This window comes from Dipteris shenzhenensis, chromosome 18 (genome assembly GCF_047967505.1).
Source record: "Dipteris shenzhenensis isolate YYH24624 ecotype China chromosome 18, Dip_SZ_1.0, whole genome shotgun sequence".
Taxonomy (NCBI): Eukaryota; Viridiplantae; Streptophyta; class Polypodiopsida; order Gleicheniales; family Dipteridaceae; genus Dipteris; species Dipteris shenzhenensis.
The window spans coordinates 29,001,228-29,289,585 of NC_141613.1; the positions used below are offsets into that span (position 1 = coordinate 29,001,228).

The following is a 288,358-nucleotide window of genomic DNA, read 5'->3' on the forward strand; positions in this document are numbered from 1 at the left end:
GTTTGCTTGTAGAAGAGAAACACTGAAGGCTGCTCAACGATCCTTTGAAGGCTGCTCAACGATGGATTGGGAAAGAGAAGTAGAGCTGGATTTCCCGTGCTCAAAATTCAAGAATGCGCATGCAAGAGACGCTCATGTCCTATCCGGCTTCCATCCCGCATTTTCGCCATATCGGGAGCCACATTTTTTTCTATTAAAAACGTTGTCCATATCCGGAGCCCGAGTTTTTTAAATAAAAAACGCTGTCTAGATCCCCGCACGTGATGTAGACCGTCAGATCCCCGCTGTTCCCCTCCACCGTCGATCAAGATAACCTCCTTTGTCACCACTTGGTTGCGAGGCACATCATATCTTTAACCTATTAACCAAGGACACCAGAAAAAAAAAGAGAGGACACGTGGTAGCTTGGAGGAGAAGAGCCTACCACGTGTCACAAAGAAGGAGCTCTTGGATGGAGGCTTGGAGAGGGGCAGCTTTAATGGAGGAGATAGAAGTTCAACTTTGACTGACGGTTAATGGAATGAAAGGAGGAGACCAAAGGTTTAGGAACCATGGGTTAAGACAAATTTCGAAAGCCAATCCAAGTGGTTGAGGATGATCATGCAGGAAGAAATAGGACGAATGCATATTTCTCGTCTATCATGTGCTAATAAAACAAAATAGAAAACTTCCGGAAGCTTCCGTTCCTCATTGCTTCTCGTCACTTTCATCTTCCTTCGTTCCCAAGCATACCATGTCCACCTCCAATTCGCGTTCAGGTCTCCCTCATGCCTTGCTTTTCACTTCTTCCGATGACTTCAGCCCCCTCCAACATCGTCAAGATGGATGCTCCTATTCCAAAACCTCTCGATCCAGTTGCTTCCTCGGCAAGAACAGCGACGGCAACCTTGTGAAAAAGTGTGAGAAGACAGAGCAGCTCTTGAGGCATTGCGTTGGCAAGTAAGTCGAATTTTTCCGCGTTTGCGAGTTCCTTTCACGGATCACTGCCGCAATATTTCTTGTTTGTGAGAACAAGTTCATGACGCTGCAAAATTAGGCTGATCGAATTACCGGTTGGTTGATTCGATGTTGCAGGCCTACAGAAATTCTCGAGTCGAAAACTGAGCACACCGAAGAAGACGCACCGAGTGGCTGGGTCTGGGATTCCATTGGGGACGAAGGGAAAAAATTCGGGAAATTCCCATTTGGCCCTTCAGAGATACCCTCTTTGCCGCGGAAACCCTATCATGGCATGGATCCATTTTCGAAAGGTCTGGCCGACGGTTTTGAAAGCTTTGTTCATGCTGCGGAAGAAATGATGAATGATGTAATTAATCAGCTCGGATTTGACAAGCGTAACGAAGCAGGTGATGCTGATTCTCGTTGGTCGTGGAAAAGGGTCCCTAGTGAGAGAATGTGGGGCGGAAGATCATCCTCCTCACCCCCTCAGAATAGTATTCCTCACAGAGAGCCTGATTTTTCAAGTTTCTCAAAGGACTTTGAGGAGGTCTAAGGGTGTGCTTAATGCAACTGTAAATTGTGTATATCTTGGTTAAATTAGGATTATTATAGAGTGATAATAACAAAGAACTTTTCGGCCAGAGATCCTTTAACCTTTAAAGGTGCGAATGCGTCTAGGCAGACCAGGCGAGAGAGAATATTTTTGGAATGTGGATATCCATGTTGTGGATCCAAAGTTGTGATCATTTACTTGGTTGAGAAATGGGAAGACAAGTGTAGGTGCTGTTTACGATTTTATCATTTAGTGCAGGTAATGTTTGTATGATTTTATCATTTACTTTGAGATGTAAGACGCCACAGGTGATTGTACCTCTTTGATTGATGTTCCATTTTAATATACCCTTTCTTTTTATGTGCCAAAGGTCCTAATTGCTTAACAAACCCTGAGCAAAAGTAAGAAGCTAGCCTCTGTCCGTATTCGCTTTTTTTGGCTATTGTTGGCCTGCCCCAATGGGCAGGCCTTGGGCTTGAAAGAGAAAAATGGGTCATTTTTTTAATTTGAAAAATTTTCAATTTGTGATTGGTCTGGTGGTCTTTGCACCAGCGAAATATATGCATGGGCTACTATGGCGCGCACCATCGGCGTTTCTCCTGTAGCGAAATGCATGGGATATTGATACTTTGTCGGTTATTGTGCAGAGGATTTGAGCGCAGCCTCAGCGTCTTTTGTTGGAGTGAAATGCATGAGGGGCTGATCGTCTCTGTTTCTATTAAGGACACCTAGAGACCTGAAGGCCAGCCTCTCAGCTTTCTGGTGTGGACACAAGTTGAGAGGAGGAGCAACTCACTGCTGCTGGAGAAGGTGCACACGAATGTACGACCTCTATGTGACCGCTCGAAAGGATTCGAAGAAGACATACCCCTCCAATATGAGATGAAGGGGACATTTGCAGGTTTTGGAGAGGTTGAGAGGCGCTGTGGAAGATGGAAAGTTTTGCAAATTGTCAGAAAGGCCGTCTTCCATCAGTGAGTCTCTCAAGATATTAACAAAGACGACGTGGATGGCATTGTGGTGGCCTTCGAAGCCTTTGCCCAATTGAGCAAGGTTACAGCGCTGCCAGTGACCTCTAGGCTGCGATTGTGATTCTTTTATTCCACAAGCATGCTCGCCCGGATGTGGTGTGGGAGGGGTACAACCCAGGATTCAGAAACGTGAATCAGAAGGTGGTGTTGCATTTGCTGTGCTTTGTGGGAATTTTGGTCGATTGGGGGAAAATTTTGTCTACCCAAGGTCGCGGCATGATACACAAATGAGTCCAGGTCCACGTCAACAGTGGAATTTTGCCGATGTCAATGGGCAATTCTTGCGACTGTGGAAGAGGGTCGACAGTGAGTTGACATGGGTAAAATCAAAGACAGAGGAACGAGAAGCCACGGCGGCAAACTGCTGCGCATAAACGGTAGAGCAATGTAGATCATCAAGCAATATTGTAGATCGAAACTCTTCTTCGTATACGGGTCTCTCCCAAGATTATCCCCAGTGGATTCTTCGCATATCAACTGGAAGGTATCCTCAACTCACCGCATTCCCTTTCCCCCCTTTTCTTCTTCACAATAGTCGTATAAACTTCCTCAGAGACTTCGACCTCCAGGCAGGCCTCTTGAATGTATTCATCTTGTTTGTGCCACTTGAGAGCTTAGCGATCTTAAGCCCTTTTTAGTTATGAGGATCCAACTCACCCTTTTTTGGGTTTTCAGGTCGATTTTACCACTTACCTTTTTTTTCCTTTTCGTCAGGTGTGGACGGGGAGCTCAAAAGGCTTCCTGATTTACTCCAAAGTCTCCTCCACTCTTGTGAGTCCTTTACGACCTAGTGCCCAGTATAGAGGTCCAAAAGGCCTACGCAGGACACCCTTACACTAGGTAGAACTGCACTAGGTTGGCTTTTTCATGGCTTGCTGGTTGCTAGCCATGATTCCAATGATTGAGAACTTTATTGTAGCAGGCTGACTGGCTAGAAGTACTCAAGGTATTGTTGAACTCCCATCCCCCTCAAAGGTGTTTAGTCCATCTGCGTGGTCCTTCAGCTCGAAAGCCCTTGGGCTACAATACAGACAGCCGTACGGGATAGGTGACATTGTCATCAGGTGGCTATATAGTTATGCCCAATATATACTATCCCATCCCTTGTCTCTAAAGCCTGATGTGGCTTGGATGAGATGGGTTGGGTCTGTTTGTGAATATAATCTGACCGTGCTTATACCATATGCCATGCTGTAGGATCTCACAGCCTGCTGGGGAATTATTTGTGCTGTCAGGTTTGGTGCTTAATTTAGGACATTGTTCCTCCTGTTGCTGGTGTGACCTGAGGTTTTTAGAGGCTGATGTAATTCTCATATGGGTTGGTTCGGAGTATGTTTATTCAATATGCAGATCTTGCAGCCTGCTGGGGAATGATTCTTGGTGTCCAGAGTTTGGGATGTCGTTTAGGGCATTGGTGCCTAGTCTGTAATTAAAGAGGGAAGCGAATGGGTTAGGATATTCTCCATTCATAGAAGACATCTCCAAGGTGCCTAGGAATTTATCAGTGCTCTCCTCAGGTTAAGGGTTACGCAATGAGAAGAGCAGCTTCTACATTATTCTCTGCTATTAGATCATGATCAGTTAACACAAATGCTGTGCAAGGTTTTCATGTGTTAAGACTTTTATTTGGACAGTCATGCCTCTATAAGAAAGGCTGCCACATAAGGAAGACTATGATATCGTTTCTTATAGAGACTTTTATTTGGACAGTCTTGCTTCTATAAGAAAGGATGCCACGTAAGGAATACTGTGATCAAAATTAGAGTTGCGGGCTAGTTTGGAGAGGAAGGGTTGCTCCTGTCGTGCATGCACGCTGTTCTGTCTGGGAAGAGTTATGCTTGGGCTGAGACAGGCGTGAAAAGACATCAGTGCTTTATGTTGGAATTGTCTGAGGTGAGTCTGAGTTGTTGCTGACTGATTGGACTGGTAAAGAGCCACAAGCGAGTGTGGAGATAGATCCCACGGTCGCTGGTCCTTTTGAGGCGCCTAAGAAACCAGAGGAGAACAGGTCGAATGCTGAGGCGCTCTTTGGTGCTTCCCAAGGAGGCTTTGCTCGCCTGTCTAATGATGAAGTTGAAGGTCTACTCAAGCAGGAACTGGAATGGAGAGCTAGGGAAGCAGAGAGGAAGGGTCTCCTGGACATTGGTAAGGTTCATGCAGTGGCCTGTGAAGTCCCAACACTCTGGCGAGGGGAGGGGTGTACCTGTTTTTCACAGGTCGTGTTCCAATACTGGGTGAGCTCAGCCAGTTCCTTCTGTCGGAGTGCGATATTTTGTCCTCTCAATTCTCTGCGTGGTTTGTGGGTAAAGGTTTTTCCTTGGTTAGTTACTTCTCAGAGTCTGTGCGCAATACTTTGGTCGCTAGTTCTTTGGTCTTCAAGGGTGCAATGGTGCTGGCTGTCCCGTGGAGCCCTACGTTTAGCGTGGAGGAATTCCTTTTCCAGGAGTGTCCCGTGTGGGTTGAACTCACGGGTCTTCTGGTCTGATTGGGAGATGCTGTTCAGTGGATTGCTTCATCGCTGGGGAGAGTCCTTTTGGTTCCGCCTCCCCCGAGGAGGGATTCTGGTCTACGTAAAGCGTGGGTTATGTGGGACAGTAGTCAGGAGGCACCTGACTTTGTCTGTGTTACATTCCCGGGTGGAGGAGCTCTGCATCGACGAGTTAGATTTGGTCCCTACCCAAATGCTTGTTACATCTGCAAGAAGATCGGGCACCTTGTGAGAGAGTGCCCTACGAAGGAGGAAAACACGAAGCTGGCAAAAGGTCCTATGGATGGTGAATCGAGGGAGGCTCCTGGTTCCTTGCAGGATAGGGTTGTGCTTCCCACTGCTGAGAACCGGGTCCAGACGGCGCCTTCCACCGAGGAGGGTTCTGGAGTTCATGGGAAGGGTTTGGCTCCTCCGGAAGCTGGGCAGCCTAGCCAGGCTGAACCCTTGGTCATGGAGGTTCAGAGACCACTCTCTGCGAGCCTTATCAATGCCTGGAAACTGGTTACTAAGAAGGGTCTGGTGGTTGATGTCCCTCTATCTCCTGGGGAACAATCCTCAGAAAAGGGGAAGTCTTCGTCGGTGCTTCCAGCTCAGGGTCCAGATGAAGTTTCGCTTCACCAAGAGTTGTTGCCCCTTAACATGGATCAAATGCCTGTTGCTATTGCTGAGACTTCTCAGAGTAGTGTCCTGGAGGAGCAGGTTCCCAATTTGTCTGTCTCTCGGGATGCAGTCAGTCATAGGGTGCCTGCTTGGTCGGATGAGCCCCTTGATAAGGAGAGTGAAATTGTCACACTGGATGAGCAGATGCCAGATGCGAATCATCGCAAGCGTCTCTTAGAAATTCGGAACAAGTCTGGACCTAGCGAAGGAAAGCAGAAGCTCCCTATGAGAGACTTTCGGAAGCGGATTAAGGACGTGGCCAGGAGCCAGCTGCCGGGCAAATAAAATTGATTTCAGTACTTCCATGATTATGTTAAATCCCTCACTCAATGAGAAGAGCAGTGAGGTGAGGAAGATCAGCTTGATCACTTGGAATTTGAGGGGGTGTTGCAGCAAGATCAAGCAAAAATGTTGTGTAGATCTGATCAACTGTAAAAAAGCCTGATGTGGTTCTGCTACAAGAATGTAAATGTGTGTAGTTGTTGGAATGCCCTCAAGGATGAATTCTTTGATGCTTACTGGCTACTGGGTGGAGATTGGAACATGACGGTGGCTGAGCAAGACCGTTTTCATGCCAAGGGCAGCATAATGGGCAAGGAACGTGATGCATGGGAGAGTCTTTGCATGACTTGGGGTTTATCTGATTGTGCAGACATTGATGCTGAGGGTATGCGGGGGTTTACTTGGAACAACTGTAGAAAGGGAGATGAGTTCTGGGCGGCATGGTTGGATAGATTTTATTGTTCAAACGAGGGGTGGTGGATGAAGGCTCCCATGGGGGGGGGGGGGGGGGGGGGGGTAATTGCTAGCTCAGGGATTTCTGATGTGGTCATTTTCCATTCCATGCTTGCCCTCGTTCGACGTACGGAATGTCCCGTATGTTCCGTATTGTCCTCGTACCGTACGATCCGTATGTTATGTTCATTTTTATTTTTATTTTGGTGTTCGTTTGTTTTGGATGGCTCGTTTTGTTATTGGTGGTGGTTCTGCCAAACTGTTCTGGGCCTCCCAATGGCAAGGTTCCATATAAATCCCCTCTCCTCACTATGATCTCACACTAAGCATCTACCTCTCGACTCTGAGTCTGGACTCTCCCCTCTCCATCTCCAACAAGTGACAAGGCTCAAGATGCATCAAGCATCTCCATCTCTCTTCCTCTTTATCTCCATCAAGCACCTATATAACATGTTTGTACAAGTTTTAAAGCTTGTACAAGTACCTACTCCAAAACTCTAAAATCTGTCTTTTTTTGGAGGTATCAAACGTACCATTGGATGTACGCCTAAGATTTTTCAGTTCGTTTAGTACTGCACTAATATTGAATGGTTTGCATCGAACGTGATCCTATGTGGCAACCATGTTCCATTCCTTTACCTAGTGGGAGATACCTCAATTTGCCTATAAATACTTGGCTCTAGAATAACGAGTTTTGCAGACAGATTAGAGCGGTCTGGAAGAAAGCACCTGAAATGTAGTGGATCCTTGCCTCGGATGGGATACTGGCATTTGGGGTATCCATGGCTTTGCCAAGTGTTGGGCTAAACAAGAAAGAGAGAGATTTTGTAAGAATGATTCCATGTTGTCCTTGATTCAACACTAATGGTTGATCCCATAGAATAATTTATTTCTACCTTGCTGGCTGAGTGTGAGCAGGCTATTAGAGTGTTGGAGGTGGCCAAGGTTCAAAGGGCTAGAATCACTAGTCGTCAGGTGTGGTTGAATGTAGGGGATTGCCCCTCCAAAATGTTCTTCCAGGCGATTAAAAGAAAGCATGTTTGTGAACTGATTGACAGGGTTCAAGATGAGAACTGTAACTTGGTAATTGACTTCTGGCAAGTGGCTGGAGTCTTTGAAAAAGAGCTGGCGGCTGTGGTTAGTTCCAAACCAGGTATAGACAAGGATTGGCAAGAGAATGTTGATTGGATTTTGGGCCCATTTAGGACGAGGCTTTCGGATGAACAGAGAGCCAATTTAGCTCGTCCCTTCTCTGTTCAAGAATTCGAGGATGCATTGAGTCTCATGAAAAAGGATAAGTCTCCTGGCCCGGATGATATTTCGGTTGAGTTTTTAAGACATTTTTTGGGATCTGCTTAAATGTGACTTCGTTAATATGGTGAATGCCTCAGTGGAACGGGGTAGTCTTTCTGAGGACATGAATGCTGGGTTACTCAAACTGTTCCCTAAGCGTCTGAATAGGTTGAGAGTTCGTGACTCAAGGCCAATCACGATGCTTAATGTCTCTTACAAATTAATTGCTAAAGCTCTTGCTATCAGAGTGCAGACGGCGTGCATTGAGCTTGTGGATAAAGAACAAAGTGGCTTCATTAAAGGCCGGGACATTCTAGAAAATATCCTTAACGTCTCCTCTATTGTGGATTTTTCCTTGGCTTCCGGTCAGAAATGTATGGTATTGGTTGTAGACTTTGATAAGGCTTACGATCGGATCTCATGGGATTTTATTGATTTTTCCTTGGCTTCTGGTCAGAAATGTATGGTATTGGGGGTAGACTTTGATAAGGCTTACGATCGGATCTCGTGGGATTTTATTAAGGCGGTGCTTGAACATCTGGGGTTTGGTGCTGATCTGGTCAGAAAGGTTTGTACTCTCTTTGGTAATGCCTCCGCTATTCTGTGTATCAATGGTGGTGTGGTGGGCAGGTTTGATTTATGCAGATCTATCTGGCAAGGGTATTCGTTGGCGCCTTTCCTGTTTGCTGTTTGCACGGTTCCATTAATTTGTGCAATAAAAAAGTGTGCTGAGCAAGGTTTGATGGGGGGAGTCAGACTGCCCTCTGGCAAGCAGTTCAACCTGCAAATGTTTCCGGATGATTTGTTAACTTTTGTGGAAGCATCGAAGCAGAGTGTGGACTGTTTACTCCAGGTGCTGCGTCACTTTTGCCTGGCTTCGGGCTGGGTTTGTACTCTGAATAAGACTTATGTCCTACGGGTCTCCTTAGATGCGTCGCCAGATTGGGCGGCCTCTCTTCCAGTCAAGTGGATCCCAAGAGGGAAAATTGTCCGCTACTCCTTTAGGTATTGGGCTCTGTGGTTTAATTGGGTGAAGGACAGGGTCAAACTGAAGCTTCAGTTGTGGAGTGGGATCCAATTGGGATGGAATGCCAGATCCCTTCTGGTAAAACAGGTCTTGGCTGCTTCAACAGTTTATGTAGCTCCAGTTTGGAGATTTAAGACCTCTCACTGGCTGGAAATTGAGAAAATGCTGAGGGCTTTCTTATGGTCGGAGGAGGCGGGTGCCAGAAGGTTGCATTATATCCCGTGGAACCTTCTCAAGGCTCCAAAAAGTGCTGGTGGCCTGGCCCTTCCATATATCGTTTAGGAATCTGTCCTTGATAGCGAAATGGCTACGTAGGCTTCTAAAAGGGTCTGCTGCTTGTGTAGAGTCAAACTGATGTATGGGTGTGTGCCTAAGGGCTAGGAGTGTGCTAGAGTTACGTGAGCTAGTTGTGTGAGGTGGAGGTCTAGGGACCTCACCTATGATGTCAAACGAGAAGGCTTCCCAGCCTATAAATGAGGCCCTATGTACTTGCTAAATAATCAATCAACATCGAGTTCATTCTGCCTCAATCTTGTGTCCATCATGTGATTGTTGTCCACCTCTCCCATTTCTCCCTGGTTCCAACATGTGGTATCAGAGCCTTCCTTCCTAGCCCTTGCTGCCCAGAAATGCGCCATCTATTCCAGCCTCTACTCTGCTGCAGATAGCCGCCCATTTAGCCTTGGAGGCTGTCCATATTTGCTGTCCAGAAGTGCACACAGATTCCAGCAGATTCAGGGTCTTCTTGGACTGAAATCTGCCATCCTTTGTCGTGAGATTGCCACAGGAGCTCCAAAATCTGCCCCTGCTGTCTTGGAGAGTTGCGACTATGTCTGATGCCACTACCATAACGAGCGCTGCTCACTTCTCTGCTCAATACAGCCTGCTTCTCTTCCAGCCCGTTTCTCTGAGACGCGTCAGAGTTGCCTTTAGCCTGCTGCAGCTACAGTCATGAAACCTTCGCTTCTATTTGGGGCTTCCATGGCGCAATGGTAATGGTCTACAAATGACAGTTTCGTCAAGCCTAATTTGATGAATGAAATCACATAGCTACTAGTGAGCAATCAACGGAGGTCCACGACAAAAATCTTCATTTCATCGATTTCTTTATTCTATTGGTTGGATAAAATTGAATCGTGTATGATGTAACATTTGGGGATTTCCTGAAATCTATGCAAATTCCTCTCTGAATTGCACATTCATTTGGGGATTTTACTACATCAAGCAAGATTGACCCAAATTAAGGTCTTCTACTCCGATATTGGTGCCTCTCCAGTCCAGGTTTTGAGAGTCATGGACTGATTTCCCTACGTAGCTGCTCCCATGGATTTCACAGCATATCCTTCGAGGGCATTCTTGCCAAGGACTTCATCGACATGCAGGAATGTGCACACTTGTGTGCAACAGCTGCACGGGGAACATCTTCTAGTTTGGCGTAAGCTTGATGTGCTTGGGTACTCTGCCCTTGCTCTATGCATAAAATGAATTGAATAAAGTGTTTTGTGTGTGTCAATAATGGTTCTTTGCCATGGATAGTCCCCCTAAAATGATTGTATTGGGTTTTGAGTGTTTTTAAGATGTCTAGGTCCTAGGTCTGTACCCTTAGTCAATTTACCAAGAAGAGAGGAGTGAGATATTGGTAGGGATCATCATGGAGCATCCCATGTACTATTGCTGAGGGATGAGGTCATCAATTTGTGGGGGGGTATGTAGAGTCAAATTGATGTATGGGTGTGTGCCTAAGGGCTAGGAGTGATATAGAGTTAGGTGAGCTAGGTGTGTGAGGTGGAGGTCTAGTGACCTCACCTATGATGTCAAAAGAGAAGGCTGTCTAGCCTATAAATGAGGCCCTATGTACTTGCTAAATAATCAATCAACATCGAGTTCATTTTGCCTCAATCTTGTGTCCATTATGTGATTGTTGTCCACCTCTCTCCTTTCACCCTGGTTCCGACAGCTTGGTCTGAGGTGGTTAGAGGCTTTGTTAAGAGAGCGGGTGGGGTTAGAGTTAGTACCTGGGGTGATCTATCTTGGTATGACAAGATAATGTCGTAAACTCGAGGGTCTGATTTAGTTGCAGGTTTGGTAGAGGCGTGGAAGTCTTGCATACTGATCTTGAAATGGAAGGGACGAGAGAACTTGAGAGGTGGCTCCAGCCTGTATGAAAGCATTTAGAGGGGGTTGGCGATTGCAATGGAAGGGAATTGTGGCTGTAGCGGACATCGGGAGGTCTAGGGCTCTATATAGGAAAGAGGTGAGGTATTGGCTTGATATTCGGGATGTTGGTCAGGCCTTTTGGAAGCCCTTGAGCAGCGTGGTTCAAGAGTTTGGTCTCACGGCATCGGAAGCTCGATTTTTATCTTGCGTGGTGGTTGCTCTACCTCAATCTTGGCCTTCGAATTCTTGCCCCTCCTTGCTATGGCGGAACAATCATTGGATGGTTGTGTAGATCTCAGTCTAGGTGGAGAGCACGATTTGATGAGCTCTGGAAGAGCGTGCTCCCAGTGAAATTTAAATTCCTCCTTTGGAAGGTAGTGCATGGATGATTTCCGGTCAGGAGTAGGCTATAGCTAAATGGATGCAATTGAACCCCTTCTGCCCTCTTTGTGGACTGGCGCAGAAAAAGATCTGGCATTTGTTGCCCTCTAGCTCGTGAATTGTGGAGGGTGGTGGGAAATGTTGTTCGGCTAGCGGGGTTGATGGTGAGTTTGTCTGAGCTCTACCACTAAGCTATAGTGTGATATAGCATGCCTATTGCTAACCATAATATTATAAATGGTCCCTCTTCCCCCTCCCCCTTTAGGACGCCACTTCTTTAATATCCCTTCATAAGTAGTCCCCCATCCCCTTCATAAGTGGTCCTTCCCCCTCTCCGTAATCTAATGTGCATCCCTCTTTAAGGCTCCCTGCCCTCCATTATCCTTTAATTGAAACTTCTCCCCTCCCCCATTTATCCCTTACTTTAATCATACCCTTGTCCTCTTCCTTTTCACCACTCTTCTTTTCTCCACAACTAATTAATAGGAATTTTGATTTAAAGTTCTCTAGGGGCACATATATGAATAAGGTGACGCTCATAAGAGCTCATAACTGATCCTCAATGCAGTCTATACAATATTGTCACATGGACTACAACTATATGAATAAAGGTGTCGTCATCCTTTGATCTTGTATCCATCTTCGATTTCCTTGCTCTCTCCTATCGATAACATGCATTAAAAGAGAGAAATGTTGTAAGAATTGAGATTGAAAACAAGAATGGACGAGAATTTAAAAATATTTATATGATAATATATAATATATAATTATTATAACCACACAGTGTGTGGACGAGGAGACGGCACACTTCTTTCCCCAAAGAGTTATAATATGAGGGAACGGGCCTTTCCTAGGTGTTGAGATAACGTTGAGAATATAAATGCCGAGAATATTAGTGTCAAGATAAGTCTCACGAATAAAAAAGATACTGGCATATTACTTGAACGTCAATAGTCGTAATCGTAGCCGGGCGTCGATAAAATCACCACGAGCGACTGTTAATACTTTCTTTGCTCCAGCTTTTGCTGCAAATGAATTGGAACCATTAAGGTGAGAAAGTAGCTTGGGGCCAGCTCTCCATAAGAGCATGAAGGGGTACAAGGCCAAAGGAAATAATACTTACGGGGTCCAAGTTATTGGCACGATCGCTCCACTCCACCTTCTACTCCCACATGGAACTCTCCTTTGCTGAGAAGAGGACTCTCCTTTGAGTGCCACATGGCAACCCTTCCTTAAAAAAGTATTAACATGGGCAATTTGATCTAGATAAACTTCAAGCCACTTTAAACTCTTTTCCATTTAGACTTTATCATCTATAAGAACACCCCATATATGTTTAAATATCTATCTTTTGGTATCATATATGTAGTACACCATATTTGGATCCAACCTCATCCCATAGTCATGGAACCTTGCATGCACATGTGTTTCAATGTTTTGGACCTTAATGAAAATTTTAATGTGGCCAAATTCTAACTCCGAGACCATCGCATTTGTTTGGGTCTCCATTTTTGGTGTTGAATACATAGATTTCCAAGCATTGATATTCATATCTAGATCTCAATGATCAAATGGTCATGGAACATGGCATACGCATGTGTCTCAATGCTTTGGACTATCATCCAAAGTTTTTTCATGGTCTATCATGTTGGTATTAAGACTAGATCAAATTAGAAAGCATAGTGAAATCTAACAGAAGAGTTGCAACATGACATTGGAAGGCAAGCCATCTTGCTTAGAGATAGACATAGATGGTACATAGGTAGAAACCAACAAATCGTACTAGGTATCTTGTTTAGTAGCAATACTAATGGTGTGTGGGGGTTTAGTAAATCATAACAAATAAATACATTCATAAAAGAGGATAATAATGGAAGACTCTTTTCTATGAGGTCCTAGATAGAAGAGAGATGGAGTGTAGGGAATCTTGAAGAGAGAATTGAGTTGCATTTGATAGATGCAAAAGAGCCTAAGCTACAAAGGACATCCTATGCATGGATTCCTTCTATGCTATCTATGTCAAATAATCAATAGCATCCCTCACATGTATAGAATTGAAATACATCCTTGATCTAATACATCCTTGATCTACACAATCTTGAGCTTTATCTGCAAACGAGTGGCAACATCAAACTCATCATATTGGTATACATTGCTATTTGTGCTCTCATACATAAACCATATAGTAGTAATATAGAAGTAGTCGTATGCAAAATCCCAATAGTTGCAATGGACATGGAACCTTTCACACATGTCTCAATATGCTGGATGCTTGCAAGAAAACCCATACTAGGAATGCATCATATTTACTTTTTGCTTTACATACAAAGTTCATGGTGGCAAATCCATACTAGGAATGCATATCTACTTTTTGACATACAATAGATACAGCCTTCATTTGGTTCTAATTTATATCAAGATATCATCCAAAAGACATTTAACCTTGAATACCTTATTTTCTTATCAGTGGAATTAAAGACTTTAACCAGTGCATGGTTTCTTCTTTTTCATTACAATCTATGACTTTAAAGTAGAAGTTTCAATTTTGGATTTATAACTAAGTGTTGATTTATAAAGATTTATGGGGACTTTTGTTTCTCTTAGGGATAAAGGTTTCAACTTTGGAGTTTTTTAGGTTTCATAATATCCATGTTAGTTGTTTCATTGTATCAAAACATTTGTAAGGGAACAAGAGCATCTCTAGTGTAGGTATGGCTACATAGTGATTAGTGAAGACATAGGGAGCATTCTTTTAAGATACTACTCAGTTAGCAATTGGACTTTGTCCTAGAAGAGACTAGTATGCTATGGTGCATAAGTTAAGGCAACTTTGCTATGGGTATGGTACCCAATTTGAGATAGCTTTTGGCCTTGTGAGTGTCCAATCTCTATCTAGGTAGACAAATCTAAAAAGTCAAAGTGCTTGTTAGCCATGTTGCCAAGGGTTTAACCCTTCACACAAAGAAAAGAGTGATTATTGGGATGCACACAAAAGAAATATATCTCAAATTGATATTCACTTGAAAAGGTCCAAAATACAATAGTTTTAGTATTCTCTGATCTAGCACAAAAGAGCGTGCCCTCGAAGGGCTCTAAGCACTATAGCCGACTACAACTTTTTACAAGGCCACTACAATTTCTTGAAGGCTCTGGGCTTGAAGTGGGGACTTGACTGCATGGCTTGGAAATACACATATATGAAGGGTGTGCCTATTGCTGAAGTTGTACAGCACATGATACCCATGCTAGACGATGTCAGGCCATTGTGTCAGTATCCCTATCCCATGAATCCCAGATATGCACTCATATTGAGAGAGGAGATCCAAAAACTCATAGATGTAGGATTCATCTATGAGATAGAGCATACAGACTAGGTGTCACCCATCGTGATAACCCTAAAGAAGAATGGAAAGATTCAAGTATGTGTGGATTTGAAAAAATTCAATGCTACCACCAGGCATGATCACTACCCCTTGCCTTTCACGGAACATGTTCTAGAAAGAGTAGACAGAAAGGAAGCGTATAGCTTCCTAGATGGATTCTCAGGATACAATCAGGTCTCCATTGCCTCGCAGGATCTACTAAACTACCTTTGCGATCGAGTGGGGTGTGTGAATGATATTTGGGCTTACCAATGCACCCACCACATTCCAACCATTGATGATCACCATCTTTAAGGACTACCTGAGGGACTTTGTGGAAGTCTTCTTGGATGACATGTGCAGGTTGTACCATCTATCCCTGAATCCCCTCAAGTGCAATTTCGGATCAAACATGGCATGATTCTTGGTCACATAGTGTCCAAGAATGGTATCTGCACGGATTACAACAAGATCAATCTCATTCTAGAATTACCTCCCCCCATAAATGCCAAGGGTGTGCAGTGGTTTAGAGGCCATAGGAGCTACTATTGTACGTAGACATAGCCCGACCATTGTACAAGCTACTAGTAGTCTTTGATTGCTAGTAGTTTAAAGGCCATAGGAGCTACTATTGTACGCAGACATAGCCCGACCATTGTACAAGCTGCTAGTAGTTTAGAGGCCATAGGAGCTACTATTGTACGCAGACATAGCCCGACCATTGTACAAGCTGCTAGTAGTCTTTGATTGGACCAAGGAATGTCATAAATCCTTTGAAATCAAGGAATGTCAGAAATCCTTTGAAACCAAGGAATGTCAGAAATCCTTTGAAACCATTGTACAAGTTGCTAGTAGTCTTTGAGTGGACCAAGGAATGCCAGAAATTCTTTGAAACCAAGGAATGTCAAAAATCCTTTGAGTGGACCAAGGAATGTTAGAAATCCTTTGAAACCCTCAAGCTAGCTCTGTCCATAGCACCGGTATTATGGGCCCTGAACTAGAATCTAATATTCCGTGTTCACATAGATGCCTCCAATTTTGCTATCGGGTGTGTCGCCCAACCAGGGGAGTATAACTTGGACTATCCAGTGTACTTCGCTAGCCAAAAATTAAAACGATGACGAGGTTCATTACACAACAACAAAGAGGGAAGACCTAGACATGGTCTATGCTGTTAAGAAGTTTAGGCATTACTTGTTAGCTAATAAGTTCATCTTTTTTGTGGATCATCAAGCATTACTATATTTGGTTAACAAGCCCTGCATGACGGGACACATCATAAGGTGGATGCTAATCCTTCTAGAGTTTGACTTCAGAGTCACAGTGCATAAGGGAAAGACCCACATCCTAGTCACCACCTCTCAAGGATTCCCAAGGGGGAAGCTTTGATGGGAGTCAAGGATTGATCTCCTTGATGCTCCCCTATTCCTCATCGACATCATTCTAGAATGGGTAGCCGAAATAGGCCACTACTTGGCAAACGGGTTGAAAGCCCTCAAGAGGGATAGAGCCCACAAACTCATCAAGAATGAAGCACCATATTAGCTAATTGTAGGCCAACTATACTTCATGGGTAAAGATGACATCATGCGCAGATGCATGTGCGAGCACAAATACATTGACGTGCTTGAAGAAGCACATTTCAGGATAGCAGGTAGTCAATTCACCACCGCTGATGTTATGGCACATAAAGTGTTGCAGGTTGGCCTTTGGTGGCCGACTCTCTTTGAAGAAATGCGACCCCTGCCAAAGAGTGCAAATCCCACATAAAGTGGACATGATGCCCCTAACAAGAATATTAACCGATGATCCTTTTGAGAAATGGGGCATAGACTTTATTGGATCGATAAGGCCAACAGCTAAAGGAACAGGAGCCGGATACATTATCTCGGCCACAGATTATTTCACCAAATGGGTGGAAGGGAGAGCCACAAGAAAAGCCGATGCACGATCCACATTATGTTTTTATATGAGCAAGTCATTACATGGTTTGGGTGTCCCTTAGAATTGATTAGTGACCAAGGAACTCATTTCCTCAATGAAACTATAGCGATCCTGACTAGTGAATTCATGATCATACATAGAAAGTCGATGCCATACTACCCCAGGGCAAACACCTGTGGTGGCTAAGAGCTTGAACAAAACGTGTTGCAAGATTACAACTTGCAGTGTCAAAGCTAGTTGTACCTACTGGGAGCACAAGCTCATCATAGCCTTTTGGGCCTATCGAACATCTTATAAAGTGGCCACAAATTGCACCCCGTTCAGCCTAGCCTTTGGGGTGAAAGCAGTTATGCCAATGGAATATGTAGTGCCCAGCCTTTGCCTTATAGTCAAGGAAAGGCTCACCAAAAATGCCTTGACGGAGCGCTTAATCGATCTCGAACGGCCAGACAAGACAAGATTGCATGCAGCCTATCGCCTTTGGGTGGAGAAGGCTGTTGAGAGTTCACGCTCAACATCATCTATAGTATACATACATATATACATGTATATACATACGCATATACATACATAACAGTCAAAAAACATGCTTCGAGGTGTCAATCTAAGCCATGCCCGAAATTCTCGACTAGTACTTACTCGTCCATACGCTCACATCTAATTTCACATCATTACATTACCTGAAACCTTACGTTCATCAATTCAGTGAGTAGACTTTAGAGTTCAGAGGCATTGCAGATTGATTCAGTGGGCAGATAGCACTTGATTTCACACACACATGCCACCATTGTAAAGCCTATTTGGCTATCTCACGGCATCGTGCACATCATTTTTTCAGCCTTGTAAAACCTCTTGGCTATTCCCGGCATCATTGCCACAAGCCTTGTAACACAAATCAGATTATATATACTGCAGTTCTATCTTCACCGATGGTACAGAGATTTCACTTGGCATCTTCAGTGTATTTGCAGTTGATTCATACAGAGATTTTCAGGACACTTTTTGAGTACATTTTTTGCACCATGTCGACTAGCAACCTCAATCTGGAGGCATCTGCTAAGTTAGACAACTCCAATTACGGTACATGGAAATACCGAATGGAGACCATTCTTGTGCTTCAGGACAAATGGGAGTATGTCGACGGGTCTACACCTAGACCATTGGCCATCCAGCCACCAGTAGCTCTACTCCATCTGTTGTCACAGCACCAGCAACGGAATCTACATCGAGATCTACATCTACACAAACAGTTTTTGCACCAATAGCAAATCCTGCCATTGCCCGAGCTCAAGCAGAATGGGATAAGAAAGACAAGTATGCCTATCACCTGATCAAGCAGAATGTGCAAGATGTCATGCTAGGACAGCTCAACACAATCAAGACATCAAAAGAAGCATGGGATATGATCGCAGCCCTCTACGAGTCCAAGAACACATCCAGGATTCTCACCTTGAGAAACCAGATCAACTAGAGTTTCCGCAACAGCAGTGAAACCGGTCATGCTTATGTACTCCACATAAAAGACTACAACAATCAACTTGCAGCAGTAGGAGAGACTATGAATCCCACAGAAATGGTTCAAGTAATCCTGAATGGACTAGGAGAAGGATATGAGAATCTAGTCCAGAGTATGGCCATCCAATGGCAAATTCCAACACTGGAAGAACTTCAGTCAGTTCTACTTGGTGAAGAACTCAGGACTCAGGCCATTCAAGCACGTAAAGGTCATTCTAATGATCAGGCATTCACAACTTCAGACAGAAGCAGAGGCAAAGGCAGAAACAGAGGTAGATCATATCAGAAAAGTGGTCATCATCAACAAAATCAAAGTCAGAATCATCACCAGCATCCTCAGCAACATCAAAATCAGCAAAGAGGAAATCATTCCAATCGAGGAAGATTTCAAGGACGAGGGAATGCATCCACCAATGTGTCAAACATTCAGTGCAACCATTGTCACAAGTTTGGACACCATGAAAGAGATTGCCGCAAGAAGCAGTACGACCAAGGCGGTCAATCCAGAGGGAATTCCCGAGGAAGAGGAAATCATCGTGGTGGACATTCTAGTCACAGTCATTTTGCAAATGAACATGGAAATATGTTTCTTGCAAGAGAGGAATTGCATTAGACTGATACAATGCACCTAGACACTGATTTCAATCCCAAAGAGGATTATAGTTATCAAGTCAACCAAGTGGAATAGGATCCTTGGTACATCGACAGCGGTGCATCATCTCATATGACAAATCATCAAGAATGGTTCATCGAAATGAAACCATTAGAAGGTCAAAAGAATGTCATCTACACAGCAGACAATACACCGAATCCAGTTCAAGGGACAGGTGTTATCCCTATGAACAATTTCATTGGTACAAAAGGATTAGTCAAAGATGTACTCTATGTTCCGAAGCTCAGCAAGAACCTTTTGTCAGTAGGTCAAATGACGGAACACAACTACAAAGTCATCTTCGACGGTGATGAATGCACTATCAGAGACAAATCCAAAAGAGGTCAGCTAGTAGCAAAAAGTGTCAAGGAAGGACGCTTATACAGGATGCTAGCTACAGTACCAGATAAGCATGCCATGTCAGCTCAAATGCAACAGATGCCACTATCTGCAAAATGGCACAAGAGATATGGTCATGTCAACTTCAAGTACTTGTTAGATCTCAGGAATCAAAATATGGCAATTGGAATTCTGAAGCTACAGTTTCTTGGAAAAGTTCGTGAACCATGCTGCTTCGACAAACAAAAGCGAACCAACTTTGTCAGAAGTACCTCTCGTGCACGGTATTCTTGATTTGATTCATACAGATGTATGGGGTTATGCCCAGACCCGCAGCATCAATGGTTCACTTTATTACTTGACCTTCATCGACGACTACAGCAGATATTGTTGGGTCTACTTTCTGAAAGAGAAATCTGAAGTGTTTTCCAGATTCCAAGAATTCAAAGCCATGGTAGAAAACCAGACAGGCAGAAAGATCAAGGTCATGAGATCAGATAGAGGAGGTGAATACATGTCTTCAGCATTCATGAACTTTTGCAAAAATCACGGCATACGAAGACAATTCACACGTGCAGATACTCCTCAGCAGAATGCAAGAGCTGAAAGGAAGAATGGGAGTTTAGCAGATAGTGCTACAGCAATGCTTAGTGAAAAGCATCTTCCGAATCAGTATTGGGCAGAAGCAATAGCTACAGCTAACTACTTGCTTAATCGGCTTCCTACTGAACCGATACAAGGTATGACTCCTTATGAAGCATTCACTAGACACAAGCCATGCATTGGGCATCTCCGCATATTTGGTTGCATAGCATATGCCCACATACATGATGATCATCGCAGGAAATTGGATGCGAAGTCACGCAAATGCATCATGGTTGGCTACAGTGAAGAAAGCAAAGCATACAAATTGTATGATCCCATCAACCGCAAAGTCATTATCTCCAAAGATGTAATCTTTGATGAGGAATCAAAATGGAAAACCTCACCTACACAGGAGATAGAAGCATCGACTTCACAGTCATCTACAGAACAGGTTGATGAAGAAGAGCAAGAATTGCCAACAACACCCCAAGCAGTGCCACAATAGCTCAGATGGTCTACTAGGGAAAGCAGACCACCAGCCAAATTGACATATGCTCAGAAAGGCAAAGCAATTCAGGTGGAAACCACCAACTATGCTCTTATGCCATACCATCATGGCTATAGAAGAGCCAGTGTACTTCGAAGATGCAATAGACAAGCCAGAATGGCAAACTGCTATGAATGAAGAAATGGATGCTTTGTATAAAAATAACACTTGGGAATTGTGCGACCTTCCACCAGGAAAGAAGGCCATAGCAAACAAATGGGTATACAAAGTGAAGTACAATCCAGATGGCAGTATTCAGAGATACAAATCCAGATTAGTTGCAAAAGGCTTTGCACAACAATATGGTCAAGACTATGATGAGACTTATGCTGCAGTAGCAAAGATGGATTCCATACAGTTCTTGATATCACTAGCGACACTCAACAAATGGAATGTGTATTAGCTCAATGTCAAGAATGCATTTCTCAATGGTTATTTAGACGAGGAAGTCTACATGCAACAACCAACAGGTTATGTTGAACCAAAAAAGGAGAACAAGGTTTGCCATCTCAAGAAAAGTCTCTATGGCTTAAAGCAAGCACCCAGAAGTTGGTACAACAGAATTGACAAGTATTTTGCTGATCTGGGATACATGAAGTCCAATGCAGATCATACTCTCTACTACAAAGTTCAAGGGGAAGACATTACTATTGCACTTTTGTACGTAGATGATCTGATTGTGACAGGAAGCAAGGATAGCTTCATTAGAAAATTAAAACAAGACTTATCTGCAGAGTTCAACATGAAAGATCTTGGACTTATGCACTATTGTCTTGGAATTGAGTTCTGGAGAGATTCAGATAGCACATTCATGAGTCAGCTCAAGTATGTTGATAGTCTCCTGAAGAAGTTTCATATGGCAGATTGCAAGATTGCAGCCACTCCCATGGAACAGAGTTTGAAACTTACTAAAGATTCAGAAAAGCCTACAGTCAATGATAGATACTACAGGCAGCTCATTGGATCTCTTATATATCTGACAATCACACGCCCAGATATTTGTTATGCATATTTGTTATGCAGTAAGCTCACTAGCACAGTTTATGGCAAATCCAAAACAGTCTCACTAGAATGCAGCCAAAAGAGTCTTGAGATACATCAGAGTTACAAGACAGTTTGGGATAGAATACAGAGGAAGTCATCCACGGTTGCATGGATACTGTGACAGTGACTATGCTAGAGATCATGAGACCAGGAGATCGACACAGGAATATGCATTTTTCCTTGGTCAAGGTGCTATATCATGGTTGTCAAACAAACAGCCGACTGTTTCTTTGTCTTCAACTGAAGCAGAATATAGAGCACTCACTACAGGTGCATGTGAGGCTATATGGCTCAAAAGACTATTGTCAGAAACAGATTACTTTGATGAGTCAAAGCCAACAACAATATACTGTGATAATCAATCGGCTCAAGCATTGGCCAAAAGTCCAGTATATCACTCCAGGACAAAGCACATTGATGTTAGAGAGCACTTCATCAGAGAAAGAGTGTTACTTGGTGACATCACACTGCAGCATTGTGATAGCAAAGAGAATGTTGCAGACATCTTTACCAAACCACTCGGTAAAGAGCTATTCAAGAAACACCGAATAGCTCTTGGTTTGACGCAGAGGAAGGACATTCCCATTAAAGGGGTGTGATGGAATGTAATGCTCAGTCCTTCTTCGATTCCCCAGAATCATCATCTTGAGAGAAGGCCTACTTCATGATGTTGATCTTGAGGGAAGGTGTTGAGAGTTCACGCTCAACATCATGTGATCATGTGTGCATAGCACCATCACGTGATCATATGTGCATAGCACTAACCTTATAGAGTGCTATAAAGGAAAGGGTTAGATCATGTGTGTGTAGCAATGATCACATGTGCATAGCACTAATGCAATAGAGTGCTATAAAGAAAAGGGTTAGATGCCCTACCCCTAACCCTAAAAGGGTTTGTATATATTCTATTTTTTCAACTAAATCTAGTGTACAGTTAGTCATTTGTGGTGTGCTCTCTAGCTGTGCCCTCTCTCCTCATCTCCACTCTTCTCCTCTCCCCTCTTCATATTTTGTCAAAGGCATGATGCAAAAAATGGTTCAACCGCAACCACAAAAACAAAGACCTCGAGGAAGGAGATCTCACACTCCTCTATAGCTTCCACAACACCAAATGTAAGCTTAAATACAGGGGCATGGGTCCCTACTGCGTGGTGGAGATTACTTTGCAAGGGGCATGCTGAATAGCTACCCTGGATGGAGTAGAAATGGATGGCTACCTTAATGGGAGTAGAGATACTATGGCCCCCTCAGCCTGTAGACCCTCCAGGCCATCCATAGGGAAAGAAGCTTAAGGCTGAGGTGACTCGGATGAAACATCAGGCATCAAAGAAGCCAAGGCACATAATGGCAAGATCAAACAATGTAAGCAAACGGCCTTGCTTAAGGCAACACTCAAACATCCAGGATTGATTGATGAACTAACGGTAGATCTAGCTAGGTTGAATGTCCAATTACAGGGCCCAAGCTTATGCATCTAGGCACTCGTGGATCCGAGAGCGAGCCATAACTTCATCTCCCACCACGAAGTATGGCAAATGCTACAGGTATCCCTAAACCTTACTATGGCTTCAGTCCGTGCCATCAACGGTCAACTCTTAAGCACATTAGGGTATGTTGACTTGAAACTAATGGTTGTTCACTAGGAAGTAGAGATTCATTTTTATGTTCTCCCCACAGAGGCGATCAATGAACATATGATATTGGGAAGGACCTGGTGCTACATCATGAACTGCCAAATTGACTAGAGGGCTAAAACAACATCTCTCACGAATGGGGGGAGGATTGCAGTAATTCCACTTTGTGAACCTCATCCCACCACCCCCACAGTACCACCACCAGCCAGAGGTAAGGAAACTTTAAATGAAGGCGATTCCAAGGCCCCAGCAACCTCTAGCACTCTTGGTCCTGAACCTTGGAAGGAAGTCCATGCTTGAACAGTACAAAGTTCTAATTGCAGTGGAAATAGAGCCATGCCGCAAGCTACTCTGCCACCCCTACCACCTACCTAGAAATGCCGTGAACAACAGGTGCAAGAAGCCATTCTCTGTGCTTCAATAGTAGTTGATGGTCTGAAAGGACCAAAGTAGGGGAAGGGTCTCCAATCTCTTCTCGGCCTGCATTGACATGGGCAACCCCATCTAAGAGAAGAGCTCAACGCTGCCGATCACCTCGATTGCCAAGACCAAATTTGCCACTCCAAGCATAGCGGCCCCACAAGCGTTGGGTCACCACAAAGCTCTTGGAAGCCCATGGCTATTACCAAGGCGAGCAAGTCGCTTGGGTCTAGAAACTTTTGACGGCACCAAATATGTGATCCCAACTCGCTAGGGTTCAGAAGGTAGTGACACTGGATGCAGCTCCACAAGAACCTCCCCTCGAGCCCAATGCGATGAGTTCAGGCCCCCAAGCCCCCGGAGTGCCATGATTCCATGAATAGTGCAACTCAATGAGAAGGCCACCCAAGTCATCAAGGAAGCAACACAAGAACCGATCTTTAGAAAGGGGGTAGTTACACAAGAACCTTCCTCTAGGCCTATGCACACGCCATCAAAGGACATCTTAATCAATAGAGCACCCGCAATGATGGCTGGACCTAACTCACCTACTACATCAAGGGTCGTGGTACCACAAGAAGCTATTTTTGCACCGGTTATAGCCACACAAGAACCCACATACCCTACCTCAAAAGAGTTCCATCAGAGTGAATGCCACATCGCCACTACACCCTTGACAACCAGGATGAGGCACAAACTCAACACGTGCTCCACTTGGCTAATGACATGGTATGCAACCACTCGGCATTTGTCTCCATTGCATTCCACATAATCATCAAGTTCAGCTCTAGGTGAGTTTGTACGATAGGCATATCACCACCATGCACCCGTTGCTCACAAGTCCTTGGTATGCCAATGCACCCACTCACATTCACGGTCAGCATTAGATGAATACGTCCAGTACATATCTAGTGCATTATCTTCTCGTTTTGCATCCTTGTACGTTGACCTCACAAGTCTCTACGACACCTAGTCCATTCACCTTGTGTTTCTCTTTGCACGATGCCCTCGACATCCACAACCCCCTCCTTTTCCTTTTTCCTTTTTTCCTTTTTTTGCCTTCTTCCCCACTCTACCCTTTTTTCCTCTCTCTCCCCCTTCCCGCCCTCTCTCTCTCCCCCTCCCCCCTGTTCTTCCTTCCCCACCCCCCCCTCTCTCTCACAAAAATTTTGACAATTGGTATCCCCACGGCTATCACCTTTCTATTATCCCCACGACCGTTGCCTTTTTGCCACCCCCATGGCCTGTTGTCCTAGCTTCTGTCACCTATCTGTTATCTTACCGACCATTTCCTTCCTGGTAACCCACCGATTGTTGCCATAGCTCCCAACCTGCTAATCATCGCCATAGTGCTATCCCCATGATCTGTTGCCTAACGCTATCCCCCCAGACGTAGGGATACCAAAAACTATAAAAGGCCCCCCTATCCCCCTGGGTCATCGCCTTAGCAAAAAAAACAAAACTCTGTCAATTTTCTGCCAAACCTTCCCTAGGCCTCTGCCCTCTTCCATCTTGCATTCTAGCCCCCCATTGAAAGTCCTGAGCCTCCTCCTCCACCGAATCTCTTCTCACACAACTACCCTCCTTTTTTCCCATGGATTCCGAGAATGAATTCTTCGAATTCCAGAGCTTCGCCTCCACCCCGCAAATCTACAGCCCACTGGCCCCTCCAAATCCCAGAGTACACCCTCAGGGACAATCCGAATGCCCTCTAACATTCCAACAGAGGACCTAGAAATGGAAAAAGAGATCTCGACACAACAGGCCACTCAAGATCCACTAATAGCAGTTGTAACTACTCCCTCCAAGACATCTAGAAAGTGCAATCCCACCCTAATGCAAGGGGAGTACAAGATTGTGTGGTCCCAGATGCACTTGCTGCCTGGAGAAGCCTAGCTGCAACAACAACTACTCCCTCCAAGACATCCAGAAAGTGCAATCCCACCCTAATGCAAGGGGAGTATAAGATTGTGTGGTCCCAGATGCACTTGCCACGATGCACTTGCCACCTGGAGAAGCCTAGCTGCAACAACTGAATGGATGTGCCATCCACTCATGATATGCCTATGAGGGGCATGATTACACCCTCCACTACCATAACGCCGCTGCATATCAAGCCCTTAAGGAGCTAGAGGTTCAAGCCTCCCTATCATTGACATGCCTTGGATCCGTGGTGGACTGCCCCCCTATCACCTGGACATGAAGTTACTCAAAGAATTCCTCTAGGCCTACAACTCGAACACGAATGTCGACATCCTATGTGACACAATAGGCACCCCCCACTTCTACCACCTCAATGCAGATGTGTGCGCACTGCCTTCAGCCTCCCCATCATTGCGACAAGTACTAGAAGAAAAAGATGCATGAGCAACTTGGCCAGATATGCAAATATGACTGGAAGAAGAGAAAGGGTCGCATCCACTTCTCTGAGATCACCAAGCCAAAGTTGGAGAAATTGGCATGCGCACTCTAGTGGTGGTGGTTGACCCAAGTCAAGCATTCGAATCACCACCAATCCATCATGCCCAACCTCCTGGCAAGATTGACAGCCCCACAGGTCACCAACTAGGCAGACTTGTTTTGCACCCAGATGCGGGTGGACCTCAAGATGCACCGCAAAGTCCTCGATAATCCCATGCTCTACATGCTAGTACTCTACCATATGTTGCACCAGCAACTGCCAATTGGATATGGGCTGGCCGATAAAGCAGCCACAAAGGACCCATGCCAGCTGATGAGGAAGAGACATTGGCTGTACCAAAGCGACCAAGGATAGAGCCGAGTGCCACCCCTACCAACCGCCCCCTCAGCCACCCCTTGATAGCCAGTTGCGCACCCAATACAAAGATCGAAAGGTGCAGGAATTCCTATGCAGGTAGCACCAAATTGAGCACTAATCCAAGCTCCAAGGGAAAGGATGCAACCCAAGACCCCATTGACATCGACGACTTCCCTAGGGATGACACTGTTCACATTAGCCTCCATCTCGGAGCCCAAGGCACTCAAGCCACCCCCTATGTGCCCTAAGTCTCAGCCTTAGCTTCCACCCACCCCCAAGAGACCACCTCCTTCATCACTGCCTCCTCCTCAGCCCTCTGGGCTGGGCTCATAGAAGCCCTTCAATTTTGTAACATACCCCAGTATCTGACCATGGGCGACTACAACACCATGTCAGCCTAGCAGCTCTCCCACGTCGATCCGATGGAGCTCTAGTTGTGCTGTTGCTGGATGCGATGGCCCAGCTCCCATAGGTGGCACGAACGACTTTGCAAAGGAGGCAAGAGCACACCTCCCAGCTATCCTCCACTCTCCTCCATGCACAACTCAGTGCACTTGACAACCACATGCTTATGGTCGCTGCACAAGCTACAGGGTGAACCGCCCTCGATAGAGCGGAGGAGTATCAAACCAAGGCCAAAGAGCTGGAAGTCTCCATTACCAAGCTCAAGGATGAGCTTTCTGCCAGGGAATTCCAAACCCTCGGCCAATTGACGACAAGCTCCATAATCTCAACAACCAAATTTTCTTCAAGCCCGACATTGTCCCCTCTTAGGTCTAAGACCTTCACCTCTACCTTTGAGTCCGCGACCTCCATGGCCATCACATTTGCACCTTTGAGGACATGCATGCCACCCACTTTTAAAAGTTTCGCTCGTACTTCACCCGGATCCCCCCCACCAATTGGACTGCTATGCAGTCCTCCAAACAGTCCTCTCCACCTACCTCCTCCAGCACAGCTGACCCAAGGGTGGCTCAGCAAACAGGAAGGGGGGTATGTTAACAGCCATAGCCATGGAGCATAGTTATAGACCATATGGATTTTAAGCCATAAATGGCTCAGCATGGACCTTGCCATTTGGGCTTTGAGCCTCAAATGGCTTAGGACAAAGGTAGGCATTGGGACCATCCAAATTGGCAAGGATAACACAAGAGCCATTTGGATCCCGAGCAAGCAACAAGAGGTTAACACAAGTGCTATTTGGGATCATGGTAAGAGCACGTCCTAATGCTAGGATTATCCCAAGCACTATCATATGGTTAAAACAAGTGTTATTTTTGACACACAGAGAAGCGACAACGAGAGCTGCAATAGAAAGAGGAAAGAAAAGGATAGAGAAGATGCCTTGGCACCATATGGGCCCAAGAGCCTTGTAAATGTAAAGAGAGGGAGAGTGCAAAAAGGAAACGGGTTAGCCCTCTATTCAAAAGGTGACTTGTATAAAAGGCCAAATGGTTGACTTTGGTCTTCATTGTTGGATGCACAAGTTTGGAATACAAGCTCCCTCTTCTCTTCCAAGAGTGTTTTGGGTGTTCTCTTATTTCCTTTGTAGTGCCTTTGTGTTTGCCACTCCATCCCCCTTCACTCTCTCCTTCCCTCCTCCTTCTTCCTTCCTTCTCTCCTCTCTTCTCCCTTCTCCCTCTTATCCCTTCTCCCCCTTCCCTCTTTCTCTTGTGGAAACACATTGCAACAATCTGGGAGCCGCTTGAGTGACACTTGTAGATGGCTCATGCCTTGCATTTCTCTCACAAGGAGTAGCTTGGAATGGAGGCTCCATCGGCATTCCTTCAAGATCCGCATGACACGTGAGTCACCGTTGAGACTACACAGCTACCCACAATAGCTGTGCAAAAGGTATCCCATGAAGGTGGCAATGGGCATAAAAGAAATATTGCCTTTGTCTCCATCTCAAAATTCAGCCTCTGAGCCTAAAGTTGGCTAAAAATAATATTGAATTCATTCAAGTGAGAAGAAATGGAGACCTCTTCTTTCAATTGCATCTTAAACAACCTCTTCATGAGGTAAACTTTATTAGAGGCAGTTTCCTTCTTATAAGAGGCACATAATTTCTTCCACAAATCTTTCATAGTCTTCTCATCTACGATTGTGAAATAAATTCACTCTGCAAGATGAAGTCTAATAGTAGACTTTGCTAATGCATCCAACTCATTGCAATCATCTACAGACATAGCTACAATCCCTTCTAAGGGTTTAATTTGCTTCTTTTGAATAAGCGCATCCCTTATTTGTTCTTTCCACAAAGAAAAGTTTGTCCCAACAATCATTTTGATGCTGAAAAACTCATTTTTAGACATGGAAGAGGAGGCCATGATGTAAATAAAGTAAATTCCCAAATACTACTATCTGCTGCAAGAAAGAATCACACCAAATACCAGATGCACCCAGATGTATATGCCACAATAGAGTGTAATATCACCAAAACTCAAAGCTCAAAGCATCAAAAAAATGCAATGGACTCATGTGCATATACTATGCATCCATATGAGTGAATTTGACCCAAAAGAAAATACCAACTGCAATGGCAATCCAAATGCCAGTAAGTGCCAAATACCTCAAGCATAAATACCATCCATGGGCATATGCATCAACAATATCTCATCCAAGAGCGCATAGCACTATTAGTGCATCAGCTGTAAAAGCTATCCCTCAACATAAAATAGTGTCCATGTGCAAAGCGTCCATCAAAATATCATCCCACAAGGCAATCTCGGCCTATCAACACATCCAACAAGAACCACAATACATCCAAATGGCCTATAAAGTAGCCACTATGAGCCAATGCAAACCACAACTGAGCGCACATGGCTCAAACTACAATCAGAGTGAATGTTATTGCATGTTTGGACTCAGTGATGCAATCTGCACATTTCTCCTTTGTACTGCAACTCCAAAATCTTATTCAATGAGGGAGTAAAAGCCAGTCAATCCTGACAATTGACTTGAAATTGAACCTTTGAATGATTTTCTGACACAAAGAAAAAAGAAGATGATTCAATGTTTTAGAGAGACGGAATCTCCATGGGTTCATGCAAGAACTGATAGGTAGGGGTTTTCGAGCCTTCGAAACACAATGGAATAGATAGTTTTGGAAACCGTGATCCCAATCACTGGATCCAACACACGGACCAAAAGATGTTTTAGTAGATAGATCTATTTGTAAACACCACTAGAATGCAAATCATGAGCAACATAGAGGTAATAGGATCGCTTGAATCCACCCGAATTGACAGATCTATGAATGGTTGCTTCAAACTCAAGTTCCCACACATGGGATAAAAAACGTTAAGGCAGAGAAAATGAATCATTTTTCCAATGAAATGATTTGACATTCAAGAATCAAGGGTTTTTCGACAATCTAAGTGCAATGGGACAGCAAAACTAAGCAATGGTTGAAGGACAAATTGATGTAATGGGGTGTACCAAGGGGCACAAGGTTTGTGTGTTGGTTGGTGTGACCAGGTTAGGTGGTAGAAGGTTCTATTAGGCATGATTAAGAGATTCATGGACTTGATTGAGAGATCAGTGGAGTGATTTGTGGATCTAGAGGTGCTCTCCTTTGGGGCACATGCATTGTATCAGTTGCCCTCATAAGGGCCTCTCTACTCTTGAATAAACTATTCTATTTCCTTCATTTGTTCATTCTTCCTTGCTATTCCATCATGTGGTATCAGAGCAACATTCACCTCCTTGAGCCCTCTTTGAGTGCCGTGTCATCATTTTCCCCAAATGGAGCTTTTCTTCATTCTCTTCCCATAGATTTTGCTTAGGCCTGTTCTCCTCCATCTCTAAGATATTTCCCACGCCCTCTGAGCCCAAGCTTCCTCGTGTTGGGGCAAATAGCTGGCTACGATGAATTAGGGAATAGTTTCCTCTGTGGCTCGTGCCGACAAGTTTTCCACCACCAAAGAAACATGCAATTCTCCCGATAGGAGCCACTATTCATCAAATGGCTCTAGCTATTGTTGGACACTGCTACAGGAGCATTCATTTGAATTTTGAGTAATAGTGGTCTAGTGTATGAGGAGAAAAGATAGAAAAACTAGTCAAGAAAGGCGCTAGTCTCACAAACGTTTTGACACAGCATTGCACAATTCTTCTCTAGGGGGTCTTCACTGGAAGAGCTTTCATTTTAGTACAAATGCACCTTCAACTCTTACTTCTATAGCTTGAATCTCAGCCTCCAATCTCAGCTCATTTTTTAGTTCACATTTTGGTAGTTTTGTGGATTTGAGGGTTGACCAAGTCAACTAAGATTTGGGGCTTCTTAGTTTGATTGCAAGATTTTTTAGTACCGACTATGGTGGAGTGCAAGAGTTCAGCCATTGGACTCGTGGGAGTCTCATTCACCAACAAATAATCTACTTGGTGTATTGACAAACCTTCTTTCATAGCTTTGTATTCATGGAAAGTTGTTATTGAACATGCCTTCTTCTTGTGGTTCTAGCTGTTAGATATGCTCAATGCCCCACCCTCCTATAGCCACCAGTGGTTCAAGGTGCTCAAGTTGTAAGGCCCCCATATGAGGAGAAGCCATGTGTGAGCTCGAGACACTGGATGGATCCTGACTTGCATGTCAATGAGACTGTTGATGGTAGAAAGGTGATTGTGTGAGAGCCCCTTATTCTTGCTGGGGCTTGGGGGCCAGCTGGCCCCCAACTGGGGGGTCCTAGGGGGGCCAGCGGCCCCCCTGGTGGGGGTTTGGGGGCGGGAGCCCCCAAGGCCACGGTATAGGGAATATTCCTTGAATATTCCATGGACGACTAGTTGGTTCCACCGACTACGTTGACTCATCGGCTCCACCGACTAGGTCGACTGGTCGACTCCACTGACTACCGCCCTCATAGCTATAAAGAGGCGACCTCCCCAGTCCATTGTATCAGATCAGTTCAGATCATTTCACATCAGATCAGATCTTCCAGCTAGTAGCTCTTCACCTAGTATCTGTCTAGATTGCCATCTAAGCTCCACTGTGGGAGCACACGAGTGGACGGAGCCATCATCTGTACTACATTAGTATTGAAGGAAATTTTGTTCCTCTCCAGTTTGCTGTGTACTCTCTATTCTTTGTTCAGTTTCTATTCCGCTGTGCCATGTAATTTAACATGGTATTAGAGAGCCCAGGCGGCTCTAAGGATCGAAGAATAGAAGAGAGGCGAGGGCTTCAATAGCATACAGAGTGATGGCAACAAGAAGCGGATCCATAAGGAGCGGCTCGAGTTCAATAGCTGCTGCTGCACCAACAATCTAAGCGTTGAGGATTCGCCCACCAGCCTTCACTGAATGGTACAAACTACACTATGTGGAAGTTTAAAATTATTGCTATTTTGGATTCATATATATGAGCTTCTGGAGACAGTACTGGGGACTGACCCAGAACCACAAGGAACCCTCGACCTAGCAAATCCAAGGAGTACGATACCTCCTAATGTCGACCTTCTATGAGCTTGGAAACGCAGGAATGCAGATGCTCTGTGTGCCCTAGTTACAAGTACTACTGAATGTTTTGACCTTGATTCAGCATACATCTGAGGCAACTGTGGCTTGGAACATATTGAAGAGTCAGTATGAGATGCGGAATCAGACAAGGATCCAGAACCTAGAGAATCAGCTCGCAGCGGAGAAGTTTAATGAAGGAGAGACAGTGGATGTGTTCATAACCCGAATAAAAAATCTACGCGACTAAATGGCTAGTGCTAGGATACAAAAGACTAGCGAAGAGCTAGCTCGGCGGTGTCTCCGGATATGTCCACCAAGGTTTGATGGACTGGTAACAATGCTTAACACTCAGGTGAGACCCCAACCATTGTCATTTAAGGAGTTCTGTGCTTTACTTATGGAGGAGGAATTGAGGCTTAAAGCTCGAGATGGAGGCAGAAATGAGGATGCTGCTTTCTCTGCCATTGCAAAAGGCAAAGGTGGTTCCTCCACCAAAGGTGAGTCCTCTACTAGTGGTGACAAAAAGAAGAAGGGCGGCAAGAAGAAGTTTCAGGGAGAATGCTTCTACTGCAAAAAGAAGGGCCATACGATTGCAGATTGCCAGGTCAAGAAAGTAGATTAAAAGAATGGTATCTTGAAGAAGACAAATAAGGGGAAAGAGACAGCTAACACATCGGAAGCAGAGTTGGATCTATTTCTTGCCATTGAGGAAGAGTGTTCCTCAATTCAAGAAGCTTCAACCACTGATTCATGGATGTTGGATAGTGGTGTCTCCCATCACATGACCTCCAAGAAGGGTCTATATTGTTCCATGTAGCCTCTATAGGAACCCATCACCATGACGATTGGTAATAATGCAAAATGCCCTGTTGAGGGTATAGGTACAGTTTCATTTGTTTTTGTGAATGGCGATGTTAAGAAACTATCTAATGTGCTGTATGTTCCACAAATCAAGAGAAATTTGCTATCAGTTGCTTCCATAACTGACCTTGACCATGAGGTGAGGTTCAATAAGACAGGAGCAAAAATTCTAGATAGTGCAGGCAATCTTGTTGGCATAGGAGTAAGGAGGAACAACCTGTATGAGCTAAGTGCTCTTACACCCACTGCTAGAGCGGGCACAAGCAGAATTTGGCATGAAATATTCGGCCACATCGGATTTGCAGTGCTGAAGGAGATGCAGAAGCAAGGTATGGTTGCTCACTTACCTGTAGTCATAGAAATCAAAGAACCATGTGAAGCTTGCATGATGGCAACCAACAGAGAAAGGCATTCCCACAAGAAAGCAAGAATAGGGCAAACGCTCCTCTAGAGATGGTGTATGTTGACTTGTGCGGTAAGATGCCTACACAGGCCTTGGGGGGATCTTCCTATTTTTTATTGATTGTCGACGACTATAGTAGGAAGATGTGGGTGTACTTTCTTCATGAAAAGGCTCAAGCTTTTGGTAAATTTAAAGAATGGCTACAGCTTGTTGAAAATGAAATAGGAGAAAAATGAAATAGGAGAAAAGTGAAGAAAATCAGATTGGATGGTGGTGGTGAGTTTGTTTCTACAAAGTTTGGAGATTTTTGCAAGAGTAAAGGGATCAAGCGACAAACGGCGACACCACATACGCCTCAGCAAAATTCGGTTGTTGAATGCCAAATGCGGACCACGATGGAGATGGGGAGGTGTATGTTGAAAGGTGCTAGACTGCCAAACCACTTTTGGGCTGAGGCTGTCAATACTGCAATTTACATCCTTAATCGCAGCTATACAAAGGCACTCAAAGGTAAAACACCACATGAGGCTTACAGTGGTAAGAAGCCATTTGTCTCCCACTTTAGATTGTTTGGGTGTGAATGCTATGTGCATGTACTAGACAAAGCTACAACCAAAAAGCACCAAATGTATCTTCTTAGGCTATTGTGATGAGAAGAAAGCCTATAAGTTGTATGACCAAGAGGCAAAGAAGATCATAGCAAGCCGCAATGTGGTGTTCAGGGAGCAGCCACATGCAGTGGATGCAAAGAAGAGCTCTTCCACTTTATCATCAAGCGAAGAGGTAACTCACTATGGACCTATCCCAAGAGCTATAAAGGAGGAGGAAAATATCAGATGATGAAGGTATAAGTCACCAACCTATTGTTACACCACCGAAAAAGCCATTGCCATAATGGGTAAGGCAACTCTACGACCATGATAACCAAATGTCTATGTCTGTTGAGTAGCATGCAGATGGACTAAGGTGGTCTCAGAGAATCAAGGAGCAAAGGAGGGCTTCTGCTCACATAGTCAATATGGCCTTGATGGCTGAGATTATTGCAAAAGTAAAGTAGAGCCTGCGAGTTTAGAGGAAGCACTTGCAGACCGAGATTGGAAAAATACTATGCAAGTAGAATATGACAGCATCATGAAGAATGAAACTTGGGAGCTGGTAGATTGACCACCTAACAGAAAGGTTATTGGCACCAAGTGGGTTTGGAAGGTAAAGTACAAGGCCGATGGGACTTTAGAAAAGTACAAAGCCAAATTGGTTGCACAAGGATTTTCGCAGGTTGAAGGGTTTGATTTTCAGGAATCTTTCGCTCCGACTGCTAGAATGACCGCTATCTTCGAGCGGGGAGGAGGGGGGTGCTAGAGGGGCATCATCATCATCCATAAGCATGAGTTCCTCTTTAGCAGTACCTACGGGCGACAGGTCGATGGTTGTAGGTTCAAAATTTGTTGGCTTGAGGAGCGTGTTGAGTGCCTCCTCTAGAAGGTCGACATGAGCATCAGAGGAGATGGACTGGGAGGTAGTGTGTTGTGCAAAGCTTGTGTTGGAGGCATTGTCAGAGTACTCAGGGAGGTTTGTGCAAGGAGTGGATCGGTGAGTTGTTGGGGGGGCTAGACAAGATCAGCAGCTAGGAGATGACTGTGGGATTTCGGCTGAGGGGTGGGGAGTTGAAGACTGCTATGCCTTCCTGCCCTTCCTCCTCAATGACCTCTTTGGGGTATGCTACATGGATTGTTTCAAAATTGCTAACCAAGGACTCTCGAGGCTCCTTGAGAGCTTGTAGCACCCGATTATATAGAATGATTATGCCAAGGGGATGGTAGGTGGTGGAGTGGCATGCAACTAGGTGTGCTTGTGTTTGGATAGCTAAGGCCCGGCCGTAGGTCTGCATCCAATTGATATCATCTTAGAGGCCGTTGGGAGTGCAGACCCATGGGCTGATTTCATCGGGCTTGGCTAGCTGTACCATATCATCAATCTATGGATAATTGGTGGACTCTGTGATGACCCATCACCATGCTTGGAAGTTGAGTAGGATGGGGTGGGCGGTGAGGGTTTGAAAGTCGGAGGGACAAGCTGGTGGGCTAAAGATCAAGGGAGAAATATGACATGGCGAGGATGGGGTGGCACTGGTCGGGATTGCAATGGAGGATGGTCTGGAGTGCATTGGGAGGAAGGCGGGTAGTGAGGTCTATGTGTAATATGAGGTTTTGTGCGCAAAGTGCATTGAAGTGCATTTGGATTGTTTGGGGGATGAGTGGGCAAGAGTGTACATGGCGAGTTGTGCGAAGACCTCCCAATACATCTAGAACTCCTGTTGCTCCCTGTCTTCCAATGCGGATTCCTCTAGGCAGGCAGAGTTACGCAAGTGCTCATTTTTTGCCTGCATGGTTACGGTGAGTGCATGCTCTTGTGTCAATAGATCCTAGAGGGTTTGGATCTGCTCGTCAGATCCCTCCCTGAGTCTAGCTTGCTGCTCCTTGGCTTGTGCCCTGTGTTCTTCTACGATACGAAGGCTAGATTCTGCCTTGTCCAACTAGTCCATGAGGGTTTAGACCAGGGATTCACTGGTAGAAAGCTCATCCTTGAGCTTGGTGATGGAGACTTCCATCTCTTTGACCTGAGTTAGATACTCCTCTGCTCTGTCGAGGGTGGTTAGCCCTATAGCTTGTGCGGTGACCATAAGTGTGTGACTGTCGCATGCGCTAAGTTGTGCTTGGAGAAGAGTGGAGGATAGCTAGGAGGTGTGCTCTTGCCTCCTTTGCAATATAGTTCGTGCCACCTGTGCGAGTTGGGCCATCACATCTGGGACTTAGAGCTCCATCTAATCGGCATGGGAGAGCTGCTCAGCTGATGGTGTGTTGGCCACCCATGGTCGGATACTAGGGTGCACTTTAAACTTGAAGGGCTTCTATGAGTCCAGACCACGAGGACGAAGAGGAGCCAGTGATGAAGGAGGCAGTCTCTTGGGGGTGGGTGGAAGATGAGAGGCTGAGGCTTGGGGCACATAGGGGGTGGCATGAGTGCCTTAGGCTCCAGGGTGGAGGCCAATGTGAATAGTGTCATCCCTAGGGAAGTTGTTGATGTCGATGGGGTCCTAGGTTGTGGCCTTGCCCTTGGAGCATAGATCGGCAAAGTGCTCGATTCGATGTTTCCTGCATAGGAATTCCTGCACCTGTCAGCCTTTGTATTAGGCACGCAACTGGCTATCAAGTGTTGGCTAAGCAATTGCTTTGGTACGGCCACTGTCTCTTCCTCATCGACGGTTGGCACGGGTCCTATGGCTACTTTGTCAACCAGCCCATATCCAATTGGTAGTTGCTGCTACAACATATGGTATAGTACTGGCATGTAGAGCATGAGGTTGCCAAGGACTTCGCTGTGCGTCTTGAGGTCCTCCCGCATCTCAGTGTAGAAGTAGTTTGCCCAATTTGTGACCTATGGGGGTGCCAATTTTGCCAAGATGTTGGGCACGATGGATTAATGGTGATCTGTATGCTTGACCTAGGTCATCCACTGGAGTACAACTCTAGCTTAGTGATCTCGAAGAAGTGGATGCGACCCTTACTCTTCTTTCATTCATATTTGCAGATCTGGCCGAGGGCCATCTTTTTCTTCTAGGAGTACTTGTTTGCAATGATGGCGGGGAGGCCGAAGGCAGCGCGCACCACATCCACATTGAGGTGGTAGAAATGGGGGGTGTCGGTTGTGTTGTGCAAGATGCCAATGTTGGTTTTCAAGTTGTGGGCCTGGAGGAATTCTCCTTGTAGCTTCATGTCTAGGTGACAAGGGAGGCAGTCCGCCGCCCCACAGATCCAAGGCCTATTAGTGCTAGGGAGGCTTGAACCTCTGGCTCCTTGGGGGCTTGATACGTGGCTGCATTGTGGTAGTGGAGGGTGTAGTCGTGCCCCTCGTAGGCAAGAGTGGGTGGTGCATCCGTTGAGTTGTTGCTACAGCCAAGATTCTCCAAGCGGCGAGTGCGTCTGGGATCGCCTAATCTTGTACTCCCCTTGCATTGGGGTGGGTGTGTGCTTTCTGGATGTGTTGGAGGGAGTAGTTACACGTCCTGCTGGTGGAGTCTGAGTGGCCTAGTCTGAGTGGCCTGCTGCATCAAGATCTCTTTCTCCATTTTTAGGTCCTCTACTCGAGATTCATAGGGCATTCGGATTGTCCCTGAGGGTGTACTCTGGGATTCAGAGGGGCAAGTGGGCTATGGATTTGGGGCGTTGAGGTCGAGAGCTCCGTCTCAAATTCAAAGAATTCATTCTCGAGATCCATGGGGAAAAAGGAGGGTAGTTGCATGAGAAGAGAGTCGATGGAGGAGGTTGAGGACATTCAATGGGGGCTGGAATGCAGGCTGGAAGAGGGCAGAGGGCTGGGGAATGTCTAGCAGAAATTTGACAAAGTTTTTCTGTTTTTGCTAAGGCATCGACCCAGGGGGATAGGGGGACCTTTTATAGTTTTTAGCATCCCTACGATGGCTGGGGGGATAGCATAAGGCAATGGGTCAGGGATAGCTCTATGGCGATGATCGGCGGGTTGGGAGCTATGTCAACGGTCGGTGGGTTACCAAGAAGGTGATGGTCAATGGGATAATAGATAGGCAACGGTCAACGGGATAACAGATAGGTGACGGCCGATGGGATAGAAGCTAGGGAAATAGGCCATGGGGGTGGTAGCAAGGTGACGGCCGGGGGGATAACAGAAAGTTGACAGGTGAGGGGATAGCAGAAAGGCGATGGCTATGGGGATAGCAGAAAGGTGATGGCCGTGGGGATAGTAGTTGTCAAAATTTGTGTGAGAGAGAGGGGGGGTGGCAAAAGAAGAGGGCAGGGGAGGGAGAGGGGGGGGGAGGGGGAGAGAGAGGAAAAAAGGGTAGAGCCAAGAAGAAGGGAAAAAAGGAAAAAAGGAAAAAGGAAAAGGAGGGGGGTTGTGGATGCCGAGGGCATCATGCAAAGGGAAACACAAGGTGAACGGACTAGGTGTTACATAGACTTGTGAGGTCAGCGTGCAAGGATGCAAAACAAGAAGATAATGCACAAGAGATTTACTAGCCGTATTCATCTAATGCTAACCGTGAATGTGAGTGGGTGCATTGGCATACCAGGGACTTGTGATCTACGGGTGCATGGTGGTGATATGCCTATCATACAGACTCACCTAGACATGGACTTGATGGCTATGTGGAATGCAATGGAGACGAATGCCGAGCGGCCTCATACCGTGTCATCAGCCAAGTAGAGCACGTGTTGAGTTTATGCCTCATCCTGTTGTCAGGGGTGTAGTGGTTCTATGGCATTCACTCCGATGGAACTCTTTTGAGGTACGGTACACGGGTTCTTGTGTGGCTATAACCGATGTGGAAATAGGTTCTTGTGGTATCGTGACCCTTGATGTAGTAGGCGGGTTAGGTCTGAGTAGCACTGCGGGTGCTCTATTGATTAAGACGTCCTTTGATGGCATGCGCGCGAGCCTGGAGGAAGGTGCTTGTGTAACTACCCCCTTTCTAGTGGTCGGTCCTTGTGTCGCTTCCTCGATGACTTGGGTGACTCTCATTAAGTTACACTATTGTGGAATCATGGCAATCCGGGGGCTTGGGGGCCTATTCATTGCAACGGGCCTATTCATCGACAACGAGCTTGAGGGTAGGTTCTTATACTTTGCGGGAGATGAAGTTGTGGCTCACTCCTGGATCCACAAGTGCCTGGATGCATAAGCTCAGGCCTTGCAACAATTGGACATTCAACCTAGCTGGATGTACTATTAGTTCATCAATCCTAGATGTTCAAGTGCTGCCTTAAGCAAGGCCATTTGCTTACGTTGTTTGATCTTGGCATTATGTGCCTTGGCTTCTTCAATGGTCTGATGTTTCATCCAGACCACCTCGGCCTGAAGCTCCTTTTCCCTATGGATGGCTTAGAGAGTCTATAGGGTGGAAGGGGGCCATAGTATCTTTTAATTTACTCTCGTTAAGGTAGCCATCCAATTCTACTCCATCTAGGGTAGCTATTTGGCATCCCCCTTGCAGAGTAATCTCCATCACGTGGTAGGGACCTATGCCTCTGTATTTAAGCTTACGTTTGGTGTTGTGGATGCTATAGAGGAGTGCGAGATCTCCTTCCTCAAGGTCCATTTTTTTGAGGTTGCGGTCAAACCATTTTTTGCACCATGCCTTCTTCACCCGAAGGCAATAGGCTGCATGCAATCTTGTCTCTCTAGTCGTTCAAGATTGATTAAGTGCTTTGCCAAGGAATTTTTGCTGAGCCTCTCCTTGACTACTATAATGCAAAGGTTGGGCACTACATATTCAATTGGCATAACTGCCTCCACCCCAAAGGCTAGGCTAAATGGGGTGCAATTGGTGGCCACTTTATAAGATGTTCAGTAGGTCCACAGGGTTACGATGAGCTTGTGCTCCTAGTCGGTATGACAGGCTTCGACAACACAAGCTATAATCTCACATCACGTTTTGTTCGAGCTCTGAACTAGGCCATTTGCCCTGGGGTAGTATGGCGTCGACTTTCTATGTATGATCATGAATTCACTAGTCAGGATCGCTACAGTTTCATTGAGGAAATGAGTTCCTTGGTCATTGACCAATTCTAAGGGACACCCAAACCGTGCGATGACTTGCTCGTATAAAAACTTAGCTATGGATCATGCATCGGCTTTTCTTGTGGCTCTCTCTTCCACCCATTTAGTGAAATAATGCATGGCCAAGAGGATGTATCTGGCTCTTGTTCCTTTAGTTGCTTGGCTTATCAGTCCAATAAAGTCTATGCCCCATTTCTCAAAGGGCTGATCAGGTAATATTACCATTAGGGGCATCATGTAAAGTTTGTGTGAGAGTTGTACTCTTTATCAGGGGTCGCATCGCTTGATAAACTTAGCTGCATCTCCAAACACCACCAAAAGCTAGCTTGCAACACTTTATGTGCCATAACCTCAGCGGCGGACGAAGTGACCGCCTGCTACCCCAAAATGTGCTTCTTCGAGCACGTCAATGTATTCATGCTTGCACATGCATCTGTGCATGATGCCATCCTTGCCGATGCGGTATAGCTAGCTTGTAATTAGCTTATATGGTGTTGTGTTCTTGATGAGTTTGTGGGGTCGGTGGTTCCTCTTGAGGGCTTTATCCAGAGGCAACCCATTTGCCAAGTAGTGGCCTATTTTAGCAGCCCATTCTAGAATGATGTCGATGAGGAATAGGGGAGCATTCTAGATCATCCTTGACTCCCATCAAAGCTTCCCCATTGGGAATCCTTGAGAGGTGGTTGGCTAAAATGTGGGTCTTTCCCTTGCACACTGCGACTATGAAGTTGAACCCTAGAAGGATTAGCATCCACCTTGTGATGCGTCCCGTCATGCAGGGCTTGTTAACCAAATACAATAATGCTTGATGATCCATAAAAAAGACAAACTTTTTGGCTAACAAGTAATGCCTAAACTTCTTAACTACATAGACCATGCCTCGGCCTTCCCTCTGTGTTGTCGTGTTATTAATCTCGGCATCGTTTAGTTGCCAGATAGCAAAGTACATTGGGTAGTCCAAGCTATACTCCCTTGGTTGGGCTAACGCACACTCGGTAGCAAAATTGGAGGCATCTCTATGAACGTGGAATATCAGATTCTAGTCCGAGGCCCGTAATACCGGTGCTATGGCTAGAGCTAGCTTGAGGGTTTCAAAGGATTTTTGGCATTCCTTGGTCCACTCAAAGATTACTAATAGCTTTGTACAATGGCCAGGCTATGTCTGCGTAGAATAGGATGAACCTTCGATAGTAGCCCGTATGGCCTATAAATCACTACAAACCCTTGGCATTTGTGGGGGGAGGTAATTCTAGAATGAGCTTGATCTTGTTGTAATCTGTGGAGATACCATTCTTGGACACTATGTGGCCAAGAGTCACATCGTCTTTGACCCAAAATTGGCACTTGAGGGGATTCAGGATATACGGTACAACTTGCACCTTTCCAAGACTAGTTTTAGGTATCTTAGGTCATCATCCCATGTCGAGTTCATGCACATGTCATCCAAGAAGACTTCCATGAAGTCCCTTAGGTACTCCTTGAAGATGGTGATGATCAACAATTGGAATGTAGCAGGCAGATTGGTAAGCCCAAATATCATTACTTTGGTTGTGTACACACCCCACTCGGTTGCGAAGACAGTTTTATGTTGATCCTACAGGGCGATGGACACCTAATTGTATCTCGAGAATCCATCTAGGAAGCCATACGTTTCCTTTCCAGCTACTCTTTCTAGAACATGTTCCGTGAAAGGCAAGAGGTAGTGGTCGTGCCTGGTGGCAGCATTGACTTTTTTCAGATCCAGACATACTCGAATCTTTCCATTCTTCTTTAGGACTATCATGATGGGTGACACCCAGTTTGTATGCTCTATCTCATAGATGAATCCCGCATCTATGAGTTTTTGGATCTCCTTTCTCACTATGAGTGCATATTTGGGATCCATAGGATAGGGACGCTCATGCACTAGCATGACATCATCTAGCATGGGTATCATGTGCTGCACAACTTCAACAGGCACACCCTTCATATTTTGCGTATTTCCAGGCCATGTAGTCCTTGTACTCTCGAAGGAGTGCAATTAAATCATTATCCTCATTGGGGGTGAGGTCATCTATGATGAATATTGGTTGGGGGTCCTCCCCTTCTTGTTACCTCCTTAATCTTAGCTGGGCCATCATATCCTTGGAAGCACCCTTCTACCTGAGTTCTCTTGGCATGCTAGTACAAGATCTTGCAATCCTCAATCGTGTAGGCCTTGTAATGGGTAGGTACCTATCGTAGATCCTCCTTCTCTTCGTCCTCCTCCTCCACTCCCCCAGGGGTGGTATTCCTCTTGGCCCAGGTGGGAGCCTTCGAGCTTTTGGGGTCTTGCCCTATGCAAAACTTGGCAAGTATAGGATTGGATCGGGACCCTTCATGTTATGGAGTTCATGTCTCTTGCCCTTGTGGCCATAGGAGCTATCTAGAACACTGAGACATGTTGATCCTCATGTAGGAGGTAGTGACTCATGATGCCACTTCCCTCCTCACAAGGATAATAGTCGGCGTGACCATGGTCCTGTTTCGGCTCCTCCCAATCATTGGGTAGTTCCTCCACCAACACTTGATTGACTAGAGTTATATGAGGTGGGGGAGGTTGTGGACCTAGTATGGGTGGGAGCCTAAACACCTTGAGCGTTCATAGAGTTGGGCCATCAGGACTAATGGGGGTCTTGCTTGATCATTCGATTGGGGAAGGACCCTTCGAAATCGGCATTGGGAGGTGTCATGGTTTCCCCATCTATAGCATTGTGCACAATAGAGCGCTTGCCTTGCCCTAAGGCAAGGGCACTCATTGGGGAGGGGTGATTGCTGTTGCATACCCTGCACCACACGTTGTCTCTCCTAGGAAACAAATGGGGGTTACTCCGTGTCTCCTTGGAGGTCCTTGACTTCATTGTTGGCCCAGCTGATTCAGTAGGTTTGAGGCCAACTCGCTCATACCCAAGCCCTTGGGCTTGCTGTTCTCCTTCTTGGTAGGCTCCGCACTAGAAGACTTTACCGATTGTGATACCTCTGATGGAGTTGTAGTTTTGTCTTGGACAACCTTATCCATCATATTATCACTTATACGGATAGCCACCTTGCTGTAGATTTTGAAGGAAATGGGATTTATAACCATTAAGTGGTCATGCAGCTTTGGGTCTTCCAATCCAATGAGGAAGCGTGGCAGCAATCATTTGTCACTCATCCTCTCATATGGTTCATAGCAAGAATTGAGGTGTTTGATCCTAGCAATGTAATCCTGGAGGGATTCCTTGTTATTCTATTTCACCTCATATAATTGATTAATCAGTCTCCACTTATGTCCACTGGGGGCGAACCCTACAATGAATGCGTTCCACAACATCTCCCAGTTGACTTTCTCTTATGGCCTACCAGGCCATCCAGACTAAGGCCAAATGCATTACCATTTCTAGATCTCCGGGAGCACCAAAGGCTTTGTATATTTGCTTGAATCGCTCCACGTGGGAGACTGGATCTCCTTCCCCAAGGAATTTAGTTATCAACTTGGAGATGACTATGGGTCGACTCCTAGAGGGATTGGTGATCCCTGTTGGAAATATGGGTGCGCCCAGGGCGGCCCCCCTACCTAGCGCATTCACCAGGATGCACATCGCCTCATCTAATAGCACCGTTTGGGAAGCTGGTGGAGGAGGCAGGTTGTGGGGATTAAAGGCCACTATGCCTTAATCTTGGTTATGTACACAATACTCAACATATGTATATATGAATGACATAGAAGATAAGGGTGGTTTAGCACCCACAAACCTATATGTTCCTCTCTAGCTCTCACTCTCTCTTGTTTTTTGCTTCCATTGTGAACTCACACCTCTTTTGTAGGAGACCTCTTAGGTAAGATTCTCTACACTTTTTGTAGGAACCTCATGGTAGGACCTCTTTTGAAGGAGACCTCTTGGGTAAGAGTCTACACTTTTGGAAGGAACCTCTTGGGGTCCCTACACCTTTTGTAGGGGACCTCAAAAAGTATAGGCATTTAGTCTCTCTCTCTAGTTTTAGTATTTCTATCTCTAGACCTTGATTTTGCAAGTAGGGGCAAGAATTAGAGGATAGAAGCAAGGGAGGAGAGAGGAGAAGGGGCAAAGGGGCAAGCAACGGGCAAAGGTGCAGGCAGCGAGCAAGGGTGCAGTAGGAGAAGAGAGAGAAACAAGGGGGAGAGGGGCAATAAGAGGGTGTAGGAAAAGGCAACAAGGCAGTAGGGAGGGAGGGGGTGTGATTGGAAGTATGAGGACATATTTAGAAGATAAGTCCAAGAAATGCTTGTGTCTTACATTATGGTCCACTTGCAGTTATTGCAGCTGATTAGAAGAACCTAAATTTTGTTGGTTAGATAACATGGTCACTAGGGCTTGATTTGGGGTATTCATTTGGCTCATGAAGTTATGGAGGGATTGGAGTAGGTGGTCTACACATAGGGGCTAGACGTTTCCAAATGTTTGTATAGTCATGGAAGGGTTCATAGATGGGATAACAATGTTTCTAGAAGGCTAGGTCATAGTATTGGCGCTCTTTTGGAGTATGCTCTAGAGCTAGCAGTAGATGAGGTTGTAGTAAGAGGAATAATGGAGCAGATTTTGCTTCTTGAAATAAATAATCTTGCTTCAAATCTTGGCATGAATTTCAAATATAGCTCTGGTCATTCATGTAGGAGTTTGAGCTTCATGGATTTAGTTATCATCGCAGTAAAGCTCAATGTTATGATGGTGGTTCTAGAAATTCAAGTGAGAGCAAGACCAATAATCAAATTGTAAGAGACTATGGTCATAAGGGATCAGGCTAGATAAGCATGGTTTTAAAGTAATGGTGTGTGTCCATTAATTGTGGATCAAAGGGAGCCAGTATAGTCACACTGAAACATGACTGGTGCAACACTAAGGTGGTCTTCACACACATAAAAGAAGGATGGGCTAACTTTGGCATGGCTTTCTATACAAAGTAGGTTAGGACAATTATGGTGAAAAGGTCCAAGCTTTGGCTATATAGCGACACGGCTAGGTGGTGAACGACATGCTCTTAGTTCTCCTCTCCTACATATCATTGGTATCAAAGTAGTAAACCTTGCTCTAATATACATCCACCTTATTGCTACCTGTCGCTATCATCATGAGAGATCTTTGTTGCATCACCTACTGCCTTCATCACAGAGAGGGAAAGTCAGAAAGATGGTTGATCAACCATCTTCTTACAGTCATGCAACTTTCATAGGTCAATTTTAATTCATTAGGGGAGAATTGGGGTCTCAAAAGGGCCTCATAAGGAATGGATTAAGAAATGTATTAAGCTAAGACCAAGTGAACCCACTATGGTAACCCATAGGCTAAGGGTCCCCTAGCATTTGCTCAACTGACATGGGTACCTTTATTTTGAAATTGATCAACCTTGGACTTTAGATGGAGGTGGATGGTGGATGGATCAAAGGACTAGGATGCTGAAATTGGTGGGAGGCACCTGTGGTGGGCTCCAAACTAGAAAAGGTTGACAAAATAGAGGTGTAATAAAGAGGGAGAGGCCGCCATTTGTTATGGACCATTAGATCTTAGATAGATCTAATGGTGGAGATCAAAGGATCAAATGAAGGGCCTAGATTAGGTAGATTTTCGAGGTTGGAGATGGAGGCACTTGAGATCAATGGCTGAGATTTAGGCGCATAATGGATGGTGCGGATTTGAGTGCCTTTTGCTTGCATGTCCACCCTTGGATCTCCTTTGAGATCACTGGCATTCTACTTGTTTTGGGTTTGCTACACTTGTTTTGGAAACCATGGAGGAGTCTGGTTTGCTTGTTTCTACTCTCCGGTTGTCGAATGGAGGTGCTTGTGACTCCAAGTCAAGTTGTGGGTATCTCTTAAGTACAACTCGATGATTCCATGCATGTGGATGAAGATATATTACTAGGTGATAATTTAGTAACCGTGTCCACATCTAAGGAACTAGAAAAGATATATTACTAGATGATAATTTAGTAATCGTGTCCACATCTAAGGAACTAGAAAAGAATCATAGTAGTTGATAAGTCAAGGTTGATAATATACAAGTTCTGACTAATATTTAGATCACTTTAGCTATGCAATCTTTTTTTCCACAGCCTAAGCACTTGAGTAGTGTGTTTGTCACACCACCTAGTAGGGAGGGAACTTCGATTGCACCCATTATTTTCCCAGTCTCTTTAGGAGTTGATAGATCACGTGATTTCACACACTTCCTAAAAGACTTAAAGCCTCCCAATTCAATGGTGAGGAAAAAGAAAGGAATAAGGATACGGTCACCACTTTTTGTGAAATTGGTAGGACTTTCACAGTTTACATCAAACACCTGGACAATTCAGCGGCCTAGAGACCAGTCTCTCCCTTAGGGGCAAGGCATTTAGATGTTCGTTAAAAGTATGTTGGAGAATGAATCAATACCCTAGTTTGAAACACTCTTTAAAAAGGACTTTTCCCTAATAACAATAAAGAGAAGTTTGAAATAGTCTTTAAAAAGGAGTTTTACCTCATAGGTGCAGTTTGAAACTCCTTTAAAAAGGAGTTTTCCCTAATAACATTAACAATAAAGAGAAGCAAGAATGACTCCTTGGGACTATGTGTTAGCCCCGAACTTCAATTTCAATCCTAGTGCCCACGAATGTATGTAATGAGACTACTAAAAGGTTATACAAGGATGCCTCAAACATAGTTGTTCATGAGGTTTTCCTTGTTGTAAAGGATCTTGTGATGACAACATAGTTACCCATGCAAATTTCATCCTTGGTTGTAAAGCATTATTCCACTTGGATTCCATTATGTTTGTCATTACACGTATACCCTATTTCAGTCAAAGAGTAGTGTTTGTCCCTATCTTGCTAGTCGGATACATTACAAGATCTTTTTTGGGTTACGTGCACTGTCACTACCTTGTTTTCTTGGCAATGGAATTAAAGACTTTAACCTGTGCATGGTTTCTTCTTTTTCATTACAATCTATGGATTTACAATAGAAATTTCAATTTTGGATTTATAACTAAGTGTTGATTTGTAAAGATTTATCGGATTTATAACTAAGGTTTTAACTTTGGAGTTTTTTAGGTTTCATAGTCAGTGTTCTTTTTTTTAGTTGTTTCATTGTGTCAGAACATCTGTAAGGGAACAAGAACATATCCAGTCTAGGTATGGCTACATAGTGATTAGTGAAGATGTAGGGAATGTTCTGTAAGATGGTAAACCTGCTCAGCTACTAGCAATTGGACTTCGTCCGAGAAGAGACTGGTATGCTATGGTGTATAAGTTAAGGTAACTTTTCTATGGGTATGGTACCAAATTTGAGATAACTTTTGGCCTTGTGAGTGTCTAATCACTATCTAGGTACACAAATCTAAAAAGTCAAAGTGCTTGTTGGCCAGGTTGCCAAGGGTTTAACCCTCCACGCAAAAGAAAGAGTGACTACTAGGACGCACTTAAACGATAGCTTAGTGGTAGAGCTCACTTTTGAGAAAGATAAGATTGTGGATTCAAATCCTTTATTCAAAAGGTTATTATGCCCATAATATAATGTGCACCCTAATTAAGCTATAATAAATTAACCTATGAACATAGATTAATTAGCCTCCTAGGCCAAAACAAATAGGAATAAAGTAAGGCAGAGCCAGTATTTATTGGGCTTCAACTCCCAAGTAGGGTCGCAAAACCCTTGTCATCAGCCTATCAAAAGTGGCTGGAGCATTAGTTAGACCAAAAGGCATGACCAAAAACTCATAATGTCTAGTGAGAGTGCGAAAAGCAGTCTTATGTTCATCTCTAGCTTTCATCCGAAGTTGATGATAACCAGATTTCAAATCCAATTTGCTAAAAACTTTAGCACCTTTAAGCATAGCCAATAAATCATCCACTCTTGGAATCGGTTCTTAATCATAAGTTTATTCAAAGCACGGCAATCTATACACATACGATACGATCCATCCTTCTTGACCAATAATACAGGTGCTCCAAATGGAGAACTGCTTGGTCGAATCAAGACTTTTTACAATAGATCTTCAATTTGTTATTCTACCTCCTCTATTTCTACCTTGTTCATCTTGTATGGGGCTCTACATGGAGGAGAAGCTCCTGGCTCTAAGTCTATGGCATGATCATCTTCTCTCTCCATAGGCAATTTGAATGAGTCATCTCTTGAAAATCGATCCTCATAAGCTCTAAGGAACTCATTTCTCTCTTGAACTTCTTTTGAGATATGAAGATCTAGTGAATCCCGTATATACACAAGATTACAATCTACCCCTCTTTTTACCACACTTGGATAGGAGTAATCAATGGAATTGTATACACATCTCGATCCCCTATGATCCTTATGTTTTCATCCTTATGTACAAAGCAAAAATGACAAGTATGAAGATGAATAGTAGGGTTAAAATCATACCGCCATGGTTTACCTAAAATCATGTCACGCCTTGTAAAGGAGCTACTAGAAAACCCCTTCGATCTCTATATTTTTGTATACAAAAAGGGATACTATGTACTATGGATGTGTCTTCTTCATTATGTCCCCTAAATGCTCTGATACCGAATGTGAAGGACCAAACTTTTCGAGAATGCAAATGTGTGCAATGCATGCAGAATTTGAATGCCAATTGGCCCTCCAATGGGGAAGAGCGCCCTTGTGAGAGTACTTGTTTCTATTTTGACCTAGTTCCCACACTTGTCGCACAACTTGTTCATCCTCCACCTATCACCCTGCCTTGGATTACACTAGGGTTGTTGCTCCTCCACCACCTGCAGATCAGGAGGGCACTTCAACAATAAGGCCTAGTGATATCCCAATTCTGGTCATGGCTAGTGATGCCCATAGGCCTACTTAAGTCACACCAATGATGACCCATACCTTAGCTTTGGACGAGGCCATTGATGCAATTCCTTCAAATCCTCTCCCTGGTCCTGGACTTCCGTCTGAACAGCCCACCTTCACTTTAGCTCTAGAGTATCCCTTCATTGGTTAGGACAAGGGTGTGGCTCCTGTGTCCTCATCACTTTTGTAAGCATGGATTTTATGTGCTTTGGCACTACGCTTGGGCTTGTAGAGACTCTTTCTCTCCTCTAGCTAATCTTGGAGAGGTAGAGTTTTCATGGTGATGCAGTTCTTCGTTTTCCCATCAACAAGGTGTCATATTCCATAGATGTGGGATTTCTTTCCCTCGTGGATTTCCCTCCTCTAAACTACTCCAGGGATCTTCTACGTGAGACGGAGTTGTTTTGCCACAACTAGGTCGATAAGGTTTTCCAGCCTACTTCCTCCCACATATGAAGATTGTTAGATGGAATATTTAGGGTCTTGGTGGTATACTAGATTGACGTTGAAGACAACAGATTCGTAATCAGCTTCATCCAGGTATCACTGGGGTTCTATTGACATTTTTCAATTCAGAAATACAAACTGGATGATAGAGAGTGTGTAAAATCAGGAAACTCCTTGGTCATACTTTTCTATCAATTGCTTTAAGCACTAGGGGGGAACCTTTCAGATTCCTTTCTTCCCCTTGTGGTCAGACATGGTATTATTATACCCTCTAGACCACTAGTCCATCCAAAAAAAAAGAAAGAGAAATGGAAGTTTAAAAAGAGCTCATATAAGTAAATGTTGGATGTGTATTTGAGTTTGTTTTATGTTTCTTATATAGAGTTGAGTGAAAGACATCGCTTCCATAATCAAAACATGAGGTGGTCAACATCCTACTACAACCCCTTCTTCCAGATCTCATCCATGATACTCAGACAGGCTTTGTGCATGGCACGAGCATTTTTTATAATATCTTTTCCTTTTGGGAAGCCACAAAGTGGGCTATGCAGAGTGGGCAGAGGCTAGTTTTACTCTTGGACTTCGAGAAAGCCTATGACAGAGTAGATTGGGGTTTTCTCAAGGGCACTCTTCTACGGTTTGGATTTTCAGATGCTTGGATTAGAGGGGTGGCCTCCCTTTACAAATCAGCCCACAGCCAGGTTTTGATTGGAGGGGTAAGGGGTGACAGGTTTCAGATTTTCAGATCAATTCGTCAGGGATGCCCTGTAGCCCCCTTCCTCTTTCTTTTTGTGGCAGAAGCTATGAGTATCTTCCTTAGATCTCAGGCTGAGCTTTTTGGGCTGAGACTGCCCTTGAGACAGGAGCAGGAGCTTTTTGACTGTGAGTTGGCTGATGACACTGCTATTTTTATTCAGGCCTCCTTGCAGTCACTTGATTCTTTCCGGACACCCTTGGATATTTTTTGCTCAACTGCAGGGGCACACATTAACTGGCATAAATCCTTTGGCTTTTGGATCAGTGATGAGGACACTCCAGGCTGGGGAGTTGACATTGGTTTTTCTTGGATTCAGAGGGGTGTTCCTATCAGGTATTTGGGATGCCAGGTAGGATTGGACATCTCTCCAGCACAGCAAGTTGCCCCAGTACTAGAAAGTATAAGGAAAAAGCTCCTTTTTTGGAGCTCTGCCAAACTCGACCTTGCATCTAGAGTTGTGGTAGTGAACCAGGTTCTCTTGGCCACCTCTTGGTTCGTGTGTTCTTGCTGGTGTCGATCTAGGGATTGCATCACTCGGCTCATCAGACCAGTCAGGAATTTTTTATGGAGTGGACTTGATGGCACAGCAGATGTTGCAGCAAGGGTGGCCTGGGAGACTATTATTCTCCCGACATGTGAAGGGGGCCTTAATGTCATTGACCCTGACTTGCAGTGTAGCGCATTGCTTTGTAAGGTGGTGGTGAGGGAACTCATGCCTGGGCAGGAACCTTGGAAGAATTTCTTTTTTGGTTGCATTCAGGCTTGCACACCAACCTTGGGAGATGATTGGGTGGACAGCCCTCGATGGATTTTCACATCAGCGCCTCTCAGATCTCCTGCCTCTCCTCTTATGACTGCCATCCTGAAAGCTTGGGGGAGCTTCAGGAACACTCTTCGAAGGATTCCACCTTCTACCATCGAAGAGATTGATAGGCAGTCGATCATTTGGAATGATAGTATTCTTGATGAGCATGCCAGACCACTGGGCACTTCCCATTACATGCAGTGGTCTAAATGGGAGAGAGGCCCCGCCTACACAGTAGGCACTTGGAAATCTTTTATCAGGCTACCTGTGGATCAGAGACTGCAGTCTGTGAGTCACCTCAGAGGGGTAGCACGCAGGATTCAGCAGATAGATGCAGCCATCCCGGTGGAATGGACAGTTGAGTTGCCTATTACTTCCACCACTTGGATGGGGGCTTTTTCGAGGACATCAGTTCCTTTACAGGTGATCGCTCTCCGAGGTCTCGGGGAAGACGCACTGGTCTTTGATGTTGGAATGGAGGTTTACTTTCTACATCCAAGGATGGCATTCTTCTTGAGGTTGCCTTTCAGCCTGGCAGGATTGCTGGTTTTGTGGACCTTGGAGCAGGCCTGCAGTGGTACTTAGACCCCAACCCTCTGCTCTTGGCCTTGGGATCCTGGAGGTTGTGGTTATATGGAGGTGCACCTATCAGGTGCTTGCAGTGGGACCTAGGAGAGTGGGAATGGATAGATCATGGACACCGAGAGAGGGGGATTCCCTTCTTTCGTTTCACGGTTGGTAATGCCAGAAGGTTTCAGTTGAACAGTATGGGTTGGATTCCCTTCAGAGTCCCCCATTGGGAAAGCTTCTTCATCACCGCAGACTTGCGTAGAAATTTCTGGAGGAGGCTCTGGAAATCCCTCAGAAATAGAAAGATCGCTCTTTTCTTTTGGCTTTCTATTCATAGAGGGATTGCAGTGAACCTGTGGAGATCACGATTTGGGGCTGATCCCACTTGTCCTCGATGCCATTCTGCAGAGGAGTCAGTGCGACATTGCCTTTTGGGACTGCAGTCAGGCGAGGACTGTTTGGAAAGGGGTTGCTCGGATACTCAGCATCTTTCATACTTCCCCTTTCTTCATGACTTGGGGCTCGGTCGCATGGTTATCTCTTACCAAGCCCTAGGTGTTTTATGAGGGTGAGCCTTCTTCTTGGGCACTCTCGGTCCGCCGGCAGGTGATAGAGCCCTGCTCTCTATAGGATGTACCACTTACTCCCTTCAGAGCTTCTCATGTTTCAGTGGACACCTCTTGGGAGATTTTGGCTAGCATTTCCTCTTGGCACATTTGGAGAGCCAGATGTACTGAGGCCTTGGATGGCACCCAGATACACCCATTACAGGTGTTCACGGGTATTTGATTTGACACAGTTCACACTTTGATAGCCATATGGGCTAGCATGCAGGGCCCTTCACGGGCAGCCTCTTCTAGAAGGACTTTATTTCGTCAAGTTTGGAGAGGTTCTCCCTTTTTCTCGGAGGTTTCTACCGGATTGAGATGGCACTATCAGCCTCAATCCTTTCTTTTTGGCTCTTGAGCTTTTCGTGCATTGCATGATGTATCCCGTATGGAGCTTGCTCTAACGGTTTTTCTTTAATACTTAATAGAAGTCCCTTTTTGCCAAAAAAAAAAAAAACATGAGGTGGTTTAGCACCCTGATTCCTATATTTACATTGATCTAGATATGATACATTTCCTCCTCTATTTCTGTTGTGTAACTATAAAGTCGTAATTCAAATATTAACCTACTTTCCCAGGCATGAAAAATGAGCAAAATCAAGGATCCTTGTATATCGTTATAGAAGTGAGGTATTTATGTTTACCAAAATAATTAGGCTCATTCTGCCAAATGTGATAGAGATATAGTTAGTCCTTTTCTTATTGCAACTATGCTGAATTCAGTTGGATATCCTTTTCCTTAGGAGCTTTAGCATACATATATATATATATATCCCTTTAATAGACTTCTATTAAGTAGGATAGATATAGATGATAGAAAAAAACCTAAGGCATAGATACATCCTGCAGAGAATAAAAAACCCATGGTAAAATACCACTCAAAAAGTATGAAAAATGAAGAACCGAATAAGAACCAGAACTGTGAATTTATCCAGACAGTGGCCATGGTATGAGCAGGATGGACATGGGTGCCATCAATAGCCTCTGTGTATCTAGATACATAATTGATACAAAAATCTGATGAACAAGTTGCTACCACCACATGCATAGCTACCTCGACATACTGAGACTGCCAAAAGTTTATTTCATGCACTCGGATAATTTATCACATGCTTTTTTATTGCAATAAACTCCCTAAATCACTATCTCATCTTGTCTCTTAATTATGTCTCTTATTAAATTGCTCGTTGTATCATATCTAATAAGAAGACAATCGCATTTGAATGAGTCAAAAACCATGATTTAAAGGTGCAAAATCACAAACTCAAAAAAATTCCTACCTTACACATGGCAGGGTACCTATAGGCATCCTTCAAAATAGTATACTGAACCATCTCATTACAAAGTTCTTAAACATCACTTGTGACCCACCTACAACACGGATGGGATTGAATTTACATAAATAGAAAAGGACTTTCATAGTGCAGCAAGCTGCTGCACGCTTAAAGGTGAGCAATCACTTCCATTCCATATTGCTAAGGATGTAAGATAGTTCATTTTCTCAGTTGGATGGAAGGCATCCCAAAATATATATTTACTGGCATCTGAGCAAGCCATTTGTGGGACTACACAACTTACCCATCCTCCATATTTTCCTGCCCCACAGCAAGCTGTGTTCGTATTTTCAAATCCTGTGAAGTTCCACAAAATAATGGATGGGGTAAGGAAAGGTATTTTCAAAATGATGAAATCAAAGATCCAAAGGGAAAATTTGTCTAAATTTTGGATGTCAATAGCTGGTTAGATTTCTGTGCCATACTTCAAGGTGATTTCAAACTTTAAGTCACATTCAGGATATTCAAAGTTTATCTTTCAAAAAATCTCAGTGATAAAAGTGGCATCAATTCTTTGGAAGACAATTTACATATTCTATATAATTACCTTCTTCAAAATATTTCTTTTTCCTTATTAATAATACATTAGTCAGTCATACCATACAAGAAATTAGTTGAGATGGTTGATCTATCTTGTGCCACTATACTTGTATTGTTGACAATCAATAAATGTACTCTTGATTCATGAGTTCATACAAAATCTGTAGCTGAATTAAGGTGCGATGAAGCACATCTTCATCTTTTAGACATTGTATTAATAATATAACTTGGGCATTCACTTAATAAGGTGTCTGCTGTGGTCTTCAAGAAGAGGTTGAGGTGAGGAAATGGTGAGAAAACTCTAGATCATGCGTCAAGGAAGCTTTTATGGGTAAACTAGAGTAGCATAATTCAAGGCAAATAATTCCTAAGGGCAAAGTCAAAGCTGTGTCTAGTCGTGGCATGTTAGACACTCACATAAGGCGATTTTTTTCCTCAAAGAGGATTTTTATTCATCTAAGACACAAATACATCATGCAAAACATGAGAAACAAGAGGTAAATACGATTGAAAAAGTATAAGGATAAGAGAGGCTGAAGAGAAGAAAGGACAGCCTCTCCACTCAAACCTTGATGACCCCTGCATTCTAGACAAAATGGCCATCAAGATGTGTGTAATACCTGTCAAGGCCTAGCCAAAGTAAGAAATGGGTGGGCCTGAGTGCTGTCTACAGCCTGTATTGGAGCTCCAAATGTGCCAGGCTGAGGTGTTAGCAATAATCTTGCTGAGGTGCTAGCAATAATCTCCCAACTCGTGTCCAGCGCTGCAGGTTGGAGGCCTGTGCCAAGAGGCAAGAACAGAGTCAAGTCTTTGTGATCATGACCTACCTTTGAGAGTGAAAAGGAGAAGGAAGGGATGGAGGTCAACTCAGACGGGACGGCTTGTCTTCTTCATCCCCTACCTCCACCAGATCCACATGCACAAGCAATAGAGCCAGATTTGAGTTGACTGCCCTCAGTCTGCTTGAAAGACAGCCTTCTCAGATTACCCATCTCTCCTTTTGCATGGAAAGAAGAGATAGACAATAATTTAGCTTTCCCCCACTCCCAGGTGCTCAAAAGGATTCGTAAAATGGACCCACCAGAAGTGAAAACGTCTTGCATGAAAGAGGACTGCAGCAGCTCCCACTACCCATCTCTCCTTTTTGCATGGGAAGAAGAGAGACAATAATTTAGCTTTCCCCCACTCCCAGGCGCTCAAAAGGATTCGTAAAATGGACCCCCCAGAAGTGAGAACGTCTTGTATGAAAGACGACTGCAGCAGCTCCCACTAAGCCATCCTACGTGAAGCTTTCAAGGGGGGACTTCTTTGCCTCCTTTTTAACTAGGACAACGTGTAATTCTGGCACCTCCAGGTCCGGATCGTCCAAGATGGAAAATTCTCCAACATCCGCTGTAACAAGCAAAATTTATCTCCAGAAAGAAGCTCACCTCCAAAAAGAAGAAGATGACTCACAAGGAAAAGGTGCATCAAAAGGACTGCAGGAGCATTAGAAGATCCATGAAAATTCTTTTTTCCCCAATAGGAAAGAACCTTCTATGCTTGAAAAGTCCTTGAAAAGCACCATCAAAATCAGCTTCTGAAAGGACATAATAATGTTAAATACAAAGAAAACCTGGCTATTGGAAAGAACCAGCCTGTTTTTGGACAGCTCATTTCTAATTCTAGAAGTTTCAACATATAGATGATTGTTGGCAATTCTTGATATTCAGTTTCAAGATGCTTGAGATGAAGCCATGATCATTCCACCCAAGCTTGCATACGACTAACGGAAGGGAAGAAGCCAGCAGGACAATAAATGAGGAGGACAGCCAAGATAATGATAAAAGCAACCATTGCTTGATGTATACGGTTGTGCCTTGAGGTAAAAATGACTAGCTAGGCTTTTACGAGGACAGGTATCCCTCTGCAGGTTATAGCCTTGTGGGATGCACATGAGGATACCCTTGTCTTTTAGGTTCATGCAGGAGGCAGACTCCACAGATCTTCAGAGGACATTCTCTTGGAGGCTCCTTTTCAGCCTGTCAGGATTACACGATACATGGAGATGGGTAGAGACTCACAGTGGTATCTTGATCCAGAACACGTTCTCCTGGCTCTTGGATCTTGGAGGCTTTGGTTGTGTGGAGGTTCCACTATCAGATCCTTGTAGTGGGATCCAGGGGAATGGGAGTGGATAGATGAAGGGTGCAGAGAGAAGAGCATCCCCTTCTTTCGTTACACGGTCAGAGATGCCAGGAGATTCCAGCTCAGTTGTAGAGATTGGAGGCCCTCTAGAGCTCCTCATTGGGATGCTTTTCAGATTTTTGCAGAGATGCAGAAAAACTTTTGGAGGAAACTTTGTAAATCCCTCAGGAATAGGAAAATCACGTTATTCATCTGGCTTACTATTCATGGAGGGATTGCAGTGAACCTGTGGAGATCCAAGTTCGGGGCTGACCCTACATGTCCTCGATGCTACTTAGCAGTTGAGTTAGTGCGGCACTGCCTTTGGGAGTGCACTCAGGCGAGGACGATTTGGAAGGTGTTGCTAGGATACTTTGCATTTTTCATAGAGCACCCTTCTTCCTGCTCTGGGGATCAGTTGCTTGGTTGTCACTCACTGGTCCACAGGCTTTCTTCAAGGGACATGACACGGACACAACTTTCTTTGTTCGACGACACCTTGTGGAGTCATGCTCCCTCCGGGATGTCCCGTTTACTCCATTCAGAGCTCCTCTCGTTTATGTAGACACATCTTGGGAGATTATGGCGAGCATTCCAGCATGGCATATTTGGAGAGCCAGATGTACAAAGGCTTTGGAGGACACCCAGGTTCATCCTTCTCAGACTATGGCCAGTATCTGGGTAGATACTATACACACTTTGATGGCCATTTGGGCGAACATACAGGGAACCTCCAAGACTGCTGCTAGGAGAGTTGCTTTTCTCAGAGTCTGGAAGGGTTCTCCTTTCTTCTCTGACTCTCCTTCAGGGATGAGGTGGCATTTTCAGCCACCACCTGGGATTTTCGTTTGCTCATTCTGAGCTGTTTTTTCTCATGCTTGACATGATGTACTCCTACACTTGAGCTTGCTCTAAGGTTTTTATTCATACTTAAAGAAGTACTTTTCTTGCAAAAAATAAAATAAAAATGACTAGCTATATGAGGGCTGGACATGAAGATCATAGCATTTGAGCAAAACCGGATTGGTCAAAGCAACCTGCAACTTGGCAATATTTGCCCCATACTTGAGAGCTTACTGTAGCAAGCAAAGCCTGGGGTTGGGGGAGTGGGGGGGGGAGATCTTGAGAAGCCCGTACTGGAGTAAGAGCTTCTAGGTCTCGGAGCCCCTATGGAAGCACCAACATGAAGCTATGTATCACGCCAATGCCAAGAGGACTTAGTTAACCACCAAGGCCTGAGAGTTTGGCCAGGCTCCCGCAGAAGTTTGCCCTGCACACTCTCCAATACTGGGGAAATCCGTTGCTCTGGTGAAATGTTATTGCCAACTTGGCAGCTTGGATATCTCGATGTCTCCCCTTGGAATCCAATGGAAGCCAAGCGCTGCCTCCCAATTATGGATCTCTTGGACCTCCTCGATCGCCTTGAGGAAACCAACTGATTTAGTCCAGTTAATCCTGGCCCCCAAGGCCAAGCAATATGCCGCTAGGGCTCCCCGCACCCCCTCTAAGCTCTCCTCAACGGCCTCCACAAAGAGTGTCATGTCATTTGCAAACTCTGCAACAACTGAGAGCTCCTCTTCCTGCCGGATCAAAAGTCTCATCTTAGTGAGTCCTGCTACCTAGGAACACAGAAAGTAGCCCAAGGCCTCTGCTACAAAGAGGAAGAAGAAGGGGGCAGCCCTGTCAAACTCCGCGGGAAAGAGCAAAGGCCTCTCTCGTGTGAACCCCAACGAGCATTTGACTTGCGCTCCCTGCACACATAGCCGAGACACCTCCAATCCATCTCTCCAAGAAGCCTACCCTTTGCATAGTGCCCTCCACAAAGAACCACTCCACCCAATCATAGGCCTTCTCAAAATCCAGAATAACGATCACAATAGGCTGAGACTACTCCCATGCCCAATCCACTGCCTCCCAAGAGGTGAAGATATTGTCCAAGATGTTGCATTCCTGAATAAACCCCATCTCTGTGTCCTAGATAATATCAGTGTGGTGCAGCATCAACCACAAACTCAAAGACCTTGGCTAAGATCTTGTGAGCGGTGTCTAGCAAGATGACATAGGTGATGATGCAATAGAAGGTGCCCTCTTAAGGAGGTGCCAATGATTTAGGAAGTCCCTATGATGTAGGTCCGATTGCCTTTATGTAGGTGAGGTGCTATGATCTAGGCCACCCTCTCTCCCACTCTATAAATGAGAGCCTTCTCCCACAATCAATGGAACACACATTTTGGTCTTCTCTTGTGTTCTCAACTCTTGTCATGATTCATCTCTTCTCTCCTACCACTCCCCAACATGTGGTATCACAACTCTAGGTTCTAGAAAACCCTTTAGCCCCCTCGTTTGCCACATCATCATCTTCTTCCTCACTTCCACCTCCTCCTCTCCATTTTGCCTCTTTCTTGGAAATTTTTGTGAGAGTTTGTTATCCCTCTATAGTGCATCATTCCTCAAACCCTTTGAACTGTAGTTCCACCTCAGTAGGGTGCACCTCCACCTTAGAGCGTTTCCCAACATTTGCTCTCTAGAGCCCGTGCCAACACAAACTTTGCCCAATGAACTTTTGCGCAATTCAGCTTCTACTGTCGAAATTTTAACCAAGTACAATCATATTTAGGATAGACACATACTAGAATACCAAAATGTATATGGGATATCTCCCAATATGGCACATGGCACTCACACATAAGACTGTACTAGAACTCCTAGTAAAACACACTAGAACACACTCAACTTGACTTCATGTTCTAACACCCCCCCATGAAGGAAAGGTGAGGGACTACTAGAATGAAACCAAGAACAAAACATGACAAAGACGGACTACTAATTTGTGTACCCCATGTAACTCAGAGACTACAGTCTGAGCATGTTCAGAGGTTGATCCAAGCACTCTCATGGCTGAGCATGGTTGATCCAAGTCTCTGAGCATGTTGATTCAAGCACTCTCATGGCTTGAGAGTCAACATGACTCAAAGGCTCATGTCTTAGCATGGCTACATGACCAGCTCATAGGTCTAGGAATACACCGACATCCTGGAACTCAGCTAGGCCTAATAAAGAGACCCTATCAAAGCCAATACATGGCTCCCACAATACATCCCCCTCCTGGCTCCAAATCAAAGTGACATAGAGCCACACACCATAGATAGCAAAGCATCATTTTAGGAGGACTATCCAAGGCTGAGAACCTTTATTGACTCAAAAGATTATTACATTCAATTTTTTGGGGACTACCCGGGGCAGAGAACCCATACATGGACATATTTTAGAAGACATATTCGTCATCCTCATCTATCTCCTGAGGGAAGGACAGATTTTAGAGATGAGCAGTGAGAGCAAAAGTTGGTGTCGGAGTGTCATCTTCTTCTTCTTCACTAGTGGCAACTCCAACCAAGTTAGCATGCTCCTTGAATTGTTGTTTGGCAAGCTTTTGAAAACAACGGTCCTCTGTATCGCCAAGCTTCTTACAATACGTACATTTGAAAGGTTTGAATGGCTTCTTACCCTTGGAATATAATGCTTGCTCCTCATGGCCATCCTTGTTCCTTCGTTCATGATCAAGAAGCATTGCAACCAATTCATCAAAGAACATATCCCGTACTACACAAAGCGCGCTGGTACGATATCACGACACTGAGGAATATCCTCAATGCTGAAAAGGAGGACAGCCACCTGATCATCTTCCCCAACAAGGGCCTTCAAAGCAATAAGTTGGGTGATGAGGGATTCCATATGATTCAAATGAGAATTATGAGAATCTTCATGCTTCATATGGAGCTTAAAGAATTCCTATCTGAAAAATACTTTGAAATTGATAATTTTGTTGCCAAATAAGCGCTCTAGCTTGTCCCACAAATTATTTTTTTCCCAAAAAGATTACTTCATTAAGTATGAATGAAAGCTGCAAGAGCAAGCTCAAATGCGGGGGTACATCATGTCATGCATGAGAGAAAAAACAGCTCAAAAGGAGCTGACAAAAATCCAAGGTGGAGGCTGAAAATGCCACCTCAACCCTTGAGAAGACTCAGAGAAGAACGAAGATCCTCTCCAAACTCTGAAAAAAAAATCTCTCCTAGCTATAGCTGCTCTAGAGGATCCCTATATGCTCGCCCAGGTGACCATCAATGTGTGTATAGTATCAGTCCATATACTGGCCATAGACTGGGAAGGGTGAACCTGTGAACCCTCCATCCCCTCCGTACATCTGGCCCTCCAAATATGCCAAGCTGCAATGCTAGCCAGAATCTCCCAAGATGTGTCTACCGAGGCATGAACAGCTCTGAAAGGAGTGAAAGGAACATCCCAGAGAGAGCATGACTCCACAAAGTGTCATCGTATAATGAAGAATGAGTCTAAGTCATGTTCCTCAAAAAACACCTGAGGGGTAAGAGATAACCATGCCACTGATTCCCATGTTATTTTTTTTTTCAAAAAAGAGACTTCTATTAAGTAAGAAAGAAAGCCGCTAGAGCAAGCTCTGTGCGGAAATACACCATGCTAAGCATGTAATAAAAACGCCTCAGAGGAATGAGGTAGAAAGAAACCAAGGCTGAGGCTGAAAATGCCATCTCAACCCTGTAGAAGTCTCAGCAAAGAAGGGAGAGTCTCTCCAATCTCTGAGAAAAGTAACTCTCCTGGAGGAGGTTGCTCGAGATGATCCTTGCATGGTCGCCCAAATGGCCATCAGAGTGTGTATCGTATCTGTCCAAGTACTGGCCAAGATCTGAGAAGGGTGAACCTGAGAACCCTCCAAAGCCTCAGTGCACCTGGCTCTCCAAATGTGCCATGCTGCAATGCTAGCTAGGATCTCCCATGGAGAGTCGACCGAGGAGTGAGCAGCCCTGAAAAGAGTGGCTGGAACATCCTCTAGAGAGCACGACTCCACAAGGTGTCATCGGATGTGAAGAGCCCAAGAGGAGACAAGTCTCTCAAAAGATACCTAGGGCCCTGAAAGAGTAAGCCAAGCCACTGATCCCCAGGTCATATAGAAAGGTAGGCGAACAAAAGTGCTGAAAAGTCTTGCAATCCCCTTCCATATGATTCTCGCCTGTCTGCAATCCCATAGGCAGTGCTGTATTGTCTCCAAAGCAGAAAGGCAGCGAGGGCAAGAAGGGTCAGCTCCGAACTTGGATCTCCAATGGTTCATTGCTATCCCACCATGACTAAAAAGCCAAAAGAAGAGAGTGATTTTTCTATTCCGGTGGGATTTCCAGAGCCTCTGCCAAAAAATTCTCTGCAAGTCAGCAGAAATCTGAAAGTTGTCCCAATGAGGAGCTCTGGTAGGCTTCCAACCCCTAGAGCTGAGCTAGAATTTCCTGGCATTACTGACCGTGTAACGAAAGAAGGGGACGCCCTTCTCTCGGTGCCCTTCATCTATCCATTCCCATTCCCCAGGGTCCCACTGCAAAAACTTAATTGGGATGCCTCCATAGAGCCACAGCCTCCATGAGCCAAGGGCGAGGAGAAGTGGGTCAGGATCCAAGTACCACTGTGAAAGAGAGCCATGCTCCATGAAGCCCACTATCCTGACTGGCTGAAACGGTACCTCCAACAAGATATCGTCTGTGGATCTGGACAGCCTGGCCCCCGAAGAAACATCAAATACTAAGGCATCCTCATGTGGGTCAAGAAAAGCAATCACCTGTAAAGGAACTCCCAATTTGGAACATGCCCCCATCCAGGTGGAACAAGTAATAGGCATGTCATCTGTGTCCACCCAATCCAAGGGCAAGGCTGCATCAATCTGTTGGACTCTCCCTGCACTCCCTCTGAGATTAAGAACCATCTGGGCCTGTTGGTCTGCAGGAAGCTTCCTGAAGACTTTCCATGCTCCCACTGTAGATGCAGGGCCCCTCTCCCATCTTGGCCACTGCATGTAAGGAGAAGCTCCAAGTGGTCTGCCAAGCTCATCCAAAATCCTATCATTCCACATGATAGGCTGCCTTTCAATCTCTTCACGGGTGGATGGGGGAATCCTGCGAAGAGTACTCCTGAAGATGGCCCATGCTTTCAGGATAGCAACCATAAGAGGGGAAGCGGGAGACCTGAGGTGGGCTGTGGTGAAAACCCATCTAGTACTGTGTGTCCAATCCTCTCCTGAAGTGGGCGTGCGAGACTGTATGCATCTGATAAAAAAATCCTTCCAAGGCTCTTGTCCTGGCATAAGCCCTCTCACAACGAACTTGCAGAGTAAAGCTCTGCACTGTAGATCTGGGTCGATGATATTCAAACCCCCTTCTCTTGTAGGAAGAATCAAGGTCTCCCAAGCCACCCTAGCTGTAACATCAGTTGTGCCATCTAGACCACTTCATAAAAAGTTTCATACAGGCCTCTTAAGCTGAGTGATACAATCCCTAGAGTGGCACCAACAAGAGCATACAAACCATGCTGTGGCTAGAAGAACCTGGTTAACCACCACCACCCTGGAGGCCAAGTCAAGTTTGGCTGAGCTCTAGAAAAGGAGCTTTCTTCTGATACTTTCCAACACCGGAGCAAACTGTTGTGAGGGAGAGATGCCCACCCCAACCTGGCAGCCCAAATATCTGACGAAGAAGCCCCTCTGTATCCAAGTGAAGCCAATATCATTACCCCAATCCGGGGTGTCATCCTCGCAAATCCAAAAACCACTGGATTTATGCCAATTAATGTGTGCACCTGCAGCCGTGCAAAACAAATCCAAGGCTGTCCGGAAGGAAGCGAGTGTCCTGGGGGAGGCATCCAAAAAAACAGCCGTGTCATCTGCCAACTCACTATCCAGGAGCTCTTCTTCCCGGTGGATAGGAAGCCTCAGCCCATAAATATCAGCTTGAGATCTAATGTAGATATTCATAGCTTCTGCCACAAACAGAAAAAGAAACGGGGCAAAAGGACATCCTAAGCGGACGGATCTGGAAATCTGAAACCTGTCCCCTCTTACCCCCCCAATGAGCAACTGGCTATGGGCTGATCTGTAGAGAGAGGATACTCCTCTAATCCATGCATCTGAAAAACCAAAGCGAGATAGAGTACCCTTTAAGAAATCCCAGTCTACTCTATCGTAAGCTTTCTCAAAGTCCAAGAGTAGAATGGCCAATCTCTGGTGGCTCTGCATGGCCCATTCTGAGGCCTCCCAAAATGAGAAAATATTATAAAAAATACTTCTACCATGCACAAACCCTGTCTGTGTGTCATGAATCAAATCTGGAAGAAAAACCTGTAGCCGTAGACTGATGGCTTTCGCCAGAATCTTGTAAAAAGTGCCCAAAAGAGTGATGGGTCTTCATTGAGACACAAGATTCCTATTATCCCCTTTGGAATGAGATGAATGAGACCATCTGTGAGTGAGTCTGACATCTCACCAGAGTCCCACACGCCCTGCAGGGCTGATGTAATGTGATCACCAATCTGCTTCCAAAAGTAATAAAAAAGGAGGGGGTAAGTCCATCTGGACCTGGGTACTTGCCCTTGTGAAGGGCAAGTAACGCAGTCTTGAATTCTGCATTGGTGAAAGGTGCATCCAGAGAAACATACATCTCATCCTTCACCAATACAGGGATACACTGCCAAATAACCTCTCTGGCATCATCAATGGCCTGTGTGCCTGGATTTGCAGTAAGAAGGGATGCAAAAAAATCTGAAGCTACACGCATGACAGCATCAGTATCTGACTGTAACACCCCGTCTGAGTCAACAAGCTGCGAAACACTATCTCTACTATGTTTGGGCCCATGAGTAGAGAAAAAGTGTTTGTTGACCCTGCCACCCATCTGAATCCAAAAGGATTCCCGTGCATGAAAGGCATACTCTGCTCTCTGATTCAACAATGTCTGCAAATGAGCCCTTGCTGCAGCAAGGCGCTCCTGAATCCAAGCATCTGTGGGCCTCTTCTGCTCTTCCCTCTGAAGGGACGCTAACTGCTGGCGTATACCAATCTCACATCTGAGAATCTCACCTCTCCTAGAATCAGCGATCGAATGATAATAGTCACTAATTCCGGATAAGGCTGCAACTACCTGAGATGGATGGACAGCTCCACCCTGTATGTGAGAAACCCAAATCTGTAAAATATCCTCCATGAGGCTCTCCTCTGCATAAAAAGCATCCGGAATCTTGACACTGGCAGAGCGTCCTTTCCGATGAGGCTCAAGAATCTGCAACACCACTGGAAAATGATCTGAGGTGGAAACCCCAGTAGAAATGCATACGGATCCTCCTCTGTCAAGTGCCCAATCGTCTACGTAAAATCTGTCAATCCGTGCATGAATGGGCATGTGTATTCTCCTGTTCGACCAAGAGTACAGGAGTGACTGTGGCATAATATGAAAGGCATCATCCAACCAAGTGTCTCTGCCACTGAAATGAAAGAGAAAGGCATCCCAGGCTGCCCTCTCCAAAGAATGAATTCCACCCTGTCTGCCTCCCTTTTTGTCTGAAGGCAACTCAACCATGTTGAAGTCGCCACCAATGATCCAAGAATCTGCAATGGGGGCCCAAGAGAGTAACTCCTTCCAGAAGGAGATCCGCTCCCCTCTGTTGTTGGGAGCATAAAGATTGAGAAGACCAATCTTATGCCCTCCAATCAAAATAATAATCCATTGAGCTCTAGAAGGGGAGATAATACCATGACCAGCAACCAAGGGGAGAATAGAAAGAGAGACCGAAATGCAAGTACCTCCCCTTGTGCCCATAGCAGGTGACCAGAAGGTATGTCTTGAAAGCAATTTGCCAGACTAAGAGCAATCACTAGCATCTAGCTTGTGTTCCTGGATAAAAAGGATATCAATAGCACCTCTAGTGACGCCTGTATGAAGCTGGTTCCGGATCAGCTACCTACGGCGACGGTGTGGAACTCCGCCTAGGCCCTGTATGTTCCAACTGACTATCCTCATCGACAGGAGGATGCTGGATGGAAAGGCTTACCCGACCTAGTAGAGGAGACTAGCTTCCCCTGGGCCGAAACACTCCTGCTGAGGGCAGGAAACTCAACAAGTGAAAGGATCCCCACACCTGCTAAAAGGGAGGCCCTGTCAAAAGGAATCCCAATGACCGGGACCCCTAAGGTGGAGGGCACAAACTCCTCATCATCCATGAAAGTCGCCGAATCTGCCAGTGCCGAAAAAGAATTCCTGATAAGCAAGTCTGGCCGAGGAGTGCGAAGAAGACCTGCACTCCTGGAAGATGGAGGAGAAGGACCTGCCAGGTCTCTATCAGCAGAACTGGAGCTGGGGGTTGAGGAGGCCTGTGGCTGGGGTGAAGAGGAATCAGGAGCCCTCATTTGCGCCTGCACTTTCTCAGTTGTCCTGACTGTGGCAGGAATAGTCTGTGGGGAAGAAGTACCTGTAGTCCCCTCGTGGTCAGAAACCAAGGGGTCAGAGACCAAAGTGACTGGGGCTGGTGGATCTAAAGGTCCCTCCTGATGTGGAACTGTAGTGTCTGGGGCTGCAGCAACATCCACCCCTGGAGTCTGGAAGGCATCTGTCTGAACAGGATCAAAAGTCTCCTCTTGAGGTAAGGGAGCTGCTTTGATAGCTCTCCATCGTGGTACTGGGTGTGCTGCGGGCATTGGGTGCCCTGTTGCCCCTGGTGGTCCTGGGGTGTGCGAAGCAGGGCGCCCTGTTGCTCTTGGTGGTCCTGGAGTGCGTGGTACAGGGTGTTGGGGAGGTGCAGTCGTGGTAGTACGTGAAGGAGCCGCACCAGAAGACCTCTTGGGTCTTTTTCTCTTCCTTGGGCAGTCTCTAGCAAAGTGCCCAAGGGTCCTGCAAATCCTGCACTGGTCCTGTCTACCTCAAATCTCGACTCTCTGTCGAAAGAGAGAGCCATCTAGACGCTGAAGCATAATGTGGTCATCTGAGATGTTAGGGTCAGAGACAATGACCCTAACACAAGGCACCCCATCTGCACTGACTGCCTCTGCCAAGGAAGAAGGCATGCCAGGAAGGGAGGGTGTTCTATGAAATATGCAAAGAAACCTAGCAACACCCTTCCAAATCGTCCTCTCCTGTCTGCACTCCCAAAGGCAATGCTGAACTGACTCAACTGTTGCATGGCATATCGAGGACAAGTAGGGTCAGCCCTGAACCTGGATCTCCACAGGTTCACTGCAATCCCTCCATGAATAGAAAGCCAAAATAAGAGAGTGATCTTTCTATTTCTGATGGATTTCCAAAGCTTCCTCCAAAAGTTTTTCTACACCTCTGCAAAAATATGAAAACTGTCCCAATGAGGAGCTTTGGAGGGCCTCCAACCTCTACTGGTAAGCTGAAATCTCCTGGGATTTTTGACTGTGTAACAAAAGAAGGGGATGCTATTCTCTCGGTGCCCTTCATCAATCCATTCCCACTCTCCTAGGTCCCACTGCAAGAACCTGATGGGAGAACCACCATATAACCAGAGTCTCCAAGACCCAAGTGCCAGGAGAACAAGGTCAGGATCAAGATACCACTATGAGTCTGTGCCCCACTCCATGTAACCTGCAATCCTAACAGGCTGGAAGGCAACCTCCAAAAGAATATCATCTGAAGATCTGAGAAGTCTGCCTCCATCAAAGACAAGGGCCTCCTCATGTGCATCCTGCAAGGCAAGAACCTGTAAGGGAACACACTTGTCCCACAATTCATGTACAGTGTCATCAAAATCCAAGTGATGAATAACGTCTTCAGACAAACCCAAACCAATGATAGAAAGACCTTTGTCATTGTTGAGAATTTCCCACGCTAGAATTTTCTTTTCATTAGATTCAAGGATTTAGGTTTCTTGTCTTTGCCACTAACCACCTTCCACACACCTTCCTTCATAAGTAAAACCTCAGCTTGGTTTGCAAAGTTGAAAAGTTATTACCAGAAAACTTTATTATGACAATTCTCGTTTTAGAATACTCCATGTCTGCTTCAAATGTTAGAGCAATTGGGCTTTCATTTTGGTGGAGACGTCGGGTAAACTTGTGGTCACGGAGGGAGAAGATGAAAGGGGAGCTTATGACGTGACGAAGTGGCAGAAGAAAGTCTGTTGTAATATGATTTTATACGTGAAGACGGGACTCGCATAATCTCAATGGGACAAGCCCAGGATTTGGGTCAGAGACTTGCTCGGGCTTTGTTCGGGCTCATACATAAAGTTGTTGAGATTGAGACCTGTACAATCTGGAGACGGGTTGTCAACGATAGTGATTTAGGTGAAAGAGTGGGTCAACACAAGGCTTGGATGACGGGCCTTAACTGAACTATGGCGTACGGTTGCACAAAGCGAAGCACAAGAGTTTATTCGAAGAAGTATTCGTGTGAGGTCTTGGCGGATTGAACGTCTGCATGCGCAAAGTTTGGAAAGTGCATATGTAGGTCTTTACGTAGGCTCACACATACTCATGAATCTTAATTATCTTCCTTTGACTACTCATGCCTTGTAGCGCTTAGCCCTCACACAGGCCTACACTCTTTTAAAAACAAATCTTGGATGATGACTTTGCACTTGAGAACCCATACCATACTTGCGATGGATGGATTTGTAAGGTTACGTGAGACGTATGAAGGCTCTCGATCCAAGAGAGTGGGAGCAATAGGGTGTAGGATGGCGATGCTTCCCACATAGGCGCCAATCTGTAGATAAGCAATATGTGCTAAGAGTCCGTCTCATAAGTGGTCATATGCAGAAGACACATGGTTAGCATGAAAGACATCTAAGGATAGAGTTTAAACAGTTGGTGGGAGATTGATGGGAAAATAGAACTTCAAAGTTATGTGGATGTTTACAAGCTGTGAAATAAACAATTTTGAGGGTATTGCCAAGGATTTTCGTGCATTACGAGGTAATCTGCTTTGATAAGGGGGCGATTCAAGTGATTTATAGGTTGTTCTTTGCACACGGACCTTGTTATGCTGTGTATCATCCAGATTTGCCTACACGCTGTCAGGTCAAAAAATGTAGTAAGCTCTTGTGCACTGTACATAATAAAGGGTAGGCACATAGATATGCACTTTTATGTTTTGGTCTGGGTTATGGGATACCAGAGACTACTTTTGGAACTATGATGAATGGCTGTATATATTTCAAGATAAATAAAAAATATTTTTTTTGTAGGGGCACATGGAAAATGATGAGCAGCAGTGTGGGTCCACCCATATCCAGAGCATTTGTGGTATGATAGAGTTTTTTGTGTGTGACTTGATAAATGTTCTTTTATTACCTTGTGTCTTGGGTTTCCTTTGTTATGAGTGGTTTCTATTTGTTGGGGCTCATATGAGTATCCCGTGTGTCGAGGATGGGTTCATTATATGCGATAGATTGTGGGTAAGTGCTGGCTTGAAGGAAATGTGCATTAAATGTGAACGTGGGGCATTTTTTGCCTTGGTGTATGTTTTTTGGGAAAGGGAAAGAGAGTGGTTTAATGCATGAGATGAGGTGGCCAGCAAATGTGGGAGTTTTGCATGGATGTGCAAGCTCGCTACGTGATCAGGTGAAACGCTCAAAGGAAGTGGGGAGCTGCCATGTTACATGGTGGAGAATTGCTAGAGTTTCCACATGCAAATGGGGGAGAGCCTAACATCATAGAAGAGGAGAAGTGCGATGGGAGAAGGAAGAAGTGTGGTTGCAAAGAATGGTTGCAAAGAAACACAGTTTAGCGTGACGTGCTAGTCTTCTTCAACGATGGTGTTCTAAATCGTGAGGGTAATGAAAGGCCAGTTGCTGATTGTGATTCGTTCTAAGGGAACTAAATGACTTCTTTGCAATACGTTCTTGTTGTTGTGATCATTTGTTGATTTGATCGTGGGATATTTCCTAAGAAGAAGGCTTGAGTGACGAGCTAGTTCACAACAATGGTTTCATAATCGAAGGGAAAATGTTCTTGCTGTTAAATTGAAAGGTGCTCCTACGTCATTCTCTGATTGAGAACGACTTGCTGCTGGTGTCTTTCCTCCATTGGTGTGGCATGAGAATGATCAGTATGCCAAATGATTGATCGAATTGCGTTGAGTCAAGAGTTTGTCAGGTTGCTAGCTGAATTACTAGATTTGAGAGTTCATTTGAGATTCTCCTTGGCTGCTCTTCTGAAGTGACTGGATGGCGATAAGGCAGAGGCAGTTTAATACAGGCGCTGATTTGTCTATGGATCTACCTACGACCACGTGATTGGTGCGTTGCTGAGTTGACGAGGAAGCTTGATCGCTGACTTGTGTACGTCATTGAAAGAGTTTTCTTGCTGGCTCCATGTGCAATTTGGTCTGAGACAAGTAGACATCTGTGAAGTTGTACGTGGTTGGTTCCTGATGCAAAGATAGAGAGACTTTTCCCAGTGAGCTGTGGGTTCATTTTCTATATTTTGTTGTTTCTTGTGCTATCAGAAGGTGCTTGTGGGTGTTACGTTATCCTGAGATTGCTATTTTTTTTGAGATTGGTGGTTCGTGGGCTTTCTCCTTTGTGTCTGGGAAAGTTTAGAATGAGATTGTGTCTGGCACGATTCCTGTAATTTTGGATCCATGCTCTGGATGGTGTGCTAAGCTATTGTCACTTGGAGCCAGATCACACTTTAATTCAAATTCCATGATTGCCCCGGCCTCAATATCTTCCAGTCTGAAGATTATCTATTGTTTTTAGCCGTGTTCCTCTTTTGTTTTATCATCTTTTTTGGCGATCCTGCTGGGGAGCACACAAAGACACTGTGGGTCTTGGATTGAGATAGTGTGTACTCGAAACAAGACAGCCTAGAAGGGTTGGGTGAGATTTAATCTGTTTTTTGTGGGTTGGTTGAAGATTCTCTTTTGAATCTTTATGTAGTAGGTGTGGCCATAGAAGGCAGAATTGCATTGATCACAAGCTTCGAGTGATTTGTCTCCAAGCAATAATTAAGAAAGTTCTCAAGAAGATTTCCCTAAAGAAACACAGATCTGAGTTAGTTGCAAGTCAGAGCACTACTGAGGAATAGAATTATTTGTTTTGGGGTGATTGAGTTTTTTCCTGTGTACAAGATGGCTCATGAATTTCCCAGATTTTATGGGTTGCTCAATGAAGATCCAGAGAGGTTCATTGAGAGTATGGAGTTTATTGCTTTAATCAAAGACAGAAATGCTCCTGAAGTGCTTTTGCAGTTTCTTTCCTTTTGCTTGATGGGAGAGGCTCGAAATTGGTTGCAAGAGTTCAAAGCTGGTTGCCAAGATGAGCAAAGGGTTCATAGAAATCCGAGTTATCCTGAGGTGAGGGCTGCCTTTTTGGCACAGTTCGCATGTGTGCGTGATGCTGATGGCTTGTGGAAAGAGCTGTGTGCTTTGCAGCAGAACTCACACCAGTCAATGGATGAATACTCGGGAAGGTTTACCATCTTGTGGAATAGATGGCAGACTGCTTTGCTGCCAGAGGTGCCTCCTCGGGTGATAAAGAAGGACAGGTTCATAACTGGACTGAAATCTGAAATTCGAATTAAGGTGGAATGTAGGGAGTTGCCCACTTTTGAGGATGCTCTAAGAGTGCCTTGGAAAAGGAAAGGAAACAAAAGAGATTGATACATCTTACTAGTGAGCTTCCTATGGTACAGGCTAATCAAACTGCTACATTTTCTTTGCCGGATGAGCCCATTTAAGTCAGAACCCAAAAAGGAAGAATCCATGAAGGAAGAGAGTAGGGCAGAAATTTCTGATCCAGAAAAAGGGGAGGAATAGGGCAGTGAAAGTGATTCCAGCAGTGAAGAAGAAAGCAGCTTTACATCAAGAAGTGACGATGTTGATGTGGCTTTTATTGGTGGAGTAGAAAATCTGTAGATAGAACATAATGAGCTACCTGAAAGCAGTGAAGAAGGGGAGGACAGAGGTGAAGTAATGGAAAAGTTCATGCAGCCCAACAATTTCCAAGAATCAATGCAAGAAAAGGTAGAGCAGACTTTAAACCCCGATCTTACTGCAGAGGAGAAAAAGGAGTATTATGCTATGCTCAGCAAATATCCAAATTTGTTCATTACTTCATATGAACATATAAGAGGATTCAAAGGTAAGCCATTAAGGATTCAGCTTAAGGAGAATGCAAGGCCAATATTTCAAAAGATGAGAAGACTTAGTCCAGAGCAGACAGAAGTCCTGAGGCTGGAAATAATTAAGTTGTTGAGGGTTGATATCATCTATCTCGTAGAGTTCTCTGATTGGGCCAGTCCTATGGTGATAGTACCCAAAAAGAATGGCAAGTAGAGGGTGTGTGTGGACTTCAAGCCCTTGAATGCAGTAACGAAGAGAAACCATTATCCCTTGCCTCATTTAGATGATATACTTGATAGAGTGGTTGGGCATGAGATGTATAGTTTATGTGATGGCTACTCAGGCTATTTTCAGATTGGTATTGCACCGGAGGATCAGGAGAAGACCACATTTATCACTCCATGGGGCTGTTTTAGATATAGAAGGATGTGTTTTGGCCTTTCAAATGCTCCCTCTCATTATCAAGAGAATTCGGATGCGGTGTTGGCACCGTTCTTGGATAAATTTTGTAAAGTTTTTATTGATGATATATGTGTGTACAGTAAGCATAGAGAGCATTGTGAAAAGATGGACCAAGTACTTCAAAAGCTGGATGATAGTGGAGGGCAGCTCAATCCAGATAAGTATTATCTAGCAAGGACAAGAATGAAAGTGTTGGGACATATTGTTTCCAAGCAGGGGATTGAACCTAATCCAAGTAAAATCAAGGCGTTGATTATGCTTGATGCTCCCGCAAACACTGAACAGTTACACATATTTTTGCAAAAGGTGAAATACTTGTCTTGTTTCGTTCATATGTTATCTCAGGTGTTGTATCCTCTTCAATAGGTGGTGAAGCATGAGCCATTGAAATGGACTTGTGAATGTGAAGAGATATTTGAAGCAGTGAAGGAAATGCTTGGTCATATTTCAAGTGTGAAGATACCAGACTTCGAAAAAACTTTTTATGTGAATCCTTCGGTGGGTCCAAATGCTATTAGGGCTATACTTTTACAGCAAGGAGAGGGCTCTCAAGGTATATGAGGCCAATTTATTATGCAAGATGGGTAAAAAGTGAGGCTGAAAGAGAATTCACAGTAGCTCAGTTGATTCTGGCCAGAAGTTCACAAACAAAAGAGATATAGGTTCATGAAGACAAGTCAACCTTATTGTTTGATTGGTGATGTTTTATTCATGAAGGGAGCTGACCTGATACTCAGAAGAGTACCTTGGCGTGAGGAGATCCAGCATATACTAGAAGCCAATCATGAAGACATCTGTGGTGGTCATTTTGCATTTAAGATCATGTTAAGGAAGATTTTGACAGAAGGCTATGTTTGGCCTTCCTTACAGAGAGATATAAGACATTGGTGTATGTCTTGTTTTCAGTGTCAACAAATGGGAAAGAGGATCTTGCATCCAGAAATAAGAAATGTAGTGATTGCTTTTAATATTTTTGAGAAGTGGGGAATCGATGCTGTTGGTCCACTACCAATGACTGCGAGAGGGAACTGTTACCTACTCACAGCTGTTGGTTATTTGTCTCGATGGGCTGAAGCAAAAGCGGTACGAGCAGTAAATGCAAAATCAGTTTGCAAGTTTGTGTATGAGGATATCTGTTGTCATTATGGCATGCCCTTAGAATTGGTGTCTGACAGAGGACCTGGCTTTAGGAGTGAATTAATGGATTTGCTTTGTGATAAACTGAAAATCAAGCACCGATATGATACTCCTTATTACCCCCAATGTAATGCTATGAATGAGCATTTTGATGGGGAAGTTTTAAATGTCATGGCTAAGATGATGAGGACTAATGAGAAGAGTTGGGATCTGGCTTTACATTCAGCTTTGTGGGCATACAGGATTGCAGTAAAAGAGGGAACTCAGTTTTCACCTTTTCATTTAATTTATGGGAAGGAAGCACTATTGCCACTAGAGGTAGAGATTCCAGCTCTCCAGGTGCTGATGAAGATGGAAGAAAAGCCAAGTACAGCTTATTAGAATCGATTGCTTGACATGCAGGAAGCTCAATTGGATAGGCAGAAAGCTGTAGAACACTATGCGATGGCTCAGGAGAAAAAGCAGCAAAAGGTAAATCTGAAATACAAGGATAAAAAGATCAAGGAAGGGGATTTAGATCTACGTTATGATAGTAAGCTGGACTTCACATTCAAGACAAGGTTTGTGACCAAGTGGGAAGGACTGTACCATGTGTTGAAGAGGTACTCCAATGGCTCGTATCAGCTTGAAGACTTGGATGTCAAGATGCATAAGAATAGGGTTAATGGTTTGAGATTGAAGAAATATGTTGTCAAGATCATGCAAGTAAGCTCGTGTTGTGGACCAGTGGTGATGGTAGCAGACAAAATAGAAAGTCTTATGGATGAAAATGTTTCATTTGAATTGAAGCACATGTCGACTCCGAGCTGCAAGACATGAATGTCTGCAGTCTTGGGTGTGGGCAAATATGATAGGTCAAAAAATGTAGTAAGCTCTTGTGCACTGTACGTAATAAAGGGTAGGAACATAGATATGCACTTTTATGTTTTGGTATGGGTTATGGGATACTAGAGACGACTTCTAAAACTATGATGAATGGCTGTATATATTTCAAGATAAATAAAAAATGTTTTTTTTGCAGGGGCACATGGAAAATGATGAGAAGTAGTGTGGGTACACCCATATCCAGAGCATTTGTGGTATCCAATGTGTGACGGAGTTTTTTGTGTGTGACTTCATAAATGTTCTTTTATTACCTTGTGTCTTGGGTTTCCTTTGTTATCAGTGGTTTCCATTTGTTGGGGCTCATATGAGTATCCCGTGTGTCAAGGATGGGTTCATTATATGTAATAGATTGTGGGTAAGTGCTGGCTTAAAGGGAATGTGAATGTGGGGCATTTTTTGCCTTGGTGTATGTTTTTTGGGAAAGGGAAAGAGAGTGGTTTAATGCATGAGATGAGGTGGCCAGCAAATGTGGGAGTTTTGCATGGATGTGCAAGCTCGCTAGGTGATCAGGTGAAACACTCAAAGGAAGTGGGGAGCTGCCATGTTACATGGTGGAAGATTGCTACAGTTTCCACATGCAAATGGGGGAGAGCCTAACATCATAGAAGAGGAGAAGTGCGATGGGAGAAGGAAGGAGTGTGGTTGCAAAAAATGGTTGCAAAGAAACACAGTTTAGCGTGACGTGCTAGTCTTCTTCAACGATGGTGTTCTAAATCGTGAGGGTAATGAAAGGCCAGTTGCTGATTGTGATTCGTTCTAAGGGTACTAAATGACTTCTTCGCAATACGTTCTTGTTGTTGTGATCATTTGTTGATTTGATCGTGGGATATTTCCTATGAAGAAGGCTTGAGTGACGGGCTAGTTCACAACAATGGTTTCACGATCGAAGGGAAAATGTTCTTGCTGTTGAATTGAAAGGTGCTCCTACGTCATTCTCTGATTGACTCTGACTTCCTGATAGTAAGAGAGAAGAACGGCTTGCTACTGGTGTCTTTCCTCCATTGGTGTGGCGTGAGAACGATCAGTATGCCAAATGATTGATCGAATTGCGTTGAGTCAAGAGTTTGTCAGGTTGCTAGCTGAATTACTAGATTTGAGAGTTCATTTGAGATTCTCCTTGGCTGCTCTTCTGAAGTGACTGGATGGCGATAAGGCAGAGGCAGTTTAATACAGGCGCTGATTTGTCTATGGATCTACCTACGACCACGTGATTGGTGGGTTGCTGAGTTGACGAGGAAGCTTGATCACTAACTTGTGTACGTCATTAAAAGACTTTTCTTGTTGGCTCCATGTGCAATTTGGTCTGAGACAGAATGCCAAGCTTGAGAGGAACTGCTGCTGCTCCCCGCTCCTCCTGCTCCCCTCCTCTCCCTGCTCGACTGCTGCTCTCCTCTCCCCGCCCTGCTGCTCCTCCTGCTCCCCTCCTCGCTGCCCCCTCCCTTGCCTCCTGCTGCTCCTCCTCCCTGCTGCTGCTCCTCTCCCCGCTCCTCCTGCTGCATCTCTCCCCGCTCCCTGCTGCTCCTCCTGCTCCCTCCTCGCTGCCCCCTCCCTTCCCTCCTCGCTGCCCCCTCCTACCTGCCCTCTCCGCTCTGCCCCCTTCCCCCGCTCTGCCCCCTTTCCCCGCGCTGCAGCCTCCCCCCCCTGCGCTGCAGCCTGCTCCCCCTCCCGCGCCTGCTGCTGCTCCCCCCGCGCTGCAGCCTGCTGCTCCCCCCCGCACCTGCTGCTGCTCCTCCCCTGCTGCAGCCTGCTGCCCCCCCCCCCCCCCCCCCCCGGCCCCCCCATCACCACCTGCTGCTGCTACCTCCCCGCTGCAGCCTGCTGCTCCCCCCCCCCGCTGCAACCTTTCCCCTCCTCTCCCCCCTGCTCTTCCTTGCTTCTCCCCCCTCTCCTCCCCTCCTCTCTCCTTCCCATCTCCTCTACTCCTCTTCTCCCCCTCTCCTCCACTCCTCCTCTCCTCTATCTCCTCCCCTGGTTTCTTCTTCTCTCTCCCTTCTTCTTCACCCACTCCTTCATCTGGAATACCCCTATTCTCTTATAGGGGTCTCCTGGGTTTCAGGAAAGCAGACGGAGTTTTTATTTTTTGTGTTTGAATCGGCCAACACACCTCGATTGACGAATGAGTTCCCATTCAGTCAATCCGTCTCCGCTCACACCGGCCACGAGAACTGTCACTTTTTCAAAAGACGAGCTACAACAGTTGCAAAAGGATTTGGAGCATGAGTGTTCCACGACTCTCTTCGCACGCATTCATGGCTCACACCCCTCCAGGTCACAAGCTAGAGATTGGATGCTTAGATTCCCCGGACGTCACGAGAGACCTGCTACAGGCCGGGTTTCTACTTCTAGGCTACAGGAGGATCTTTTTGTTTCCTTTTCAACTGGGATTTGACCCAGTTGAAGAGGACAAGCAGGGAGTTTCTGTTTTCATCAGATTCCCTGGTCTTCCCTCAGTTTATCACCGGCTTCTTTCAGTTATTGGCGAGAGGTTTGATGTGGTGGCAGAGATCCCCCCTCTCCCTGACGAGCCCTCTTCAGTTGCTGAGGCGGTCAGGATGGACGGGGTACCCAGGGTTAGGGTCATTGTCCAGGACCCCAATATTTCAGATGACCACATCATGCTACAGCGACCCCACGGGTCTTTCTTCCGTCAGAGATTTGAGGTTGCAGGTCGGCAGGACCAGTGCAGGATTTGCAGATCCTCGGGGCACTTCGCCAGAGATTGCCCAAAGAAGAAAAAGAGGCCCACAAAGCAACCAGCTCGTACTAGCTTACGACAGAGAGCTGGAGCAGGACCTACCGCTCCACAGACACGGGCTCCCCCCTCTCCTAGGGCTACTCGAGTCCCTTCGGCACCCCGCGCCACCTTTGGCCCATGGTGGGTTCCGGTCGCGGCTAGGCCCTCTACTTTAGTTCACTCCTCCACCTCTTCGGAGGCTACCCCCTTGGAGCCTCAAGAGGAGAACACTGTTCAAGAGCCTTGTTCGACTCCACCCTTGGATCAGGCTGTACCTTCCTCAGCAGCGCAGGTTGTTGGCCACTCGTCTGCACCACCTTTTGATCAAGATCCAGTACAGGTGCCTCCCTCTTTGGACAAAGGGAAGGGAGTTTTACATTCTCTTCCTGCTTCGGTAGGAATCCTTCGTACCCCCTCCCCAAGACTGGCTCAGCAGAACTCATTTTCCGCTTTGGAGGACCTCTCTAGCCTCCCAGATGATGATTTTGTACCCTCTACTTTTGGAGAGCCAGTTATCGGCATCCCTATTGAGAGATCCCTCTCTCTCTCACCAGTGGATTTTCCTCCCCTTGGACCTCGTGTATATGGCAGGAGGTCTGCACCGGTAGAGGTTTCTGTTTCCCCGCCACCAGGTCAGGTAAGGTATTCCAACCCACTTCCTCCCGCCGATGAGGATAGCCAGTTGGAATATACAGGGATTGGGCGGCATCCCTCATCGCCGTCGCAAACAGTTGATTAGGAATCAGCTCCATCCATGTGTTTCAAGTGGTTCCCTAGACATTCTTTTCCTTCAGGAACACAAACTGGATATCAGAGATTGCTCCAAGTCAGGTAAGCTACTATCAGGCCGGACTTTTTGGCTTCCTGCCTTGGGAGCTAGAAGAGGTACTTGCATTTCAGTTTCAGACTCTATTCTCCCTCTGGTCATTGGACACGGTACCATAACCCCCTCCACCGCCCAGTGGGTTTTACTTCTGATTGACGGACGTAAGGTTGGTTTCCTCAACCTTTATGCTCCGAACAACAGAGGGGACCGTGTTTTGTTCTAGAAAGAGTTGCTCTCGTGGGCTGACATTGCAGATTCGTGGATTATTGGAGGTGACTTAAACATGGTTGAGGCACCTTTTGATAAGAAAGGGGGTAGAGAAGGTGGTATCCACTCCCTTGAGAGAGCAGTCTGGGATGCCTTCTTGTTCAGGTTCAGTGGCAGAGATGTTTGGTCAGATGATGCATTTCTTAATCAGTCTCAATCACTTTTGTTTTCATGGTCGAACCATAGGGTGCAAATGCCTATCCATGCTCGGATTGACAGATTCTACGTGGGTGACTGGGCTCTCGATAGAGGGGGACAGTTTGCATTGCACCCACTGTTTCCACTTCAGACCATTTTTCGGTAATTTTGTGCATTTCAGAGCCTCATCTGAGAGGACGGTCTCACAGTACCAGGATCCCACACGCCTTATACACGGATGAGACTCTCACAGAGGCAGTGTTGGAGATCTGGGTTTCTCATATGCAGGGGGGGTGGCCGGTCCTTCACATGTGGCCACAGCACTTGCCAGAATCAGCGACTTCTATCACTCCGTTGCTAGTGCTCGGCGAGGTGAGGTACTCAGGCGAGAGATCGGTATCCACCGGCAGTTGGCAGCCCTACAGAGGGAGGAGCAGAAACGACCATTAGATGCTTGGATACAGAAGCGCCTTGCTGCGGCAAGGGCTCACTTGCAGACCTTGCTTGATCAAAGAGCAGAGTATGCCTTCCATGCACGGGAGTCCTTTTGGATACAGATGGGAGGGAGAGTCAATAAACACTTTTTATCTACACTTGGTCCCAGACATCGTAGAGAGAGTGTCAGGCAGCTTTTTGACTCTGACGGCGTTTTGCAGTCCCATCTGAAAACCGTCATGCATTTAGCGACAGCCTTCTATACCTCCCTACTTTCTTCAGATCCGAACTCACAGGCCAGAGAGGTGGCTAGAGATGAAGTTTGGCACACTTTACCTGTGTTGGTCACCCTAGAGATGTTATGCTCACTTGATGCACGCTTTACCAACACAAAATTCAAGACTGCTCTCTCTGTCCTTCATAAGGGCAAATGCCCTGGTTCCGATGGTCTTACTCCTCCTTTTTTTATAGCCTTTTGGGATATGATAGGTGATCATATTACTTCAGCTCTGCAGGGCATTTGGGACTCGGGTGAGATGCCTGACTCACTAACCGAGGGACTCATTCACCTTATCCCGAAAGGTGGCAACAGGAATTTTGTATCCCATTGGAGACCCATCACTCTTTTGGGCACTCTTTACAAAATCCTTGCCAATGCGATCAGCATCCGACTTCAGCCCCTTCTTCCAGACCTCATCCATGATACTCAGACAGGCTTTGTGCATAGCAGAAGCATTTTTGATAATATCTTTTCCTTTTGGGAAGCCACAGAGTGGGCTATGCAGAGTGGGCAGAGGCTAGCAGTTTTACTCTTGGACTTCGAGAAAGCCTATGACAGAGTAGATTGGGGTTTTCTTGAGGGCACTCTTCTACGGTTTGGATTTTTAGATGCTTGGATCAAAGGGGTGGCCTCCCTTTACAGATCAGCCCACAGCCAGGTTTTGATTGGAGGGGTAAGGGGTGACAGGTTTCAGATTTCCAGATCAGTTCGTCAGGGATGCCCTTTAGCCCCCTTCCTCTTTCTGTTTGTGGCAGAAGCTATGAGTATCTTCCTTAGATCTTAGGCTGAGCTTTTTGGGCTGGGATTTCCCTTGAGACAGGAGCAGGTGCTTTTTGAGTGTGAGTTGGCTCATGACACTGCTATTTTTATTGAGGCCTCCTTGCAGTCACTTGATTCTTTCCGGACAGCCTTGGATATTTTTTGCTCAGCTGCAGGGGCACACATTAACTGGCATAAATCCTTTGGCTTTTGGATCAGTGATGAGGACACTCCAGGCTGGGGAGTTGACATTGGTTTTTCCTGGATTCAGAGGGGTGTTCCTATCAGGTATTTGGGATGCCAAGTAGGATTGGACATCTCTCCAGCACAGCAGTTTGCCCCAGTACTAGAAAGTATAAGGAAAAAGCTCCTTTTCTGGAGCTCTGCCAAACTCGACCTTGCATCTAGAGTTATGGTAGTGAACCAGGTTCTCTTGGCCACCTCCTGGTTTGTGTGTTCTTGCTGGTGCCGGTCTAGGGATGCATCACTCAGCTCATCAGACTAGTCAGGAATTTTTTATGGAGTGGACTTAATGGCACAGCAGAGGTTGCAGCAAGGGTGGCTTGGGAGACCATTATTCTCCCTACATGTGAAGGGGGCCTTAATGTCATTGACCTGGACTTGTAATGCAAGGCATTGCTTTGTAAGGTGGTGGTGAGGGGACTCATGCCTGGGCAAGAACCTTGGAAGGATTCTTTTTTGGACGCATTCAAGCTTGCACACCAACCTTGGGAGATGATTGGGTGCAGAGCCCTCGCTGGGTTTTCACATCAGCCCCTCTCAGATCTCCTGCCTCTCCTCTTGTGACTGCCATCCTGAAAGCTTGGGGGAGCTTCAGAAACGCTCTTCGAAGGATTCCACCTTCTACCGTCGAAGAGATTGATAGGCAGCCGATCATTTGGAATGATAGTATTCTTGACGAGCATGCCAGACCACTGGGCACTTCCCATTACATGTAGTGGTCTAAATGGGAGAGAGGCCCCGCCTACACAGTAGGCACTTGGAAATCTTTTATCAGGCTAAATGAGGATCAGAGACTGCAGTCCGTGAGTCACCTCAAAGGGGTAGCACGCAGGATTCAGCAGATAGATGCAGCCATCTCGGTGGAATGGACAGTTGAGTTGCCTATTACTTCCACCACTTGGATGGGGGCTTTTTCGAGGACATCAGTTCCTTTACAGGTGATCCCTCCCCGAGGTCTCGGGGAAGACGCACTAGTCTTTGATGTTGGGGATGGAGGTTTACTTTCTACATCCAAGGATGGCATTCTTCTTGAGGTTGCCTTTCAGCCTGTCAGGATTGTTGGTTTTCTGGACCATGGAGCGGGCTTGCAGTGGTACTTAGACCCCGACCCTCTGCTTTTGGCCTTGGGATCCTGGAGGTTGTGGTTATATGGAGGTGCACCTATTAGGTGCTTGCAGTGGGACCCAGGAGAGTGGGAGTGGATAGATCATGGGCACCGTGAGAGGGGGCATTCCTTCTTTCGTTTCATGGTTGGTAATGCCAGGAGGTTTCAGCTGAACAGTAGGGGTTGGATTCCCTCCAAAGCCCCCCATTGGGAAAGCTTCTTCATCACCGCAGATTTGCATAGAAATTTCTGGAGGAGGCTCTGGAAATCCCACAGAAATAGAAAGATGACTCTTTTCTTTTGGCTTTCTATTCATGGAGGGATTGCAGTGAACCTGTGGAGATCAAGGTTTGGGGCTGATCCCACTTGTCCTCGATGTCATTCTGCAGAGGAGTCAGTGCGACATTTCTTTTGGGACTGCAGTCAGGCGAGGACTGTTTGGAAAGGGGTTGCTCGGATACTCAGCATCTTTCACACTTCCCCTTTCTTCATGACTTGGGGCTCGGTCGCATGCTTATCTCTTAGCGGGCCCCAGGTGTTTTATGAGGGTGAGCCTTCTTCTTGGGCACTCTCGGTCTGCCGGCAAGTGATAGAGCCCTGCTCTCTGCAGGATGTGCCACTTACTCCCTTCAGAGCTTCTCATGTTTCAGTGGACACCTCTTGGGAGATTTTGGCTAGCATTTCCTCTTGGCACATTTGGAGAGCCAGATGTAGTGAGGCCTTGGATGGCACCCATATACACCCATCACAGGTGTTCACGGGTATTTGGACTGACACGGTTCATACTTTGATAGCCATATGGGCTAGCATGCATGGCCCCTCACGGGCAGCCTCTTCTAGAAGGACTATATTTCTTCGAGTTTGGAGGGGTTCTCCCTTTTTCTCGGAGGTTTCTACCGGATTGAGATGGCACTATCAGCCTCAATCCTTTTTTTTTGGCTCTTGAGCTTTTCGTGCATTGCATGATGTATCCCATATGGAGCTTGCTCTAACGGTTTTTCTTTAATACTTAATAGAAGTCTCTTTTTGCCCCAAAAAAAAAAGAAAAAGGTATGAGACAAGAAGACATCTGTGAAGTTGTACGTGGTTGGTTCTTGATGCAGATACAGAGAGACTTTTCCCAGTGAGCTGTGGGTTCATTTCCTATATTTTGATGTTTCTTGTGCTGTCAGAAGGTGCTTGTGGGTGTTACGTTATCTTGAGATTGCTTTTTTTTTTTGCATTGGTGGTTCGTGGGCTTTCTGCTTTGTATCTAGCAAAGTTTACAATGAGATTGTGTCCGGCATGATTCCTGTAATTTTGGATCCATGCTCTGGATGGTGTGCTAAGCTACTGTCACTTGGAGCTAGATCACAGTGCAATTCAGATTCCATGATTGCCCCGGCCTCAATATCTTCCAGTCTGAAGATTATCTGTTGTTTTTAGCCGTGTTTCTCTTTTGTTTTATCAACACTATCCGGCTTACTTGGCTTTTTTTATGTGCTCTTCAGTGGAGTTTGAGTTTGAAATTCATGTGGCAATTATAGTTGGGCATGTGAGCACTGATGCTGAAGATAGTCAGAGCAGTGAGTGAAAATTAAATTTGCAGGTTAAGATCAACATACAGTTGATTGGTTAATCAAGCATACAAAATGGGCCACTTTGACTTTTAAGTTTGATGCTTTGGAGAGGGCTTTTGCTGCAAGCCCGTACTTGAGGCCCATTTGAGACTGTTCTCTACTTTGATAGTAGGTGAGTGATTTGATAGAGGGGTAAAATTGGTAGAGGTACCAATTTTTCAAGGTAAGGAAGGGGAGGATGTTGAGGCCTATCTCAGGAATTTTTTGAGGGCCAATTGTATCTCGGGTTGGCCAGAAGCTTCGTGGGTCTCAATTTCTTTCTGGTTTCTTGGAAGGGATGGCATTAGCTTGGTATCGGACACTTTCAGAGGGAGTAAAGAATGATTGGGGTGCTGTTACTGATGCCTTAAAGCAGTTTGGAGCATAGGATCCCCAAAATTTTTGTTGGTTCAACTGGATCAGTTATGCCAACTAGAGGAGGAGTCAGTTAAGAGCTTTAAGGTGTGCTTGAATCAATGTGGAGCAGGTAGGAGGCAGCTGTCACAAGGGCTGTAGCTGCAAAGGCAGAGGGAAGCCATGGATAGGCTGAAGGTGAGTTGGGAAAGTCACCTGTACTTGTGTCCACTACTGGATTGGAGCATTTGAAGCTGAATAGATTCCTTGCAGGCTTGGAACCCTTGCTGAGGCAGAAGGTTCAAGGGAAGGATCCCCAAGATTAGACCTTTACAGGTGGCTCTGGCCAAAGAGAAGATGGAAGGAAAGCCAATTAGACCTATACCTTTGACTTCAGTGGGAGCGAATACATCTTCTGCAGTGAATAATACAGTTGCTATGCCATCCACTAGTGCCAACCAATTAGAGAAGAATATAGAAAAAATGATGGCTGAGTTCAATGAACTGAAGTTGCATTTGGTGCAAGCCCCACCAACTAATGCACCCAGGATGGAACCGAGAATTCCATGTGACCGTGGCAATAATATTTGCTTTGAATGTCATGAGAAAAGACACGTGAAGTATGATTGCCCACGTTTGGTAGGAAAGAGAGAGAATTATAAACCTGTCTCCTTATTGGATGCAGAGCAGGAGACTGCTGAACAAGGAATCCAGGAGTTAGAAGTGTTTGCGGGAAAGCGAGATCATGAAGATGAGATGAGTAGTGGCACTGACGAGGGCCATGGGAGAAAGGTGTATGAAAGAATAAGAAAGAAGAAGAAGTATTCCAGGCAGAGGATTGGGTTATCAGATTTCCTGTTGGGTCAAGGAGTGCAGGATTATGATCTCATCACTGCCTTGTGTGGAGTAAAAGCAAATATCACCATTCCTCAGCTACTTGCAGTCAGCCCTGCTTTGAGACAACAATTTGTAAGGGCAGCCAGCTCACGTAAATCGAGGAGGAAGAAAGGAACAACAGATGCCAGGATGTAAGCATTGATTTGAATGACCAGATCTCTGTAGTGACTGCCTTCATAAATGGCATACCTATTAAAAATGTGTATATTGATAGTGGGGCTGCCATCAATGTTATAAGGAATAGACCATGCAAGAAATGGGTTTGAAAAGTAATGCTCCTTCTCTATATAAGATAAAATTGGCAGACAATTCTAGGGCTAAATCTTCTGGTGCTATTACAGCAGTTCGGGTGGATGTATGTGATGTTGCAGCCTTATGTACTTTCCACATACTCCCAACAAAGCCAGATAAGAATGCTTACCCTATTATATTGGGAAGACAGTAGCTGCGCCAAGTGGGAGCAGTGCAGAAATAGGCTACATGTGAGTTAATCTTCCATGATGACACAAAAAATTGAAGTACAACTTAAAGAATGGGAAGAAAGAGGTGTTAAAAGATGGGGAGTTAGAAAAGTCTTCATACACAGGCTATGATGAATATGATTCAAATATGGAGGAAACAACCTTTGAGGAGCCAGAAGCCTTAGCTGCGGAAGTATTTGGCATAACCGTAGGTGCATTTAGAACATCACAGGAAGAAAAAGATATTACAAAAAAATCTGAAAAGAGGGCGGCAAATGAACAGATGCTAAACCCACAGTTGGAGAGCTCGGAGAAGGTGGCATACTTGGATATGCTGGAAAGTTTCCCACAGCTCTTTGTTACTGATTATTGGCAGATGCGTAGAGTGACTATGGTAAAACATGAGATTAAATCAAAACCTAGAGGTAAGCCAGTGGTGTAAAAACTCAAAAGGCTAGGTGTGATTCAAGCAGATGCTTTGAAGATAGAGATCCTGTTGGAACATTGTGGACAATGAGGCAAATGATGAATCACAATGAACAAGTCTTTATTCATGAGTGGTTACATATATAGGCAACTGCCTCCATGTTGGTAGATCCCAGATCCACGATCATCTCCATGATTAGCTCAATCAGTTACCTCGTATGATCACTCCAATCCCACACATCACACCAACCTGACATACCTAACTGTCAAGTCACTAGACTCACCTACTGAGGTGCTCACACAACTTCACACATTATCCTACAATCAATAATGTCTAGACCATATGCTATGCCCAAAATATCAATTTGTTCTAACACCCCCCCACAAATTGATGACCTCATCCCTCGGCAGTAGTACATGGGATCATGTGGCAACACACATGGCCCCAACCTGTGACTCACTCCTAGGAATCTTGGTTTAAAATGGGTGGTGTCTCTAGAACTATTAAGTACATGGACAACAAGCACACTCAACTGGCTTAAAGGAAAAACATATCATTTTAGGATGGACTATCCATGGCAGAGCACCTTACTGACTCCAAACACACAATCCTAATCTAAGAGTTTAGGGCCAATGCCCTCCTGGATGAAAGTCTCCTCAGTCAATTCCTCATTGGTAGAGGTATTTGCAGCATCTTGGTCTGGTTCTTTCTTCCTGGTCTTCATATTTTCCGAGAGCACAAGCATATCATTGTTGGTACAACTCCTTTGTTTTACTGCTCCTTTACTGAAGTATGCTACCAAAAGAGTAGCCTCCAGCAAGTTGACTTCAACTTTATGATCACATGCATTCCATATGCCTTCAAATAAATCAAATATGGAGAGGGTCTTACCACTTGTCAGTAGAACAAGGGCAGTGTCTACTCTTGTACATAGAAGCTTGTATGGCTCGTAAGTCGGTAGTGTCTTCTTGATGACCTTGTACTTGGGCCTCCTTGTCTTCTCTTCCTTGGGATTTTCCTCCTTGGTTTTCTTGGCTGAAACCGCACTTGTGCACCCTTGAGAAGTAGGCATTATGCCAAGTCAAACATGAAGTCAACTATGGTCAAACTCTTTCCGTAAGCATAGAGTTCTAAAATAATGCTAGGTATAAACTCAATACATTTCTGGAAATCAGAGTTCAGGGAACTAAATCAAATGGAGGAGAAAACTTTTGGATGGTCAATTGCAAGAAATAGTCAAATTTTGACCATCACCCCCAAATTTCTCCCAAATTGAAGAAACAGGAACTGCAGGCCAAAATTGGAGAGCTTCGGCGCATCAATCAGAGGGCTTTCAGGTGGAAATCAAAGCTCTTGTAGTCGCCCATCAGCAGCAGGAAGCATTTACAAAGAATCGCGCCATGTCGCCCACCATTGCACTGGCAAAATCGTGAAGAAAAATGACGAATGCCGCTTCTTCTGTGGACAAATGTACCAGAATTCACGAGCAGGAAGCTTGAGGCATTACTAAACCTCAGCTAAGAGCATAAGACCCAATTGCAAGCACAACTCCAGAATTTTGCACATTTACGCTCAGCACAAATCATGTCGGCACAACTGATCCGCGAAGTAACTCGTCAATCCCTCTGGTGGGAAGGTGCGCCCTGAGGATAGGAACACTGTGCTAGAAGCATTTCGAAATCTATCAGTCGGATGTGGAGAATTCGCTCCTGCAAGGTCGAGGTAGAAGAGGAAATAAAGAGGAAGCTCATGTTTGCAATGGGGAAGAAGTTGGACACGTGGCATAGGCTAAGTAGGCGTGGCTAGAGGTGGCTAGAGGCTCTGATACCACATGTTGGAACATTGTGGACAATGAGGCAAATGATGAATCACAATGAACAAGTCTTTATTCATGAGTGGTTACATATATAGGCAACTGCCTCCATGTTCGTAGATCCCATATCCACAATCATCTCCAGGATTAGCTCAATCAGTTACCTCCTATGATCACTCCAATCCTACACATCACACCAACCTGACATACCCAACTGCCAAGTCACTAGACTCACCTACTGAGGTGCTCACACAACTTCACACACTGTCCTACAATCAATAATGTCTAGACCATATGCTATGCCCAAAATATCAATTTGTTCCAACAGATTCAGAAGTTACTTGCTGCTGGTTTTATCTTTCCTGTGGAGGATGCGGTGGTTGTCACACCAAAGAGGGGGGGGGGGAGTGTGGATTTATGTAGACATGCATCCCTTGAATGCATGCACTAAAAGGGATTATTATCCTCTCCCATTTCAGGATGAGATCTTGGATCAAGTGGCTGGCCACGAAAGGTACACTGTGTGCAATGGTTATTCTAGTTATTTTTAGATCGGTATTGTAGAGGAAGACCAGAAGAAGACAGACTTCGTGACGCCTTGGGGGACTTATGCATACAGGGTCATGATATTTGGGTTGGTAAACACACCTCCTACCTTTCAATTATTCATGAATGAGGTATTTGAGCCCTACTTGGGAAAGTTCATATGAGTCTTCATAGATGATTTTTGTATTTACAGCTCTAAAGCAAACCATCTGGAAAAGACTCGGTTGGCATTATAATGAATAGATGAGGCCCAAGGTAACTTGAACCCTTTGAAGTGTCATATTGCGGAGGATAAAGTGAAATTGCTTGGTCATGCGATCTCCTAGCAAGGAATTGAGATGGATTCTGAAAAGTTTGCTGCCATAGAGGATATACCGATGCCAAAGACAGGGCTGCAATTAAAGAACTTTGTCCCAAAAGTTACCTACTATGGAAGGTTTTGTTACCTTATCACACGACCACCTGTCGACAGGCGCTGACCACATGACGACATCTGTTGACCACATGTTGACCATGTGTCAACACAAGTTAGCCACGCGATCACACGGGTTCATCCAGGAGTACTGTCCGAGGCTATCAACCACAGGTCGACACATGTCAACCACAGGTCAACCAGGAGTATCGTGTCCAAAGTGATCTCATCAAGAGCTGCACACATGGAGAGTGAGCTTAGCACATGGAGCAGTCAGGAGTATTTATATTTACACAGTGGTTCAGTGATACAGTGGTGCAGTGGTGTGGTGAACCAGCTCACCTGCACATGGAGAATTTACACCATCAGGCTGGTGAGTCAGGGAGTCAAGAAGTCACCGAAGCCATCAAGAGATGCGGTGAACCAGCTCACCTGCACATGGAGAATTTACACCATCGGGCTGGCGAATCAGGGAGTCAGAAGGTCGCCGAAGCCATCAAGAGAGACAGCGGCGCAACGGCTATCCTCAATAGCTAAGGAGATAAGAGGATGACCAATGGGAAGAAAGGGGGGGAATTCTCAGCGAAGAAGGGACCCTCCAAGGCGGGGGATGAGGATGAAGGAGAAGGGAGAGAGAAAAGGAGGCATTCGACATTCGGCACGGGAGAGAAAGAGAGGAGAGTGAGGAGAGATAGAGGCTAGAGCTACGAGCTCGCCAAGGAGAGAATGTGGAGAGACTTGTGTGTACCCTTTGTCTACTATGGGGATAGACCTATGTATTCTGGTGATTTGCGACTTGTGTATTCTTGTGACTTGCGACTTGTGACTTGGGGACACGTCCAGTGATATGTACATTGGCCAACTCAGTCACTTTCTCATCTCTCTTGTCTCTTCCGGATATGGGGATTGTTCACCAGTGTAGGATTTTCTTATTTTGCTTATGTTGTGGAGTTCACCGGTGATTGTCATTTAGCATAGTGCACTCGTACGTCGTCGTTCACTGCAGTATAGCATACGACACTCGCACACTACTGCACGGTGCGCTCTGCACGATCCATTGCATTAGAGCATTGCAAAACTCATGCTTCTCACGCTAGTGGCCTTTGGCCTCCGGTAACACCTCCGGAAGGATAGGAACCCCTCCCCTCAAACAGTTTATGGCGATCACGGTGGGACACTACTGGTATTGAGTAGCACGAGTGAAGTGGTAATCTAGGGTCCTAGAGAGAGGTCTTATGCCGAGTAGTTCTGAAACCTTTGAAGGAGCTAGTGAGAGAACTAGGAGGTACTTGAGGAGAGTGGAGAAAAGACTTCCGGCAGACCAAACTAGGTACAAGAAGCATTACGTGCGACGTAAGTTTGCGAAGCCCTCAACTCGAGCACAAAGTGAGCCCACTGGAGCAGTAGCCAAAGCAAGTAACTTCATCGACACTCTCATTGACTTGGATCAACAGGAACCCTGGTGGTCTGATCCAGACTCCGGAGAAGAAGAAGTGCAAAGCGGAGAACAAGTGAAAGAAGAAGAGGGTACTAAGGATGAGGGCTCCTCAAGGACTCATCAAGGTCAAGGCAGCCCCTCTCCTCCTCCTGCAACGATGTCTTCATCAACCACCTCTTCTACCGGAGTGGTGACTCCATCTACTCCCGCCTCGACCTCTTGTGGACAAGCTGCTACCTCATCTGTTATGCATAGCTCTGGGCTCCTAGCTAATCCTTCTTCTACATCTATCCCATTGGGGGATACTTTTGCTCCAGCCATGCCTTTACCTGCCACGATGGTTTCATCTCCCTTTCCATCCACACCGGTGTTGCCTTTTCCACCACCTCCTTCCTTCCCTTCTGCCTACTCATCCATGACCTCAGCTCCGTCCCTCTCTTTCCCAAATGCTCTCCCATCCTCTTTCACCCCCACATCTTCCATGTTCTCACCCTTTCCCTCTACAACATCGAGACCCCCCACTTACGTGCTACCATCTGGGTACACTCCCTCTATGACTACATCAGTAGTGACTTCCCCATTGTGGTCCTCCACAGGAGGAGTTGTCGGGGTGGTCTCCTCCTTGGGAACACCAACACTCATTACAGCCCCATCGGGACTCCCTCCAACTCTTGCATCTTCTCCAACCTCTCGGGTGGGGATGGCCGTTCTCAGTCCCCCAGACAGAGCTAGACTTCTTGAGCTACTCAACAAGGTCCACGTGAAGACTCAAAAGTTCAAAGGCCACCTCCATGAGGATGCGGAAGATCATGTGAGGAAGTTTCTCACAGCATGTAAAGCTAAAGGTGTGGAGAATGAGCATGCGTTCCTTCACATCTTTCCCTCGTCATTGGAGGATGCCGCGGATGTGTGGTACAGTCAATTTCCTCTGGACCACTTTCAGACATGGACAGACCTAAGGGAGGAATTTTTACGTACTTTCAAGTTGGAAAAATTCGAACACATGATTGTCCAAGAGTTATCCACTGACACCATGAAGCCTGGAGAAAGCATCTCTGAGATGTACACAAGGATGAGGGTCTTGGCGGCAAAGATGTCTGTACCACCTAATGATGCTATCATGAAGGGATGGTTTTTGAAAGCATTAACCCTTCCATTGCTATAAGGTTGGTGGATAAACTCCCTGAACATGCCTCACTTCAAGACTTCCTAAAAGAAGCTGTCAAGATGGAACGGTCACAGTTAAGCTTTGCCTCATCAACGAATACGACCACCCAACTCCCAAGAGAGGAGGGATCATCCGCATGGCAGCAACTCAAGAAGGAGTTAGAAGAAATCAAAGAAGGCCTGAAAGATAGAATAAAGGTGGAGGGTTGTCCAAAGAGGTGAAGTCCTTCTTAGGGCATGTAGGATATTGCCGAAGGTTCATACGTTTCTATGCCGACATTGCTATTGCACTGACAGAACTCCTACATCAAGACCGATCGTTTGTCTGGGCCACCCCACAACAACTAGCCTTTGATGATCTGAAGCATCGCCTCGTGAAGGCCCCCATCCTTAGGCAGCCCGATTGGGATGTAATTTTTCATGTCCATGTGGATGCTAGTGGGTGGGCAGTAGGTGCTATACTGGCTCAACCTAACCAGGATACCAAGATTGATTTGCCGATCTACTTCGCGAGTCGACAACTCAATGGAGCAGAACGCAATTACAGTACCACAGAAAGGGAGGGCCTCGGCATGGTTTATGCCATGACCAAGTATCGTCACTACCTCTTGGGCAACAAGTTTGTGATCATTACTGATCATCAAGCTCTTACGTATTTATTGAATAAGCCTACTCATGGTGGCCGGATAAGCAGATGGATTCTTCTTTTTCAAGAATTTGAATTCGACATTGTGATGAGGGCTGGGAGACTGCATCAACCTGCAGACCACTTGTCCAGGTTACATTCCGGGGATCAGCCAGTGGTATCACCGATGACTTACCCGATGCGGGCTTGTTCGGAATAACGGCACTACCTGATGAATGCCTATTTGCGGTGGACTACTTCCCACCATGGTATGCCAACATAGTACACCTCTTGTCTACAGGTGGCTTTCCTCCAGGATTAACTCCAACAGAGAAACGCAAACGGATCCTTCAAGCTGCTCCTTTTAAGTTGATTGCAGGTCAATTGTACAAGCTCGGGAAGGATCAGATCTTGAGACGGTGTGTGCTTCCGCACGAGACACAATCCATTCTTAAAGAGGCACATGCTGGCATAGGTGGAGGGCATATGGCCTCAGATGCTACTGCTCGTAAGATTATGCGAGCAGGGTTCTGGTGGCCCAAGCTCTTCCGCGACTGCCATGTTCATGTGACCAGATGTGATTCATGTCAACGAGCGGACCCCAAGCCTACAAGGCGTGAGTACCTCCCTCTCAAACCATTCACTCCGGTGCCTCCCTTCTATCGCTGGGGATTGGATTTCATTGGACCCCTCTCTCCTGCCACACGCCGAGGGAACAAGTATGCTCTGCTTGCCACCGACTATGGAACCAAATGGGTCGAAGCCAAGGCAGTCAAGAACTGTACAGCCCAGGTAGTAGCCACATTTCTATATGACCAGATCATCTCTCGGTTTGGTTGTCCTGTTGAGTTGATAAGTGATAGAGGGTCTCACTTCCTAAATGACACCATTGCTGCACTAGTTCACCTGCTTCAAATAGTTCACAAATTTTCATCTCCCTATTACCCACGTGCCAATGGTCTAGCTGAGAGCTCAAATCGCACAATGTGCGGGATCATGCATCGACTTTGCCTAAATTCTTTAGCCGATTGGGACGACGTACTTCCAGCTGCTTTATTCGCCTATTGAATGGCTTACAAGGCGACTACTGGGTATTCACCCTTCGAGCTGGTCTATGGACTGGAGGCCGTTATGCCTTATGAATTTCATCTTGACACTCACAGGATTCTTCCAGACAAAAATGACAACCTTGAAGCTTGCACAATGGAACGCTTGTGGGATTTGGAAGCACTGGCAGAGCATCGACGTGAAGCAGTTTTCGCTCAAGAAGTTTGGCAGAAGCGACAAAAAGCTTGGCATGACCGGAACCTCAGAAAAAGGAATTTCAAAGTCGGACATTTAGTACTCTTGTATTCCAGTAAGTTTCTCAAACACAAACCTAAGTTTGTGAGTGGTTGGACATGTCCATTTTTCATTGCCAAGCTTATCCCAAGTGGCGGAGTCTACTTGGCCACTTTGGAAGGCAGACTTCTACCTGCACCGGTGAATGGGTCACGCATCAAGAGGTACCATGATCAATGAGAAAACACCCTCCTAATCCTTCTCCTTCCTGGTGACATCTTCTCCCTCTGAGTGAGGGCCACTTTCTCTTTCTACAAGGGTCCTCCTCTCTGCCCCTAGTGCCACTTTCTCTCTCTACATGGCTCCTCCTCTCTCCCCTTGGTGCCAAATTCTCTCTCTAAATGGGTCCTCTTTCCACCCGAGTGTCACTTTCTCTCTCTAAGTGAGCCCTCCATTTTTCACCCCGAGCCACTTTCTCTCTCTAAGTGTGACCACCTTTTTTCATCCCGTGCCACTATCTCTCTCTAAATGACCACCCTTAAAATGCGGCCTCCCTTTTTCGCTCTGTGTCACTTTCTCTCTCTAACTACGGCCTTCCCTTTTCATCCTGTTTTACAAACTCCTTCTCCTTCTACCTTCTCTCCAACTTCCACCTCCCTCTTACAAACACCTTCTCTTTCCACCCTCTGTCCAACTTCTACCTCTCTCTTACAAAAACCTTCTCTTTCCACCCTCTGTCAAACTTCTACCTCTCTCTTACAAAACCCTTCTCTTTCCACCCCCTGTCCAACCCTACCTCTCTCCTACAAAACCCTTCTCTTTCCACCCCCTGTCCAAACCCTACCTCTCTCCTACAAAACCCTTCTCTTTCCACCCTCTGACCAACTCCCTACCTCTCTCTTACAAACACCTTCTCTTTCCACCCTCTGTCCAACTTCCACCTCCCTCTTACAAACACCTTCTCTTTCCACCCTTTGTCCAACCTTCACCTCCCTCTTACAAACACCTTCTCTTTCCACCCTCTGTCCAACTCCCTACCTCTCTCTTACAAAAACCTTCTCTTTCCACCCTCTGTCCAACCCCTACCTCTCTCTTACAAAAACCTTCTCTTTCCACCCTCTGTCCAACTTCTACCTCTCTCTTACAAAAACCTTCTCTTTCCACCCTCTGTCCAACTCCTACCTCTCTCTTACAAACACCTTCTCTTTCCACCCTTTGAACAGCCCCCCCCCCTCTCCCCCTTTACCCCCACCCTTCCCCCCTCCTCCTCTCCTACGCAATAGCCCCCCCCCCTCTCCCCCTTTACCACCACCCTTCCCCCCTCCTCTCCTATGCAACAGCCCCCCCCCTCCCCCTTTACCCACCACCCTTGCCCCCTCCCCCTCTCCTGCGCAACAGCTCCCCCCCTCTTCCCCTTTACCCACCACCCTTCCCCTCTCCTCCTCTCCTACGCAACAGCCCCCCCCCCCCTCTCCCCCTTTACCCACCCCTTCCCCCCTCCTCCTCTTCTACGCCACAGCCCCCCCCTCTCCCCCTTCACCCACCACCCGTCCCCCCTCCTCCTCTTCTACGCCACAGCCCCCCCCTCTCCCCCTTACCCACCACCCTTCCCCTCTCCTCCTCTCCTACGCAACAGCCCCCCCCTCTCCCCCTTTACCCACCCCCCTCCCCCCCTCCTCCTCTCCTGCACAACAGGCCCCCCCCTCTCACCCTTTACCCCCCTCCCTTCCCCTCTCCTCCTCTCCTACACAACAGCCCCCCCCCTCTCCCCCTTTACCCACCACCCTTTCCCCCTCCTCTCCTACGCAACAGCCCCCCCCTCTCCCCCTTTACCCACCCCCCTTCCCCCCTCCTCCTCTTCTACGCCACAGCCCCCCCTCTCCCCCTTTACCCACCACCCGTCCCCCCTCCTCCTCTTCTATGCAACAGGCCCCCCTCTCTCCCCCTTTACCCCCCTGCCTTCCCCCCTCCTCTTCTCCTACGCAACAGCCCCCCTCTCCCCCTTTACCCACCACCCTTCCCTCTCCCCCTCTCCTGCGCAACAGTCCCCTCCCCCTCTCCTGCGCAACAGCCCCCTCCCCCTCTCCTGCGCAACAGGCCCCCCCCTCTCCCCCTTTACACCCCACCCTTCCCCTCTCCCTCTCTCCTGCGCAACAGTCCCCTCCCCCTCTCCTGCGCAACAGCCCCCTCCCCCTCTCCTGCGCAACAGGCCCCCCCCTCTTCCCCTTTACCCACCACCCTTCCCCTCTCCCCCTCTCCTGCGCAACAGTCCCCTCCCCCTCTCTTGTGCAACAGCCCCTCCCGCTCTCCCTTTACCCACCACCCTGCCCCTCCCCCTCTCTCCTGCGCAGCCCCCCTCTATCTGCCTACGTCCCCCTCTCAGGAGCAACTCTCCCCCCTTCTCCTCCCTACACCCTCTGCATCACCCCTCTCCCCTCCTTGCTCCAGCCCCCCCTCCTCCCCCCTAGGTCTACATACGTCTTTTACTCTCCCCTCTCCACCGACACCCCTTCCTCACTCTTTTCCTCTCCATCGAAGCATGGGCCTGCACTGGTGGCTCTACTAAAGTATTCTCTCGTAGCAGATTCCGGGCTAACCTCGACATCAACACCTCCTCCTCCCTCCTTGCCTCTCTAGACCTCGACATCGACACCCCCTCCGTACTCTTTTCCTCTCCATACGACGCCATCGTTCATGCCTACCCGTGCCTCTCGCCACAAGTACAAACCCAGATTACCCCGCGATACTTTATTCGTTGACTTCCATCGGGCTCGAGCAGGCCACAAGACAGGATCGGGACCATCTTCCATGGCATCACTTGGCAAACGCACCACTGATGACCTGGGTGCCGGGTCTACACCACAGAGCACTTCGAAACGACCTCGAGCAGCTGCAGATTCACCTCCCTCCAACAGGATCACTATCATATCGGATGAGGAGCTATCCCCTATTTCGAGTTCCTCTGATTCAGATCATGGAGGCTCTGACTATCTACCCCCCACAGGTACAATCAAAACACCATCCAAGGCATCCAGTGGGCACAGTGGTCACAGTAACGGTGGCGGTGATTTGGCCCCACAAAGTACGGCTTGTGATCTTCCACCCCCAGCTTCATCCTCCTCGATCATTCGGGTGGTTTTCAAACCTTTCCTCGATCCCACACTCAAGCTGTCTAGCATCTTGTCACCTGATGAGATAGCCCGCATGTCTCTCGTGGAGTTTGATGATGTCACACTTCCCCAGGTGGACGTCCAAATGTGTACTGCGTTCATTCAGTCTTATGACTTTGCAACAGACACATTCGGATTCGTGAATTCCCGTCACACGTTCACTCCTAGTCTCGTATCCACATATCTCCGTCTTCCCACACTTCCCTTTTTGCCACCTCACACCGGCTCACCCACATTCCTGTCCTTCTTGTCTACCTGTAAAACTCATCGCAGAGGACATGAGTGCAAGAAAGTTCTCGAGGGAAACAGCCGAGAGGCGCTCCTAGCGAGGTATTTGTTCACGCACTTCTACTCTGTCCCAGGCCACTTCTTCATCACCAAGGCGATCCATTCTGCCTTAGACTCCATTCTCTCGGTCACTCCTTATGATTTCGCCTCACTCTTCTACTCTGCCTTTCGTAACACAGTTCGCAAGCGTCGGGGCACATATACCTGTACTTGTGGGCCCCCCCTCACCTTCTTACTTCATCAGTGGAAGGCCAACCCTCCTCCCATTGTCACAGGTCGCCTCCCTTCATCATCTCTCTCCCCTCCTGTCACCCCCTCTTCCAAATCGTTCACTGTCACTTCCAGTGTTCCTTCCCCCGGGACTGCCTCTTCTCCTCTTTCGCTCAGGAGGACACCTCGGTGAGCGCCACCTCATGAAGTCTGCACCGGAGCTTCTTCAGTATATTATGTTACCGGTGCCACAGGGTTACCATCAGTGACATGCCTTGTATCTCCATCAGTCGTGCCCGTGCCAGGACTTGCCTCTGCATCAATCACACTTGTCCAGGCTTCTCCAACGATCTCCAGACTTTCAATGGGAGGGATTGCACCAGGTACACCTCCTGTTGTACCAGTGACGATGACTGTTGTACCCGGGACTTCCTCGACAGGTGTATTGTTACGAAGGACTGCAGCGGTTTCGTCTTCACTCCCTACCACTTTCACCGACGCAGTCATCACCATAGTTCAGGCGACCTCTGACCATGTTTTGGACCAGGTGTTGGACCTGAATCTTAGCCTGGGACCCGACTCCCACTCCCACGGGCTTTCTCAGGAGATGTCATCCCAGGGTGTACTTCACATTTCGGCCTCCCCAGGCAAAGACAGGACTAGAGATGGGAGTAGGAGCCCCTCTCGCGGAGATGCTCCATCGGCCACTTCAGCATCAGAGGAGGTATTTGAGGGAGGGATTCTGCCCCAATCTGTGGATTGCCCACCCCTTCATGAGAATGATATATTCACAGCTTACATAGCTGCTTCATCGGGCCCACTCTTTCAAATATTTCCCTGGTGGAAAAACAGAATGAAGATTACAGCCAACTACTATCTGTCCTTCACAAAAAACGCTCACCAGTATGTGGGGAAGAGGAGGATCTCAATCAAATATTCACCATTCCCTTGTAGGACTGCCTCGCACAGAACAAAAAGATCTCCAAGGCCCCGACATGTTTTGTGCACATGGCCAAATTGGCACCTACAGGAAACCTGTCAACCGAGGAAGAGGGAGCTCTCCCTGACATGTTTGAGGAATTGGGGGACATCATTAATTTGGCAGACAGGATGAATTACAGCGATAGGTATGCGTGGATGAAAAGGTCCCTGCATCTTGCTCAGCGTATCATGGACGACACCTTCACGCAGCTTGGGACAGTGGTCTTCAATTCCATAGGTTATGCTCATAAGCTCCTCTCTCAACAGCAACATTTAAAGTTAGAATTCGAGAGAGCACAGGCAGCCCAGCAGCACGCCACTAGCGTGACACTTCGACAATAGGAGGAAAGGTGGCAGAAAGAGAAGGACTCAGCAATACATGAGCGTGACATCGCTTGGAATATTCAGAAGGCTGCCCTTGAGGATCGCCTCCATAATCACAGGCAGGAATGGGAAGCAGCAATGACAACTTTACGCAGCCAACATGCCGCAGCTCTGGCAACTTTGCACAGCCAACATGTCACAGAGGTGACCAGATTTCACCAGGAGATTACGCAGTTAAAAGAGTCTTTGTCTTCCTCCGAGAAAATCAGAATCCAGAGTGGCTGAATTGGAAAAGAAGCGTTCATCCATGGAGGAAGAATTCACAGCTCTTCGGATGCAGTTGGCCACCCTCCAGACTTCCCAGTCCACCTTGCAAGAGCAAAAGGATCATTACTACCGGCGATACCACCGATATAAAGACAAGTATGAAAATCTGAGAAATGTGATGGACACGCTTGAGTGTGAGGAGGAAGCACCCCATCCATAGATACCTATGACTGAGCCAGAGCAAAGGGATGCGCAAAAGGCCACAGAGCCAAATACGAAGGCGGAAGAGGAGAAGGCAGAGGAACAGGCTGCTGTTTACCACCCTCAGTAATCTCATACAAGGGTTGATACATGGCTGTTGGTGTTTGGGTTTTTTTTTGCACTATTAGATTTTGCCAAGCTGTTTGGCCCTCACTGTAAATATCAGTGTTTTACCTCAAGATGTACTCAGTTTTTTTTGCAATTTTCCATGATGTCCCTTATCATGCAGCAGTTTATTTTTCACGTTTCAACTTAATACAAATCTTGGATTACTCCCACGGCCAACCACATGGTCTGTACTCTTTCCTTTTCCTACTCCATCACCATATCAATGGTTTGTAAGTTCATTTTTATTTTTCTTTGACGGATTCGTCCTCCCTTTCTATTCACCAGGACGGTGAATGATCGTGGCGGGGGAAACTGTTACCTTATCACACGACCACCTGTCGACAGGCGCTGACCACATGACGACATCTGTTGACCATGTGTCAACACAAGTTAGCCACGCGATCACACGGGTTCATCCAGGAGTACTGTCCGAGGCTGTCAACCACAGGTCGACACATGTCAACCACAGGTCAACCAGGAGTATCGTGTCCAAAGTGATCTCATCAAGAGCTGCGCACATGGAGAGTGAGCTTAGCACATGGAGCAGTCAGGAGTATTTATATTTACACAGTGGTTCAGTGATATAGTGGTGCAGTGGTGCGGTGAACCAGCTCACCTGCACATGGAGAATTTATACCATCAGGCTGGTGAGTCAGGGAGTCAGGAAGTCGCCGAAGCCATCAAGAGATGCGGTGAACCAGCTCATCTGCACATGAAGAATTTACACCATCAGGCTGGCGAATCAGGGAGTCAGAAGGTCGCCGAAGCCATCAAGAGAGACAGCGGCGCAACGGTTATCCTCAACAGCTAAGGAGATAAGAGGATGGCCAATGGGAAGAAAGAGGGGGAATTCTCAGCGAAGAAGGGACCCTCCAAGGCGGGGGATGAGGATGAAGGAGAAGGGAGAGAGAAAAGGAGGCATTCGGCATTCGGCACGGGAGAGAAAGAGAGGAGAGTGAGGAGAGATAGAGGCTGGAGCTACGAGCTCGCCAAGGAGAGAATGTGGAGAGACTTGTGTGTACCCTTTGTCTACTATGGGGATAGACCTGTGTATTCTCGTGATTTGCGACTTGCGTATTCTTGTGACTTGCGACTTGTGACCTGGGGACATGTCCAGTGATATGTACATTGGCCAACTCGGTCACTTTCTCATCTCTCTTGTCTCTTCCAGATATGGGGATTGTTCGCCAGTGTAGGATTTTCTTATTTTGCTTATGTTGTGGAGTTCACCGGTGATTGTCATTTAGCATAGTGCACTCGTACGTCGTCGTTCACTGCAGTATAGCATACGACACTCGCACACTACTTCACGGTGCGCTCTGCACGATCCATTGCATTAGAGCATTGCAAAACTCATGCTTCTCACGCCAGTGGCCTTTGGCCTCCGGTAACACCTCCGGAAGGATAGGAACCCCTCCCCTCAAACAGGTTTCTACGGGAATTGGCACAAGAGCTCCATCCTTTGCATCAGCTGGCCAAAAAGAAGACTGAATTCAGTGGACGTTAAGAAAATGCTACAGAATGGACTTAAAAGTGAGGTCATTCCTGCATATAACTAGGCAGCAAAATGCACGGGCTGATGCATTGGCTCAAGAAGCACTGAAGTGTAAGGTGAGTGCCTTATTCTTGGAAACAGGGCTGGAGAATTTACAGGATGTGTATAACTATTTGCAGGAAGGGGTGTTCCCTGAAGGTATGTCAAAGCAGGAGCAAAACAGGTTGGTGGTGAAATCCAGGCCCTACACACTCTTAGGGAATACTTTATGAGGATGTAGGTGGAGGTCACCTTGCACACGAAAGTACTGACAAAAAAATTTTGACAGCAGGGTATTGGTGGCCCTCTATACATAAAGACACCAAGAGTGGTGTGCCACTTGTCATACTCGTCAAGCATTTGGGAGGAGGGAACTGAAGCGGGGCCCACTTCACCCCATCCAGGCATTAGGGTCTTTTGAAAAATGGGGATTGGATTTCATAGGGCCATTGCCACGCTCCCGCCATGGGAAATACTATATCATAGAGGTTACTGATCATGTTACTCGTTGGCCTGAAGCAAAAGCTGTAACAAATGCTAGTGCTAAGACGGTGGCCAACTTTCTGATCAAGAATATTTGTACATGCTTTGGTTGCCTTCCAGAAATAGTAACAGATCATGGCCCAGCACTTAGAGTAGGTGTCTTGCAAATGATGCTATCTCAGTTGTCAGTAAAACATAGATTCTCTTAAGCCTATTACCCTCAATGCCAGGGTCTTGTGCAGAAAACTAATGGTTTATTGTGTGATATCATTGCTAGAGTAATCGAAAAGAGCAGAGGTGAATGGGAGAATTGGTTTCCCACAGCCTTATGGGCATGGTTACTCACAAAGTAGCTACAGGTTTCACCCCCTTTCATTTGATGTACGGAACAGAGGCAATCTTACCAGTCGAACTAGAGTTTCCAACCTTAAGAATAGCAGTGGAACATAATTTGGATGAAACAGAGACATGTGCTGCTAGGTTATTTGCTTTGGATAGGTTAGATGAGCAACGACAAGAAGCAATGCCTACCAATGAGATACAACAGAGAATTATGAAGGCCAGAATGGATGATCAGATAAAATCAGAAGTTTTTAAGGAAGAAGATTTAGTTCTGAAATATGATAATAGACTTGATCACCGTTTGAATAAGAAATTCTTGGTACGGTGGGAAGGCCCATTTATCATTTTGAAGGCTTATGCAAACGGGACATATGATCTACAAGAGCTTGGACAGCACATGCCCATTGAAAGAGTGAATGAATTTCGCTTGAAAAGGTTCAAAGCAAGAAGGGATGTGTGAAAGGGAGTTGAGTTATGTGCAGCCAGTTTTCAAATATATATATATATATATATACAGCTTATGTCAGTTGTTTCTTTCCTGTCTACCAAGCATGTCCACATTCTTGGCAGCAGCCAGGGGGGGGAAATGTTATCAAAAATTTATTTTGCTGGTATGAGAGGTGCTTAGCAGGTTCTAGTGTTATTGTATAAAGGCTGTATTGGGTCATATTGTAAATCCACCTCTGCTATGGAGTCATGAGGGAGATGGGGTGTCGAAAGGGCTTTCAGATGAGGTCTGTTTCTTTATTTTTTTTTTCAAGAAAATTACTTCATTAAGTATGAATGAAAACTACAAGAGCAAGCTTGCAGGAATACATCATGCTATGCATGAGGGGAAAAAAAACAGCTCAAAAGGAGCTAATAAAAAACCAAGGCAGAGGCTGAAAATGCCACCTCAACCCTGAGGGAGATCAGAGAAGAAAGGAGATCCTCTCCAAACTCTGAAAAAAGTAACTCTCCTAGTAGTGGCTGCTCTGGAGGATCCCTGCATGCTTGCCCAGATGGCTATCAGAGTGTGTACTATGTTGGTCCAAATACTGGCCATAGCCTGAGAGGGGTGAACCTGGGTACCCTCCATCGCCTCTGTACACCTGGCTCTCCAAATATGCCAAGCTGCAATGCTAGCCAGAATCTCCCATGATGTGTCTACGGAGGCATGAGCAGCTATGAAAGGAGTGAAGGGAACATCCTGGAGGGAACAAGACTCCACTGAGTGTCCCTGTACAATGAATGTCGCTTGAAGAACACCTGAGAACCAATAAGAGATAACCATGCTACTGAACCCCAGGTCATATAAAAAGGTGCTGTATGAAAGATGCTGAAAATCCTAGCAACACCTTTTCAAATCGTCTTCGCCTGTCTGCACTCCCAAAGGCAATGCTAAATTGACTCAACAAGGACAAGTAGAGTCAGCCCCGAACCTATATCTCCACAAGTTCATTGCAATCCCTCCATGAATAGAAAGCCAAAACTAAAAGTGCGATCTTTCTATTCCTGAGGGATTTCCAGAGCCTACGCCAAAAGTTTTTCCACACAACTGCAGAATTCTAAAAACTATCCCAATGAGGGGCTCTAGAGGGCCTCCAATCTCTACTGTTGAGCTGAAATCTTCGGGCATTTCTGACTATTCTCTTGGTGCCCCTCATCAACCCATTCCCACTCCCCTGGGTCCCACTGCAAGAACCTAATAGGGGAACCACCTTTTAACCAGAGTCTCCAAGACCCCAACGCAAGGAGAAGAGGATTGGGGTCAAGATACCATTGTGAATCTGTGCCCCACTCCATGAAACCTGCAATCCTAACAAACTGAAAGATAACCTCCAAAAGAATGTCATCAGAACATCTGGTAAGTCTACCGCCCGACTAAACATCAAAGACTAGGGCATCCTCATGTGCATCCCACAAGGTAATGACCTGTAAAGGAATGCCTGTCCCTAAGAATGCTCGCCACCAAGTGGACTCTGTGATCAGCATGTTATTTGTGTCTATCCACTCTGCCAGAATGGCTGCCTCTATCTATTGTATCCTGACTGCACTCCCTCTGAGGTGGCCAACTGCTAAGAGTCTCTGATCCTCTGGAAGTCTCCTAAAGGCTTGCCAAGCGCCTACTGTAGAAGCAGATCCCCTCTCCCATCTAGACCATTGCATATAGTGTGACACTCCAAGTGGCCTGCCATGGTCATCCAATATCGAGTCATTCCACATGACTGGTTGCTTGTGAATTTCTTCACGAGAGGTGGGTGAAACTCTGTGAAGAGTGTTTCTGAAGTTGCCCCAAGCTTTCAGAATAGTAGCCATGAGAGGGGATGGGGGAGATTTGAGATGGGCTGAAGTAAAGATCCATCTGATGCTGTCCATTCAATCTCCCCCATGAGATGGAGTACAAGATTGAATGCTGCGTGAGAAGAAATCTTTCCAGGGCTCCTGTCTAGGCATCAATCCACATACTACGAACTTGCAAAGCAAGGCCATACACTGTAAGTTTGGGTCAATAATATTGAGACCTCCTTCTGTGGGGTGAATGAGGGTCTCCCAAGCCACCCTAGCTACAACATCTGAGGTGCCTTCTAAACCTCTCCATAGGAAGTTCCTGATAGGTCTCATGAGCTGAGCGATACAACCTCTAGACCTGCACCAATAAGAGCAAACGAACCAAGCACTGGCTAATAATATCTGGTTCATAACCACAACTCTAGATGCAACGTCAAGTCTGGGAGAACTCCAAAAGATGAGTTTCCTCCTAATACTCTCCAACACAGGAGCAAATTGCTGTGTTGGAGAGATGCCCCCCAACTTGGCATCCCAGATATCTGACGGAAATACCCCTCTGAATCCAAGTGAACCCTATGTCATTTCCCCATTCTGGAGTGTCCTCATCACTGATCCAAAAGCCATTGGATTTGTTCCAATTTATGTGTGCATCTGTCGCAATGCAAAACAAATCCAACGCTATCCTGAATGAGGTCAGTGTCTGTGGAGTGGCATCCAAAAAAACAACAGTATCATCTGCCAACTCACTATCTAAGAGCTCACCCTCTGGGGTCTGTTTCAACTCAATTGGGTCACCATAATCCATGATATTGTTTGGAAATGGAGTCGAGATAAGTTAGTTTGGTGTGTTCTAGTGTGAGTTCCAATCTAGTGTGTCCTATGGATGCCACTTGTTACATTGGGAATTATCCCATATGCATTGGTGTTCATATGTGGTGTGCTCTCTTATATAAGAGCTGTACTTGTCTAGTGTCAAATCAATCAAGTATCAAGCCTACAAGCTCTTTGGTCTACATGTGAGTACTTTCATTTTGTTCATTGCTCTTGCTATTTCATTTCCATTTCATTATATCTCTCTTTGAGTATTATTATCTTTCTCCCTAGCGTACCCTCTCTCTCTCCCTCTCCATCATGCACCTTCATGTGGTATCAAAGCCTCATTTCCTACCTTCCCCTTCTCCATGCTCAATCTAGAGGATGAAGGAAGCCCGCAAATGGAAGCCATCTTCTCCTCCATGATTGAGCTCCCTTCCACTCCTTTCTCTCTATCTTGTTCTCTTCTCCTACCTTAGCCTCACCTTCGGAAGCTATGAAGCTTGGTATGCTGCCCACGTGAAAAGGAGCAACTCTGTCACCATTCTTGTTGGCATTAGTGAGTGTCTTCATAGAGGAAAAAGACAGCTCGTTTTTTGCTCAAAAACAGCTCGTTTTTGTTATTTTGTAGGCGTTTTTGTGAAGGAAATAGTTGCTTACTGTTGTAGAGATGTTTCTATTACTGGTCGCCCTAAAAACGATCTCATTTAGAGCCCGCTTTTGAAGAAATGACCTACTTGAAGAGAGCTGCTGCTACATCGACCATTGGCATCATTATGCATGCCATTGTTGCTCATTGCGTGTTCTCCTTCAAATGAGCTGAGCTATCCTCATTTTGCCCACAAATTGCTGCTCCATCTCCCGCATGATAACATCTCTATCCTTCACCTCTTCTGCCTTTAATTCCAGCCCTCAGTTTCATCTCCTTTCCCTCTCCTAAAGTGCTGAAGACTGAAGTTGCCATTTCTCGAGGTACACAATGAGTTCTCTCTCTTCAAACTCATTGCTTGTGGAGAAGTTCAAGGGGGAAGGATTCCCTACTTGACAAACAAAGGTTCAAGTGCTCCTCATGAAAGAAAATGTATGGGATGCTATTAAGGATGACGCTCCCACAACGGATCCTCAACAACTCAAGACATGGAAGCAACACAACTCAAAAGCTATTGTTATCATCGGACTTTGCCTCGATGATACTTTGATTCATCACATCCACTTCAAATCAACGGCCAAGACGATATGGACGTGTCTTGAGAATCCTTTTGGTAACAAAATCACAAACTCCAAGGTTTTCTTGAAGTTGCAATTTTATAAATTGAAAAAGGATGATAGTGATACCTTGAGTGCACATTCAGCAAAAATGTAATCTCTTGTGCAACAACTTTTCAGCCTGCATTGTTCCCCAGACGACGAGGACAAAATGGTTGTCCTCATGAAGAGTATGGAAGGAGTCACTCGTTTTGAGCATACTCTTGAAATACTTAGGCTTGTCACAACTACCTTTGATGATATGGTGACTCTTCTTCTTGAAAAAAACCATTCGAGGGTTCTAGGTGTCTAGGGTGTGTTTTATAGTCTAGTGAGTCCTAGACATGCCACATGTCATATTGGGAGTTATCGAACTGCTGCTGCTCCCCGCTCCTCCTACTCCCCTCCTCGCTGCCCCCTCCCTTCCCTCCTGTTGCTCCTCCTCCCTGCTGCTGCTCCTCTCCCCGCTCCTCCTGCTGCCTCTCTCCCCGCTCCCTGCTGCTCCTTCTGCTCCCTCCTCGCTGCCCCCTCCCTTCCCTCCTCGCTGCCCCCTCCTACCTGCCCTCTCCCCCGCACTGCCCCCTTCCCCCGCGCTGCAGCCTCACCCCTGCACTGCAGCCTGCTCCCCCCCCCGTGCCTGCTGCTGCTCCCCCTGCGCTGCAGCCTGCTGCTCCCCCCCCGCACCTGCTGCTGCTCCCCTCCCGCTGCAGCCTGCTGCTCCCCCCCTGCACCTGCTGCTGCTTCCCCCCTGCTGCAGCCTGCTGCTGCTTCTCCTCCCATCTCCTCCCCTCCTCTCTCCTTCCCCTCTCCTCTACTTCTCTTCTCCCCCTCTCCTCGACTCCTCTTCTCCTCTCCCCTCCTCCTCCTTCCCTGGTTTCTTCTTCTCTCTCCCTTCTTCTTCAACCTCTCCTAAATCTGGAATACCCCTATTCTCTTATAGGCGTCTCCTGGGTTTCAGGAAAACGGACGGAGTTTTTATTTTTTGTGTTTGAATCGGCCAACACACCTCGATTGACGAATGGGTTCCCATTCAGTCAATCCGTTTCCGCTCACACCGGCCGCAAGAACTGTCACTTTTTCAAAAGACGAGCTACAGCAGTTGCAAAAGGATTTGGAGCATGAGTGTTCCACGACTCTCTTCGCACGCATTCATGGCTCACACCCCTCCAGGTCACAAGCTAGAGATTGGATGTTGTCGGCGCTTCCTCAGGACCTCGTCCCCCACCTCAAGGATGTTCGTTTGTTGGGACGGGGTTTCTTTCAGGTGTGCCTAGATTCCCCGGACATCACGAGAGACCTGCTACAGGCCGGGTTTCTACTTCTAGGCTACAGGAGGATCTTTTTGTTTCCTTTTCAACTGGGATTTGACCCAGTTGAAGAGGACAAGCAGGGAGTTTCTGTTTTCATCAGGTTCCCTGGTCTTCCCTCAATTTATCACCGGCTTCTTTCAGTTATTGGCGAGAGGTTTGGTGTGGTGGCAGAGATCCCCCCTCTCCCTGGCGAGCCCTCTTCGGCTGCTGAGGCGGTCAGGATGGATGGGGTACACAAGGTTAGGGTCATTGTCTAGGACCCCAATATTTCAGATCACCACATCATGCAACAGCGACCCGATGGGTCTTTCTTTCGACAGAGATTTGAGGTTGCAGGTCGGCAGGACCAGTGCAGGATTTGCAGATCCTCGGGTCACTTCACCAGAGATTGCCCAAAGAAGAAAAAGAGGCCCACAAAGCAACCAGCGCGTACTAGCTTACGACAGAGAGCTGGAGCAGGACCTACTGCTCCACAGACACGGCCTCAGACACAGGCTCCCCCCTCTCCTAGGGCTACTCGAGTCCCTTCGGCACCCCGCGCCACCTCTGGCCCACGGTGGGTTCCGGTTGTGGCTAGGCCCTCTACTTTAGTTCACTCCACCACCTCTTCGGAGGCTACCCCCTTGGAGCCTCAGGAGGAGACTACTGTTCAGGAGCCTTCTTCGACTCCACCCTTGGATCAGGCTGTACCTTCCTCACCAATGCAGGTTGTTGGCACCTCGTCTGCATCACTTTTTGATCAGGATCCACTACAGGTGTCTCCCTCTTTGGACAGAGGGAAGGGGGTTTTACATTCACTTCCTGCTTCGGTAGGAATCCTTCGTACCCCTCCCCAGGACTAGTTCAGCGGAACTCATTTTCCGCTTTGGAGGACCTCTCTAGCCTCCCAGATGATGATTTTGTACCCCTACTTTTGGAGAGCAAGTTATCGGCATCCCTTTTCAGAGATCCTTCTCTCTCTCACCTGTGGACTTTCCTCCCCTTGGACCTCGTGTGTATGGCAGGAGATCTGCTCCGGTAGAGGTTTCTGTTTTTGCCAGCAGGTCGGGTAAGGTATTCCAACCCACTTCCTCCCGCCGATGAGGATAGCCAGTTGGAATATACAGGGATTGGGCGGCATCCCTCATCGCCATCGCAGACAGCTGATCAGGAATCAGCTCCATCCAGGTGTTTCAGGTGGTTCCCTAGACATTCTTTTTCTTCAGGAACACAAACTGGATATCACAGATTGCTCCAAGTTAGGTAAGCTGCTCTCAGGCCAGACTTTTTGGCTTCCTGCCTTGGGAACCAGATGAGGTAAATGCATTTCAGTTTCAGACTCTGTTCTCCCTCTGGTCATTGGACACGGTACCATAACCCCCTCCAAGGCCCAGTGGGTTTTCCTTCTGATTGACGGACGTAAGGTTGGTTTCCTCAACCCTTATGCTCTGAACAACAGAGGGGATCGTGTTTTGTTTTGAAAAGAGTTGCTCTCGTGGGCTGACATTGCGGATTCGTGGATTATTGGAGGTGACTTGAACATGGTTGAGGCACCTTCTGATAAGAAAGGGGGCAGAGAAGGTGGTATCCACTCCCTTGAGAGAGCAGCCTGGGATGCCTTCTTGTTCAGGTTCAGTGGCAGAGATGTTTGGTCAGATGATGCATTTCTTGTTCAGTCTCAGTCACTTTTGTTTTCATGGTCGAACCATAGGGTGCAGATGCTTATCCATGCTCGGATTGACAGATTCTATGTGGGTGACTGGGCTCTTGATAGAGGGGGGACAGTTTGCATTGCACCCGGTGTTTCCACTTCAAAACATTTTCCGGTAATTTTGTCCATTTCATAGCCTCATCTGAGAGGACGGTCTCACAGTATCAGGATCGTAGACGCCTTATACACGGATGAGACTCTCACAGAGACAGTGTTAGAGATCTAGGTTTCTCATATGTAGGGGGGGTGGCCGGTCCTTCACATGTGGCCACAGCACTTGCCAATATCAACGACTTCTATCACTCCGTTGCTAGTGCTTGGCGAGGTGAGATACTCAGGCGAGAGATTGGTCTCCGCTGGCAGGTTGCAGCCCTATAGAGGGAGGAGCAGAAACGACCATCAGATGCTTGCATTGTTAGAGTTAGCTCAAATGTCCACCTCTCATGTAACCCACCAATATTCTGTGTACCCAATGTTGTAAGGCCCCCATATGAGGAGAAGCCATGATGGGTATCGGATATTGGGAGGGATCCCCAGTTTAGACACTGGAAGGGGTCTTAGAGTAGACCAGATGGTTATGAGACGGCTTAGGAGCCAAGAGTAGATACCCGTCTGCAAAAAGGGGGGGTTCGGGGGGGCGATAGCCCCCCCGATAGCAGGGGGTCCGGGGGGCGCAGGCCCCCGGTGGGGGTCTGGGGGCAAAGCCCCCAGCGGCAGGGTCCGGGGGCATGTTTTCTGAAGGGTCGGCTGGTCTTCCAGGCCGACTGTCTATTAGGCCGACTGCCTATTACAAGGCCGACCGTCAACCGACTTACACTATATAATAGTGGCCACCCCCTATCATCAGATCACCAGTTCTTCACGCTCATAGTCCTCCGTCCAGCATCTGTCTAGATCACCATCGAAGCTCTGTCTGTAGAGCGCACGGGTGGACAGTCAACCATCAGTTGTATCAGTAGTTTGGTATATCAGAATTTTTGTATTCTCTCCAGCTTTTTCCATCGTGTACTTGCGTTTTGTTGTTATCTTCCGCTGCGTACTATTTTCTTACATGGATACAGGAGCGCCTTGCTACAGCAAGGGCTCACTTGCAGACCTTGCTTGATCAGAGAGCAGAGTATGCCTTCCATGCACGGCAGTCCTTTTGGATACAGATGGGAGGGAGAGTCAATAAACACTTTTTCTCCACACTTGGCCCCAAACATAGTAGAGAGAGTGTCAGGCAGCCTATTGACTCTGACAGCGTTTTGCAGTCCCATCCGGAAACCGTCATGCATTTAGCGAAAGCTTTCTATACCTCCCTACTTTCCGCAGATCCGAACTCACAGGCCAGAGAGGTGGCTAGAGATGAAGTTTGGAAGAGTTTACCTGTGTTGGTCACCCCAGAGATGTTATGCTCACTTGATGCACGCCTTACCAACACAGAATTCATGACTGCTCTCTCTGCCCTTCATAAGGGCAAATGCCCTGGTTCCGATGGTCTTAATTCTCCTTTTTTTATAGCCTTTTGGGATATGATAGGTGATCATATTACTTCAGCCCTGCAGGGCATTTGGGACTCGGGTGAGATGCTTGACTCACTGACCGAGGGACTCATTGACCTTATCCCGAAAGGTGGAAACAGGAATTTTGTATCCCATTGGAGACCCATCACTCTTTTGGGCACTCTTTACAAAATCCTTGCCAAGGCGATCAGCATGCGACTACAGCCCCTTCTTCCAGACCTCATCCATGATACTCAGACAGGCTTTGTGCATGGCAGGAGCATTTTTGATAATATCTTTTTCTTTTGGGAAGCCACAGAGTGGGCTATGCAGAGTGGGCAGAGGCTAGCCGTTTTACTCTTGGACTTCGAGAAAGCCTATGACAGAGTAGATTGGGGTTTTCTTGAGGGCACTCTTCTACGGTTTGGATTTTCAGATGCTTGGATCAGAGGGGTGGCCTCCCTTTACAGATCAGCCCACAGCCATGTTTTGATTGGAGGGGTAAGGGGTGACAGGTTTCAGATTTCCAGATCAGTTCGTCAGGGATGCCCTTTAGCCCCCTTCCTCTTTCTGTTTGTGGCAGAAGCTATGAGTATCTTCCTTAGATCTCAGGCTGAGCTTTTTGGGCTGGGATTTCCCTTGAGACAGGAGCAGGTGCTTTTTGAGTGTGAGTTGACTGATGACACTGCTATTTTTATTGAGGCCTCCTTGCAGTCACTTGATTCTTTCCGGACAGCCTTGGATATTTTTTGCTCAGCTGCAGGGGCACACATTATCTAGCATAAATCCTTTGGCTTTTGGATCAGTGATGAGGACACTCCAGGCTAGGGAGTTGACATTGGTTTTTCCTGGATTCAGAGGGGTGTTCCTATCAGGTATTTGGGATGCCAGGTAGGATTGGACATCTCTCCAGCACAGCAGTTTGCCCCAGTACTAGAAAGTATAAGGAAAAAGCTCCTTTTCTGGAGCTCTGCCAAACTCGACCTTGCATCTAGAGTTATGGTAGTGAACCAGGTTCTCTTGGCCACCTCCTGGTTTGTGTGTTCTTGCTGGTGCCGGTCTAGGGATTGCATCACTCAGCTCATTAGACCAGTCAGGAATTTTTGATGGAGTGGACTTGATGGCACAGTAGATATTGCAGCAAGGGTGGCCTGGGAGACCATTATTCTCCCTACATGTGAAGGGGGACTTAATGTCATTGACCCGGACTTGCAGTGCAGGGCATTGCTTTGTAAGGTGGTGGTGAGGGGACTCATGCCTGGGCAGGAACCTTGGAAGGATTTCTTTTTTGGATGCATTGAGGCTTGCACACCAACCTTGGGAGATGACTGGGTGGACAGCCCTCGCTGGATTTTCACTTTCAGCCCCTCTCAGATCTCCTGCCTCTCCTCTCATGACTGCCATCTCTTACCGGGCCCCATGTGTTTTATGAGGATGAGCCTTCTTCTTGGGCACTCTCGGTCTGCTGGCAGGTGATAGAGCTGTTTGAGGGGAGGGGTTCCTATCCTTCTGGAGGTGTTACCGGAGGCCAAAGGCCATTGGCATGAGAAGCATGAGTTTTGCAATGCTCTAATGCAATGGATCGCGCAGAGCGCACCGTGCACTAGTGTGCGAGTGTCGTATGCTATACTGCAGTGAACGACGACGTACGAGTGCACTATGCTAAATGACAATCACCAGTGAACTCCACAACATAAGCAAAATAAGAAAATCCTACACTGGTGAACAATCCCCATATCGGGAAGAGACAAGAGAGATGAGAAAGTGACCGAGTTGGCCAAAGTACATATCACTGGACGTGTCCCTAGGTCACAAGTCGCAAGTCACAACAATGCACAGGTCTATCCCCATCGTAGACAGAGGGTACACACAAGTCTCTCCACACTCTCTCCTTGGCAAGCTCGTAGCTCTAGCCTCTATCTCTCCTCACTCTCCTCTCTTTCCCTCCCGTGCCGAATGCCGAATGCCCCTTTTTCTCTCTCTCCCTTCTCCTTCATCCTCATCCCCCGCCTTGGAGGGTCCCTTCTTCGCTGAGAATCCCCCCCTTTCTTCCCATTGGTCATCCTCTTATCTCCTTAGCTGTTGAGGATAGCCGTTGCGCCGTTGGCTCTCTTGATGGCTACGGCGACTTCCTGACTCCCTGACTCGCCAGCCTGATGGTGTAAATTCTCCATGTGCAGGTGAGCTAGTTCACCGCACCACTGCACCACTGTATCACTGAACCACTGTGTAAATATAAATACTCCTGACTACTCCATGTGCTAAGCTCACTCTCCATGTGCGCAGCTCTTGTTGAGATCACTTTGGACACGATACTCCTGGTTGACCTGTGGTTGACATGTGTCGACCTGTGGTTGACAGCCTCGGATAGTACTCCTGGATGAACCCGTGTGATCGCGTGGCTAACTTGTGTTGACACATGGTCAACATGTGGTCAACAGATGTCGTCCTGTGGTCAACACCTGTCAACAGGTGGTCGTGTGATAAGGTAACAGTTTCCCCCACCACGATCATTCACCGTCTCGGTGAATAGAAATGGAGGACGAATCCGTCAAAGAAAAATTAAAATGAACTTACAAACCATTGATATGGTGATGGAGTAGGAAAAGGAAATGGTACAGACCATGTGGTTGGCCGTGGGAGTAATCCAAGATTTGTATTAAGTTGAAACTTGAAAAATAAACTGCTGCGTGATAAGGGACGGCATGGAAAATTGCAAAAAAAAACTGAGTACATCTTGAGGTAAAACACTGATATTTACAGTGAGGGCCAAGCAGCTTGGCAAAATCTAACAGTGTAAAAAAAACCCAAACACCAACACCCATGTATCAACCCTTGTATGAGATTACTGAGAGTGGTAATCAGCAGCCTGTTCCTCTGCCTTCTCCTCTTCCGCCTTCGTATTTGGCTCTGTGGCCTTTTGCTCATCCCTTTGCTCTGGCTCAGTCATATGTATCTGTGGATGGGGTGCTTCCTCCTCACACTCAAGCGTGTCCATCACATTTCTCAGATTTTCATACTTGTCTTTATATCGGTGGTATCGCTGGTAGTAATGATCCTTTTGCTCTTGCAAGGTGGACTGGGAAGTCTGGAGGGTGGCCAACTGCGTCCGAAGATCTGCGAATTCTTCCTCCATGGATGAACGCTTGTTTTCCAATTCAGCCACTCTCGATTATGATTTTTCTTTGGCAATGTCGGAGGAAGACAAAGACTCTTTTAACTGTGTAATCTCCTGGTGAAATCTGGTCTCCTCTGTGACATGCTGGCTTTGCAAAGTTGCCAGAGCTGCGGCATGTTGGCTGCGTAAAGTTGTCATTGCTGCTTCCCATTCCTGCCTGTGATTATGGAGGCGATCCTCAAGGGCAGCCTGCTGAATATTCCAAGCGATGTCACGCTCATGTATTGCTGAGTCCTTCTCTTTCTGCCACCTTTCCTCCTGTTGTCGAAGTGTCACGCTAGTGGCGCGCTGCTGGGCTGCCTGTGCTCTCTCGAATTCTAACTTCAAATGTTGCTGTTGAGAGAGGAGCTTATGAGCATAACCTATGGAATTAAAGACCGCTGTCCCAAGTTGCGTGAAGGTGTCATCCATGATACGCTGAGCAAGATGCACGGACCTTTGCATCCACGCATACCTGTCGCTGTAATTCATCCTGTCTGCCAAATTAATGAAGTCCCCCAATTCCTCAAACATGTCAGGGAGAGCTCCCTCTTCCTCGGTTGACAGGTTTCCTGTAGGTGCCAATTTGTCCAAGTGCACAAAGCATGTCGGGGCCCTGGAGATCTTTTTGTTCTGTGCGAGGCAGTCCTGCAAGGGAATGGTGAATATTTGATTGAGATCCTCCTCTTCCCCACATACTGGTGAGCGTTTTTTGTAAAGGACAGATAGTAGTTGGCTGTAATCTTCATTCCAGGGAAATATTTGAAAGAGGTGGGCCCAATGAAGCAGCTATGTAAGCTGTGAACATATCATTCTCATGAAGGGGTGGGCAATCCACAGATTGGGGCAGAATCCCTCCCTCAAATACCTCCTCTGATGCTGAAGTGGCCGATGGAGGATCTCCTCGGGAGGGGCTCCCACTCCGGTCTCTGCTCCTGTCTCTGCCTGGGGAGGCCGAAATGTGAAGTACACTCTGGGATGACATCTCCTGAGAAAGCCCGTGGGAGTCGGGTCCTAGGCTAAGATTCAGGTCCAACACCTGGTCCAAAACATGGTCAAAGGTCGCCTGAACTGTGGTGATGACTGCATCGGTGAAAGTGGTAGGGAGTGAAGATGAAACAGCTACAGTCCTTCGTAACAATACACCTTTCGAGGAAGTCCCTGGTACAACAGTCGTCGTCACTGGTACAACAGGAGGTGTACCTGGTGCAATCCCTCCCATTGAAAGTCTGGAGATCCCTGGAGAAGCCTGGACAAGTGTGACTGATGGAGAGGCAAGTCCTGGCACGGGCACGACTGATGGAGATACAAGACATGTCACTGATGGGAATCCTGTGGCACCGGTAACAGAATATACTGAAGAAGCTCCGTTGCAGACTTCATGAGGTGGCACTCGCCGAGGTGTCCTCCTGATCAAAAGAGGAGAGGAGGCAGTCCCAGGGGAAGGAACACTGGAAGTGACAGTGAACGATGTGGAAGAGGGGGTGACAGGAGGGGAGAGAGATGATGAAGGGAGGCGACCTGTGACAATGGAAGGAAGGTTGGCCTTCCACTGATGAAGTAAGAAGGTGAGGTGGGGCCCACAAGTACAGGTATATGTGCCTCGACGCTTGCGAACTGTGTTACGAAAGGCAGAGTAGAAGAGTGAGGCGAAATCATAGGGAGTGACCGAGAGAATGGAGTCTAAGGCAGAATGGATCGCCTTGGTGATGAAGAAGTGGCCTGGGACAGAGTAGAAGTGCATGAACAAATACCTCGCTAGAAGCGCCTCTCGGCTGTTTCCCTCGAGAACCTTCTTGCACTCATGTCCTCTGTGATGAGTTTTACAGGTAGACAAGAAGGACAGGAATGTGGGTGAGTCGGTGTGAGGTGGCAAAAAGGGAAGTGTGGGAAGACGGAGATATGTGGATACGAGACTAGGAGTGAACATGTGACGGGAATTCAAGAATCCGAATGTGTCTGTTGCAAAGTCATAAGACTAAATGAACGCAGTACACATTTGGACGTCCACCTGGGGAAGTGTGACATCATCAAACTCCATGAGAGACATGCGGGCTATCTCATCAGGTGACAAGATGCTAGACAGCTTGAGTGTGGGATCGAGGAAAGGTTTGAAAACCACCCGAATGATCGAGGAGGATGAAGCCGGGGGTGGAAGATCACAAGCTGTACTTTGTGGGGCCAAATCACCGCCACCGTTACTGTGACCACTGTGCCTACTGGATGCCTTGGATGGTGTTTTGATGGTACCTGTGGGAGGCAGATAGTCAGAGCCTCCATGATCTGAATCAGAGGAACTCGAAAAGGGGGATAGCTCCTCATCTGATATGATAGTGATCCTGTTGGAGGGAGGTGAATCTACAGCTGCTTGAGGTCGTTTGGAAGTGCTCTGTGGTGTAGACTCGGCACCCAGGTCATCAGTGGTGCGTTTGCCAAGTGATGCCATGGAAGATGGTCCCGATCCTGTTTTGTGGCCTGCCCGATGGAAGTCAACGAATAAAGTATCGCGGGGTAATCTGGGTTTGTACTTGTGGCGAGGGGCACGGGTAGGCATGAACGATGGCATCGTATGGAGAGGAAAAGAGTGCGGAGGGGGTGTTGATGTCGAGGTCTGGAGAGGCAAGGAGGGAGGAGGAGGTGTTGATGTCGAGGGTAATAAGAGAGGAGCCCGGAATCTGCTACGAGAGAATTCCTTAGCAGAGCCACCAGTGCAGGCCCATGCTTCGTATGGAGAGGAAAAGAGTGAGGAAGGGGTGTCGGTGGAGAGGGAGAGCAAGAGGACGGATGTAGACTGATAGGGAAGGAGGGGTGACGAGGGGGGAGGAGGGGGGCTGGAGCAAGGAGGGGAGAGGGGGTGATGCAGAGGGTGTAGGGAGGGGAAGGGGGGGAGAGTTGTTCAAGAGAGGGGGACGTAGGCAGATAGAGGGGGGGGCGGGGGGGGGGGGGGGGCTGCACAGGAGAGAGGGGGAGGGGCAGGGTGGTGGGTAAAGGGAGAGAGGGGAGGGGGCTGTTGCGCAAGAGAGGGTGAGGCAGGTAGAGGGAGAGGGGGGAAGAGGTTGCACAGGTGAGAGGGGGAGGGCAGGGTGGCGGGTAGAGGAAGAAAGGGAGGGGGGGGGGCTGTTGCGCAGGAGAGGGGGAGAGGGGCAGGGTGGCGGGTAGAGGGAGAGAGGGGGGGGGTACAGGGAGAGAGGGGGGGGCTGTTGCGCAGGAGAGGGGGAGAGGGGCAGGGTGGTGGGTAAAGGGAGAGAGGGGGGGGGGGCTGTTGCGCAGGAGAGGGGGAGAGGGGCAGGGTGGCGGGTAAAGGGAGAGAGGGGGGGGCCTGTTGCGCAGGAGAGGGGGAGAGGGCCAGGGTGGCGGGTAGAGGGAGAGAGAGGGGGGGGGGGGGGGGCTGTTGCGCAGGAGAGGGGGAGAGGGGTTGCGCAGGAGAGAGGGGAAGAGCAGGGTGGCGAGTAGAGGAAGAAAGGGGGGGCTGTTGCGCAGGAGGGAGAGGAGGGAGGGGCTGGAGGGAGGGGCTGCGCAGGAGAGAGGGGGAGAAGCAGGGTGGCGAGTAGTAGAGGGAGAGAAGGGGAGGAGAGGGAGCTGCGTGGAGAGGGAGAGAGCTGGTTGCCAAGGAGAGGAGAGCTGAGAGGAGGAGCTGGTTGCCAAGGAGGAGGGAGAGAGCTGGTTGCCAAGGAGAGGAGAGTTGGGAGGAGAATAGTTGGCCGCCAAACTAGCGCGCTTTTGAGTGTGGTGTGTAAAGGGTGGAGAGAACCGATGGAGGGGAGAGAGAGCCAGAAAGCAAATCCACCAAACTTAACCTTATCCACCAAAAATAGCATATCCACTAAATTTAGCATATTCGTCAAATTTAGCTTATTTGCCAAATTTAGCATATCTGCCACATTTAGCTAAGTGCCAAAAATAGGTTGGACGTGCATCCAGGATGATGGAAGATGGAAGAAAAAGAGATGAGTGTGACAAAGGTGGAAAGAGAAGGTGTTTGTAAGAGGGAGGTAGGGGGTTGGTCATAGGGTGGAAAGAGAAGGTGTTTGTAAGAGGGAGGTGAAGAGTTGGACATAGGGTGGAAAGAGAAGGGTTTTGTAAGAGAGAGGTAGGGGGTTGGATATAGGGTGGAAAGAGAAGGTGTTTGTAAGAGAGAGGTAGAACTTGGACAGAGGGTGGAAAGAGAAGAGTTTTGTAAGAGAGAGGTAGAAGTTGGACAGAGGGTGGAAAGAGAAGGGTTTTGTAAGACAGAGGTAGAACTTGGACAGAGGGTGGAAAGAGAAGGGTTTTGTAAGAGGGAGGTGGAGAGTTGGACATAGGGTGGAAAGAGAAGGTTTTTGTAAGAGAGAGGTAGGGGTTGGACAGGAGGTGAAAAGACAAGGTGTTTGTAAGAGAGGTAGAACTTGGACAGAGGGTGGAAAGAGAAGAGTTTTGTAAGAGAGAGGAAGAAGTTGGACAGAGGGTGGAAAGAGAAGGTGTTTATAAGAGAGAGGTAGAACTTCGACAGAGGGTGGAAAGAGAAGGGTTTTGTAAGAGGGAGGTGGAGAGTTGGACATAGGGTGGAAAGAGAAGGTTTTTGTAAGAGAGAGGTAGGGGTTGGACAGGAGGTGGAAAGAGAAGGTGTTTGTAAGAGAGAGGTAGAACTTGGACAGAGGGTGGAAAGAGAAGAGTTTTGTAAGAGAGAGGTAGAAGTTGGACAGAGGGTGGAAAGAGAAGGTGTTTGTAAGAGAGAGGTAGAACTTGGACAGAGGGTGGAAAGAGAAGAGTTTTGTAAGAGAGAAGTAGAAGTTGGACAGAGGGTGAAAAGAGAAGGGTTTTATAAGAGAGAGGTAGAACTTGGACAGAGGGTGGAAAGAGAAGGGTTTTGTACGAGAGAGGTAGAAGTTGGACAGAGGGTGGAAAGAGAAGGTGTTTGTAAGAGAGAGGTAGAACTTGGACAGAGGGTGGAAAGAGAAGAGTTTTGTAAGAGAGAGGTAGAAGTTGGACAGAGGGTGGAAAGAGAAAGGTTTCGTAAGAGAGAGGTAGAACTTGGATAGAGGGTGGAAAGAGAAGGGTTTTGTAAGAGAGAGGTAGAAGTTGGACAGAAGGTAGAAGGAGAAGGAGTTTGTAAAACAGGATGAAAACGGGAGGCCGTAGTTAGAGAGAGAAAGTGACACAGAGTGAAAAAGGGAGGCCGCATTTAAAGGGTGGTCATTTAGAGAGAGATAGTGGCACCACGCTTAGAGAGAGAAAGTGGCTCGGGGTGAAAAATGGAGGGCTCACTTAGAGAGAGAAAGTGACACTCGGGTGGAAAGAGGACCCATTTAGAGAGAGAAATTGGCACCAAGGGGAGAGAGGAGGAGCCATGTAGAGAGAGAAAGTGGCACTAGGGGCAGAGAGGAGGACCCTTGTAGAAAGAGAAAGTGGCCCTCACTCAGAGGGAGAAGATGTCACCAGGAAGGAGAAGGACTAGGAGGGTGTTTTCTCATTGATCATGGTACCTCTTGATGTGTGACCCATTCACTGGTGTAGGTAGGAGTCTGCCTTCCAAAGTAGCCAAGTAGACTCCGCCACTTGGGATAAGCTTGGCAATGAAAAATGGACCTGTCCAACCAGTCACAAACTTAGGTTTGTGTTTGAGAAACTTACTGGAATACAAGAGTACTAAATCTCCGACTTTGAAATTTCTTTTTGTGAGGTTCCGGTCATGCCAAGCTTTTTGTCGCTTCTGCCAAACTTCTTGAGCGAAAACTGCTTCACGTCGATGCTCTGCCAGTGCTTCCAAATCCCACAAGTGTTCCATTGTGCAGGCTTCAAAGTTGTCATTTTTGTCTGGAAGAATCATGTGAGTGTCAAGATGAAATTCATAAGGCATAACGGCCTCCAGTCCATAGACCAGCTCGAAGGGTGAATACCCAGTACTCGCCTTGTAAGCAGTTCGATAGGCGAATAAAGCAACTGAAAGTATGTCGTCCCAATCGGCTAAAGAATTTAGGCAAAGTCGATGCACGATCCCGCACATTGTGCGATTTGAGCTCTCAGCTAGACCATTGGCACGTGGGTAATAGGGAGATGAAAATTTGTGAACTATTTGTAGCAGGTGAACTAGTGCAGCAATGGTGTCATTTAGGAAGTGAGACCCTCTATCACTCATCAACTCAACAAGACAACCAAACCGAGAGATGATCTGGTCATATAGAAATGTGGCTACTACCTGGGCTGTACAGTTCTTGACTGCCTTGGCTTCGACCCATTTGGTTCCATAGTCGGCGGCAAGCAGAGCATACTTGTTCCCTCGGCGTGTGGCAGGAGAGATGGGTCCAATGAAATCCAATCCCCAACGATAGAAGGGAGGCACTGGAGTGAATGGTTTGAGAGGGAGGTACTCACGCCTTGTAGGCTTGGGGCCCGCTCGTTGACATGAATCACATCTGGTCACATGAACATGGCAGTCGCGGAAGAGCTTGGGCCACCAGAACCCTGCTCGCATGATCTTCCAAGCAGTAGCATCTGAGGCCATATGCCCTCCACCTATGCCAGCATGTGCCTCTTTAAGAATGGATTGTGTCTCGTGCGGAAGCACACACCGTCTCAAGATCTGATCCTTCCCGAGCTTGTACAATTGACCTGCAATCAACTTAAAAGGAGCAGCTTGAAGGATCCGTTTGCGTTTCTCTGTTGGAGTTAATCTTGGAGGGAAGCCACCTGTAGACAAGAGGTGTACTATGTTGGCATACCATGGTGGGAAGCAATCCACCGCAAATAGGCATTCATCAGGTAGTGCCGTTATTCCGAACAAGCCCGCATCGGGTAAGTCATCGGTGATACCACTGGCTGGTTCCCCGGAATGTAACCTGGACAAGTGGTCTGCAGGTTGATGCAGTCTCCCAGCCCTCACCACAATGTCGAATTCAAATTCTTGAAAAAGAAGAATCCATCTGCTTATCCGGCCACCAAGAGTAGGCTTATTCAATAAATACTTAAGATCTTGATGATCAGTGATGATCACAAACTTGTTGCCCAAGAGGTAGTGACGATACTTGGTCATGGCATAAACCATGCCGAGGCCCTCCCTTTCTGTGGTACTGTAATTGCGTTCTGCTCCATTGAGTTGTCGACTCACAAAGTAGATCGGCAAATCAATCTTGGTATCCTGGTTAGGTTGAGCTAGCATAGCACCTACTGCCCACCCACTAGCATCCACATGGACATGAAAAATTACATCCCAATCGGGCTGCCTGAGGATGGGGGCCTTCACGAGGCGATGCTTCAGATCATCAAAGGCTAGTTGTTGTGGGGTGGCCCAAACAAACGACCGGTCTTGATGTAGGAGTTATGTCAGTGCAATAGCAATGTCGGCATAGAAACGTATGAACCTTCGGTAATATCCTACATGCCCTAAGAAGGACTTCACCTCTTTGGGTGTACGAGGGATGGGCAATGAGATGATCACCTCTACCTTTGCGGGATCCGTGGTCATGCCCTCAGCAGAAACAATATGACCAAGGAGAACACCTCGGAGTGCCAGAAAGAAACATTTGTCAGGGTTCAAACACAAGCGCACTTCTCTGCACTTATCAAAGACCCATCTCAACTTATGTAGATGATCATTTTGTATGGCTGGATCAAGATGGGAGGCCGATTTACCATTAAAAACAGAGAAGTCATTTAGAAATACCTCAAGAAACTTGCCGATATTCTCTTGAAAGAGTTTGGTTACAAGTCGTTGAAAGGTTGCCGGGGCATTACATAGTCCAAAGGGCATCATTCGGTAGGCGTATGTTCCCCATTGAGTGACAAAGGTAGTCTTGGGCTGATCCTGTTCTTTCACTCGGACTTGGTTGTACCTGCTATATCCATCCATGAATGAGTATAAAGCATGTCCTGCCACTGTCTCCAACACTCTATCTGTGAAGGGAAGGGGGAACCTATCACGTCGTGTTGCAGCATTCAAACTCCGATAGTCAACACATATTCTAAGTTTGCCGGTCTCTCTTTTGGGTACAATGACAACTCCGCTGACCCAATCGGAGTAATCCACTGGGTAGATTAATCCTGCTTGCTCCATTTTCTGTATATCTGTTTCGACTACCTTGCCGTAGTTGGGATTCATGCGGTATGGACCTTTAATCACAGGGGCTGCATCTGGATATAAGTCGATGCTATGCTCCATGAAATCAGCGGGCACCCCCTTCAGATCCTTGTAGGACCAAGCAAAGACATCCACAAATTCTTTAAAAAGGTCGGTGACTGCAGCTAGAAGATAGTCATGTTCCCAGACCCAAGTGGCTAACTTCAAATGCCTGGGTTGGTCCTCATTTCCAATGTTAAGATACCGCCAGTTCCATGCCTCATCAACAAGGGCAATGCATTGGGATGTTGAGGTACTTGGTTCACCCATTCTCACTCCTGTATGTGCTGGAGTATCTTCAAGGGAAAAGTCCCCCTCCACTTCTCTCAACCAAGATGAGGGGTAAGTAACAGGGGGGTTCTCCAGCATTGACTGAGATGTAGAATCAGTAGATGTTGCAGATGTTGTATGCCCTCGATGCCTCGGTGACTGTTTCAGCATGCCCCGGTAAGGTAAGCCTTCCACCTCATAAGTGGTTTCCGGAAGGTCTTGAATTGAGGGGTGGTCGGCTTCTGATAAGAAAAGGTCAAGCAAAGTGAGATCGGCCATGTCCTCACCTCTGTATCCGGTATGCACCCTAGGTCCGCCCAAGACCTCAAGCTGTTGGTGGTGATTCTCCTCAAGTTCAGCAATGTCTATGTCACTTTCTTCTAAATCACTTTCACCATTAGTCTCGTCTTCATTAGTGTTTCTGTCTTCTGTATGACCATCATTGCACTCACCAGTACCATGGTTGTACACCGTAGTACCATGGTTGTGCACCGTAATACCATGATTGTACTCTGGAGTACCATTGGTGGGTTGTGCAGTACTAGCCTGGTCCACCGTAGATCCTTCATTGTATCCTATAGTATTGTCACCATCATCTTGACCAATGTCCTCCATGTCGGCCACTGGACGATCCTCAATGTTTACTACAGTACCATCATTGTCCTCAGTACGATCCGTGGTGTCCACTGTAGTACCCCTAGTGACCATTCTCTTATACATGTGTGGACTATTGCAAAGTCCAAAGGGCATCCTTTTGTAAACTAGTTCAGCCAAACCCTGTCGTTCTGGGTGGATTTCTGATACTGCAAGTAGGTGTTCTTCTTGATCTTCTTGTTGGCATAGTTCCACCATGTTGACCGCTAAGGAGCCCAGGGCTCCCATCCAATCCAAAATGACAGCCTCCTCGTCCTCTTGATCAGCCCGATCCAACAAGTAGATCAAACTTTCAAATCCTTCTAGGGTTGTCTCCTCATTGATATCTTGGTCACCACCCCTGGGCCAGTCCCCACAGGCCCAATGCTCCTGAGGAGGAGAATGACCTCGGTGGGGGAACACTTGTCGAACTCATTGGTGCTGAGGTCTCCGGTGCTGACTCTGAGTCACCCTTACATTTGTCACCTTTTGTATGTGACCGTGTCACAGCGCCCAACACTGCGCCAATCAAATGGGGATTGTTGCCCTCCCTCGCCACTACTACATCAACCATATTCACTTGGGATGCGGGTTCCACTCTTCTATTGGGACAATCTCTTGTAGTGGTCGTTTGTGTTGCACTGTGTACAAGAGGGTCCCCCGAACGGTTGTGCACAATCATCTTGGTAGTGGCCGTACTCGCCACATCTGTAACACATGATGGGTCTTCTAAAGTTTGTACCTCTGCCTGCACCTCCGCGTCCACCTCGGAAACCACCCCTTCGACCGCGTTGATAAGAGGGTCCATAGCCACCTCCTGACATAGGTGGTTGGTACGGGGCATAGTATGGCTGAGGATAGAAATAAGGGGAACCAATTGAATTGGGAGCAGGAGCTTGGAGCAAAGGGGGAGTCGGAAGCAATGGAGGTGGCATGACAGGAGGAGGAGGTGGCTCAGATGCTCGTGCAAGAGGGGGAGCAGGAGATACTTCTGCTGGACCAGAAGTTATGGGTAGCGTTCTGTTGACTGCAGCAACTAGAGGTTCCCCCGAGGTATACTCTGAAAGAAGCTTCCTTAATCCTTTGAGGTACCTACACTCAGAGGCATCATGTCCATGGATCTCACAAAATGTACAAAATGAGGTAGAAGTAGGTACCTTTCTCTTGGAGGGGCACTCCCAGTAACCATGGTTAGAACCCTTGCATTCGGTGCACCAAAGGCCACTTCGAATTTGGGCCTCAAAGGACGATTGGCCATCCACCTTTATTCTATCTTTCAGGCCTTCTTTGATTTCTTCTAACTCCTTCTTGAGTTGCTGCCATGCGGATGATCCCTCCTCTCTTGGGAGTTGGGTGGTCGTATTCGTTGATGAGGCAAAGCTTAACTGTGACCGTTCCATCTTGACAGCTTCTTTTAGGAAGTCTTGAAGTGAGGCATGTTCAGGGAGTTTATCCACCAACCTTATAGCAATGGAAGGGGGTAGTGCTTTCAAAAACCATCCCTTCATGACAGCATCATTAGGTGGCACAGACATCTTTGCCGCCAAGACCCTCATCCTTGTGTACATCTCAGAGATGCTTTCTCCAGGCTTCATGGTGTCAGTGGATAACTCTTGGACAATCATGTGTTCGAATTTTTCCAACTTGAAAGTACGTAAGAATTCCTCCCTTAGGTCTGTCCACGTCTGGAAGTGGTCCGGAGGAAATTGACTGTACCATACATCCGCGGCATCCTCCAATGACGAGGGAAAGTTGTGAAGGAACGCATGCTCATTCTCCACACCTTTAGCTCTACATGCTGTGAGGAACTTCCTCACATGAGCTTCCGCATCCTCATGGAGGTGGCCTTTGAACTTTTGAGTCTTCACGTGGACCTTGTTGAGTAGCTCAAGAAGTCTAGCTCTGTCTTGAGGACTGAGAACGGCCATCCCCACCCGAGAGGTTGGAGAAGATGCAAGAGTTGGAGGGAGTCCCGATGGGGCTGTAATGAGTGTTGGTGTTCCCAAGGAGGAGACCACCCCGACAACTCCTCCTGTGGAGGACCACAATGGGGAAGTCACTACTGATGTAGTCATAGAGGAAGTGTACCTAGATGGTAGCGTGTAAGTGGGGGGTCTCGGTGTTGCAGAGGGAAAGGGTGAGAACATGGAAGATGTGGGGGTGAAAGAGGATGGGAGAGCATTTGGGAAAGAGAGGGACGGAGCTGAAGTCATGGATGAGTAGGCAGAAGGGAAGGAAGGAGGTGGTGGAAAAGGCAACATCGGTGTGGATGGAAAGGGAGATGAAACCATCATGGTAGGTAAAGGCATGGCTGGAGCAAAAGTATCCCCCAATGGGATAGATGTAGAAGAAGGATTAGCTAGGAGCCCAGAGCTAGGCATAACAGATGGCTACTGCTCCAATGGGCTCACTTTGTGCTCGAGTTGAGGGCTTCGCAAACTTACGTCGCACATAATGCTTCTTGTACCTAGTTTGGTCTGCCGGAAGTCTTTTCTCCACTCTCCTCAAGTACCTCCTAGTTCTCTCACTAGCTCCTTCAAAGGTTTCAGAACTACTCGGCATAAGACCTCTCTCTAGGACCCTGGATCACCACTTCACTCGTGCTACTCAATACCAGCAGTGTCCCACCATGATCGCCATAAACTGTTTGAGGGGAGGGGTTCCTATCCTTCCGGAGGTGTTACCGGAGGCCAAAGGCCACTGGCATGAGAAGCATGAGTTTTGCAATGCTCTAATGCAATGGATCGTGCAGAGCGCACCGTGCAGTAGTGTGCGAGTGTCGTATGCTATACTGCAGTGAACGACGACGTACGAGTGCGTACGAGTGCACTATGCTAAATGACAATCACCGGTGAACACAACATAAGCAAAATAAGAAAATCCTACACTGGTGAACAATCCCCATATCAGGCAGAGACAAGAGAGATGAGAAAGTGACCGAGTTGGCCAAAGTACATATCACTGGATGTGTCCCCAGGTCACAAGTCGCAAGTCACAAGAATGCACAGGTCTATCCCCATCGTAGACAGAGGGTATACACAAGTCTCTCCACACTCTCTCCTTGGCGAGCTCGTAGCTCTAGCCTCTATCTCTCCTCACTCTCCTCTCTTTCGCTCCCGTGCCGAATGCCGAATGCCCCTTTTTCTCTCTCTCCCTTCTCCTTCATCCTCATCCCCGCCTTGGAGGGTCCCTTCTTCGCTGAGAATCCCCCCCTTTCTTCCCATTGGTCATCCTCTTATCTCCTTAGCTGTTGAGGATAGCCGTTGCGCCGCTAGCTCTCTTGATGGCTACGGCGACTTCTTGACTCCCTGACTCGCCAGCCTGATGGTGTAAATTCTCCATGTGCAGGTGAGCTAGTTCACCGCACCACTGCACCACTGTATCACTGAACCACTGTGTAAATATAAATACTCCTGACTGCTCCATGTGCTAAGCTCACTCTCCATGTGCCCAGCTCTTGATGAGATCACTTTGGACACGATACTCCTAGTTGACCTGTGGTTGACATGTGTCGACCTGTGGTTGACAGCCTCGGATTGTACTCCTGGATGAACCCGTGTGATCGCGTGGCTAACTTGTGTTGACACATGGTCAACATGTGGTCAACAGATGTCGTCCTGTGGTCAACGCCTGTCGACAGGTGGTCGTGTGATAAGGTAACAAGAGCCCTGCTCTCTGCAGGATGTACCACTTACTCCCTTTAGAGCTTCTCATGTTTCAGTGGACACCCCTTGGGAGATTTTGGCTAGCATTTCCCCTTGGCACATTTGGAGAGCCAGATGTACTGAGGCCTTGGATGGCACCCAGATACACCCATCATAGGTGTTCATGGGTATTTGGACTGACACAGTTCACACTTTGATAGCCATATGGGCTAGCATGCAGGGCCCTTCACGGGCAGCCTCTTCTAGAAGGACTATATTTCTTTGAGTTTGGAGGGGTTCTCCCTTTTTCTCGGAGGTTTCTACCAGATTGAGATGGCACTATCAGCCTCAATCCTTTCTTTTTGGCTCTTGAGCTCTTCGTGCATTGCATGATGTATCCCGTATGGAGCTTGCTCTAACGGTTTTTCTTTAATACTTAATAGAAGTCTCTTTTTGCCCAAAAAAAAAACCGTTGGAACAAAGAATTTCCGATCGCTTCTTCAGATACTACAGAGGCTCTTGCCTCCACCAGCAGATGGAAACCCAGGTCTACACCAACACATGGAAAGACAAAGCCATTCAAGCCTCTCAGGTAACAAGCTTGGTCATACAAAGGCCTGATGCTACCAGAAGCTTGCCAAATAGCAAACTAAGGACCATGCCAATTGGGTTGCAACCGCCATGAGTGACGATGAAGATGACGACCCTCCGACACAAGTTCATGCTCTTGCTGCTGAAATCCGACATCTCTCTTTCTCTCCAGAGAACGATGGAGATGATGATCCATATATTTTCTAAGCATGTTTTATTTGGGTACTCTGCCCTGGTATGTTTCCCAAAAATGAATGCAATCATGTGTGTTAAGTCAATAAAAGTCCTCTGCCTTGGATAGTCCTCCTAAAATGATGTATTGCTTTTATATTTATGAAGTGTGGCTCCGTGTCCCTACTAAGTCCCTGGAGCCAGGAGGGGGATGTATTGTGGGAGCCATGTATTAGCTTTGATAGATCTATTTATCTGCCTGGCATGTGAGTTCTAGGATGTTGGTGCATTGGTCTCCTACACCTCTGAGTTGGTCATGCATCCATGCATGATGAGCCTCTGAGCCATGCTAGGTAAGCCTTTGAGTCTATACCATGCTCACTAGCCTCTGAGCCATGCTCACTTGCCTCTAAGTTAGCATGGAAGCCATGTCTAGTTCTAGACCATCATTGCACAATTCGATGATTGTCATTGTTATGTTCTGTTCTTAGTTCCATTCCAATAGTCACTCACCTTTCCCCCATTGGGGGGTGTTAGGAAATGGAGTCAAGATGAGTCGGTTTGGTGTGGTCTAGTGTGTCCTATGGATGCCACATGTCACATTGGGAGTAATCCCATATGCATTGGTGTTCAGATGTGTGTGTGTGCTCTTATATAAGAGCTGTACTTGTCTAGTGTCAAATCAATCAAGTATCAAGCCTACAAGCTCTTTGGTCTACATGTGAGTATTTTCATTTTGTTCAATGCTCTTTCTATTTCATTTCCATTTCATTATGTCTATCTTTAAGTATTATTATCTTTCTCCCTAGCCTACCCTCTCTCTCTCCCTCTCCACCATGCATCTTCAGATATACAATCAAATAACCTAGTATAGGGGTCATGCACCCATGGGGGGGGGGGGGGGGGGATTAGAGTGGTTTAATTAAGGAGTGTGAGACTCAATGTAAATAGGACCTTAAGAAGTATGTGGAGGATGAGCGTTGGCAAGAGATTTCTCTAGAGAGAGTGGGGTGATCAAAGAGGCTTGACGTGGTGGTGCTTGCGTTCAGTTTTTAAAAAAAATACAGATATGCAGCTTTTGGAGATCGTTTGCTCTTCCTCCTTGACCCTTGCTTGCATCCCGCGCATGAAGCACGTGCAGAACATAGATAAATAATTGGGCTTTCAATACGGACAGAACTGCAAGCTCGAAGCAAAGGCTAGAATAGTATGGGCTGTAGCAGCAGCTCAGCTTGCAGTCGGGACAAAAAATGGCCAAGAAAAGGCATCGGACCAGCTGGAATAGCATAGGCAGCAGCTCATGTTGCAATCGGGGCAGATGGCGGCATTCTTGAGGCATGAATAGTTGTAGCAATAGTACTCTTTAAGTAGGTTGTTTTTTAAAAAACGGGCTCCAAATGAGGTCATTTTTAGGGCGACCACTAGTAGAAACGTCTCCACAACAGTAAGCAACTATTTCCTTCACAAAAACGCCCCCAAAACAGCAAAAACGAGCTGCCTTTGAGCAAAAAACGTGCTGCTTTTGAGCAAAAAACGAGCTGTCTTTTCCTCTACAAAGACGCAACTAACGCCGCCCACAAGAATGGTGACCAAGTTACTCCAAATCTAAGCACAAATCTACAGCAAACTCAAAGCTGATGGCACAACAAAATCCGCAGCAAATCACGCAGTGGCTCCATCTCCACGAATCAATCCGCAGCTCATGGAGAGGCTAAGAGTGAAGGAAGAAGGGCTACCTTCAAAGGAAAAAGAGGGAGAATATCTCCTCTCTCTTGGCCTCCCTCACCTCAATCCCTTGGAAGAGCAAGGAGCAAGAGGAAAAGGACTAGGAGAAGGAAGGATGGAGGAAGAAAGAAACGGAAGATGAAGGATGGCTTTGATACCGCATGAAGGAACATGGTGGAGAGGGAGAGGGAGAGGGAGAGAGAGAGGGTAGGCTAGGGAGAGAGAAGATAATAGTCAAATGGAAACACAATGAAAGTGAAAGGAAATGGAAATGAGCAATAGACCAAAATGGAAAGACTCACAATTATAAGCTTGATGTAGATTCCTTGACGTGTGTTGATGTGACGCACAAGTACAATCATATATAGGATAGACACCCACTAGAATACCAAAGTGTATATGGGATATCTCCCAATATGACACGTGGCACTCACACATAAGACTCTACTAGAACTCCTAGTAGAACACACTAAAACACACTCAACTTGACTTCATGTTCTAACATGCTTCATCGTTTCATGATGATATCTAGGCCCCAACTCAAATCACATTTCTTGGGGTTCATGGAGGAAAAGGCTCTACGGAGGTGTCCCCATAAAATACTTTTGAGTGGCATCCCAGAAAGTGTGAAAGGATTGATGCAGAGCACTAAGAGAAGAGCTCTTCTTTTGATACACGGTTAGTTAACTTGTAGGAAATTAGACGAACGATCCTTGCACTATTGTCTCATCCAAGGCAGCCTCATAACAGCATAACAATGCAAGACCACATGCGATCTTATGATGCCCATGATTCAATCCTACTAAGTAGTTCTTCTCGGAGTACTTTGCAAGGTTAGGTGGCACCTTCAGCTGTAATCTTCTTTTGAGCTTTGGTCAAGGAGTTTCTTTCATATTTAATAGAAGTCTTTTCTTTGTATAAAAAAAAGTCACTAAGTCACAGCTCTTTCACATGCTTCAAAGGCACTAAGATATCCACTAGGACCCTAGACAAGTGCATAGAGATCTCAGTTCACGACGGTTGATACCTGAACTTTTCTTCAAGACCAACACATATGTAGTTCTTCTTTCTTCATCAATTCAATTCTTATTAGATTCTTATGCTTGTGCTAGGCTAGGCACCTCTAAGTCCCTTGCAAGTGGGGTTTGATTCCGTGATGTATTTTTTGATGATCTCATAGGACTCATTGCCCATTTGCAGACATTAATAAATGTTTCTTTATCCTCCCTTGAATAAAATACAAGGGTAGACTATGGAATCACTAGTAGATGGATCAGTTTCAAATGGCATAGGCATTATAAGCAGCGATATTGGTGTCAAACAAGGATCCCCCCTCTCTGCAGCTTTGTTTTTCCTTTTTCTTGATGAACAAGATGAGCGGATGAGGACATTGTGTGTTGCATGGGTATAGATAAGCGGCTACAAGATTACTACTGCATACAGATGATATAGTTTTATTCACAAGCACTGAAGGTACATGACAAGAATGAAAGGATTGAATATTGGGGGATAGACTTATGAGACCTCCCTGCTGTGAAAAACACTACCATCATAGCAACTTGTAACACAAAAATTCAGAGACGTGACTTGGAATAAACCGATGGAGAAGATAGCCTTCCACAAAAGGAAAATTAATCCAATGTCTATACAAAGACAAGAGGGGATATCTCTGCCTTCAAGAGATCTCTAATATGCAAACTAAGCACCAGCTCTCATGAGCTAGAAGTGGAAACAATCAGATGGAAAGATGTATAAAAATGAATGAATTTGTAAATGTGCCAGTAGGAGACATTGAGGATGAGGGCCTTCTCATATGCTTGACAAATGCAAACGAAGAACATGCTCTGAGCCTCAGATGGAAACAGGCAGTTCAGAGGATCCACCAAGAAAGAACAAAGTTTGAAAAATATGATCATTGGGAGACATTAAGATTCAACATACCTTCTCCTATGCCAGACATATAAGGAACAAAAGATGGAGGCTGTGAATCTGCATAGCCTCTTTAAGCAGTGATAAGTCAAATTTTCCATGCAAGGAAAGGGGCAAATATCAAATAGGCATAGAAGGAGGAGGGTAGATGGCAGCAGTGGGAAGAAACGGGAGAGAGATCATGATTAGGAAAAATGAGAAAGGCATTAAGCCTAGGGAAAGTGAGAGGGTTGACATAGGAAATTTTGACTTCTCAGATGAGACAGGACCTCTTCAGTATGGAATCAAGCATGGAACTATCTTAATCAACCATGGTTTTATCTATTCAAGTATGGAATTAAGCATGCAGCTGTTTGATGAAGTGTTTCATCAAAGGAAGAGGTTGTAACTGTGTTTGTGGAAGGGTTTACACATGAGATGTTTCACGGATTCAATAGCAAACCAATTTTGCTAAGGAATATACCTAAGGAAATAGCAGCATCCAATGTCACAAATATGAACGTTAAATAATTTTTAACATAACATAAGAAAGTTGGAGATTTTGCCTCCTTCATTACCTTTACTATCGTTAAAAAAGCAGAATAATTCAGAAAATAATGCAGAAAATCAAATATAATGTACACGCACCGTAAGATGAAGCATGAATAACAATGTCATAGAATCCATCAAATATATTACAGAATATGATATTTGAATCAGGAAATTCTGCACGAAGCTCTGCTGTTAATAAGGCAAGGCCAAGATTATATTCCTTTACAATAGAGTTGATATCTGAAATACAGTCTCCAGAAGAGCTGTTGTATGCATATAGAAAGTTGGGAGCACATCCCAAGGGTCCGATGCCCACGAGAACAACCTTTTTTATTCCACCACCAATTAAGAACTGTTCCACCATTAACAGATTTGAATCTCTCTCTCTCTCTCTCTCTCTCTCTCTCTCTCTCTCTTTCTCTCTCTCTCTCTCTCAAAATGTACTACCAGGTCAAATGATGTTTTTGGAAGAATCTGTTTCTCACAATAAAACTTCAAAACATAGGAAAAAAAATCTTCTGATTCTTCTTTCATATGTTCTTTAGACTTTTAATCTCTCTCTCTCTCTCTCTCTCTCTCTCTCTCTCTCTGGTACAAAGATGGGGAGGAATGGATGGAGAAGGCCGCTGATACACCAGAAGACTCATAGGAAAAATGAAGCTGTAAGAACAGCCGCTGAAGCTCCCCCTCACTCTCCCCTCCCCCTACTCCTTAGCTCCCTAGCTGCTGAAGCTACCGAAGAGCTGTGGAAGCTCCCCGAAACTCTCCCCACCCTAGCTCCCTCGCTCCTCCCCCTCCCAGCCACACAGCCCCCGCCTCCCTCTCTCCTTCACCCGCCTCCCTCTAGCTGCCTGAAATGGCTCCTTTGCTGCTGTCCCTCTTCTCCTGGCATTTGTGACTGACTGGCCTGCTTCAAAATGATTTATGCCAGCTCCAAATCGCAACACATTTGCTGGCATTCACAGCCTGCAAATTGCATTTCAGAGGCCTGTTTCATAATGACCCTTCAGCTCCATTTTCCGCCTCATCAACCGCTACTTTGGTCCAGGAAATTGCGCTTTCTCCAAGCTGTTCTCTATTTCGTTTTTGTCAGCTACAAGGTACAGCTGCAAGAACAAGGTTAACAGCAGCATTTCTAGCTTCTAGAAAGGCGCCTTCAACAGTTTCTTAATCAAGTTATCTTCAGCAAGGTCCAGCTCCAAGAAGATTCCATTTCGAGCTTCAAAATTGAGGTTTCTAAACAGGCTTCAGCCCCAAGGTGGTTTAATTCAAGAGTGCAGCTAGTGTAAGCCCAACCCCTCCCTGCCCATTCTCCTCTCAGCCTCTCTCTCTTCTAGCCTCTCTCAGCCCTCCCTGCCCAATCTCTTCTCAGCCTCTCCCTCTTAGCCTCTCTCCCTTCTAGCTTCAATCTCCTCTCAGCCCCTCCCAGCCCCTATCCCTTCTCAGCCTCTCCTCTCATCCTCTCCCTTTCTCAGCCCCTTACTCTCCCTCTCTCAGCCTCTTCCTGCCCTGTAGCTCCCCCTTAGGATCCGTGCTACCTTCTCCCCCTTTTTCCAGCCTCTTCAAATGAAGGATCTTTATCGTTGTTGTAGGCCTTGTGGAGGACGGAGTAGGAGAGGACCAGGAGGAGAGTGCCATATGGCATAGAAGGAGTCATCCCCCATATGCTCGGTTGTGGAGAGACCTTTTGGATGTGACCATACTTGTATTTGAAGGAGACCTTTGTTTTGGGAAAGGGGATCTTCATTTGAGGCTTATCTGTTTCATTAGTTGGCATTCTTTTCTTTTAGTCATTCGTGATTTCAGGTTCCCTTCCCTAGGGCCTAGGACAGTTTGGCAATCTTGTTGGGGAGGGGTTGAGCTCTTACTCACCCTCCCTAGATGTTGTAGACAGCCTCGTGCATCTCTATGTTATCCTCTTCTTTTCCCATTTGTACAACCTTATCCTTCTCTCATTATTCACTAGAGCTCTCTATTCCCACCCACTTGGTGCTTATCCTTCTTTCTCTCCTCTCCCTTTCCCTCTCTTCTGCATGATCCTTCCTCCTCCTTGAAGCCTAGAAATGGTGGCAAGCCTAGTTGGGGATGTTATATAGACGGGTGGGAAAGAGAAGCCTCGCTTGGTTCGGTTAATGCAAAGGGGATGTTGGGGCAATGAAGAAAAGGGAAGAAGGTGGAAAGGAGGCAAGGGAGCTAGAAGGAAGGAAGCATAACTTGAAATAGACATGAAAGGAAACAGAAAGGGAAAGAAATGCAAGAACCAAAGGAAATCACGTACATGACCAAAAGCTCCACTTGAGTTGATTAATGTGACAAGTGAAAGCACAACACTCACATAGAGTGGACACACACACTCAAGTACCATATGTATATGGGATAACTCCCAAGATGCCACATGGCACTCTCTCACACAAAGAAGCATGAACTAGTTCCTAGTACACACTAGAACACACTCTTTGACTATGATTTCTCCACCATTCTCCCCCAGAGCAAAGAGTGTGAGACCCAACACACAAGGAGTAGACTGATCCCCCCTCCACCACAATACTACAAAGAGGAAGTCCAACTATCCAACACCTCCCGTGTGATAGTGACTTCTTAGTTAGCTTGTGACCGACACTGAGAACCATCCCTCGTCACCCCCCCTTACTCTGAACTGGGTAGGAGCCTTGCATAGCCATAAGAGTAACACCCAATACAATCATTTTTTGGGGGACTACCCAAGGCAAAGTACCCTTATTGACTCCAAAGCCACGCAGAGGACCTTTATTGACTCACATAAGAGAAATAAGAATACATATGGGTTGTAATCCTCAATGAGGGTGACATGGGCAGATAGTGCTTGTTCGATGACTGGAATCTCCTGTGGGGTCTCCTCTCCTTCAATCAAGTTGGCATAAAGCCGTGGCCTCATGAGAAATCGAAATCCATATGAAAGAAGCCTCGACCAGCTAAGCACAAATCTGACAGGTGAGGAGCAAGGTCTTCAGGTAAGGCCGCAATCATCCAGTCCCTCGCTTGCAATCTGGAAGGATGGGACCCATGGATGTGAGCGAAGAGCGAGGTGGAACTTTCTATCCCCACATCCTTTTTGAGTAGCTACAACTAGTCTTTTCAGAAAATAATTGTTTTCGCGGGCGGTGGAAGCGGATGAGGATTGACTGAATGTGTATCCATTCATCAATCGAGGTAAGGAGGCCGAATCGAACACGGTGAAGCTCTATTTGACACTCCTTGCTCTAGGAGGGTCCGGAAAAGAAGAGGCTGAGGCTGAGCAAGAGTAGGATAGGAGAAGGGGAGGCTGAGATTCTTTTTGGAGCTGAAATTCATTTTGGAGCAGCAATACTTCCTGTATCAAAATCGTTTTTTCGACCAACCAAATCTTGGATCTGAAATTTGTTTTGGAGCAGCCAAATCGTGGAGCTGAAATTCATTTTTTGGAGCGTACCGCTCCCACGGAGAATCGGAAGAGGTTTGATCACAGGGATGCGCAAGCGTTGTCTTTGATTGCATTGTCTGTGAGTGAAGACACACATTAAGTCCACGATCAAGTCTTGCAAGACTTCAAAAGCAGCTTGGGATACAATGAAAAGTATGTGGAATGTGAAGAATGAAGCAAGAAGCATTGCTTTAAATAATAAGCTCAATAACTTGTCCATGCACGAAGGTCAAACTATTTCAGCTCATATTGCAAAGATTATTGACATTCAGGAATTAGCTCGCAGCTATTGATGAGGATATAGAAGACAAGAAATTGGTCTTTATCACCCTCAATAGTCTAGCACCCTCATATGATACGTTTATTACTTCCTTGACTATTATGCTCAGGGCTGCTCCACTCACTTTTGAGGAGTTAGTTGGCTTGCCCTTACAGGAAGAAATGCGGACTTCAATTCAGCCCGTTCGAGTGAGCAAGCACTTGCCACGCATGGAAAGGGTAAATTTCAGAAAAAGACCAGCCATGCTTATCAGTCCAAGGAGGGGAATGCAAACACAAATGTAGGGAATGCAGATAAAGGTGCAAAGGTGCAGAAAGGCAAATGCAATTATTGCAAGAAGCCTAGTCATTACATTGCAGAGTGCCATAAAAGGATTGCCAATGAAAAAAAGTGGCAAGGCACAAGTAGAAATTATGTGGCACCGGCTGAAATGCCAATGCTTCACCATCTCATGCAAACTTTGCACAAGAGGGAAAGGATTATGTGTTTACTGCATTTTCAAACAACTTTGAAGCCAGGGGGGATTTAGTTGCACATGATGCTTCTCTTGCTTCATCTAGAGATTCTTCATTTGCTGCCATAGATACTTGGTATCTAGACAGTGGTGCATCGAAGCACATGACTCACAGGAAAGAGTGGTTTGAAGAAATCAAACCTGTTCATGGCAGATAGGTTACATGTGCCAATGATGCCACTCAGGACATCACAGGAGTGGGAGATGTTCCCATTCTTTTGGATTCAGGAAAGAAAAAGTACATCGGTATGTTCCTTGAGGAAAAATCTTGTTTCTGTTCCATCCATGGCCCATGATCAACATATGCTTGTGGAATTCCAGGATGATCAATGCAGGAGCAAGGATCCAAAGAAAGGGTATGCGATTGTGGCTACAGGTTCTTATGAGGCCAGCATGGGTCTTTACAAGCTTGATGCTCATCCCTATAATCAGCATGCTATGGCTGTCTCTTCTTCTACTCCATGTGATTTATGGCATGCCAGGTTTGGTCATGCACATCACAGAGCTATATTTGCATAATCATAATATGGTTGAAGGATTGCCAAAATTACAGCAGCCCACTCAAGAGGTATGTGAATCTTGTGCTCTTGGAAAGTTGCATCGCCCACCGTTCCAAAAGGATGGTCCAAGTTCAATAAGAGGACAAAGGGTCTTGCAGATTGTGCATAGTGATGTTTGTGGACCAATGAATGTCACAACCCATAGAGGGTATCGGTATTTGTCGCATTCATTCATGATTATTCTAGGTTCAGTTGGCTCTTTCTCATGAAAAGAAAATCTGAAGTGTTCAATTGGTTTAAAGAGTTCAAAGCATTGGCTGAGAACCAAACCAATTCTAGAATTGGAACACTTAATTCTGACAATGGGGGAGAGTATACTTCACATGCTTAAAAAAGGGTACTTGAAAGGGCGTGGGATAAAGCATCACAAAACAGTGCCATACATGCTTTAGCATAATCCGATTGCAAAGAGGAAGTACAACTCATAGCTCCACCCAACCTGGATCACCCTCACAACCAGCTCATACCTCTTCCTACACTGCTAGACCTTCGACTTCACAGCCAGGACTGTCAGTCTCTCGTCTTGGTACTTCTTCAACTCAGCCAAGACCATCAGCCTCTCGTCTTGGTACTTCTTCAGTGCGGATAGGACAGTCAGCACGTCCTGTTACCGTTGTACCCCGTTGGGGGTGCCTATCAAAGTTGGGGAGCTAGTTCCACCTCAGGCTACCACTCATGGCGCTGTGGACCCATATCTTCAGGCAAGAGACACTCCGGTCCTAGTTCCATGTGCATATGAGACTGCTCTTGCCCTTTCAAGTGTTCATGTGCAGGAGTGCTCACGTAGGGAGATCCTTATGACGGTAGAGACCCGTGCCTTACTTGAAAACAATGCCAAAGTCTTGGCCGAGGTCATGCAGTACCATGCCGAGGTCTTGCATCACCCCTGTCCTTCTCTTGCACTTCTGTCTATATGTGATAGAGGTAAGGGCGTTATTGGTTCCACTCCTCCTTCCGCAGGGCTCCTTCGCAATCCTACACCAGAGGTACCTCACAGGAATTCATTTTTCAATTCTGGCAGACTTGGTTGAGTTTGAGACAGAGGAGTTAGAGGAGAAGTTTGTACCCTCTATGCTCGGGGAGCACATTTTTTAAACATCCATGGATAGAGTTTCCTCCTCAGCAGGTGTGGGTGTGCTATCCCTAGTTGACTTCCCTCCTCTTGATAAGAGGGAGAGGGCTTTCTCCACTACTAGGTTGGGTAGGATCTTCCATTCGGTCTCTTCCTCTCGCAGATGAGGATTGTCAGTTGGAACGTTCAGGGCCTCGGGGGCTGTAGGCTTTCCTGAGCTTGCATACCTTGTGCTCTTATCCCTGAACAACAAAACCCTAGGGCTGATTGCACATAAACCTCCTTCTTGAGATCCCCATTGAGCAAATGGTGGTCATCTTGGCCATTGGAGCAAAAGTCTTCTCATAATCTATCCCCTCTTCTTGTGCATCGGGCTTTGTACTTCTCAACTGTACCATTAGCTTGGTACTTGATTTTGTAGATCGATTTTGTACCAACCACGTTCCTTTTTTCTTTTCTTTTTCAAGAAAATTACTTCATTAAGTATGAATGAAAACTGCGAGAGCAAGCTCAAATGCGGGAATACATCATGCTATGCATGAGGGGAAAAAAAACAGCTCAAAAGGAGTTAATAGAAAACCAAGATTGAGGCTGAAAATGCCACCTCAACCCTGAGGGAGACTCAGAGAAGAAAGGAGATCCTCTCCAAACTCTGAAAAAAGTAACTCTCTTCGCAGTGGCTGCTCTAGAGGATCCCTGCATGCTCGCCCAGATGGCCATCAGAGTGTGTGATTGATAATAATGGTGGTCAATTAAATCCTAAGAAAACTCAGTTATCTCGGACCAGCATTAAAATATTGGGGCATATTGTATCTGAGAATGGGATTGAGCCGGATCCAGGTAAAGTAAAAGCTTTAGTTATGCTGTCCTCTCCTGAGAATACCAAGCAGTTGCATACCTTTCTCAAGAAGGTGAAGTATCTGTCGAGATTTATTCATATGTTATCTCAAATTTTGTATCCTCTTCAACAGGTGGTAAAATCTGAGCCTCTGAAATGGACGACAGAGAGTGAAGAGGTATTTGAGGCAGTTAAGGAATCTTTGACTCATATTTCAAGTGTAAAGCCACCAAATTATTTAATGTCCCTTTGCCTTTTCTTTTCATTGGCAATCCTTTTCTGACGCTCTGCGATGTAATGCCCTGGCTTCTTGCAATAATTGCATTTGCCCTTTTTCTGATTTTTGCTTGAACTGCTTGCATTCCCCTCCTTGGGCTGAGTTGTATGGCTGTGTTTTGGCTCAAACTTTTTCTAAAATCTATCCTTTCCACCCATAGCAAGCGCTTGCTTACCTTGAGGAGAGGCTTTGGCAAAATTTGAGCATCTCTCCTCTTCCTGCAACAAAAGCCCAACTAACTCATCGAACAAGAGTGGGGCTGCCCTGAGAACAATGGTCAATGAAGTGACGAATGTGCCATATGAGGGCGCTAAGCTATTGAGAATAATAGAGACGAGTTTCTTGTCTTCTATTTCCTCATCAATACTTGCGAGCTGATCACGTAGATTAATGATCCTGGCAATATGATCAGTGATGGCCTGACCTTCCTGCATTTGGAGATCCTTGAGCTGATTTGTCAAGGCAATGGCCCTTGCCTCATTCTTAACATGATACATGTTTGCCAATCTTTCCCATGCTGTCTTTGCATCCTTGCATGACTTGATAGTCGTCATAATGTGCCTCTACACATTTGTCGCAAAAACATTGCTTGGGCACTGCGGCGGTCAAACTTCTTTTGCTCCTCCGTCGATGCTATGGGACTAGCAGGAGGGGTTGTAGTAGTCTGTTGTCTGCCTGTAGTCTGACCCGAAGAAGTTGTGCTGGATATAGATGAGCCTGCTGGCCTCACCTCATCCCCACTAACAATATCCCACAAGCCCTTATCAACCAAGATGTTCTTAAGCTTGTCACCCTCGGACAAATTGCCAGAACTGTTTGAAAGAGTCGACATGATGCAAAATGGGATACCCACAAGCTGCAAATGTACCTGCAAAAAGAACTGCAAGTCCCAAAAGTGCAACTGGCTGCAAATGTGCTTGCAAATCCCAAACTAATACTGGCTGCAAATGCAAAGTACGACTGGCTACTCTGAAATCCCACTGACTGCACAATGCAATCACTGCAAAAATGGCATCAACCAATCACTGCACTCTGCTGCAATCTGAAGTGCAATCCCAAACTGAAAATGCACAACCCAAATCTGAAATAGCACACCCACCAGTGCTCAAATGCATCCACTAGAGCTCAAAGGCATCCAAAACTATAAAGTAACTGCAAATGCACCCAACAATGCAAAGTATCTACAAATGCACCTGAGAGTGCAAGAGTATGGGCTGCAAAAACAGTCCCGAAGCAAAATACACAGCTCAAAACACTTATTGAAAGTGCACCTTGGGCCCAAACACCTGCAAAACTGTCCACTAACTGTGTGGGCAAGCTGGTGATGACAAAGGAGCTGAAGTGAGCTGTTTGGAGTTGAATGAAGTTGTCGAGAGTACTTCTGAACACAATACACGTGTAGAGAAGAGACTGGAGAAGTATGGAGACGCCTGGAGCTGCTGGAACACACCCGGGAGAGGCTGGAGCTGAAAAAGGTCAAGATCTAAGCACAAACGCCCAAAAACGTCGAAAACTGCTCAAATCGCCTTCTAACAAGTCGTACGGGCTCAAAATCAGGTTTCGACAAGTCGTACGGGCTCAAAATCAGGTTCCGACAAGTCGTACGGACTCGTTGCACTATCGTGCAACTGTACGGACATATCCGTACGGGCTGTACGGACAGATCCGTACGGACTGTAGGGATGGGGAAAAACAGAATTTTTTTTCCCCCCGCCAAAAATGGTGCGGGACAAGCTTTTTTTTTTTTTTTTTGGGGGGGGCAAAAAAGAGACTTTTATTAAGTATGAAAGAAAACCGTTAAAGCAAGCTCCATACCGGAATACGGGATACACGATGCAATGCATGAAAAGCTCAAGAGCCAAAAGAAAGGATTGGGGCTGATAGTGCCATCTCAATCCGGTAGCAACCTCCGAGAAAAAGGGAGAACCCCTCCAAACTTGAAGAAATACAGTCCTCCTAGAAGAGGCTGCCTGTGAAGGGCCCTGCATGCTAGCCCATATGGCTATCAAAGTGTGAACCGTATCACTCCGAATACCCATGAACACCTGTGATGGGTGTATCTGGGTGTCATCCAAGGCCTCTGTGCATTTGGCTCTCCAAATGTGCCAAGAGGAAATGGTAGCCAAAATCTCCCAAGAGGTGTCCACTGAAACATGTCAAGCTCTGAAAGGAATATGTGGTACATCCTGAAGAGAGCAGGGCTTTATCACCTGACAGTGGATCGAGAGTGCCCAAGAAGAAGGCTCACCCTTATAAAACACCTAGGGCCCAGTAAGGGATAACCATGCGACCGAGCCCCAAGTCATGAAGAAAGGGGAAGTATGAAAAATGCTGAGTATCCGAGCAACTCCTTTCCAAACAATTCTCGCTTGATTGCAGTCCCAAAGGCAATGCTGCACTGACTTCTCTGCACAATGACAGCGAGGGCAAGTGGGATCAGCCCCAAATCGTGATCTCCACAGGTTCACTACAATCCGTCCATGAATAGAAAGCCAAAAGAAAACATTGATCTTTCTATTTTTGAGGGATTTCTAGAGCCTCCTCCAGAAATTCCTACGCAAATCTGTGGTGATGAAACAATACAAGTACTGGGTTGACTTTATGCCTACAACACCATATATTTGTAATCTCTTACAGGCTCATCAGCAGACATTGCTTGATCAGAGAGCTTGATCAGAGAGCGGAGTATGCCTTTCATGCACATGAGTCCTTTTGGATTCAAATGGGTGGCAGAGTCAATAAACACTTTTTCTCTACTCGGCTCTGACATAGTAGAGAGAGTCTATCCCAGCTTATTGACTCATGTGGGATTTTACAAACAGATCTAGATGATGTCACGCGCATAGCTTCAGATTTTTATGCCGCCCTTCTTTCTGCAGATCCTGACACACAAGATAGAGAGGATGCTAGACATGTTATTTGGCAGACATCCCTATGTTGGTGAAACCGGATATGCATGTTTTGCTTGATGCACCTTTCACCAACACAGAGTTCAGGACTGCACTTTTAGCCCTTCACAAGGGCATGGGCCTCTCCCCTTCTTTCTTCAATGCATTTTGGGATATAATTGGAGACTACATTACATCAGCCCTGCAGGGCATTTGGGACTCTGGCGAGATGCCCCGGTCGCTTACAGAGGGTCTCATCCACCTTATCCCGAAAGGAGATTGCAGAAATTTAGTGTCCCAGTGGAGGCCTATCACACTTTTGGGAGCATGTTACAAGATTCTGGCCAAAGCAATCACCGTCCGATTGTAGCCCCTTCTCCCAGATCTTATTCATGACACTCAGACGGGATTTGTGCATGGCAAAAACATTTTTGATAACATTTTCTCCTTTTGGGAAGCTTCAAAGTAGGCCATGCAGGGCGGCCAGAATCTAGCCATTCTACTCTTGGAATTTGAGAAAGCTTATGACAGGCTGCTGCTGCTGCTCCCCGCTCCTCCTGCTCCCCTCCTCTCCCTGCTCGACTGTTGCTCTCCTCTCCCCGCCCTGCTGCTCCTGCTCCCCTCCTCGCTGCCCCCTCCCTTCCCTCCTACTGCTAATCCTCCCTGCTGCTGCTCCTCTCCCCGCTCCTCCTGCTGCCTCTCTCCCCACTCCCTGCTGCTCCTCCTGCTCCCTCCTCGCTGCCCCCTCCCTTCCCTCCTCACTGCCCCCTCCTACCTGCCCTCTCCGCTCTGCCCCCTTCCCCCGCTCTGCCCCCTTCCCCCGCGCTGCAGCCTCCCCCCACGTGCGGCAGCCTGCACCCCCCACCCCCCCCGTGCCTGCTGCTGCTCCCCCCGCGCTGCAGCCTGCTGCTCCCCTCCCGCACCTGCTGCTGCTACCTCCCCGCTGCAGCCTGCTGCTCCCCCCCCCCCCCCGCTGCAACCTTTCCCCTCCTCTCCCCCCTGCTCTTCCTTGCTTCTCCCCCCTCTCCTCCCCTCCTCTCTCCTTCCCTCTCCTCTACTCCTCTTCTCCCCCTCTCCTCCACTCCTCCTCTCCTCTATCCTCCCCTCCTCCCCTGGTTTCTTCTTCTCTCTCCCTTCTTCTTCACCCACTCCTCCATCTGGAATACCCCTATTCTCTTATAGGGGTCTCCTGGATTTCAAAAAAGCGGACGGAGTTTTATTTTTTGTGTTTGAATTGGTCAACACACCTCGATTGACGAATGGATTCCCATTCAGTCAATCCGTCTCCGCTCACACCGGCCGCGAGAACTGTCACTTTTTCAAAAGACGAGCTACAGCAATTGCAAAAGGATTTGGAGCATGAGTGTTCCATGACTCTCTTCGCACGCATTCATGGCTCACACCCCTCCAGGTCACAAGCTAGAGATTGGATGCTGTCGGCACTTCCTCAGGACCTCGCCCCCCACCTCAAGGATGTTCGTTTGTTGGGACGGGGTTTCTTTCAGGTGTGCCTGGATTCCCCGGACGTCACGAGAGACCTGCTATAGACCGGGTTTCTACTTCTAGGCTACAGGAGCATCTTTTTGTTTCCTTTTCAACTGGGATTTGATCCAGTTGAAGAGGACAAGCAGGGAGTTTCTGTTTTCATCAAATTCCCTGGTCTTCCCTCAGTTTATCACCAGCTTCTTTCAATTATTGGCGAGAGGATTGGTGTGGTGGCAGAGATCCCCCCTCTCCCTGGCGAGCCCTGTTCGGCTGCTGAGGCGGTCAGGATGGACGGGATACCAAGGGTTAGGGTCATTGTCCAGGACCCCAATATTTCAGATGACCACATCATGCTACAGCGACCCGACGGGTCTTTCTGCCGCCAGAGGTTTGAGGTTGCAGGTCGGCAGGACCAGTGCAGGATTTACAGATCCTCGGGGCACTTCGCCTAAGATTGCCCAAAGAAGAAAAAGAGGCCCACAAAGCAACCAGCTCGTACTAGCTTACGACAGAGAGCTAGAGCAGGACCTACCGCTCCACAGACACGGCCTCAGACACGGGCTCCCCCCTCTCCTAGGGCTAGTCGAGTCCCTTCGGCACCCCGCGCCACCTCTGGCCCACGGTGGGTTCCGCGGCTAGGCCCTCTACTTTAGTTCACTCCTCCACTTGTTCGGAGGCTACCCCCTTGGAGCCTCAGGAGGAGACTACTGTTCAGGAGCCTTGTTCGACTCCACCCTTGCATCAGGCTGTACCTTCCTCAGCAGCGCAGGTTGTTGGCACCTCCTCTGCACCACCTTTGATCAGGATCCAGTACAGGTGCCTCCCTCCTTGGACAGAGGAAAGGGGGTTTTACTTTCTCTTCTTGCTTTGGTAGGACTCCTTCGTACCCCCTCCCCAGGACTGGCTCATCGGAACTCATTTTCCGCTTTGGAGGACCTCTCTAGCCTCCCAGATGATGATCTTATACCCTCTACTTTTGGAGAGCCAGTTATCGGCATCCCTATTGAGAGATCCTTCTCTCTCTCACCTGTGGATTATCCTCCCCTTGGACCTCGTGTATATGGCAAGAGGTCTGCTCCGGTAAAGGTTTCTGTTTCTGCCACCAGGTCGGGTAAGGTATTCCAACCCACTTACTCTCGCCGATGAGGATAGCCAGTTGGAATATACAGGGATTGGGCGGCATCCCTCATCGCCGTCGCAGACAGCTGATTAGGGATCAGCTCCATCCAGGTGTTTCAGGTGGTTCCCTAGACATTCTTTTTCTTCAGGAACACAAACTGGATATCAGAGATTGCTCCAAGTCAGGTAAGCTGCTATGAGGCCGGACTTTTTGGCTTCTTGCCTTGGGAAAAGGAGGTACTTGCATTTCAGTTTCAGAATCTATTCTCCCTCTGGTCATTGGACACAGTACCATAACCCCCTCCAGGGCCCAGTGGGTTTTACTTCTGATTGACGGACGTAAGGTTGGTTTCCTCAACCTTTATGCTCCGAACAACACAAGGCACCGTGTTTTGTTCTGGAAAGAGTTGCTCTCGTGGGCTGACATTGCGGATTCGTGGATTATTGGAGGTGACTTGAACATGGTTGAGGCACCTTCTGATAAGAAAGGGGGCAGAGAAAGTGGTATCCACTCCCTTGAGAGAGCAGCCTGGGATGCCTTCTTGTTCAGGTTCAGTGGCAGAGATGTTTGGTCAGATGATGCATTTCTTGTTCAGTCTCAGTCACTTTTGTTTTCATGGTCGAACCATAGGGTGCAGATGCCTATCCATGCTCGGATCGACACATTCTATGTGGGTGACTGGGCTCTTGACAGAGGGGGGACAGTTTGCATTGCACCCAGTGTTTCCACTTCAGAGAAATTTCCGGTAATTTTGTCCATTTCAGAGCCTCATCTGAGAGGATGGTCTCACAGTATCAGCATCCGAGACGCCCTATACATGGATGAGACTCTCACAGAGGCAGTGTTGGAGATCTGGGTTTCTCATATGCACGGGGGGGTGGCCGGTCCTTAACATGTGGCCACAGCACTTGCCAGTATCAGCGACTTCTATCACTCCATTGCTAGTGCTCGGCGAGGTGAGGTACTCAGGCAAGAGATCGGTATCGGCCGGCAGTTGCAAGCCCTACAGAGGGAGAAGCAGAAACGACCATCAAATGCTTGGATACAAGAGCGCCTTGTTGCGGCAAGGGCTCACTTGCAGACCTTGCTTGATCAGAGAGCAGAGTATGCCTTCCATGCACGGGAGTCCTTTTGGATACAGATGGGAGGGAGAGTCAATAAACACTTTTTCTCTACACTTGGTCCCAGACATAGTAGAGAGAGTGTCACGCAGCTTTTTGACTCTCACTGCGTTTTGTAGTCCCATCCGAAAACTGTAATGCATTTAGCGACAGCCTTCTATACCTCCCTACTTTCCACAGATCCAAACTCACAGGCCAGAGAGGTGGCTAGAGATGAAGTTTGGCAGAGTTTACCTGTGTTGGTCACCCCAGAGATGTTATGCTCACTTGATGCACGCTTTACCAACACAGAATTCAAGACTGCTCTCTCTGCCCTTCATAAGAGCAAATGCCCTGGTTCCGATGGTCTTACTCCTTTTTTTATAGCCTTTTGGGATATGATAGGTGATCATATTACTTCAGCCCTGCAGGGCATTTGGGACTCGGGTGAGATGCCTAACTCACTCACCGAGGGACTCATTCACCTTATCCCAAAAGGTGGCAATAGGAATTTTGTATCCCATTGGAGACCCATCACTCTTTTGGGCACTCTTTACAAAATCCTTGCCAAGGCGATCACCATCCGACTACAGCCATCCGACTACAGCCCCTTCTTCTAGACCTCATCCATGATACTCAGACAGGCTTTGTCAATGGCAGGAGCATTTTTTATAATATCTTTTCCTTTTGGGAAGCCACAGACTGGGCTATGCAGAGTGGGCAGAGGCTAGCAGTTTTACTCTTGGACTTCGAGAAAGCCTATGACAGAGTAGATTGGGGTTTTCTTGAGGGCACTCTTCTACGGTTTGGATTTTCAGATGCTTGGATCAGAGGGGTAGCGTCCCTTTACAGGTCAGCGCACAGCCACGTTTTGATTGGAGGGGTAAGGGGTGACAGGTTTCAGATTTCCAGATCACTTCGGGCATGCCCTTTAGCCCCCTTCCTCTTTCTTTTTGTGGCAGAAGCTATGAGTATCTTCCTTAGATCTCAGGCTGAGCTTTTTGGGCTGAGATTGCCCTTGAGACAAGAGCAGGAGCTTTTTGACTGTGAGTTGGCTGATGACACTGCTATTTTTATTGAGGCCTCCTTGCAGTCACTTGATTCTTTCCAGACACCCTTGGAGATTTTTTGCTCAGCTACAGGGGCACACATTAACTGGCATAAATCCTTTGGCTTTTGGATCAGTGATGAGGACACTCCAGGCTGGGGAGTTGACATTGGTTTTTCTTGGATTCAGAGGGGTGTTCCGATCAGGTATTTGGGATGCCAGGTAGGATTGGACACCTCTCCAACACAGCAGTTTGCCCCAGTACTAGAAAATATAAGGAAAAAGCTCCGTTTCTGGAGCTCTGCCAAACTTGTGGTAGTGAACCAGGTTCTCTTGGCTACCTCCTGGTTTGTGTGTTCTTGTTGGTGCCGGTCTAGGGATTGCATCACTCAGCTCATCAGACCAGTCAGGAATTTTTTATGGAGTGGACTTGATGACGCAGCAGATGTTGCAGCAAGGGTGGCCTAAGAAACCATTATTCTCCCTACATGTGAAGGGGGCCTTAATGTCATTGACCTGGACTTGCAGTGCAGGGCATTGCTTTGTAAGGTGGTGGTGAGGGGACTCATGCCTGGGCAGGAACCTTGGAAGGATTTCTTTTTTGAATGCATTCAGGCTTGCACACCAACCTTGGGAGATGATTGGGTGGACAGCCCTCGCTGGATTTTCACATCAGCCCCTCTCAGATCACCTGCCTCTCCTCTTATGACTGCCATCCTGAAAGCTTGGGGGAGCTTCAGAAACACTCTTCGAAGGATTCCACCTTCTACCGTCGAAGAGATTGATAGGCAGCCGATCATTTGGAATGATAGTATTCTTGATGAGTATGCCAGACCATTGGGCTCTTCCCATTACATGCAGTGGTCTAAATGGGAGAGAGGCCCCGCCTACACAGTAGGCACTTGGAAATCTTTTATCAGGCTACCTGAGGATCAGAGATTGCAGTCCGTGAGTCACTTCAGAGGGGTAGCACGCAGGATTCAGCAGATAGATGCAGCCATCTCGGTGGAATGGACAGTTGAGTCCACCACTTGGATGGGGGCTTTTTCGAGGACATCAGTTCCTTTACAAGTGGTCGCTCTCCGAGGTCTCGGGGAAGACGCACTGGTCTTTGATGTTGGGGATGGAGGTTTACTTTCTACATCCAAGGATGGCATTCTTCTTGAGGTTGCCTTTCAGCCTGTTAGGATTGCTGGTTTTGTGGACCATGGAGCAGGCTTGCAGTGGTACTTAGACCCCGACCCTCTGCTTTTGGCCTTGGGATCCTAGAGGTTGTGGTTATATGGAGGTGCCCCTATCACGTGCTTGCAGTGGGACCCAGGAGAGTGGGAGTGGATAGATCATGGGCACCGAGAGAGGGGGATTCCCTTCTTTCGTTTCACGGTTGGTAATGCCAGGAGGTTTCAGCTGAGTAGTAGGGGTTGGATTCCCTCTAGAGCCCCCCATTGGGAAAGCTTCTTCATCACCACAGATTTGCGTAGAAATTTCCGGAGGAGGCTCTGGAAATCCCTCGGAAATAGAAAGATCACTCTTTTCTTTTGGCTTTCTATTCATGGAGGGATTGCAGTGAACCTGTGGAGATCAAGGTTTGGGGTTGATCCCACTTGTCCTCGATGTCATTTTGCAGAGGAGTCAGTGCGACATTGCCTTTGGGACTGTAGTCAGGCGAGGACTGTTTGGAAAGGGGTTGGTCGGATACTCAGCATCTTTCACACTTCCCCTTTCTTCATGACTTGGGGCTCGGTCACATGGTCATCTCTTACCGGGCCCCAGGTGTTTTATGAGGGTGAGCCTTCTTCTTGGGCACTCTTGGTCCGCCGGCAGGTGATAGAGCTCTGCTCTCTGCACGACGTGCCACTTAATCCCTTTAGAGCTTCTCATGTTTGAGTGGACACCTCTTGGGAGATTTTGGCTAGCATTTCCTCTTGGCACATTTGGAGAGCCAGATGTATTGAGGCCTTGGATGGCACCTAGATACACCCATCATAGGTGTTCACGGGTATTTGGACTGACACGGTTCATACTTTGATAGCCATATGGGCTAGCATGCAGGGCCCCTCACGAGCAGCCTCTTCTAGAAGGACTATATTTCTTCGAGTTTGGAGGGGTTCTCCCTTTTTCTCGGAGGTTTCTACCGGATTGAGGTGGCACTATCAGCCTCAATCCTTTCTTTTTGGTTCTTGAGCTTTTCGTGCATTGCGTGATGTATCCCGTATGGAGCTTGCTCTAACGGTTTTTCTTTAATACTTAATAGAAGTCTCTTTTTGCAAAAAAAAAAAAAAGAAAGCTTATGACAGAGTAGATTGGGGTTTTTTGGAGGGCACCCTTCTATGTTTTGGCTTTATAGATGCTTGGATCAGAGGTGTTTCCTCTTTGTACAGATCAGCCCACAGCCAGGTACTTATTGGTGGGGTAATTCCAACAACAATTTGCTTCCGTGTTGGAGAGCATCAGGAGGAAGCTCCTTTTTTGGAGCTCAGCCAAGCTAGACCTTGCCTCTAGAGTTGTGGTGGTCAACCACGTCCTCTTGGCCACGGCCTGGTTTGTTTGTTCTTGCTGGTGCTATTCTAGGGATTGCATCATTTACCTCAGGAGACCAATCAGAAATTTTCTTTGGAGTGGGCTTGATGGCACAGCAGATGCTTTAGCCAGGGTGGCTTGGGAGACCCTCATCCTCCCTACACAGGAAGGGGTCTCAATATTATTGATCCATATTTACAGTGCAGAGCTTTACTCTCCAAGATGGTGGTGTGGAGACTTATGCCAGGGCAAGAGCCTTGGAAGGCATTTTTTATTAGCAGCTTACAGATGTGCACACCTTCTTCAGGAGGAAACTGGATAGGTAGTATTAGATGGATTTTCACCGCATCACACCTCAGGTCTCCTTCATCCCCTCTCATGGTTTCCATCTTGAAAGCAAGGGCCAGCTTCAGGAGCACTCTTCAGAGGATTCCCCCTTCCTCTCGTGAAGAGATTCATAGGCAACCAGTCATGTGGAATGACAATATATTGGATGATCGTGGCAGACCACTTGGTGCTTCACTCTATATGCAGTGGTCCAAATGGGAGAGGGGACCTGGCTCATTATTGGGGTCATGGAAATCTTTCCGCAGGCTTCCAGAGGAGACCAAATCTCAGTTGACAAGACATCTCAGAGGGATTGCAAGGAGGATCTTGCAGATTGAGGCAGCCCTTTCAGCGGATTGGCTAGACAAAGTTGATATGCCACTCACTTGCTCCACTTGGAAAGGTGCTTTTACGAGAGGCAGTGTTTCTCTTCAGGTTTTGGCCTTTCGAGATGCACATGAGGATGCCTTGGTTTTTGGTGTGCATGATGGTGGCAAATTGTTCAGGTCCAGAGAGGACATCTTGCTTGAGTCTGCCTTTCAGCCTGTCAGGGTTGTAGGTCTTTTGGTGCAGGGATCAGATTCAGAGTGGTTCCTTGACCCAAATCCCCGGCTTCTCTCTACCAGATCTTGGAGACTTTGGCTCTACGGGGGAGTTCCCATTAGGTATTTGTAGTGGGACCCTGGAGAGTGGGAGTGGATTGACGCGGGGCATCGAGAGAAGAGCATCCCCTTCTTTCGCTACACGGTTAGTAATGCCAAGAAATTCCAGCTCAGTAGTAGAGGTTGGATACCTTCCAGAGTTTCTCATTGGGAGGCATTTAATATCACTGCAGATTTGCAGAGGTGCTTCTGAAAGAGACTCTCGAAATCCCACAAGAATAGAAAGATCACTCTTTTCTTTTGGCTTTCTATCCATGGTGGGATTGCAGCGAACCTTTGGAAATCCAGATTCGGAGCCGACCCTACTTGCCCTTGTTGCCTCTCTGCTTTGAAGACGATTCAGCATTGCTTATGGGATTGCAGATAGGGGAGGATGATTTGGAGGGTAGCCAGGATTTTCAATCACTTTGTCCACTCCCCATTCTTTATGACATGGGGCTCAGTGGCTTGGCTTTCTCCTACGGGGCCTCAGGTCTTCTATGAGAGACTTGACTCTTGTCGGGCCATTTCGATTCGATGTCATTAGGTTGAGTCCTGTTCTTTGGATGTGGTAACACACCTTCTTTTTGCAGCTGTACATGCCTCTGTGGATACCTCTTGGGAGATTCTGGCGAGCATAGCAGCCTGGCATATCTGGAGCCCAGATGCAGAGAGGCATTGGAGGGAACGACGAGTATGTAGGGAGACTCCTGTGCAGCCTCAGCTAGGAGGGCTTCTTTCTTCAGGGAATGGAAGCATTCTCCTTTGTTCTCTGAGACTCTTACAGGGTTGAGGTGGCACTTTCAGCCTCAGCCTTGGTCGTTTTCCACCTCATTTTGAGGGGGTTTGTTTATCCTCATGGTTTCATGATGTATTCTGCTTTGAGCTTGCTCTTGCGGGTTTTTTCTCTTACTTAATAGAAGTCTCTTTCTTGCAAAGAAAAAAAAAAGACAACCTGGAAAAAATCACGTCCCAGAGACGAACATCTAAAAGTCGTGGAGTAAGGTCTGGGGGAAGAGCCACAAGCATCCAGTCTCTGGCTTGGGATTTGGAAGGGTGAGACCCGAAGATGCGTGCGATCAACATGGTAGAGCATTCAATCTCTACGTCCTTCTTAAGCTGGTGCAACTCGTCTTCAAAAAATGTAATAGTTTTTGTGGGCGGTGGAGGTGGAATAGGATTGGTTGATGGAATATCCATCGCCAATCGAGGTGAGGAGGCCGATTAAAACACTTTTGAGGCTTCGTCCGCTCCAAAAAGCGCTGGGGGAGAAGGAAAAAGGAGGGGGGAGACAGGAAGAGGAGAAGGGGGTAGAAGAGAGGGCTGAGGCGGAGGGTAAGGAGCGGGGGAGAGGAGAGGGCTGAGGCGGGGGGTAGGGAGCGGGGTAGAAGAGAGGGAGGTAGAGGAGAGCGGGGTAGAGGAGAGGGAGGTAGAGACGGGGGGTAGGAAGCGGGGTAGGGGAGAGGGGGGGTAGAGGCGGGGGGTAGGGAGCCGGGTAGAGGGAGGGCTGAGCGGAGGGAAGGGAGCGGGGTAGAGGGCAGGGTAGAGGCGGAGGGAAGGGAGTGGGGTAGAGGGCGGGGTAGGGGGCGGGGTAGAGAGCAAGGTAGGGAGAGGGGTAGAGAGCGGGGAAGAGGGCAGGGAAGAGGCAAGGGTAGGGAGCGGGGGAGAGGGGGGGGCATCTCCTCACTTATTGATCGAGGGAACAAAGTGGTTGTAGTCTCTTCACCTTCTTCGACCTCCGGAATCCTTCGCACCTTGGTACCTAGATTATTTAACAGGAACTCTTTTTGGCCTTGGAGGACTTTGGTGACGAGGAGTTTATGCCCACTACATTTGGTGAGCCAGTGATTGGTATTCCTTATAGTAGGTTCTCCCCTTCTTCATGGGAGGGGTTCTCTGCCCAGTGGATTTTCCTCCTCTTTCTAGATCCTTTGACAAGAGGTCTCTTTCCCGGGAGAGGGTTTCTTCACAATTGTCACAGACGATGACCCTAATTTTAGGTACCCCATCTGATCTGATCACCTCTACCGCAGAAGAGGGCGGACCAAGGTCTCAATAACCACTCCAAAAGAAGCTCCGATTGTGGCAAGAAGCCGATGGTACACCTAAAGCAGACTTGAAAATCTAATGAAAAGAGACATCGCCTACCTGTCCAATTCTACCGGGTCCAATCCAAGTGAGAAGGGTTGGAGGAAAATCTTCCTAGAACTGAGCGCTAAGGGTTGGCCTTGAGCACAGTGCTCATAGCTCTAGGAGTGTCAAAAGCCCTCGGAAAGAAACCTCATCCCAAAAGTCGAGCATCAATAGGTGCAGGGTGAGGCTTGAGGGTGATACTGAAAGCATCCAGTCTCTAGGATTGCACTTTGGACCCAAATATGAACTCAAGCGTCAACTCTCATGAAACATGTTCTCAATGTTGGTTTCATCTTTTGAAATTGATCATACTGATTGAGCATCACCAATTGTGCTCGTACCAAAGAGTAAGAACTGCAGGGTGGAGCATCGACTGACTGTGATCTTCTATGAAAGGTTTGAGAGGGAGCATATCTGCTAGGACCCAAAAGATGGTGAACTATGCTCGAGCTGAATGAAGCTAGAGGAAAATTTGGTGAAAGCTAGTAGTGATACTGATGTGAAAATTGTTCGTCAAATTTGGGTATAAAGGGATGAAAAACTAATCAAACCATCTAGTAGTTGGTTCCCTCTGAAGTTTTCCTCAAGATAGCTGGAGCTCGTTGCCAAGTTTTATAGGGTAAAGAGAATCCCTAAAGAAAGTAGTCCTAGCAATAGCAGCTTTGGAGGACCCCTACATATCCAACCAAATGGTCATGACAGTGTGTACCATGTCCGTCCAAATACTGGACAAATCATGTCAATGGCGGACTTGGGAGCCATTTGGTGCCTCTTTGCATCTGGATCTCTTGATATGCCATACTAAAATGATTGATGATGTCCCACCAAGTGTCCATTGAAGCATGTGAAGGTTTACATGAAGAGAAAGTAACAACATCCAAAGAGCATGGCTTACTAAGTGACGTCGAGATAAGAAAGCCCAAGAACAGCCATGCACCTAGGGTCTTGTAAGAGACAGCCAAGTCACTAATCCCTAGGGCATGTGGCAAAGCAACCCACAAGTCCCACAATCCCCTTCCAAATAGACCTTGCCTGTTTGAAATCCCAAAGGCGATGTTGAATGGACTCTTTGAATGAGAAGCAACACAGAAAAGACGGAGTCCCAAACTTGGACATCCACCAAGTACCTACAATCCCCCAAGCCAAAAGAAAAGAGTGATTTTTCTAATCCTAAGAACTTCAACAACCTACTCCAAAAATATCTCTACACATCTATTGAAATTTGAAATTCCTCCTAATGAGAGGCTCTGGAAGGCTTCCAACCTCTAATGCTCATTTGGAATCTCTTGGCATTGCTAATAGTGTATTGAAAGAATGGGAGGCTCTTAAAGTGATTTATTGCATCAATCCATTCTTGCTTCCAAGGGTCCTATTGCATGTAAGTTACAGGGCCACCCCCATAAAGCCACATCCTCCAGGAGCCTAAAAGGATGCTCCATTCTTACTCCCTAGGTCCCATCGCATGCACTTTATGGGGACACCCCCATAAAGTGACATCCTCCAAGAGCCTAAAAGGATGTTCTTAGGATTGGGTTCTAAATACCAGCCAGAAAGCCACAAAATCTCGCTTCACATGACCTTATCATAGCTGCCTCAAAGTGTGCATCCACCAAAATACTCTGATCCTTGGATCTAGAGAGCCTGCCCCTAGAGTGCACATAAAAAATCAATGCATCGCCATCAACTAGGATACCCCATCAAAGACTATGATCTAAATTGGGAGTCCTCAAGTGAGTCTCCCATCCATCTAGTGATAGCATGTTATCTCTCGTTTGCTAAATTCTTCTTCCACTTCCTCTAACATGACAAGATGTGCGCTGCTCTGGAAAGTTTTTGAAGGCCTTCCAGGAGCCCACAGAGGAAGCAACCCTCTCTTCCATCTACAACGTTGCATGAACCGAAAGAGCCTAGAGGTTTGCCCTCATCATTCTTGAAATCCTATCATGCTAGATGACAGCCTGTCTATTCCTGTGATGAGGGGGGGATCCTCCGAAGTGTGCTACTAAAGCTACCACAACCTTTTAGGATAGTGGCCATAAGGGGGGACGAAGGCATCCTGTGGTGTACTGATGTATAAAGACATTTATTGCTGCCCATCCAATCACCACTTGACGTGGTAGTGCAGGAGCAAATGCTCCAAATAAAGAAGTCTTTCCAAGGCTCCTACCCTAGCATAAGACCCCTGACCACCAACTTGCATAGCAAAGCCCTGCACTGCAGATCTAAGAACAAGAATAACATTAATCCAAGGGAATAGATGAGGATTGGTTAGGTGAGTTGTTTGATAAAGGGGGTCTCCCAAGCCACCCTGGTTCTACTATACTCATGGGCCTGTTTTCTTTAGCCATCCTAGGAATAAAAGACGTACCTTCTTCAAGGGGATCAAGGATAAGGGAGGGCAGGGAGAGGGGTGGAAGGGCTGACACAGGCAGCAAGAGAGGGAGAAACAAGAGTGATTTTAAAAGGGAGAGGAGCTCAGCATTTCTTGGTTTTGATTTGGGCTATTACATCCTTTTGTTTATCTCCTTGATTCATCTTTGAATATGTTTGATCCTATTCATTGGAATTAAATTGAATGTATACGCCTGTGGGAATAACTTCACATCTCTTTGTGCATGTGTGAACCTCGTGTGAACTGCGTAATATTTCTCCAAAAAGATTCTGATACACAGTATTCCATCGGAAGGGTGTTCAATGTGCTTCATGCCACTTGGCTTCAATATTCTAAACCAAGTAAACCCTAAATCTGGTTACGTGTGTCCATCATGTAGAAATTTACTCTGTAAACTCTTAAAGATACATTAACTACTGCATCATGGAGGAAGAAGCATATTAAGATATTACATAATGTGGAGACAATATACGATGCTTACCTTCAAATGATTAGAAAGATTTTCCAGCAACATGCTGCTGAATTCCGTAGGGCTCTGTTTCCCCAAAATTCCTGACACATTGCGCAGGTAATAATGAATGAAATCATTATTGCCGATTGAATAGTAGAACATAGATTTTGAAAGAGTTTCTTTGGTGCTTGATTGTCCCAGCAGCAAAGACATCTTTGCCTCTGAATTTGAGAACAGGCCTAATTGTTCATTGAAGGAGATGTGCTGGCCCTGTTCAAAGTACCATTAGATTCAGTTACCAAAAAAGCTGTGTCTGAGCTCATATACTTGCCTTAAATATATCATTTTTTAATTCTTTCCCCCCTTTTTGTTTCCTTTTAAATAAGATTGCTCTCTTTTTGCAAAAACACATGAAGATTGTATTGTTTTTTACTTGATTTCTTCCCGATAGATAATTTTTTGGGTTATATGGGTTATGTGGTAGTCGGCCACAATTTAGAAAACATAAGAGAAGCATTTATTTTGGGGGGGGATGATGCGGATCGATTGGTTTGCTAGGATTGGCTATGTGCAGCTCCATTTGTTGCAAGTAGCATCATAGTCCCCACATGGGCAGATCTTCCCTAAAGGGTGTGTGTGTGTTAAGCTCCCAAACTTCTTCACAATAAGGCAATATTAAGCAGGGTTAGGAGTATTGAGTTATGACATTTTACAAATAACTTTTATTTAAAATATTGTAGAGGAAACTGCTTAAATCACTTATCACACAAGGGTCCAATGTATAGAATATAGTGTTTAATGAAATTCTGCCTCTGGAAAGTGCACAGAGTTCCAAGGATTTCCAGTATCTTACAAGGTCAGAACCAGATTGCAGAAGTATTCCAGCACCAGCTGAGGCATAATTGAGTCCTTTGGTCATGAGTGTGATATTAGTTGTTCCCAGTGCCCTTGGCACAAGTGGTAAACCCATATATAAAGCTGCATAACAAAACTATACACTCAGTAACTCTTGCTCCTGAGTTATGAGAATTATAAGTATGAGATATTAAAATTCCTGAGTTCATGCTCCTGAGTTATGAAAATTACAAGTATCAAAAGTCCCTGTGACTCATAGAGGAATCTTTGATTGCTTTTAAACATAATTCAAAGTTTTTTTTGTCAGAGTTACACTTTCAAATGTCAATGCTTCCCCCTTCTTAACAAAAAAACACATTCTCAAAGTGACGTCATAACTCTAAAACTTTCAACCATTCTTGTTAAGGTCATCTCAATTCAGCTATTGACATGCAGAGGCTAGGTAGTGTGAGACCTTCAGAGAGAGGAAACATCTTCAAAAACAGCCCCACAGGACTGAATTGGGAAATTCATGGCTGAAATTGCTGAATACAAGCAAGTTAAGGCAGCCAAAAAAAGGGAGGATGGAATTTTATGAAAAATGGTAAAACAATGATTTTTTTTTTCAGAGAGAAGAACATTCTATCAATAAACTCCTTTGTGCCCATGAGGAAAAAACTACTACTCATGGAAGGGTACAATATTGAAAAACTAGAATATCCCCTGGATTGCCGCTCCATGGGGGATTACCTCGTACAAAGGGCTGAAAAAATAGCCACTTCGGTGATTTACAATGCCATATTATACCGTCTGTGAAATGAAGTGGCTCCCATATACTGATAAAAGCCTCCTTCCTGTGCTTAGCCCAATCCGAGTCTGCCTGGAGTCTACCCATGTGACTCTAAGAGTATGAATGATATTTTAGCAAATGCTGGCCAGTATCTCCAAGGCTGAGGTGGTTTGCTGCTCTATGGACTGCCTGCACCTAGCTGTCCACATATACCAAGCAATAATACTCGCTATCAGCTCCCATCTATGACACTGCCCAGAGCACAAGCAGGACCTCTGCCTGTAACCCAAGCCACCACTCCCCAGGTCACCACCATCTCCTCCTGAATCTCAGCAAAGACCATTCCTCCAAACCTCCTGTGCCAGCGGGCAATCCCAAATGCAGTGCCTCTAAGACTCCTCTGCAAAACCGCATCGTGAGCGTGCAGCTGGAAAATGACCAAACCAAAGCAAAGAGAGCCCACTGTAAGTGCTCTATGTCCCAACAGCCAAAGAAGTGGGAGAACTTCCTTAGCCTGAAACTGTCCCAGAGCTTGCACTAGAAATCCTCAAGAAAACTTTGAGAGAGTCCCTATCTGTGCTAATGCTCAATTGCGGCTGGCGTGCCATCAATCCTCCTCATCTGGATACTCCTGCTTAATCTCACTGTATAATTGCAAAAAGGAACATCGGGGGCATCCCAAATGAAAGGATCTCTCTCTTGGATCCCACTGAAGCCTATGCAAGGGTCTCCTCTCCCAAACCCAGAACCTCCAAGCCTCTTCCTTTGATGTCCACGGATCTGGTGAGACCTCCTCTGATACTGAGCTGCTATCTTGACTCTCTTAGATGTACATCTTCCAAACTCCTTATTTTTGACCTCCTGTCTTTGCATCCTACCATCATCCCGCACTATAAATGTGCAAGATTGTTGTGCGAGCCTATGCTGGTACACACTCTATTGAGGCAAGCTAGACTCATGGATTCCTGTCCTTGGATTGTCACAAGTGGTCAATTCCCTTCCTTGATCTAGGGATCTAGTTCACACTAGGAAGCCCGTCAAAGTGCCCTTTCATGCACATGAGATTGCAAATATCACTAGTCACTTGACTCTTCAACCCTAAAATCACTCCTTTTAACTTTTGTACTCTAAGCGCATCTAGGAAAAATTATTTTAAAAAACACGATTGTCTCATGCAAGATTTGTGGTACCTAATTTTAGCACAATGTCATTAGCAGCCTTGATATTTCTTTTAGCATTTCTAGCATGATAAACTTTGTAGGGGTGTGCAACTCTCTAAGGTATAGGATTGGTGGATATGCCTTGACACTTGGCATATGTGCATGCAAGGTTGGATGTGGCTTCTCATAGTGTGGACTTTCAATGCTCTGTATTGATCATTAGGAAATATAAATATTTCAAACACCCCACAATGACAATGTCACAATGTACAAGGCAAACATCAATCGCCAAATGGATATAAGTTTAAAGCTTTGTGATTAGCCTCTTGAACTTTGGACAGGGTAATGGTTTGGTGAAGAGATTTGCCATATTCTTTTTATCCCAGCCAGAAAAAGCTAGATTCTATTAATGCTTGAGACAAGTTAGAAAAAAGAATTTGTAGAACATCTCTTATTTGTGGATCGATTTTGGAGATGAGGACCGACACTGGAGGTAGAGGACCTTCAAATCTAGCTATTTCACAAAGTAATGTAGATGTGACACCACCCTTGCATGGATTCGACGTGGACCTCTTTGACAAAGACATTTGGAATGAAGATCCTACACATTTTCCTTTACTGAAAGAGACATTTTCATCGCCACCTCCAGAGAATGAGCCGTCAAGAACTGTCGTTGCAATCCCTCTCTCTCCAACCTCTGGCAGTGGAAACTCCAAGCAGGCTCCAAGTCCCTCATACGCGGGCGTGGTGTAGGAGTTCAGAGGTGGGCTCTTCACCCCCCCTTTCACGCATCGTCTTGCTAGCGCTGCCAGCAAAGGGGAACATGAAAGAGCAAGAGAAACTCACAACTCCGAAGCGCACGTATTGGAGATGACTGGAGATCAACAGGTGAATCAGGAGGAAGCACTGAACGAAGGTCAGGCTGTTTTGATGCCAACGCAGAGGCTGATAGGCTCCTTTCGAGCCAAAAAAAAGAGAATATACAGGCGCCCATCAAGAGCACCTCTCCCTGCTTCACGAATGGGCCCAATGCAAATAGAGACGCAGGAGGCAGGCCCCCCAATTATCAATCCAAGGATGGAACAAGCAGAGGCCCCAAGGCAGCAAACACAAGTGGAGGAACCAACACTAGACTTCAGAAGAGAAGCTGAAAGCATTGCACCAGAGGACCCACGACAACATCAATCGGAGACTCAGCAGCCTAAAGTTGAGGAGAAGCCATCTCCTAAAGATAAAGTGCCTGCTTTTCTTGATGAGGATAGGCTTGAACAATCCATAGACTGGCTTGAATCCCATGCCTTAATAGGATATCTTCCTGGTCCTGGATCTCCCGCAGCTTTTCTAGAGGGATGGCTTAGAAACAACTGGATAAGGTAAGGGCTTGTGGTCACTAGTGTTAGATTCTTAAGAGAAGGGTTCTTCTTTTTCCTTTTTGAAACTGAGGATATGGCCTCGAAAGCTCTTCACCATGTCCTCCGGACCATAAGGCATCAACCTCTATATCTAGAGTTTTGGTCCCAAGACTTCAACCCTGATAAGCCCAGATCCACCTTTGTACCTATTTGGGTAGAGCTCCCTGACCTTCCCTTTTCTCTAGTGAACCAAGCTCCTAATCTCCTTAGAAGCTTAGGGCAAGTGATAGATGTGGAAAAGGAGCAATTCATTAATCCTAGAGGCCACCCCCAGGTGTGTGTTGGATTGGATGTTGCTGAGGAGCTCCCAGAGACTCTAGTGATAGTCAACAGGAATGGGAGTGTTTATATGAAGCAGCCCTTGGTATACAAGAACCTCCCTAACTCATGTTTTTTGTGTGGGTTATCAACTCACACAGTCAAAGCCTACCCTTTAAAGAGAAATGGTCCTAAACCAATCCAGGAGCCAGCTCAACAGTAGGCCAATCTCCCTCCCAAACCAAAGCCGACTGTCAAAGGCAAGCCAAGAAACCAGGACTTGGGGAAAATTGCAGAAACAGTGGTAGATAACAATTTAGACCAAAAGGCAGATGATAAGAAGAAGCCTGCTATACAGCAAGAAAAGAAGAGGGTAACATTTCCTCTAGCAACCAACAACACGTTTGAGGCTCTTATTGACCAAGAAACTAAGAAGTGGATACAGGATGCACAAATGGATGAAGCTGAAATCAAATCTGGTTGGTCCAAAGAGTTTGAGGAGGATGTGAATCAAGTAGATGCCAGTATGAGTGAATCAGAGTTGGGAGACTCAGAGGAAGAGCTCCCTCTGGCTCAAAAACAGAGTACTCCTACTGGACCCCCTGCCAAACCTCAAGCCACTACTATGAATAAGAGAAGGATCTCCCAAGTGAAGGGTCAGAGTGCCCCACCCAAAAGCCTAACTCCCAAGGCTAAAAAGGGGAAAAGTAAGAAAGGTAGATAAACCATTCACTTTTCTTACACTTAATGTCTGTGGATTAACTGACCCTTGGAGGAGTAAGGAACTAGCCAAGTGGCTGAGAGACAGCTTTCTGTCTCCTACATTTCTTATGTTACAAGAGGTGAAAGTAACCAATGACACCCTCGAAAACAGACTTAAAAAGGTTGACAATAGAAGAATTTCGTACTTCACAAATCATGAGGAAGGAAGAGGTGGCACGGCAATTGGGATATTGTCACATTACAAGGACTGTGTCATCAGATGCATGCAGGACCCAAATCACAGATGGCTTGCTTTAGAATGCAAAATGAAAAGTTTTTCTTTCACAGCTATTTCAATTTATGCCCCTACAGGTTCCATGGAAAGATGAGTCACTTGGGATTCAATGCTGAATTTAGGAAGTAGCTGTATTATTATGGGGGATTTCAATATGGTTGAGAATGTCAAAGATAGATGGATGCAGAAGGGATCAGTATTCTGGGGTCCTGAACAACAAATATGGGAAGACCTCAAAGAAAATCTGCAAGTTGTAGACATTGGGACTCCCAGTAGCTACACTTGTAGCAACAGACAAGTAGGTAATGTGAGGAAAGAAGCCAGGCTAGATAGAGTGTATATTACTCAATCTCTGATTGACTAAGCTCTAGATGCTGATGCTGAGATTGATAATGTTGTACTTACGACTTAGTACTGCCATTTTGCATTGGTGTGGATCGTTTAGTAGCTCCACTACCACAGCTCATTGTATCAGGTTTTTCACACTCTCATAGACCCATCGGTCTTCCGAAGACTTTAATAAACTTTCTTTCTTTCTTTATTTCTCTCACCTTATTAGACCACAAGCCAATGTTAGCTTGTATTGATTTGGGGAGTGAGAAGAAAGGGAACTCATGGTTTAAAGCTGACCCCTCCTTGTTCAAGTTGCAGATAGTCCAAAGATAGATTATAGAAAATTGGAACCCGTCTTTTGCAGCAGCTGACTCACTGTCCCAGGGTTGTGGAAGGATGTTGTTGAAAGGGTCCAGACAATCTTAAAGGAAGCTAGAAAAAACAGAGCAACCATCAAAGCAAGAAGAATAGACAAGCTTAAGAAGGATATTAAAGAACTTGAACAAAGAACTAGAAGTAATGATCTCAATGCCCAACACCAATTATTAGTCAAAAGAAATACAAGAGCAGATCAAGCTACAAAATGCCAGATCTACTTCAGAGATTGGTGGGTAGGTAAGATAGACAGACCAACTAAGGAGAACTTCAAGAGGATCAGAAAAAAGAGAAATCATGAGGAAATTCCTTTGTTGTAGAAGGATGATGGGGAATTGGTGAAATCAGAAGCATAAAATATGGACATAATGTTAGCCACTTCAAAAACCTTTTGAGTACAGTGGAGTTAACAGATAATAAGGTCTTGGAGGCCAGAAATAGGTGCCATTCAGCCAGACAAACAACCGTGTCCAACTTTTTTTTTTCCCCCCAAGAAAGAGACTTCTATTAAGAGAGAAAACCCACAAGAGCAAGCTCAAAGCGGAATACATCATGAAATCAATCATGAGGTTAAATAAACCCCCTCAAAGTGAGGTGGAAAACAACCAAGGCCGAGGTTGAAAGTGCCACCTCAACCCTATAGGAGTCTCAGAGAAGAAAGGAGAATCCTTCCATTCCCTGAACAAAGAAGCCCTCCTAGCTAAGGCTGCACGGGAGTCTCCGTGCATACTCGTCCATACGGCCATTAAGGTATGTATGGTGTCTGTCCAGATACTAGCTAATGTGTGCGAGGGATGAACCTGAGTTCCCTCCAATGCCTCTGTGCATCTGGCTCTCCAGATATGCTAGGCTGCTATGCTCACTAGAATCTCCCAAGAGGTATCCACAGAGGCATGTACAGCTGCAAAAGGAAGGTGTGGTATTATATCCAAAGAACAGGACTCAACCTGATGACGTCGAATCGAAATGGCCCAAGTGGAGTCAAGTCTCTCATAGAATACCTGAGTCCCTGTAAGAGAAAGCCAAGCCACTGAGCCCCATGTCATAAAGAATGGGGAGTAGGCAAAGTGACTGAAAATCCTGGCTACCCCCATCCAAATCATCCTCGCCTATCAGCAATCCCATAAGCAATGCTGAATAGCCTCCAAAGCAGAGAGGCAACAAGGGCAAGTAGGGTCGGCTCCGAACCTGGATCTCCAAAGGTTCACTGCAATCCCACCATGGATAGAAAGCCAAAAGAAAAAAGTGATCTTTCTATTCCTTTGGGATTTCCAGAGTCTCTTCCAGAAGCACCTTTTTGCAAATCCACAGTGATATCAAATGTCTCCCAATGAGGAACTCTGGAATGTCTCCAACCTCTACTACTAAGCTGGAATCTCCTGGCATTACTGACCGTGTAACGAAAGAAGGGGATGCTCTTCTCTCAATGCCCTGCGTTAATCCACTCCCACTCTCTAGGGTCCCACTGCAAATACCTAATGGGAACTCCCCCGTAGAGCCAAAGCCTCCAAGATCCGGTGGAGAGAAGTCGGGGGTCTGGGTCGAGAAACCACTCTGAATCTGATCCATGTACCAAAAGACCTACAACCCTGATAGGCTGAAAAGCAGACTCAAGCAAGATGTCCTCTGTGGACCTGAGCAATCTGCCACCATAATGCACACTAAAAACCAAAGCATCCTCATGTGCATCTCAAAAGGCCAAACCTGAAGAGGAACACCACCTCTCGTAAAAGTACCTGCCCAAGTGGAGCAAGTGAGTGGCATATCGTCAGTGTCTACAAAATCTGATGGAAGGGCTGCCTCAATCTTCAAGATCTCCCTGCACTCCCTCTAAGATGTCCTGTCAACTGAGATTTGGTTTCCTCTGGAAGCCTGCGGAAAGCTTTCCATCACCCCAATGATGAGGCGGGTCCCCTTTCCCACCTGGACCACTGCATGTAGAGTGAGGCACCAAGTGGTCTGCCATGATCATCTAATATATTGTCATTCCACATGATCGGTTGCCTATCAATCTCTTCACGAGAGGAAGGAGGAATCCTCCGAAGAGTGCTCCTGAAACTGGTCCATGCTTTCAGTATGGGAACCATGAGAGGGGACGAAGGTGATCTGAGGTGTGCTATGGTGAAAATCCACCTAATACTGCTCATCCACTCTCCTCCTAAAGAAGGTGTGCACGTCTATATGCTGCTAAAAAAAAAGGCCTTCCACGGCTCGTGCCCTGGCATAAGTCCCCGCACCACCATCTTGCAGAGTAAAGCTCTGCACTGTAAATCTATATCAATAATATTGAGACCCCCTTCCTGTGTAGGGAGGGGGTCTCCCAAGCCACCCTGGCTAATGCATCTGCTATGCCATCAAGCCCACTTCAAAGAAAATTTCTGATCGGTCACCTGACTTGAGTGATGCAGTCCCTAGAACAGCACCAACATGAACAAACAAACAAGGCCATGGCCAAGAGGACCTAGTTGACCACCACAACTCTAGAGGCAAGATCTAGCTTGGCTTAGCTCCAAAAAAGGAGCTTCCTCCTGATGCTCTCCAACACACGAGCAAACTGCTGCGTGGAAGAAATATCCAAACTTGGCAGCCCAAATACCTGACTGGCACACCCCTCTGAACCCAAGTGAATCCTATGTCAAGCCCCCAAACTAGAGTGCCCTCATCACTGATCCAAAAGCCATTGGATTTATGCCAATTTATCTTCGCCCCCGCTGCCAAGCAAAATAAATCCAATGCTATCCTGAAAGAAGTGAGCGTTTGTGGTGTGGCATCCAAGAAAACTACTGTGTCATCTGCCAACTCACTGTCAAGAAGCTCCTCTTCGCTTATGATGGGAAGTCTCAGCCCAAAGATGTCAGCTCGAGATCTAACATAGATACTCATAGCTTCAGCCACGAACAAAAAATGAAAAGGAGCAAGGGGGCATCCCTGACGGACTGATCTCAAAATATGAAATCTCTCACCCCTTACCCCACCAATAAGTACCTGGCTGTGGGCTGATCTGTACAAAGAGGAAACACCTCTGATCCAAGCATCAGTAAAGCAAAAACGTAGAAGGGTGCCCTCTAAAAAACCCCAATCTACTCTGTCATAAGCTTTCTCAAAATCCAAGAGTAGAATGGCTAGATTCTGGCCGGTCTACATGGCCCACTCTGAAGCTTCCCAAAAAGAGAAAATGTTATCAAAAATGCTTTTGCCATGCACAAATCCCGTCTGAGTGTCATGATAAGATTTGGGAGAAGGGGCTGCAATCGCAGGCTGATTGCTTTGGCCAGAATCTTGTAACATGTCCCTAGAAGTGTGATAGGCCTCCACTGGGACACTAAATTTTTGCAACCTCCTTTCGGGATAAGGTGGATGAGACCCTTTGTGAGTGACCCGGGCATCTCACCAGAGTCCCAAATGCCCTGCAGGGCTGAAGTAATGTAGTCTCCAATCATATCCCAAAATGCAATGAAAAAAGAAGGGGTGAGGCCATCCGAACTTGGGCACTTGCCCTTGTGAAGGCCTGAAAGTGCAGTCCTAAACTCTGTGTTGGTGAAAGGTGCATCAAGCAAAACACGCATATCCGGTTTCACCAACAAAGGAATGCTCTGCCAAATAACCTGTCTAGCATCCTCTCTATCCCGTGTCTCAGGATCTGTAGTAAGAAGGGCAGGATAAAAATATGAAGCTATGCGCATGACATCATTCGGATCTGTCTGTAAAACCCCATGTGAGTCAATAAGCTGGGATACACTCTCTCTACTATGTCTAGGGCCAAGAGTAGAGAAAAAGTGTTTATTGGCTCTGGCACCCATCTGAACCCAGAAGGACTCCCGTGCATGAAAGGCATACTCTGCTCTTGATCAAGCAATATCTACTAATGAGCCCTTCCTGCAGTAGGGCACTCCTGAATCCAAGCATCTAAAGGCCGTTTCTACTCTTCCCTCTGCAAAGCTGCCAACTGCTGGCGAACACCAATATCAGATCTGAGAATATCTTGTCTCTTCGTACAAGCAACCGAGAGGTAGAAGTCGCTAATACCAAAAATGGCAGCAGCTACATGTGATGGATATGGCTGCCCACCCTGGACATGAGAAATCTGCAGGGCTACCTCTGTAAGGTCCTCCCTTTTGTAAAAGGAGCATCTTGAATCCTGATGCTCGCAGACCGGCCTCTCAAGTGAGGCCCTAGATAGCCAGCACAACAGGAAAGTGGTCTGAAGTGGAAACCCCAGTAGCAATGCATATCGATCCACCTCTGTCTAGTGCCCAATCATCTCCATAGAATCTGTCAATGCGTGCATGAATAGGCATCTGCTGCCTCCTGTTCGACTAAGAGAACAGGAGGAACTGTGGCTGAATAAGAAAGGCATCGTCCAACCAAGTATCTCTGCCACAGTAGTGAAAAAGGAAGGCATCCCAAGCTGCTCTCTCCAAAGAGTGAAGTCCTCCTTCTCTACCCCCCTTTTTGTATGGCGGTAACTCAACCATGTTAAAGTCACCTCCAATCACCCATGAATCCACAATGGGGGCCCAAGAGAGCAAATCCTTCCACATAATGACACGTTCCCCTCTAATGTTGGAGGCATACAGGTTAAGGAAACCAACCTTACGCCTTCCAATCAAGAGAATAATCCACTGAGCCCTAGAGGGAATAATGACTCTATGTCCAACAACTAAGGGGAGAACCGACTGCGAAACTAAAATAGAAGTGCCCCCCCCAGTGCCCAAGGCAAGTGACCGAAATGTATGGCCAGAAAGCAACTTGCCTGACTTGGCACAATCTCTAGAATCCAGTTTGTGCTCTCGAATAAATAAGATATCAATGGAACCTCCACTAACACTTGGATGAAGCTGATCCCAGATCAGCTGTCTGCGGCGGCGATGTGGGACGCCACCTAGGCCCTGTATGTTCCAGCTAATAATCCTCATTGACAGGAGGATGTAGAGTGGAACACCTTACCCGACCTAGTGGCGGAGAGAAACCCCTCAACAAGGGAAGATCTCCTGCTCGAGGAGCGAGGAATGGAACCAAGTGGCGGAAAATAAACAGGGGAAAGAACCCTGCCACTTGACAAAGAAGCCCTGTCAATAGGAAACCCAATCACTCGCTCACCAAAAGTAGAGGGCACAAACTCCTCCTCTGGGAAATCTGAAGCATCTTCCAGAGCTGAAAATGAGTTCCTCTGAATTAGGCTAGACACCGGAGTGCGAAGGATCCCTTCTAAGGAAAGAGGATCAATAGTGTAAACCATCCCCTTCCCCCTATCCAAGGGAGGAAGTGAGGACTGCTCTTGATCCTATGTCTGCCCAGCCGTGGAGACCTCTACAACCTTGAGGAGAGTGTCTAGCACCGTTGGTTCTAGGGGAGAAGCTACAACCGGGGAGGAGGTCGAAGCTGAAGCGTCTCGGACTATGTGAGGTGAGACTGGAGGGACAGCCCGAGGTGAAGTAGAGTCCACTAGTGTATCCTCGTGAATTGAAGGAGGAATCTGCACACGGACCGGAACCCACTAGTATGCATCGGGTGCCCCTGAGGTAGGAGGTTGTGAGGCACCTGAGGTAGAAGGTGGCGGTATCAAGGGAGCGCTCAGTGGAGGAGCACTCTTGCGAGTAGGAGCTATACCACCATCCTAAGGAGGACCGCCATATGGAGGTCAAGGAGTAGGTGTACCACCCCCTGTCGAGGCCAAGGAGCAGGTGCTGGACCTGTACCACCCCCCTGTCCAGGCCGTGGGGCGGTAGCTGTACCAGAGGGCTTCTTGGGCCTTTTCTTCTTCCTGGGGCAATCCTTGGCAAAGTGTCCAATGGTCCTGCATATCCTGTACTGGTCCTGCCTGCCTGTAATCTCTACTCTCTGGCAAAAAAAAGAACCATCTGGGCGCTAGATCATAACATGGTCCATCGTGAGGTTAGGATCCTTACAGAGGACCCTAACTCTAGTTACCCCATCAGCCTTGGTTGCCTCTACTATAGTCAATGGCAACCCAGGGAGGGGTGGGATCTCAGCAACTGTGCCAAAATGCTCCCCAATAACAGAAAGAAGTCGATGGTAAAACTGAGGAAGCCCGAGAAATCTGATGAAGAGCCAAAAGATTTCCTTATTTGCCTCCACTGGGTCGAAACCAATATCAAAGGTGTCAAAGAAGATCTTCCTGTGTTTCAAGTGTAAAAACTCAGCTTTGAGCACTGTGCTGGCAACCTCTGGAGTGTCAAAAACAACTTGGAAAAAACCTCATCCCAAAAGACGAACATCTAACAATCGTGGAGTGAGGTCTGGGGGGAGAGCCGCAAGCATCCAGTCTCTGGCTTGGGATCTGGAAGGGTGAGACCTAAAGATGCGCGAGCAATGTGGTAGAGCATTCAATCTCTACGTCCTTCTTGAGCTACTACAACTCGTCTTTAGAAAAAGTAATAGTTTTCGCGGCCGGTGGAGGTGGAGTAGGATTGGCTTATGGAATATCCATCGCCAATCAAGGTGAGGAGGTCGACTCGGACACTTTTGAGGCTCCATCCGCTCCAAAAAACGCTGCGGGAGAAGGAAGAGGGGGGAGACAGGAAGAAGGAAAAAGAATGCGGGGGGCAGGGAGCGGGTAGAGGGAGAGCTGAGGCAGGAGCAAAGGGAGGGAGCGGGGTAGAGGGAGTGGGGGAGCAAGGAAGGGGGAGCGGGCTGAGAGGGGAGGGGGCAGCTGAGCAGGAGAGGATAGAAGGGGGTAGAGGGGTGTAGAGGTGGGGGGAAGGGTAGAGGCGGGGGAAGGGTAGGGGGAGGGTAGAGGCGGGGGGAAGGGTAGGGGCGGGGGAGGGTAGAGGCGGGGGTGAGGGGAGAGGGGTAGAGGGAGCGGGGGAGCAGGGAAGGGGGAGCGGGCTGAGAGGGGAGGGGGTGGGCTGAGAGGGAGAGGAGGGGAAGGGGTAGCGAGCTGAGAGGGGAGGGGGTGGGCTGAGAGGGAGAGGAGGGGGAGGAAGGGAGAGGCTGAGGGAGGGGGAGGGGGAGGGGCTGAGGGCGAGGGAGGGGGCTGAGGGAGGGGCTGAAGGAGAGGGGGCAGCAAGGGAGCGGGGAGGAGCAGCAGCTCAGGTTAAAAAAAAAGATTGTAAAAAATTGGAGGCCCCTCACTATGTTAAACTGTTCCTACAAGATATATGCCAAAGCAATTGCTCTAAGACTAAGATGCAAAATTCACAAGTGGATTCTAGAGGAACAGAAAGTTTTCATAAAGAACATGCATCTGTTGGAAGCAATCATCAACTTATGAGAAGGGTGCACTCATGCTGAAGAAAGAAATCAAGAGATCTGTCTAATTAAGATAGACTTTGATAAGGCTTATGACAAGCTTAATTGGGATTTTTTGCTTCAGTCACTTAACAGTTTGGGACTGGGAAACGAATTCATATGGTATGTAGCTCTTCTACTATCTAATGCCTCTGCAAAGGTGTGTGTGAATGGAGAGATGTCTCAGAGCTTCATGTTGAGAAGGTCCATAAGACAAGGTTGCCCTCTAGCACCTCTCTTATTTGTTATAGCTGTTGATGCTTTGAGATGGTTGATAAAAGAGTAGGTGATTGCAGGTGAAATCAATGGTATAGAGCTCCCCTCAGGAAAGCAGCTTGTAAACCAGCAATTTGCAGATGTAGACATACAAAGAGCTATGGATTTTAAGGATTTTATGAAACACAGATGTAGACATACAAAGAGCTATGGATTTTATGGATATATTTTGTAATGCATCTGGTTCAAAAATAAATCACTCCAAAACAGGTTATGCATTGTTATCTAGTGACAACCAAAACCTTCTGGATCAGCTTGGTTGTAAGAGAATTCCCCATGGGCAGATATTCAGACTGCTAGGTATCCCTATGGGTTTCAATGTTAAGATGAAAGATAGATGGGAGTGGTTCCTAGAAAAGTTCAAAAAGAAAATAGATAGGCTCAGGGGATTGCAAGCAAACTTGGCAGGAAGAAGGGTAGTACTAAACCACTGCATATATCCAATTGCCATATTTTCTCTCTCATGTTGGTGTCCTTCCAGAAAAGGGTAAGAAAAGTTCATAAGGATCTGCAGATCCTTCTTATGGGGTGGGAGTGACACTAGAATAAGAATAGCTAAGGTTAAGTGGGCTTTCTGCACCAGACCAAGGAAGGAGGCTTGGGTGTCATAAATATACAACTGGCAACCTTTAAATTAGCAGCTACATGGATAATTAAATCCATCACTACTACTGAAAGTGATTGGGCTAATCTCCTTCTCAGAAACTTCAAGCATGTAAGGCCTCACAGAGCTCCTAGATGGAAGGATTATCCCCTTTTAGCAGCCATTGGGAACCTAGAACCTTGCACTACCAAAGGGAACCAGCTGTGGAAAACCCTATGGGGAGCCTTTGAACAGATAAAAAGCCACATTACTCTCTCTTGGAAAGGAAGCTATATGGCTTTAGATTTAATCTGGGTTTCTACTCTTTTCACAAAACAATAGCGAAGTGACAATGACTTTCTGAGGGCATGGCACTTGGTGAAAAAAGGGCTATCTTGTTGGGGGGATTTATGGGACAAGACCAATTTCTGATGGAAGAATTGGTTGGAGATAAGAAGAGAATTCAGACTCCACAATGCAGACCAAGAGTTGATAATGGGCACCATCTGAAGGCATAGAGGAGATTGTTGCCAAACTTAACTCTAGGTGGAACAGTTCCGTCAATGAAAGAAAATGGGTTATCAGATTTGAGATGATTTAGGACAAAAGAATCCCTGAGAAAATGTCCACACTGTTATGGTTAATTCTACACAAGGCTGTCTGGACCAACTACAGCATTGGTAAGGGAGATGGCACATGCAAATACTGTGTGGGCACTAAGGAAGACATCTTCCATCTTTTTATAGCTTGCCCCAGAGCAAGAAAAGCTTGTATGTGCAATTTTTTTTTTCCAAAAAAGAGACTTCTATAACGTATTAGAGAAAACCATTAGAGCAAGCTCCATATGGGAATACGGGATACACCATGCAATGCATGAAAAGCTCAAAAGCCAAAAAGAAAGGATTGAGGCTGATAGTGCCATCTCAATCCGGTAGCAACCTCGGAGAAAAAGGGAGAACCCCTCCAAACTCGAAGAAATACAGTCCTTCTAGAAGAGGCTGCCCGTGAAGGGCCCTGCATGTTAGCCCATATGGCTATCAAAGTGTGAACCGTGTCACTCCAAATACCCGTGAACACCTGTGATGGGTGTATCTGGGTGCCATCTAGGGCCTCTGTGCATCTGGCTCTCCAAATGTGCCAAGAGGAAATGCTAGCCAAAATCTCCCAAGAGGTGTCCACTGAATCATGTGAAGCTCTGAAAGGAATATGTGGTACCTCCTGAAGAGAGCATGGCTCTATCACCTGTCAGCGGATCGAGAGTGCCCAAGAAGAAGGCTCACCCTCATAAAACACCTGGGGCCTAGTAAGGGATAACCATGCAACCGAGCCCCAAGTCATGAAGAAAGGGGAAGTATGAAAAATGCTGAGTATCCGAGCAACTCCTTTCCAAACAATCCTCGCTTGATTGCAGTCCCAAAGGCAATGTCGCACTGACTCCTCTGCAAAATGACAACGAGGGCAAGTGGGATCAGCCCCAAATTGTGATCTCCATAGGTTCACTGCAATCCCTCCATGAATAGAAAGCCAAAAGAAAAGAGTGATCTTTCTATTTCTGAGAGATTTCCAGAGCCTCCTCCAGAAATTCCTATGCAAATCTACGGTGATATAGAAGCTATCCCAATGGGGGGCTCTGGAGGGAACCCAACCTCTACTACTCAGCTGAAATCTCCGGGCATTACCAACCGTGAAACGAAAGAAGTGAATCCCCCTCTCTCGGTGCCCATGATCTATCCACTCCCACTCTCCTGGGTCCCACTGCAAGCACCTGATAGGTGCACCTCCATATAACCACAACCTCCAGGATCCTAGGGCCAAGAGCAGAGGGTCGGGGTCCAAGTACCACTGCAAGCCCGCTCCATGGTCCACAAAACCAGCAATCTTGACAGGCTGAAAGGCAACCTCTAGAAGAATATCATCCGTGGATCTAGAGAGTATACCTCCATCCCCAACGTCAAAGACCAGAGCATCTTCCCCGAGACCTCGAAGAGCGATCACCTATAGAGGAACTGCTATCCTCGAAAAAGCTCCCATCCAAGTGGTGGAAGTAATAGGCATCTCAACTATCCATTCCACCAGGATGGCTGCATCTATCTGCTGAATCCTGCGTGCTACCCCTCTGAGGTGACTCACGGACTGTAGCCTCTGATCCTTAGGTAGCCTAATAAAAGCCAAATGCCTACTGTGTAGGCGGGGCCTCTCTCCCATCCAGACCACTGCATATAATGGGAAGTGCCCAGAGGTCTGCCATGCTCATCAAGTATACTATCATTCCAAATGATCGGCTGCCTATCAATCTCTTCAAGGGTAGAGGGCGGAACCCTTCGAAGAGTGTTCCTCAAGCTCCCCCAAGCTTTTAGGATGGCAGTCATGAGAGGACAGGCAGGAGACCTGAGAGGGGCGGAAGTAAAAATCCAGCGAGGGCTGTCCACCCAATCATCTCCTAAGGTAGGTGTGCAAGCCTGAATGTGTCCAAAAAAGAAATCCTTCCAAGGTTCCTGCCCAGGCATGAGTCCCCTCACCACCACCTTACAAAGCAATGCCCTGCACTGCAAGTCCAGGTCAATGATATTAAGGTCCCCTTCTCATGTAGGGATTGATCTACCTTGTTGACTACTCTGAATGGGTCAATGGCATTGTAGTGGTGCCCAAAAGAGAGACTGGCAAACTCCGTGTTTGTGTCAACTATAGGAATTTGAATGCAGCCACATGCTGGCAGACGTTCCCTCTCCCCTTCACTGATAGGGTGCTGAAAACCGTAGCTTCTCATGCTCTATACTCCTTCATGGATGGATACACTGGGTACAACCAGGTTCATGTGCGAGAGCAAGATCAGTTAAAAACTACCTTCGTCACCCAATGGGGGGACGTATGCTTACCGGATGATGCCCTTTGGTCTGTGCAATGCGCCGGCAAAGTTTCAACCTCTTGTCACCAAACTCTTCCAGGAGAGCATCGGGAAGTTTCTTGAGGTATTCTTGGATGACTTCTCGGCGTTCAATGATAAGAATGCATCTCACCTCGAACCTACTGTTCAAACTGATCACATCAGTAAGTTGAGGTGGGTTTTTGACAAGTGCAGAGAAGCTAGGTTGTGCTTAAATCCTGACAAATGCTTCTTGCTCGCTTTGCGAGGGGTTCTCCTTGGACAATTTGTCTCTACTAAGGGAATGACTACAGACCCAACAAAGGTGGAGGTGATACTGACCTTGCCTATTCCTCGCACACCCCGAGAAGTTAAGTCCTTTTTGGGACAAGTGGGTTATTATAGAAGATTCATCCGGTTCTATGCCGACATAGCAGTGGCGTTGACGGAACTCCTTTGCCAGGAACAGTCCTCCATCTGGTCCACACCTCAGCAACTGGCGTTTGACAATCTCAAGGACCGCCGTCTAGTGAAGGCACCCATTTTATGGCAACCTCAATGGGATGCCGTTTTCCATGTACATGTAGATGCAAGTGGGCTGGCAATTGGCGCGATATTTGCCCAACCAGATGAAGAGCACAAATTGGACCTACCTGTGTACTTCGCGAGAAGGCAACTCAAAGGTCTAGAGACCTCAGAAGATGAAGGAATGCGGGCAGCCTTCGAAGAATATGGTGAAATCATGGACATGACTGACTGCATGACCTTTTGGGACAGGTATGCATGGGCCAAACGATTGCTTCACATGGCTCAACACATCATGGATGACAGCTTCGTTCAGATGGGCGCTTCCCTCTTCAATACTACAGGTCAGATTTGCACGTTATTGTCATAGAAGCAACATCTCCAGTTGGAACATGAAAAAATTATGGCAAATCAGCGTAAAGAATGGGATGCAACCTTACAGGCAAAAGAAGCTGAGTGGGATACAACCTTACAGGCTAGGAAGGCTCAATGGAAAGCTCAACAAGATGAGCATGAGCAATGTCTTCTGGTGAAGGAGGTAGAATGGGCAGCCAGCAAAAAGGCTATGGAGGACCTTCACTCACCGAGCAAGCTGAAATTCAGAGGGAGCTTGCAGCCCTACGAGACAGATACACCTCACTGACAGAGCACATAAACACTGTTGACCAACAGGTGGCAGTGTTGCAGAGTCACATATATTCTATGGAACAATCTTAGAAGCAGATTCTCAAGGAGAAAGACAATCTCCAGGTTTCACATTCCAGGTTACAGGAAGATTTTCATGGGCTACAAACTGAAATTTCTGCTCTCAAATCTAAGCATGATCATTTCAAGTCTGGGTACCATCACTACAAATCACAGTATGAAGACATGCGCAACCTCATGGACACAGTAGAGGAGGAGGCGAAGACCAACCCCGGGACCTCCACACACCCACCACCCCCTCTCCCTCCCTGACCTTCATCCAGCAGCAGTGTCTCCTCGATCTCTCACTTTTGCATTTCTTTCTTTCTTTTTTTCTTTCTCAGCTCCATGCTTCTGGATCCAGCAGTTTTGATGTACTTTCTTTTATTTTGCTTCACTGTACATAGAACATGATGTGTGGTATGTAGATGATGGATACTCTGGAGATGTAAGGCTATGAGCCATTTTATTTCAGTTTTGGAGATGTAAGGCCATGATCCATCTTTATTTCAGTTTTAGGGATGTAAGGCTCAAAGCCATTTTTATTTGAACAATCTGTACTGGTGGTTTTATAACACAGAACCTCAACCATTCATTGGGATGGTGAATGATAGTGGCGGGGGAACTGTTGTACTTTGGACCTTGGTCACCAGGAGTCATCAAGAGTCACACCAGGGTCACAGCTTGTTCACATCTTGGTCACTAGAGCGATTGTACATGACTTGGACATGACTGGAGCAATACATGACTTGGACATGACAGGAGCAGTACATGAGTTGGACATGACTGGAGGAGTACATGACTTGGACATGACTGGGGGAGTACCAAGCCTCGACCAATCTTGGTCAAAGCTGATCTACCCTCGGTCATCCACCCTTGGTCAGAGTGAAGTACCGGCGCACTCGACTGTAGCAGTTAAGAAAGCACATGCACACAGGTGGTACATGGGAAGCAGTCCAGTAGTTAAGAGACACATGTGGTGCACTAACCCTCGCCAACACCAACTAGTGTCAGGCACACATGGAACAGACAGGAGTACACATGGAGTACTTGACTCAGAAGAGGTTAGAGAGTTAGAGAAGAGGTTAGAAGAGTTAGAGAGTCAGAGAAGAGTCATTGACTCAGAAGAGGTTAAAGAGTTGTAGAAGCCATCAAGGACGATGTGGCGGAACGGCTAAGGAGATAGGAAGACAACCAATAGGAAGGAGGGAAGGGGATTTCCAGCGAGGAGGAGCCGATGAGGGGAAGGTGAAGAGGGAAAAAAGGGGAGCAAAGGGGATTCTGGGGCATTCTTGTAGAGGCGCATAGGGCGTGAGGGAGAGAGAGAGAGAGAGAGAGGCTAGAGTCAAGAGCTCGTCTAGTGTCTATCTTCCTTGGTGTATTAGTCATTTGGTGTAACTCTCATGAGTGCATGATTCATTCCATCTGATGAACTATGCTTCTTCCCATCTCTCCTTGCTCCTCTAACATCTCTTCCCGTCATGTTCTCCTCCCCTCCTCTCCTTTCACCTGGTATAACGGACCCTATGTCATGTGGTTGGAGTTTTGTTCCGTTCATGTCGAGGGTTGGCTCTTGTAATTTCTTGCCACTTTAGTCTTCCTCTTGCTCACATCACTCCTGCACGTGTACCACTCGCATGTCGTTGACACCATCGACCAACAGTTGCCCCACGCACCATCCATGACACCCATGGCACGTCCTACTTGCTTCTCGCACTAGTGGCCCTAGGCCTCCGGTAATACTTCCGGAAGTGGTAGGAGCCCCCCCCCTTAGACACATAGCTAGTGGCTCCTTCCTGCTCACAACAAACAACAACTCGCAAGACAAAGCAGCAGATCCACGAGGGAGGTGGGCGCGAAGGGGGAGGGGGAGGGGGGGGCAGGGGGGGAGGAGCTAGGTGTAGTTTGCAGGGAGAGGCAGCCCATCATATGTAGATCTGCCACATTCTGTTGTGTAGGGTAGGAGATCAAGCTGATGTAATAAGGGGCTAGAGGCACTTTTTTCCTTTATTAAGGTTTTTTACTCCTAACCTCAAGTAGAGGTTGAGCTTGTGGTGAACTAGTCACCACACATATTTTGACTTCAATTAGGGTCCATAACTACCCTAGCTTTGTAGTTCATTTGTGTAGCTGCAATTTGATTTCAGCTTGCTTCAGCTCCATTCTCTTGTGTTCTCTCGCTTCCATTTTTAATGTTTGTAGATCTCCGTCAGCCTGTGTGGCATCTACGATCTGATCATGTGTCAGGTAGCCTAATCAGGCAGAGCGACAAGTTTTTGAGTCCTTTCAATAATAGTTTTGGTTTTGGTGTGAACTTCCTTCTCGACTCGTTCATACTTAGCTTTATATTTTATGCGAGTAATTGCCCTTCATCTTGAGAGTGATTTTATGCTTAATAGCAACATTTGGTATCAAAGCAGTTGTGTCAAGCATCTGTGATTTGTTGTTGTCTTTCAGAATGGAGAGCTGATCCAAGGTTTCTTTGTCTAAGTCAGGATCGCCTGAGACATCAGTAGTAAAATCAGATGGAAGGAATTTTCCTTCCTGGTAGCGTTTATCCACTGCCTTTTCATGGAAAAAATTTTGTGGGTGCCATACTTGGTTCAGAGAAGAATCCAACAAATAATCAAGGGCTAAAGAATATGCAAGCCTAGTATTTTAAGAATGAGAAGGCTTTGGGTTGGGTTTAGATTTCTTCCATAAAGGCAATATTTCAGAGTCATCAGCTCAGAAGTGGAATATGTTGGAAGCAGGGTCTTCTAGATAAAGCCTTGGGTGTAGATTTCTTCCATTATGTTGATATTTCAAAGTCAGCAGCTCATAATTGGATACATTAGGAGCCTTGTTTGGATGGAGTGTCAACAATTCGAAGATCATGCTTAAGCAGGAGCTCTTTGCACTCTAGATGGGAGATGGAGACTGCTCCTTTTTTGGAGCTCAGCCAAGCTGGATCTTGCCTCTAGAGTTGTGGTGGTCAACCAGGTCCTCTTGGCCACGGCCTGGTTTGTTTGTTCATGCTGGTGCCATTCTAGGGACTGCATCACTCAGCTCAGGAGACCAATCAGAAATTTTATTTGGAGTGGGCTTGATGGCACAGCAGATGCCTTAGTCAGGGTGGCTTGGGAGACCCTCATCCTCCCTACACAGGAAGGGGGTCTCAATATTATTGATCCAAATTTACAGTGCAGAGCTTTACTATGTAAGATGGTGGTGCGGGGACTTATGCCAGGGCAAGAACCGTGGAAGGCCTTTATTATTAGCAGCATATAGAGGTGCACACCTTCTTCAGGAGGAGACTAGATGAGCAGTATTAGGTGGATCTTCACCACAGCATACCTCAGATCACCTTTGTCCTCTCATGGTTGCCATTTTGAAAGCATGGGCCAGTTTCAGGAGCACTCTTCAGAGGATTCCTCCTTCCTCTCGTGAAGAGATTGATAGGCAACCGATCATGTGGAATGACAGTATTTTAGATGATCATGGCAGACCATTTGGTGCCTCACTCTACAAGCAGTGGTCTAGGTGGGAGAGGGGACCTGCACATCTTTGGGGTCTTAGAAAGCTTTCCGCAAGCTTCCAGAGGAGACTAAATCTCAATTGACAAGACATCTCAGAGGGAGTGCAGGGAGGATCTTGCAGATTGAGGCAGCCCTTCCAGAGGATTGGGTAGACACAGATGATATGCCACTCACTTGCTCCACTTGGAAAGGTGCTTTTACGAGAGGTGGTGTTTCGCTTCAGGTTTTGGCCTTTCGAGATGCATAGGAGGATGCTTTAGTTTTTAGTGTGCAGGATGGTGGCAGATTGCTCAGGTCCACAGAGGACATCTTGCTTGAGTCCACTTTTCAACCTATCAGGGTTGTAGGTCTTTTGGTGCAGGGATTTGATTCAGAGTGGTTCCTCGACCCAGACCCCCGACGACTACTCTCCACCGGGTCTTGGAGACTTTGGCTCTACGGGGGAGTTCCCATTAGGTATTTGCAGTGGGACCCTGAAGAGTGGGAGTGGATTGATGCAGGGCATCGAGAGAAGAGCATCCCCTTCTTTTGTTACACGGTCAGTAATGCTAGGAGATTTCAGCTCAGTAGTAGAGGTTGGAGACCTTCCAGAGTTCCTCATTGGGAGACATTTAATATCACTGCGGATCTGCAGAGGTGCTTCTGGAGGAGACTCTGGAAATCCCACAAGAATAGAAAGATCACTCTCTTCTTTTGGCTCTCTATCATGGTGGGATTGCAGTGAACCTTTGGAGATCCAGGTTCGGAGCCGACCCTACTTGCCCTCGTCGCCTCTTTGCTTAGGCGAATATTCAGCATTGCTTATGGGATTGCAGACAGGCGAGGATGATTTGGATGGGGGTAGCTAGGATTTTTAGTCACTTTGCCCACTCCCTATTCTTTATGACATGGGGCTCAGTGGCTTGGCTTTCTTTTACAGAGCCTCAGGTATTCTATGAGAGACTTGACTCCTCTCGGGCCACTTCAGTTCGACGTCATTAGATTGAGTCCTGTTCGTTGGATGTGGTACCACACCTTCCTTTTATAGCTGTACATGCCTCTGTGGATACTTCTTGGGAGATTCTAGAGAGCATAGCATCCTGGCATATCTGGAGAGCCAGATGCATAGAGGCTTTGGAGGGTACTCAGGTTCATCGCTTGCACACATTGGCTAGTGTCTGGACAGACACCATACATACTTTGATGGCCGTATGGGCGAGTATGCAGGGAGACTCCCATGCAGCCTCAACTAGGAGGGCTTCTTTCTTCAGGGAATGGAAGGATTCTCCTTTCTTCTCTGAGACTCCTACAAGGTTGAGGTGGCACTTTCAGCCTCAGCCTTGGTTGTTTTCCACCTCACTTTGAGGGGGTTTTATTTATCCTCATGATTTCATGATGTATTCCACTTTGAGCTTGCTCTCGCGGGTTTTTTCTCTTACTTAATAGAAGTCTCTTTCTTGAAAAAAAAGCCTGGTCGGGCTGAGTGACAAGTTTTTGAGTCCTTTCAGCAGTGGCTTTCGTTTTGGTGTGAACTTCCTTCTTGGCTCTGTCATACTTAGCTTTATATTTTATGTGAGTAACTGCCCAATGATTTCATCCTTAATACCAACAATTTTAGTACCTCGCACCAAAGAAAAAGTTTTAGTCTTTCAGTACCTTCTTGCATTAAAAGTTTTCGTGTTTCAGTACCTAGCATGAAGAGGAAAACACTCAAGTACATACCATTCCAGCTCCAACCTCCTCTAGAGTCAAAATTGAGCTACTAAACATGTGCAAGTTTTCAAAAGGAATATAACTATGAGCACATGTGGAGATGCAGATGCAAGAAGCTAAGCAAGCCAAACCACAAAGTCAAATAAGCGAGAACAAGAGTGAAGAAAAAAGCCAAAACGATAAATTCTCAAAGAAAAAACGTACGCAAGGAAGAGGGAGTCCACCTTTCGGGTAAAAATGAACTGTTACTCCTCTTGAAGAAAGTTATGTTACAAACTTTACAGTTTTTAGGGTTTACCTATAACCCCTTCCATTCTCTCTCTCTAGAGCTAATCTATGTGCAAATTTAATTCTACCATATGCTAGATGCTCTAGCTCATCATGGGCATACTTCTAAGCCAAAAATTGAAATATTGGCTTGCAGCATAATCTTTAAAACAAATTCCTTCTGTCCTTTCCACAAGGGTACACTCAAAAGCCCAAAGGCATCTTAGCATCTTCTCTTGACCAAGTAAACAGATAAAAAGGCTGCCCTCAATTCTTGCTGTAAGTGATTGGGGGAGGAGTATCCCCTCATTCGTGTTGGTTGATGCCACAAGGAGAGTGGTGGCCACTGCCCCCTCCCACCCCACACAAAAAAAAAGAAAGAGAGAGAGAATCTGTCTTGCTAGCTCTAGGTGAGTCCTCCTGCTCTCTTTCCTTGCTCCACACTATGGCTCTGCTATGCTGCGGTAGATCTGCCTCTATGTAAGCTTTTGGAAGGCCCAAAGCTTCCCCAGTCTGAACTGCTGAATGCCCCCATAAGGGAGCCCTTGCCCTCCAGTCTGGCTGGCCAGATCTCTGCTTCAGCCTACCTGCCCACAGACTGGACTGGCCCAGTCTGTGCTGCTCTTCTGGCTGATTTTGCCAAGTGGCAGTCAGTGCTGCAGGACTGCTGACCCTGTACTGCTGATTCTGAAGACTGTACTGCCAACTGGCAGTCTGCTCTGCTGCCACCTAACTCTAATAAAGGTTTTAAAGTGCTGCCCATGTAGCAGCCTGTTTTTTGCCCATGTGGCAGTTCTTCTCAAAGGATTGGGTTCGGTGAAGCGCAAACCGAAGCAGGAGGTGACCCCTTCGCCCAACTGAACATAGTCTTCACCGACATGAATCCAAGGTTACCATTGCTGCAGCATGCCAAGGCAAGCCAACCGGGACAGCCATAGATTCTTGACACCCACTTGTCAAAAGATTTCGACGCTTGCTAAATGGCACCTAGTGTTCTAACGGGTAGGTACGAATGAATGTAAATGCGGGTGGGTAGTACCACCACACCTTGTGAGAGGGATGTATGTAAGGGTGTAGATGTTCAGGAGTAAGGGTTGTCTTGTTGCTAGTGCAACCATGTGTGTAGAGTTAGGTTGAAGAGCTGGTTGCATCGTTCCCTTGCCCAAGAGGCTAAGTAATGCAAAGGCTCATTCTTTCCATTCATTGCGTACTTTGTTTTCCTTTCTCTTCCATTTCGTTTCTAAGTATCACGCTCCTCCCTTGCAAAAGACATTCCACCTTCATTGCATATGACTAGCACTCATTCGTTGCAACGCACACCATCATCTATCTATCTTACAATGGCTACCAACCCCACATACCCAAAGCAAATGTGAAGGCACAAAGCACAAGCGAAGCACCTGCACCTAACCACGTTTAGGGCATACAAATCACCCATGTGTTGGAAAGGTCACCTCCCCATCTGTAAGCCGCCAAATGAGGAGAGCATGGGGGAGGGAGCACTAGGGCAAGGTCTGCCCAGAAAGAAAAGAGAGGTGCCTGGAGAGACCAGCATGGCTGCAACGAACGGAACCTGTGGAAGGAGCAGATGGCTGGGACAGGGGGGAGTGGGTTGATACCTATGGCCCAAAAAATCTTCCTAGCTGTCAAAGGCAGCTTGAAGGGGATCAAAAACAGAGGAAGGCCCTAGGACAGGCCTCAAAAGACATGGGTGCTGAGGGGGCTGGAGCCATCCGTTGTTGCAGGTCACCTTGGGCGATTGCGAACGGCTACCACGGCTAGAAGATCCTGTGGGAGCAATGGAAGGGGCAAAGAGGTCCCTTAAGGGCGCGGAGGAGCCGAGACAGCACCACAGAGGCTCTCAGTCTGTGCTGTTGCAAGCTCCAACCCAAGGGCTGACAGGGAGGGGAAGGAGATAAGGCTATGCATACATGCCCTGTTGGGCAGTTTGGGCTGTGTCTGTGGCAGCAATTGGCTGGCAGGGGACACCCATTTGTGGATCCTTATATGGGCTGGATCTGGGGTGACCAGCACTAGAACTGGCTGACCAGTCAGCTGAGATGGCACTGGGCAGCAGGTCTGGAACAGGTCAGTTGGTCACATCCCACAGAACACTAGTTTTGCTACCTTCAGGACACAATTGTGGGGCTCTACGGTGATTCTTTTTTACTGTTCCTTTCCAGATTTGAGTTCTCTACTTTGAGTACAGCTCACATCCCACAGAAAACTAGTTTTGCTACCTTCAGGACACAATTGTGGGTCCTTTTTGACTGTTCCTTTCCAGCACACATGAGTGATTGGGAGAGTAGTGAGGTCCTTTTCATTCCATATTCCATCTAGCATTGCTGTCCTATTCTGACACATCTCTCTCAGTCTATAATTGATGTCGGTGTGTATCCATTTTTGGTTTGTACTTTGTCTCGCCTGCAGCTCCCTCTCCACCTAGCTTCCCCCCCCGTCTAGCCTCGCCGCCTGCAGCTCCCTCCCGCGCTCGCCTGCAGCTCCCTCCCGCACCTGCTGCCTCCTCCGTCCGCTGCCTGTTCCGACCCTCTGCTCCTGCTGCTCCCCCCCCGCCTGCAGCTCCACAAAACCCTCCCCCCGTCTACAGCTCCTTCGCCCGCTGCCTCCCCGCCTGCAGCCCCTCCGCCCACTGCCTTCTCTCTCCCGCTTCTGCTCCACCCTCCCTCTCTGCTCACGCTGCCTTGCCATCGCACCAGCACATTGCTCCATCTTGGAGGACCTTTCAACCTTTGACCCCAGCCCTCTACCATAATGAAGGACAAAGGGGGATGAGGATAGGGACTCACTTAGGCGGGAGACCCTTCAGTCCAAATATACATACACGAGGAGATGGGGAACGGGAACGGTGACAAGGGAAAAACACAAAAGCAACTCAACTTGGAGGACTTCAACAAACGCAGCAACTAGAGCGGTTTGAGAGTGGACAGCACCGTGGCCCAGAAGAAAGGGGCCCACCCGAAGCCCATGCCGCTCACCACAGCCTCGACCACTATGATTACCACCACCACTTCGCCACCATCATGTGCATCCCCCTCATCATCTACGCCACCTCTCCCCTCTCCCTCTCCTGCATCATCATCATAGGCCTCCTCCCCAGTAGCCCCATCACTATCCCCATCAACCACATCTCCACAGTACTTCTCCCTCGTATCCCCTCTACCTCTCAGTTAGCCACCCTTCATCGCCTCGTCCGGCCTCGCTACTCCTACACACCACTCCCCCACCCAAATCACGTTGTCCCCACCCTCAGCAGGCCACCTTCACTCCAGTCCCTCTCGAGATCCAGTTCCCACCCAGACCAGGATATCTTCCACCAGATGCTTGGGACTCCCTATTGGCTAAGATACACAGCATCCGGGCCCGTCAAGTAGATCTGACACATTACACTCAGGAGTAGGCCCGCTACACCCAGGAGCAACAGGCCTGCATTATACACGAGCAGGGCACCCTTATCCAGGAGCTCATACACGACATCGCACAGCGCCGAGAGGAGCTCGGGACCCTGAGAGCAGCGCCTGGAGGGACCTCAAGAGGATCTCCTGCAACTACACACCTTTAGGACCTGGTTGGAGCCGAGGGAGCTTCCAATGAAGCTGAGCTTCTACAGAGATCACTGTATTCGTATTTCGGAGGAGGGATTCATCACATCACCGAAGTACACTGAGCTACACATGCCTCACTCACTACGGATCTCCATCGGACAGTTTCATCGCACCGCCTCCGCATAGAGAGCGGCAGTGCGATTGTCAGGAGGTTGAGTCGGAGGAGCATTTTATTTTCAGGTGCCCAGTGTACTACGAGATCCGAGGTCGCTACCACTCTCTCTTCAGAGACGGCTTCGGGAGCCTTTCCAGATTCCTCGCCTACCCAGATCAGAGATGCCTCATGGCCTTCATTCACGAGGGGGTCCGACACAAAGAGTACTTACTTAGGCAATGGGGCTTGGCCACACCACCAGACACACCTCAGAGCAGGATCATAGAGTTCTTCCCATCGAGTGATATTGATCGTCCAGTCTCTAGCCGTAGACATGACAGAGACCCCGACCCAACAACCGCAGCACGACACATGAGGCATTGAGGGGACACACAGATCACTCTGGGGGACCTCCCGTCACTGTTTAGACCTGGGACACGCCCCACGGGAGTCACTGTGGCTCTGGTCTTGAGTCGAGCCTCCTCCAGGAGACCGAGACGCACGGCACCCCTTGACAGACACCAGCATCCCATCATCGGCTACACACCAGCCAGGGCGACATGACATACAGAGGATTCAGCTCCGATCTAGTCTTTTTCCTTTTCATTGTCACACCCAGATGTATTTGACTATGTATGATCAGACTTAGGACTCAGCACGGGTGATGATGCTTGTTTAGTAGCTCCACCCTTACTGTGGTTTGTATCAGGTTTTCTTTCAGTCTCACAGACCCATCGGTCTTCCAAAGACTCTAATAAAATCTCTCTCTCTCTCTCTCTCTCTCTCTCTCTCTCACATGTATATATATATTAAAATATAAAATAAATAAATAATAATTGTGTATGTGTGTATCCACCCTTGACAGACAAACAGATAGACATATGCCTGTAAGCATATGTAGAAACACAGATGTCTTGCGCAAGCTAGTAACAATGGGTTCAAATAGCTAAAATGGTCATACTAAATTCCAAAGCCTTTGCTTCCACTGGGTGATTGTGTAATCTTCCATTCATTGCACACTTCTAGCGATTCTTAAAATTCTCACATTGAGACACTAAAGCTACATAGTATTTACCATTTGATTACCTGAGTGTCTCTAGCAGCTCTAAAAACTGATCCTTGAGGATAAATATCTATGGGTCTTTTTCCAAAATGCACTAGTCCTTTGGATGCTATTTTAAATCTATCAAAATCTTTATTTGTTGGAGACAGTTTGGACAAGGGGCACACACCTATGCTGTCAGTGCATGTTCAAAGCTAAGCATTTGTTTGTGAGGGCCAAATATTAACAAAGCAACCGACCGATGATAACCCATGGATATAATTGCTCTCCGACAGGTCAAAGAAGGCTATTTTCAAATCTAGAAACAAGATACAGGAATACAAGACTGTCAATTATGTGAAAGAAATTAAGATATGATCGAATTACTCACCAAGGTAGTCTACACTGATTTTCCCATTGCAGAATCTTCCAGTAGGCTCCTGACTATCAAAGTCCCTTCCATAAGGAGGCATATTTGCCCTTGCAAAAGTTATCAGGTAGTTATTGTTTCCAACATCAACAGTTGAATCCCCAAATATGAAAAAACCTGGCACTGAGGAATTTTGACCGTCTGCTTCTTCGTGTAACACCAAGTAGTCTGCTTGTGTTTCTTCGGCTTGGAGGACACTTACTCTTGTATCTGAACTTCCATTGACGAACTCACTTAACATCACCAGGACTAGCAAGATTTTGATCTTCCCCATCAGAATGAACTGCATGCAAATCAAAGTCTCACTGTGTCAATACAAAAGCTAGCTACTGTAGAGCTCTGAAGTTTTTGAGCCGTGAAGTATTTGAGCTAGTTTCTATAAATCCTAAACTTTATGAAAATGTATGGTACATATATTCAAGCAAACTGGTCCCTTCTCATTGATATGTTCTCATTGGCTAAGATATTAATCATTCAAGACATTTTATGAACAGTGGAATATCCTTAGCGTCCTTGCCTTTTAAGTTGCTTCCATTTTCAAAGATTTACGGAGGTTTCCTTTGGTCAGAATAAATTATGCTTGATGAAGCTTTGTTCTTGCCTATCTTCTCAGCCATCCGACTTGAGTGGAGGTGTGGATCGTCTAGGGAGCATGATTGCTATGTCTTCACAGAGTATGAGTGCAAAGGTAAAAGCCGGAGTCCTTGTAGGGTTTATCATGACCTTGATTGAACCGTTGTGGCTCCGGTGTGTAGTTCTTTTTGATTCTATCCAGTAGTCTATATTTGCACAGAAATCTGTAAAGTAAGGTTGAGATTGTCGGATGACAATCGATCCAACTTCGCTTGCTCTCCGCAGCTGCTTCCCCGGCCAGCTCTTATCTTCCCCACGACTGTTCATGAAACTGAAGTCCTAGCGGTGCCTTACAATATATAAGACGTCGCAGTCGTAGTGGCTGCGCATGTACTCGGAGGAAGGAGACGACGACCAATCATGCTAGTAAGTCCTTAGCTGTCGACTAAGCGTAACAATCAGACTACGGCAGCCTAGGTTCCTTTCCCGGCCCAACAATTCCGGTCATTAGTACCAGCTTCTCGTATGATATGGTCACGTGCTGGGACATGATACCTGTTGCTGCTTTGTACTGGCCAACGACTTGATGTCATATCTGTCGAAACTACGACATACTTGTCTCGAACTACGCAAGCAATATGATGAGCTTCGCGATGGTTCGCATTTTCTTCCCGTTATGACAAACAGACAAGGTGATCCTGTACGTCCAAAACAGAATCCTTTACCTCCTCACCTCTAAAATTGCCTTTATTATTCCCGACGGTGTTCAAGAAGATTTGGAGCTTGGAGACAGGTTTTAAAAAGGCGTTCTAGAAAGTTATTGTTCTAACGGCCAATCCTCGACACAACAATTTTAGAGCCTCCAAGAATTACTGGCTTCATCTGTAAGACTGCTGATCGATACAAATTTTACGATATAAGGTGTCAAGCACACCGTTACAATTGAGTGCTGCTCGATCGACAAGAGCAAGCTAGAAAGTGCTTTTCCGAACAGAGGAGGGTCTCTGCTTCCAGAAAAGTCGAGTCGTTAACGTGACGATGGAGAAATGTTGCATGTAGAATAAAACACGGAACAATATTAATATTGGCTATCAAAGATGAAAACAGATTGGTGTATCGCGCAACAGGAAAAGAGAGCATCCAGTTATCACTTCCGTTTTTCAGCCGAGATAGCTAATCCACTCCCTTCAGAACGATGAACGTGTAGAAATGTATTCAGACGGCTAAACAAGTTGAGCAGTAATGTGGGAATCCCAGATGCGGACACATTCAAGCCTTGGCACAGAAAACAAGCGACGAAAAGGAAGAAAACCGGTGCAAGAGACAATCAGAACTTCAGAACTAGCGTGATTATAGCATGTCGTTGTGCTGCAATACAGCGCGCGGAGCCGGGGCTTCTCTTAGGAGTGCGAAGAAGATGAGAGCTCGAAATTTTGCTACGATGTTGCAGAAGGACTTCTTACAGGGACGGAAGAAGGACGTTGCTGCAGCTTGATGTTAGAGAGGACAGGAAGCATGCAGCTGGATGAAAGCGGTGAAGGCGCGAACGTCAAAGATTGATGAAGGAACTTGAAGGTGTAAAGATTGTTGAGAAATTGCAGGAAGCTCCGTAGTTGAGCGTGAATGCACTGGTGTAGAGCCGATGGACCGAACGAGAAGGAGGATTCTTGCACTCTGTTGGCACAAGACAGTATGGTAGACCTCTCTCAAGCTTGCCCATCAGCAAAGCTCGTCTTTTTTTTCTTTTTCATGGGACTGATTTGAGAAAGTATAAATTAGTTTTTTTTTTAATTTTTTGGGGGCCTTTAACACGTGTGTTTTTGTGATTGGCCTGCCACTCTACCTCCTGCATGCACTTAAATGTGTGCATTCTCTCCTTTGGCTTCATTCTCGTCGAATGACTCTTGTGGTGGCGTTTATTCGTCTTGGCGGCGCTATGGTCGATTCTGCATCATCTTCTCGACGGTTTTGATTTGATGAGGATCGAAGGAGAGGCCGTCGTGATGCAGAAGAAGGTTAGTAGCACTAAAGCCCATTAATCAATTGACAACTACCTGTGCCGTTTAGCAAGGTAAGCCCTCTGAAACCAAGATTTGCGTAGATACGTTTTCATTGCTCGAGATTTCTAGCATGCAATTTGCGTATACCTGGTCGAGGTGTTTACCATTCAATTCGCATCTATAAAAGCTTAAGTGGAGAGGCCTCACAGCGCAACCTCGATCAATTTCTACACGAGACTGAGAGTGATGGACGCTTCCAATGATTTCATGGACACTAACAGTGGGGCTTTTGTGAAGGGTGCGAACGATTGCTTCCTTGTGCTTCGTCCAAATTCATCCTTCGTTACTTGATTTCATCCTTTGTACTGCGTCTTTTGACTTAAATTCGTTCTTTGGACAACATTCGTAACCTTTGCATGGTGATTTGTTTCTGACTATAGTCGTTTTGTTTGTGCAGAACTTTCCAAGGTTTGCCCACAGATTTTGTGATCTCCTTTCACCCCAACCTCTGAGAATGAACCTAGTTTGAAGCATTGTGACAACGAATTGAAGAAAAACGTCGATGGCGGTGACGGTAACACTTCATCATTACGTTTTGTAGCATGGACACATTTATATGCATGCTAGGATTTGACAGCCGATTGTCGAAAACTGTTTGGATTTCTGCCGCTGCCTTCGATGGCCTCTATATCTTGCTCCTCTCAAACATCCTAAGGACTTAGAAGTTCATGCATGCGGCCGATTCGTCTGCTGCTCTGACGTTTTATCTAATTGATAGTTGCATGCGTGAGTTCTTTGGGTACAATTGAGGCGCCGAAGTCTATTTTACACCCTCACTTGCAGATTGTGGATACGCTTTCTCTCCTTGCCTTACATCCTCCCTAATTTCATCCATGCTACTACTGTAAATTCCACTTGCTACAACTCTGCCCAGCTCTCCAACGCTACTATCTCTTCAACAATCTCACTAGTACAACTCTATTCGTTGTCTTTGATTACCAGGAGGATTACTTTGTAGCTTTCGCCTCTCTCACAGCATGTTCTTTCCTTCTCGTCATAGTTAGCAGTGGGGGATCATCTGCAGTTAGCGGGTTGCTAGATGTTCATCTTTGAGAGTGGTTTGGATTGCAATCCACGATCAGCGTGGATCTGTTCAGTTAATTTGTGAGTATAATTTACGTTGCTCTTAGAATTTTTCTGAGAATATTAGATACATACGCTATATTTTGTTGGAGACGTCCACTCTACTAGTATGCTTAACGAAAAATACGTTACCCTTTCTTTTGAATCAACCTAAGTACAATTTTTTTCATTTGTAGTATGGTTTCATTCATTACTCTACCATGAAGTACTTTCTTAGAGGCTTATTATATACTTTCAAAACTGTTTCAAGCTTGTGCAGCAATTTCAGCATGCTCTTATATGGAGAAGAGTGCTTCACCACTTACACCTAAGTCAACACCCTTCATTTGTGCGTCCCTAGCAAGCCACCAAAGGAAAATCTACTCAAAATTTTTGCTATCAAGAAGACCCTGGCATTGATTCTTTGTTAGAAGATTTAATTAGCTTTTGTTTGTTTTTTGTTGTCAATGCGGAAACTTATTCATGAGAACCTAGAGTATGTTAGTTTTGGATCCACTATCACATCTACTGTGAAATGCTCTTCTAAAGTATATGGAGAAAAACAAATACCTCCAAAGTATACGGAGAAAAACAAACATAAACCTAACATAGAAGTCAATGATGTTATAAACATTGACTGTGATTAAGTTGGAACTCTTTTTTAACATTGTAATTCGTTTTAAATTATAAGTAATTATATGGTAGTTTCATTGTTATTATATTTAAAGCTTCATTAAATTGTTTTGTTAGTAAATGAAGAGAAATACAAATTGCATTTTCAATTGTAAACACTTGAATATTTACTTTGAAGTTTCTTATTTCTCTTGTTGCAAATGTTAATTCATTGTGATGCAAAATGTTTCACATAAATAGATGATAGTTTGATTGTTGGTAGATTTAAAGTCTCATAGTTCTTATTTTGTTAACAAAGTAAATTGAAATATTATTTGTATTTGCAATTGTGAACACTTCCATGCTTAATTTGAAGTCCCAAATTGTTCTTGCTACAAATGTTATTTCATTCTTATGCAAAGAAGTTTTAAATAAAAAGCATGAGCAAACACAATTGCAACATATTGATATAGAAAATATTTAGAGCTATTACTTAAGATGCTTACTTTATTCCACATTTGTATTCACAGCAAGCAAACAACTTGTGTGCAAAGATGACAACGATAAAGTCAATTCCTATAAAGGATGCCAAGCTGTTAGTAGCAAGTCCATGCCCTCTCCACACAATGCATCAATTTCCAAAGCAATTATCCTATCCAAAGAAAACTTTGTAGGTGAGGGGAATGCATTAGTCTCATTAAGCATTACCCAATTGTCTAATTGTGCACCCTGTCGATTTGTTTTTGAGGGAAATTACTTTGTAAGTATGGTACTTACAAAGTAATAAACCCAAAGTATCTAGTCTTCTTAAAAGGAGATCTTACGGATAAGTTCTGTTCACACACAGTTACTTTGCTCGTACCATCCTCTTACATTCACCAGTTTGTCAAATTCTTGGAAGTTGGGGAGTTCTATAGAATTGAGGGAGCAAGTGTTGTTCTAAAAGGCAACACTGAAGGTGGGACTTCAAAAATTTCCTTGCTTCTTGATGCTACTACGTGCATCATTAAAGGCGAGCCTTTTGAAGGAAACCTACACTTGCTACCAGATCATTCATTGTGCACATATGTTCCTTGGGCTTCTGAGATGATGAACTTCAACAAATGGAATGTTTCCAATGTAATGGGGACAATTGGGATTGTCATAATCAAAGTGGCAAGCAAGGATCGCTCAAATGACTAGATCATTGTAGCTGATGGGCCGCAAGATGAGCTACAGTAAGTTCGGTTTAACATAGCTTCTTCAGCAAACGTTGTAATTTCTATTTTGTTCAAAAAATCCTCTAACATCATTTTCTTGTCACAGTTAACTTTTGTTGATGAGCGTAAACCAACTCTCACGTAGCTCATACAAGAGTTCAATGAAGGTGTTATTTTGTATATCTTGAAGAACGTGTCATTCTTAAAGGCCAAGGGAACTATTTGTGTGTTTGATTTTACCATACTTGTTGAAGTACTTGATGGTCCAACCAAAGATGATCTCAAAGCTGCTTTTGTGAGCCAAGTTTCACGTTTGGGATACGGGACCAAGGTTATTGTTCCCACTTTAATTGTTTCTCTAATTGTTTGCTAGTCAACTCCAATATGAATTTCACATGTAATTGTAGGTATTTGGTGTGTTGCACTTTACAAATGTGAACGCGGACTTGATCAAGCATATTTGTGAGGCTTGTGGAAGTGCACGAGTCGGCACGGATCTTCTTCGGCCATATTGCTATTCATGCAAAAGTCCCCAAAATATTGAGTTGGTTCCTTCCCTGATAGGCAACATTGTTTAGCGTAGTGGTGTCCAGGTGCCAGTTCACATTAGAGGACTGTATCTTAACATTGTTCTTCATCTACCTTCCCCTTTTGTGAAACTATATGAGGAGCATTTGATGTTGGCTAGAGGCAAGCTCAAAGCAACTAAGCCTAGCGGCAGCTTCACTATTAATAGCTCAGGCTCTGTAATAGCATTTGAGGCCGATGTATGACAAGTTTTCTCTTGCAAGACAACATGGTTAACTTAAGCTTTTCATTGTAAGAGTGTTAAATTCATATTTGCCTCTTCAATTCCAATGCAAGGACAATTCCAATTGCACAACACTTGCATTTTGTGGAACTTCTACTTTGAACAAAAGATATAGGAAAATGAGTGTAAATACATTGTTGAGAAACAAACAACTAACGAAGGACCCAAGCTTCATTCTAAAATATCCATTGAACTCAAATGTTCTCATTTGTTTGCAACATTTCTTTCCAAGTATTATGTACCAACAAATTCTCCAAACTATTTTCGAGAACATTGTTTCCACATGGAGTATTGCAAACACTCCATGGCATATATTTTGCTTAATGAAACTCCATGGCATATATTTTGCTCAATGAACAACAAATACTTGCTAACACTAGAAAAAGTTCAAGCACTTATTCTCAACTCGGCATCTTCTTGTGCACTAGTTGTGGATGTACTTCAACCATTCAATTCAATTTTTGGATCGTCATTTGCCTTACTTTATTGGGACGGCTTCAAAGGTCCAAAAAAAATCACTATAGGCAAGAAAAATAAGGTTCCCACATATATTTTCATCTTAGATGAATCTGAAAATGTTTGCACAACCAATCCATTAATTCAGTTGAATGGGAGATGTTCGTACAAGGTTTGGTCAAATGAAAACGATTTGCATCTACGCCAACTAGTTGCACAAAATCTCAAACTTTCAGCAAAAGAAATTGCAAGTTTATTCAAAAATACTTCTTTAGAAAATCAACACACAATTGGAGCTATAATAAATAAAGTCTACAAACTACGTAGAATAGTTCTACAACCACTTATTCACACAATGACACCAAAAATGGAAGTAAAAACCTTTACAATTCACAACAATAAACAAGGTCAAAAGAGAAAGAGAAATTGTATGCTTTTCGAGAAACAATACTTGGAAAAAATACTCAGTACTCCAAGCCATCCATGTGCATGCTGCGGGTCCTTGAAATTTTGATAGAAGATGAAAAAACTTAACATTAACATGGCTATATCCTTGCAGTCTAGTGAAATCAACGTTGCAACAATGCAATCATCACAAAACACAATCTGTGCACTTTGTTACAAAGATGTCATAAAACAAAAAATCCCTTTATTCTCTTCGAAGAACATGCGTATGGCCAACAAATTAACCTTTACAAGCAGACTCAATGACATTGAAGCTCAATTGGTTTCTATTAGAATACCTTTTGCTCAAATCCATGAACTAACCTATGAAGGTCAATATGGGCTCCATGGGAGTGTTGTAAATGTATCTGCAAACGTTGATAGAGCACAAGAAGTTCTACCTAGATTCTTGCATGAAAATGACACTGTTCTCGTAGCATTGAAAAGGAAACTATCATATAAGCATAATTACATGAGCGGAGTTGTAAGACCAACAACCACGCTGCTTGTGTTAAAAGAATTGTTGACATCAACCCTATACCAACACAACAATGTTCTTATAAACCATCTTTAAGAAGAGCACATTAAAATTATAGAAACCAAAAAACAAACATATGATAACAATGAAGAACACTTGCAAGAGGTACAAGAAGAAGAACTTCTCACAAATACTTTAGTTCATGGAATCTATACAAGCCAGCAAGTAGTAGACTTCGAAGGTCAAACTATTGTAGTGGCACCCTCTGACGGATTTTCCCCTTCATTAGGGGAGAAATGGGGTCTCAAAAGGGCCTCCAATTAGTGTTTCCTAATTTCAAGGGATTAGAGAGGGATTTGAGGTGTACCAATGAGAGTGCTAGAAGGTGTGGGGCAATGGTATGTTGAGGTGGAGGGTGGAAAGGCCTACAAAGAGCCCCTATTGGTTGCTCCCCTTACACTATGGACCACCCAAACCATCCCCCCCCTCTTAACCCATGTTTGACCCTCCTACTAGGTGCACCTCCCCCACATGAGCCCAAAATAGCCTTCAATGGGATGGTAGGGCCCTTCTAGCAAATTTTTCTTCTCCCCTCCCTCTTTCTAGGGCCTCTGCCCCGTACTGTTCTGGTCCAGCCTGCCAAATCCCTCCATTTTTGAAATGCCTCCCACGCATTTTTCCTCTTCCCCCTCTTTCTCTGCTCCCTCTTGCTCTGGCCTGCTTGCTGCAACTCCTCTCTCTCTCTCTCTCTCTCTCTCTCTCTCTCTCTCTCTCTCTCTCTCTCTCTTCCCTCTCCCTCTCCTATGCCTCTATTGGTGCTGCTCTGTCCTTCTCCATCTCCCTCTTTTGTGCCTCTGTTGGAGCTGCTCCGTCCCTCTCCTGTGCCTCTGTTGGCTGCTGCTCTGTCCCTCTCCTTCTCCCTCTTTTGTGCCTCTATTGGAGTTGCTCTGTCCCTCTATTCTCCCTCTCTTGTGCCTCTGTTGTTGCTGCTTTGTCCCTCTTCTTCTCCCTCTTTTGTGCCTCTTTTGGAGCTACATTGCCCTGTGTAGGAGTCCCATTCTTGCTGTTGCAACCTCTGCAAGCATGGTGAGGAGCAAGGCTACAAGACCTATGGGGGTTAAAGGTCACTGTGCCTTTACCTCAGTTATGTACAATACTCGAGCAATACTCAAACACATATATAAATGAATGAAAAAGAAGATTAGGGTGTTCTGCACCCACCAAAAAAAACTTGTGTGGCTCTGTTTCTCTTTCTCCCTCTTCCGTTGAGAGCCCTCTCAACTGGTATCAGAGCCTAGGTGATCTAGCTAAGCATACGTGAATGCTTGGAAGCTCAACAGCTCTGTGGGAGGAAGAGAAGCTGTGTGGGAAGTTTTGTGGGTGAATTTACTTGCATCCGAGTGGGCAAAGACCTTGAAGGAACCTTTGGACAAGTCACTTTGGTTTTGCGAAGTGGTTTTGAGAGCCTGTTAAGTGTTTTTTAAAAAAAAGTCATTTTTTAGCGTTTCCCTATTCCATTCGATGATAGAGACTCCATATTGACTTGTAGAGGCAACCATTGCCTGCTTTTGGTGTCCATTTTACTTCAGGAGCTTGGAAACACCTTCATTCTTGAATTTGGGATCATTTCATTGGATTTTTGACTCATTATGTCAATTTCAACGTTTTTTTGTCCGGGTGTTGGAACTCAAGTTTGGAGCAACCATTTGTAGATCTGTTAGTTCTGATGGACTCAGGAGGTCCTAAAACTTCTATGTTGCTCATCATTCGCACTCCGGTGGAGTTTACAAATAGTTCAGTTTCCAAAAACGTTTTTCAGTCCGTGTGTTGGACCTAGTGATTAGCACCACGGTTTCCAAATTGTCTGTCCCATTGCGTTTCGAACGCCTAAAAACCCCTACCTATCAGTTCTTGCATGATTTGGTGGAGTATTTTGAGAGTTATAGATCTCTGTGTATTTGATTTCGTCTCTATGTTATGCATTTTTCGTTATAAGGTTTTGAAACCTTAGATTTATGCCACATGGCAGTGGATAAGTGTTGACTCCCATTTCTCACTCATCGGTTGGGATTTTGGAGTTCCAACAGAAGAGAGATATTTGCAGATTGTCTTGCTGAGTCCGATTATGCAATGGCGCCCATGTTTTGAGGCATCTCAGATTCTATTTTCAGTAGCGGTCATTGCCGTGGGACCATGATTTCTTGAGCATACCTTATGCAGATCACTCTGGTTGCAGTTTGAGCCGTGTGCATTCATTCGTGGTGTGCATTGGGTTGTAGTGGATGATTTATAGGCCATTTGGATGCATTGAGATCCTTATTGGATGTGTTGATAGGCCTAGATTGCCTTATGGGATGCTATTTTTTATGGACGCTTTGCACATGGATGCTATTTTATGCTGAGGGACAGCCATTTGACACATTGCAGGTGATGCACTGATAGTGTTATGCTCTCTTGGATGAGATATTGTTGATGCATATGCCCATGGACGGTGTTTATACTTGAGCCATTTGGCACTTATTGGCATTTTGGATTGCCATTGCAGTTGGCATTTTTTAAGGCCAGATTTGCTCATATGGATGCATAGTACATGCACATGAGTCAGCTGTATCTTTTGATGCTTTGAGCTTTGAGTTTTGGTGATATTTCACTCTATTGTGGCATACACATTTGGGTGCACCTGGTATTTGGTGTGATTCTCTCTTGTAGGCAGCATTTGGGATTTTGCTTTATTTGCATCATGGCATCCTCTTCCATGTCTGAAAAGGAGTTTTTCAGCATTAAAAAGTTTGATGGGACAAACTTTTCTTTGTGGAAAGAACAGATAAGGAATGTGCTTATTCAAAAGAAGCAGATAAAACCCTTCCAAGGGATTCCAGCTAAGCCTGCAGCTATGTCCACAGATGAATGGAATGAGTTGAATGCATTGGCAAAGTCTATCATTAGACTTCATCTTGGGGAGACAGTTTATTTCACAGTAGTCACTGAAAACACTACGGAAGCTTTATGGAAAAAGCTGTGTGCTACATATGAGAAAGAGAATGCCTCAAACAAAGTCTATCTCATGAAGAGATTGTTTGAGCTGCACATGAAGGAGGGAGTATCCATAGCTTTGCACTTGAATGAATTTAATACCATTTTCAGTCAGCTTCAAGCTCAAAAGCTGAATTTCGATGCAAAAATGAGGGCAATATTTCTCTTATGCTCATTACCATCCTCATGGGATACTTTTCGTACTGCTATCAGTAACTCTGTACCTGGTGGAGTATTGACCTTTGATGATGTGGTTGGTAGCTTGTTGGCAGAGGAGATTAGACGGAAGTCAATGGAAGGCAACAAGCACGATGCAGCCTTAAATGTGCAAAGGGGCAGATCATAGTCTAGGGGGAAGTTTCAAGAAAGAGGGAAGTCTCGTAGCAAGTCCATGGCACGGAACATTGAGTGTCACTATTGTGGCAAGAAGGGCCACATGAAAAAGGATTGCTACAAGCTTAAAAGAGAGCAAAAGGATAAGAAAAAGAATGCAAACTGGGGTGCAAATCAGAAGGAAGAGAGTCCAAGGGAGGACAAAGGAAAAGTGAAGATCGAGGAGATCAATGCAGTCACACATGATAGTGACAATGTCATTCTCTTCATGTCTAGTTTATCTGCAGAGTTGCTTACCACTTCAGATGATGCATATTCTCAGGATTGGATTTTGGATTCTGTTGCTTCATTCCATGTTACTCCCCATAGGGAATGGTTCTCCACTTATGACAGTGGAAAGACAGGTTGTGTGCATCTTGGAAATAACTATGCATGTGACATAGTGGGAGTAGGTGACATAAAGTTTTCTTTTGCAAATGGGTCTGCATTTATTTTGAAAAATGTGAGACATGTGCCTAAGCTGACCAAGAGTCTCATTTCAACGGGTCAGCTAGATGATGTTGGTTTTCAGACCACCTTTGGTTCTAGGAGTTGGAAAATTCAGAAGGGCTCTATGCTTTTGGCCCGGGGTGCCAAGTGTGGGATTTTGTATCCCTTACATGTATCAGGGGTGTTTGATCATGTTGTTGCAAAAACCGAGCAGCCAAGCACTTCTTTATGGCATTGCCGATTGGGCCATATGAGCCAAAATGGGATGAAACTCTTATGCTGTTTGGGTTATGTACCGCATTTAAGTTTCTCTGATTCTGAATTTTGTGAGCACTGTCTCTATGGGAAGTAGACTAAATCAACCCATAAAAGAAGGGGAAAGAAAGAGTTTGAAAAGTTTGATTTGGTGCATTCAAACGTATGTGGTCCCATGCCTACACAGTCATTAGGCGGGGCTGAATACTATGTGACATTCATTGATGATGCAACTAGGAAAGTGTGGGCTTATGCTATAGCTCGGAAGAGTGATGTGTTCCAAGTATTTCAGAAATGGCTGGCCTTGGTTGAGAATTAGTTAAGTAGAATGCTTAAATGCCTATGGACTGACAATGGTGGAGAGTATCTCTCTCATGACTTTTAGCATTTTTGTGATACACATGGGATTAAGAGGGAGCTCACATCCCCTCGTACTCCAGAGCAAAATCTTGTTGCAAAAAAGATGAACCGTACCATTCAAGAAAGTTTGCAATGCATGCTTTCCAATGCAAGCCTTTCTGGTGGTTTTTGGGTTGAGGCAATGAAGACTGCAGTGCAAGTGATCAATAGATCACCTGGTAAGAGTTTGGATGGTGGTATTCCTGAAGAGGCATGGAGTGGCAAAAAGCCCTCTTACTCTGATTTGCGTATATTTGGGTGTGAGGCATATGCACATGTGCCAAAAGAGCTTCGAAAGAAGCTAGATCCTAAGTCTAGGAAATGCATCTTTCTGGGTTATGGTGAAAGTGGAGAGATGGGCTATCGTCTCTGGGATCCAGAAGCAAGGAAGATCATACGCAACCATGATGTAGCCTTCAATGAGAAGAAGATGCATAAGGCACCCATGAGGGATGTGGAAATGAGGAGAATCACTTTCCAGGACATGAATCCACCTGCATATGTTGATAGACATCAAGCTGTCCATGCACCGTCCATGCACCAAATGTGCAAGAAATGGTACCACCAAGTACTCCCACAGGTATACAATCAAGGGTAGATGATGGATCATCTATTGGTGGAAATGATGAGCCAAATGTGGCTGATATGCAGGTGGGACAGCAAACTGAAATGTCCTTGAGAAGATCATCTAGAGTGTCTAGACCGCCTGATAGGTTTGTTCCAGGGGTAGACTATGTGATGCTTACTGATTATAGGAAGCCTTCTTGCTACAGAGAGGCTATGATGCGCGAGGATCAACACAAGTGGGAGTATGATATGCAATCAGAGATGAGTTCACTTATGAAGAATAAGACTTGGGACTTGGTTTCTTTGCCACATGGAAAGAAAGCATTGCCATGTAAATGGGTCTACAAGATGAAGGTCACAGGTGATGATGTGCCTAGGTACAAGGCCCGTTTGGTCGCTAAAGGGTTCAAGCAAAAGAAGGGTGTGGACTTTAATGAGATATTCTCTCCGGTTGTGAAGATGACCACACTTAGATGCATGCTTGGACTAGTGGCAGCAGAGGATATGGAGTTTATGCAGATGGATGTCAAGACAGCTTTCTTGCATGGGGATCTGCCTGAGGAAATTTACATGGTGCAGCCGGAAGGCTTTGAAGAAAAGGGCAAAGAGCATTTAGTTTGCAAGCTGAAGAAGAGCCTCTATGGTCTTAAGCAAGCGCTTAGAGAATGGTATCAAAAGTTTGATGCTTTCATTCGGTCCCAGGGTTTTAGAAGGAGTGAAATTGATCACTGCCTCTACACTAAAAGGACTAAGGATAATAGCTTGATACTCCTAGCACTATATGTGGATGATATGCTATTGGCTAGCAAGAATACTTATGAGCTAGATGCATTAAAGGCCAAGTTGCATGAGGCCTTTGATATGAAGGATTTGGGACTTGCAAGTCATATTCTTGGTATGCACATTACATGTGATCGAAGTAGGAAACTCCTTTGGCTTTCACAGAAGGAGTATGTTACAAAAGTATTGTAGCATTTCAATATGGACGGGGGGAAGGGAGTGAGTACTCCATTGCCTCCATATGTGAAACTGAGTCATACAGATAGTCCCAAATTAGATGAGGAGAGGGCCATGATGGCCAAGGTTCCTTATGCATCAGCGGTTGGGAGTCTTATGTATGCTATGATAGCTACTAGACCAGACAATGTATTTGCAGTGGAAGTTGTTAGCCGGTATATGGCTAATCCAGGAAAGAGGCATTGGGAGGCAGTTAAGTGCATCATGAGGTACATGAAGGATACCGAGGAGATGTGCATCTACTTTCGTAGAGGAGACATGCATGTACTTGAGTACATAGATTCAGACTATGCAGGGCATGTGGATAGTAGGAGATCAACTTCTGGTTATGTGTTCACCTTTGCAGGTGGTGCAGTGTCGTGGATGTCTCGTGCACAGAAGTGCATTGCTTTGTCTACCACAGAGGCTGAGTATGTTGTAGCCACAAAGGGTTGCAAGGAGGCTATATGGCTTGATCGGCTAGTGGGAGACTTGGGGATTCATATAGGTGTACCGACATTGCATAGTGATTCCATGAGTGCTATTCAGCTAGCACGAAATCCAGTCTTTCATGCAAAGACCAAACACATTGAGGTCAGGTACATTTCATCGGGGAGGTACTTGAGGACAAGCACATAAAGCTTGTCAAGGTTCATACAGATGATAACCCTACAGATATGCTGACGAAGAGTCTACCTAGTCAACAGTTTGAGTATTGTCGTGTATTGATGGGCATTGGATAGTATGCTCACTGGTTGTTCTCCCTTAAAGGCACATTGTTCTTTAAGTGGGAGGTTGTGGGGGTTAAAGGTCATTGTGCCTTTACCTCGGTTATGTACAATACTCAAACACATATATAAATGAATGTTATGTACAATACTCAAACACATATATAAATGAATGAAAAAGAAGAATAGGGTGTTCTACACCCACCAAAAAAACTTGTGTAGCTCTCTGTTTCTCTCTCTCCCTCTTCCATTTCACTTCTGTTGAGAGCACTCTCAAGACCACGCAATGCTGTGACCTCTTGTGTCTTCCACAACACCAGAAATGCATTGGATGAGTGGATCCCTTGCACCTACAGCTTAAATGACTAGATAGTGATGAAAGGAAAAGGCATTGATAGCAGCCATGCAGTGTACCAAAATCACTTTGTCGGCATTTCGAGTAATGTTGGAGTATCTGATAGCACACAACAATGCCTTGCACTTCAACAGCTCTAAAGGACCTCGAGGAGAAAATTTGTTGTGGAGGACCATGATGTGCTCTGTGACTTTGCCAAGGTAATGGGCCAAAGAATGATCTCGCCCAAATGGGCTGCAAACATTACCCCATCAAGATGAGAATTCATCAAGCTCAAACGTGTCCTGCAACAATTCAACAAACATTAGAAGACCGACAAAACAAATTATAGTGAAAGAACATCAAAATAAAAAGTATTGTTTGAACTTACCACTACAACATCATCGGATTTTATCCCTTCCTCATTTGCAATGTTGATGGAACCAGGTGCTATGTGATGTTCCCTTTGGGAGGTGGACGCTTTATCTTGACCTGTGTTGGAGGTGGAAGCTTCTACATGAGAGGGTTGTGCATCATATACGGACATGTCTACATCCCTCATTGAAACCAGCATTGTCATAGAAACTCTTCCATTGTCTGGTCTTTGGAACCTAAAACCCTGGGATCTTTGACACTTGTGTCAACATCAAACCCAGATAGGACCCCGAGTGCCTCATCCTCTCATAGTCCAAAAAAACCTCTGTGTCATGGAGGAATGTGTACTCTTCTCCATCGATGATGAGGAGGGACAAGGACCATAAGTTTGGTTCTGGGTTAGTGGTCTCCGATGCAGATTCTTGCTCTATTGGGGGCTCTTGAAGTAGGCTCAATGCTTGAGCTGCTTCCATCTCCTCTCTTGCATCATCAAGACTCTCTTCCATGTACATGTCCGAGTCTAGTCTAGTAATGAGCAGATCAGTAGTTCTACTAGAGGGGGTGCTAGAGATGAGGATTCTTCCTCTAAATTTCCTTCTTGGAGAAGGAAGATGAATGTCATCTCCTATGAAAGGAATTTTGTGTTTGTATTTCCCGTGATCCCCGCATCTAGGATGTCTTTTACTTTGACCATCCTAAACCCTTCCTCTTTAAGGTTGTCACAAAAGTGGGCCAATCGCTTTACAAACTTGGGTTCCTCTAGGAACATATACTTTATGTAATCTATGGGAACCCATCTCTTTGAAGAGTGGTCAAGTGTATAAGAAAAATTTGTGAAATTCTCTTGCATGTAGAGTATGAGATCTGAGAAGTCATCCTTGGCTCGCGTATATGTGCCTAGGACATCTAAAGTCCTATCAAACATTAAAAATAGCTCTTCCTCATGATTTGCAAATGCAGTTCACCAAATGAAGTCATGGAATGCAATTCTAGCTGAATCCATGGCAAATAGCAGCTAATGGAGGGAGTAACTTTTGAGGGTGGGAGTTTCTATGGCTCTCTAAACATGAAAGTGAGAATGTGATGTAAAATGGGCTCTTACCCCTTAACATATATCAAAACCCTAAAAATTAAAATCAATCATAAAATCCCCAAATTTTTTGAAAAACATTTTCCATGAACTGAAAGGAGAAAACATTAAGGGTCTTTACAGACCACAAGCCCCTGCCTAGCCAAGTTGCTTTTTTCCCCTCCATGGCGGGTGAGGATCATCACACATTGCCATGAAGATGTGGCAAGGTATGGGAGGTTCAAGCCCCACTAGCCCCTAAGCAATAAATGCTTTCAACAATGTAAACCCTCGTCCATGCTCTTGGGTGGGGGGTCTTGGCTACCCAACTTTGTCCACCCTCCTTTTTTTAAGGATCCAATAAGCTTTTTAAATGTGGCAGCACACCCCTGCAATAAAGCTTGGCAGGCGAGGACTTGGGCGGTCTGTAAAGACCCTAAAAGAAATAACATTTTAATTTAATTGTCCATCATCTTTTGAAGCAATAACTAGGATTTGACAAAAAATTAAATGCTGTACTAGTCAAACACATTGTTAGCAATCTTCAAAGTTGCAGAAGGAATGAAAATTGGCACTATGCATGCACTTCTCCACACGGCGGTTGATCTTACCACCATTTAAGGTAAAGTAGAAGGACTCTGACATGCCATCCTCCATGGCCAATAGGTATTCTCACACATCCCTTAGAGTCCATTGCGATGTGACATTCACATTCTTGACATCTCCCTCTTAAACATCAATAGACAAACTTACCCCCGTATTGTCTTCATCATTAGAGTCTAGGGGAAGCCACCGGCCATTTGTTTTCTTCTAGCGCCTATACTAAAAAGCTAAATACAACATTTGGTGTGACAAATGGTATCTAATAACCACATTGTCTTTACATGCGTGACATTGAAACACATCACCCTTTTGGCCGCCTGACTTGGTTCCCCAATTCATCCCAAGTAAATCTTCAAGAGCATTTTCATCTACACGCTTGCAGGACCACATAGTTTTTGTTCTATGCATATGTATATTTTGAAACAAAGAAGCAAAAATGTGCAGAGGCATAAACCACGATAACCTTGCCCATTTGGATCCAAATGTAAACTTCATGGCCATGCCCACATCCTTTGCAATCTTGTCCTTGTACGATTGCAATGTCCTCGAGTCCACATTACTGCAATCCATGTCTTGAAGTTGTGGTGGTGCAATGGTTTGCAGACGGCCATAGCTTGATGATGTCGTTAGAGTGATGTATATTGCGTTATACCAATACACATTCTTCATTCACAAGGAGGCCAACTTCTCCCCTGCATGCATTTGCTTACCTAAATATTTACTCATGAATCGCAGTGAACTTGCCTATGAATGATTCAACTGGTTCCCACTCCTCGAAGTCCGAAGGGAAAACATTTGCCACCATGAATAAGAGCTCTTAGAAACCAAACACAAAATTTCCAAATGGACTCATTGCACTTACAGGTGAAAAAGGTACATAGATAGAAAGGCTCACAGTGTGATGGTATCCTAGATTGATTGAACAATGGAGGAAGCCGCATATCTTTTCCCATGTAAACATGTTGCACTTTTGCAAGCCACCCTTTCTTCCCAAACTTGAACTTCAAGATGCGCCCCTTCCACTCATGCAAGATGTCACCTCTCTTGCTCTTGGGAAGCTTATGTGGACCTTTGGGATCGAACATTCATGGCAGGGCATTGATAACAATAGCTATCTCTTTGGCAGTAGGAGAGGAGGATGTTAGTGCTATTGCGGCTAGGTTTATATCTAGGAATCCACTAGGGGATTCAAAGACCCCTATTCTCAATGTACTAGAACTAGCCAAGAAGAAATATAGCCTGTGAGGCCTTTTGTATATACAAACATATATTTCAATGGATACATGACTAGATGTCTTTATTATTTGTTTTAAGTCATCGTTGCTCGTCATGAATTCATAATATTTATTTCATTGTATTTTGTTTAAGTCGTTGATGATATATTTTCTCCATCCTTTTAATTGTGTTAATTCAATGCATTTCTAGCCAATTTAGTATCATTTTCACCAATTATAGCTATCAAAAGTTCATATCTATCAAATCCTGGAGGAATTTCACCGTGGTGTAGAAGGGAAAAGTGTTCAGGACGTGCCAAAATGCCCAAATTAGTGCCATGGCGGGTTTTAGCCTTTCTAGGCTCCTAGTGATGTCCCAGACACTTTTCCCTTCTACGCCACGGTGAAATTCCTTTAGGATTTGACATAATTCAAAAGTTACATCAAAATGAGTAGTAATTTCAATCATAAACATGGAGAATTCAACAATGTGATAGTGTAGAGAATGTGGATATATTTTATTAAAAAAGATTGGCCCTTGGGCCTCAAATACAAGATAGTGCCATCAAGGGCGGGGGTGGTCTAAGTCCTAAGGGTGGGCTGCAAGAGAATCTAGGACTTCAAGCTTGGGTAACTCCATAGTCGCTTCGCCAGAGCCATGTCCTTGTCCATGACCATGACACGCTTTGCGTGGATGGCACACAAGTTGGTGTCCTCAAATAGAGCAGTGGTCACTTGCTCCGTAGTCTCCTAGAGTGTCCCCATAGCTTCTGCGCTAAATAGCACATTGTCCTTGTACCCCTGTGCTATCTCCCGTACCACACGTTGGAAGGGAGCACATGGGATCAAGTTGTCGATGGTCTTTTGTATCTGTCTGATCTCCCTTAGGGCCTGCACTCCCAGCTTTTCTTTGTATGGCTTCCTGACTCTTGGCGAAGGCTTTATAGGCACGCAAACATGGTTCCACGGCTTCCTGTCTGCCTTGAATTTCTTACACTACCCTTCTCTGCGTTGATCTCCTCCGAATCCCCCATCGCGGACAAGTTGAGCTTTGTCCTTCTTTGGGATGGGGCTCGATGTCTTCTTTACCCTCTTTATGGGCATAGGTACCATTTCATTGATGGGCTCTATCATCGGGAGAGGGAAGATTGTGCTCTTTCTAGTAGTCTGTTGGCCCCTATCCGGAAGCCTCTCTATATCAAGGAGGTTATTGAATACATTTTGCTCATGCGGGGGAGTCCTCTCATGGGGAAGGGAAGGCTGAGGGGAAGGGAGGTTCTCAAATATATTTTGCTCGATTGGGGGAGTGCTCTCATGGGAAGGGGAAGGTTGAGGGGAAGGCTGAGGGGAAGGCTCATGCTCTTGGGGCTTGGGAGTGGGCTCACAAGATTGGGGAGTGGGCTCACGGGACTAGGGAGGAGGAGTGGGTTCACGGGACTTGGGGGAGGGCTCATGAGAGTCAGGGGAGGGCTCACGAGGGTCGGCAGAGGGCTCATAAGAGTTGAGGGAGGGCTCACGAGCGATTGATAAGGTGCCATTGGAACTAGATAGGTTCATGTGCGTAGATGCCATGGAGGTGGTGGAGCTAGAGGAGGAAGGGTGGAGGCGGCGTCTTGTGGGTCTAGCAGTGTTCTTCACTCGTGCCATTGAATAATGAGAGTTAGGGTTTTGTTTAATGTTTTATATAAGCCCATCATGTTTTGACACCCCTTTTAATTACATTTAGGGTTTCATCATGCCCCTTGCCCCTGCCCTAACCCCTCAAAACCCCCCCCACCCTCGTCGCCCTCCCTATCCATTGCCCTCCCCCCTACTTGCCCCGCCGCCCACACCTGTCGTCCTCCCCCATATCCCCCTCCCCCACCCTTGCTACCACTCCACCCCTCCCCTTGCCCTGGCCCCGTGCCCCTCCCTTCTCTTCCCCCTCCTTCACCATGTCCCCACCTTCCCCAATGTTGTTACCTCATACAAACCTTGGACTCCAAGAGTGAGTACGAAAATTGTGGTCAAAATAAGCAAGATATTAAAGAGAGTATAAAAATTGTGGTCAAAATAAGCTATATATTTATTTCATATTTGTATACAATTACACCATAGCTTCTGTTGCTGGTTGGACCCATCTGCTCCCTTCTCTCACTCTAACTTGCAACCAACATGCAACCCCTCGACTCCCTATGGATGATACAATTTGAACTACTTTGCAAGTTCTGATGCCTTTGCCTTTTCAGACTTCAAAGTCCTTCCTAGTAAACATCTAAAAAACCAGTCGAACATCTCATGCAATGCATTGCTGCGAGTGACACTACCACCATGCCTTGAGTTCTTGAAGTAGGTTGCCTTGGCTCTATAGTGTGACTTCTCCATGCCTTGTGTATTCCAAATGGACAAAGGGCCCCAATTTTGTACAAACCATGGTCCGTGTGTATAGAGAATATGCTGCAAACATGATGAGAATCATTTCAGCAACAACAAAAACTGATTATAAAGCAAGTGCATAATGTGTGACTCCCCCCATGCTTTCACCATTAATTGCATAAACTCTTTCACAGCCATCCTGAACCTTTCATAATACATCTCATCAATTTGAACATGGCGAAGCAATTGTATCAATGCATCTAGATACCTTTGTCCATACTTTAGCTCTCAAAGTTGCTACTTGAGGATGAGAAGCCTTATTGGTCATGCATTCACACAATGCTTTCCAGTATTCCCAACCCAAACTGCTTTGAGACAATGCATGTTTGTCTTTGTTGAGATTGTGGTTTGATAGGAATCTCCTTTCCTTCCCTCCACCCATGGACACTTTTGCAGAGGAAGATTCTGTGTTGCCCCAGACATTTTCTTATCCTCCTTAAGTTTAACATGTCCTCCATGGAATCCCATCTCTAATAGCAACTTCTCAGCTTTTGCAATGCATCGTGCGGATACTTCTTGCAGAATTAAATTCCAACCATAAACAAGATGCAAATACAACTTATCAAGTACACGCAGTTTTGCATTTACCAGCAAGATACCATTCAACTCAAAATGTTCCATGGCCATCGACTGTCGATGTTTGCCCTTCCCCTTGTCTTCGGATCATCGATGGGATTCCTGCTCTATCTAGAACCCACTTCAATGTCTCATGGCACCCTTTCGGAGTCTCAAATGTTGCAAGCCACCATATATCTTTCTCTGATTGCACTGAGAGATCTTTCTCTACTTCTTCGGTCCCTTGAATAAAGGCTAAGGCTTTATTCATAATGTAGATGCTCACTCTCTCTAACTTGTGTTCTTTCACCAATTGAGCTTCATCCATTTTGATGACAAATATGAGCTTTCCATTGCAATCTGTACAATAAAAGAGAGAAATCGTTAGGATAAACATGATATAGGAAATGAACTAAGTAAAGTGCAATGCTATAATGGATTTCCTCTTACCATCTTCTCTCATGCCATAGAATTTCACCATTTCTTGTTGTAGTTTCTCAACATCTAAGTAGACATTGTTGAAAGCATTCATCTCAAAGTTTTGCAAGCTAGATTTCTTTTTACTCTTCCAAGTCATTGTGCCCCTTACACAATGGTACCCTCCAAGCATTTCTCTTACACATTGGTTTGTTTCTCGCCATGCACATCTCACAGACCAAGGTGTGGGTAGGGGCACTGTAGACTTCTTATACTTTTTCAAAATAGCAGACTTGAAAATTTTGAAGACAGATGTGTAAGCTTCACGACTACACTGGCAGTATCACAAGCTGCAAGCATCTCCTTTGCATCCAAGCCGCAAACTTGAAAATTTTAAAATTTGCAGACTTGAAAATTTTGAAAATAGATGTGTAAGCTTCACGACTTACACCAGTAGTATCACAAGCTGCAAGCATCTCCTTTGTATCTACAATATCCTTGAAGTCCTTCATCACCTCTTCAGCAACTTGCACACATAGGCGCTTGTGTCTTGGGTCCCTTAGTATCCCAATGACATCGCTTGACTTCAATATGTTGGAATATGAAGCCAAAGCGAGTCTAAAATGAGTGGTCTAGGTGGTCTAGGTGGTGTTTTATAGTCTAGTGAGTCCTAGACGTGCCACGTGTCATATTGGGAGATATCCCATAAACATTGTGACTTTCTAGAGTCTAGTTCACACTATATAGTGTTGTACTTGTCTATTTCAAGTTCTTTGGTATCATGTGATTACTTGTCCATTGCTTTCATTTTCTTTCCATTTCATTTCCATTATGCTTGTTATCTTTCCTTTCCATTCCTAGTGTTAGCTTGCTTCTCTCCCTATCACTATGATCTTTCACAATAAACTAGCTAGAGCATAAGAACAGTCAATATCATCCGCGCCCGTTCTTCCCATCACATCTTCCATGAAGTTCCTAAAGAAGAACACAAGAAAAACTTAGTCACAAATAGTGTAGCACAAAAGAGTGTAATTTCATTGGAACATTTGATAACCAACCTTGTAGTCTGGACTCTCCTCTTTCTAGCACCACCAGTGGGTGCCAATGCATCCATGTTATGTAAGTACCTTCTTTTCCTATCCTTCAATCCCAAAGGTGTTTGTTTCATCTTTTGCACTCGTTCTTCTACCTTCTCTCATTCCTTCTCTATGGCTCGTCGAACTTGATTGTATAGATATCTTTCCAAGCCTTTTTTAGACTCAAATAGCTTACAGAGTGACTCTTCCAATTTATGTCGCTCCAAGTCCAATGCATTTCACTCCAGGTCCAATGCTTTGGCTTTATCATGAAGATCTTGGTTCTTCCTTTGAATATCCTACATAGAGTTATGCATTGCAACAATGGTGCTATTTCCTAAATGTGCAAGCATCTTTGCTTGGGCTCTGCGCATCTCGCTTGCTTGCATAGCCATTGACTGAGCATTGTTTAACTTATTGCAATAACCAAGCAACCCCGCATGTCCATTTCCAACAAACCAAACTAGCTCATGCATTGTATGGAAAGGAGGGCTCTTTTGGTTGGTAGGATCTAAAGGATACAAGGAACCTTCTACCCAAAGGTTGAGATGCTTCTTTCCTTGCGAACAAAGACTGTGGATTTTGGAATCTCCCCTCAATCCTAGACTATGCGTGCTTGCATATTCAGCCTCTGACTCTAAGTGAACCTAGTACTTGTTGGAGACATCCTCGAATGGTGTGATGAATAAAGGAGTGTAGAGAAGGAGAAGGTGTGGAGAAGCAAGCTTGAAGGTGTAGCACACATGAAGAGGGAGGGCGAGGAGGAGGAGGGATGGGGGAGGGAGGACCAATAGTTGAAGAGGAGGAAAGAGGGGTGGACCAACAGGTGTGGAGGGTGAGGAGGAGTAGGCGTGGAGGAGGAGGGAGGGAGGAGGGAGGAGTAGGAGGGAGGGGGGAGGAGGAGCAAGCATGAATGAGGAGGGAGGGGGAGGGGAGGAGGAGCAAGCATAAAGGAGGGAGGGAGGCAGGCATGGAGGAGGGAGGGAGGGGGAGGGGAGGAGGAGCAAGCATGGAGGAGGGAGGGAGGGAGGGGGAGGAGGAGGAAGGGGAAGGAGGGAGTGAGGAGGGGGAGGGGGAGGAGGGGGGAGGGGGAGGAGGAGGGAGTGAGGAGGGGAGGGAGGGAGGGGGAGGGGGAGGGGGAGGGAGGGAGGGAGGAGGGAGAAGGAGGAAGGGAATTTAAAATTCAAATTTTGAATTTTGAATTTCCTGGTTGCCACCTAGGAGTAAGAGTTGTGTAAGAGGTGTAAGAGGTGGGGTCACTTTTGGGCTTAACCCAACTAGGTGAGGGGGGGTTAGGACTTTCTGGGACCTACCTTAGTCCTTTCATTAGGACTAATCCATTTCTTAATCCATTCCTTATGAGGCCCTTTTGAGACCCCATTTCTCCCCTAATGTGAGCATCTTCAAAGACAAAAATCTTTTCTTTGGTAGCCCACGTAAGTATAACCTTCTAAAACACACCTCCTACCAAGAGATAGCAAAGTGGGAACTAACAAATGTGGACCATCGATTTGCTCTTTCCATAGAAAATTTGTTCTTCAAAACAATGAAAATTTTAGCAAAACAAGTTCTTTCATCTTCTTGGATTCGCATGCGAAAGGCTCAAACTACAGGAACAACACTTCAAGTGAAAGATGCTCTTTTAGACACAAATATCGAAAAACTCCTATACTCAAACATAGGGTATTGAGACTTCTCTCACCTAGGAATGTATGTAGATTATAAGCACTATCTTAAGAAGAACCTCTTCTCAATGTTGAGACAATTAGGACCACCAATGTTCTTTGTGACTTTGTCTGCCACATAAAAATTATGGGAGCCTTTGATAACTGCACTTGAAAAATCCAACCCAAGCTCCAACTCATTCATCCCTATGAATTGACGAGAGAAATATAGACTACTTCTTCATTCAGATCCTATGACCACCACCCAATACTATGTCCACAAACTCTAAGCTCTAAAGACCTTCCTAAGAAAAGATGACATTGCGCTTGGGAAGATTCTCGATTTCTTCTTCATAACAGAATTTCAACATAGAGGGAGCCAACATGATCATGGGCTTCTCTGGGTGGAGAATGCACCCACATTCAGCAAGTCGAGTGCTTACGATATCGAGTGTTTTGTGATCATTACATAACCACATACATATCAAAATTCATTAATGAAAAAAAAGAAATCCAAACACATAAACACTGCAAAAGATGTTTCAAGAAGAAGAAAAACTGCCGCTTTGGCTTCCCTTGACCACCAATGCAACACACAAAAATCTTAATGCCATTGCAAGATGATGTTGACATCTCTAGTCCAAAAAAACATCTTTAAAAAATCAACTTTGCGCTCCAGCAACAAGAGATTGAATCACTAGATTACAATAGCTTCTTATCAACTTTACAAATAACTGAAGAAGAATATATGCTAGCATTACAAGCATATATTTCTCAACCAACCATTTTCTTAAGAAGGCAACCAAAAGACATTTACACCAACAATTTCAACCCTACACTCTCAAGGTTATGGGGTGCAAACACTGATGCACAATTCATACTTAATCCTCATGGAGCAGCATCTTATTGCACATCCTACATGACAAAAGTAGACAAGGAAACCACTTTCGCAGAGTCAAACAAGCTATGACACAATGCATCAATTCAAATGCACCGCCAAATGAACTCATTAGAAATACTCAACATATAAGTTCTCAGCAAGCTATGTACCTAGCACTATTGCTACCACTCTCCAGCTCAACAAGGCAATTTTAATACATCAATACAAACCCACCAGAGAAATGAACATTGCTACTAAAGCGTCATGAACAACTGCAAAAATTGCACCCTAAAAGCACCAACATTTTCCTCGACGACATCATCATGAAGTACTTGAGGAGAAGAGAGGAATTGCATGACATTTGCCTTGCTAAGTTTGTAAATAGCTACACAATCATTGGAAATACAACAAAGAGAAGAAAAAAAGACAAAGTCATTAGACTCAACAACGACAACGAAACAAAAGATCTTGAAAACCACTACAAGGAGTTGTGCCTTCTTTTACCATAATATTGAGCCATGCCTTCATGATGACGTTGCTACGTGGCATGATATGTATGTCTTGCACAAAGACATCATAGATCTAAATAAAGGAAATTTCAACAAGCTCATTCCCACATTCTCAACAAATTCATCAAACACTAGCAATTCAACAAAATCCTCCACAAGTCATCAAACAACAAATCACGTTGAAGTCTATGACATTGGAATTGACTTGCCAAAAGTACCAAACAATAATCAATCCCACAAGCCAAAGTTGCTAACATACATCATTGAATCTAACAATGACTACTACAATACCTTCAGAGCACTAAATGATGAATAATGCCTCATTGTGGATGACATCATGCTAAACAAAAGATCATCTCCAAACAAACGATTCCATCTTTTCCTAACAGGAAATGCAGGTACATGTAAAAATTTCACCCTAATGGCCATGGTCCAAGCACTTCTATGCAATTACTCGCACAAGGACACAGACAACATTGACTTGCCGAAGGTGCTCTTATTAGCATACATAGGAAAAATAGCATTTAATATAGGAGGCACAACAATCCATGCCGCATTACACCTTCCACTTATGGCATCACACTACACAAGCCTCTCAAGTGAGAAACTATAAGAACTATCGCAAATATACAAAGACCTACATCTAGTTGTCTTCGACGAAGTGTCCTTAATTGGTCATAGTACTTTGGTAGCAGTAGCAGACATGCACTTAAGAGAAATCAAGCACAACCACCATCTCCAACCATTTGGGGGTATTGATGTTCTAATGTGTGGAGACCTTTGCCAAGCTAGCCCAACAAAAGATTGTTGGATTTTCTTACCTAAAACAATGAACACAACAGTGCAAACATCATTTTGGAAAGATAATGTTCAACTAAACTTACGACACCAATGCCTCAAACAAACAAAGAATTCATAAACATAATTCAATAGAATAAGAATAGGAAATCACACATTGGTCGACATATCTTACATTAACACCAAATACCATAGGCAACCACAATAAAAGCAAAACATTCCCCACTTGTTCTACACTAACGCTTTGAAAGACATTCACAACAAAGAAGTTTTTGAATTGCTTCAACATAATCCCCATATCCTGGAAGCAAAAGACACAAGACATGTAGCAAGACTATTACAATCCCCCCTAACCCCAAAAACATAGCGGGATTACACAAGATACTTCACCTAAAACCAGGAATGATTGTCAAAATTTGTTCGGCAAATCTAGACATTCTCAATGGTTTGGTAAATGGAGCTGATGGCATATTCAAACATTCAACAAAACAAATGACAATTTAGTCATATGGATCTCCTTCAACAACACAAGCATAGGAAGACAAGCTCGCTTCAATAACTCCTCCATTTATGGGAACAACATTCCCAAGACATGGACACCAATATATCCTATCACATGTGAATTTCAAATAGGCAAAAACTTTAATACAATCTCAAGAATGCAATTTCCTATTCAACCAATATCAGCTAGAGCAATCCATCATTCGTAAGGTTTGTCAATGGATTTTCTAGCATTTGATCCATCGCTAATCAAATCGCAAGGCCTCACATACACAGCCCTATCATGCATATGAAACCCTAAAAACCTCCACCTCATTAAGCCGCTCGAACCTAAACACATCAAAGTAGATAAGAACGTATTAAAAGAGATTGACCGACTCAAGAAAGAGCGCTAGTGGATTCAATCGATATCATACTTTGATATCTTTCCCATCATTCACATGCTTGCACAAGAAAGAAGGAGTTGGAATCGCTACATTGTACAAAAAAAACAGAGTTACAAAGCATCATTACACAAACAACAAAGGTTCAGAAATTTACCTCACAATCTTCAAGACAACACAAAATACAAACATTGCCATTATCAATGTATATAACTCTCCCCTATCTAAAATCACATCACTTCTTGCATCATTAGATAACCAACTCAAAAATATTCCCCATGATATACCAACAACAATTATAGGAGATTTTAACATTAATTTAAACAATTCAAACAACTCCAACAAAACCCTTCAAAATTTAATGTCCCAAAGAAATTTCACACAATTGATTAACCACAAAAGCATACAATAAAAAAATTTCCAAAGAGATAACAAAACCGTCTAAATCAACTCACTAAATCTAACAAAATAATACAATTACAAATTAATACAACATTTACCACTATTGAAATGTACAAAATACCTACCTTATTGTCTAATTTTTTAAAACTCCACTCTTCTTCCATACAAATATGTGCATCTTACATTTCCAACTTCTACTCTATTGCATTAACATCTCCACTTTCTGATATTTAATAAAACTAACATTAAGCCTCATTAGGTAGGCCTCTTGAATGAAATATATCATTCACCTTGTTTTAAAAACAAACAGCAAGGCAATGTACATAAACATTCCACTTGCAGCACCCTGCAAGCCCGTTCACCCAGTTCCCCACTGGAATCGATGATTGTCGCCCATTGCCGCCCCATTGACAGTGGCGATTGGGAGGTAGCACATCCAATGGTTCCACCATGGGGGCTCTTTTACCTCAAGTTTTTCTCAAGCTTGGTTCAGAAAATTAGAAAGAAATGTTGTGATTTGTAAGCATCTCCTAATAATCACCTTCACAACAAGCATATTATTCCTTGATGTGATGAAGCTATGATTTGTTTTTTGTAAAATTTGAGTAAGAAAAGGGTAAATTTTGTCTTCTCCAAGTAAAAGGCTTGGTATTAGGCTTGGAAAGCTCACTTTAGGGGAATACCAAGCCTAGTGGAAACCTTTTGGGTGGGGCAAGTTGTGCATGTAGAAGAAGGCCCTTCTAGGTTGACAGATTCAACACATCATCAAACATGAACTACTATCTCATCAATGACACTTCACATTGCCATCACAACAGACTAATTTAGCAATGGTAAGAGCCGGTCCCCATGGACCAGTAGAACTAGCTTTTTGGAAGATCTAAAATTTTCCCTCCATTTTTCCAGGCCCTATGGCAAAGCCGGATATGTTGATTAGCCAGCAGGAGCATCACATTTAATGCAAGCTCATTTTGGCACAAGCTACCACAGACTCGGTACTGATGCAACATTTTTGAGCCCAAATTGGACCTGAAATTGTAGAGTGGGCATCTCCGATTTCCAGGGCACCTCACCCCTGGACTAGCTCTATATTTCTGGTTGCCTCACTCCATGAAAATCGGGGCGGATCCAGAAATAGGGAAAATGAATCCTCCTTTGAATAGTCTGGTCCATGGGGACCAGCTCTAACCTCATTGACTGGCCAAATCATGTGTCACAACTAGCATGGTTGCCACCTTCCCTTTCCTCCTGATGTTTCCCCTGTATTGACACCTCAAAGAGGGACACATAATGAAGCACCTGTTATTTGCCACCTCATAAGGTACATGTCATATGATACCTCAACTATGATGGCACATCATGCCACATCCCTGTCAGACCAAGGATAACAAGGACACACATAAAATTGTGGGAGTAGTAAATGTGAAGTGGTTGATGTGTATGTGACTAGAGTGTCACATTAGAAAGATACACAAAGTACAATCACCTTTTTCCCTCCCATGGTCACATGGAGTGTGCTTAGTAAACTCATTGGGGGGAATAATCCTCCATTAGCTTGAATAAAAAGTGCCACGGCCTAAGCTCTATGTGGTCACCTGTCATTCTCTAGATATGCTTACAAACTCCCTTAAAGGCACTTTGAGGGTTGTAGGCAATAAGAAAGAATTAGTTACTATGGCTTCTACTCCAGGGTTGCCTCTTCTCCTTGATCTCTCGGGTCATTTAGAAGTTGGTACTACTTTTCTTCCTCTTCGATTTGAGCCTCTTCTCCTCCTCCAATTTTTTGTTCTCTATGTCAAGCACCTCTTCCCTTGAATCTTGTTCCCAGGTGTTTGGCTTCTGTTGTTGCTTGCTGTAGGACATGATGGTTGTGGTCATCATTACAAGTTTAGCACATGGCAATTGCAGTCCATTGTGTAAGTGAAATGTTGAAATTTAGCACATCGTCACAGAAATCTCTACGAGATACACAATAGTATTTCAGAAAGACCCAGAGAGAGGTTAATTAATTGTGAGAAGATTGCGTTATGGGGTGGCATATTTTGCGAAGATTGCTTCTCCATCGCTATATTAGCAAATCAAACCCTCATCTGCACATACAAAGATATAACCCCCCTTTTCAAGCCTTCATAGCTATTGACAGGGAACCAAAATTGTGAGCCAACGACAAGAAAAGCTGAAATATTATAAGCAAAATAAGATCACGATGGACGTGCACTAGTGCAAAATACAACACAATATGTTAGCACCTTTAGCCTTGAGATGGAGGACATGAAGCTCATGTATGCACCGTGCAGTGCTGATGGATATGAAGCTCACTTGTGCACCATGCAATTTTAATGTACAAGGAGCCGGGGCTGTTTGTATGCATGTTTCATAACTCTAAATGTACCAACCAAATGACACTCTCGGAAGTTGTTTTGCCTATATTACCAAGCTTATGAATTCATACATCTAGTCATGTAATTAGAAGGTTGGGATTTATGCTTTATGAAGCATATGCTGATTGGATACAAAGCTCACCTATGCACTATGAGGTGCCGATGTAGAGAACCATCCCATACTAATCGTTAAAGACTATACGATGTGAATGGAAGATGTTGATACAAAGACTACCATAGGTTCAGCCTCTTGTGGTTTGAAAATTTTCTTTCAGAATCTTGCATATCTAGAAATCGTGAATGTGAGGTTTTTTCAATGGTTGATAGCCTGCATATGATGATTTTATTGATAGCATATATATTTAGAGAATTGAGTGTTGCTCTGAGTTTGCTCTCATAGATTGTAAATATATTTGTGTTGCTTGATTGTGTCGCACATTACTGAGAGATCTCAACAATGGAAGCAGAATGGAAGAAGGTGAGAGAGAGAGGGAGAGCCAAAAAAGAGTCACACAAGTTTTGGTGGATGCAGAACACCTAATCTTCTATGTCATCCATATATATATGTGTTTGAGTATTGTACATAACCGGGGTTAAGGTACAGTGGCCTTTAACCCCCACAACCTCCCACTTAAAGGCCATTGTGCCTTTAAGGGAGAACAACCAATGAGCATACTATCCAATGCCCATCAATACATGACAATACTCAAACCGCTGACTAGGTAGACTCTTCGTCGGCATATCAATAGGGTTATCATCTATATGAACCTTGACAAGCTCTATGCGCTTGTCCTCAAGTACCTCCATGATAAAATGGTACCTGACCTCAATGTGTTTGGTCTTTGCATGAAAGATCGGATTTCGTACTAGCTGAATAGCACTCATGGAATCACTATGCAATGTCAGTACACCTGTATGAATCCCCAAATCTCCCACTAGCCGATCAAGCCATATAGCCTCTTTGCAACCCTCTATGGCTGCAACATACTCAACCTTTGTGGTAGACAAAGCAATGCACTTTTGTGCAAGAGACACATTGTACCACCTGCAAAGGTGAACACATAACCAAAATTGGATCTCCTGCTATTCACATGCCCTGCATAGTTTGAATCTGTGTACCCAAATACACGCATCTCTCCTCTACCAAAGCAAATACACACCTCCTTAGTATCCTTCATGTACCTCATGATGCACTTAACTGCCTCCCAATGCCTCTTTCTTGGATTAGCCATATACTGGCTAACAACTGCCATTGTAAATGCAATGTCCAGTCTAGTAGCTATCATAGCATACATAAGATTCCCAACTGCTGATGCATAAGGAACATTGGCCATCATGGCTCTCTCCTCATCTGATTTGGGACTATCTGCTTGACTCAATTTCACATATAGGGCAATGGAGTACTCACTTCCTTCCCCCCCTCCATATTGAAATGCTGCAACACTTTTGTAACATACTCCTTCTGTGAAAGCCAAAAGAGTTTCCTACTCTGGTCACGCATGATGCACATACCAAGAATATGACTTGCAGATCACAAATCCTTCATGTCAAGGGCCTCATGCAACTTGGCCTTCAATGCATCAAGCTCATAAGTGTTCTTACTAGCCAATAACATATCATCCACATAAAGTGCCAGGAGTATCAGGCTATTATCCTTAGCCCTTTTGGTGTAGAGGTAGTGATGATCAATCTCACTTCTTCTAAAACCCTGGGCCCGAATGAAAACATCAAACTTGTGATACCATTCTCTAGGCGCTTACTTAAGGCCATAGAGACTCTTTTTTAGCTTGTAAACCAAATGCGCTTTGCCCTTTTCTTCAAAGCCTTTCAACTTTACCATGTAAATTTCCTCATGCAAATCCCCATGCAAGAAAGTTGTCTTGGCATCCATCTGCATGAGCTCCATATCCTCTGTTGCCACAAGTCCAAGTACACATTTAAGTCTGATTGCAGGGAGCCTTCTTGCTACAGAGAGGCTATGATGTGCGAGGATCAGCGCAAGTGGAAGTATGCTATGCAATCAAAGATGAGTTCACTCATAAAGAATAAGACTTGGGACTTGGTTTCTTTGCCACATGGAAAGAAAGCATTGCCATGTAAATGGGTCTACAAGATGAAGGTCACAGGTGATGATGTGCCTAAGTACAAGGCCTGGTTGGTTGCTATTTCAAGCAAGAGAAGGGTGTGGACTTTGATAAGATATTCTCTCCAGTTGTGAACCCTCATGGGTGCTTATGCATCTTCTTCTCATTGAAGACCACATCATGGCTTCGTATGATTTTCTTTGCTTCTGGATCTCAGAGATGATAGCCCATCTCTCCACTTTCACCATAACCCAGAAAGATGCATTTCCTAGACTTAGGGTCTAGCTTCTTTCGAAGCTCTTTTGGCACATGTGCATGTGCCTCACACCCAAATATATGCAAATGAGAGTAAGAGGGCTTCTTGTCGCTCCATTCCTCTTTAGGAATACCACCATCCAAAGTCTTGCTAGGTGATCTATTGATCACATGCACCGCAGTCTTCATTGCCTCAGCCCAAAAACCACTAGAAAGACTTGCATTGGAAAGCATACATTGCAACCTCTCTTGAAGGTGCAGTTCATTAGTTCTAAAACTGGATTCTGCTCTGGAGTACGAGGGGACATGAGCTCCCTCTTGATCCCACGTGTATCACAAAAATGCTAAAAGTCATGAGAGATATGCTCTCCACCATTATCAGACTGTAGGCATTTAAGCATTCTACCTAACTGAGTTTCAGCCAAAGCCAACCATTTTTGAAATACCTGGAACACATCGCTTTTTCGAGCTATAGCATAAGCCCACACTTTCCTAGTTGCATCATCAATGAATGTCACATAGTATTCAGCCCCACCTAATGACCGTGTAGACATGGGACCACATATGTCTGAATGCACCAGATCAAGCTTTTCAAGCTCTTTCTTTCCCCTTCTTTTATGGGTTGATTTAATCTGCTTTCCATAGAGATAATGCTCACAAATTCGAAGTCAAAAAAAACTCAAATGCTGTGCATAACCCAAACGGCATAAGAGTTGTCTGTTTTGGCTCATGTTTCCCAATCAACAATGCCACAAAGAAGTACTTGGTTGCTTAGTTATTGCAACAACATGATCAGACACCCCTGATACATGTAAGGGATACAATGTCCCACACTTTGGCACCCCTTGCCAAAACCATAGAGCCCTTCTGAATTTTTCAACTCTGAAAGCCAAAAGTGGTCTGAAAACCATCATCATGTAGCTAACCCGCTGAAATAAGACTCTTGGTCAGCTTAGGCACATGTCTCACATTTTTCAAAACAAATGCAAACCCATTTGCAAAAGAAAACTTTATGTCATCTGCTCCCACTATGTCACATGCATAGTTACTTCTAAGATGCACACAACCTGTCTTTCCATTGTGATAAGTGGAGAATTATTTCCTATGGGGAGTAACATGGAATGAAGCACCAGAATCCAAAATCCAATCCTGGGAATATGCATCATCTGAAGTGGTAAGTAAGTTTGCAAGTAGACTAGACATGAAGAGAATGTCATTGTCACTATCATCAGTGACTGCATTAATCTCCTCGATTTTCATTTTTCCTTTGTCCTCCCTTGGACTCTCTTCCTTCTTATTTGCACCCCAATTTGCATTTTTTTATTATCCTTTTGATCTCTTTTCAGCCTTATAGCAATCCTTTTTCATGTGGCCCTTCTTGCCACAGTGGTAATACTCAATGTTCCGAGCCCTGGATTTGCTACGAGACTTTCCTCTTTCTTGGGACTTTCCCCTACTTATTCTCCTCATCATAGCCCTTCAATAGGCTTGGTCAATCTAAAATGCAGTGGAGAGGGCAAGTGGGAATATACTATAGTTGTGGCCTTGGAGGTGAGTGGTTACCAAATGTGCTTGGCACCATGTCCTAGGTGATGATAGCCAAGGGGTTCTTTTAGATCATTTTTATGTTGAGAGGCCCCATATTCTATTAACAGTTCATGCAATTGCTTGATGCACCTTATATCCTTCTCATAAATCTCATTATGACGTGTGAGCCAGGTTTGCAGGTTCATCTTGCACTCCAGGTGTAGAGTTACTCATGACAGCTGTATCGGAAGGTATCCCATGAGGATGGCAATGAACATAAGAGAAATATTGCCTTAGTCTCTACATCAAAATTCATCTTTTGGGCCTAAAGATGGCTTAAAATAATATGGAATTCATTCAAGTGTAAATAACCATCTGTTAAAGCATCAAACCATAGAAATGAAGGAAGCTAGAATTAAACAAATTTGAACCATCATGATGACCAGTTTCATATTCCCATAGGTTTGGAGTGTACATTGAGGATAACAATTATAGTTGTGTCTTATCCCAATAAGAGATATCACTTAACAAATCTTCACCTCCACAAGTTTTTAGCTCAACATAAGATACAATTCAGACTCAACAAGGTAATAGAATCTAGGTGGAAGGAATAGGCTAGACAAGCTGGCACATCACAAACAAGCTCTACTAAATTGGTCAGATCTACAACGTTGAGATCATGTGCATCTTTGACATAAAGACCATCATCAGTACTACCAGCCCGAAAGGTTGGAGCACCACCCATAGGAGCATTATTATCAACAAATCATAACATTTTGGATTAGCCTAAATAGGACGTTCTAGGTCCTGGTGGACTCATTGGCAAAGAATAATGACATCTGAGAAATATCCTCATCAGTCCGTCCACTAGATCAACTCTAATAATCCAACTGCACCAACCATCTATTGAGCCTCATAAGAAACATATAACCTTGAGACATAGCCGTGACTTAAGTCATCTCTTTGTCATGGTGATTGCTGTCTACAAGTCTGTATATTGCCATTCAAGATTAAAATTTGGCATCGAAAGGTCTCTGAGCTGCACCTTCAAAGTTATAGAATCAAAACCTTCTATAATCCTCCTTTCATGAAGGCACCCAGTCCTCTTCTTTGGTCCCATGCCCTGACCAACCAATTCACCTTCCACATTCTTGTGTTTTTTGGCCCCTTTGACAACCTGGTCCCCAAGACTTGAAATAATGGAAATTTTCAACAATTAATTTCCTTGACCTCCTTCTCATGTTCTACCCTTTCATCTTTAGACACCAGTTGCATAGCCACAAATTCATTGTTGGCATGGTCCAAATCCTATTATAGAGCTAGGGAGTTTTCCTTTCATGGCATCCTCTATAGATGAGCCACCCATTAGATTTGACAATTGGGTTAACACTTGGGCTACTTCTAGACTACCTAGTGGAGAATCATAGGTCAGCCACTTGCCAATAGCTTTGGATTTTTCCGATTCCACTTCTAGCTACTCAAACCATTGGGGCAATGTCTATGATGGCTGTCTAAGATTCTAAGGCTGACCTCCCATTTTTTCGATCAAGCACCACCCAACCAAGGACCACTTGATAGTAATTTACTTGTTCCCATCTGAGCCACTCCCTCCATCTAAATTGGGTTTTGTGTCTTGGTGGCTCAAGGGATAGTCAACTCCAAGATGATCCAATTCGCTTAATGTAGTGATCTTGCAACTTCCAAATCTCTACAATTAATGTGCCTTAAGGGTCTCTACATCCAAAATTAGAAATGACACTGAAGGGTTAGCATACTCCTTCACTTGGGCCTCGATAAATTGAGCTTGAGATAAACTCTCTTGATCCGGTCCCTAACACCCTCCATTACTCAAAATTGCTCTTGAGCTAAGGCTTCCATCCATTGTAGTCGAGTAATTAGCAATTTGACAGTCAACTCTCCAACCGATACTCTAGAATATCAGCTTGTACCAAGAAGCCCTCCCTCCATTGTGCTTTAAGATTCACAAATTCTTGCTTTAAACAACAACCCATAGGCTTACAAGATGTGAATTGCTAGTCAACAAATTGATTCAACCTCTGAGTGCACTCTCAAGCCTCGTGCACATAGACTACATCCACTGTTAGTAGTCCTTGGGCATCCTTCTCTAGAGCATCCAATACAGGAACCACATGATTCTTTTCCTCTACCATGGATTGCAGCCTCCTCATGCTCCACTACTATTGTAGCTTTGTCTAGGGCATCAACACTAAATACTTTGGCCACAGACAACTATTGTGCTACTAGTAGAAATGATGCCTCACCTCTACTTGGCTATGTAGCCGCTCCCCCATGTAATTATACATAGAAGACCCGGCCAAAATGCATATGGACATTGGGCTTACTCATTCTTCTAACCTCCTTGCAAAAGAAGATCTCCAATTCATAGTCTTGCCCCTTTTTGTCTTAAGAATCCATGACATAACTTGCATGAAAACATGAATCGTCTTATTTGAAAGCCACACAAGCTCCAAAAAGAGCTTATATCATGCTATCTTGTTTGTTTCATTAAAATATCCTAACTTAAACTACCCATTTGTACGCTTGCCAAACATTGGCATGAACATTGAGATTTTGATATTTCACACATCTTGATGACCATCAACTAGTTACTGGGTTAAAAGGGCTTCTCTCCTATTAGCTCTACAAATAGGACATGGTATGCCCATTAAAAACTACCTCAGCCCCCTCCAATAGTTGCTACATGATTTGCTCCTAGGAAGGATGAACAAGAACTTGTTTCCATGGGATCGCCTGTGATGCCAGATAAGTGAGCCTTCTCTAGCCATCTCTGCACCACCGTCTTGGAGGTAGAGCAAGAAGTAAATGTCAAACAACACCATGATGACGACAAAAACTTCATAATGAAGAGGAAGATGTAGTGAATAGTAAAGGTAGAGCTTATATAGAGAACCTACAAAAGCAACATAGCAAAATAGTTGGGTTTGCAACTATCTCCAATTATTCCCCTCCGCTAATGACTACTAATTTGTTTAATAACCACAAACCTTATTTGGATTAAAGACACTTAACCAATCATCCAAAGGATAGGATAACATGTAGCCATCAATTTGGAATATTATTGTATCCCAAGATTCTTAATTGTTGCCACATGCACTAGTGTACTACTAGTTTCCAATCCACTAAGCTAGTTGCAGAACAATGAAAAAATTGTCACACAGTCAAACTTTTCTCACATGGGTTGGAAAGAATCCAACACTATAGTTGGAATGGTAGAGTAATTCCTTTCTATGGCCACCAATTACTAGCTATAGCATAATAAATCAGATGTTCAAACCATGCCACATTAGTTTTGCACAACACATGACCAAATAAAAAAGGTTTTAACATGGGATTCCTTCTCCCAATCCAGAGAAATTAATATATGTAAGTATAACACTAATGCTTAATGAAGTGAATATAATGCTTGCTCACACTCATAATCCCAAGTGAAGTTAGCCTCCTTCTTTAATATCTTTGTCAAAGTAAGGCCATATCTACATAAAAACAAATAAACCATCTATAGAACCAAACATGGCAAAAGAAAGTTATAACTCAACCACACTTAGAGGAACTCACAACTTGGAAAAATTACTTACCTTCCCGACATCAATGGCTAAATCGTTCCTTACCCTAATGGAGTTAAACCCCTCCTTGATACCACTTTCTTGACATCAATGGTTATACCCTTCTTGATACCATGTATCCTATTAGGAAACCATAAGGCATTGCAAACATGCACTTCTTAGGGCTCAAAGCAATACAAATTTCATGATAGCATCCGAAACATTTCCATCAATCCATAAATGGCAATGGAAATGGGTCTTTTTGGTAGTAGCATTAAGCCTATGACACAGATTCTAAGATTTCCACCATTTTTTGGTAGAATAAGTATAGGTGAAACACACTCACTATACAGAATTAGATTTAAAAAACAATAGCTAACACCTTATCAATCTTTTCTTTAACTAGCAAGTAGTTGGATTTAAACTATATGGCCTCTAAAATACTGGTTTAGCATTATCATCTAAGTGGATTCTATGCTGACACAATTCTACAAGAGTACCTTTTTAGATCCTTGTATGACCATGCTAGCACGTCTTTAAAATCAATCAGTAACACAACATAGTCATCCCTTTCTCATGCACTCAATTGTGCATCTAAATTGACCAATTGTGGCTCTATCTCAATACCCAAGTTGACCTCTTGCAAGGTGCAAGTTTAGAATATTCCTCTCTAAAGGATCATGCATCAAAGGCCCTTGAGAATAAGTAGATCATTCAATTAAGTTTATTTCCTCTATGATGTGTTCTAGGATAAAGGGGGGATAGGCCTCGACCATCTCTTCTACATCTTTGCTCTTCTTGACAAGTTCTTCCATATGCTTAATGGGCTCAACCTTACAACCATAACCTCACTAATTCTCTTGCAAGGTAGAGGCTTCACCTCATCCTTTCTAGCCTTTTAAGGTTTAGTAGCCTGCATGGCACAAGCTTTAATTTGAAAGTCATTAGTAATCTCTATAGCCATGAATAAAGTTAAGTATTGTGCATATGCACAACTTGTCTCAATCCCATAGGTAACCCATGCATTAACCATTGCATCTATTGGGTTTGCATTAGCAACAAAGCTCCTTAATGGATGAATGATCTAAGTCTTTGGATATGTTCCCTAAGAGACTCATTCACCCTCATGGATATATTCCCTAAGAGACTCATACACCCTTAGCCAAATCCATTCGTACCTTGACATCTAGTTCCAAAAGCTCTAATGCCACCATATTGACCACTATATCCCCTTGAATGGATAATTGATCCAACCAAAAAGCCTTTAAACCTCCATTCTTCTTGGCTATATAGTAACAGGACCACGAGAATGAAAATGGCTTCTAACTTCACCATTCTTTTTTGGTACACTTACCATCATATATCCACTCATGGCATAGGGTGACACATTTAAGCCTTGATATCCTTTAGGGGCATTTGCTAGCATCCTTTCCTTTTCAACCTCTGAAAACCTCAGCATTCCCCATAGGACTTTTCTCATGGCATTTTTCAACCTTGGAGAATTGGTATTCCCCAATGGGACTTTTACCAAATTTTCCTAGAGCTAGCTGAAATCCCTATGGGTTCCATTTCTAAATGATACCGGTCTCATTAGATGGAAAAGGTCCAAGGAACTCTCTCTTTGATTGTTCCCAAGATCTAAAATGACCAGCCTATGGCATGCATGCCAATACCTAGCTTCCATCAATTTTTGCCTATCAATCTCTTGGTCAAGAGCATGAGCTAATGCCTTAAAGTGCTCCAAAGGCAAACTAGAATTTTCCTCATCCCTTCCTTGAAACTTGTCATAGGACAACCCATGACTACAACAACAACTATGCCAAATAGACTATGTGTTATGTAACTCTCTTCTCATTATTAAGGTATATTGATGAAGCGACCAATTGCTAAGAAGGTTTTAATAAAAAGATTGTGAGCTATTGCATTAAAGTGCTTGAAATGCAAACTAGCATTTTCCTCATCCCATCCTTGAAACTCGTCATAGGACAACCCATGATGACAACATCAACTACTATCTGTTGTGCTTAATTCTCTTCTCATTCTTAAGATATCTTGATAAACCAACCTAAGAAGTTTCTATTAACAACATTCTTGAAGAAGTAGTGAAAGATTGAGATAGCTTCGATATCCTTTTCTCTTGTCTAGATCTATCATGATTGCCATACGATACCATATCCTCATGGGTCATACTGTCCCTGGAACTCCTAGGACATACCAGAATGACTATTTTTAACTTCTTGACAAGCATCCTCATAGCCTGAGTTCATTCAAACTTCTAAATATGTATCCTAGATGCAAGTTTTACATATGTATCCTAGATGCAAGTTCTACATGTAGAGAGATAAAGTCTTACAATCTCTACATGGAGAGAGAGAAGCCCTCCAACTTATATAAGTATCCCACAATGGAATGAAGCCCACACTCTTTAGGGCATTGTGTTGAGTTCTATTTTGGTGTTCTATGCAATTGTCTCCAAGTGTCCATGCTCTCTTGCACTCCACGTCCAAAATCATGTCCTAACCTTGCCTCCTTCTCCCCTCTGCTCCAACCTTGCAACTCCTCCTCCCTTCTCCTCTCTCTCCCCCACCCTTATGCTATTATGCCTTCTTCCTCTCCCACTCCTATACTTCCCCTAAACCCTTACCCTCTTAGAGTAGTTCCTCAACCCTTGACCTCCATGATCTATGAGGAAGATGAGTTCTCCACCATGTACTCTACTTTGAACCTTGGATCGTCCTTCTAACATTGAACCTCCTTCTAAACCCTAAAACCTCTTCTAAACCTTAAAACCCGTAATGGAGGCAAAAGTATTCATTACCCCAACCATGTTGATGAATGTTCCTTTCACACAACAATGCACAATGTTTGCTTTCCACACTTAAGCCTACGTCTCTCACCGGAATCCGACTTGAGGTCCTAAGCTACACTTATACTACAAGTGATGACATTGATAATCTATAAGGGACAAAAAGCCTCGGAACGTTGCACACCTTGAACACCCTGCTCATCCTGCGAAAGCACAATGCTCATACTAATCCTTCTAAGTGTTGGATGCATTGAAAAATTCATGTATTATCAGTGCATTAGCCTACGGAGTTTGCTGTACCTACTTTGGCTACTCTTGGCCCTAATGGTTGTTTCCAAATTTGATACTAGATAGACACCTCCCAGACGATGCTTCACCCACAATGGACGATTTGGTCCAACCCTATGTTTATCTATCCCTAGGCAATAATTATAGTCTTTGGACAATTTTCCCTAGCCACTTTTGCTTTGTTCCCAATTGCTTTACTGGTTCTAGTTTCCCTATTGAGTCCAATTACTTTCTTTTTGTCATTTGTGCAGCCTTTTCTACATTTGCACCAATGGCAACCTGATTTGCTTTTGTTGCTAGAGTCTGCTACACCAATTGAGCCTGATTCATATGTGCATTGGGGTTATACCAGCATCTTCTACTTCACAACCTTCTTGACTTTGGATGATGTGGAAGCCTTTTTTACTTCTATTTTAGCTTCTTTGTTTCTTTCTCTTCTTTCGTGGACTTCTTAGTTGTCTTCTTCTTCTTCTTTTTTTTCTTCTTTTTATCTCATCATCCAGATCACTATTGAGTGCGTCGCTACTAGAATTAGAATCCGTGTCAGATTCACTGTTTGTATCCTTTGGATTGGATTTGAAATCATCATTGGAATACATCTTAGCTTTCTTTTTCTTTCACTTGGTTGTGCCAATTAATTCTTTTTTAAGCTCTCTTGGCTGATTCTATCAGGCAATTCAACCTATTTGCACTAGTTGGTAGGTCTATGCCCCCAACAACACTCTTGGATTTCAACCCCTTGCAAAAGTCCTCTACCAACATTTCATTGGCCGGTCTTTTAGCTATGTCCAGTCTTGCATTTAGGATGTGAAAATGTTAAGCATAATCTTCCACTAAGTTTTTTCTACCTCAAAATATAAAGCTTCTTTCATATGTCATTAGGATCTTCTTTGTCCTAAAAGATGTGAGAATGATGTCTTTAGTTCATCGTAATCTAAAGGCCAGCTCTTCTCAAGTCCTTTGAAGAAGAGTTGACAACCCCCCTTTTTTAGGCTTCATATGGCCCCCTTCTTCCATTCTCTCCACCTTCCTTTTTCTACACCTTTCTTCTATTTTTTCCACCACCCTTTTTTTAGCATTCCTTGCCAATCCTTTTGTTTGGAGCAGCCTCTTTGCCCAAACTAGAGGCATGGCCCTTTTCTTTTCTTTCCCCATTTTCGTCCCTACCTTCCTTTAAGTAGCGGGCAAGTCTTTTGCTTTGTCTTGGAGTAGAAGAAACTAGGTGGTGGCCCTCACTTTGGCTAGAGGGGCACTTATGGCAACACCCTCGAATCCGGAAGCCTTTAAGGTTCTCCTTTCTCCAACAAACAAGCAATAAGTGAAGCGAGTAGTTTAGTCACATTAAGATAAGTAGTAATGAGCAGAATAGTTGACCTAACACCCACGGTGAGACGATTGATGGCCCCCCTCAATGACAAATTCAGCGAGGTATGGAAACCAAGATAGGACTCAAGAAGAGAATTCAGAGTGGTGGTAATCATCTCTGATTCCAGAATGACTTCATCAATATTCAACAATTGCTCCCTCAAATCCTGAAGCTTAGTGAGGTGAGTATTCATGGAATCTTCCTCATCCATATGCGTATGAGAAAGCTCTCTCTTCATAAAGGAAACTCTGGCATCATTTATTGCTGCAAACATGCTCTCCAATATCTCTCAAGCTGACTTTGATGTCTTTCATGACTGAATGTCAGGAATGATGAATCTCTTGATAGAAAGAGAAATCACTGATAGAGCTTGTGCATCCCTAGAATCCCATCTTTTCTGCTTTGTTGTGGGAGCCCTTGGAGCAGCAGCTTCAACTACTTGTGCTGCATTTTGACCTCTACCCTTGCCTCTAGTTGTAGGAGTGACAGGACCATAAAACTCCACAAGGAGTAGTTGGTGCCATCCAACTTATCCTCCTGTGTGAGGACTCCAAACACCTCATTGGGGTTGTTTTGAGCCATAGGAGTACACTAAGTGTGGGCCAACGAGAATGGGGCTTTGCTTCACCAGTGCTAGGGTGGTATGATTTCATGAGTTGGTAGGACTTCTGTTGCAGGAGGAGCAGACACGAAGAAATATGGCAACACGGGCTAGCGAGCATGCCATGTTTTCTAAATTCAAGCCCAAGGGATAAGGGCAGCCAAAGCAACATGCCAATCAGCCCGCACATTAGCATAAAGCTGATTCAGGAAAACCCTCTTATAAGGCTAAGGGTGATGCATATAAGCATAACAAGAAGGGCACTTGTCACTACTGCAAGAAGCGCATAGCTAAGAAAAGAAAAGGGATTCAGGAATGGCTATGTCAGATGCATCAGCTCCTCATGCACATGATGGGGGAGATGTTGTAGCCAACTTTGTGGAATAGCACTATGCCTTTTTGTCTTGCATTTCAGATTTTTCAATGGGTAGTTCAGATGATACATCCACTATTGAGGATGACACTTGTACTTTCTTGACTTGCAGTTATGATCCTTCAAAGGGTGCATGCTCTCTCAGTGTCAATGAGGCACTGAATACTTGGTATTTTGATAGTGGTGCTTCAAAGCACATACCCTCCAATAAGAGACGAAGATCAGCGAACAAATGTTGCAGCCAAACACATTCAACTGTTGCTATGAAAGCTGCCCTATACTCAGCTTCACATGAGGAAGTAGCCACTGTAGATAGCTTCTTGCTCAGCCAAGAAATGCAAGCTTTGCTAAAAAAGAAACAATTATCACTGGTGGACTGCCTGGTATCTCTCCCACATTGTTTTATCACATAGAAAGTCATTGTATGAAACTCCCAACCTGAAGCTTCTATACTTTCCACCTTGTAAAATTATGTCACTAAGCCATTTTGGAGTCCACTTTCTATTCTCATTTGAGACTCATTGATTAACTTCGTTGCATACGTAAACAATGGTTGTGGGATGCCTTCACGCATGCTCGAAGTGACCTCCCTTGACCCTTCTTCTTGCACCCTCACCCACTTGTGTGCCTCAATTTGAGTCACTGTAAGCATGCATCTACAAGTCACCCCCCGGGAAACATCAAGCCATAAGACTTTGTGCCTTGCAAATTACGGTTTATGCATTTTACAGCCGACCAATGTGTGGTCTTTGGGTTGTGCATATATCTGCTCACGTAAGATACTGTATACTAAATATCGGGTCGTATATTGCATAAATAGATGAGGCATCCAACAGCCTGGCTGTAAAGTGTGACATCCATTGATTCACCTGCATTATACATAGTAAGATTCAGCCCCGGCTCCATGGGAGTGGCTATAGGCTTTCAATCATGCAAGTTGAAGCTATCCAAGAGCTTTTGCACATACTTGGATTGAGACATAACGATGCTACGCTTGTCTTGTATAAACTGGATCCCCAAATAAAAATTTAACATGCCCAAATTTGTCATGTCAAATTCAGCTTTCAACTCAACTTTAAAATTTGCAATTATTTCCCCATTTGATCCTGTGAGCAGCATGTCATCTACATAAAGAATGATGACCAAAATATCTCCCCCATCCTTCTTCATGTAGAGGGTGCTTTCCGTTGGACTATTATGTAATTCCTTACTTGCCAGGAATGCATTAATCTTGGCATACCATGCATGTGGGGCTTGTTTCAGCCCATATAAAGCTTTGTTAAGCTTGCAAACCTGAAGTGCATTGCTAGAAAGTTCAAATCCAGGAGGTTGTTTGACATAAACCTCTTCCTGGAAGTCCCCATTAAGGAAATCTATGTTTATGTCCAATTGATGGATATGCCAAACCAAATTTGCAACCATTGCAATAATTGACCTTATGGTGGTCATCAGAGATCTAGGAGCAAAAGTCTCCTCATAATGTATGCCCTTCTTCTGTGCATAGCCTTTGGCAACCAGCCTTGCCTTGTACCTATCTATGGACCTATCTGGCTTCCTTTTCACCTTGAAAACCCACTTGGTACCAATGGCATGCTTACCTGGTGGCAAATCCACAACATCCCAAGTCTGATTTTTCTCAATGGATTGCAATTCATTGTGCATGGCATGCATCCAACGCACATTATCCTATGCTTCTTCCAAAGAGTCAAGTTCTTCTTCATCAAGACGAGTACCTGCATAAGCTGTGTCAACTGAAAGAGCCCCCCCTGCAGGCCTTACTGCATTACGAGTCCTACTAGGCAATGGGGCCTCAAGCCTACTCTCCTTGAGAGTCTGTAACAACAAATTTGGGACTGTTTTGGCTGCGTGTATCTCTTGAATCTCTTGCCTGACAACTTCATCCACACCCTGTGGAGGTACAAAATCAACCTGTGGTTGAATCGGGGCATGTGGATCAGGAGGAGGTTGCTGTAAATTCTGATTTTCAGCATGAACCTCAACTAGGGAACCAACATCATCTGAAGAAGCTGGAATTGTAAATTCAGCATGTGTATGTGCTGAATTTTCAGAAAATATAACATCTCTGCTAACAAAAATCTTGCAAGAAATAGGATTATAGAGACGATAGGCTTTGCTTTGTGCACTATACCCAACAAAAATGCATTTAAGTGCCTTCTCTGACAACTTGTGTCGAAACTCCACAGGCATGTGAGCATATGCAACACAACCAAGAACTCTGAAGTGATCCGCGAAACGCTTTCTCCCATGCCATGCCTCATAGGGAGTGATTGTCTTCAAAGCCTTTGTGGGAGCCCAATTCAAAACATAGTTTGCACACATGAGACCTTCAAGCCAAAACCTGTGAGGCAATATTTTACTAGTAAGTATGCATCTATCCATCTCCATAAGAGTGCGATTCTTGCGCTCAGCTTTACCATTTTGTTGAGGTGTAAGCCTCATTGTAAGCTGATGCGTGATACCTTTCTCCTTGAAAAATGCCTCAAACTCATGAGACATATACTCCCCCCCTCTATCTGTGTGAAGTGTCTACACCTTGAGTCTTGTCTCATTCTCAACCATAGCCACAAAGATTTTGAAATGCATAAACACCTCTAATTTTGCCTTAAGACCATAGACCCAAGTGTAATTGGTAAACTCATTTATGAATGTAACATAATAAAGATAACCCTCAAAAGAAGGTGTCCTCATGGGACTGCAGACGTCATTGTGAATGATCTCTGTAATTTGCGTGTAGCTCTCACTGCACCATCCTTCTTGAAAGGAAATCTATGCATCTTGCCAAGGATGCAACCCTCACATGCATGAGGAGGAGGTGACTCTAAAGGAGGTAATACATCAACCATATCATGCTTCTGAAGTGTCATTAAGCTGCCATAGCTCATGTGCCCATACTTGGCATACCATAACTCCACATTCTGCATCACAGCAGTGGAAGTGCTTACTAAAAATGCAAGATCGAATCTTTTCTCATATATATCTAGCTGAAAAAGACCCCGATATAAGGTGCCTGACAACATCAAAGCATAGTCATTCTCTTTGTCTCTGATAGCACACTTAGCATCATCGAATACAACTTGAAATCCTCCTCTATTAGGAGAGGACACTGAAAGCAAATTATTCTTTATACTTGGCACATAGAGAACATCTGAAATTTTGAAATGTGTGCCATCAATGGATGTGAGAATAATGTCCCCCACTCCACACACTGAATAAGAAGAATTATTTGCACAAGTCACCTTCTTTTTAGTAGGTGGAGGATGCAGAGATGCAAAAAGGCTCTTCTTAGAATATCATTATGCCAAAGAGAAGTTGCATATGCAAGGGAGATCAATATGATCCATGTGTCAACACATGACAATGTTGTAGACATCTTCACCAAAGCACTTCCATGTGAGAAGTTTGAGGCATTTCGTAGTGCCCTAAACTTCTCTCCTTTTGGTGATTGATCACTACATTGTACACCACATTGACACTGTAGGGAGGTGTTAGAATTATTATTATATTCTAGGCAATGACCAATGTAATGTAATAAGTGGGTTAAGGACGCTTTTCCCTCTTAGAGGTTTTTCCCCCTAACCACAGTCTAATCCCTAACTACGGTTAGTGATTAGATAGGGTTTTGTCACTTAGACAAAACCCCTCATCTCTTCTTTGTACTCCACTTCATTTCAGTACACTATTAAGTGATCTACATTTAGCTCACTCTCTTGCTCACTCTTGCTCATCTTTTCTCTCACAGATCTCAAAATCCTAATCGATGAAGCCGTACAACTACAATGTATAGCATATTGGCCAATTGCATGGCAAGATGACAATCTTTGGTTGAGCTTTTAAAGTTTATTCTAGCATTTTTTAACACTTAAGAGGGATTGTCCCCATTAAAAAGTGTTAGCTTGGCCCTTCCATGTCCTTATCAACTCATTGGAGCAACTTCGTATATTGTGACTTGATCATCTTTTTTTGATAGTTTGTGGTAGTCTTCAAGGTTGCTTAGCCATCTATGTGTTTCTCACTAGTGTCGAAAAGATCCGATCGTATGATACTAGGAGTGGCACCATTGTTTCTCATTGAGTAGAGCTATAGAATTATCATGTTTGGAGGCCTGATGTGTGCGTGCAAATTTTATTTTATGCTTGGTAAAGTAAATCTCAACAAAAGTACCCAAGGCACATTGCTAAATAGCTTCAGATTGACTGCGCCTCATAAAATGCTATAGGAAGACAATAGCATGTACTAGTGTCTTCTTATTCAAAACATCCAACAAGCCCATGAGATGTACTCCTAATGGGAATTTGTGATTATGGGTCAACCTTTGATTGAGTTCCCAACATGTTTCACGGTCTTTGTATTCCTTAAGAAATATATGCTTGCTACTAGAGGCTTTTTGCATCTTTAGCGCATTCAAGTTTTGGGGAGGAATTTAATTTTTCTCAATGCTATTGACAAACAATTGTGATGCTAGTGATATGGATAGTCAAGATAGCAAATTGTTCTCTAAGGAGTATGAAAGGTGGAAAGTGCTCACAAGAGCTTACAATAATTTTCCCTCATGCAGCAAGCATATGATTGTGATTTACAACTGTTTGTTGTCTTCTAGCCATGGTCACCTGCGTTGGCTTGAGGTAAACGAACCATTATCCCAGACTCGGTAGAGGTATGTGATCACCTGGAATGCTGTCAAGCTGTAATGGGAAAAGGGCTGCAGGATTTTCGAGGGATGGTACTAGGCATGGCTGAAAGGTGTGGATGGATAGGAGAAGGGCAGTAGGTGAGTTGTAGGGGCAGTAGGAGGGCGGGAAGGCATTGTGCAGAGATGGGAGAAGCATCGGACAGAAAGAGAACCATGTATCCAACTGTAGGGTCTTAAAAATGTTGTGATGCCCAAGGATGGACAAAGAACAGTGGATAACCTGGGATTTCCTAGGAGTAGTGTGTAAATACGACCATGAAAGGTAGCAAGGATGAACACTCAAAAAATGGAACAGAAAGAGAGCCTGCACTACATTTGAAGCATCTTCCAACCCTTCAAAAGAAACAATCACATCCCTGATATCATCTTTGAGACAGCTCTAATTATTGGTTTTATACTCCAGCCATGGACTGATATTTTTGCCATGCTGACTTAAGGGGAGTAGCTTCTTGACTTATAAATAGACCTATACCGATTCATCTTTCATAACATATTAGTCTTTATTTACTAGCCGCAACAGGATGTAGGGAATGCGAAACAGAAGCAACTCCATTTTACCTTTTTTCTGTCTAGAATGTGGAGGCTTTTACTGCTTACATTTTTTTCTTTAGCATCAAAAACTTGTAAATTTGGTACCGCCCTTTCAAGGCTATTTTCTGGGATACAGACCTCCTGCTCGTGTGTGCAATTTGCCAATCCACCATCAATTACTGGGCTGGTTGACTTACAATGTGCATCCACATAGCTCCTAGATGCATGTTGGGATGAACCAGCTCTAATTTCAGGGGACGGCATCAATGGACTGTTTGTGGTTGAGCCATCTTTGTAGGCATGGACAAAGGATATCATTTTGTCCAAAACCTTAAGAGCCTCTTGTACCTCTGTATCAAGCCCTACATCCTCTTCACATGTTCCAACTTGTCCTGCATCTATCCTGTTTGTTGCTAAAATGCCCCTTGGTGCCAAATGTAGAGGCTCTGCAACAATGCTCTCATCGTTCTCAATTTTACTGGTCATGATATAGGAGGAAATACCCCCAATGGATTTTTTCCCAGTAATACCATGAGATGTCTCCTCCTCCGATACAGATAACTTTGATGTCAAATCATCACAAGTAGATGTCTTCTTCTGAATGGCCTCTTTTGAGCGGTTCTTCTCTCCATTTTCTGCCTTCACATTGGCCTTCCTTGACTGCAGTCCCTTCTCTATACAAGTATACAGGGGCTCAGTTTCTATCAACTTTTTGAAGTGTTGACTGCCTGCCTCATTGTTGTTTATAGACATAAGAGTCTGTCACAGTCCCATTGAATGTTAGTTTGAGATTCCCATTTAAACCCAAAGTCTGTCAGATTTTTTTGAGATAAGAGGTACAAAGAACATGAATACATTGCCGAGAGCACATACTCACTTTCTGATAGAGTTTGAATCCATGCCCTATAAGCTGTCTGGAGATAAAGTTGATCAGCCAAGGAGGAACAAGTTCCAACTTGATATCAAGGTTTGCAACCGTCCTTCATAAAAACACACAAATCTTAACATGGAAACATGAACCAAAAGTAGCAATCAACACACAAGCTTTCAACTTAAGTTTCATAGATCAACAAGCATTGACTCAAAGGGAGAAATCTGAGGTCTATGTGACAGAATAAAAGAAAGTGAAGTCTATATGATACGAAATTCAAGACACAGAAGTTTCAATCTTGCAGTTGTAAAACATGGAGTTTGCAGCTCATGCTTTAAGGTCATTCATTGTAGTCTGAAGTTCCATCAATGCCATTTGAGGCCTTGGCTGCTATTTCATACCCCTCAACAGGGTCTACAGAACCTTCTACTCAGACATAGAAGACCTAAGAAAGGAGCGCCATTTACAACGCATCACACACAAATAAGCCACAAAACAGACATAAGCAAGCAGCCCATAGCGCACAGCAACATGCACGCTGCACAAAGCCATGCAACATAAGCAGCACTCTCAAAGCATGCAATAGACAACAGCAGTGCGCATCAAGCAAAGCACACAGCATGCAACTCACAGACTAGGTACAGCCACAACGCACAAAAGCTCATGCAACTCACAGCAAGCACGCAAATCATCGCAACAAGCTCACACTACTCACAAGCATAACACAAGCATTCCTGATTGATTATCAAAGGTACGCTGATATATTAATGTAAACATTGGTAGAAGCTTATAGAGCTCATCTTTTTAGTTTCACAAGACTGCCAAAATATAACACGATTTTACATATTTCCTTGCAAAATTTGGGAAAAAGACGTAAATCTTGGCAAGATTTTAAAAACTTCTAAATATGAGTAATGAAAGTTTCACTTGTTAATAAAGTAACATGAAAAAATAATCCACACTCATGACAAACAAAAGCACATCATTTGCCATGTCATCACACATCATGGTTGGTAAAAGGAAACCCCTAGTCAAGCTAGAGTTATGCTCAGCCAAAGTTTAGTTAAGACCTACATAAGGTCAAATACCACATCATCGCAATATACTCATGGAATATTTCCCTAAGAGCCTCCCTAGCTGAAGGTCAATTACACCCCTTTTTAATCCACACTAATCAAAATTGCCCAAACTCTGATAGCTAATGACTTTTGATCTAGAAATCAAATAGATTCACATGCACCACCGCAACTAGCACAGATTCCAACTGTTAAAACTCAGGTTTGGCTTCAACAAAATGCAATGAAAAATGTAAAAGCAAAGAGATTTTCCAACAAGCAGTGTTTATGTGCAAAGAGGTATCAACACAGTCAACGCTTATAAATCCAAAAGAGCACTTAAGCACTCAAAAACCAGAAGTGAAGCAGTCCATGCATCAACAAAGAAGAAATCAGTAAAAAGACATCCAAAGTTAGCCAAAGACATCCATCATCAATCAAAGGTAACAGCAAAGTACAAGTGAAGAAGAAACATCTACATGCGGATGCATTTGAAGTAAAAAACTTTTACAAGGCAATATATGCAACAAGTACAACTTCAGGGAGAGACAAACATTAAAAGGAAAACATCAACAAGTGTAGGCATCAATGTGAGCAAAGGGACATAAACTACTAGACAATGTGAGAGCAAGCAAAGGCAAAAAGCCATCTTAAGATATAAGCTGTAAGTTAGCCAACTTCATGGAAAAGTCAATAGTCTTTGTGACAGAAAGAAAGAAAGTCTATTAACGTCCACTGGAGACCAAAAGGTCTATGGGACAGCAAGAAACCCTCTAGTACATTTGCTTTAGGGAGGGCACATGGCAGCTCCCAAGGAGTGCAAAAAGCAACCCATATTATTTAGAGTACCTACATGATAATCTGGAAGGAATGGCCTTGATTGGTGTATGCAAAGAACCAATCAAGAGATAAAGATTTGCATGGAGCTGTGGATGGAGGCAGGCGACGTAAGTGATAGAGGCATATTCAAAACGTGGCAAGGCACACTAAAATCAAGCAGCCGGTTGTGCAATTGATTTGCAAAAGTAGACAGTTCACTTGTAGGAAGCATCAGAGCCTCTTGATGGGTTTGTGTGAAGCAAACAAATAGTGGTCGTTGGATATGTCTGGATAGCTGCGTGCTGGATTTCGTAGTGACTGGTTGTTTTATGAGGAATCACGGCATCTTGATCTGTTAGAGAACATGAAGGTCTGAACGTGCATGATAATCCCCCGCGACGTGAGTGTCCACTTGATTGTGCTGTGGGCGGTGGACAGTTTTGCTCAAGGGTTGCAAGGGCACTATTGTGTCGGCTGTGTATTAGTCGAAGGGTGTTTCAAAGAGGAGACAGCATAGGTAGAAGTCTGACGGCACTACTTCTAGCTGTGGAAAGCACTATCTGAAGGTCGTGGTGTATGATCCAATGGCAATTTCAGGCATTCAAAATCAGCTAAGGCATAATAACAGATGGTCGTATACTAGATTGTGTGGGGACTCTTCCTATAGTAGGTGTTTGCGTCCAACGAGATTTAAGAGCAACCACTGTTGATAGTAAGAGAGTCGGCTAGTTTGCGTGAGTAGTTGACAAACATAGCGACTATTTATCTTGTAAAGGTCGCCTTGCTCTCAAGCGTGTCTTTTACGAGCCGACAGTAGTACAAGGGAAAGCTTGCAATCGGCCAAGTGTCAAAGAAACACATGATGATGAGATGTTGATAGATGCAAGTTGAGTATATGGTGGCTGGACTTGGTAAAGAAAGGTGTGGACCTGGCTCATCTGGAGTGGTAACAAGCAATAAGTGGTGTGAAGGAAGGAGAATTTGTTACAACAAGGCTTTCTTTAATTGCTTCAAGTGCTTCTAAGCCGTGAAGATAGATATAAGACAAGTAAGGAGTTGATGCAAAGTCCAAGAGTCCATCCGAGCTCCCTAGCATCCAGTTGATCTATTTGGCAGCAATTCCTTTTCTAATCCCGCAAGGGACTCTCCTGTGAGTCTATGGTTGTTATATCCTTCGGTGACTATTGTATTTTTCAGTGGTTGTATGTACTAGTCGGCAGTTATTGGTTCATGGTGTTTACGGCTGTGGTTGTTCAAGTTGTTGTTGGAGTGTTGTTTCTTCTGGGTTTGTGTGAACGTGACATGAACCAGTGGCTATAAAGGCATTTGTGTGTTTGCTCTACCGTCTCATCAGTGCAATCCAAAAAGCGAAGTACCAGAGACAGCAAGTACTAGAAGAGCATTGCAAAAGATCAAATGAAAGCAACACTTCAATGCGACAAGTTTTGGGAAGACAGGATACACGAAGAAAAAAGATGCAACAACTCTTGGATCTACACAATGACAGACACATCAGGTTTGAGAATTCAAACATATGATTTTGCAGTATATTTTTTTAATGACACCATGTTTATGGAAAATCCACCATATTTTCACATCTAATCGTTTGGTAATACAGTCATATATGATCACTCAAAGAACGGAGGTCAGAATAAATCAGCAATGACTCAGATATAGACAATAAGACGATTTTCAGATGCAATTGACATTCTCAATCCACACATGAAGGCAGAACGCCAAATACAGATGTTTGATCCAAGAGGACATCGAGAGGACAACAAAAAAACCACACAAAAGTTGAGGCACCACATACAAAGTGGTTAAGCATTATCAAAGAAATACAGGTCATATAAACAAGATTCTTGCAACATACCATCAGGTATTGTCACGAAAGGAGAAGGATGATACACTAGACATGTAGGAATTCGGTCTAGAGGGAGTATGTATTTCTTCATATCATAAAGTTGCTCTTGAGGGAAGGTGTTGGAGATGATCATCTTAGCACTATTTTATGTAAATATAGTGCACATACACTAGAGAGTGCTAACGGATGTAAACCTTTAGTTTTTGACATGTATATAACAACATTTCTCGTCATTTTGCAATAGAGATGTGCATTGTAGGGTTGTGTAGTGTACTCTCTCCTCTTCACTTTCACACATGCCATAACTGCTTGCCCACAACCATCCTCTGTATTCAATCACATACATAATTACATTAAAGATCTCGGTACTCCCAAGGAAGACCTGGAAAACAAATTCACTTGGCAATGAGGGATGTGCTGGATGCTTCCATGTCCTTAATACTAATCTGTGATATCAAAAAAAGACAAAGACCAAGTGCATGCCTAGATACTGAGGCCCTGGTGAAGCAGAATCTAGGTGGTTCCCACCAAGATCAGGTGGAGGAAAACACCTCTTTTGTAAATAGTCACCCCCTACATGTAGCTCTCTTGAGAGAAAAGATTGCACGCACAAACCCTGTACCTAAAGTGCATATAGAGGTGAGGCCAACAATGCACCCTAACTTTGAGAGGGAGATTTTGATGGAAGTGGGAGTCGAGGAAGACGCCATGAGAGCCCCTCGTGGAAGTGGGAGTCGAGGAAGACGCCATGAGAGCTTTTGCTTCCCTTCTCTTGCTCCACCAAAGGAGCTTACTTTGGAAGATTTGCCTGGTGTGGAGGGGGGGGAAAAGTACAAGGAGGTATCGCAAAGGGCACTGAGGAGGCAAGAAAGGACAAAGTGGGCAGGGATGGGGAAAACAATGATGTATGGTCCCACTATATGCAGTAAAAAATCTCCCAAGCAATCTCAGTAGAAAGCAAAGGATGATTTTAAAACTCTTGAAATTGATACTTTGTCAACTCCCAAGTCCTTTTATGCTCTTTTGTGTTGTTTTGTAGAGAGTGCTCCCCGTCCCATATCCACGCAAAAGATTTGTCAAAATGGGACTTCCCTATTATGAGGATGGGTTTCCTTTGCTATTCCATTATTTTTAGGTTCAACACATTCACATGGGGGAGGGGAAAGCATTCCTATCCAATTATTTTGAGGCTCAACAAATTCACATGGGTGATTTATTGCCCTTTTTGGGTCTATGAGAACATTGCCTAGCTCTCCCCATCCCCAGTGGGTGACGGGGTGGGTCAGCTTTTCTCTCAGGCTGCTTCACAAAGAATGCAGCTTTTCTTCTCAAGCAGCTTCACACAAAATGCAGCCTGAGGGCTGGGGTGGGGGTGCGGGTGGGGGTGGAAGACCAGCAGAGGGGTCAAAAAGCAGGCAATTAAGGGGTTTCGGAGGTAGGAGAGGTTGGAGTTGATGCAAGAAGGGGGAGGCTAGCATGAGAAGGGCTAAAGAGCTCCGAGATCCTATCAAATTTTAGTGGATCAACCGCTTGTAGTTAGCACCCTATGTATTTCTCATGCTGATTCAACAACCTTTGAACTTGCCTATAGACTTCGAAAGTGGAACATCAAACAGCTAACACTGATGAGAGATCCCTCACTCTCGACAATGTGGCCCCATCATATGATGTAGTTGTCATTGCTCTCCATGTTTCCCTAAGGGGCTCCATGCACATATGATGAGCTTGTTGGGTGGTTGTTGCAAGGGAGAAAGGGATCTCTCCAATAATTCCTAATGTCTATACTATGAATGAGCAACCTTTTGCAGCCCCATGTTGGGAAAGTGAGTGATCAACTGTTGGGGTTAGTTCACTAATTCAGCCATGGGGTGATTTGGTTGTGAGTATTATTTAAGGTTCCAGGTAGATGGATATTAGCTCCTAGATTAGGACATCTGTGACTTCATGTAAGGGGTCACGTGATGTGGCATACCCCCCATATGCATCCACCATGGATGCACATGATGGGTGCCACATGGCACCATACCATTGGTCTAACTGATGTGGCCTTGCTACATGTCACATAGGCAAGCACTTGCCACTTCACACACTCTAGGACAAGCAGATGTTAGTATTGCATCCATGCATGTGTGTTAGTCCATTCTGATTGGGCACACTAAGCCACTAAGACATAGAAGATTTGACCTTGACCTCTTTGAAAGGTCAGGTCAAAGGGTGGCTTCACCCTCATACCTCCTCACGGTTTGCTATGTATTGTAGATTCATGTGTTTGTAGCGAGTTGCTACATTTGTAGACTTTGTGCATCTCTCCATCTTTAGAAGAGGTTGTAGCCAATGACTGGCATTTCTTTGCATCAATTTTATTTTCAGTGTGTGCCTTTCATTCCTAACTGTGCTATTTTTGGGACCGGACTCAGACTGTAGTCTAACAGGCCTTCCCCGTTTCTGTCATGGTATCAGAGCCAAGTTGGTAGACCTACAAAGCCCTATTGTAGTCTTCTAGCTTGATGCACACACACCTGAGCCAAGGTATTTTAGCCCTTTGAGGTTCCTTTGTAAGACTCGAGCAACGTTCTGCACAAAGGCAATTGAGATCTTTTGCAATCTGAGACATAGCTCAAATTATTGACAAAGAATTTGTAGAAACAACTCTCAGTGACATCTCAACCTAGGCAAAGCACCTATAGGGAGCTTCAAATTTTGCATATAGATACAAGAAGATCCATCACGAAACTAAAAGATGGCAGTATCTATGAGCAAAGTTGAGGCGGGCACTCCAGGAAACGAGAAACCATCAACCTACAAAATAAATATCAGCAAAGACAACCATAAAGACTCAATGCAGCCAGGCAGTGTAAGCTTTGGCATCTAAAAAAAGGAGTGGCAACCAGTAGCAACTCGACGTGCAATACCCGCAACAAAAGAGGGACACTGAAAAGAAAGAAAGGGATGATGCAACGAAAGCCAGCAGGAGCAGCAGCAGCGGGTCGGTGACGCACGTTACAAGCAGAAATTTTGCAGCACACCTTTGTAATTTGAAATACATTGCTTGTAGTTCTACAATGACTTTCCCTTTCCTTATGCAAATCGCAATAGATCTCGATTTGCAGGCCCGGTCTGTTTGTTACAGATCAATTTTGTTGATTTATTTGCCCCTGTGTATTAACGACTCTCTTTTACTTGTGCACACATGCATGTTACTATTGCTTCTGTTGCCCCCAAAGATGGGCTTATTTACACTAGGTGTTGAATTTGTGCATGGTCTGTGCAGTCCACGTTGTGCTGCAGGTCGCTTTGGTTCATGTGAGCTTTTTACTGCTTTATGTGTTGCTTGCAGAACTAGTACTACTACTTTGGATTACCGCTGCAGCTCTACATCTAATTCCTTCATCTTTGCAGGTCCTTTTGGTCTTCGCAGATCACCATCCATTTGCAGATACTTGAATCCACAATCAATGTGGATTTTCCTTGAACGATAATGCTTGTGGCTTTTGATCTACGTCAAATGCCCTTTTGCTTAGAATTCACTATGTGGGTTCAGCTTCCTCACCAGCGTCAAAAAAGACATAGGAAAGAACCTCTAAGTACAAATTAACATTGATAACTTGCATCTATCCAAACGAAAAGGCAGATCAAGAAGAAGGTATTTGTAAACACAGCAAGTAGGATATCTACTTGCTTAGAAGATCTGAGAGTCACATACAGAGCTTATAGCTCAGCAGATCGGCTGAGAAGAGGACCTGCAACACAACAGGAACGTTTGAAGTATTTTGCATAGAGAGCATCTTCTAGTAGGAATCCTTATAGCTTGTGCCTTGAGCAGTTACATTCTCACACAAGGCTACCAAGTTGGATATACATCAGCAAAACATATAGGAGATGTTCTTACTGTTGTTTAGCTTTGCATTGTAATCCATAATCAAGTGAGGGATTGTGAAGAGCACACATTTTGTGTGTTAGTCGCCTTGACATTGAGAGATCCCCATTATTTTATCGTCCATCCCTGTAAAATTCTCACACTGAGAGAACAGCTTATGATTGCCAGCAGATCACCTCACAAGAAGAGTGTATTAATATAAGGAGGCGATTGCAAGTGCGAGGGAGAGTATCATCATTACCTGACAGCTTTGCAGAGAGATAAGGGATCAAGCCTGAATCTATTTTTCAAAGAATCTCAGTATGCTTTGATTGAAAAATCATTTGCTTGGGGGAGGCCCTTTTGATTGATTGATCTGTCCTTATAAAAGCACACAGATTACCCACTAGTCTTTGTGACATACTAGAAAGTCAAATGAGTCAAACTAATGGGTGTCCCCTTCCAAAGAAGGGAAAATTAAATGGAACCAATTATGACATGTAGAACATATTTACCCGAGAACAGAAACATTTCAAGAATGTTGGATGATGAATTGGAAACATTTCAGGAAGAGCGAACGGAGAAGGGGAAAAGGAAATGTCACATCATCAAATCACATGGAAATACACCAAAATATAAAAACAAAATCACAGCTCTAAACTTTCCATTTCAGCTTTGAACTTTTAAAAGCACACGAAAAATCCATAGAAAACTGAAATGTACCTTGATGAAGATGTCTGCAATGTGCACAATGCCATAGAGGTGCATTATATTATACTATAGATAAGAGAGCAGATAAGTATGTGACTAAAGTCAAGTACATTATATATAGACAACGAGAGAGTCAGGTAGTCGGCCCTCAAGGTCTGAAGGTGGCATAGTGGTAGAGGCCTCCCCCTCCTGCTCTTGAGCCTCATCATCATGGTCCTAGGCCTCATCATCATCCTGATACTCAGGAGCATCCTCTACTACATCACTATCATCATCCTCATCAGGTCCAAATCGAATATATGGTTTAGGAGTGCACTTTACCATAAAGTTGTTAAGCAAACGTAAACAAATACAAGGTCATTTGAGCTCTGAACCCCAGGTCTCTTCCTCTTTTTAGATGCAATGTTTTCAAAATTGCTCCCTAGGTGCTCAATAAGCGAGAAGCTAGCACCCTAGCTGAGGAACGCATGACCAAACTCTGCAACAATGGAGCATTTGCCCCAAAGTTCTCCCACCAACAAATGGAGGAAATCTTAAACCTGTCATTCTGTGCATCCTCCAAACCAAACAATCCTTGTCTTTACCCATAATATGACAGCTCCTCCTGCACTTTCCTTCTATCATCTGCATTTGAGACAAGTCGTCTCAATATCATCTCCCATCCTTGTACCACCTCTGCATCTATTTCCTTGAAATTTTGGATCTAAACAAAGGATGTATCCTCTAGATATTCTATTCATCGAGAGGTTGTACTGCCCTCAACTTCTTCCTCCAACCATAAAAAGCATCCAGACTTTGAATTATCTCAATCATCCTATCCAACCAAATAAATCAGATTCATTCACCGTTCCAATACAAGGGTCATCTCCATCAAGAAGCCATAACATAATGGCAATAGCTTTTGTGACCTGAATCAATAGGCCAACATCATCCCAAAGGATGACATCCAAAAAAAATGGATTTAAGTCTTTGAGCCCCCACCATGCATCCCACACAGAAGAAACAACAAGCTGCCTCAAATAAGGTTTCACTTAAAAAGCCGCTTCAAAATGACGAAATTGTAAGCAAAGAGTGTGTCAGAATACTTACGAGATTCTTTGTGATACCTAGTATTGAGCTATGAAAGTGACAACATATTGCCCATATCAATGGAGGTCCACACAATTTAACTAGCCAATGTCTTTCAACAAATTATTCAGCCCACTTGCCATGCAAGATTTGGAAAAAATGTGAGAGTACTTCTCGAGAATCTTCCTCCTATTCTCACTATTGGAAACAACTGAGCCCACCTACTCCATGCTCTCTATTCAAATGCTAGCCGATCTCTTGGATGATTTTCCCTCCCTAAATTGTCAATAGCTTTAATAAAAAAGATGGCCCCTAGAGTATGCAATTGATGCCCTTGAATAGAGCAGCTCCTAGTGTTAGTCCATCCATCTCCTATGCTTTCGCCTTTTGTTCCGATTCCTCCTGTGGAACTCTAGGACCCCAGCTGGAAGATTGGACTTTGACTTCTCCAGGGCCCTCTTCTCGTCCTTTGAGGCTATCTCAGATTACTGTACCTGCATTGTATAAAATCATTTTGCCTCAACCTTGGGTTTCAGAGAGAGGTGATTCTGTTCGGCGAATGCATCGCCCAGCCAAGTGGTGGAGGAAAAGATTACAGCAACTTTGGGCCTATAAAGTACCGCTTCAGCAATAGGTTTTCTTTTGGCGAGTTCTTTTGGGAGTGTTTCCATTTGGACAGCTATTAGCTCATCGACACATTGCTCCTGCACTTTGCCACAGATTTTCTGCTTCTTCAGAGACTGTGCCTCACTTGTTTTGGCATTGTCCGTGCTCTCGTGAGTTTTTTTATCTGCTTTGACAGCGCCTGCGAGCGAGATTCCCATCTGTTCCGTTTGGGAAGTTCTTCTGGCTATTTGGGTTTCATCCATCCAGACCGCTATCTCACCAAAAGCAGAAGGCACAAAGTCCTCAGGGAAGTCCGTGAGATCTGCCAGGGCTGTGAAATAGTCCCTGTGAACCAAATCTGTCATAGGGGTGTGAAGGATCCCTACCAAGGGAAGCGGATCAACAGGGTAAACCGCCCCTTTCCCTCTATTCAATAGGGGAGCTGAAGGACGGGGCTGCTCTGGAACGCCCTGATCCTAGAAAACTACGGAGGCCCTTCTAGCTGGAGAAATATCATCAAGTGCCTAGTCTAGGAAAGGGGCACCACTGAGTCAGAGGGAGAAGATGCAACCACAGCTGCAATTGGAGCACTAGCGTCCTGGACTGCGTGAGGTGCAACATCGGTGCAAGCAACCATGATGGGTAGTGATTTGGACTGGAGTCCACATGACAAAAGATCTACTCCTGGATATTGTTTGAATATTGGACCAGTGACTTAGTAGTTAGGATTATAAAAGGTTCCAAAAACCTGGCAAGTAGACTTTAGGTCCTAGGCTAGGCAGCCAATGACATGTCATTTGTAAGTGGTTAGAGCTTTTTAAGGGGCCAAATGAGGTTACACATCCCCATATGCATCCACCATGGATGAAGATGTGACATGGCACCGTATCACTGGTCTTACTGATGTGGCTTTGCCATGTGCCACATAGGCAAGCAATCACCACTTCACATGCTCTAGGATAGCCAATCTGATGTTAGTATTGCATCCACCATGTGTGTTAGTGCATTCTGATTGGGCACACTCTCTAAGTGTCATATAGGAGGTTTGACCCTAACCCTTTTGAAAGATCAAAGGGTGGCTCCACTCTCACACGTCCCCACCGGATTCATTGTGTTTGCAGCTAGTTGCTGCATTTTCACGTGTGCATCTCTCCATCTTTAGGAGATCTTGTAGCCAGTGATTGGCATTCTTTGCAGCAGTTTATTTTCAGGGTGTGCGCTTGATTACTACCAGTGCTATTTGTGGAGGCCACTGCCATCTAAGAGGCCTCCTCCATTTTTTTTCATCCAATGCAAAAGACAGCTCATAATTCAAAACTACACAAAAAAAGAGTGGTGGCTTTCTTGCATTGGGACATCTCATTATTCGACATACAAGACAGCGAACCCATGGTTAATTTGCTTAAAACATCATCCTGCAAAACAAGACGACCCCCGCTGGCAATATGAATTCATGAGAAATAGTTAATTGGTCGATGTGGGGTGACATTGATATGACAGCCTGTTGTCCACAGTAAACCAACCATCTTTTATCCATAGTGCGGTCAGCTGTGTTTTTTCTCTTATTTTCAGGTTTTTTCTGTTTGATTTCTTTCTGAAGCCCATTGACAGTGTGTGCTGCTTCTCGTCTGTGTGTTCAATATGTGTATTTTCAATTTGTTTTGGCTACTGCCGGTTTATCCTCTTGTACAGTTTGCTCTTGTGTACTTGACTGATTGATCTCTATCATCAAAGGAAACCCAGCACTGTTTATGGACCCAAAATGGCATTCCAATGTAGCACATTGGACTCTTCATCCCCCTCTCTAAGAAGTTTTGTTACAAGCAAGAAATAAACACAACAAAAAGATAGCACCAATGAAGATCCTCGCCAAAGGTAGAGAGCAGGGAGAAATTCTAGTAGGTCTCGGAGCAAGAGTTTTTTTGGCCATAGGCATGTTTTTCTCTCAACCTAGGACTTTAATTGATTAAAAAAGTACAGTTTCTCTATGGACCCACTGGGGAAGGCATACAAATAAATTACCAAAAAGCAGGATTTTGTCCTCAAGGTTGATCCTGGCTAAGCTTTCAGATAGAAATTTGCTATTGTTTGATCCTTATAAACTGAATTGTAGATACAGGACATAAAGAACATGCTCAACGCCGAGGAATCGACAAGGGAATCAACTCTATATGCCCATCTTGAATACAAAAACAAGAAGAGAAGATATTAGCATGGGCTGAACGAAAGCACACTAACATAACCTTAGATCCTCCAATATAGAAAAGTCTTAATAAATGTCCTTAAAGATATCGACAAAGGGAACTCAAGCTTAGTCCACAAAGACTGGAATAAATGTATCAGCATGCTGTAAGGCAAGGAAGAGCACACTTTGAACTAACCAATACTCATGATAAAGGGGAGAATATAGAATGAAATTTGTGTCATAAAATAGCAGTAAAGAAAGGCATTCAAGTAGAACACAAGTTACCTGAAATAGCTTTGCTGTGCTGTTAATCTTTGCAAAACAAATCCACCAGCAAGCTCTATGCGGACAGCACTTGGCAATGCAACAGGTTCAAATTCCTGAATAACTCCCTCTGCACTTGGAAGATCTGGAACCTGGACAGAGATGAAACGCATCACCAAGCATCCAAATAATGAGGACCTTCAACCAAATAAATTCCCAAGCCTGTTTTCAATTTGTCTTCAAAAGAACCAAACACATCAAAACCTCCATGAAAAAACTGAAATGTTATATGTGGTGAGAAGATTTACTGAGTGAAGAAGCACGATAATAAGCTCTTCATCAAAGTACTCCAGCTCAAAAGCATACATGAGGACCTCACGTGCTGCAAGAGGCCAAGGTACTTTCACCCTTTTCATGTCATGTCCCACCCATCATCTTTGTTAGATTCTTTAAAAATGTGGGACTATCAATATAATTGAACAGAAAATCAGCTCCTTGTCTGCAAAATACTTACCTAATGAAGGACACATCCTCTCCAACATGACCTCGTTTAACCCATCGTGACTCAATAATTTTGAAGGGGGGTACGCTTAACTGTGGCCACCTGAAGGAATTATTAATAAGCAAACAGCTTCTTCTTTCACCTGAGGAACTAGTTCATTCATATTTGGCAATTAACTTTTTAAGACTGAACTCACCAAAGATTGTATGATGGAGCTTCCCAAGCAAGGCATAGTGCTGCAAAGGGCATCAAAGGTTAGTTAGTTGTAAGGTGATCTAAGATGTAGCAATTTTGGGTACCTTACATTTAGCTACAGAGGAAACAAGCAATAAATGCAGCGCAGCTTCTAAAGTTAATAAAATATTATATGTTTATTTATTTATTATTAATAGATATGTCATACAACAAGGTCTGAGAGGACAAGGAGGAGAGGAGAGGGCAAGGGATGAGGAGAGCAAGGAGGAAAGGAGAGAAAGAAGGAGAGGTTGGAGAGGAGAGCAAGGAGGAGAGGACAGGGCAAGGGCTGAGGAGAGCAAGGAGGAGATGTTGGCGAGGAGAGCAAGGAGGAGGGGCAGCGGGGTGAGAGGGGGTGAGAGGAGAGCAAGAGGAGAGGCTGGAGAGGGAGAACGAAACTGCCCTACCCGCCAATGGGGTTCTTACTCGGTGGTTGAGGTGGGGGGGGGTGTGGTGTCTGTGTGCTGGTACTTTTGCTTCTATAGCTGAGAATTGGTGTCTACAAGCCCTGGCTAGGCTCCAGAGGCACTGCACCCAAAAAAACCCAAAAAAAAAAACCCCAAAAAATTCTACCCTGCCTGAAACGCAGTTTCTGATCACGGCACCAAAACAACGAACCGTTTCGGGTGCCCAGAAACGCCGTTTCTGGGGCCTGGGCACTATGGTTCTCTCCCTATGTATCGATGCTGTCATGTTCAAGATTTTGGGTTTTTTTCTTTTGTATTCATCATCGGTGTTGATGCCTGCTTAGTGGCTCCACCCTCAGCTCATTGTACCAGTTTCATTTCAATCTCATAGACCCTTTGGTCTTCTGAAGACTTTTAATAAAATTTCTTTCTTTCTTTCTTTCTTTCTTTCTCTCCTCCTACTTCCAAATGTCACTAGAAAACACTTTTTGATAGTTCAATAACTTCTGAATGGTTTCTGAGAAATGGCAAAAGAGCTCGACATTGTGCAAAAAGTCGGACAGGAATACGGCATACAAGCCTCCCTCACCCCATTCTAACCTTTCATTCCTATTTGTTTCCTTCCATTGTTGCTTGCCTTTGTTGTTACAAGCTCCCTTGAGAGCTTCTTGCAAGACTATGAATGCCCACCCTCACCTCCTCCTTAGGTCCCAAGTAGCTTTGGACTATGTTTTTAATAGCAAGGTTGTGTCTTACTCTACTCTTTCTTTTCACAAGCCCCTGTTTCCTCTCCTTCTCCTGAACGCCTTTCCCTTTTTAAGTTTTTTCAAGACTTAGTAGCCTCAAATCTTGTAGGACCTTGGGCATCTTAGTAATACATACTTCTCTATGTCAAGCTCAAGGTCAAGCTCATGCAGGCCCTTTTTAAGTTTTTTAAAGACTTAGAAGCCTCAGATATTGTAGGACTTAGGGCATCTTGCTAATACATACTTCCCTATGTTAAGCTCAAGCTCAAGCTCAAGCTCATGCAAGCCCCCTTCAAATGCTCCACTTCTGTAAGTGTGTCCCTTGCTTAGCCTTGCTGCCAAGCTAGCACTTAAATGGAAGGGTGCGCTTCTAGGCAGATCACTTATGAGAGGGGGTGAGGCTTAGCAAATCACCGATGAGGGGGAGGAGCCTATTTGGAGCCCCTTGTCCTCCTGTGGTTGCATAGGCACCCAAGGCTCCTTTGGAGGGGACGGGCAAGGAAAGATGCCTTGTGCTACAATGGCAACAGCTATAGCCAGAGAGAACATCTGAAAAGTCAAAAGCATATGGGCATAAGCAACCAGATGATGACTAGTGGTAGTGTTGGATGATGAGCTGTGGTAGCAATGGATAACGACCAATGGGAGAACAAGGCAAGAGAGGAGAGAAGGACCTTGTGGGGAGGGATATGGATAGTCAACAGATGGGGTGGGCAAAAGACAAGGGATGAGAGAGAGAGAGAGAGAGAGAGAGAGAAGCTTTTTACATCGTAGGAACATCTCAAGGAGCCAAATCCGATCTTAATCAAAGATGGGAGAGGGGGAGGGGGGGATGCGTGGGAGTGGGAATATGAATGGGAGTGGGCATGGGAGTGTGGGAATGGGACTGGGACTTGGGGGATTATTTAGACTTTATCACATATAAAGTTGACAATTTGCAAGAGTCTTTTATAAGCACAACCACTTACCATTCACAATTGGACTGTAGATCAAACCTTCAGCCAATAAAGTATGAAAAGGGGTACCCTTGGGTCCTTCACGATACATCACCCGCATTTGACCTGTATCATGCTTTAGCTGGAGAGACAAGTCCATCATGAAAATGGCATGAAAAATGCATACCCATGTCATAGTTTAACACTACACACTAGCTTGAATATATTAAAGAGCCATTTGTTAAACCCTTCATCATATATATTACTAAAAACATGGTAAAACCATTAAATTAGAAATTTACAAATGAAATCTTCATTGAGCCAAACAAAGCCACAATTGTAACTGTACATGCATCACACAATGTCTAACGTGGTCGTTACAAAATGCATTCAAATGTACAGCTATTGGCGAAGAGGAACCTAAGTCAGAGAACTTGCTTGGATGGTCTTCTGAAACCGTTATAGAAGAACCCTCTACAAGTTCAGAGACTCAGAAGATCTACTAGGATAAGGGCACCTGATAAGCTTAATGTGAGTCATGCTTTGATGAGTACCATAAAAGATATACATGAGCCTGAAAAACATGAGGAAGCCAAAGACGATCCCACATAGCAGGAAGCCATGAAAGATGACAATGTCATATGGAATAAAACCTGGAAACTAGTAGATTTATCACCAAGTAAAATTTCCATTGACATCTACCGGATTAAAGCTAAAAGTGATGGAAGTATTTAAAGTATAAAACCGAATGGTTGCAAAGGGTTATCCCAAAAAAGAAGGCAGAGATTATGATAAGATCTTTGCACTGGTAGCCAAACATGATACTATCAGATTGATAGGAGCCGTTGCACCACATTATGGCTAGCCTCTATATCAGATGGATGTTAGAACCTTTTTTCTTAATGATAATCTAAAGAGGAAGCATATATAGACCAGCCATGTGGATTTGACATTAAGTTTGTAAGCTAAAGAAGGCTTTGAAACAAGAACCTGTTCCTTGATATACAAAAATAGATGAACATTTTCAGAGAAATGAATTTGATAGAAGTTCATCTAATTATATTTAAAGCATGACAGTAAAGGTAATATTGTTCTCTCGAAATATTAATAAGTTAATGACATAGTTACTAGAAATAATGGGGAGCAAATGTATCTGACTAAAAAGGATCTAAACAAAGCCTTTGATATGAAAGACCTTGGATATGTGCATTACTATTTGGGTATTGAAATCTGCAGAGACAATGAAAAGAGATTCATATCTCAAACCAAATATGCAAATGAAATCCTCCAAAGACTGCAAGCCAATAAAATACTCCATTGAATCCAGGTCAAAAAATATCAAAGAATCATGATAGTTCTCTAGTAGATTGACTCTATCCAGGTAATTTATTAACCACCACTAGACTGGATTAGCTTTTTCAATCAGTGCAGTGCTACAATATATGGCTGATCTGAAAAAAGACATTGGAAGGCAGCTAAAAGAATTGTTAGATGTGTAGAGTGAACATTGATTTATCGAATAGATTATAAGGGAAGTAATAATTTAAAACTGTCAGGGTTCACTGATAATAATTGGCTTAGATGTCCAGATGACAAAAAATCTACTTTTGGATATTGCTTCAATATTGTATTAGGGTTGGTGTCATGGTGCAGCCTCTTTCATGAACGGAAGTTGAACATAGGGCAGCTAGAAATACTATACGTAAAGGAATCTGGTTAAAGAGAATTCTAAGTGATATTGGACTTGTACAACAAGGTCCACCTCTCTTATTCTAGAGAGCCTGTATTTCATGCTCAAACCGAGCACATTGAGGTGCAACATCATGTCATACATAAAAGATTTTGAGCAATGCAGCAGAGCTAGTATATTGTCCATCAAAGGATCAGGTGGCATATATCCTACCTAAACCTTTTGCAAAGCTTAAGTGAGAGGTGTTCCAACCCCTGGGTGACACCTTCAGAAGGGGACTGGACCCAGGTGGACCCAGGTTAAAAAGAAAAATAAACCAAGCAAACTGACTCGAAAGTGCTGCAGGCAGTGGGCTACACACACACACACACACACACACACACACACACACACACACAGAGAGAGAGAGAGAGAAAGAAAGAAAGAAAGAAAGTGTATTATTGTCCACTAAAGGCCAAAATGGGCCCATGGGACATCAAGAACTCTGCATACAAGATAGCACAAAATCAACGTGCCACAAAGAAGAGGCATCGTCGAATATCATCTAAGTGCTACGCAATACAATGCAAGTGAAAGTACATAATGTCAAATCTGAGCCTAAATACAAAGTAAACTAGATGCAAGGAAACCGCCCCTGGGTGCAAAATGGGGGGATGAGTACAATATGCCAATGCAAAGATACAAGTCCAGGTGTCACGGAGTCTGAGAACCAAAATAATACTGGAAATCCTGTCCATCGACTCTGCCTCCTGCTATGAGAGTACAAATCTGAGCAAAGGTGAGGTGAGCGGCTGGTGGGGCGAGATCTCCATGAGTAAGTCTCCTCCGAAAAGCTGCCATCATCCTGGATCGTCTGGAGATGAAGCGACGAGTACGTCCCTGGAGATGAAGCGACGTGTACGAGAGAGAGAGAGAGAGAGTAGTTCGAGAGGCACTTGCGGAGGAGCAATTGCAGGAGCCCATATTTGGAGACCCCCCCCCAGTGGCAGGGGCCACGGTTCAGCCAGTTGATCCTCCCGGGATGCCTGAGGTGATGTGGCTGTTAAGATTATGAAAGCTTCCAAAGAGTGGTAGTTCGGCTTAAGGTCCTAGAGAATCATGTCAAGACATTAGAGATTTTCAAGGGCTGCATGAAGTGTCATACCCCCACATGCATCACAAGGAAGGGATTCTAACCGTATGGCACCATTCTATTGGTCTAACCTAGGAGGATTTGCCATGTGTCATACAGGCAAGCACTCTCCACTTCACATACTCTAGGGCACAGCCAATCTTTCATTACTGAATAAAAAATTCCAAACTGCATAGTACACATGATCATTGCCTGTAATGATGAGATCATCCACATAGAGTATGACAAGAATGATGCTGCCATTAACTGCAATACAAAAAGATCCGGGTCTATTGTGGCCTTTGCCATGTCAACTTCCTTGAAAAAGGCATCTCTGATGCGATCATCCACATAGAGTATGACAAGAATAATGGTTCCGTTAGACTGCAAGACAAAAAGATTTGCTCTGTTATGGCCTTTGCCATGTGTACGTCCTTGCTAAAGGCATATATCTTGGTGTACCATGACCTGATCCACCCCTCCTCATCCAAGCCTCCATTTAAGAAGGCTAATTTGACTATCAGACCCTGGTAGGGTCTCTTGCAGGCCTTGTCTGTTCTATAAAAGCCTGCCACAGCCAAGCATACCAGCCGTTATGCTGGCCTATCTACTGCCCCAAACTTTTGTATGCCCCTAAAGCTAATAGAGGAAGCCTTCTGAAAGTCATAGAGACACATCCAGGAAAATGATGTCTACTTTAAATATATATAAAAGCATTTGAAGCTGATGCACATTGAATGTGCATATTTATCCTGTTAGCTTCATGCTAATTGGATTTCTCAAGACTTTTCAAAAGCAATCCCATAGCAAGAGCCAATGGACAACAGTTTACAGAATGCATATACAGATTTGCAAATTGTCAAAAGGACTCTCAGAAAAGATCTGGCACAGCTTCAACTGTGGATAGATTTGAGAACAAATACATCTAGATAAATTCAGGAACGTACCCAAACTTATCCTCTGAAAACACACGACAAAGTGCAGTTTCACCCTCATGACTTTCACGAGGTTAAAAACCATAAACTCCATCAAATGCATAGCAAGGACTAGCTAATATGCATCCCCACCACACATCATCAGCACCCAATGGTGTAGATTTGAGACCACAATTTATAATTAGCTTCATCCAACTGTTACTGGGGGACTTATCCACCTTCTTTTTATTCTATAACACAAATCGGATGAGGTTGAGATTGTTCAAAGTCAGGTAAATTGCTTTCTGGTCATACCTGTTGGTCTTCAGCTTTGGGAACTAGGAAGGAACTTGCATTTCCATTTCAAATTCTTTTGTTCTCCTGGTAGTGGGACATGATGTCATTATAATCTCTAGAGCGCAATGGGTCATTCTTTTGATTGGGGGACATAAGCTTGGTCTTCTCAACCTTTATGCCCCTAACTATAGAGAGGATCGTGTCCTCTCCTGGAAGGAACTTCTCTCTTGGTTCCCCATTGCAAATCATGGATCATTGGAGGTGACTTCAACATGGTGGAGATGCCTCCAAATAAAAAGGAGGGAAGAGACGATGGCATTCATTCACTAGGGAGAGTAGCTTTGGATGCCTTCCTTTTTCATTTCAACTAGAGATGCTTGGACAAATGATGCCTTTCACACTTTGCCTTATATACTCCTATTCTCATGGTCGAACAGGAGAGTACAGATGCCCATCCATGTGTGGATAGACAGACTTTATGACTTTATGTTGATGATTGGGCACTAGACAAAGGTGGATCGGTATGCATTGTACCAGGAGTTTCCACCTCGGATCACCTTCCAATGCTTATGGTGTTTTTGAGTCTGGTTAGTATGTCAGGATCTGCTAAAACAAGGGAGGCATAGAAATCTATTGCTATGCATAACACGGCATTAGTATCTGATTGTAGACCCCGTTTGAGTCAATAAGCTAAGAAATAATTTATCTATCAAGTCTCGGGCCATGAGTAGAGAAGAAATGCTTATTGACACTTTCCCCCATCTATATCCAAAAGGCCCCCATCTATATCCAAAAGGACCGTGAGCATGGAAGGCATTCTCTGCTCTCTGATCTAGTAAAATTTGTTGATAGCCTTTGCAGCAAGGCGCGCTTGAATCCACCTTTCACCAATCTGGAATTTAGGAACTTCATGAGGGCGATTGCCTCGGCTCATATGGGTTGACACCCTCATTTTTTATTGCTTTTTGCGACATGATTGGGGACCATGTTACCTCATCCCTGCAGGGGGTATGATGCACGATTCACTCATAGAGGGTCTCATTCATCTTATCTTGAAAGGAGGTAGCAGAAACTTGATTTCTCAATGGAGGCCAATCACTCTTTTGGGCATATTTAATAAAATTTTGGCCAAAGCTATCAATCTACACTTGCAGCCCATTCTTCCGGACCTCATCCATGATACGAACAAGCTTCGTGCATGGCCGCAACATCTTTGACAATATCTTCTCATAATGGGAGGCTTCACATTGTGCTATGAAGAGTGGCCGAAGGCTTGTCATTCTATTTGTAGATTGCAAGAAAGCTTATGACAGAGGGGGGGTTTTGGAGGGTACCCTTCTATGCTTTGGATTTTCATATGCTTGGATCAGAGGGGTTTCTCCTTCGTACAGAACATCAAAACATCCCACAACCAGGTGCTTATCTAACGAGATAGGGGAGAGAGGTCTTAGTTCTCTAGATGAGTCCAATAGGGATGCCCTCTTGCTCCATCTTGTACTTATTTGTGCTGAAGCAATGAATATTTTCTTGAGATCGCAGGCAGACATTGTTCGGCTGAGACCCCCACAGAGACAGGATGAGGAGATTTCGGACAATGAGTTGGCGGATGTCACTCCACAATTTTTTGGATGGCACTCCACAGAATCCCACGTCCTTAGGGCAACCTTGGATTTATTTTGTTTTGTAGCAGGTGCACATATTAATTGAATTAAATCCAATGTCTTGTGGATTAGTGACGAGGACACTCCAGATTGGGGAGCTGATTTTGGTTTCCCTTGAGTTCAAAGGGGTGTTTCTGTTAGGTACATGGGTTGCTAGGTTGGCGTGGGCATCTCTCCTTTCCCACAATGCACCCTTGTGTTCGAGAGTATCAAGAGAAAACTCCTTTGCTTTGGAGTTCAGCCAAGCTTGACCTTGCTTTTAGGGTGGTTGTGGTCGACCACGTACTAGTGGCCATGGCATGGTTTGATTACTTTTGTTGGTGCCATTCTAGGGACTGCATCTCTCTGCTCAAACGGCCAATAAGGAATTTTCTTTGGGAGTGGACTAAATGGTTTGGTAGACACCAAAGCGAGGGTAGCTTGGGAGACCTTGATCCTCCCCATGAGGGAAGGGGGTCTCAATATCATCGATCCAAACTTGCAGAGTAGGGCCTGCAAGGTTATGGTCAGGGGGCTTCTCCTAGGAAAGGAACCTTGGGAGGAATTTTACAATTTGATGCATTCGGTCTTGTTCTCCTTCCATAGGTAGGGATGCAATGGATATTACTAGGTGGTTCTTTATGTCATCCTAGCTCAAGGCTCCCCACCAACTTTTATGGCTGCCATCTTAAAGCTTGGGTCCAGCTTTAGGAGTACTCTTAGAGATTTTTTCCTTCCTCTTTGGGAAGAGATCGATAGGCAGCCTATCATGTGGAATGAAAGTATACTTGATGAGCATGGTAGACCAACTTAACACTTCTCACTATATGTAGTGGTCTAAATGGAAGAGAGGTCCCCCTTTCTCTGTAGGCAATTGAAATGATTTTTAAAACATTCCAATGATCAAAGACTCCAATTAATAAGGCACCTCAAAGGAAGTGTAGAAAGAATTCAATAGATTGATGCAGCTATACCCTTGCAGGTGACGGGACTCTCTTTTGGTCTACTTCACTTGGGGCCTTTATGAGGTCAAGTACCCACCTTCAGGTCCTAGAACTGCGACATTCAAACGGGGATGCCTTGAACTTTGATGTTCACTCTGGGGGCGGTAAATCCAGGTCTACAGATAATATCCTTTTAGATGTTGCATTTCAGCTTGCCAAGGTTGTAGGTTATGTGCAGCAGTGTTTTTTGGCTTCAAGATGGTATGTAGACCCTTACCCATATCATCGGGTGCATGGAGGATTTGGCTTTGCAATGGAACCCCCGGGCCCCAAGAATGGGAGAGGATTGATGCAGGACACCGAGAGACGAGCCTCTCCTTCTTTCGCTATGGTCAATAATGCTAGGAAGTTTCAGCTCAGACTTAGGAGGCTGGAAGCCCAGAGCTCCTCATTGGGAGAGCTTTCATATTTCTTTTGATTTGCACAAATCCTTTTGTAAGACTCAGGAAATCCCTTAAGAATAGAAAAACCACTCTTTTCTTTTGGCTTTCTATCCACGAAGGGATTATGGTGAACCACACTAGAGGTCCATCCTCGGGGCAACCTATATTTGTCCTCGTGGCCACTTTGCTGAGGAGTCTATTCAGTATTGTTTATGGGACTACAAACAAGCGAGGACCATTTTAAAGAGATTGCTAGTCAATTAAGCACTTCTATTTGAGGACCTCTCAGCAGACATTGCAGATTTTTCACATCGCGGAGAAATCATCCTTTTAGGAGACTTCAACGCGAGGACCTCAGACAGACAGGCCCTCACTTATGACTTCATGGAGGATCCGGTCATACTCCCAACATTTCACGATGATAGCCTCTGTCGGACTTCATCAGACTGCACAGTACAACCCACAGATCAGGGACGTCAGCTACTGGAGCTCCTCACCTCGCACAGTATGGTCATTTATAACGGCTTGTCCAGGTGGCCACAGTCTTCCATGCCTACATTCTCTTCTGCTTCTGGGCGTGGTACTAGCGTGATCGACTACATCATAGGTCCCCCGACTCTAGTCCCTTCCATCTATAGCCTTACTGTTAGCCCCTTCATGCCCTCTGCCGACCATGCACTCATCCACTTTACTTTGACTCATGTCTCCCATGACCCACCCCCCCCTCGTTATCACGACCGCCAACCCTATTATGAGGTTCATTTCGACCACCAATTCGATGATGTATATAGCCAGAACCTCAGCCGCCTACTCCGTCCTCATCTATTAGATGCTCTACCATCCACGCGGGACCGGTGGGAACTTGTACATACTTCACTCGTTTCTGCCGCTCACATGTCGTTCCCTGCCACATGTCATTCGTCTAGTCCCCCACCGATTGGTCTTGTTCCTTGCAACGGTTGGTATGACGAGGAGTGTAAAGAACTCCGCAGGAAACTTCACCTTGAGACCAAGGAGAAGTCTCCCCTCCTTGCCGAAACCAAGAGAGACTACAAGTGGTTGGTTAGGCGCAAGAAACGCCAATTTCTAGCCCGGAATGAGAAGGAGCTGAGAAGCTTGCTTTTCAGCTGTGACTCCAAGGAATTCTGGAGAAAATTCCTCCGCTCGAAGTCTCAGAGCCCCCTCACAGATCCACGTGTCTGGTCTGCATATACTTCAGCTCTATACGATGTTCCATATCAGCCAGCCATCGATTTATCCCATTCCCCTAGGCCAGCTTCATCTAGTCTCTTCACACCAGAGAGTGTCCGTGCAGCAGTCCACCGATTGAAGAACGGGAGAGCTAAGGATCATGATGGATTGTAAGCGGAGTATGTAATCCATGGGATTGATGCCTTAGATTTTGTTCTTTCCCGTCTCTTCAATGACTCTGTTTGTACAGGCCTACCACAGTCCTGGTTAGGCAATACCATAGTACCTATCCACAAGTCGGGGGACCCTATGGAGCCGTCGAATTACAGGACCATCATGATTGGCCACGTTATGGCCAAGATCTATGCATCAGTTTTGGAAAGCCGTATAAATGACCATGCCGAGACGATAGGACTCAGAGCCAGAGGGCAAGCTGGATTTCACAGGGATCATTCGACACTTGACCACATCCTCACACTCAGGGCACTGGTAGAGGAGGCGAAGTCACAAAGGCAACGGCTTTATTGTTGCTTCGTGGACTTCAGGAAGGCATTTGACACAGTTCCGCGATTCAGATTGTTTCAGAGGATTCGCCAGATGGGCTTCAGTGGAGAGATACAGTGGGCTATCATGGCTTTGTATGAGAGGGTCACTGGTCGGGTTCGGACACGTGAGGGGCTCTCAAAGGAGGTATGCAGCACGATTGGGGTGAAGCAGGGTTGCCCGCTCTCTCCTACTCTCTTTGGATTATATATTGATGAGCTAAAGATGTTTGTACAGATGACAGGCGGTGTGGGCTCTACTCTCTTAGGATCCTCCATTCCTATCCTCCTGTATGCGGACGATGTGGTTCTCATTTCCTCTACTGCTCAGGGCCTCCAGGCACATATTGAGGCACTCCACAGGTTTTGCCAGGACAGGGGGTTGACCGTAAACCTTGGCAAGACCAAGGTTATGGTTTTCAACACCTCTGATCGTATTTACAGCACGGATGAGTTTTGCTTCACTTATGACGCACAGCCCATTGAGCTTGTTAGAGAGTACACTTATTTGGGGGCAGTTTTCAAGGGACCGGTCTTCACCATGACATATGCAGCACGAGATAGGATTAGTAAAGGGTATGCTTCGTTGGCTCATCTTGAGCGTCAGTGTTTTCAGTCCCATTTTCAGCATCCCAATACGAAATCCTTGCTTTTTGATACATTGGTGAGACTAGCTGCGATGTATGCAGCTCCTTTCTGGGCTCCTTTCTGGGCAGGAGACCTCGGCGCTGCAGATTGGAGACGAGTAGAGAGGTTACAGATCATCATGTTCTCTCGGCTCATTAGGGCCAAGGCTACAGTTCCGCACGAGATCATGCTAGCAGAGTTTGGAGCTACTCCCCTTGCATTGGATGCAGCGTTTCAGTCGGTCATGTATTTGCACAGGGTAGGGAGTTTGGAGACTCAGCAGCAGGCAGAGCTCGGTTGCCATGGTTAGCACTTGCATCTTCTATGGAGTTGGCACGATCTGGGGCCCGATACTGCTGGTACTTCAGACTCACTAGGTGGCTCACATCTCTTGGACTAGACATGGATAGACTGCCTCCCTTCCGATACAGCATAGATGCCCCTCATCTCGAGTTGACTCGCCACGAGCTTAGCCAGGTCACGAGAGCAGACTTGCTGCAGCTTCATACGTATCGCACTTGGATTTATCCCACGCAGCTTCCGACGAAGATGGCCACATATCGTGACCACTTCCTTCGGATCTCAGAGGATGGATTTGTCATTCCACCGGGCTATACAGGTATCCACATGTCCCACTCACTGAGGATTGCCCTTGGCCAGCTTAGAGTCTCTTCGCATCAGCTTGAGATAGAGGCTGGTAGGATGCGACGCATGGAGGATGGACGGCGACCAGGCCGAGAGACCAGGATCTGCCCTTGTTGCACCATGGGAGAGGTGGAGTCAGAGGAGCACTTCATTTGTAGATGCCCGCTATATTATGAGCTCAGAGGTAGATTCCACTGTCTCTTCACGGATGGCTTTGGACCTCTCTCACGAGTGATGGACTACGAGGATCAGCATTGCCTAGCTCTTTATGTCAGGGAGGCCACTATGCTTCGACGAGACTACCTCAGAGACCATCAGCACAGACCGGAGCGTGATAGAGCCCAGCCTGATAGAGCTCAGGCACACGCTATACCAGAGGACAGAGACCAGGAGGAGCACGAGGAGGTCAGAGCTCACACAGGACACATGCCTCCACCCTGTGGATGTACATATGAGATGGTTTGTAGACGCCGCAGGATCTTGTTACATAGGGGACGTACTCGCCGCTTCAGGATGATGGCAGCTTTTCGGAGGAGACTTACTCATGGAGATCTCGCCCCACCAGCCGCTCACCTCACCTTTGCTCAGATTTGTACTCTCATAGCAGGAGGCAGAGTCGATGGACAGGATTTCCAATATTATTTTGGTTCTCAGACTCCGTGACACCTGGACTTGTATCTTTGCATTGGCATATTGTACTCATCCCCCCATTTTGCACCCAGGGGCGGTTTCCTTGCATCTAGTTTACTTTGTATTTAGGCTCAGATTTGACATTATGTACTTTCACTTGCATTGTATTGCGTAGCACTTAGATGATATTCGACGATGCCTCTTCTTTGTGGCACGTTGATTTTGTGCTATCTTGTATGCAGAGTTCTTGATGTCCCATGGGCCCATTTTGGCCTTTAGTGGACAATAATACACTTTATTTTCTTTCTTTCTTTCTCCCTTGCTCATGACCAGGGGCATAGTGGCTTGGCTCTCTCTTTCGGAGCCTTGGCTGTTTAATGAGAGACATGACTATTCTTGGGCTCTCTTGGTTCGACAATATATAGTTGAATTATGCGCTTTGAATGATGTTCCTGGCTCTGCTTATAGACCTACACATACCTCGGTGGACAATTACTGGGAGATTCTAGCAAGCATTTCAGCGTGGCATATCTGAAGAGCCAGATGCACAAAGGTTTTGAATGGCTCCCAAGTCCACCCTTTGCACACTTTGGCTAGTATATCGACAGATACTGTGGATGATTTAACTGCCATTTGGGTGTATTAAGCAACTAAGCAATTCCCACTTTACGGGGCAATCAAATGGCTTACAGGCCAGCCAAAAGGCCAGCTCTCTCAGCCAAACAAATGGCCTGCAAGTCCAGCTGGTCTGGCCGACCAGATCTGGCCGACCAGTTGGCCGACCAGCTGGCAGGCCCACCGACCAACTGGCAGGCCCAACCGACCAGCTGGCCGACCAGCTGGCAGGCCCACCGACCAGCTGGCCGACCAGCTAGGTCTGGCCTATAAGAGGCCTTTGCCCTCACTCTTCTGTTTGACTCTTCCTGGACAGGACAGGACCTGCAGCTGATCCTCATCTCCTCCATCTTTTGCTGCAGGCCCGCCTGCTCCATCTACCTCTCCTTTGCTGTCTCCCTCTCCTGCCTCTCCTTCATGCCTCCTGGCTGCTTCATCCTCTACTCCAAGATCTACTCCCAACTTCTGCTCCTCTGCTCAGATCTGCTCCCCTACTTCAGCTCAGCTCCTTCTGCTCCAGATCTGTCCCATCCTACTCCAGATCTGTCCCCTTCTGCTCCTCTTCTCCAGATCAGATCCTTCTACTCCAGATCTGTCCCATCCTACTCCAGATCTGTCCCCTTCTGCTCCTCTTCTCCAGATCAGATCCTTCTACTCCAGATCTGTCCCATCCTACTCCAGATCTGTCCCCTTCTGCTCCTCTGCTACATAACAGCTCCTTCTGCCCTAGATCAGTTCCTTTTCTTCATCCTATTGCTATTCCAGATAGCCTGAAGGTTCCTTCCTCAGAGCATGCTGGTTTCAGCCATCTCCAAGGGCAGCTCCAGCTCCCATCATCCTCGTCATCATTGAGCTACACGGAGGACTGCGTGACGCTCCCTCTGCGGCTATCTGTTCTACTGTCTCTCTACAGATTCACCTCAGCCACAGTCCTTCAGACACGATGGCTTGAGGTTCTTGTATTCAGTTTTTCATATTACCGACAGGCACTATGTTTTCTGAGTTCCGTTCTTCAGTTGTATCTGAGTATTGTCTATTTTCTGATCGCTCCACTGCAAACCCTATGGTTTCTCTATCGTTTCTCTATATGGTATCAGAGCCATGGTGATGAGAGCCATGGAGATCAGAGCCATGGTGATCTAAAGACCCCAGATCTCAGGTGATCTAAAGATCCTGCTTCTTCATGGAGGCCATAGGTACAGGGAGCATCACTCCTATGAACATATCAGTTTCCTCTTCATTCCGCTGCGCACTAAGGGAGAGACCTCCATCTTCTACTCCCATCCCTCCCTCCCTTTCAGAACTCCATCTTCTACTGCCATCCCTCCCTTCCTTTCTTACCTCCATCTTCTACTACTATCCCTCCCTCCTTTTCTAGGTTTCTGGCTTGACACTCCCCATTCCTTCGAAAGAGGGGGTCATGACACTTCACCTCTACCTCCATCGGCATCGACTTCCAGGATCTACAAGTTCTCCCTAGGAGGGACCCTTTCTGTTCACATGTGTCTAGATGACTGTTGTTTCGAATATTCTACCTGCATGGAGGCGGGAATAGACTCCTCTCTCCCGAGGTCCAAGATCGGACACACACTGGCTCACTGTTCAGCTCCGATCTCTTTGGATTATCAGTACTGCTACGACAAATTTGTTCCTTCCCTTTGCACTTTCCTCCACTTTTTCGGCGGTGAGAGGGGGTGGCTTATTCTCTCAAGCTTCACAGTGTTCTTATTTCTATCTGGTATCATACGTGTAACTACGACACTTGAGGAAGTGAACAATTCCCTTGCAAGGGCACTCCTCTTGTGATCTTCTATTGTGTATTTCACAGGAATAGCCAGCACCACCATCGACATCCCTACACGAAGCTCCAAGCACACAATATTTGCCCCTCAAAATTGGCAATTGAGAGGGGGTATTAAGCAACTAAGCAATTCCCACTTTACGGGGCAATCAAATGGCTTACAGGCCAGCCAAAAGGCCAGCTCTCTCAGCCAAACAAATGGCCTGCAAGTCCAGCTGGTCTGGCCGACCAGATCTGGCCGACCAGTTGGCCGACCAGCTGGCAGGCCCACCGACCAACTGGCAGGCCCAACCGACCAGCTGGCCGACCAGCTGGCAGGCCCACCGACCAGCTGGCCGACCAGCTAGGTCTGGCCTATAAGAGGCCTTTGCCCTCACTCTTCTGTTTGACTCTTCCTGGACAGGACAGGACCTGCAGCTGATCCTCATCTCCTCCATCTTTTGCTGCAGGCCCGCCTGCTCCATCTACCTCTCCTTTGCTGTCTCCCTCTCCTGCCTCTCCTTCATGCCTCCTGGCTGCTTCATCCTCTACTCCAAGATCTGCTCCCAACTTCTGCTCCTCTGCTCAGATCTGCTCCCCTACTTCAGCTCAGCTCCTTCTGCTCCAGATCTATCCCATCCTACTCCAGATCTGTCCCCTTCTGCTCCTCTTCTCCAGATCAGATCCTTCTACTCCAGATCTGTCCCATCCTACTCCAGATCTGTCCCCTTCTGCTCCTCTTCTCCAGATCAGATCCTTCTACTCCAGATCTGTCCCATCCTACTCCAGATCTGTCCCCTTCTGCTCCTCTGCTACATAACAGCTCCTTCTGCCCTAGATCAGTTCCTTTTCTTCATCCTATTGCTATTCCAGATAGCCTGAAGGTTCCTTCCTCAGAGCATGCTGGTTTCAGCCATCTCCAAGGGCAGCTCCAGCTCCCATCATCCTCGTCATCATTGAGCTACACGGAGGACTGCGTGACGCTCCCTCTGCGGCTATCTGTTCTACTGTCTCTCTACAGATTCACCTCAGCCACAGTCCTTCAGACACGATGGCTTGAGGTTCTTGTATTCAGTTTTTCATATTACCGACAGGCACTATGTTTTCTGAGTTCCGTTCTTCAGTTGTATCTGAGTATTGTCTATTTTCTGATCACTCCACTGCAAACCCTATGGTTTCTCTATCGTTTCTCTATAGGGTGAGCATGCAAGGGTCTTCCCAGGCAGCTTCTCCTAGAAGAGACTATGATGGAGTAGCTCCCCGTTTTTCTCAGAGTCCTCTGAATGGTTGAGGTGGCTTTTTCAGCCTCAACCTTGGATTTTCTTTGGCTCTCTTGGATGAGCTTGTTATTTTCCCTCTTGGGGTGTTTCTCTATCATGCTTTGTATGATGTACTTTTACCATGAGCTTGCTCTTGGTGTTTCTTTCATACTTAGTACAAGTCTTTTCATTTGGGGGAAAAAAAGATGGCTACTACTCTTCGATTGTTTTCTTGATTTACTGAAGAAAATTGAAGCATACCTTTTTCTTCATGGTTTCTCCACCAGGTTAGTTTGGCTGCTCTACCACAACATGTTCAACAAGTAGATTAACATTCTACCATATCATGGATTTCATGACCCAAATTAGGCTGCCATAGCAAGAGTTGTGCAATAACTAGGATGAATTAAATCTTGAATCTTAATTGATTATGTGACATCTCATTAAAGAGGTTTGTTTGATATAGAGGGACCTTTAGGTCTAGGATGTGACGTTGCAGTCTTTACGTCCCCATGGGCTCATGATTGAAGTGCCACAAGGTTCATATCTTAGGCATGTTAGGAATAAGGTGAAACCTTAAGGTGAGATTAATGGTGAGATTAATATTTCACATCCTTAACACTCAAGCTTTAGGGTTGTCTTCATCAAATGTGAGCAAGCCCTTAACAAATGAGACCTCTCCGTTAATTGGACATCTTACAATATATCTATCTTGGCTTTGTACTTCATCTCCCTCTTTCATTTCAAGAAGTGCTACTAAAAAAGCATCATCATCATCGTGTCAATATTCATTGGAGCCTTGAGGGACCAAAACAGCAACACACACACACACACACAAAGGCACTAAAAAAGCATCTCCCTCTTTCATTTCAAGAAGTGCTACTAAAAAAGCATCATCATCATCATGTCAATATCCATTGGAGCCTTGAGGGACCAAAACAGCAACACTGTGTACACACACACACACACACACACACAAAGGCACTCTCTCCGAGACCCCTAAGCACATGCATATTTCATGTCCAGAAAAAGGGACAAGGAGCAAAAATTTGGTACTAAACAAATTATTCACACTTGCATTGGCTAAATCAAATCAAAATGGACACACAAGCACATCAACTAATAGAGTAAAGATGCAAGCTTCTGTAACACATTGAATGTCTCACCTTCCACCCCTCAATAGAGGCTTCGTCTGTTGTAAGAGTAAGCTTTTGACTCTCGCCCCCAGAAGCACTTCTAAGTAACTCGAGCAAATCCCACAATTGCACAAACCGGCTTCGTACCGATTCATCAAAGCTGTTGCTTTGCGAACTTACTTCCTCACCTGATTGACCATCATACAAATATAAAATCAGACCTTTGGTCCATTGAATTTTGACACATTCATCATGTATAGAAAACAACAGTGGAGAATTCCAAAAGAAAGATTGGAAGAATATACAATTCGTCACAAACTTTGACTGCCACATATTAAGAAATGTTCTCATCTTGATTTTCCCCTCCTTTTACCCCATAATTCTACTCACCTCCTTTATTAGCCACAAGTGAAATTCTTTTTGCATTTTTTTCCCCTAACTTCCTCTAATCTTCCTTGCCAATGTGGAACCTTATATTTACCTTCCAAATTGGGTAATTGCTTCCCATCTTGTTTGCCACAATCCCCAACGTTGGGTAATGGCATCTATGAAGCCATAGGAACTTCAAGAAATTGGAAAGTAAGCTGACAGATAGTTCACTCTGCTCACCTTCAAGCACAGCTGTATGGATCTGTGTCGCAATGCAATCTTCCTCCAGATTTCCAAGTCCATCCTTTAATCCTTGGCTACGTCAACCTTTGGGTCCCTTGGTGCTCAATCACCCTCTTCGACTCGCATACCAAGAGTGACCTTCCTAGGTCTGGCCAACTTGCCATGCTGCAGGCTGACCCAATTAGGGTTGGCTAACCTACTATTGCCAACCTCTTTAGGGTTTGGCTGACCCCTACTGCCAATTGGCCCTCAGACCAGGGTCCAGCTTTTGCTAGCTGACTAGCTCACATTTGGCCCTATAAAAGGCCTCATGTGGCAGCCTATTTGCTGGGCTAGTGATAGCCCCAATGAAGGGCGGTCTCTTGAGGACTATTCAACCTCTTGTGGGGGGTGCAAACACATACAAGAAGCTTTTCTGTGAGCTGTCCATCTGGCAGCCTGTATGCTGCCCGCATGGCAGTCTCCTTCTCCCTTCCATAGTCTCCCTATCGTGTCACTCCCCATGATCTCCTCGTTTGGGGGCTGAGAAGTCTGTACTTGACCCTTCTTATGTGACAACAAACCTATGTAATTCTATTGAATTACCATTTGTTCGTGTGAGCTTTTATAAGAAGGTTTCGTGTTCTCATTCATGCAGTTGTGTTGTGCGCAAAATCAAATCAAAACAAGTGGCAATGCTTAAGTCATATATTACCAATCGTGTGAAAATTTCATGTTAATTCCATGCAATCATGTTGTGCACAAAATTCAAACATCAAGTGGCAATGCTAAGGCTTCGATTCCACAAAAATTTATTATCAGTATGACAAAACATGTTGAATTAATGGACCATCTTGCTCCTTGTCTATCTCATTTTGACCAAATCTATGTCAAAGTATTCTTTAGCTCTACTTTTGTAACAGAGGGGAAGTTTAAGCTAAGGTTAGCAATGGTTAGCACTAAATGCTGGGGGGCGTTCAGGACTATAAAGGGCTCCATGAGGAGAGAACTATGCAGTCTACCCTAGCTCATTGTGTAGTATGCTTTGATGTGTCTTGACTACCATACAGAGATATGGAAGCAAACAAAATAACTAAGATGAATGCAAACAGACTACCATACAGAAATATGGAACAAAAAATGGCATCATGAAAAAGTTAAATAAATAAATGGAGATATCCCCAATATAGAAGAAAAGATCAGAGAAATAGTCAAAATGATAGAAAGCCATGGCAGGAATCAGGAAAGAAAATGGAACTCTACAAGAAAGAGATCAACCCAATGTAGGAACATGGAAGACAAGACTATCTTGGAGAAGATATCTCATATTCAACAGACACATGATATGCAGGGATGAGAACCAGCTCAGAAAAGGCAAAGGGACAAGACCAAAAATCAAAGGGAAGAAAGATTATGTAAAATCTGCCCAAACTGGGGAGATACAGGTGAAATACACACTCCTCCACTGTTGAGCCTACATGGAGGTCATTTGGGCAATCGTGGCTCCATACAAGAAAGCAGTGGGCAATTTCCATACCGCACAATGGATGTCAGAGAAGGGAGTAGCACCGTTGTTATGAAGCAAGGGTGACCTCTATCTCCTACCCCCTCTTTGACACTGCCAAGATGTGGTGTCAATCACAATAAAGGGCCTGCAGCAGTGACACTTGCTGGCTTTACAAATATTCTATGACTATCAGGATATGAAACTCGACATTGGTTCAACACTAGTGATGCTGATCTATGACATGGGTCATTTACTTACCAGAAGAACCAGTTGAGGTTGTCACATCTTGTGTTGTACTTGGTTTGAAAGTTCATGGGAGCCAAGTTCAGCATGAAACTGGCAGCTCACATGAAGGACACACCTCAGTTAGCCAAGCTGGGAAAAACAGTGCTTCCAATATGCCCCCCGCCCCCCGACATTGAAAAATGGGAAATTCCTATTAATTAGTTGTGGAGAAAAGAAGAGGGGTGAAAAGGAAGAGGACAAAGCCATGATTAAATTAAGGGATAAAGGGGGAGGGGAGGAGTTTCAATTGAAGCATAATGGAGGGCACGGGGCATTAAAGAGGAAGCTACGTGAGATTGGGGAGGGGGGAGAGGGACCACTTATGAAGAGGGCATTAAAGAGAAAGGGACATGCCAAAAGGGGGAGGGGGAGGAGTAGGGACCATTTATAATATTATAGTTATCTTTAGAGTACCTATACTACTCTTTAGCTTAGTGGTAGAGCTCACGTGTGTGAAATACAAGATTATGGGTTCGAATCCCTTCTTGAATTTCGACATATCAACACGAAGTCCCTTCCCTCTGAAACACATCAACAGCTCCACAAAACGTGGACTGGTATTATCCACACTGAGTGGCCATCACTAGACCAGGGATCCTAAGCTTGCTCTTCATGGACAACACACCAAGATGAGGATGGCTACACGTCACAGTGTCGCGCTACTTCACATGCCCGTGATTACTCCCCACGGAGTGAAGAAGAGAGCGATAGCAACACATCTGAAAATATTCTCTAGACACTAGGACCCCAATGGTATCCCAACCAGGCTCGTGCACACTCAATGACAGATCCTAAGCAGGGCCCATTTACTTGAGATCTACATACAGTCTGGAGAAGCTTATACCATATATTCCAGTTTTATTTTCAGGTTTTTAGCTTATGCTACGTATCTAGAGGGGTGCTAGACACCTCAAGTTCACCTACAAAGGAAGTTTTGAGCATGATATATTACAGATTTTGGTCTCATATGCCTTTCTAGTCATTTGCAAACATCAATAAACCTCAATACTCTTTCAATCTTTCAGATTAGAAGGAACCACTCAAAATGTTAAGAATGATGCAACCTTCTTCAATTTTAATGCTCCATCGAGGGTTTCGCTAGCATATTTCAGACATGGCTACTCACATACAATTTTTTAGCTTCTCCAATAGGATGCACTGCTCCAAATGAAGTCTTTGAGCTGTGTATCGAGCTTGGTGAGCGTTCAACCTGTGAACCTTGAGTGCATGCAGTCACATTTCAGCAATCAATGCCTTGTTCCAACTTGCATGGATAATGCATTGAACTTTTCCCTCCCTCTATCAGCCAATGGAGGGACATTCACAATATAGACTCATTTTTTGAAAAAAAAAAAAAGTGCTTCTACCTCCATCCGAAGGCACATGGTGGAGAGGGAGAGAGAGAGACGGTAGGCTAGGGAGAGAGGAAGTGATACTCAAAGAGAGACATAATGAAATGGAAATGAAATGACTAGAAAGAAAGAAAGAAAGAAAGGCTATTAACGTCCACTGGAGACAAAAAGGTCTATGGGACAGCAAGAACCCTCTAGTACATCTGCTTTAGGGAGGGCACATGGCAACTCCCAAGGAGTGCAAAAAGCAACCCCAATTATTTAGAGTACCTACATGATATTCTGGAAGAGTAAACAGCCATACATCAGTTTAAGACTGAGAGTCTTTTGGTTTTGATTTAAACTCTCTGATAAGTGCTACCCCTTCACGATAAACTGCCCATTTTCCATCCTTTCTGGCAGCCCTAACTTTAGCTAATTCAGTTTCCTTAGTCTTGAGTTGAGTTTGTATAAGCTCCTCTGCTATCCATACTTTGGTGCCCTTCAGCTTGTAAGATTGTCGAAGAAGGTTGATCCGCATATCTTTTGACTTCAGTGTAAGGATTGCATGACCTCTATAGTGCAAAATAGAAGCTGGCCTAGAGTCATCATCATCCTGCTCATCATCATTTACCCATTCGATGTTGGGCAAACTTGATTTGATCTTTGTCAATATTTCACTATATGTATCCTCCTCTATGTACCAATCTTTTGGGAGCCCCCCTATTCTAATCTTCAGTGCATTATCACATCTAGCTTCGTGTTCTTTAATCTCTGCTTGGATATCAAACTTACTTGCTTTGTTGTCCACTTCCCCAAACACTTCCTTCCTAGCAGTTTTTGTACTTCAGTGTGAACAAGATCTTTGACTGTAGAGACTAGCTGCAGGGTAGGGGGGGAATCCTTACAAGATTTTACAGCCTCATCAATTAGTGCCTGCTTAGCAGGCCCTGTTGGAAAGGTCACCTCCCCATCTGTAAGCCCACAAATGAGGAGAGCGTGGGGGAGGGAGACCTAGGGCAGAAGGATGCCCAGAGAAGAAAGAGAGAGGGGGCTGCCACATGGGCAGCACCTCACAAGAGAAGAAGGCTGCAAAGGACAGAACCTGTGGAAGGAGCAGAAGGCAGGGACAGCAAGCCCTAGATCTGACCTGGCAGGGCGTGATGACATCAGCAATGTACGGCACAGGACACGTGGCTGGGAAGAGGGCCTGGCAGAGGCACAGGTATGGCAGGGAGTGCAGGCCCAGATATGCAGCAGGAAATGTGGCTGCCAGTGGGCAGGAGGCAGGCCTTTTATAGGCTGGATACCTGCCTTAAATGGAGGGCCAAAGGACCCTGAAAGTTTGGGCCAAAAGCCCTGGGGGGTGTGCCCTTTTAGGGCTGGACCAGCCACAGACTGGTCGGCCACTCTGGTCGGCCAGTCTGTAACACCAGCCCCCTTGGGGCCTATAAAAGGAGAGGCCATGGGCCTCATTTCACATCACTTGGAGCAGCAGAAAAACCCCATCAGAAAGGAGCAGCAGGGATCTTATCTTGGGCCTTATCACTGGAGGAGAAGAGAGCATACAGTAGCTGCAGACTTAGCTGAGGGTGCTGCCCACCTAGGCTGGTGCAAAGACAGCAAGGTGGAAGGGATTTGGACGGAAAGTCTACAGAAGCTCGAGGTGGAGCACGCGGGCTCGAGTCTAGAGATAGCCAGCAGATTAGAGAAGTACCTTGTGGTAAGATCAGAGGACCACACCATTGGTGGGACTCTGGATCTGTCTCTTTTGTATTGTGTCCATAGTTGTGGACGGAAATATATATTTTTGGTGGTTTCTCTATCTGGTTGGTTCATTGTCTATTGATGAGTTTGCACACCTATTGTATGCACATAAGTAAAGAAGTCTGTGATTCCACACCCACACCGCACACTATGTGAGCTCCTGGGCATTACTATAAGTCTTCCGCTGCGTGTACCCTCTGTTGGGTATTTTCTAACATGGTATCAGAGCCCAAGTAGGAGGCTCACACGTGTGGGAGCCTAAAGGCAGGGATCTTGCTGAAGGACGACCCTGATTCAGAAGCTCTAGGGAATCGACTTCCACGACTGGAGGATTGTGCCCTTGCGAGAAGGAGGGTGACTTAGGTTCAGTCAGGTGTGTTCAGAGTTCTGGTTTACTGAAATTGAGTTTGGTTGACTTTGCTGTGTGGTATAAACAACAGAGATGTCGACCTCTACAGCCTCTTCAGCCCCTGCTTTCCCTTCCTCCTCCCCCAGTTTTCTCTCTTTCACTATCCCTAATTTTGGAGAGTCTGGGAACCTGGACGGGACTAATTACCCGATCTGGAAAGTGAAGATCCAGAGTCATTTAGTGGCTCGGAAGTTGTGGAAGCTGACCACGGGAGAGGAGTTGAAGCCGGAGGACATGGTGGACAGTAAAGGGGAGGTACTCATGGCGGTAGACAGAGAGGAGCTTGAAGCTTGGGAAGAAAGAGATGCCCATGCCCTGGCAATAATCATAGGGACTACGGCGAACTCCGTTCTTCCGCATATCCAACTGGCCGAGACGTCAGTAGAGGCGTGGGCCAGCCTGAAAGATCTGTACAAGACAGACAATACCTCCCAGATCGTGCTTCTTCAGCATCAACTCTACAATCTTGATATGGAAGAAGGAGATATGGTACATAGCCATTTGACGAAGGTCAAGGTGGTGAGGGATCAGCTGGCAGCAATTGGTCAGAAGACAGACTCATGCCATCTGGCCTTGATGGTACTGAGAAGACTGCCTCGGAGTTTCAAGAGCTTTGTTATGGCTGTGACAGCAGGACAGAGGACCAAACCTCTGACGTTTGAGGAGTTGTGTCCATTACTGCTACAGGAGGAAGCTCAGGAGAAGCTCTACAACGAGGATAAAGATGACAAGGCGATGATGGTAAAGGATTCCGCTGGCAAAGGAAAAGGCAAGCCTAACGGTGGCAAGTCCAATAAAGACGACTTTGACGAAGAGGGGACTTCGAAGAGAGAGCACAAGAAGAAGTGTTTCTATTGTGATACACCCAGACATTTTGCAAAGGACTACAGAAAGAAAAAGGCGGATCTGAGAACAACAAGGAGTTTGACTCAGATTCAGAGGGAAAGGCCAAAGCAAATGTGGTAATCGAAGAGTTGTTCCTAGTGACATCACTGAGTGTTACCGAGGTCAGATATGTTGATCCAGAAATCACAGTAAGGATGTCTAACATAGAGATGTGGGTCGACGAGGAGTCAGATGCCTTTGTGAAGGTGAAGGACAGCATGGAGCGCTTGGTACCTTCCAGGTGTGTGGCTGTTGACACTGACACGAGGGTGGATTCCATGGAAGGCCCTGGGGTCTCATGGTCAGATGGATGCTAGAGTTCAAAAGGGGAGGCCTCACTTAGAGAGAGAAAGTGGCACGGGGTGAAAAGGGGAGGTCGCACTTAGAGAGAGAAAGTCGCATGGAGTGAAAAACAGGATTAGACAAGCGCTTGGTGGGTGCCTCAATGAGAGTTTGCTTTCAGAGCGAACATTCAGGCAGTACAACAGTCTGGTATGTATTTGATATTCTGCATTTGAGCCTTTATAGCATGCTGTGGAGAGACTCTGCTCTTCATTTGTCTCAGGTGATAAGAGATTGGAAGGAATTGGCCTTCTTCGAAGGCAGAAGGGGAAGTATTGGTGCTTCTTCAAATCTTGGATGCAGATTGCTAGAAGGTGATGGACAAAGAGCACTGAAGCCAGAAGAGTACCTGCTTGAGAACTCAGCAAGAGTTCATGGTCCAGGTTATCTGGAAATATTCATTGGTTGCAGACCTTGCCAAAGGAAGGACGGGTTGAAACAGACCCTCAGAGCATGGTGCCTGGAAGACTCCAGGTTGTTCACTCATTATGAGGGGGACGACTGGAAGATCGTGACGACTGGATTGCTCGAGTTCAAAGGCGGGAACGTGACTAAAGGAGGTGGTACCAGGAGGTGCTACCAAAGATGGACCTGTGTACCAGGATGGTGTGTGGAAGTGGAACTAGACCTGGTGGAGCAGAAGCCACTGGATGAAAAGCCAGGAAAAGATTCCGACATCGAAGAGTTCCAAAGGACTACGACCAGGGAGTTACTGGAGCATCGTCATCGGCGTGTTGGCATTGGGCTGAGATGTGTCGGTGAGAGGGGGTGTTGGAAAGGTCACCTCCCCATCTGTAAGCCCCCAAATGAGGAGAGCGTGGGGGAGGGAGACCTAGGGCAGAAGATGCCCAGAGAAGAAAGAGAGAGGGGGCTGCCACATGGGCAGCACCTCACAAGAGAAGAAGGCTGCAAAGGACGAAACCTGTGGAAGGAGCAGAAGGCGGGGACAGCAAGCCCTAGATCTGACCTGGCAGGGCGTGATGACATCAGCAGTGTACGGTGCAGGACGCATGGCTGGGAAGAGGGCCGGCAGAGGCACAGATATGGCAGGGAGTGCAGGCCCAGATATGCAGCAGGAAATGTGGCTGCCAGTGGGCAGGAGGCAGGCCTTTTATAGGCTGGATACCTGCCTTGAATGGAGGGCCAAAGGACCCTGAAAGTTTGGGCCAAAAGCCCTGGGGGGTGTGCCCTTTTAGGGCTGGACCAGCCACAGACTGGTCGGCCAGTCTGTAACAGGCTGGTCGGTTTTTTACCAGCCCCCTTGGGGCCTATAAAAGGAGAGGCCCTGGGCCTCATTTCACATCACTTGGAGCAGCAGAAAAACCCCATCAGAAAGGAGCAGCAGGGATCTTATCTTGGGCCTCATCACTGGAGGAGAAGAGAGCATACAGTAGCTGCAGACTTAGCTGAGGGTGCTGCCCACCTAGGCTGGTGCAAAGACAGCAAGGTGGAAGGGATCTGGACGGAAAGTCTACAGAAGCTCGAGGTGGAGCACGCGGCTCGAGTCTAGAGATAGCCAGCTGATAGGAGAAGTACCTTGTGGTACGATCAAAGGACTCTGTCTCTTTTGTATTGTGTCCATAGTTGTGGACGGAAATATATATTTTTGGTGGTTTCTCTATCTGGTTGGTTCATTGTCTATTGATGAGTCTGCACACCTATTGTATGCACATAAGTAAAGAAGTCTGTGATTCCACACCCACACCGCACACTGTGTGAGCTCCTGGGCATTACTATAAGTCGTCCGCTGCGTGTACCCTCTGTTGGGCATTTTCTAACAGGCCCTTCCAAGGTGTGAAGTCGGGCCTTTACTTCTGCCAGCTCCAATCGTAGCTCTCTCGCTACCTGTTGCAAATAAAAAATCTGATCCTGTTGCCCGAGCATGGAGTCACACACCAAACATATTAGAGAAAATACATCATTTTAGGAGGACTATCCAAGGCAGAGGACCTATATTAACTCTTCAAACATTCTTTTTAAAGGGACAACTCAAGGCAGAGAACCTTTGACTCTAACATATAAAAAAATATAAAAGATTTCATTCATTTTATGCATAGCAAGGGCAGAGAACCCATGAGCCCAAAGTAGCTACCGCACAAGAGTGTGCACATCCTGATGCAAAGAGGTATGTCGGTGAAGAACTAGTCGAGGATGCCCTCGAATGATGTGTCAATGAAGGCCATAGGAGCAGCTACCAAGGGAGATCACGTCATGACTCTCAATGTGCCGATCGGAGAGTCACCAAATGCTCAAGGGAGCTTCCCAATTGAAGACGCAAATCATGGACTGCTCAAATTAGATCCATGAGCACCAACAGGAAGCTTGAATGAAGGCGCTAAGAGACGCAATCTATGGCAAAATCACGAGCAAATTTTAGCGTGGATTTCGAGGACAGGAGCAGTAGTAGTAGACGGCATAAGATGGCGCAGCAATCGAGGCGGTTGCCGAAAGTGTACCAAGATCAGAGAAATGATATTTGATTGTTCACGATAGTCAAACATCGCAATGTCACAATGTCGGAGATGACGAGGTGTGAAAAGAGTATTCCCCACTATCAAAAGCCTCAAGTCAATGTACCGGAGTGTTGGTACAGTCGAAATGACTTGTGGGTAAGCTCAGGAAGCTCAAATCACTGTTGGAGGTCACGCGAGTCCAAATCTGAGCAAAAAATGCAAAAAAATAGCCTAAAACTGCTCGGAATCGCCTTTTGACAAGTTGTATGGACTCTTGGCACTGTCGCACATCCGCCTGTAGAGGTCCATACGGGTGCAAGGACAAAAAAGTTGATTTTTTCCCCCTTAAGAATGGTGTGGCACAAGGTCGTTTATGTTTAGGCAATGCCAAATGTCAAAAAACATTGAAATCAGACCTCAAAAGGTCAAAAAACAGCTCCAAAACAAGTTTTTGACGACCAACTGACGAGGAATGTCCGCCAGTGCTGAGGGAGAACCACGAACTGATGCGGGAGTGAGCTGAAATCACAAACTAGGACCAGGAGCAATCACTAGGACACCGGAGTACTTGATGGTGAGGAACCATGGCGAGGCTAAGGGAAGGGAGGCTCTATCTTAGAGGAGAGGGGAGCTTCCATTTGCGGGCTTCTCTCATCCTCTAGATAAAGCAAGAAGAAGGTAGGAAGGGAGGCTCTGATACCACATGGGGGCACATGGTAGAGAGGGAGAGAGAAAGAGAGAGTAGGCTAGGGAGAGAGGAAGTGATACTCAAAGAGAGACATAATGAAATGGAAATGAAATGACCAGAGCAATGAACCAAAATGAAAGTACTCACATGTAGACCAAAGAGCTTGTAGCTTGATACTTGATTGATTGACACTAGAGAAGTACAACTCTTATATAAAGCACACACACATATGAACACCTCTGCATATGGGATAACTCCCAATGTGACACGTTGCATCCATAGGACATCCTAGACTAGAACTCACACCAGAACACACTAGAACACACCAAACTGACTCAACTTGGCTTCATATTCGAACACCATCCTCTCCAATGCAATTGGAACAAGGACAGCAGTGAAGCTGCATTTCTGGCCTTACTCTAAGGCATATTCAGCCTCCTTTAATAAAATCTGTATCTCCTGTTCTGAACTTTAATGAAAACACTGTAGGGACCAAATAATGTTTGAAACAGGAAGAGAAGGATGTCTCCTCTGAAAAAACGGCTATTCTTAGCATGCAATATCTCACAGGTGCGACTTATCCTGTAAGCACTCAATTTAGAAGAACATGTTGGTCTCCAGTGACAGTAGTCCCAATGCAATTCTCTGGCTAAATTCAATTTGCAGATGGGAACTTCTGTGTAATCATTAAGCAGTAGAAAATGAGTCTGTTAACTCTAAATCTTCAGTAGAAGTTCACTCAGCAAAAGTAATCCCAAGGCATTCTATCACTGACTGTTCACTTGTGAAATCTCTAAGTAACCAGTCTTAAAACTTCCAAGCTTCCGTTCTGACCATTGTCTTTTTATGTCCCATGCCCAAGATCAGATAAAATCTGAGGGACCATAGCCTCTACATTTAACCATGGCTCACCTTTGAACATTAACAACATATCAACGATTCTGTGCAGAAATCCAATCAAGCCATAACAACAGTAATAAAATCTCTTTGTCTCACAAAATAACCATGCTCACAGCAACGCTTTTCTGTTTTCAATTTAGCACTGAAGCAACCTCTCAACTATATTATTTATAGTTGATTTGACATCATAACGAGCACAATAGATCAATGCAAGCCAGTATAACCAGGTGTTGGTCCAGCTTCGCCACCTTTTCAGACCACAAGCATTTAAAAAAAGAAAAAAGACCACCAGTATTAAATAAAAACAATTTCAATTATACAGTCAAAAAAGAGATAATTCATGTTTAATGATTAAATTCCTCCCATTTGTCTTCTACGACTGCCACATGCCTCTTTCTAATTGATAAAATTTCAGGGCATATGATGTCAAACACATGGTATTTACAAAAGCCTAGGAATGATTCTTGCACCCTTTCAACGCCTAACAGTGTAGAATGGCACAATACACTGAAACTCTCCAAGTGATCAATAAGACAAACACAGCTACATTTTCTGATGGATGAATCTTGTGAAACCACATCCATTCAGTACCTCTGATGGATTGAAAATGGATCATGATTACAAGAGTACCTATTGATAAACAAGGATTCAAGAGATTACAGATACAGACACAAGTGTTAGCAGGTCACTAAATAATCCATGTGCAGCCAACTTAATCTGGTCAGAACCGTATTGCTTTATTTGCCATGTAAAATCGTTGATCGTGGTTCAATATTATCCTTGCCAAGTACGTGGGAAATTCTTACTTTGGCTGCCAATTGACCACCCTTAGCCACTTCTGATGATAGTAAACAAAAACCTTATGCTGCGTTTTACATTAGGACAATCCCAATGCCCAGGGAAGGTTGATTCATTTTAGAACCTAAGGGGGCTACACACTAATAGCATGGGTAAAAAAAGGTAAGCACAAATTTTTCCTTCAGGCAAGACTCAGCTCATTGTACAAAAGCAACTCAAATGGGACAGATTTTGTGAAAATCTGCCGAGTGGTCTATCTGCATGTGTCCCACGCTTCCATCGCAAGTGGGGACGATTTAGTATTAAAATGGTCTAGAGGGAAGCACACAAATGCGCCAATTTGGTCTACAGCATCAAAGAATGAACCCAATGGTGGCCGAAAATCTGAAAAGACTTCGCATGTAAGGAAAAAAACTTCAATGCGAGCTTGCAAGAGAAGAAAGCGGACACAGCTTGCGTCCTTTAAGAGAAGAGCAGCATTTTTAGCATTTGCCGGCAGTGCATCTGTTGCGCAACATTTAATTGGATGCACAGCTCGACTCATACAGAGAGACGTTTAATTCGAAATGACGTGCGCTCTCATTTATGGTCGCCATCTGAATCGCAGGTTTATGAACACAGCAATAATGGATTCGACAGAATGACAATCCATTGAACCCAAATGAGATTTTCCGCGCTATACTGCAGACCCACGACGTGATCCATTTCACTTGAGAGGGGCAAGACAGCGCGGAGTGCCTGGGAGCTGTAGGGATAGTGTAACCCAAAACAAATGAAGCAGAATGCGAGGCAATTGAGCGGGAAAGGTACCATTATGGGCATTGACAAGGGAAGAGGACACGAGCCGATGGCGAACCATGCGATAAACGTTGTCTTTGTCGGTGAGAGCAGGAGATGCAAGGGTGGCTTCGAGGCGGAGGCGGCCATCGGAGAAAGTCATGGTGAGGTGTTTGGGCCAAGCATGGAAGGCAAGAAGGATGGTGAAAACGAAGATGGTGAACATACAAGGAAAGGGGGGCAGCTAATGGGGGAGTGGTAAGTAGAATAACTTAAAGTGTGTTGAGGTCCCCTTGCCGTTGTTCACATTCCCAGCAACAGGACAGTTTCACACGTTCCTCCACCCAACTACCACCACCCTCTTTAGTCAACCTTGCATTTGACTTCACTTTTGTTCATCTCTCTTTAGCTTTGATTGTGGCAACCACGACAATGCCCCCCTTTATAATAGAAGCTTCAAAGTTCATCTCTCTTTAGCTTTGATTCTGGCAACCACGACAATGCCCTAGTGGACAAATGCCCCCCCCCCCCCCCCCCTTTATAATAGAGCTTCTCCCTTGATTTTCCACCATCCACCTTACACCTCTCATAGTGACCACCTCAAAGGGAAGTGGGCTTTTCCATGCCTCCTTCACCACCACCACACACTTTTGAAGTGTGCTCCTTTACCACCACACGTGTTTGCCTCTCGGGTAGCTTGTCATGTATGTATTGCATCATGAATGTTCCTCATTCTCTTTTGCTTCACTTACTTTTCTAGCATCCTTATCATGTTTCTAAGTCTCATAGTATACATAATGCATACTATGTATTGGCTCTACTTTCTTTTAAAATCTATATCTAATACTACACAGTGGCAATGAGCATTATTCTATGCCCTATATTTTCCAGTTGAAAGCTCCCAAGCCCAGTGGAAGATTTGTTAACTTACCCTAACCTAGCTTAACTAACCTAGTCTAAGTTAACCTAACCTAATAACATAGTAGCCTAACCTAACCTAGTTTGGCAGGAGATGAGAGGATAGGGCTAGAGAGATGGCGACAAGGAATTAGCGAGGGAGGGAGAGATGGTGAGGGGGAGCGTGAGGGAGAGGGAGGGATAGGTGCAAGGGAGGGAGATAGCCAAAGAGGGGGAGGGAGAGAGATAGCGAGGGGGGGCCCTAGAGAGATGGTGAGGGAGGAGGGAGGTAGGGAGAGATGGCAAGGAACGCGGAGGGGGAGATGGCACTAGAGAGATAGTGAGGGAGGAATGGGGAGGGGGAGGAATTAGAAGGGAGACATGGCGAGGGGAGCAAGGTCACGCTTGAGGTCCGGGAGTGTTACAAGAATTAGAATTATCCCATTAATTTAATCCTTCAGTATTTAGTTTAGCGAGATCCTTCAGTATTTAATCCCATTAATTTAATCCTTCAGTATTTAATCCCATTAATTTAATCCTTCAGTATTTAGTTTAGCGAGATCCAGCATTTTTGTTGCGCAGTTGATGCATGTGTGCTCCCTGTTCCGTAGTGATGCATGTGTGCTCCTACATGGCTGGATATACGGCTGTAGTGATGCATGTGTGCTCCTACATGGCTGGATATACGGCTGCGGGCTGTATGAGTGTGTAGCATTGTGTGCACCACTTATGCGATGACCGTATGTGTAGCATGTGTGCACCATCTGTACGATTTTATTCATGTGTAGCATCAGGTGCACCATGAGATGGTATGTGTCGCACGTGTGCACCATTCATCTGTGATTTATTGATTTCGCATTGCTATAATACTGAAAGGTTGATTGATTGTGGTGATTAATTCCAAGGTTATCTTATGCTTGAAATATTTCATTACTATTCATCGTGTGAATCCAGGGGAAGAGTAATTGATCGGGCGATGGCATCTGGCAAGCATGATCTGCCATTTTTTGGGCGCGCGTAGGTGCAACTCCAGTGATGCGGGGATGAATAAGGCTTATGCCTAATTTTTTATATTACAAAAGCTTATGTACATATTTGAATTTTGGAATAATAGTGGCTTGGCTAAGTGTATAAACTAAAGTTTGAAAAAAGCTTTATTTTTAGAAAAAGCCAGCTATTCTAGAAAGTGGAAGGGCTTTTTGTAAAAGGGTGCATGGAGGAAAGCATAGAGGCTTTTGTATGATTTTTGCTCGGAAGCTTTTTGAGAAATATACATAAATACATAGGAGGTGGAAGGAGAGCACCACTCCTATGGGGGGAGATTGTACCCAGCACACTTGTTCTGTCTCTTCCGTTTGTGAGTTTTGAGAGTTTGTGCATATTTTCGAAGAGTGTTGCTATGTTTTTCAAGGATTTGCAGCTTCCGCGAGCGTTTCCCATCGCAGTGGTATCAGAGCCAAGGTTTCTTCATCAATAGCACGAGAAGCACACGCACCCCGCATTCTCAAACAAGAAAACATAGTACACATCAGATTGCGAACACCGTGTACAAGAGCGCAACGAAGTTCAAAGTAGCAGAAGCGAACAGCGCAGAACAGCTTGTAGGCAGGAAAACGTGCGGCGAAGAGAAAAAAAATCACAGCAAAAGAAGTCGATCGTATGTAGACAGGTCGAACCTTGTGAACGCACACCCATGCCTTAGTTCCTCCAAGCATACGACAAAGGCGGCGACCAAGGCATAGTCCTTGGCGTACCTGGCACTGAAGGCACCGTTGGCTGCGCACGAGGAAGCCTTGGCAGATTGCTCTTAAAACTTCCCGGGAGGTCCCCCATCCCAGTACTATTCTAGCTCAAGTCCCCTTAACAATTGGTGACTATCCACTAGATCAAGTCACTTTGTAGCTCTATTCTTTAAAGTTCCTAGTCATAAAGATATCCTTCAAGGCAAAAGTGCAAACAAGGGAGCAACCCAACGGATTTTGGAAGAGGAGAATCTCAAAAGCAAGTGTTCACAAGAGTAGGAGGCAGTCTACAAGTGCTATCGGACACAAGCTTTGCTTTGTACCTTGCAACGTGGATTCACTTATTGGAATCGTGTGAGTTCGAGAGCCCACAGAGATACTATTCGACAAATAGCCGCTTTCAAAGCTTGGAAACCGAATTGAGATAAGTCTTGTGTTTGTGTGTATTTCCTTTCATAGTGATTTCTTCTTTGCACCGTGCACATACTTAACTATGTCTGGAAGGCGTATTCCATCAGAGATAGGTTATCCTGAAGATCTACATCATGATGAGGATGTGGAAAACGATCACCATCGGTCAAGAAGAAGTTCAACACCGATTACACTTACTGATGAAGAATGGTGAGAACGCTATCAGCATGAGAAGCAACAATGTCAAGAGATTGAAGATGCTCTATGCCAAGTGATGACAACTTGGAAGCCACCTATATCAATTGAGGACGAGGAACCCATGCATGCATCAGATTCAGTGGATGCATGGAAACATCATGCATGGGACCTTAAGCAGGAACTTGAGTACATGTGCAACACGCATAAAGCCAATGAAGAACATGCAAATCGAGTGTTAAAAGAGATGACTGAAGTCACAAACAAGCGTATGAAGGACAGAGATGATGAAAAAAGTGAAAGCAGCAAATCATTAGACACCAGTGATAGTGAGTGTGGAAGAAGCAAGACGAGACATCATGACACTACTCCATCACATGAGTCCAGCGATGAAGACAACGTGGAAAAGGCCATCTTGAAAGCACTCAAGCTTCGTGATAAGAAGAAGTCTGGTAAGATTAATTGCAAAACTTTTTCTTTTCCAAAATATGATGGTAAAAGAGATGGACAAGCTTTACTTGCATGGATTAGTTCTTTCAATCAATACTTTTTGGGAGAACGGTACGAAGAGATCGAGAAGGTAAAACTTGCTGCGAGTCACATGACAAGCAATGCACAACTATGGTGGAGTGTGGTTACCGAAAGCACTCATGTTCCAAAGACATGGGAAGCATTCAAAGATAAAATCAAAAAGCGCTTCCTACCTACACAGTTTGAAGAGGATACTCGCAGGCAATGGCAAAGATTGAGGCAGTTGGATCATGAGAGTGTGGATGCATAGACCGAGAAATATCTTTCCTCTCTACTTCAATTGCAAAGCATTGAGAAAGTGTCCCGAAAGGAGCAATGTTGTACCTTTGTTGATGGTGGTAAAGTTGATAGATATGATGGTAAGTTTAATTGGAAACCTGCTAAGTCACGTATTAATCGTAGAACCAAAGAACTTGTCACACGTTACCAATGCAAAGAGAAGGGACACTACTCTTATGAATGTCCAAAGAATCCACTTGCTACACAGAAGATAGGTACCCAAGCAAAGAATGCTACCAACAACAATGGAGGCAATGGAGGGAGAACCAATGGATGTACCAATGGTAATAGTCAGCGCAACCACTCCGCACGGATCAACTACATTGATGATGGATCCCATGATAAATCTTTCAAGCAAGAGGGTGAGGATGAGGACAACGATACTGAAGATGCCGACTACACCCCTTCAGGTAAGTGTTATTCATGTAAAATTGCATCTTATTTTCATACTTCTTTGTTACATATGATTGCACTATTGCACGAAAAAGAACATAGCGTCTTATTTGATGATGGAAGCACCCATGATTTCATTTCGCAACGTTTAGTTGAAAAGTTAGGGCTCGCAACCATCAAAACAAAATATAAAGTCAAATCAGCTTTTCAAGGATCGAATTATAATTGTTTGCAAATGGTTAAGGATCTTGAGGTGACTTTAGGGCCATTAGTTGAGAGCTGTGATTTCTTAGTCGCTCCTTTGCATGAGCAAGATCTCATTCTAGGGATGCCCTGGCACGTCGATCATAATGCCAAACTTGATTATCTTGAATGCACCATCACTGTGACTCAAGGCACTGAGACTATGACTCTAGAATGTGACAAGAATCTTCCCTCTTGGCCTATATTGTCACATACCCAAGCTAAAAGAGCTTTGCGCAAACATGAGAAGACATATCTAGTTATGGTCAATAAGATTGAGGCTAGTCATGAGACTAAGAAAACTAAGCAAGAGCCTTTCAATTCTTTTCTAGCTACTTATGAAAAACTGCTTTATGGAAGACTAACCCCCTGGCCTACCTCAATCTAGACCTGAGGATCATAAGATTGACCTTATTCCAGGTAGCGCACCACCGTGTAAATCACCTATAGACACAATCCTACTGAGCAGTAAGAGATTCAATCCCAAATAGAAGATCTTTTGGCTAGAGGCCTAATTCGACCTAGTAGCTCACCATTTGGGGCACCCGTTGTTCTTGTCGAGAAGAAAAATGGAACTTTTCGAATGTGCATCGATTATCGTGCCTTAAATAAAATCACTGTGAAAAATCGATACCCCATTCCGAGAGTTGATGATCTACTCGACAAGTTGAAAGGATTCACAATCTAAATTAGCAAGATCGATCTTAAGTCAGGATATCATCTAGTGAGAGTGATCGAGCCCAATATTTTCAAGACTGCTTTTAGAACCCAAACTAGTCACTATGAATTTCATGTTATGCCTTTTGGGTTGATTAATGCACCTCCACATTTAGTCGATCCTACCCTATCAAGACTTTGTGGTAGTTTTCTTTGATGATATCGTGATTTATAGCAAGAGTCGAGAGGAACATGAGAAACACTTGGATCTTGTTTTCTCTCTCTTACTTGAAAACCAACTGTATGTCAACCCAGAGAAAAGTTCTTTTTTCCAGCCTGAAATTGAATATCTTGGACACATTGTTTCAGCTGAAGGCATTCGAGTAGATCCCAAGAAGGTAGAAGTGATAGTAAACTGGCCACAGCCTAAAGATATCCATGAGTTATGATCTTTTCTAGGTCTGTGTAGTTTCTATCGCAGATTTGTTAGAAATTTTGCACACAAGGCACATCCATTGACCGAACTACTGTGTAAAACTCGTGCTTTCTCTTGGGGTGAGCAGCACACTTTAGCTTTTCAACGACTTAAGGGTGCAATGACACACACACTAGTGTTGGCCATGCCGGACTTTACGAGACCCTTCTTTGTCATGGTTACTGATGCTAGTGGACAGGGTTTTGGGGCTGTGCTCACAGAAGATAACCATCCAATTGCATTCGAGTCACGTAATTAAAACCAACAGAGCTAAACTATTCCACATATGATAAAGAATTAGCCGCTGTGGTGCATGCCCTTAAACTTTTCCAAGTTACTCATTAAGACTGATCACCAGAGTCTTAGACATCTCCTTACTCAGCCGATGATCTCAGATCAGTACATTAAATGGGCTGCCTTTATTGACAGTTTTAAACCGATGATCCAATATCAACCAGGCAAAGACAATGTAGTTGCCGATGCACTGAGTTGTCGACCTAGCATAAATAATATCTCAGTCATCGAGGGAGACCCTTTCAAGCCTTTGAAGGCAAACTATCCTACTGATTGAGACTTTTCAAAAATATGGCATAAGATTAAGCAAGCTGATAGCACCCCTATGGCCTCATATTCCATTCATAATGACTATCTATTCTACGAAAAGTGCTTGTGTGTCACTGCACCATTTTGAAGCTTGGTACTAGAATAGGTACATCAGCCACCCTACATGGGACATAGAGGCGTCGCTGCTACATATCAGACTGTAATTCAAGATTTTTTCTTGCCTAAGCTTAAAGTTGATGTTGCAACTTTTGTTGCACAATGTCTAATTTGTTAAAAAGCCAAGAGCTACAAGGGCAAATATCAAGGTTTACTTATGCCTTTACCAATTCCTGATGGCCCATGGGAGCAAATTTCTATGGACTTTATTACTGGATTTCCTATGACTAGCTCAGGTTTTGATATGATTTGGACTATCATTGATAGATTTAGCAAGCAAGCTGACCGCGGTTCAGGCTACTCATTTGTTCATCAAGCACATCTTTATACACCATGGCCTTCCAAAAGTAATCGTTTCAGACCAGGATAGTAAATTTTGTAGTAGCTTCTAGACCGCACTCTTTGACAATCTTGGTACGAAGTTAGATTTTTCCACTGCTTATCATCCCGAGTCTAATGGCCAAACCGAGGTCACACAAAATACTATTTGTGACATGTTACGTGCGTACGTGTCTGGTCAGCCAGGAAAATGAGACAAATTTATACACATATTACAATTTGCCTACAACAACACTAAGCACTCTGCTACAAGCAAATCTCCATTCCAAATTGTCTATGGAACGACCATTCCTACTCCATTGACCCGCCTTAAGCACCAAGTAGAGGATGCTGATCGATTTACTGAAGATGTCTCTAGCATTTTGGCTACTATCAAAAAGGATATCGAGCATGCTCAAGCTGTGTATACTGTACATGCAAACAAGGGTAGAAAGAAAGTTGTATTTGTTGAAGGTGACCTAGTCATGTTACGTATTGAGAAGCGCATACTTAAGAGTATTGAGACACACCCTGTAGTTAATTTTGCCCCTAAATCCTATGGTCCCTTTAAAGTTTTGGAGCACATTAATGACAATGTCTATCGGCTCAAATTACCATCTGATTGGAAAATTCATAATTCTTTTCATGTGCACCTCCTGAAACCTTTTCATGGAGACCCACCAGTTCGACCTATTTTAGACGATGCACCGTTGCTTCAAGGAGAGACCCAGCTCTTAGAGCCAAACTAGATCATTGATCGACAAATCACTCAAACGAGACTTGGAAACTCGTATCCTATTTATCTTCTTACATTTAAGAACCACCCCGTTGACGATGCTAAGTGGATGCTCGAGCGATATTTTCGCCAGTACCCTGATTTATTGACTACTTTTTTGTCCCGTGATTGAGGGCAATTGCGATTTCAAGCAAGAGGGATGTTACGAGACTTGAAATTATCCCATTAATTTAATCCTTCAGTATTTAGTTTGGTGAGATCCAGCATTTTTGTTGCGCAGTTGATGCATGTGTGCTCGCTGTTCCATAGTGATGCATGTGTGCTCCTACATGGTTGGATATATGGCTGTGGGCTGTATGAGTGTGTAGCATTGTGTGCACCACTTACGCGATGACAGTATGTGTAGCATGTGTGCACCATCCATACAATTTTATTCATGTGTAGCATCAGGTGCACCATGAGATGGTATGTGTCACATGTGTGCACCATTCATCTATGATTTATTGATTTCATGTTGCTATAATACTGAAAGGTTGATTGATTGTGGTGATTAATTACAAGGTTATCTTATGCTTGAAATATTTCATTACTATTCATCGTGTGAATCCAGGGGAAGAGTAATTGATCGGGCGATGGCATCTGGCAATCATGATCTGCCATATTTTGGGTGCATAGGTGCAACTCCAGTGATGCGGGGATGAATAAGGCTTATGCCTAATTTTTGATATTACAAAAGCTTATGTACATATTTGAAATTTGGAATATTAGTGGCTTGGTTAAGTGTATAAACTAAAGTTAGAAAAAAGCTTTATTTTTAGAAAAAGCCAGCTATTCTAGAAGGTGGATGGGCTTTTTGTAAAAGGGTGCATGGAGGAAAGCACAGAGGCTTTCGTATGATTTTTGCTCGGAAGCTTTTTGAGAAATATACATAAATACATAGGAGGTGGAAGGAGAGCACCACTCCTATGGGGGGAGATTGTACCCAGCACGCTTGTTCTGTCTCTTCCATTTGTGAGTTTTGAGAGTTTGTGCGTATTTTCGAAGTGTTGCTGTGTTTTTCAAGGATTTGTAGGTTCCGCGAGCTTTTCCCGTCGCAGGGAGGGGGGGTTGTTTGGGGTGATGGCACATACTAAGCTTAATTTCCATGCCTGGTGGGGCAATACTAATTTTGATGTTAAGGAGGAACATATTCACACATTACATGAGTGTACTACAAAAAGGGCAAGCAAAACTTTCCCTCGACACAAACTTGTAATAGAACTAGGGGTACTTTAAAACAATCAAAGACTCCAATGAGTGTTTCTATTAAGAATGAAGAGGGGACTTGAGCATTGGAGAACATTTTTATGTTATAAAGAAAAAGAAGCTTTCTTATACCAAAAATTCCTTTTGGTTTCCTTTTATATATTTTGAGTCATTGTTGTTGATAATGTTTTTGTTCCCCGTGCATTCAACTTATAATTTCTCATCCACCAAAAATGGCTTCCTCTCTGCCACTCAAATATCTCCCTTAGGTTACCCCATTCAAGAAGTTCAAGAAGAAAGGTATGGGCATCCAACAATATGCACTATGTAGTGACACCTAGGAAGAGATTCAAGTCAACAGGATGATTGAGCCTATCGATTCACTTAATCTTGTAGCAATAAGGTTGAGGTGCTCTTCATGGAAATAAAGAAATAGGTCGCACATAAGATTATTGAATCCTTACAATGAGGTAGAACATGGTGCAAAAATATGAATGACAAACAATCACACAAGGGCATAAGTATCCAAACATGAAAAGTAGAGGAGGACGGAGCATAAAGGGAATCCTAATGAATATTCAAATCTCGAAAGTTCTAATGTGCAAACTAAAGCCACAACTAGGTTGCAATGGTCCAAAGATGTTTAAGGAGGAATACTTGAAAGAATACCTCATAGCACCACCTATTTTCAAGAGCAAATCCCAACACGTAAACAAATGAGATGCTAGATACATAGACTTAAATGTGAAGTGACCCTAAATAGAAAGATATTCAAGAATGTGAAGTGGCCCTTAATAGAAAGATGTTCAAGAATGGATATTCTAAAGTGAAATGGTCGATATAAAGAATACTCATATGAGCAATAGAGCAAAATGCTACATAAATGTGTAATAACTTCAATCCAGTTCTCAAAGATAGGCCACAGATTTGGCTTGATGGGTTTCCTTTACTTTATTTGCAAGACCTGGAATTACACAAGTGGCTAATTTGCAAGTAACTAATTGTGAAACACATAATGAACCCATATATAGCTTATAAATGGTTAAGTTTTTCCTCACCTTGGATACTTTAACTTACATGCAAACCTAGCATGTGCGATCGACTCGCTTATGGGAGAAGCATATGTGTGCATGGGATAAATCATACACCAACGTATCCTATATTTGTGGTACTAGGACGGCAAGTAAGCATGTGGAGATGCCACATGCGAGATTGCCATGCTTGGGTTGTTCATGCCTAGATAAGCATGTGCTCAAGAGCTTACAAAAGATATAGATACAAGTTGTTTTAGAATATGACTAATATCTAGATCTAAGCAGATTAGTGTCTACATGAGAGCATAGCTTTGTGTGTTAAGTAGTGTGTGCATGCAACCTATAGGAAATTTTATTACTCAAAGCTTTGAACATCCACCAGCATCTACACTCTATATCAATCTGAACACTGCTTGCAATTCCAGAAGAGCTTGTCCATGGGGTTATTGCTACAATGGCTCAAATCAAAGCTATTAGTCAAGGTGACCATGTGCGTGCATCTGGTGATTATGCCTGCATGCACATTTTTGGCATGTGGATGTTAGGGCTTAACATTTCTCCTACATTCAACTTGGATCGAGTCATCATGATCGAATGGGTATTGGGTCCAAGGGTGGTTATCACAAGCTAGGGGTTACAAAACTTGGAGGGGTGGTCTGAACGGCAGCATCGAGGTTAAGGTGCTCTTGTACCTGGACTTGTGAGAGGGTAACCCTAGAAAGAGGTTATGCCTCATGTAAAATCCCATGTAGCCCCGAAGGAAGGGAGTTGGCCTCCGCGATGGGCTCAACCTCTTGCTCAGTCTATTGTTGCTTAGGGAGCTTGGTCCTTGGGGATTCATCTCACTCGAATTCTGAATTTGAGATGCAAATGTGATTAATTTGTGGAGAGGCTTTTAGAGTAGATGAGTTTTGTGGTGGAGAGAGTTAGATGCTCTCGGGGCCAAGGAGGCTTGGCCCTTGGTGCCTATTGAGCTTTATTGGTCGATGGAAGGTGAGTTGGTGAGCTAGAATTAGAACAAGTTCTCGCAAATGCGATCGATGGGCCTCCATGCCTACGATCGATTGAGGCTATGAAGATGAATGAGTTTGTGCGATATGTCCACTTGGAGTCGAGAATTCTCTCTCCAACGAGGTCTAGAATGGCCATGAAAGAGCACCTGTAGGTTGGAGAAAGCTAGCAAATTTACCAACCCCTTGGACGAAGCGTGGGAATCGTCCTCATGATTGCTTGCTGAAATCGTTGCCTCCAAATGCGATCGGGCCCCTATTCTTGCATCCTGCCTACGATTGATTGAGGCGAGTGAGATGGTGGGAACGCTTAGGTGAGGAGAGCCGTCTCGAGCGAGGTCTGAAATAACACCAGGTTTGTGGGCGAGAACAAGGCAAACCTTGGGGAATGTGGCAGATTTGCCACGTTGACGCAACACGAGAACGGGCTCTTGCTACCACACTGAGAGTCGCGTAGCTGCGACTGTTAATTGTGTTGATAGAATAGCCACATCTAGCTCCTCGGGTATCCGTCGTCAGGGATTCGGAGAGGTTGGCTAATCTAGTCCTAGATATCGCTCAAGCTGATGAGCTTGGACTCCTATGTTGATGCACTCACATCTTGGAGAGGTGACCCTACTTAATTGACATTGGCATTATGGGGCTCGAAAGTTAAGGTGATCAAAGTCTTCGATGAGCTCAGTGACTTAAAGCTCGAGCTTAAGACTCTCGTTGCTCGCTCAAACGTTGTTGAAACTAAGCAATGTGGTTTAACATGGTTACTGCTCCCCGTTAGCCTTTGCTATTAGTGTGTGAAGTGCCTTCCTCATAGATGTTCGAGGGGGACTTCGTTTTGGAGTTCTGTCTGCATCTTGGGTTGGGGACTTGGCTGCGTTTGTTGCTCATCCAGCTGTTGAAGGACTGCTTGTTACTCATGGAATGGGGCAGGGCCACTTCTTCGAACAGTTTGTTGAGGGAAGGGCGTTATGCCCGACTGCATGCTTTCTTTTGATGAAGTTTTTAAGTGTCCACCTTCTTGTGCCCGAGGTGGATCTGGTGCCTTTTATTGTTGTCGCCGCTCTTGCTGATTTGTGTTGGCTTTGCTTTTTCCGATGAGTTGAAGCCTAGAAATAGAAGGAAGAAGGGAATGGATGTGAGGAGCCATACAACTTTGGCCGATTAGGTTTTGCTACAATACCTAGCTTGCAGTGGCTCTGCCTGTGTGTGCACCCTTCCAACTGTACATCCAATTACCTTCCAATCGTCGATGGATATCTAGAGTAGCAATAAAAAATGGCTCCATAAGATCACTCCAATGCTTCAACTATATTACCAGTGGCTTGTACCATCCGATAGTGACAAAGAGGAAAGAGCTAGTCGTCCTTCTTGAGAAGGTGGTGGGACATATCTTGAAGGAGACGAGAAGAAGGTGTTCAGACAGATCTCTAAGTTCTTCATGACAAGGTTGTGAAATCTTCATAGAGACAAGAAGAAGCACCTTGCACACTAGATACATGAGAGTGTATAGCTAAGTGAGTCACTATCTCGAACCCTACATATACTCCAATTGCGGTTACTAACTTGTACAGGTCCGATGGGGCAGTGAGCTTGAGTGGCACAGCGAACCACTCTAAGGGGTCTCTTAGGGGTTTAGCACATGGGAAGAAATAGAATGGGAATGGGAAAAGGTGGTCCCAAGTGGTCCCATACATATTTCTATCCTAGACCACTTGGTGTAGGATGGGAGTAATGATGACAAAAAGATTCCCATCCTAAACCCATGCTAGCCCCATCCATGTACTAAGGCCCTTATATATTCCTTACGGGACATATCCCATGCCTGATGATGTGGCAGGGATCCATAATGGAGGTTCGGAGGAGAGGAGGGAGGTTCGGGTGTGGAGGGGAGCCGACAGGATGCCACGTGTCATTGTGGAGCTCCCTAAGGTTCAGGAGGAGACTGGAGAGGCTTTCAGCTTGCACCACGTGGCTCTGTCTTAAGGGCAGAGGCTAGCTGTAGAAACGAAGGGAGCACCGCACAACATTGAATGCTGTCCACCAACTCTTGCTCGGCTCCAATTCTCACGCGCCAGTTTTACCTTCATGCTTCCAGCCTTGATAGACCAACTCTCGCGCCGACTTAATAGTTCCAACCTCTCACGGCATCGTCTTCAAGATAAAACGGAAGGGCGATGCGAAATGGAAGAAACGGGTGAAGGTAGAGGGGAGCATCACGAAGCACCGCAATGGAGGGAAGACGCTCTGCCATGCATGTGAGGCGCTCTTCACAAGCCAGCCATGCTTCCTTCTCCTCCTTGCAAATAACCTCCAAGCTACGAGGAGAATAACGTGTGTGACTCTACCAAGCTGGCTCGGCATGAAGAGCTATGAGGGAAGACAGAGCAGGGCAAGGGAGGGGAGGGGAGGGGGGAGCACCAAAGCCAGTAGCCAAAGTCCCTTAACTTCAACGAAGCCTGCAGCGAGAGCGTGTGCACGCTTAGTGCAAGAACCAAAGCAACTGTCAAACAGTATGAGAGTGCTCGAGGGATTAGAGGCCCTCTCCTCATCTATACACCCTCCATATCTTCACCTCCGCTTCCAAATGCATCCATGCTGACCTCGCGCTCAAAAGGTGGAGGAGGAAGGCCCTCACCCTGCCGTGTGACGACGATGATCCCCCTTACCTTCATCTCCTTGCACAATGGTGTGCCAAATGTCTCCACTGCTACTGCTGCTGCTTGGGTTTTGCTGGAGGAAGCCCCTCGCAGCATGGTAGTGTCTATGTTTTCCCCAGACCACGAAGTGGATAGGTACGCTCCTCAAAAATTGGTGGTGCAGTCGATCTGCTTCACCTCTTGCTTCGCTCCCAGCCCCTCTTGCTTTGCCCTCAAGACAGATCAGTAAGCTTGCAAAGAGTGGTTTTCCCCACCCGTCCAGTCCACATGAGCCAGTTCCTTTTGAGCAAGAAATGGACACGAGCTGCTGCAGCACCCAAGTGCATTTCTATGTGTTGGGAGCGCAATATTGCTCTCAAATGGCAAGATGGACAAGAGCGAGGCTAAGTTAAAGATGTTGCGTTGCATTGGCGTCAACCCTACGACAGTGGAATGTTGGGTAATTCTAGGACGTGGATGCACTCGCCAAGAGGTTCGGTTGTGCTACAGGGAATTGTGAACTGCTACAGAGAAGCTTTGAGTCATCAGGGTTTGAAACGGTATGGTCACTCACGAGGAAGCATAGCTACCACCACCAAGCTCCCCTCTCAATTCATTTCAAGGGAGCATCAAGTGCCCAACGACAGATCACCATCTATGAAATCCATCTCTCTTGCAGAGATGGTGAGGTGGATGGAATTCTAGAGTGACCTTGCAAAGAAGAAGCAGAGTGTAAACAAGGAGCATCTGTCTGTTGATGATCTCTTCTCTTGCAAAAAAGTGGATGTGGACTTCGAGAAAGCATCGGCAAAGCAGCTGTGCTATTGCGATGAAGAAGAAGATCTACAATTTCACCTACATTTGATAGAAAAAGTAGGGGGAGCACGAGCTTTACCATGGAAAATGAAGATCAAGATTGCACTAGAAGTAGCGAGTGGAGTGCCACATATGCTCTTGCTCTGACCATCCATCACAATATTAAGAGCTCCAATAGTTTCAACCACGAACAACGGACTGAATGTTTACATGTTGTAGACGAACACTAGAAGTAGATATGGGGAGTCAGCACCTTCATACGGAGCACTACACAACAAGGAGGTGACCCAGTAGTCCTACTATTAGTTATTTCTATGATGATTTACTTTGACGATGCCTTACTACAAAGCAATCGAAATTTCTTGCGAATACTGTACGATGTGTGACGTTCCTCTAGATCAAACCAAGAAGTTTGAATTCGGCCACCTTTGTAAGAAATTGCAGAAGGCAGATGGTAGTGGAGGATGACAAGGCCAAGCAGTGATATAGCTTTTGCATTTGCTATAGCTAGGATTTCTATGTACCCATCTCCTTATGAGCTCCTAACCTTTTAATAACAAAGCAAGGATATGTTCGCTTTTAGGTACCGATGAATTGTGCAGGCTTATGGTCACAGTTTTATGTAACCTCTTAATTAACACGGGTCTCCTGGGGATCAAATGTTGCAACTATGGGCTTTTATGTTCTTATGCTGAAAATGTGGATCTTATGCTGTTCGTGGGCTTAACAGTGGCTCGTGTTACGGGAGGCCTTCGATGCGATACGTGGATGGGCGACGCGCAGGCAGAGATTAAGGAAGTTGGGAGCTTGTGACAGGAGAGGCGTGAAGAGGTTGCGGTTAGCCTACGCCTACGAGTTTATCTTTCCCGTAAATTGACGAAACGAAAGTGGGAGTTTCGAACCTTGTTCATCAGCGAAACTTCACCGATGAAGATCTGGCTTACGGGAAGAGTCGTCAGCGTAGCAAACTCTAGTCTAGCTAACTGAACCTGTTCACCAAACCAGAGCCAGTTGGTCCAATTAGTGTAACCAGACAGTTATCCATCCAATTACTGTGGGGAAAAAAGTTTCCTTTGGCCACGAGTTTCCACTTATCTGCTGTTGGTTAATTTTGTGTCAGAAACATAGAGTTTTGCAGAAACCTAGACACTTGCAAAGGCTTTGGCAGAAGAAGGCTTCGGGACATTTGCGCTACGTGAAGACTCTAAGGATATAAAATCAGGTGGCAGGA

The 288,358-nt window shown here is 45.2% G+C and overlaps 3 protein-coding genes across 3 annotated transcripts; 1 reads left to right on the forward strand and 2 right to left on the reverse strand.

The window, feature by feature from the left end:
• The first annotated feature begins 645 nt into the window (after window positions 1-645).
• LOC147891067 (fra a 1-associated protein-like) lies at window positions 646-1,847 on the forward strand. The gene is made up of 2 exons (XM_087389692.1): window positions 646-939; window positions 1,075-1,847. The coding sequence occupies exons 1-2, from the start codon at window positions 734-736 to the stop codon at window positions 1,490-1,492; spliced, it is 624 nt and encodes a 207-aa protein (XP_087245818.1). The 5' UTR covers window positions 646-733; the 3' UTR covers window positions 1,493-1,847.
• Window positions 1,848-52,815: 50,968 nt separating this feature from the next.
• On the reverse strand, window positions 52,816-182,486 carry LOC147891068 (GDSL esterase/lipase 7-like). The gene is made up of 6 exons (XM_087389139.1): window positions 182,312-182,486; window positions 180,237-180,558; window positions 152,122-152,246; window positions 151,299-151,538; window positions 128,280-128,535; window positions 52,816-53,030 (listed from the first exon to the last, which is right to left on the reverse strand). Exons 1-6 carry the CDS (start codon window positions 182,363-182,365, stop codon window positions 52,816-52,818), a joined length of 1,212 nt encoding a protein of 403 aa, XP_087245265.1. The 5' UTR covers window positions 182,366-182,486.
• Window positions 182,487-227,911: 45,425 nt separating this feature from the next.
• Window positions 227,912-273,143, reverse strand: LOC147891069 (uncharacterized). The gene is made up of 9 exons (XM_087389572.1): window positions 272,826-273,143; window positions 260,090-260,247; window positions 244,629-244,737; window positions 242,470-242,509; window positions 242,286-242,375; window positions 242,080-242,179; window positions 241,793-241,923; window positions 229,350-229,452; window positions 227,912-229,231 (listed from the first exon to the last, which is right to left on the reverse strand). The coding sequence occupies exons 1-9, from the start codon at window positions 273,016-273,018 to the stop codon at window positions 228,449-228,451; spliced, it is 1,707 nt and encodes a 568-aa protein (XP_087245698.1). The 5' UTR covers window positions 273,019-273,143; the 3' UTR covers window positions 227,912-228,448.
• Between the last annotated feature and the right edge of the window lie 15,215 nt (window positions 273,144-288,358).

Coding starts and splice junctions, on each gene's coding strand:
- LOC147891067 (XM_087389692.1), top strand. CDS start 734: ATGTCCACCTCCAATTCGCGTTCAGGTCTCCCTCATGCCTTGCTTTTC. Junction 940..1,074: donor TTGAGGCATTGCGTTGGCAA/GTAAGTCGAATT, acceptor TCGATGTTGCAG/GCCTACAGAAATTCTCGAGT.
- LOC147891068 (XM_087389139.1), bottom strand. CDS start 182,365: ATGCTTCCTGTCCTCTCTAACATCAAGCTGCAGCAACGTCCTTCTTCC. Junction 180,559..182,311: donor AACGTCCTTCTTCCGTCCCT/GTAAGAAGTCCT, acceptor ATTTGCATGCAG/TTCATTCTGATGGGGAAGAT. Junction 152,247..180,236: donor AATCAGTGTAGACTACCTTG/GTGAGTAATTCG, acceptor TTTGTTATGCAG/CTTTATATATGGGTTTACCA.
- LOC147891069 (XM_087389572.1), bottom strand. CDS start 273,018: ATGTTCACCATCTTCGTTTTCACCATCCTTCTTGCCTTCCATGCTTGG. Junction 242,510..244,628: donor CTACAGTCCAATTGTGAATG/GTAAGTGGTTGT, acceptor TGCCCTTTGCAG/CACTATGCCTTGCTTGGGAA. Junction 229,453..241,792: donor GCACAGCAAAGCTATTTCAG/GTAACTTGTGTT, acceptor GTTTTTATGAAG/GACGGTTGCAAACCTTGATA.